This window comes from Apteryx mantelli, chromosome 9 (genome assembly GCF_036417845.1).
Source record: "Apteryx mantelli isolate bAptMan1 chromosome 9, bAptMan1.hap1, whole genome shotgun sequence".
Classification (NCBI taxonomy): domain Eukaryota; kingdom Metazoa; phylum Chordata; class Aves; order Apterygiformes; family Apterygidae; genus Apteryx; species Apteryx mantelli.
In genome coordinates, this window is record NC_089986.1 from 16,219,301 (window position 1) to 16,507,658 (window position 288,358).

The 288,358-nt window shown below is 39.4% G+C and overlaps 5 protein-coding genes across 13 annotated transcripts; 4 read left to right on the top strand and 1 right to left on the bottom strand.

Moving 5' to 3' along the window:
• Positions 1-19,479: 19,479 nt before the first annotated feature.
• DLG1 (discs large MAGUK scaffold protein 1) lies at positions 19,480-196,253 on the top strand. 6 transcript variants are annotated; one of them, XM_067301829.1, is made up of 25 exons: positions 19,480-19,549; positions 19,686-19,817; positions 36,043-36,209; positions 79,471-79,635; positions 120,527-120,625; positions 126,345-126,398; positions 130,246-130,296; positions 131,605-131,729; positions 134,553-134,722; positions 135,541-135,677; positions 138,592-138,736; positions 148,014-148,140; positions 150,620-150,776; positions 151,959-152,061; positions 163,229-163,343; positions 171,679-171,855; positions 173,281-173,350; positions 178,552-178,651; positions 182,053-182,094; positions 185,227-185,277; positions 187,937-188,038; positions 188,275-188,447; positions 192,453-192,562; positions 192,959-193,050; positions 195,897-196,253. In XM_067301829.1, exons 1-25 carry the CDS (start codon positions 19,531-19,533, stop codon positions 196,001-196,003), a joined length of 2,790 nt encoding a protein of 929 aa, XP_067157930.1. In that variant the 5' UTR covers positions 19,480-19,530; the 3' UTR covers positions 196,004-196,253. The 6 variants fall into 6 exon arrangements, with proteins under 6 accessions (XP_067157930.1, XP_067157931.1, XP_067157932.1 ...); XM_067301830.1 differs by having other exon boundaries at positions 178,555-178,651; XM_067301831.1 differs by lacking the exon at positions 178,552-178,651 and adding an exon at positions 179,335-179,368.
• Positions 196,254-200,590: 4,337 nt separating this feature from the next.
• MELTF (melanotransferrin) lies at positions 200,591-225,607 on the top strand. 2 transcript variants are annotated; one of them, XM_067301827.1, is made up of 16 exons: positions 200,591-200,702; positions 203,823-203,977; positions 210,678-210,777; positions 212,121-212,303; positions 212,617-212,773; positions 213,651-213,718; positions 214,502-214,689; positions 215,109-215,289; positions 215,874-216,025; positions 216,415-216,511; positions 217,397-217,591; positions 219,238-219,394; positions 222,130-222,197; positions 222,298-222,485; positions 223,290-223,488; positions 224,465-225,607. In XM_067301827.1, the coding sequence occupies exons 1-16, from the start codon at positions 200,657-200,659 to the stop codon at positions 224,533-224,535; spliced, it is 2,205 nt and encodes a 734-aa protein (XP_067157928.1). In that variant the 5' UTR covers positions 200,591-200,656; the 3' UTR covers positions 224,536-225,607. The 2 variants fall into 2 exon arrangements, with proteins under 2 accessions (XP_067157928.1, XP_067157929.1); XM_067301828.1 differs by lacking the exon at positions 224,465-225,607 and having other exon boundaries at positions 222,816-223,377.
• A 143-nt stretch (positions 225,608-225,750) lies between these two features.
• PIGZ (phosphatidylinositol glycan anchor biosynthesis class Z) lies at positions 225,751-229,485 on the top strand. The gene is made up of 2 exons (XM_067302186.1): positions 225,751-225,877; positions 226,963-229,485. Exons 1-2 carry the CDS (start codon positions 225,751-225,753, stop codon positions 228,522-228,524), a joined length of 1,689 nt encoding a protein of 562 aa, XP_067158287.1. The 3' UTR covers positions 228,525-229,485.
• A 3,275-nt stretch (positions 229,486-232,760) lies between these two features.
• NCBP2 (nuclear cap binding protein subunit 2) lies at positions 232,761-236,688 on the top strand. Of its 3 annotated transcripts, none has more exons than XR_010885017.1 (5): positions 232,761-233,113; positions 233,211-233,392; positions 234,128-234,266; positions 234,881-235,022; positions 235,122-236,688. XR_010885017.1 is itself a non-coding variant. In XM_067301835.1 (4 exons), exons 1-4 carry the CDS (start codon positions 233,033-233,035, stop codon positions 234,950-234,952), a joined length of 474 nt encoding a protein of 157 aa, XP_067157936.1. In that variant the 5' UTR covers positions 232,761-233,032; the 3' UTR covers positions 234,953-236,688. The 3 variants fall into 3 exon arrangements, 1 of the variants encoding a protein (XP_067157936.1); XR_010885018.1 differs by having other exon boundaries at positions 234,881-235,018; XM_067301835.1 differs by having other exon boundaries at positions 234,881-236,688.
• A 16,909-nt stretch (positions 236,689-253,597) lies between these two features.
• CPB1 (carboxypeptidase B1) lies at positions 253,598-274,727 on the bottom strand. The gene is made up of 11 exons (XM_013944317.2): positions 274,446-274,727; positions 274,265-274,340; positions 271,393-271,517; positions 268,809-268,908; positions 267,098-267,199; positions 266,219-266,320; positions 264,181-264,291; positions 263,995-264,085; positions 263,157-263,359; positions 255,035-255,119; positions 253,598-253,831 (listed from the first exon to the last, which is right to left on the bottom strand). The coding sequence occupies exons 1-11, from the start codon at positions 274,514-274,516 to the stop codon at positions 253,644-253,646; spliced, it is 1,254 nt and encodes a 417-aa protein (XP_013799771.1). The 5' UTR covers positions 274,517-274,727; the 3' UTR covers positions 253,598-253,643.
• Positions 274,728-288,358: the final 13,631 nt, after the last annotated feature.

The following is a 288,358-nucleotide window of genomic DNA, read 5'->3' on the forward strand; positions in this document are numbered from 1 at the left end:
TGTTAGGAATGCTGCCCCAATTCGTATTAGGATTATTTTCCCTACTGTGCTTTCATGACCATGTTTTCCTGCCTAGTTACATAGGATCTAATCCAGATGTGAATGCCCCTGATCTCAGGAACAGCTGAACCATACAGTCCGGAGTGACCATGGGGCATAATACTCAGGACTATGCAGCTGTCCCTGTGACCGGGGTTTATCCCATGCTGACATAAAGGCAGGTGCTGAACACGTGTGGCAAGGAGGACACTGAGGTGCCTCAGCAGCTGCGGTGGTGGTGGGATCATCCTGCAGCAACGTCACACTGCAGCATGGGGACGCGGCAGCACCCCTGCTCGGGGCACCTGGCTGCAGGTGCTCACCTTGCAGCTTGTGTCAGCTCTTCTCCAGCCTCGTCAGCGGTTCTGTTCCTCCCAAAGGTGTCAGAGATGAGGATTTTGCAGGTTTTCATGTTACTTGGAGGAGGCACCAGAGCATAACGTATAGCCTATAAACTGCTTAGGAGACTCTAAGCTTTACTTACTGTTCCTTCTGGGGTAACCAGCGTCATGTGCCTAGTCTGACTAATGCTGTTTAAAATGCAGTAGATTAAAGGTGAATGTGTTGTTTTGGATTTAGCAATGAAGTGACAGCATGTCTCATTGCTATTCACATACAGCTAGTCAGGGAAGATTTTACACTTCCTCTTCCTAAAACTGTGACTCATCCTTGAACATAATAGCTGCAGTTCAGTGACTGTATCTGCACCCTCCTCACGCATGTCTCAAATTCTTAAAACACACCTATATGCTATAGCCCTGTGACCTAACTTCGTGCTACTTGGTGATACGTTAGCAAGTCAACAGTTGTTAATATTTATTTATAGGTGTTTTTATTTTAAAAGCCTGGGTGATGGGTTTTTCTTTTAAACCATGATCTAGGAGGTGCAGCTGGTGAGTTCTCTGTTTGCATTGTTACATGACCCTATGAAAGGGGGGAGTAGCCAAAGGTGTTTTGAGGAGTATTAAACAAACAAACAAACAAAAAACCCACAAACACTCTATCTGCCCTCATAGATGGGAAATTCCTCCCAGAAGGTGGCTCTGCAGCTGTATGCTTTAGCTTCCAGTTGGAGAAATTCTAGCATGACTGTAGCTATGAGATTTAACCTGTATTTCAATTCCTGAATGGCCCAAGCAAGCCTTGTTCTGCCCTGGACCCCAGTCCAGGCTACCTGGGCACGGCAGGATGCTGGGTGCAGTGCTGGAGACTCGCTGTGTCACTCGCCAGCGCCTGCAGACCGCGTTGGGAACCTGCAAACTTGCTTGCTATTTCCTTTCTGACCTCTCTCTCTCTCACTTGCCTTCTGCTGCTTCAAAACTCTCTTTTTCACTTGCCTGAAGAAATATTTTTGGTGCTGATAGCTTTGAACCAGACTAGGTTTTGATTTGGCATTTCTTGCTGTGGTTGTGGGAAGAGAAGCGGGGAGATAATAACAGGCCTTATTTCTACGGATGAGCGCTCCGCGCTCCGCGCTGGCAGCACGCTGTGGGACATCTCATCCCTATCTCGCTGGAGCTAGTTAAACTAACCCCATGTTCGTAATTTATATTTAATCTGTTGTCCAGATCTAGCACATCAGAGCTGTTTCAGTCTGCGTGCCGCCTCCTCTCGCCTATTTTGGGCTCTTGGGTGTGCTTTGACGCGTCTTCTGTGTAGCTCAGACTTCCAAGCTTCAGCTTACGTGAAATCCCCCAGACAGCCAGTTTATGTCACTGTCATCCATCAGGGACAGCCACAAAGGAATCTGCAGCTCAGTAGAGCTGCTCTTGCTCCATCCCTTTGCGAAGGAGGAATATAAGCTGAGTGAGACAGCAGGCACGCTGCAAAGATGCATATGCAACATCATGGCATTTGAACAAAAGGAAATAACGTAAAGCACAGATTTATTACAATCCCCACTCTTAAATATTTGTTATAAAAAGCAATTATTTGCTGCTGCATTAGAATAAAAAATTAAACCAAGCATCACACAATAGCCATTTTCCTTCTCATAGCAACAGGAAATGATTTTATTCAAGAGATGGTGTGGGACTGTCGGGTAAAGCTCACCTGAGGCATACATCAGGATATCAGCTACAGACAACTTGCATCACCTGCCTCTTCTTCAGCACCTATCATGGAGCATGAACTCATCCTGCTCTTTCTGCTTCCTCAGGCAGGGACAAAGGAGGCTTTAGGTGAGACATCGGGGGGGAATTGCAGCTCTTCCTCCTGTCCTGCCAGAATATCAAGGGGTGTTACCTGAAGGGCTGTTTGGTGGCAGTCCTGTGCTGCAGGAAGCCTAGCAGCTTCTGCATCCAGCAGCAAACGCACAGCCCGTGGCTGCCGCGGGGAGCTTGGGGCACCGTGCCCAGACCGTGTTGCTCATCTCGCTAGGCCTCGCATGTGGGTCTGCTGAGTGACCTTGGCGACATTGCCTCTCAGGTCTCCTCTTTCCTTACCTGCTCTTCGCCTTGGTGGCGTACAGGGACAGCAATGCTCCTCGCGTGCAAACGTGAGTCAGCCCAAGGGCACAGCGAGCTCCATGGGCTGCCCGGCAGGTGCCAGCAAGACCTGAAAGAGGGGACAAAACCCCGGTGCTGCAGAGCAGCCCGTCCGCCCGTGCTGCCTGGGCATCATGAGAGCAGGCTGCCGGCTGCTGCTCTAACGGAGGAGCTGGTGTTAACTCCTTGTGTTAGTAATCAAGTAGCTATTAGCTGCCTCTTGGTTGCTCTTGGCCCTTCTCAGATCTACGTGCTATTTGTTTGCTAAACAGCCTCGTACCATGCTGTTAAATAGTGTGAGAATTTCATGCTCGAGGAGCTGGATGCAAAGGCGTCTCACTCCTAAATAACTGCTGTTGTTCTCTGCTGCAAATTAATAAGGTCGAGCTGGGTTTGTAATCAACAGCAATTAACTTACCACAGAGGATGCAAAAGAAACCTTCAGCCCACATCATACTCCCTTCTGATCCTTTTCACAGGGGGAGAGCAGCAGAAAGCCATCGCTGCCGATGCCTTGCATGGAGGGACATGCACACCCTGCTTTTTTCTGCACAGAACCGCCGCTGCCTGCCCCTTGCCATCCACTGGGATGAGCAGCTTCAGGGCCATTCCCAGAGCCGGTCGAGGCACAGGCGAGCCCCAGCTCCCCGCGGGTCCCCGGGGGCCGGGGAGCTCCCGGCACACATGTTGCCTTTCCACCCTAGCTGGACACTCCTCTCCCATTTCCTTGCAATGGAAGGAGAGTCTAGAAATGCCCCACGGAGCTGAGCCTCCAGCCAGCGCCTGTTCTCCTGAAAGTCAACTCGACTGCCCAACAGAGAAGTAACTTAGACTTACTAAACTTGCCTGAGTTTCCTCTTCAAAAGGCTTGACATCCCTTCTCCCCCTCGGACCGTGGCCTTTGTGGGCCTTGCTGCTGCAGTGAAGCCCCTCTTCGCCTCCGCGTGGGATCAGGGAGGTCCCTAGCCCTGGACAAGCTGCCTCATCGGGCTGGTTGCTTGGGGGTTTGGCAGTCTCCGGAGCAGGGCTGCGCGCTACCCCGGCTCTGGCGCGGGCAGGGACCCAGCTGCCCAGGCAGCTGTCTGCAGAGATAATTGCAATATTAGCGAGATCTAATTAGATCATGTTTATTTCACGATCAGTTATGCTAGAGCTCTCACAGAGACATCTTTATTACTTTAAATCTAAATTAATTAATTAAATTGCCGATTCAGGGGAAAGATTAACATCACCTGAAAACTGTGCAAGACTTGCGGGGCTTCTCTATTTAGAGATCCTCTGTTTAGGAGGATCACTTCTCTGCGAAGGTCTGATCTTGCGAAGTCAAGGACAAGATGCGAAGGGCACCAACCGCAAGTGAAGGGGGTGTGGGACTCGTGCAGGAGGTCATACTCGCTTCACACGGTGCTGGAAGTTCACTGCTTTATTTTCGCTTGCTTTATTTTATTTGTGCTGAGGTGCGCTTGGATATAAATCATCCTGCACGGGGGCCCTGCAGCGTGCCTGAGCGGGGGCAGCCCGCAGGCAGGCCAGGAGAGGCCGCGCTGCCCTGTCGGGGGGCACAGAACCCGTTTCGGCACCCATGTCCAGGCATGCCGGCACACGTGGAACTGGGGGTGGCTCTGGCCTCGCTCTCCTCCCACGTCAAGCCCTCCTGTTGACGGACACTGCCCTCGTGCCTCCCTGCCCGGGACGGGGAGCCGCGGGCCCCGTCCAAGCGGATCTGCCAGGACTCTGGAAGGCGAGCCAAACTTTCCATTTTCCTTTCGTTACCCCTAGATTTCAAGGTGTGGAGGTGCCATGGTGGTTTGGGGAGCTGAAAGAGACTCTGATCCTCACCTATGTTCTCCACATCCACTGGCAGTCCTGTACCCAGAGACCCCAGCTAGGAAAACTGCACCGGCCGTATGTTTAAAGCGGATAACACTGTTCCCGCAGAGGCCGGCAGGAGGCTGCTGGCAAGCACGCTGATCGGCTGCTGAGCATGGGCGTTACTGCTCCGTGTCCAAACTTCGAGCGGCTTGTGGAAGGAAGCTTTCACCACCGGTCACCGCTTCTGAAGTCCTTTTTGACTTTCTGTCCTCTGCTGCCTTCCTGCCTGTTCCTGTATCAGTACATATGTTCTGACAGCTCGGAGACTAGCGTTTTATTTCTGTCATTCCATCTTCTCATTTGTTGTTGGATCAAGATTGTTGCCTCTTTCTCTTTTCCTTCACCAAATCAGTTATAACATAAAAGCAGCCCTGACAGAAGGGTATTACCCGTCAGAAACTTTTGGGCAAAATTCTCACCCCTAAAGTAGAGCAACTCTACTGCTATCTTGGATGTCTCCACCGTAGTGACAACCGTGTTTTCTAACACGGTGCAAGCTGCAGATCGCAGGCCTTGCCCAAAGTCAAATATCCCAGAACAATTTCCTCGCTAAGCACAGATCTCAAACAGAGATTTGCATCCTGCTGCACAGACTTTCTCAGGGCCTCGGATGCTTTCAGGCAAAGCAATCCCATTTTTGGTGGAAATCTTGTTTGGACAAGGACTCCAGGTAACACCTGTGCAGAGGAAGTCTTATGCAGCAATTTGCTGCAGAAAAAATAATGGGGGGGGGGATTTATTTTCTTTCTCCTCTATTGTTATGGGATCTCCTAAGCATTTTTTTTTTAACTCTCCAGACTTCTGTGCTGAGAGATTCCTCTGTTCAGACAAGCATCTAGTAGTGGATTTCACTCTCTAGGGTCCATTCACAGCCTAAAAATCATGGACAAGCCTTCCAGAACTGTCCAACCAATTCACCGTGAACCTGGGTAGCTGCCGAGCTTATGGTCAAAAAGAAGTTTTCCCTCCGCTGACCTTTCTCCCGCAGGAAATGTTACCGCTGCAGGAAACATGTGAGGGGCCGCGGCTGCCAGGTGACGAGGGACAGCATGTGTCTGCCGCGCGTGGTCACCTGCGGTAGGTGTCTGCCCGGGCTCGTGCCGCTCGTCCTTCCTCCCCGTCGGCCGACGGCGGTCTGTGCACGTCCCGGCGTCGGGGACGGGCTGTGGCCCCGAGCCCCTGCTGCGACCAGGGAAGTTCAGCTGAACTTTAGCTACAGCACTTCGGGATACGCCTGGACCAAGCTAAGTGGGTGCAGCTCCCCTGGCTTCTGTGGGGAGACGTCTTGCTCTGGATCCAAGCTCGGCTGTCCACGTTTAAGCGTTATTAGCGTTCAGACGAAATTGCTTCCAGCTGCTTTCACAAACCCCCGATACTGCCTGGGTCCCACACGATGTCCCTTTTCTGCCAGGCTGGGCCTCCCATGGAGAGTTCCTCAAAGACTAGTTTCAACAGAAACAAATTATTTGGGAATACAATTGCCTCTCACCCCCTTAAATTTCACTGTGCTCCAGAGCTTCCTGTAAATAGGTCCCGCGCTTTGGAAGCGCTGGGTGGCTCTGCAGTGCTGATGGGCTCCAGCCCTGGCGGGGCTCCGCTCCCTCCGCAGCCCTCGGGCGGGCGATGTCGAAGCAGCCCGTGATGTGATAAAACGCCACGTTTCCTCCTCGCCGCCACACGCCGGCATTCGGCTCCGGCAGGAAACCGCGTGCGGCTCCCAGAAACCTGCCCGCGAACCTGCAGGGCCTGCGCCGCCCGTGAGTCAGGCTCGCTGCTCCGGTGCCCCCTGAGTCATCCGGAAATACGCGAAGTTTCCATGTGCGTTTTCCATGCGATCTCCTAAGAGCTTCAGACAATTATACGTAATCATTTGCATATGTTTTTTTTTTCCCCCCCCTATTCTGTTTTCAGTTTCGCAGACCAGCACAGCGGTTCCTTTTGTCTCCAAGGAAAACTGTATGAGACGTCGCAGAGCACCGGCTGCAGCTGTCCCGGGCCGTGGGGCCCGACGGCAAAGCGAGACCCTTGCGGAAGCAGAGTCCAGCACGCACAACTGAACCGGGCCGCATCCAGCTCCTGTCCTTTCATCCCGCTCCCGCTGCTCCGGCAGAGCCCGGGTGGGTTTCTGGGACGGCGGCCCAACCTCCCGCCTCGGGCCCTGCCGACGGGGCGCTCCGGCGGCCGCGGGCCCGGGGAGGAGAGCACGCGGCCGCGCTCGTGCCGCCAGCGCCTCAGCTGGGCCTGCATCGGCCATCAGCGTTAGGGGTCAGGCAGGAAAAGCTCATAACTAGGCTGAGACGCGCTGTTTGCGGTGCAGGGTGCTAGGTGACTGCGTTAAAAACACACGTGTCCCCCTGCAAACCTTCCCAAGGCTCCTGACCCTTCTGGGGCCTGGTACGGACCGAAAAAACTGCAGCGGCTGCTGCCTCGGAGCCCATGCGCGAGAGCTTTGAGCAGCTGGAAGAAACGACGAGGGACTGTGAAGAACTTCATGCTGTAATTTAGCATAGTAAAATAGTCAGAAATATTTATTAGGGCAAACCATCTAGCCACCTTCCCCATTGTGAAATCTGTTACTTTACTCATCTGTCCGAAAACGTTGCTCAGTGGAGGCTGGGACTTTCCTAGTGTTATTTTAATCGTTTAAAGCATTAGGTTTTGAAGTGTCTGACCTGGAAAGCCACGAATGGGCACGCAATAACATTGCTAATTTAGCAACTCCCCTCGCCCCCATGCCCCTGCTCAGGTTTGTTTCACAATATTCCTTCTGTGGAATAGAAAAAAGGATATTTCAAAAGAATGTGCTAGTTAACCTGCTGTATGGTATTTAGTCAACCATATTGATAATTGGTGGTGACTGAAAGGACTTGCAATCTGATGGCTGTTTTAACATGTGGAAAAGTTAGTTACAACCCATTTCTCAGTGGGCAGGTGTAATCAGAGCAGGCAGTTCTGATATTTTTTTATTATCAGTTTTATCTAAGGCAGCATAGAGCAAATGTTTTTGTCCTTCTACGGCAATATGCAGGCGCTTGGATAAGATAGCTTGAAGAAAAGTTTCCTTTGGCTGCCTGCACAGTGTCCGTCCTAGGAGTTTACGGAGTTCAGGAATGATAACAGACAGGTCTTCAAAAACTTTCAAGATGTTTTTATTGATGTTACATCGGTTTGAATGTGATGTTAGTGAGCTGCAAGGTGAACTACATGCAAATAAAACAGAAGTGTACAGAGCAGAGTTAAAGGATCATGGGTGCGGGAGACCGCAGAAAAGCTTCATGAGAAGAGAAGCTTCACGGCAGGTTTCTTTCAGGCAGGGATGGGTGGAGGTGCTCGTGGGCTGCCTCCCTCCCGCAGGGCAGCGCCGGCCAGGGCAAGTGCGCTCTCTGCGCCTGGTATACCCCCAAGTCATACACAGCTTCTCGAAATGCTGTTAACAAAATGCTGGCTCACAAGGAATAAGTAATTGAAGTGTAAGTAAAGATGAATCATATCAAATTGAGAACAAATTGAGAACTTGTGGAGGGATCGGTTAAAAGATCTAAGTCCACATAATACAGCCCCTTAGTAAGGCAAAGAAAATTTTTTTTTCCCCTTTTTCTGGTGGAGCCAATGATCAGCGTACACCAAACTGATGGCCACTGCAGAGTGCTCGTATCCCGCGGCAGCTCCTGGGGGTCCCTGAAGTGCCTTGCTGCCCTGGGCAGCCTTCTGCACGCGGACAGCCTGTTCCCAGCAGCTCGCTGGGGGCTGTGCAGAGCCTGGCTCTGGCTCGGGCTGAGAGCGCTGAAGTGATCTGAGCTCCCCAGGGAGCTCGGTCCTCAGCTGAGCCTCCCATTAGTACGTATGGAAAGGTGCTGTCTGGGGGGATGTGGAAGGGAAGGAGAAGCAGACACCCCTGCCCTGGGCTTTCCAGGCAGAAGAGGCGCCAGGAGACGGAGCAGCGAGCCCAGAGGGTGGGCACTGCGGGTCCCTGCTAGTGTGGCTATGCCATCAACACAGGCTTGCCGTGACTCTGATTTTGCAGGTCCCACACTCCACCTCGTCTTCCCATCTACCAGGATGGGTTTCCTCGAATGGTCTGTGCAGCTCTGCAGGACGGGCTGCCTAAGGACACCGTGCGGCGCTAAAGAATTCCTCCCCGGGTTTGCACAGACACTGAAAAGCTTTTAGGGGTCTGTAAAATGAAAGCCTGCATTCTGCTTCCAATCTAAATAATTGCTGAAACTGTTGAGGCATCAGACTAATGATTTCATCCTGGCTGTGCTGCTTGTGGAGTGATTTCCTTGGCTCCAGCAGTGACCCTGCTGTGAGGGGCTGGAGTCCGGCTGCCTGGGGCTGGCAGGCTGCTTTCCATTGCGGGCACCAGCCATAAAATGGAGCTGGTCCATGTGTGGGCTGTTAAAATCTGCAAGGTATTTGGAGGAGTTTTATATGTTTTCCACATTTTTCAAAAGTAGTTTCCATCCAAAGAGTTTACAGAAATAACTTGCCGCAAAAATATAAAAAGCAGCAAGTGTTTGGACTGTGTGGAAATGTTAATTTAAACTTACTGGGGCTAGACCACATAGTTTACTTACTAACACTTACAGCATGGGAAGTTGAATTTCTGAAGCACCATGAATCAATAAGGTCTGAAAGTCAGACGAATCTTTCTGGCCCCCTCGCTGGTACAACCGTGGTCAGCCGGCCGCGGTGGCCCCGCGCAGAGAGCGCGGGGCTGCATGTGCTGGGGCAGCGCGGACCCGCAGCAGCAGCAGAACTGGAGGCTGCCTGACTAATCGCAGAAACGCAAATGAAGGCTACATAAGGAACCAAGCAAGTGAGAGCTGAGGGGGCTGCTTTATTCTCATGCAACTTTTCCTTGATGCTTGCAGTTCTGTGGGTATATATAAAAAACAGACCTGACTGATATCTAGCATCTAATTCCAACCACAGATAGATTTTAGCATACTTCAGTTACTAATTATTTGAAGGTTTGAGCTGTTTCTTTCTGAGATAAATATAAGCATGTGGCTCACTTTGCAAGGACTAACTACAAAATTATCATTTGTAGTTACATTAGGCCAAAGCAGAAGAAAAAGAAGCCCGAAGATGCAAAGATGCATCAGAAATTCACTGGAACTATGCCAAAGATGTACCCTGCATAAATAGTCTTAACACACAATAATTAACACAGCGAGCAAGTTTCATCATATTATATTGTTAAAGAGATTAGAAACAGCGTTAGTTAATCCCATCTGAATTGTAACGTAACGCCATAAATAGGGATATAGTTTTCTTTCTTTGGACTCCTGGTTTTGCTTTAAACGGCAGAACATCTTCAGAGTCTAAATTAACTGTTAGCAATGAAACTGGATGCTCCCTTCAGCATGTGATAGAATTATAAGCAAATGAGATTTTAATTAATAATAGAGCAAATCCTTAGTGAGCTTTTGAAATATGAGGCATGCTCTACATTTGCATTCGGCCAGGAGACCTGTGAGCATACTAAGCTATCTCTATCAGGGAAGTAAATCCAGATTCATGACTGCATACTGAGCTCTAACTGTGTCTACCCTTACAGCACAGGGCTGGAAATTCATAGCAAGCCTTGAGCGCAAACAAATTCAGAGCAGCTTTCCTGAGAGTGATACCACTCCCCTCTCCAGCTGATTTTTGTCCCTTTCTTGCTGCAGTTAAATATGAAACAGTTAAAAGACAAATCCTCGTGAAGTTTTCAGTCTGTGTCCCGCTATTCACCTCACCGTGTAGGGGCGTACCTGTTACGTTACTATGCTAGAGCTGTCCTCAGCTGCCAGAATAGCCCTTAGGGCGCCTGGCATTCAGCAGCTAGTTACCCTGAAGCTGCTGCACCTTCCAGCAATGTCCAGCTCGGCTACCAGAGGGCCCCAGCAATGTCAAGAATGAAGGCTCAGGAGTGACGGGGGCACGGAGGGTAAATTAAGCTGAATAAACCAAAAACAAAACCTGCATCGTTGTACCCTGTTTCCCCTCAATATATACTAAGTTCAATGCAGATGCAGCCTGGGTCTGGTTGTGAAGTTTACTTTTCTTTTTAAATACGTGGTGCAGTCTGAATATCTGAGGTGAAAGGCAGCAAGTGGACTGGAAATGAGATTGAAAGGACACTGTGCGCACTTAGGGACCAGCGTTTTACTGTGTCAGACTGCTGTGACACATGACTTGATAAAGTCCCACCATGAAACTAGTTCAGTGACTCATCTGCACTCTTCTAGTTAGGAAGCAGCTCCAGACCTCACTACTCTAGTCCCAAGAAGCCTTCTGCTTTCCAGAGTAACCTTGCTATTCATACTCATTACCCCCTCTGACCTGAGGGTGTCCCAGGTGTCCCACTCCTTCTGTCATCCCAGGAGCCTTTCTCTGCCCTCTTCTACTGTGAATTCACCTTCCCTGGACACAGGTGGCCAAAGTTTATTTTTTATTATTTTATTTTTTAGAATTTTATTCCAGGTGAGGTCTCACTGGTGTTTTGCATAGGGCCATCAAGATAATCCTATCTGCTGAAAATACTTCTCCTGAAGTCTTCATCAATCACCTTCCTCTCTCATGGTCACATCTCATTAACAGCTCACAGTCATTTTGTGTTGAATACCCATATTTCTTGCCTCTCACTTTCATGTGGTATGACTTTGATCTCTGCACCATTCAACTTTGCAGCATTTCTTTTGCCATAGTTTTTCATGTCATCTCCTTCTTCTTCTATAAGCCTGCCTCCTCAGAGCTAGAGTATAAAATATTTACTGATGAAAGAAATGGGAAAACACTGTACCTTTAGGTCCCAGTCCACATGGTTTCCCCCAACAAAAAATAAATGAAGTAACTTTGCTGCAAATTTTGCACTTCTAATCAAAAACATAAAATATAACTACTCCAGAAGAGAGGCTCCTGCACATCACCAAGCTAATGTTTTCTTCTGCAGTATTTCTACGTTGTTAAGAAAATGGGACAAGAACTGCAAACATACAGCTGCCTTCCAATTTTCCTTGTCCTTATGAGTCACTCTTGATATCAGATAAACTAGTTACTCAAAGCGCTCTGTTGTTGCAATAGTGTAAATTTGAGAAGTAGTGCGGTATGGCTTCTGGTGATGTCTCTTTTTACCTTGCAAAAAAACACAGTCATCTTTAGCAGAGGATTTTTTTTTCTGTTATAAAAACCTGAAATTAAGAAAAAAGTTATGATTCTTTTTCATGTGATAGCTTCCAGCAGTCCTTTCTTGAAAACAGAGCAGGTCTACAGGAGCATCTCCTGTGCCTAAACATGTAACAGAATACAACAGAAAGGCCATGCAGGCACCGCAGGATGATCTCTGTTAACATGAGTTCAGCACCACCAAACTCACACTGCACCTGGGGCGGAGGGCACGATGCAGTCACTGTGGACGAGCTCTGCAGTGTCTGCAGGGTAGGTGCTCTTCACCAGCAGATCTCTGCTCAGCTGGACAGTTTCACAGGTTTCCTGCAGCTCTGCAGTTGCTCACCTGGATGCCAGAGGACTCATCCTGCAGCTTCAGTCACTGTCAGCCTCTCCCTCCTACCATGTAAATTATTCATAAAATTCCAAACAAGACAAAACTTTTCTTGAATTCTCTAGTTGCATTCCTCTTTAGCTCCACTCTTTTGCTTTGCATAACTATGGAACATACTTACCTTTATCCTCCCCATGCTTCTACCCAAACAAGCAGGCAAAATATCCATTAAAGGAAAGGTGCGCCTGATAATTCAATTACCTGCTCACCACCAGAGGTAGCCCTGAGGGCTGATTGAGCATGCCGGCTCTATTTACTCCTTCTCTCAACTGATCTGTTTGTAGAAAACTTCTACCAGCGTAAGCAGCAGGGACTGAGGAGGGGTAGTAAACGTTAACAGGTGATGGGACTGGGGTATCATTGCACAGTGATCTGCAGTGGGCAGCAAGCAGGATGTTGCAGAAGGAATGACTTTTTGTGAATGCCAAATGAGTAGTCTGCTGTCTGTGCTCCCACTAAGGGTTCACAAATACATATTTCTGCAATTATCCTGTGAGCCTGAAAGGCAGGTGTTTGCACGGGAAGACAAGCTGTCTGTCATCGCAGGAGAGACTGGGATTATTAGAAGAGGTCCACACACTTGGTGTGAGCCCACATTGTCTGGAAATACTCAATGTTTGGTGAGAACCAGAATGTCCCGATATCTTGCAAGAAAGTTCTGCTTATTGCAAGAGTGATTCTTAGCTGTTAAAAAATGGTCCTTTCTGACAAGTATAACTTTGTTAGGCATTTCTAGAAGAACTGATCACTGCCAAACTCCTTTTCTAGTTTTTCACTCACCTAACCCTGCATGTGTCTGGAGCCCCAAAATACAAAGAGTATTTGTTCCTTCAGGTGCATGTGACAGACAACGCGGTGGCAGCGGAGGTACGTAGCCGCCGCTCTTGTGCGAGAGGCACAAGGCTGGGCACAACGCCCTGCTCTCCGCTACAAACACCTCATTGTGCGGGTCAAGGAGACGAGGGCATCTGGCTGCGTTGTGCTGCGCGCTGCCGAGTCGCGTGGGTAAGGCACACCGCTTTCTGTCCTCCCGTGGCGGGCAGGCTTGCACAGACACCTGGCCTGACGCCAGGACGCTGCAAGGACTTTTGCTGAGGAGGTAGCTCCTCCACGGAGCGGCTACCTGAAAACTAGCACAGAGCAAACGCAGCCAGGACAGCCCCGCTGCAAGGGGTGCTGCAGGCTGTGCCACAGAAATAAGGAAAAAGCACTAGAGCTCCTCACATAGAAGGGGCTTATGCGCTTTCTGGGAGAAGGTGCTACTTATTACAGTCTGTATTTGAATGCCACAGTGAGGTTTAACTGGCGTTTTCTTGTGTTTTATCTGAATTAGATGACCTTGCAGGGTATTTTGGGGGGATTTTGTTACATGTTTATATGATATGAAGGGTTACATTTATTTTGAATAAATTTTGTTTTCAATGGGTAACATCTGATCATATAAAAAGTTCCAAAATTAACTTTCTAAACACACCTGTAAATATTTATTTAACCAAAGCAACTGCCGCACTCCTCACAGGAAAGCACTGCTGAAGAGCATCTAATTCATTCTCTGAGGGTTTATTTCTTAGGTCAGTTTTTCACACAGGCAAATTCATTCCATACAATACACCATACTGTTTAATTTGACTCGGAAAGCTAAAATAGGCAGGTTATATAATGATGTTTATCTTTACATCAGGAAGTCAACTATGAAGCTGTTAAGCTGATATTGTATAACACAGTCTTGATTATAGAAAGTGTGGAGGAAGATGATCTAGGTTGATGCATGTCATATTAGCAGTAATTGTTAAAAGTTAAATTAATATTGTGTTTCATGTGCTTTTGGTTTTGATATTTTACAGCCTTCCTGAAGGCATTTGAGCATTAGCAGTCAGGAACTGACCTTTACTTGTTTACAGACATTCCAGTTACGTTCTTCATTAGGTAAATATAAACACATGTAAATAAAATATTTTTAAGAAGGAACTATAAATCACGTATTACACATTCCTTGTAATTTTCTAGTTCTTGAGGTTGCTGGAATAATAAGACTCACTCTTTTGAAGGACTGTGAACTGTTCCAAACTGAATAGATATATTTTAATACAAAGGCAAAAGAAAGATCAGATTAGCTTATACACTTGCAATTAAATCCCTATTTGAACAAGAGCTCAAATAACTTCAGAGCACACAAACTGCACAACTTGAGAGAACTTTAGATACACAAAAACAACCCTAATTCTCTCTTACTGTCCCTGTAAACAGGAACATGTTCATCTACTGGTCACACTCAGCTGGAAAAATAAAGGAGTCACTGGATCCTTGTATTCAGATCCAGTTCCAACTCATCTGAGAGAAATTTCAGTTATGAGGACAAAAAATGGATCACAAACATATCATACAAACTCACAATGGAGTTCACAAATTAAAAATACAAAGATTGTGTTACTGGGGAAACTTTCTTCTCTGTATAAGAAAGATTAAAATCAAAGAATCAGAGATGCATAAGATGATCCCATAAGAGTTCTATTGAGTAGGATTAATTAAATGAGCTAAATTGTGATTTTAGTAAAACTTTGATTTTAACAACTGGAATAATTTTAGGTCACTTAAGGGCACTGAGAACACAGTGTATGGATTTCTGTGCGTGATAAACAGCAACTCATTTTACCCACAACGACAAAGACAATGGAAAGGAGTGAGCTGGTGTTTTGACTGATCACTAATTGTATATGACAGGCACAGGACTCATTGGGTTGTGAGACATGGTAATCACACAATATAATGAAAAGAGTAGCTTTAATCTTTAGTAGCCTCATGAAAATTGGCTACACCTGGTAGCTTTTGCAAGAAAAAGACATGCTACCATGTTGTGCTTTCATTTAAGCAGAACTTTTCTGTAAGAAGTTGTCTGCATCTCTTTTAACCCACATAATTACCGCTGATAAAGAAAAGACACTCTCCCAGTGCCCAGCTCCTGGAAAGTAAGGCTGTGGCACACGACCCAATCTTATCAGACATCAGAGAATCCAGATGAGGTGAGGCGTAATGAACAAGCCAACTTCCGTCAGACTTCATTCCTTATTAGCCAGAGGAAATTAGGCTTCATTAGTTTCATTGCTCCCCCAGTTAGCTGTGAACATTGCATTGAGGTGCAAGGGAAGTGAAGTGAAAGCTTTCCGCAGCTGTCAGAGATCCTTTTATGAGGAACAATTCCCAGTTCTGTATGAAAAAGTGAAATCATCTGTGCTGTACGCTTATATGGTGACTGCTTTTAGACTCTAGGCATTAAGCAGATGACAAACATAAGACCTACAAAGGATCAATTTTCTTGTTCTCAAGTATTTTCACTAGTAACCCCAATATCAAAAACTCCCAAGTTTTACTCATTACTCTTCAATGGACAGCAGTTCTTTTGCTGAAGTTATCAATTCTAGCAATATGCCAACTTATATACCCATGTCCAACTTGAAATGAGTAATTGTACTGTTATTTACTGAGTTAGTCTACCTCACCTTCTACTGTAATGCCCATCCTCCCTAAACGGATATTGTCAGAGCTCATGTTACTATTGTGTTTTCTGGGCCATTCTGATTATTGCGAACTTTTGCAATGTGGTGACGTCCCTTGTCCTTTTTGTCTTATTTTCCAGGTGGCCATCACTGCATTGATTGCTATTGCATGTGTGGATCTAGCCAATGTTTCTTGAAGTCTCCTGCTCTGAGCTTGTCGTACCTATCCAGTTACTGCATGTGGTGCCAGCAGCAAGACAGATTTACTTATTTTCCCATCCTGAGTGGTTTCCGTGACCGTCAATACATTCCAGGGGGACTCAAGGCTCACAGGAAGACTGCAGTGAAGTCCCCCGCTCCGTGTCGTGTTGCCCTGCCTGTGCCCAAAGCGTGATGGTTGCAAGGCATAAGAAGTCGGAAAGCGTCCCCTGTCCCCATGCAGCAAGGTGCCAGCTGTGCAGGTGACACTTCTAGAGCACAAAGAGCCGTTTCCAAAGCAGCTTCTGGCAGCGGAGGCTGCCTGAGGAGCGGGTGCACAGGCAGGTACAAATGCCCAGCTGGAGTCACTGCCATGATCATTTTCAGAGCAGGCAGCTCCCAACAAGCTCTGACAGTTTCTCAAAATGAGAAAACATTGTCTCTGTTTAATTATGGGATGGTAAGCAGGCCCTACTAGCCTCCCGCACACAGCCTGCTTTTCCCCTCGTGCATGGATGGTGCGGGCTAGGATCAGGTCGTGGGCGTTTCTCCACATCTGGACAACACACTTGTGCCTGCCTCCTGGCTGCCCAAAGCTGCGCGCTCTCGTACAGCCTATGCCCCTAAGCACAATCTCCTTGAACGAGCGGAGCAATACATGCCTTGCAGCAAGGCTCCTGCCCTTGCCGAAGGTTCGGTCCCAGATGGAGGGTCCCACGCAGGCTGCTGGCAGCAGTTGCAAAAGAAGGGTTTTTAATGGCGAGAGCGTTGCGGAGGAGAGGGGCTGTCTGTCAGATCCCCGGCTGCTAATGTGGGCAAGAAGGCTACAGTGGAGGCAGACTGCTTCTTGGCTTAATTCTGCTGGAGTTCTTCTCCCAAGGGTCATGCTGGACTTGAGCCAAGATATGCTGAGCTCAGCATAATGCTGACTTGTATGCTGACCACATCAGTCACAAATTAAGTACAAGCTTTTCTGTATGCTGCCTGTAATTGTTTAATTTCAATGATATTGCTTAAACCGTGGCATATATGATGCTCTGATTTATACCCAGTTTTCTCCCCTCTCCAAGGGAACTGCCCAATTTCCTGAAAACTGGAGCCTGAAAAATAAGATGTGTAATAGAGGGCAGTTTTATAATACAGACTCTTATGCAATGCACAAATATAAATGTAGTTGTTCATTCATGGGATATTTCTATATGTGCTGGATTCTCAAAACAACTTTATATACTGAATTTTAGTAATGTGCAATCTGGTTCCACCTCTTTCAGTCAACAACTATACTCTGAGAACTGAAACAGAAGTGCCGGGAACCAACACTGCTCTCTGAGGTGCAATAAGGTTCACCTAATTGCTTCCTGGCTTGCTGATCCGTCATCCTGATCCTCTCTTTGATGGTTTTTTTTTCCCTGGAACATTAGTAACAAGTGATAAATACTGTCTCAGGGTGTTATATGGGACTATTTCCCCATTCCCAGCACAATGAGCATATATATTGGGATTATCTTTTATTTACAATAAAAAGCCTTGGAAACATCAAATCCTATTTATAAAAAAAGTAGTTTCTTTCTTATGGTGGTTCCTTTGATTGCAAAAATTTTCTTTTTTTTTCCTCTGTAATAATACATTTTTGTCACTCAGCAAACCACCCTAACTGCTGCAGATGTCTCCTTTCTGCTAGCTAAATTTAGGCTGTTCTTCCTCTCCCTCTGTATACATTATCCTGACATCAAGAGGACTACAGCCCCTTTAAAGTACATTTATTGCTGCTGTAAACAGTGAAAACTGATGAGGCCAAACAATGGAAGCTTCTGCCAGGGCTCCTTCTTGGCACGTTTTCCTTTAAAAATATATACGAACGGATACCACTTAGTGTCAAAACTCTGAAACTATAAAAATATGACAAGAAAGGAGGAAAATGGGAAATACGTGTCAGTATACATTAAACGTATATTATAATGTGTTTTCTTCAATAAGGTATGTGAACAATTTCACAGTACATAGCTGTGGGGGGAGGAGAAACTCCAAGTGCAAATCTAACTATGAAACATGTGAGTATTGGAGAGTGAGAGAGGCCTTTTCTAGATCTGGGTTAGATTTGTTGCAGTGTAAGTTTCCCCTATTTTAAGATTAGGACCCGAGCCAACTCTAGTCCTGATTTTTAGACTGATCACTTCAAATTTGCACGAGTTTTCCAGGAGACGCTTTTTAGCACCTGGTTTAAGCTCTTGTATGTTTTCGGCTGTGTGTAAATCAAAGAAAGTGTAAATGGAGATGCAAACCTGGATCAAAAATCACAGCAGGATTTGCTTTGAACTTTTATGTGTCTGTCTCTCATATGCACAGACACACATGTCCGCAGAGTTTGAAGTTTTTCAGATCTGAGGTTTTGGTTGAGCTTCCATCTGCCTGAGAAATAAGTAACCCCCCAGTATAGGCATTTAAATGATCTCTAATTCCTCTGTATACAAAACATGCATTTGCCCCATTAATGGGTATATAGACATTGCTGCAGAGATCATTTCTGTGACGCACGTTTCTGACCATGTCGCTCACCATTGTGTTTCGTCTCTCCTCTCCTCCCTATTATACCAAAAAGCGAGCTGTTTGTGCTTCTTGTGGGGCACCTCATTACCCTTTCCCTGTCGGTTTTTGGTTTTCGCGGTTCTGATCAGTCCATGGCTCAGCCTGCGCTGCCCCTTCCTTCCCAGGCCCGAGGCGGGCGAGCGGGGCTTGCCGAGCCTCCTCCCGCCTTCCGCCGGGCAGGAGCTCCGCTCGCCGCGGCAAGGCCGCCTCATTAACCTCCCCCCTTCCCGTGCTGCGCCTCCGACCGCAGGGAAAACTCCGCAACAGGTAGGTGCCGGCGCGCCGCTGCGCCGCCGAGCAGCGCCCGCCGTGCCGTGCCGGGCCGGGCCGGGCCGTGCCGTGCCGGGGGAGCCCGCGGGAGCCGGCCCAGCAGCGCCCGCCCCGGCGCGGCCCCGAGCCAAGCCGTTACCCCGACACGGCGCGAGCGCCGCGCCAACGGCCGCCCTCGCGGCTGACTCGCGGAGCCGCGGCACGCCGCCCTCGCGGGGGGGATGTGCCCCGGACCGGGGGCGGCGGCGGCTCTCGGGCCGGGGGGCTTCGCCCGGGGGCCGGGCCGAGCTGTGCCGCGGGACGGGCAGGCCCCGGCGCCGCGGTAACGGCCGCGCTCGCCCGGCACCGCCGACTCGCCTCGGGGCCTGTCAGGCCGCCGCGGGCAACGGGCAACGGGCGCCGCCGGCGGGGCGGGGCCGGGCGGGGCGGGACCGGGTCCCACCGCCCTCCGGCAGACGGGGCGGGGCGGGGCGGGGCCGCAGCGCCCAGCGCCGGCCCCCTTAAGGCGGGCGGCGAGCGCTCACCTTGCCTCCTCCCTCCCCCCCCCGCCCCGCCGCCTAGGTACCGGCCCTGAGCCGAGCCGTGTTCTGATTGGGCGGCCGCCGGGCCCAGTCACGTGGGGGGGGCGCGCTCCCCACAGCCTCCAGGCCGCCATTTTGGCTGGAAAGTTTGGAATTTCCGAGCGGCGCGAGCGGGAGGCGGCGGCGGCGGCGGCGGTGCGAGCGCCCGCGAGCCCAGCCCAGCCCGCGCGCCCGGCCCGCCCCGGCGCCCGGCCCGCCCGCCCCTCCCTCCCCCCTGCCTCTCTCCCGCGGGGGCGCCGCGGCGGGCGCGGGCGGGAGCCCCCGCGGAGCCGCTCGCTGGCCGGCGGGCAGGCGGGCGGGTGGGTCAGTCGGTCGGGCAGGGAGGCAGGCGGGGCGGGGCGGGCGCCGCGGCCGCCTCCGCCCGGCCGGCAGGGGGAGCCGCGCCGCCCCCCGCCGCTCCGCGCCGCTCCGCGCGGGGCTCAAAGTTTGCGAGGCGGCCGGGAGCGCGGGGCGCCATGCCCGTCAGGAAGCAAGGTGAGCGCCGGCGCTGACAGCCGCGCCGCGGCGGCGGGACGGGCGCGCGGGGCCGGGGCGGCCGGCGGGGCCGGGGCGGCGGCGGCGGCGGGCGCTGGCGGCGCGCGGTGACCGTGTGGCCGCTCTCTGCCCGCAGACACGCAGCGCGCCCTGCGCCTCCTGGAGGAGTACCGCTCCAAGCTGAGCCAGGCGGAGGACCGGCAGCTGCGGAGCTCCATCGAGCGCGTCATTAGCATCTTCCAGAGTAACCTCTTCCAGGCGCTCATAGGTAACGGCGGCCTCGGCGTTAACGTGGGTTAACTCGCCGCGTCGGGGGGAGAAGCTGCCGAGGGCTTGGCGCTGTGTCGGAAGCCGTGTGCCTTTCCTCGTTGTGGTGGTGTGTTGCATGGTAGCACACGTGCTATTGCAGAACAGCGGTTCCTTGGCTTTAAGTAACTTGCCTTCCTATTCTGGCTGGCCCAATCTGCTTATAGCTGCGCAGGCAGGTGCGGTTGTTTCTTCTGGGACGTGTTACTCTAGACTGCTTAACGCAGAATGTTTCTGCGTTTACACCTTTTATCTACCTGAACAGTTTATAGCAGTGTTCCTTCCCGTGAGTCCGTGTGTAACAGGTGAAGGAATGAATTGAAGTGGTTTTGTTCTAAGGTAGAATTTGTGCAAATATTCCTGCTCTAAAAGTGTCCTGAAGTTTATATGTGCAGAGTTAACGTAAAGTAATTGAGAAGAAAACTCAAATCTTCCGGGGAAGGCTGCAGCTTTCTCTTTCACTATGCTTTAATATGGAGCAAATGAAGGAAAACATTGCTGATCTTTAGCTTAGAGTACTTGTAGTGCTTCTTCACTGAAAGTGTTCACGTGAGTCTTGTTGAAGTACTTGTACATAGTTTTGAATTTCTTGCATGTCTGCTTGAGAAAAATTGAGAGTGAACTTAACTTATAGAATCCTGACTTCGTTTTGAAATTTCTACAAGGGAGCATTGAGATGCGGTTTCTCATTGATTAGGTGTCATTATCTTGATGTCAGCTAAAGAATAAATATTTTACTGTTTAAGGTAAACTAACAAAACTCTTAAAGTTCTGTATCCTTTTTTTTTAATCAATGAAGTAATCTGTGTCTGATTTTAGAAACAAACATTCTAGCTAGTGTAAGTTTGCTTTTGTTACTTGGCATTTACACAGCTTATTGCATGTTTAGAGTATCAGATGAGTGTACATGTTACTTCATAGTACTGCAACTTCTTTAAATCTAAATTATGTTGGTAACATGAGAACAGGCAAAACATAAACATGCATTGCTGCATTTGGAGTGTTTTATTTTGGAGCATTTCTTTCTTCTCAGGTAGTTTTTCAGAGGGATAGTCATCTTGCTGTGTTTTTTATCAGATAAGTTCTTGAAAGCTAGTTGTGAAAACAGGTCAGTTCCAGAAATTTTGTACTTCAGAACCCTTATGCATTTCTCTTCAATAGTCACTTGATGGTAGCTAGCTCCATGGTGAAAAACTAGACTAACCTTTGTGGGAAATGTATAAATAGGATTCACTGGTGGATCAACATGCTGAAGTCTTACATCAGAAACTTAAAGTACTGCAGTTAGGCTTTTTATTTTTGTCCTGGAAATGTTAGTGTTGGTTGCCATTTCTTTTTTAATGTCTTGAAGATCTATGAAGTACTAAGTGTTTTCTCCCCTTCATTGAGCAAGATACTTGTCTATTATGTGGCATTAGCCTTTGATATTGTAACTTGCAACACTTCTTGCTTTCTTCTCATATGCACCTAAGGATCTTGCTTGTCTCATCAGCTCTGCACTTGGTAGTAGTAAAGTTTGCTACCTCATATTTGCTGGCTTCTTTCTGCAAGAACAGGAAACAGGAGTGGTGGTGTTGCCTGGACAGGCTACCTAGCCTTTTTCTCATAAGAAGTTGTATGTTGCTACCAGACAAAATCTGGGGTCAAATGGTTTAGTTGATCTGTGCATGCACAATAGGTATATGCTTCTTGCGTGTGTTGTATTAACTCTGCATTTACAGATTGAATGGTTGTTTATTATGGAGTGTATGTGCGTATTCCCAGTTGGTTTCTCTGAAAGATAGTAGCAGAGAGGACATGCTTTCAAAGCAGTTTATGCTCTCAACTTCAGTCTTTCTCCTTTTACCCCCTCCTTTTCATGGAAATACATCAGGGGAGTTGTTGGTAGTGACAGGCTGTTCATGGCTATTGTTTTTCCTGGAAACATCTCTTTGTGGTGTGACTGCTGTATGATGGAGCAAGGAGTGGGGGTGGAGCAGCGGGGACTCCCTGGAAAAGATGGTGTCTGGAGGATGGCTGCAGTTACTGTGAAAATCTTCAGCCTGCTCTTGCCTGCCCTCTTTCCGTGGACAATTGGGAGCAGGCTGGATAAAGTTTTTGGTTGTGCTGCAGGTTAGACTTCTCTGGAATAGAGCATTTTTCATTACTTCAGAGTTGATTCTTAAGTACAACTTTCCAAAGAGTTGGGATGTGTCTTCAAATTAAACATCCGAGGCTGCTTTGACAGCAAGTTGCAAGCTCAGCTGTAAAGTTACTTCTCATATAGATACTTATTCCAGAAAGCAAGCTACTTCTAGTTTCTGGATTTAAAAACAAAAATAGTAAAAACAAAAAATCCTCATCATTTGTGCCCCCACTCTTTTTCTGCCAAGTTGCTGTAGTATACCCAAGAGTTGCCTGTCAGTGATAGGTGAGAATGTTTGTGAAGGCTGCAGTCATATCTGCTTTTTAGTAGCCCAGTGTAATAATGCCTGGTACTTTAATTAAATGACTACCAGTGGCCTTGATTAAAATCGGTGCGAGAAGTAGTGTTAGTTTCAAGTCCTGTTGTACAATCTCAGAATTATGGTATCTTTTCTAGCTTATGTTTTCTTGATTGTAATTAAAATAGCTTTTTATTGCTGTTCTGATAATTGAGATGGGTCAGTTTACTAAGTGATCCAAGTAAAATACTTGCGTAAGGAGGGATGAGATAGGATATGATTTTGATTTGGTAAAGAATTTGATATTTATCTTAAAATACTGAGATAATGCTCCTGCAGTTAAGTCTTACTTATAGTTTAGATACTTTTCTTTTTTCTTCTTGAGAAGATGCAGGTTCTTTAAAGGTACAGGCATATCCTGTATTTCTCTTTTTTTAAAAATATCTGAGGGGGAACACTTGTGTACATAAGTCTAATGCTTCTATGGAAAAAATGTGTGAAGCTGATTTCTTTTTATAAACAGTTTTTTCTTTTAATTAAAGCCCATCTGTTTTTAATGGAATTCCTGCTGCAGTTGACCATGTGAAAATAGTCTCTTAAAATTAAAAATAGTACTGGTTTATAAAAATGAGGCAGTTTACCGCTTTCTAAAATATTCCTTTCCTGACAGTAACTAACTTGCATTTGCACAGGTGCCAGTAAAAGGGAATTTTAAAATGGTCTCTCCATACCCTGGCAGTGGAGTTGGCTCTGCTGCCTGTCTTGCCTTCTGTCTCCTTGTCCACCTTAAGTGTTTTTCTTCCATGTGTTTTTTTTCTTTTAACATTATTTTTATGACTGTGAATATGTAAACTTTTGGGTTTAAAATGGCAAATCTGATGTGGGGGAGGTTGAAAGTGTTGAATTTCTTGTGTGTAAGCAGTCTAATTTATTTTACTTGGAGTTCATTCGCGTGAAGACCTGCGTCGTGGATGCTGCTTATGACCTGGTTATTCTTAACATAAATATCCGGCATGGGAAATTTTGAGGAAAAAGTTTAGTGGTTGCAGTAATCCTCACTGAACCAAAAAACAGGAACCTCTCTCCCCACACCCCAATAATCATAAGGGTTTTTTTAACTTTAGTTTGGATTAATGAGTGTTATGAATTGGACAGACTGTACTAGAAAAATAGTGTTAATAGTTTTTATCCATCAGAAAAAGAAGTCTTGTCTCTGAAATTTTTGTGAAAATGATAGTTACATTAAGGTAAATGCTTAGTTTAGATTTATCTGTAGCTTGACTAAAGGTGAAACTTACAGGAACTTTAAAAAAACCAAACAAACAAATACCCAAACCAAAACCAGCCCCCCTCACCTCCCCCCCCCCCAGCTCTCCAGCTATCTCAGCTCTGTCCACACTAGCTTTTGTGAACTGTGTTAGGGAAACAACCCTAGATTTTAGACTGAAGTAGACTGGATTGGATCAGCACTGCCAAAAAGTTAGTATGACTCGGAGCAGACTGACTACGTCCCTGTCAGATGGCAGGTGGCCCCAGATCCCCTCTGAGCTCCGCCTGGCATCCCTGTAGGCATTCTTGCTCTTTTAGCTCCCTCTCAATTAGCCAATATGGAAATATTTTCTGTACTTGCTAGCTAAATTGAAATCAAATGTGATTAAAGCAGAAGCTTTTCTGCATAACTGAAACCAAAAGTACTTGCCCTGGAGAAACTTCAGTATCAGCTTTTATTTCAGGGGTGTAGTTAGTTAATATAGCATATGGCATGATGACATAGTTAACTTTTCAAATCAACACAGGCCTTATAAAGGATTTTAGTCATGGGTATGTGTCATCGTCTAAGACTGCTCCGTAGCTAACTTGAGAAAGGCTACCTGGTGAACTGCCTTCCATTTTTTTTAAATGTAATTTAGGCCCTAATACAAGTACTTTCAGACTTAGTTGAAGAATACTTAAATTTCAAATCCAGAAATTTTTGAAAGTAAGTCAAGGATCTGGTTAAATAATCGGTGAATGTTGCTGCTTTATTAGAGGGAAGTTCAGAGAGAATTAGGTCTTCTGTTGCATTAGGTACTATATACTATGTACCTATACTGTATAGGTACATATATAGGTATATGTGCCTGTACTATATAGGTACATACCCCCCCACCACAGTAACTTTGATAACATAATGTTTTTGCTCTTATTTGAGGCTGAAACATCTATGGATGTTCAAGTTCTTGCAACTTTGAGGTATTCCTTTGCTTTCCAGACAGGTTTCATAAGGAGACAGTACGACAATACTTACTATAGCCTCCTTCCCTAAACTTTTGCATGAAGCAGTTTCAGCCTGATTTGACATAGGGTTGTGGCCTGAATGGTAATTAAGTTATTAACTATTTTCATGGTGGTTTTTGTTGTTTTTTTAAATCTAGATAGAGGGAAGAGACCCTGTTGGTGTTTCAATAACTGGAGCATTTACCCTGTCGCTGTTTATACGCTTCTGCCACATTGTTTATTGTTTAAGAATGTCCCACTTTTAGGAAGAACTTAACATCTTCCTCATGAAGGAATCTAATGATGAGGGAAACAATCTCATTGCTCCTCCTTTCTACAGAACTGCTTGTCATTTTATATGTGTGTTTGTAATGTAACTTGATAGTGTAGAAAGTCTTGGGGTTGCTGTGTACAGCATACCCCTGCTGTTGATGATGTGTTTTGTAAGCTATATGTATGTCTGTGTATGATAGTACAATGTATTGAATTTTTCGGTTTACACGCTGTTTTTAATAGCCTAAAATAGCACATGGGACTAGTGTAAATTGAGTAGCTGCTGATGTGCAGATAAATAGTGTGGCAAAAGATTATCCATGTTGTGGTTATCTGTGTTGTGGTTATACTGATTGTGTATTCAGTGTTGAATAGCTGCACTGTAGAATTTATCAATTACGGTATTATTCTCTTTACACTGCTACCATTAAAAGGGGCTACTACAAGAAAACATTGTCAACAAATCTGCTGCTCATCTGGAGACTGAAAAGAAACTGAAATTTGGAATAACCAATTTAGTTTTCAGGTTCTGGGAAAGTTTGTCTCCTGTGCTGTAGCAACTTTCTTGCTTTTCTTCTTTTACTGTATTTTTTCACCTGTCTCTTCCTAGTTGCTGTGGCTATTTCCTCCCATGCTGCTCTCTACCGGGCTTTGCTCCTAATCTCTTCAACGTTTGCATCAAAGACTTTACTTTGGTGCTTGGGTGCAGTGTAGAGGAAAAGGGAAAGCACAAGAAAGGATGTTTGCTCTTAATCTTATACCTGCTTCCATGGTGATCCCAGCAGCAAGGGCAGAGCAGTTGTGTGGAACATCTTGTTCGGCTCTGCAGCTGGAATGCAGCATGCCTAGTTATGCTGGGATATGTCCTGTACATCTAGTTGCTTGTGTTTTGAGGGATGAAGCTTGCTTTGATGCAGGTGGAAACTTCAAAGAAACTACCATCCAGCAGCTGACTGGTTGTCTCCTTGCACAGATGGTTTCCTGAATTATAACTAGGCGAAATTTGGAAGAATGTTAAGAGATTGCAGAAGGGGTAGGGCTGACACTAGAATAACCTCCTTAACTTCATGTTCCCTCTCCAAAGTAGAGGAGGCTCTAGAGCTCTTTGGTAAAGTGTTTATAGGAATTTTGTCATGTGCAAGTATCTTCCCAGCCAGTCCTCAAAAAGTTGAGTTATTTTGGCTGGAAATTAGAAAAATCAGCTAAAAACAGAGATGCAAAGAGGAAAAATTGTAAAAACTTTGCAGATTTAAGTTCCATTTTCAGAGACATGTCTTAGAATTTGGCCGCAGGAAATATAAATGTGTTATCACTGATGAAGATGCTAGTATTTGGTGCCAACTATTTTTGTGTTGTCGACAGTGTCAGAAACTTAGCTCAGAGTCTACCAACTTACTGTTGGTAGAAGAAACCAATGCTTGTGCTGTTTACTTCAAGCAGTGCCGTGGATCTGTATGAAACTTTAGCTCAGAGCATTGGATGAACTTATCTCCAAAACAGTTTGATTAGAATCCATTCCTTTGGAGAGAAACCTCCTCAGTCCTGTAATGGCACTAGTTGGGGACATCTTACAAACAAGACTGACTAGCAGCACTTTCTTTATGCCTCTCCGGTTTCTGTTACTACTAAAGACAGTAAATGCATGCTTTTAGGAAGAAAAAGTATGTTATTATATTGGCTACTAATGATTTGCAACCAGGATTGGTATTTGGAGAGGACGTACAATTCTGAGTTCATTTTTAGTGTGTGGGGTTTTTTTTGTTTGTTTGTTTTTTCTTCCAATGCTTGGGTAGATGACTAAGTGTGTGTGAGGTGATGTTAAATGGGAAAAGATTTAGGCTGTGTGATGACAACTTTAACTTTTGTAAGTTTTTCCTATCTTAGTTCTGGACACAGGAGAGAAGACCCTGTGGGATTCCAAAGGAAAATTGAAAGGAGATCTTGTGAAGATATGCTGAAGGAGCAATTGAGCAAAGGGGAAAATGTGAATGAACAGCTTGGAAAGCATAAGTGGACAGGCTGGCAAGGAGTGGAACATGGCTCACTCTAAAAGGCAGCCAAAGGAACAAGAACAAACAACTAGATCTAAGGTTAGATGAGAGCAATTTCAGCTGAGCGCAAATCAGAGCATCTGTGTAAGAATTGCAAGATAACATCTACCAGAGTTGGAGAGCTACATGTTAAGGAGGAGAAGAGTAAAGGAGGTCTTGTAGAATGGATATTTAAAGGGTAGGGCGTCATCGCTGAAACAAGTGGAAGGGTTGAGGAAGAGTAATTGGATGCTGCAGCTTGTAGCAAAGGATACTGTAGGACAGAACAAGTCGGGAAGGAAGTTACATTGCAACTTATATTTGTAAGACTTCTTGATTGTGCACAGTAGTAGTTTCGGTTTAAAAAAAGAAAAAAGCTGAATGGAGCTTTACAGAGGTTGTGATGAGTCTGGCTTTCACATTTCATAGTATGAATACAGACATTTATTTTCTCCAGGGGGGGAGGGGGGGTGGGGATGAATACACAAAGAGAATATTTAACTGTCTCTGGGCATTGGCTTGGTAAATGAATATGAAGCTTTTTTTCATGTTTGTTTTTCTTGTTAATCACTAATTATACTCTTTTTATGCAAGTAAACTAAGACCTGAAAAATGGATACTCTTAGCGGGTAAAGAGTAAGCATGAAGGATTGAGACTTGCTTAGAATTCATAGAAACTACTTTACAATTTAAGAATGGCAATTGGTAGCCCTGACAGACTCCTCTGCCTATTCTGCCCGTAGTCCTAACTCTGCTTACATTTTGTCTATTCATTATGTAGGGCTGCTAAGAATATGGCAGATGCCATACTTCTCAAATGGCCATGATCTGAAATAACGTGTTGACTCTTTGGTTTACTTTCTAGTAGTTTTAAGAGTTAAGTTTTAGGTGCTTCTTTTTCAGCATAGCAAGGAGCCCCAAATAAGAAAGAAGTCTCTTGTGCTTGCTTGCGCGTGGGGAAGTACTTGATTTGTAATGGGGTGACACGTCATCAGGACAACCTACGTGTGGTCAGATTGTTAACAGACCTGTGCGTTTATGAAATACCCATATTTGGGAAAACTACCCATTCACAACTCTTCTATATGGATGAGTGAGTGTTGATAAGAGGCAGACCAGTGAGAGATGGCAAAGGAATTATTCACATGGATGGATTTTTCAAGTGAAATACTAAACTGAAATAAGAAAACTTTTGAAAGAATTCATAAGCTCTTTGATCACTTGTGGGTCTGGGGGAGCACGTTTGCACTGGCAGAGGTTCTCCAGCACAAAGCTGATACTGAAATGCTTTCCTTTTAGCCTGTATATAAGCCTGTATGGTGGTGCAAATATATCTGGTAGTTTTCTCACTTGCTTCCTTCAGCTTTGGCTGAAGTCGATTTGTTTTCTAGTTGAACATCTGCTGGAAAGAAGTACTTCATTGATGTCGGTGCAGAATTAACTATTTAGCTGGAACTAAAAAAAAAAATGCTTGAAAATAGGTTTCCTTTCAAGTCTCTTCTCATATTCATGTGCTGATTCTGTGAGACTTGAACAGATTAAGGAGCTTGTTGTTGAAATGTTCATTTAGAAATGTCAGGACTTGATTTTCAAGTAACATAATCTTATACGAGCTCAAAGCCATAAAGCCAGGCTGCAGGGTGTTGCTATCTGTTATCTAAAACTTGGTGGCCCAGGTCTTCACTGACTGAGCAAGCAAAAAGGGGGAAAGTAAGAAACCAAATGTAGGAGAAAATTGTCAATTTTTACTGGGAGGGAGAGCTTTACTAAATTTCCACTGATTCATGCTGGATTTTCTGTTGGTCAAAATGGTCATGAATGACCTGTAAAGGCAAGGAGCAGTAAGGTGGCAATTTGCTGATGACATTGAGTTACTCAGATTAGTAAAGTTAAGGTTGATGGCAAAAATTGCTGGAAGACTTATGAGATTGCCTGAGCAGTAAAATAGCCTGTGAAATTCAGTGCAGATAAATGCAGAGTGATATGCAGCAGAGGAAAAAACAAACTTTATTAATAAGAGGCTCTGAATTAACCATTATTGGTCTGGAACAGATACTGGCATCATGAGAGAATTTGGTGACAAGAAGTAGGGGGTGGCTCCCATACAAAGAATGGCTATGTAAGTTAGGATCCTCTAGCCTGAAGAAAATGTGACGGAGAGGAGAATATAAAGTCTATAAAATTATGGGTGGCGAGTAAAAAGGTAAATAAGGATTGGCTGTATTGGCACAGGCATTAGATAAGAACTAGGGGGCTTCAAGTGAAGCTAGTAGATGGTAGGTTAAAACAAAGAAAAGCAGTTTCATGCCCACTAATTAAATTGTGGGACTGTTTTCTACAGGATGCTGTGAATACTAGAATTTGGGAGGGAAGCTGAACAAGCTCATAAAAGAGAAATCAGCTGGGGGTTACTAAAGGCAGACAACCTCTCTGTGGCTCAGACAATCCAGAGAAGCAAATGGTTGGAACCTAAGAGGATATCTGAGGAGGTATTGCCATTTGTTGGTTGCATTTGTGTACTTTTTCTCTAGACGTCTATTTTGGTCATGGCTAGTGTCGCAGGCTAGATGGATCTTTGGTCTGATCGAGTACAGCCACTCTTGTGTTCTGATTGGAAGCTTCCTGAAATCTGTTGACTTTCTTTGAAATATTTTAATCTGAAATCAGTACGGCTTTTTCCTTCGGAGGCAGGAGAAGAGGAAAAGAAGCTCTACTGACCAATCTCTCTCGTTCAAGATGGCCTTTGGGGGTGGAAAAGAAAAAAAACAACACAGATAACAAAAGAAGTTAGGAATGAAATAATTACAACCTACAGTACATAAGGACTCCTCTCTTTTACTGTCAAATACATTTTGTTTAGAAATACTTTTTTTTTTTTTTTTTTGGTTGGAAGAGAGCTGAGACTAGGTGACAAATGCTTATTTAGATTGCCTGTCAAGCTTACTTCTATTCTCAAAGATTTGCCAGTGCATTAATAACTTGAGCAGATTTTTTTTTTCAGGTGGCTCAGCTGTGGAAGCAATCCTGTGTGCAGCTTTTTTTCGTTGTCACTTACAGCTTCTTCCCTCTTTAGCCAATACTTTTCACCCTTAGGGGGAATTAGTTGCATCTGGTGGACAAACTAAATAGCTGGAAGGGATCACCATGAAAATCCTCAAAAGATCCTTCTGGATTAGTGGGCTGTTTCCTAGAATGCAAAGTATGGATTTAGAGTTTATCAAAAATGAGCAAACTGGAAAAAAAAGAACTTGCCAAATTAGCTATTCTTTGTGCACAGAGCTGTTAAATGCATTAAGACTGAAAATCCTCAAATGAGGATGTAGTTAATATTGCAAATACGGATGTAACTGTTAATTTTGTGTGTATTGTGGCAGAAGTTTAGAACTGTGCGTAGTGTACGGCATAAAGGGCATCAGCCCACTGTTTTACAAACAGTGTCCAGTATGGTCTGTTGCAGTAAATGTGTTAGTGTTTTAGTCCATGAAATGCTAAGCTTGCGTGGAATTTCCTGGCATTTATTTAAGCAAAACCACCTATAACCTGCAAATGGCGAAGATGCTTAAAGTGTAAAAATACAAAGCCTAAAAACAGTTGGTTACTGTGATCCTCATCAAATGACTTTTTTTAATTTAAAAAAAGCACTTAGAAGTAGTAAATGTCAATGAAATTTTAGCTATTCCCGCTATACCATAGCATTAATTAAAGGTCCAATATCAGAATTTTTAGGTAGAATCTAAAGAACAATGTCATGTTAAAAATTGCAGCAAGCTGCTTAATCCTTGTTAGAAAGTCAAAAACATTTAATGTAATGATTGTCTTTTGTGCCTGTCCTTAACACACTTTTTAGTGAAATCTGAAAGCGAAACTGACTTTAAACTGTGCAGTGTCACTACTGTCATGTGTACTTTAGCATGTACTTTGTTATTAACTTTCTGTGAAAGCAGTATTCAGTTCCTTTCCAGAGAGATAGTACAACTCTTCTTTGAATTCTGCCAAATCATGACTTCATAGTTTCTAAATGCAAGACCCTGCAGAACTTCCTCAAAACTCGTTTTTGTAATATCAGTACACGTAAGGGGCACAGTTGCTTCTTGGTGGTGTTGGCTTTTTGTTGGTTTGTTTTTTCACCCTTTAAAGGGAAAGTGGTAAAGACTATTACTGGTTTCATTGATTAGCTGTGGTGCCTGTGTGGTACCCACGCCAATGTGGTTGATGCTTAGATACTCTTTTACTCCCTCTGGTCCTTGGTGTAGCTCATGCTGATGTGTCAAAAACTTCATTTGTGGGCCTGTTATCTGCAGTTATATATGCATGTTATTCTATGTAATAGGATGTACAATATACTACTAACTTTTTGCGTTTTGGCTTTTATATAATTTCAGTTTAGTTTCTAACTTCCGCTTAAAGTACCATGTATCCTACTTGAGAGCTTTATGAAAGCTTACTTATTCCAAAAGCACGCATTACTGCCAAAGTTTCTTTAAAAGATCCATGAAGAAAATTGTAGAGTGGAATGGAAAGGCCGTATTGTTTGTTGCAGGAACTTGAGACTGAAGTTGGCAGAGGCGTTCTTGCTGGTTGTGTTAGGCTGCATAAAATAGGGCATATTATCAGAGGATCAAATTTTACCATAGTCAGATATTATGTATAATTTCACTTGGAGATGTTTAGACAGTTTACTAATTTGGATTATGATTTGGCATGTTTGTTTTATTTGAACAATGCTGGATGCTTCAGTATCTACAGAATTTAAAAAACTTTCTAGTTGGAGCACTTTACCCATTTGTTTCATCCAAGTTACCGACTAGGTTGCTTAAATTCCCAACAATTTGTCGCACTCAAAATCTTGATATAGTTAAAAAGGAAACATGCCTCATGTGCAAAGACAGGAATTTATTCCTGGACTAATTAAAGTCTTAACAGCCTCATCAGGAACTTGTTATTAGTCACAATGATACCAACACGTTTCATATTATATACAGTTAATATGTACTAACTTTCTAGTACCCAGACCTTTCTCCGGTGTTAGGCACTGCCTTTCTGGACTGTAAGACGCGTGCCTTCAATGCTGGGGTTGGCTGGGGAGGGGAATGGGAGACTGACTGGTACTGGGAGTCCTTGTCTGGGAGATGGATCCTATTGACGGTTTCTTCCTCCTCAATGTTGTCTCTTCTTGAGGTTGTTTTTGTTAGCTAACATGCTCTACCCTCTGTTCTTTCTTCATTAGTTTGTAATTCCATGTTAGGTTTAGTTTACGTTGTAATTATGTTGCATTTATATATACACAGGGTGTATTTTACATATGCTGGATGCTTGCTCTTTGTTCTCTTTATTCCCGCAAACTGTTTTTGCGCAGTTCTCCAGATTGCATTACTTTGACCAGTAATTAGTGATCAGTGAGTTGTTTATAGCCCTGGGACCTTTGCTATCACCCTGTGCATATGTCTTCAAGACCTCTGCTGTCATCCTATGCTTGTGCTGCTCTATGCTGCTTTTCATCCTAGTGTCATAGATGATTCCTTTCATACAGAATAGCTGCTTGCTATTAATATCTATTAGTTACAGAAATACATGTGTGTGCATGTGTGTGTGTGTGTATATATATATATACACACTATATATATCTTTTGCTTAGCTTGGGACAATTGTGTGGTATAACACCTATTGGTTTTATGTATATTTATAGTATATGAAATATATACAATGTATGTAATATAAAATATGTATAGGAAAACTTTACATATTCTATAGCAACTATATATAGTTTATGCATGTTATATGCAAGTATATTTAAAAAAAATAAAGGTGTTACATCACACAATTGTCCAAAGTTAAGTAAAAGCTGTACAAATTAGATAATAGTCACCTGGTCTTTAAATAGCTGCTTTTAAAGTAGTATAAGCTAAAACAAATCTCCAGGCAGGCCAAGATAAGTCCAGAGGCCGGGGCTGTCACCTTAATATGAGGCCTGTGGCTTGTTAAGAGCATTGGCAACACCTTGTATATGTGGCTACACCTTTCCCTTAAGAAAATGCAGTTACAGATATCCCATCTTTAACTTTGCAGGTTATTGAAAAATTCATGTATAAGTGAATGCAAAGAATAATTGTATTTGGCTTTATTTCACTAACTGATTATACTAAAATATTCCTTTCTGCAGAGAAGGTATAGGCAGGGAGCTTAGCCGTATCTGTGTACGGCAATGAGATTTTGAGAGCGTACATGGATCTTGCTTGTATCTTGTTTACAAGTCTGCTGTCTGTTGCAGATATTGTAGAAGTATCAGATACTACACATACCAGTAGAAATGGCAAGCAGAGACCTTATGTCTAATTTCTGAGGAGCGGGGAAGAAATCTATCTGAAGGAATGATATCGTATTGCTAGATGGAATCCTTGTCCTCAGAGACATCCTCTGGACAAAGCTGATGGACTCTTGAAGTGCCATCAGATGCACTAGATTTAGGAGAGGTTGTCAGAATCTGTTTACTTCTTTTGCAGTTCTGCAGTCTTTTTTTTTATTGCTGTGTTGTGTTTTTTAGTGAGCCTGGAACCCCCTTGCTGTAAGTAGACTTGGAATTGTTTGTCCCCCTGCTTAGCTTTTCAGGTTTCTAATAAATTAAGAAAAATCTTTAATGCCTAATAGCCCTCCTTTTCAGAATTGCTGGTCTGTCGCTTGCTTTGTATAGAATTTTACTCCTGTTGCCATCAAAAATATTGTTGATTTGACTATGTAATGTGCTTTTAACTTGTGACCTGGCATGATTCCAGCATGATTTTTCTCTGTTGCTTACCATTTATCACTTCTTGTCTCTCTGGCCTTCCTGAAACATTTCTCCTGCCCTGATCTGTGATCTCTGATTTGAATTATTTTTCTGTAACTTAGTTTATGATAGGAGATACAATCCATCTTAGAGTTAATATGGGAGGAACAGGATGGGATGTCAAAGTAGCACATCCAGGTTGGGAAGTGAATATAAGCACAAACATACCTGAAGAATCTACTATTTTACTACCTGCTATTTCTGAGAACTGTGACGATCTCAGAACTTTTTCATATATTAAGAATGCATCTAGAGATTTGTATGATTTCATTAAATATTTTAAATGTGTACACACAAAGCAATGCTTTTGTGGGTTGATCCATAGCAATAAATCAGAAGGAGAAATCTTTTAGGTTGAATTACAGTGTGTCCTGAGTTTGTGGCTTCAATAAATGTAATTGTCCAGCACTCATTCCTTACACAGTTAATGCATTCAGGATTCTTAGACTGCTTGCCTGTGTTCATAAGTATTTAATGTTTGCATTTCATAGAATAAAAATGTAAATAGAAGCTAATATTATTGTGTAGAGTTCCTAAAAACTTTCTTTTTATGGATTTGAAGCCAGGTCAGGATAAACAAACTAATCCCAATATTAAATGGTGTATGTATTTCTGACATCTTTCAATAGTGAATATATTGTGGTGTCCTTAAGAGGTAGAAAAGACAAGTCAAAAAGGTGTATGGGATATATAATGTGCTTTATGAAACAAATCATTCTGTGGTATGAATGAATGGCTGCCTCCACTAGCAGTGAGACTTAACTGAATAGTAGCAGGATTAAGAATATGTGCCCTAGATTTCCACTGTAAAACACTTGCACAAATAACCCCTTCCCATAAATAATGTAGTAATCTTCCTGGCTTGGTTGCTGTGGATTGCAGCTAAAGAATCAACTTAAAACACTGTCTATTTTAGTATACAAAGCACCCTCTACAAGAAAAAAGCTTTACTTGGTACATTTGATTCTCATAGCTGCATTAACATTAATACATCAGAAATTTGCAACTGAGAGAACTAACGTGAAAAATAGATTTAAAGGCAATTGGTTATCTCTTAAGTTGTTTTGCTCCTGTATATCTAGGTCACACATCATCTTCTGCAACCCTCACTGCTATTTCTTCCAATCAGCAGCGCTAAGAGCACATAGAACTTTAAAAATTAATGTAAGCAGTTGATAGGAATTTGACTCTTGCTCAGAGAAATGATATAAATGGAATTTGAGAGTTGTAGTTTTCTGAATTGGTAGCGAGCAGCAGTGCAAATCCGGGGCTGGAACACCAACAACAGGAAGACTTCTCATTCCAGTTGTTTCTTTTGTGGCCCAACTCCATCTAATAAAGGAATTAGTTCTTGTGCCTCTGTTACTGTCTCCGGGCAGCTGTTGAAAAGCTACGTGATTGTAGATTAGAGTACTTCTCACTCCAGCCTGTGTGCTTATGGCTGGATCCTATTCGCTTGGGCTATCTGTGTCTTAAATATGTCTTCTATGAAGTTGGTGTAATTAGGGACATCGGTTACAACTCCTGTTTTGCAGATTGTGCTTCCAAGGAGAAATTAAAGGCTTTGCGAGATAAGTTCTTCATTCTTCTGCCCTATAGGTTAATCTTTTTTGAATGTGGGTGATTACAGCTGTGATTACCATGCTATACTTCCATAGAAATATCTTTGATTGTAGTTTAATTTTTTACTGGTGCTTCACAGTAGTGGTTAAAATACCAGTGAAAAACTAGTGCAGCCAGGCTTTTTCCCCAGGAGTTTTCAGCTGAGTCCCCGAGGTTGTGGAAAAAGTTATTTATTAGTCCTTAAATATGACTTGTACTTCATACTGTTAAAGTTTTGTCCTATTTCTGTTACTGGAGTTATCATCTGTTTTTTCAGTATGGTATCTTGATCCTTCTCCTTATTCCTAACTTCTGTTAACTTCTTAACAGCAGACTTCATCACTATACTTCTGCTTCTGTGGTTATTTAAGTAAAACTTTTGCCATATAAAAGGCCTTGAAGTGTTGCCTTGAATAGGAGATTTCAGATAACCAAAGGCTACGTTAGCTGAAATTATATATACCATGATATAAACACCGTCTCCTTCCACTGTTCCACTCCAGTTACTCTATGTGCTTCTGCTGCACCTCATGCCACCAGTAGCTCTGCTAGCAGTGGCAGAACCTGAAGTGAGTGGCAATATGTAGGTGCAGATGTAAGGGGGGTGGGGAGAGAGATGTGTATCTAGTGGGGAGGTTCAAGTGGTCTTGGTAATACAGCTTCATCTGTACTAGATAAAGTAGTAGGTACCTAATTCATTTTGCAGGAGGAGAAGGTGGTTAAAATTAGACTGTCATAGTAATTATGAAGCCTAACTTCACAATTTTTTCACATCTCTAGATATTCAAGAATTTTATGAAGTGACCTTACTGGACAATCCAAAATGTATTGATCACTCTCAGCCCTCTGAACCAATACAGCCTGTGAATACTTGGGACTTTTCCAGCCTTCCAAGCACAACAGTGACATCAGAAACACTGCCAAGCAGCCTTAGCCCGAGTGTAGAGGTATGTTATAGAAATCTCTGTTTACTTTTCTGGTTGAGGCTATTAAGTCAACTTTATTCTTTCCTTCATTTTATAAAATACTTCCACAGAAAACTTCTTAGTCTTAAGATTAATAGTCATAGGAGATTTAACTACTGAAATGTTAGATACCAGATGTGTGCATTTTTCTTACTCAAATTTATAAATTTGTTTTTTAAATGTACCATTAAGTCTCGGTTAAATTGGATTTATGCTCTGAATTTGGCAACTTCACTGACGGATTTAGTATGCTTATACCATTCGTACCAAGTTTCTTCAGTCATAACTTCATGAATAATTTTGGAAAATCTGAAGCTATATCTTTTTGATAAGTAAACTTTTCAGTATGTTCATAAGAAACCCTCTGCTATTTATAAAGCAGTGTTTTGGAAGGAAATTTTTTTTGGATCTCTTACAATGATATGAATCCCATTTTCACTAGTGAATGGTGAGAAAACTGAGCTGAGGAATGCATATTGGTATGCATTTTTGCTAAATCAAGATCTCCACTGCCCAAATTAAAGTAGTAATGTTGCTTGCATTTTTTTTTTTCCATCAATCATACAGTATGACCCCAAAGAGGTGAACTTTGAATTGTGCCCTCAGTACTGGCACTACTGTAAAAGGTATGCGTAAGCTTCTGGGGGACTGAAGGCAGCCAGCTGACTCATTTTTGTGGAATAGTAATAGAGCTCAGGAAAAGCACTGGAGAAATAAGTGCTAGTCCTGCAACCTCTAGGAAAGCTCAAGAGCGTATTCTACCTAGCAAGACGAAGTGGTCAGGCTGCCCCACTGAGTGAACTCTATCTACCAGAAGCTGTTTGGGTTGTGGAAGAAAGTAGATTAAGAGGAAAAAAAAATAAAGTGCTTATGCTTATTGAAGCTTCTATGAAAACTGTCAAAAATGCCTTAGAGGAAGCTATAGAGGAAACATAAGAATTGTGCTGACTTCTGTCAGAAAGTAGAAAATGGCTAGTAGATAAAAGATCGGCTTTTTAGCCTGGACAGGGATGAATGTTGCATATCACCAAGAATAACCATTAAAGTTTCTTTAGATCAAGAAACAGAACAGTCTAGTTGCGCTTTTACAATCCTTTTTCAGGGTTGTAAGTAACTGAACGTTTGAAGGACTGAAAGTCTAGTTGAACTTGCAGTAGTGGATTATTTTCCCTTGAATTTGTGAATATTGATATACAGTGGAAAAATTTAAATTTCATGTCTTTTTTTGGGGATCTTAATTACCTGAAGTTGCATGAGGAGAAGACCAATGTTGTCTTAGTTGTCTTAATGGAAATGATCTGAGGATTGTCCTGTTTGGAGAAAAAAATAATAATGTTAGAGTGTATGAGAAACAGTATGGAAAAAGACATTATCCTATTTATTTGTATGCTAGCCTCTAAATCTTAGGCTAGAGTCTAAGACCTTCCCTTTCTAAATATGTGCTGGAAACTGGGCAGGAAACTGACTGTAGCCACTGGGGCACGCAAGGATGGGCAAAGTACCCATCCTTAAGTGAGACGTTTTCAAATAAGCTGATTCTAATGCATTTTATCTTTGCATATGTGAAGAACTTAATGAGGCAATTTGAGATTCATTACAGTTGTCCTAAACCACAGAGGATGGGTTAAGGTCCGGAAAACTGAAGATGAGAAAACAGTATCTTTTTAAAAGAGCATATATAGGAGCAAGGCAGGAAAGAAGGATCCAGATTTAACAGGTACGGGGGATGATTCTATGGTCTCTTCATAGTCTCTTAGAAGATACCAAGGAAATGAATAACAGCCAACATAGATTTGTTGAAAATAATTTTGTCAAACTTCATTTCTAGCATGGTAATAGTTCCTGTGGTAGGAAGAAACAGTAGATGTGGTAAATTCTGACTTTATAATAACTTTGGAATGGTCAAACAGGCTCTCTTTTGAGATAACTTACCAGTTGAAGTTTCCCAAGAGGGGGTCCTAGATCTAGGCTTAGTTTGAGTAATTAGTAGAAATAGACCAGGATATTGTGATTAAACTGTAAGTGATACCATGGGAAGAGAGTGGTGGTTCCTGCTTCAGAACTGAAAGCTGGAATTCAGAAAAGTCTAGAGCAGTTGATGTAACTTAAAACGCGCAAGTTCTAGTTCAGCAAGACCAAGTACAATTAGGTTGTACTTCGGTAGTGCTGATACAAGTTGGTAAATATTTAAGAATTGGTTTCTCACAAAAGATCTGGGGCTGTTGTGAATCCGAGTGAGTCAGCAGTGTTGTGTGAATGTGTGTATGTGAAAAAGAGAAAAAGAAAGAAAAACACCTTTTTGATAACAAGCGTGGTGTAAAGCTGTTCTGCTGTACTCGGTCTACATAAGTCTTTGCTGGAAATATTGCCAAGTTTGAGTACCATGCTGCAAAAAAGATACAGGAAAAAAAGTTAGAGGCTGACAAGGAAGATCCGAGGCTTGAAAAAGAGATGAAGGCAGATAGAATTGGTGTGGCTTAGAAGAATTAAACAATTGGGAAACAGGACTTTGCTAGTGTATTTGTAGGCTGCTGTAAAAAGGAAGATAATATCCTGTGCCTCTAGATGTATTAGGCTTGCACCACAGTAATAGGTTTAGCTAAAACATTTTTAATGTCTCTCTAAGCACCAGAATAGGTGTGTGTGGGAATCTCCTTCAGTGAAGGTTTTTAAGGGCAACTTAACTGTGTCTGTCAGAAATGTCTCCACACCCCCCCCCCCCATATAGTTTGGAACTGTGTGATAGACTAATAGATTTATGTCCCTACCAAACCCATGGTGTGGTGGTTGTTGTTGTTGTTAAAGGTGTCTCTGATGCCAGCAGCCTTGATTGTGAAGCAGATACCCCTAGTGTAAGGTTTGGGTTACGGTGTTACAGTAGAATACTTATATTTTCATGCTTATAGGTGAAACATGCTGAAATCCTAAGTGAACACCAGTGGATATTAATAAATCTAGGCTTTGTGGTCATTATCCACCTGCTCCTCCCCACAGAAAATGGAAAGCTCTTCCAGTAATTTACTTGTTTTGCTATTAAGAAGTTCACAAAAAGGAAGACTGTAACTCATCAGCTGAAGTGTGGTGTTGTCCCTGTATCTTTCAGAATTTTAAGTATAGATGCACACAGATGGGTGTACAGATGAAATTTAATTATGAAGTTGTGTCTTTAGATTTTGTCTTCATGCCCTAGTAAACTGCCAGTAATACTAGGGCTTGTCCATGACATGAACCAGTGACAGCAGGCGCATTATCGTGGCAGATGACAAGTATGCTGTAAAAGAATGGCTTAATTCAGGAGGTCTCACCATTGACATTAGTGTGTGTTCACTGCTGAACTGTTTGCTCTATGATGCAGCTACTGCTCTGGTACAATCTGGTGGTCATGGTATATAGTGTTACCTGAATGAAACCTGATATATGATGGGTTACTTTGTTATTCTTCTAAGTGGCCCAGATTTGGACCTTTATGGCAAAGCCACCTGTCTTCCTGGAGACTTTATCTCAAGTATCATATGAAGGTCGGACAGTTGTTTGACCTTCAATATATGAAAGATATCTTATATTTACTTTCAGTATTTAAAAGCATAGTCACACATGTAGGTGTTGATGCTAAACTTTTCTCACAGTCTTTGTCACCTACAGTAAATGTTATCTCTTATTAAAATACTGCTTGAGGAATGCTGTTTTTCCATGTTGTAGTTAGCCAGTTCTGAAGTGTGGTAATTCAGTGTTATGTGTTTTTAGTATTTCTGTATGTCATAGCTTACATATATACTTGAAAGCTAAACTGTTACAATAATCATGTAGAGACAGAATAGTAGCTATCTTTCATCTCTTTTAAAAATGAGTTTTCTGTGATTAGTACCCTTTAGTAATAAGGGCACAGCATGTGCTTGGTCAAATCATTTGTTTTGTTATTTGCTGAAACTCACTAGGGATCAGAGGGAACTTGAGTTAGTGTGTCTGCTTCTGTCCATGGCTGGAGATAGATAGATATAATTTTTTTTTTTTAAAACAAAAACTGTCACTTTTTAGACTTGCAGGGCTGCTGCCCAGTTCAACTTTAGTTCATTAACCTGGTGTAGCCAGATCAACTTATCAGTTGGACTTTGAGATTAACTTAGCTATATTCTTTTGTGGTGCCAGGCTAGTGGGATTGTATGTGATAAAAGAATGGGGCAGTTCTTTGCTTGTGATTTAGTAGCCTTGGATATTATATCACAAACCCTATTTCTTTTACCTTACTGATAGATTTTTTGGTATAGCTACTCTGAGACAAGTGAATATTCTTCCAGCTAACAGTTTGATAGTATTTGCGAGGTGGGAGTTGCCGAAGGGTGGGAATATAAGGGCCCCCTACAGTGATTACGGGTTGTATTACAAGAACTTTAGACACAGCTGACTTTGAGAATGACTTCTTAGCAATGTGTGGTCATGTATATACACAGAATAGTGGTATACAAGCTTAGGTTGCCTGAGGACTTTTAATGGGACTTAGGTAGCCTAGTTCTGGTTTTGTGTAACTCCTTCTGGGTCAAAAGACTGGATTTTTTAATCCCCATAAATATTGTGTTAGAGGAAGTTAGAGCGACAGATTTCCTGTTGAGTGATCTGTTTTCTTTTCCATGCTTTATATTTTCTGAAAGCTTATTTGACAGCTTGATTTGGCTTAGTGTCCAGTGCAAAAGATGAGGCCAAAAAAAAAATAATAATTCAAGACTGTGATAAGCAGGAAGGGAATGTTACTCCTTTCAGTACTAGGTATGAACAAAAGATAAATATAGGATCAATTTGAAAAAGATGGAAGGTGCATACATTTTTTTCTATGAGCATTAAATGCTGAGTTTTAGCTGTGCTTTGGCAAAGCAGCTAACAAATCTATAGCAAGATATATTAACTTTTTGGTCTCTTAATGCTAGTAATATTGTGGAAGAAGTATCAGAAGAGAACGCTCCGTTCTCTTAGGCTGTTTGCAGTGATCTGTAGTGCCATCTGTAGGAGGGACAGTTTGTGTTTGAGAAATGCTTGTTCAATAGACAGAATTGGAGTTTCTGCTAAGCAGGTTTTCACACTGAGGTGCTGAATTTATGTGAATCCATTGTAGTGAATGTTCTCCAATGATGAAACCTGACTCATTGGTAGAAGTCTCCTTCAACCTGAATGAATAGTAAATTAATAAAGAGATCATTTCGTAATTTTTTTTTCCTATCTGTAGAGTATGTTTTAATATTAAAATAGTTTTAATTCATAACCATTAAGCTTAATAGCAAATACTGTTGCCAACTTGTTAATTTACCTTCTTAGACTTAAAACTAGCCCCTCAATGTTTCATTTTAGATGCTGTGAGGAAGAAACTGCCTCACAATAAAGGTTATGGTTTAGGAGGAGGAACTTCATCTGGAATGTCTTACTTTCACAGTCGACATAACAGGTCTCTGTATTTAGTGAGTAATAGTGGCTGAAATGCTTTGATCTGGTCTGTGGTTTCCCCGTACATCTGAACATGTCCCTGTGTTTAGTATCATGCAGAGTGACTCTGGCTTGCTGTTTCCTTTTTAATAAAAAGAAAGCAAAAGAGGAAAAAGAAAGGAAAACAGCTGAAAATGTAGACCAGTCAGCTAAATTTCAGGGAAATGAAACTGTGTCTAAACATCTTGGAGTCATGGAATAACTCATGCTCAGCTGCAAGATCAGACCAGGTTACTCAGGGTTTCACCCAGTTGAGTCCTGGAAACCTCCAAGGTTGGAGAATGCAAAACCTGTCTGGGCTGCCTGTTCCAATGTTTGACTGTCCTCACAGTGAAAAAGTTTTTCCTTATTTCCAGATGGAACCTATCTTGTTTCAATTTGCTTCCATTTTCTTTTTTTCCTCTACCATGCACCTGCCTCTGTCTTCTTGATCACCTCGTTGTAGGTGCTGGAAGGCTGCCCTTAGGTCCAGCTGAACGTTTTTCCTCAGACTAAAACAAGCCCAGTTCGCTCAGCTTCTCTTCAAAGGGCAAACAGTTCATCCCACGGACTGTCTTGGTGGCCCTCTGCAGAACTCACTCCAGTTATCAACATCTTTCTTGTGTTGGGGGGCCCGAAATTCAATGCAGAATTCCAGGTGCAGGATTGCAAGTGCTGGGTAAAGAGGGATGATTGCTTCCCTTGATCTACTGACTGTGCTTTTCTTAATGCAGCCCAGGATGCTATTAGCCTTCTTGGCTGTCCGGGTACACTGCTGGCTCATTTTCAGCTTGCTATAAGAAGATAAATAACAGTCAGCATAAATATTTTGAAAAAGGGTAGAATTAAGCTAGTTCATTTTCTTCTACATTGTGGTAATTGGTCATGTTGACAAAATAAAGGCAGTAATATCTCTTTAACCTTTGAAAGACTTTTTTGATAGTTTTGTGTGACTTAGTAAAATGAGCTGAAGTTGTCCAGAGGAAAGTACTCTGGAGGTAAGGTTTCTATATATGTGTAGTGAATTGAAAAATCTGTATTTCATGGATAATCACTAGTTATTAAATGGAATGGTGCATCAAACAGTTAATCAAGATTTTGGAGGAAATCCCTGAAGGACTTCCTGCATATGTAGAGCCTGCGTGTTATTAAAACTGCAGGGTATTCTAGCTGTTTTTCTGCTTCTAAATTTTGTTGACTGTAATATCTGTCGTCTTGTCTGGCCTTGACAAATGCAGTCTGTCATACCTGTCATATTAGCAAGCTGTTCATGTGAAAATCCAAGACCACTAATTGTCTTCAAATACCTTCTTTGCCTTAATAGTCAAAAAGACTCAGTATTGGCTAGCCTGCTGATACGCTATGTACTCCCTGTTACCTTACTGCTACTTTATGCTTGCATCTGTAGGTGTGTATTGCCCATTGTGATACGCATGTAGAGTCTTTTTGTTTGTTGAGCATCTAGTAGCGTGTAGCCTTGGGCCACTCAGCAGTCTTACCAGTTCCCTAATGGTAGCTTTACAGGAGGAGAATGACGCTTGGTTTGCTACGTATCTTCCTTCTTGAAATCCAGATTCTTTGTAGAAATAAGAAAACATAAGTCTTAAACTAAAGCTAAAAGTCTTCCAGCAGCAGGCTTTTGGTCAGACTGAATGCAAAAAAGAAACACGGTTAGTTCAAGATGTGTACACCAGCAATAAAAATACGGCATTTCTAATTACTTCTTTAAGTACTTCTGAGTTCACTTCAAAGCTGAAAGGACAATTTTCAAAAAAATGAATTTGATATTAAAAAAAAAAAAAAAAAAAGCAACCTGTAATAGCCTCTTCCATCCAGGTTCTAATGGAGCTAGTTATATTTGGTTACAGTATCTGTAGTTTTAATGCTTTCTTTAACTAAAGGTGCTGAGAAGATAATTGCAGTGATGCTAGTGCTTGATCTTTACTGGGTCTTTGAAATGTCTCTTCAGCGATGCTCAAGCTGGGCAGCAATGACATACCCTTGCACAGCAGAGCTGAGCCTGCTTCTCTGGTTATACCTGTGACAACTGTGTGATACAAGCTTTTTCATATAATATGAGAGTAAATTAGCATTTAAATAACCACATGCACTGTTTTTTTATTTGTGGATGATGAAGATGAAGAAATTAATTATTTGCAGAATCGGTGTCTTCCAGAACATTGTTTTAATTTACATGATTTCATGCTTAGATAAGCTATACATTGGAATAATTTTCCTTCATTTGGTTATCTGGTGACTTAGATTCTATCTACTTGGCAAAAAACACTTATAAACCTGTGAAGGTGCCAGACATAACCTAAAAGAATCAGTAGCTAATTTGGGAAAAGAAGCAGCAATCTCTTTCCTCTGTGTTACTCACCTGAATATCATGCTTTGTTTTTTAATAGTAATATCACAAATAGTGGTAAATCAAATGTACTTTTCTCCTGGCAGAACTGGGTGGGATGTATGTTCATGATGGTTACTGAGATCGCTTAGAGCTGAAAGGACTCAAAGATGTTAAGGCAGAAGTACCTCTCAATCTGAGAAATGAAAATGATGATTTTACATGCAGAGATAATAGTATCTGAACTTACAGAGAATGAAGTCAGCTTTGAGATATTATAAATCTGTATATTCTACAGTTTCTTTACCTGTACCTGGAGCCTTTGGAATATTTTCTGGTGTGTGGGGTAGTAACATTTTTGTCTTAAAGCTAAATGCTCAGCTTGTCCTAGGTTAATGAAATTGCTTTCCTCTCCTGCTTGATCTGTGATACTTTGATAGGCCTTATTTTTCAGTAAGTATGAATGATGTGAACAGGTCTTGATGCTCTTCTGAAATTGGGTAGAATGATAATGGTTTTAATGGCTAGCAGTACTAGCTGGAAGTGTCTTATTCTTGGGTGTGTTATAAACTGGGCTTTAGGGCATTTCATGATTTTAGTTCAAGTCTTGATGTCCTTTATCTTTCTGTTGATCCTTACATTACAAGGAAAGAAGATTGAGTGATTTTGTTAAATTGTTTAATTCCAGTAGTTTTCATACCTAGTTCTTATTTTTAAACAACATTCTTGTGAGTGCCAGAATATTGTACATGGTTGCTCATTCAAGGAGCTTTTAAGTTTGTCCCTAAGTATTTATATTGTTGTTCCTTATGGAAATATTAGACCTTATGAATGTCTGACTCTTATTTTCAAATCAATTTATTTCATGTATATGCACTATTTCCAGTGAAAAGTCTGCAGAAACAGTGCCTTTGGCCTAGGGAATGCTTGCTTATGTGCGGCTATCCCCCTGCCAAGCACTTATCCATCTGTGATCTGTGTGCTATGTTCAAGAAAATGTGCGTTGGTATTTGCTACAAACTTTTTTGCTCTACCAGTTTGCAAGTGTGATTTGTGTCTTTTTGTTCTCCGTGGGCTTTGCGTCACGATGGGCTCTGTTTACTGGTTAATAAATTTCCACTCTTTCGAATTAATATCCGTGTGCTGCTGTTGGTACTTCGCTGAAGGTTGGTCTTGAGAGCACTATGCTGAGAGTTACTAGAACTGCCTCTCCCTCAAGTGTGTGCGTGTGTGTGTGTCTGTCTGTCTTGAACTAGTTATAGGAGATGTCCCTGGGCAAGACGCTGCACTTGCGCCCAGCCTCCCAAAAGTACATTTTCTCAGTCCCTCTTACCTTTTTGGATGCTTGCGCTTCAAGCACTCTGTTTAGGGTACCTGCATAAGTGGTCTTAACAGAGGCTTGGGAAATTGAAGAATAATTTGCGTGTGGGGTACCTCACATGCATTCAGCAATGAGTGTCGCATTCAGCAATGTGTGGTTTTCTGTTTTATTTTTTTCCTTCTGGCAAACAGAGGAGCAGTTCCTTTTGCTTAACTGGTGCTTTGCTTTTCTGCTTTCTTAAGTCAGAATTTTTAGACTCTTGGATTGGGCCTTATTACCAGTCTGAAAGATGCATGCTTTTCCCACTGATGCTTTGCGGAAGTGAAAACGTGACGTAAGCGTTCATAGTAAAAAGTCTTAATAGTCAATGTGAAGATGATAATGAAAAATATCTGTGGCTTGACTTGAACACACAAGGTAAAATCCTAGCCTTGATAGCCGAATGGTGTAAGATTTACCCTGAAGTTCCATTCAACCTCAGCAGTTGTTTTCACTAGCATGTTAAAAGCTTGTTGTTGTTGCTTACTGTTTTGGTTTTTTTTTTGGGGGGGGGGATTAACTTTTGAGATGAGAGAATGACTTTGTCCTCCTTGTCCTATAAAGGCACCATCTGTCTGCAAAATAAAATTTGTAATTTTTAGGAAGTATTGTTTCCTTATTCCCTAACTTTTCTTTTTGCATTTTGTTTTTTTCTTTTTCCTCTTCACTGTATATATGGCAGAGTCAGGGAATCAAGTGGTGGAAAGTTGCAGAAAGTTTCTGCAACTTTGTCTTAATTTTGTGCAAAGAGTTTGCGTGTGGAGCTCGGCAGTTGTGTTCTTTTCTTTCACTTTATAACCTTCTCAAGCTGAAGTTTGATAACCAGTATTGATAGTTTAATGTGTGGTGCTTCCCTTGTCTATGTACGTGCCCCCTAGGCCCCTTGCCACTTCCCCAGATCTAGGTTTAGATAGTGAGACTTATTTAAAACCATTTTTGAAGTTGTAATTTTTGTATGTGTTTAATTCAAAGCCAAGATGTAACCATAAGACACAAACACCTGTGGATAAATTTGACTTTTGACATTATAGTGTATGTGTAGTAGCTGCTTTATACTTGAGACTCGCATGGGTTGCCAGCAACTGTGATAGCTGATGGGCTGCTGTGTGTTATAATACAGTTGTGGACAAGTGGAGTGGAAAAAGCGTGCCAGCACGGAGTCGTGGATGCTGGAGCAGCTGTTTCTTTAGGCATGTAGTAGAGTCTTGTTTGTTGCTAAGTTAAGCTTTATTGTGCTAGAAGATGTGCTGTGAAGAGCAGCTTTTTGAGGGACAAAAAAGGAGAGAGAACAATCTTGCACTAATGCAATGCACCATAGACCACTCGACTCGATTTTGAAACTTGTTTTTTAAACCGAAAGGGAATAGGGAGAATGTTCTAGGTCCATACCTACCCTAGTCTAGAGTTTGCTGATGCAATGTGTAATCAGTTTGGCTAGTTGCACATCTTGGGCCAGAAGTGAAATGATGCAGACAAGACTTGAAGCGTTTGACTTTTCGCAGCTGTGCTAATGAGGCTGAGAAGACAATGCTTGTACACCCAGACTTTGCCTCGTCACTGCTTTATAGCCTTGCAAAAGGAAATGCAATTCTAGGCTAATTCAAGGCTCAAAATAGTGTTTCTCTTGCAATATGCATTACTCTTTCCTTGTCACTTGCTTCTCTCCCTGTTCTACATGGAATATTCCATTCATTACTGCCTCAGAAATCAGTTATTTTGCAGTTCGCAAATGCTGAAATGACGTGAGAGGAGTAAGACTTGCTTGCAACCATAACTATTTTTGAACAAGAGCTTCATTTTAGAAATTGTAACCGCCTAAGAAAAGCTGATCTGAGATTTTTGGCTGTAAAATAATTTTGCATTGCATTTCATCAAATGATTCCCTGTGACTCTCATGTGTTAGGTAATCCTGAAAGAGGAGTATATGAAATAGAGTATGAGGAAGCACGTAACTGGTATGGAATGAGATTTGGTATCTTTTGTAGGATATTTTCAAGGATAAATGCAGATTTTTCAGGCATAGATAATCAAAATAGGTTAGCCTTTTTTGAAACATAAGCATTCTTATTTTAGCTTAGTCTTTTCTTTTTTCTTTTTTTTCCTCCACATTGTTTCTACCTCTGATTTGAATCCAAAGGGAGACCTGGCACAGATTCTACTGTTTTGGCTATCGAATAAGTGTACTTTCTTTCATTCTGTTGAGCTGGTGTTTAGCTGTGATCGAAAATAGGCGTTTTAAATGTTTGGAAAAATATCTGCTGTGCTGAAACAATGGATTGCTTATGCATTGTAACAACAAAGGTAAGATGATAAAGCTTTTGATTAATGCCTGCGATCTTGGAAGTTCTTGTTGAATCTTTCTTTCTATTTTTGCCTACCAATAATGAAAATATTGTGATAGTTTTCTAGTGGTGATTTTTTTAAACTTTAACGGCACCAATTGCCAAAATAAATGCTGTAGTTGTTGCTAAGAACAATCATAGATGTTCATTCCTGTAAGAGCTAATTATGCCAGTATTTAAAGACTGCAGTGTAGTAGAACAATCAGTTTTTTTAACATTCGTCAGTGAGACTTTCCTCTATAAAAATTCACTCTCTTTAAATGCGTTAAAATAGTAGTTTGCTTTTTAATCTGAAATGAGGAATTCCAAATACAGGTTTGCATAACCTTTATCAGGACATGTTTAAAATAACCATCAAAGAGGAAGAAGATGAATCTGGGGAAGTCCCATTAGGGATGGATATATTTGAATGTTCTGCAAACTTGACATATTGCTGCTTAGTGTCGTTACTCCTGTGCTAGGATAAAGCTTTGTGTGTGATTGTTGTTGATATAGTCCACTTGTAACTGCCAAAGATGAAATGATTCATAGACTGAAAGTAGATTAGCAGTGTGCTTGTGAAATATGGATAAAGGTGAGTTTGGTTTTTTGGAAGCTTTTTTCCTGTAAATAGTAAACTGTTCTCTATTGCTCCCTTTTTCCTAGATGTTTAAATAGCTATAAGTTTAAAAAAATCTTCTAACAAACTGCTTCCCCTTTTAGCACTTTTTGATCATTTGGAAGCAAAGTTAATACAAGCCTCCTTCTCAAGAAGTAGAATAAAGTTAAACGTCTTTGAGAATATTTTGTGGGTTTAGTGATAGCTTTATAAAACAGAAGGTGAAGATGCTTATGCGTGTTCCCTAGAAAGAAGCACAACAGCTAGTAACACAGGCTAATTGGAGTGGCTGAATTCACCTTGTCTGTCACCAGCAAAGAATTCTTTCTGCTGTTCAAGCTGTTGTTCTGGAAGTAAAACATGCCTTTTAAAGCCATAAGTTTGATTTTAGCTACATTCAATTGGAGCATTTTTCCCTTATTTCCTTTAAAATACCTCTAGTACGGTGAGAGCAGGAACATACTTTCATTCTTTGACTTTGGTTATGTAAATATGTACCTTAATTTTGTTGTACTCATTAAAAAAAAAAAAAAAAGGCTCAGCTTCAGGTTTCTCCTGTGCATTTACATACCTTTATTTCCTTAAAAGCACAAAGTAATTTATATAGAAAATTAAGCCAACAGAAAACGTACTCTGGATAAAAAGATGTTTGTTTGTTTTTTTAGTATGGTCAGCCTGGCCATATAAGCACTAATCCTTAAGAAAGGAAGACTGTTAGCAAAATTGCTGCCTGGCAGAGGAAGCGATCATCCCTTCCACAAAAGCACGGTCTTAGGTTGGCTTAGGTTGGTCATGCATTTCCACCTGGGGTTATCACCACTTAATCCCTATTGTCCGGTGCGTGTCAAGTTTTGACCTCTTTTAGCTAAATGCTCCTGTAGTGCCTTGCAGCGTCAGTTAAAGCTGTTGATAGTGAAGCTGTTAAAGGGACTGTTTGTTTCCCTTAAATGTGTGTGCTTACAATGAATTGGAAGCTGTAGTCTTAGGAAAAGTATGTTCCTTAATGTCATGCATGAATCTACTTCAGTGCAAAGGAAAACAAATGTATGTGACATAAGTAAAGCAATTCTGAAATCAGCATAGGAGAAATGTATGATAGGGTTGGAAATAGGATTAAGTACTTCTTTCTCTGCCTTGTGTGGAAGCCTTTTTGAAATAGTTCTGTTGCTACTCTATTTCTGAGTAGCAAAGAGAAGAAATTGGCCAGTAAGATGAATTTTCTAATAAATTTGAAAGATCTTTCAGAATTTCATTTTACAGTTTTGTTTAATTCAGAATAAAGACCTTTTCATTTAATGGCAAACATCTGTAAACTACTTTCTGTGCTGTCTTCTGAGGTCTAACCAGTTTACTTTGCCCTAATCTAATGCAAAGAGTACTGATGAATACAGTCTTTTCCTCCTTATGTGGGCACATTTGGTTTGGTGTAGGTAGGCAAATTTGCATCACTGCAACCATGGATACTATTAAGAGCAGGCACGTGGGCTGTGCCTACAGTAATGATTTTTATTTAAGTAACAGTTTTAAATGAGTACGTGGCACTTAAAAATACAGAATATGAAAAACCTTAAATTCCTGCAGAAAACCATTTTTTTGAGCAGTCATTCTTAGCTTGCTTGTTCAGTAGTATACTTCCACTGAAACAGCTGAGTTTAAAGACATTATTTAAAGTTTCTGCAAATAATATTTCTAGTAAATTTGTAGTGTAAAAGTGTCTTGAAACAAAAATGATACAAAACAATGATTAAGAAGCATGCTGCTTGAACTATGCCAGAGCAATGTCTGTCTAGCCCAGTACCTTATTTCTGACAGCTTGCTTAGTGTTAGCTTTTATAAATCAAAAGGTAAAGATGCTTATAGGTCTGGCTAAAAACAGGTACCATGGGAAAGGGGCAAGCATATGTGATGTATCACCCTAATATCATGGGAGGAAGATAAAGCTTTTTTCTGAGGTTTTTAAATTTAAAAATCAGGAGTGATCATAATTTCAGGGCCATCATTGAGTCACTCAGATTGGAAGTGATCTGGTCAAACCTCCTGCTAAAAGCAGGGTCAACATCAAATTCAGACAAGGTTGCTTAAGGCTTTGTCCAGTTGGGTCTTGTAAACATGTAAGAACAGAGACTCATCATCTCTCTCAGCAACCTGTTCCAATGCTTAATCGTTGTCATAGTTTAAAAACTTTCTTTTTTCCCTCACATGTGTTTAACCCCCTCTGAAATACCAGTATTTCCAACAGTTGAATTATAATAAGACTTGATCTCATCAGAGTCAGTAAGTCGCACGGTGTGAGTATATTTAGGTTGGAGGAGGTGGTGAATACAGCAGTAGGAGACTGGAGAATTACTTTCTGAAATCAATCCCACAAGTAAAATCTCTTTAAAATTAATATGGCCCCTGAAAAGTGTCTGAAGTGGGAACTAACTATCATCTAGCTTATGTAGAGTTGCTTCTGCGCAGGAGCAATTTTCAGAATTTTGGGGGAAATGATCAGATGCTTCTCATGTCAACAAAGAATGCTTCCTTACATGCGGGGAAAAAATGATATATCATAGTATCTTGTCTGGCTATACTTGCAAATAGTGCAGATGGAAAAAATTATTATTACTATATTGAAATTACTCTGGTTAGATAAATAGAATCAAAGAATAATTTAGGATACAAGGATTCTTGGGGTGGGGGAGTCATCTGGTCCAGCCCCCTGCTCAAAACAAAGATAACTTCAGTGTTAGATTGGGTTACTCAGTCTTGTCCCACTTGGTTTGGAATATCTCCAAGGCTGGACACTACATGACTTATCTGGGTAACGTGTTCCAATGTTTGGCTGTCCTCATTGTGAAATTTTTTTTTTCCTAATACCCAGTTGGAATTTTCCTTGATGCAACTTTTCTGTTGTCCTTCCTCTTTGCTGTGCACCTAGTTGAAGGCACCACCTGGATCCCCCTTAGCTTTCTTCTTTTTCCCCAGACTGAGCAAAACCTAGCTCTCTTGGCCTCTCTTGTTATATTATGTGCCTCAGCCCCTAGCCACCTTGGTTGTCCTCTGCTGGACACACTCAGTTTTGTCAATGTCTTTGTTAATGAATGCTGGACAGTTTCAGTCTTAGTATTGGCAAGGGGCGGGGGGAATCTTTTAGTGTTTTAAAAAAAAAAGCTTTTTTCAAAGGTTTGAGAATAGTATTTCAAACTGGAAAGCTAAAGACAAGTTTTATTTTGAAATGAGGTAGGACAATTTAAAGTTCAGCAGCTCCTGTGCTGTTTACTTCTGCATCTCTTGCAATTTTCACAACTCCATGTGCCCTCCCAGAATCGTATCAGTGTATTTCAGAGGAGCTGGTGATCTTATCTTGGATAACTTTTCAAGTAGGATTAACAGGAGTAGCACAGTGAAACATTCATTCCTAATTAGTTTTGCCTTGCTGTACCTCTTTGCCTATGGAAGAATTCAGTTAATGGTTTCATGTGTGACGGTGAACTGATTTTTCAGGTTGCTGCTACTGAGAGTGTGTCCACCCCTTCTTACTGCTCACCTCCTAGGAACTTAGGAGAACCCGACATGCTTTTCTGCTGGCTAGTGAGTTAAAGCAGCTCATGGAAAAGTCTAAAGAGCACTAGAGATACTAGAGGGTGGCTGCTGGGGTGAAGAAGGGAACAGTACTGAGCAGCTGAATTGGCTCAGCTGCCTGTGAAATGCAGGTAGAGTGATCAGACTTAACAGCTCACCATTTTTTTTTGGAAGGAGAGGGAGAGGAGAGCAGTGGTTCTCCCTCCACCAGAATCGAACTGCTTGGTCCGTTTGGTTGCTCATGGAACTGGACTCTGAGTGAGAACAGCTTTGGCGTAGTCTCCTCTGTTAAGGAAATAACAGTGGAAGGGGATTGAGTGCTATTGGGGAGCTGAGCAAAACAGTGGGAGAACAAATGTAGGGTTTGTTCATAGTTGGATATATGGTCTCTGACACGATTCCATCAGCCAGCAGAGGTATTTAGATCTGATGGCAAAAAAGGGCCTTTTCTCTCACTTGAAGTGAGATCTCAGGATGGCTGAGCTGACTGGTTAGGCATTCCTGGTATGGCACTCGTCAGCTTTGTTGCACTAGCTGCCACACTGCTTAATCGCTTCATTTTGCAAATGCGGTAAGTTGCACAGGGATCTTGTTAATGTGGGGTTTGGGTTTTTTTTCTTTTTTTCCTCTTCGCTCTTTGATCTGATGCTTAATCATAGCTTCACATATTGTCAGCGGATATTAATCAGACTTTTGTATATGATAATAACATTACTTTATTATTCCTAAAACTGGTACTTACCTGACCAAAAAATGTAGAATGTTGAAGACGTGCTTTAGGTGCAGGCTATCAGAATATATCTGCTCAAGTGATATTCAGCTTTATCAGTTATATAAAATACTCATTTGTTCTCCCCCCGCCCTCTGCAACGACAGCTCTTTGAAGAGTTCGTGCTGCCTCATCTTGTGTGGAGGAGGGAGGGATACTTGATCAAATTTTAATACTTGCTAAAAGTATAACTGAAGGCTGCTCTTGTAAAGGTCAGCGTCGGCAGGTGTCATCAGCATTCCCGAACTCACCTGACCACCCAGCACAGCATGAACAACCCTTGGGGCATTTAAGTGACAAACCTGTGTGGCCCTGAAGAGCAATTCTTTCCCATCTGTTGTGTGAAAACATGAAAACAAGAATTACTTCCTTCTGTGTGTGTGCGTGCACTCCAACAGTGGGTTTACTTGGGGCCGTGAAAGTTGTAATATGTATTTTGAGAACTTTTGCTCCTTCCTCATCTTGGTGAGACAGAGTGTGCCAGCCACCATTTAAAGTTCTCAAATGCGCTGTTGGGATGTAGGACTCTACTGCGGTGAATTTTCATCCATCTCTGTGGCACTTGCTTTCTTTCCTATTGGAACAGCAGTCAACGTGATAGTTGCGTGCAGCGCTCTGCATTCGTGGTGCCTTGTAGGATTACCTGATGAGGGTAATGCCGCGGAGAAGCGCTTTGTCTGTGTGTTGCTTATGCAGTGGATGATGTGCAAGTGGTGTCGCTTCAGCTCCGGAGCTCTTGACAGATGATAGAGGCGCTTGTGACTTGGGTTCTCGCAGCTGCCAGGATGGTGTGTTGGCCAAACGTGGTAGCGCTGCATGCAGAACCGAACAGGCAGACTTCTTGCATTCTTGCGCTTGCTTTTTATTTACATCTGTAATAGCTCTGTTGAAGCCCCTAGAGTTATGTAATGCATGAACGTGGTCCATTTTCCTTGTGGTGTTAATAGATGGCTTTTTATTTTTGCACATTTGTTGTTTCACCAGAAATGTATAGTAATTAGAAATAGTGGATATTTGACTTGTAGTGTATTCCTGTATCTTTTTGTAAATGCTTTACATGGAAGAGACTTATTTCTTACTCCTCAGTTCACTTTTTTCTACTAAAAACATTATTTCGCTTATGTTTGGTAAAATGCAACCATTCATCACATGATTGAGGCTGAAAAATCTGCTTTGATTGCTTTAGCACAGTTCAGTAAAGTGAAATAGTGGCTTAATCAACTACACTTCCTCCAAAAGACAACAAATGTCTTATGTAATTCTACAGCTGAGTATGGTGATGTTGCTGCAGTAAAAAAATGAAAAAAGCTTTACACTGTTTGCAGTTTGGTTTGATAATAATTTAACTCTTATTCAAGAAGCCTGAAGGAGAAGTAGCTTATTACATGAAGTTTTTATTTCTTGAGCTGGTGCTTTCATCTTCCTTTAGTCTACAAAAATGACTAGTATCTAGTGAATACTTTGGGTAGCCTCTACTTGCTTTTTTGTTTGTTTGAAGTTTGCCTCTTTGTTTATGCTGTAACCATTCCAGTTAGCTTAGAAGAAGTGGTTAATTTTGTGACCCACTAGTGATAAATAATCTTAAAAGCTGTTAATAGAAAACTTCCTGGAAACAAGCAGAGTCTTCTGTTTGGTGAGAAATATGTGAATTGTCCTATTTGTTTTCTTCCCAATAGGTTGTTTAGTGTCTAATGTACACAGCTAGTTTTATGTAAGTAACTGAAATTCAGATGAATGGAAAAAAAAATTGCGTTTGGGTTAGAAGTAGCATGGTGATGATCATTCTTCTTTTGATCTTATTCTTAATTGGTTGTGATGTACCCCTTGGAGACCATTGCAGTATTTCCGAGGAGACAGAAAAGTGTATTTTATACAGTGTTAGGTAAGTGCAACTCTGATTACTGACATATACAGCTAGGAAGAAGTACTGCGAGACTGAGGAGGAAAGTGGAGGTACTGTCTGCCAGCAGCAACCCGGACAGGGGGAGGCTGGAAGAACTTCTCCTGACTAGAGGAAGAAAGACCGAAAGGGGGTATGTTTCCAAATTACAAAGGTAGCATGGTTTTCAAATGGCCAGACATTAAAACAGGAATAAAGAGTAAGCCAAAATAAATTAAAGCTGGAAATTTAAAGGTTTCTTGCTGCTAAAATAATTGGTTCCATTAAAAGCTTTTCATACCAATAATATAGAAAAGCCAGTTCTTTATGTTGCAGTTGGATCACTTTAAGAATAGTATTAAGGTTGTTCATTAGGGGTTTAGCTTGTTTGTGAGACTTAGCAGAAAAATCTGTCTTGCATTGCATTATTTTAAAGGAGAATGATGGAATTTGGGTCGGATCCAAAGATGAGGATTGTTATTCATCTGAAATAATGGAAGCACTATTTCTTGTAGCTCTTTCTATTTGATGGTGTTAGGTAGGAAAGTTGATTTTAAAATTCAACTTCCTAATTGAAATCATTGGCAATCTAGAAACTTTCACCTTTTCTCCCATTATTTGGAATGTTCATTTATGTATTACTGAGAATGTAATCAAAACGAATCAGCTCACCAGTATGACACAAACAACGTACTGGAATGCAATTTTTGGCAGCAGACTCTAATGAAGAAGATGAAAAACTTTGTGGTGGAATCAACTTGTATTTTCTCTGATTTTGCATTTGCATGCTTCTGATGCTTGTATATTACTGTAGATTTGGGGGGTGGTGTTTTTGTAGGCTAAGTGTGGTGCCTGTAAAATGAACACTTTGGAAAAAGGGATGTAGTTTACTGTAGGCTCCTTTGCATCTAACCTCCTTTACTACTGTGAGCAAGCAAGGAAGTTTTTAGATGAAAAATGGAGAAATGCTGCCCCCTACTGTTTATAAAGCGTTTTTCTCAAATTAACAGAAGCAGGCGAATGCAAATGCCAGCATTTTATAGGACTTTGCAGGGCTTCTCTGCCTTCCAAGATTTGAAATATGTGAGGAGACCCTTTTTGAAAGGTAGGGAAGAAAGCAGATTTCTGCTGTTAAGTTCTAGTGTACTGAACTAGAATTATATTGTTGGGTTGACAGACATACAAAATATTGACAATCATAAAACTAAGTTCTTAGTTGATATTTTTTGTTGTCTTTTATTCCTATATTGCTTCGAAAATTCCCTTTTGCACTTCATCTTTCCACACCCATAGTGCAAAAAAAAAGCATTTGCTAATTTTTGTTAAATTATCCTCAGCTAGGGATTTTTTTTGTTTTTCAGACATATCTTGTTACTATAGGAAAGATTCTGTATAATGGGAATGTTGGACAGGGAGGGTTTTTTTCCATTTTCTCTTTCGTAGCTTGTCCTCATCTGTTTACGTATGTCTTTCATTTTTGATTCTCTAACTCTAAAGTAAGTAATATTGCATGATGAATGAGTGCTGTGGTTACCCACAACCATACTTCAGCATGTAAGTATGTTCCTGGGATCAGCAGTGTGAAATTGGTTGGATGACATTACGTTGTTCTCCCATACTGTTGATACCAGGTGCAATAATAATCACTGATATAAGAATTTGCAGTTAAAAAAAAAAAAAAAAACTTTTACAACTGAAGCCATCACTACTTTTATTCACGCACTATGTTCTATAGCGGCAAATATAGATAAAGTGCTATGAGAACAATGAAAGCTTAAGGAATAAGCCTGTCTTGTGTGTAGATTCCTTGTCCCCTGAAGGGTCCTAATCTATTTAAAATAGCAAACTGTTTAGGAGCTTCAGTGATTGCTCTAGAGGAAGATTGTAACACCAAAAAATCCAGGGACTGGGAAGTGAATCTTGGGAAGCTCTTTGAAAGCGGTCAGGTTTTAAACTGAATACATTTTGTTTGTGCTTGTGTTTAGGAAGTTCAGAGTTCTTTGTCCTTTCTCCTTCTTGGGGTTTTCACTGAAATGTAGAAAGTTTTGCTTGCTTTATTAAAAAAAAAAACAGAAAAAAAACACTTTTATCAAGTACTGTCAGTTCTGTTAGAGGTTATTAGCCCAGGTGCAGTAACACACAAATAAGCCTAGCCATTTTAGGACCAAGAGCAAAGTGAACTGCATCCCAGATATTAAGGTGTTATGTATCTGAGCTGACTTAAAATGAGCCAGGTTTATTTTTCATATGGTATTCTCTAATGCTGTTGTCTTTGGGAGGCTTAGATATACCACCTCATGAGCAGGAATATTAATTCCTTGTCAGAACTGCAAATATAAGTGGATGTGGTTGCAATGCATGTAAGCTTCTCCTTTGTAAGCAACTGATATCCAAAAGTAGTTTTTCCTCCTTTACTGGATTATCCCAGCCCTCATTAGCCTAGGCAATGGTTGTCTGTAATATGAGAATTGGTAACACTAAACTCTTTCTTTGATAGTCTGTTTTTTGTCTATGAAATATTCTTAAAGGGCTTTTTAAAAACTCTTTGGCATGTACTGTAGTGCCCTCTTCCTTGCTGAAGTTAAGCTTGCGTGATGTCAGCAGCACAAGTACTGTGAAAGTGTCCTTGACTCTGTACCATTACTTCCTTTATAACATCAGATAAAGTCCCTATACATGCGAAAACAATTTCGGACCTGCCTTCTTTTGTCTTTGTGTGGCTTCTATGGACACTACAGTACACCAGCGCGTTATACCTATGGCAGGTTTGTTTTCCATCCTCTTCCCCCTTCTTGTGGTTCCCGTTTGTCGTATTAGCATGTCTTTTTTAACCAATACTCAAGAGGCCCAGTGGAAGCCTTAAGCTGATCTGAGCCTCAGATGTTCTGCCAGTTTTAGGTGAGGTAATTTGAATCCTTCATGATACAAATACTCTCAAAATGAAAAGATACAGAATCTTGAACCAAGAGTTAATAAGAGCTCAGCTGGCAAGGGTCTCTCCCATCAGTAGCTTCCCACTCCCCTGCTGACCTGGTGTTGCTGGAGGGGGCTGGGTTGGGCTGTTACCTGTTGTGTCTGTAATTGTGGCAATAATTATGCCGTGGTTAACCTTTCTGCTTTTCTTCATGCTGGACTCTTCTCCAGAAACCACTGATGCATCCCATGTCTCACGCACAGTTCTTTCCTTTTCCTTCTCTTTGCTACAGCAAGGGAAGGAATAACGGCCTTCCTGGTGCTTTAGTTGAGTTGCACTTTCTATTGGTTTGGGGAAGTTTGTAACAGGATTTGCAGAAACTAATTCTTAGCTAAGTCTGATTTCACAGCAGATAGGTTGAACAGCTTTAAGATATGCTGTATACTTCAAACAAGCTACTTTTTTTCTTTTTTTTTCCACTCTCACCTCCTAAGAGTTACTATCTTAGCTCTGGTTTAGTTCACAGAAGTACTTTTCCTCACACCGTGACTTTCATGCTTTTGCTAAAGTGCCAAGCACCAATGTGAGTATTTTTACTAGAGCTGAAAAAATATTTTTGAAAAGGAAATGATAGGACTCTACTGGACACGAATTTTCCAGGTTCAAAATTACTCTTGAAAGATGCTCTTTTTAAAACCTCTTACCTGAAATAAGGATAGTGTCCTTGAATTCCTTGATTGCCTCAAACCTCCTCTTTCAGTGGTGGCAGTGGCATAAGCCAAGTAAAAAGAGCTGGTGTTTCCTCTGTGTCCTGACTGCTTTATCAATTGATCAGCTTGTGACCCTGTGGGGAAAGAGCAAATCACTTAAGTGATTTAAAGTACTCATAATCCTATCAAAATACCTTCGTTAATTTACTATGTGACATGATTTTTTTCATGTACTACCTGAAGTCACCTTCAGATATACACAAAGTATATCTGTTATTTACTGTTATTTTTACTGTAGCAAAGGATGTTTCTGGTGCCTTCTCTCAAATGATGATGTTTTGGGGGAGGGAAGAAGAGGCAAATGATTTGGGGTTAGTAGCTGAGATGTAACTAAGGTAGGATAGAATAAGCTTGTGGTCAGGATAATGGCACCTGGTAATAATAAAGGATGTAAAGCCTCATTGTTTGAATTCCTGGCAAAGTTTGGCTATAATTTGTTACTGATATTTACTGTGAGAATAAGTGTTTTAACTTGCATTAGTTAGCATTAAGATCATTTGCCTTGCCATAAGAAAATGTAATTTGAGATTCCTTTGTAGACCTCAAGTTCAGGTCAAGTAAAACGGACTTCTCATTTAAGCTGTTCTGTCATGGTGATTAAGCTGTAACTTGCTTTTTGCAGTTTTTTTAAAAGGCATAAAAAATTTGTTAACTCCTTTCTTTCAGCTTGTTACAATTACCCATTTCCTCCTTACTTGCAAGCTATAATTTCTGAAGGTGTTACTGCACTGACTACAATATTAATGGACACAATGTGAGAGAATGAGTCTGTGCCAACAACACCAGAAATGCTTGGGAAAATGCATCTTAAACAGCTGGAGAGAATTGATACTCGCTTTCCTTCGGCTGTCTTGGCTCTGCCCTAAACAACTTCTAGTCCTCATGGACTCTTACTCATCCTGCTGTCTACAACCCTCAGATCCATCTCAGCAGAGCTACTGTTCAGCCACTTGCTTCTGTGTTTGTGTGCGTGTGTTTTGTTTTTTCTACCCTTGCTGCAGAACATGGCACAGCTCCTTGTTGAACCGCTCAAGGTGTCTCCTCGCCCAGTTCTCAAGGCTGCTGAGGTCCTGCAATTTCTTGTGTTAGCCTTTTCTGCTAATTGAGTGTTGTCCTTCAGTTAGTTTGGGCCCTTCAAATCCTTGGTCTCTTCCTAGCTGTCTCTTCTGAGCCTTTTTGCAACTCTCCCTCAACCTTGCCTTTCAGTTTCCAAGGCAATGGCAGGAATGTCAAGGGCCTGCAAACAGCCCTGTTGTTTCCAGTCCAAACAGCGGTGTTCCTTATCTATTCTCAGTTAATAACAAAGTGTAAATGACCAATATCCTTCCTGTCTAGACTGAGACAGCCGCCTTAGCCCTTTCCTCTAGCACTTTAAGATGGAGAAATGTATAAAGTTGGAATGCAGGCTAGCAAGTTCTTCCATCCATAAGGGTCTAAAGAGTAGAGTTATGGATATTTTTCCATTTAGAGGGAGAAGTCACCCCTGATTTGACCATTTCCAAACCTGTTAGAATGACAGAAGAAATACAGTGCGAGAATGTTCCCCTTTAAAGATGGTACCAAATTTGTGATACAAAGACTTTTTAAAAATAGTTGTCTTGTAAAACTTAGTGTCAGTCCTTCCTCTATGCAAAAATGTATGGCAGATACTTGTGCATCACTAGAATATTATTGCCTCCTAGCTTATGTCTTGTTCTCAGTAAACTGCTTTTCAATAATTGAACCAAAATCTGTTTTCACTGTTTGTAAGGCAGTGGAGGTCTGATTGGAATTTGTCTCTAGGAACAACCTTCTTGCTGTCTGCAGTGGAGGGGAAAAAATGCCATATTGAGCATTTCATCTCTACTTGCTATGAGAGGCTTTCAGCCTCTGCTCTGAATGTGCTGCATCAAAGCAATAGTACAGAAACACACCAAGGTGCTGTCTTTTCTGGGTATTTTATAAGGGAAGCATAAACAGGTATTGAAATGAATTTGGAGTAGTATGAGATTTCACCAGATAAAAAGCATATGTTGTTAGTTATATTCACCCTACTTTGTTTTCAGACTTATGGGCCCTTATCTTTCCAGTGGAGGGACATTTGCTTGATTAATAGTTTGAAAATCACTAAACAGCAGTGCTGTTTTTCATAGCTGTGTTGTACAGACCACTTAAAAAGTGGTTCACTCCTGAAAACTGCTGCTCCAAAAGGAGTTCTTGTCTTTCAAAAGATAAAACAGAATGACTAAGATTATGAGCAATCTTTCAATCGCTGGAGAGCGTATGAACATTCTTCAGTCTGCAGTAATCCTTTAGAAGATGTTAACTTCCTCCCTCTGCCCCCCACCAAAGGTTTTTGCATGACAGGCTGAATCAGACTGGGCTTCTGTCCCAATCTAATGAATGAATGCCTCGGGAAACTGCCATTTGGGAGGATGTGCTTATTCTAGCCAGCCCAAGTGCTCCAGGGAACTACTTGGGGACTTGGATTGATTCTTGCTCCAAATTGCCCTTTACACTGCAGGGAGTAGCCTCAGCTAATCTGAATCATATCGTGCAGGATCCAGTCTTTTCTGCTGAATATAGGCCTTCAAAGTATAGCCTCAGTTCATGAATAGTCTTTATCACTTGAGTTCAGAGTCCATCCTCATCAACCTCAAAATGGGTGGAAGCTGCATTTGGATGTTGGGCAGGGGGGAGGGCAGAAAGAAGGCAGTGAAGCCTTCCAGTCCCTCAGAAAAGGTCTTAATGGGCTTTTATGTTTATCTGTTTTATCTTTGGGATTGATTGCCTGTTGCTCACTAGAAATCTTTTTGGCTGGATGGAACTATGTAGATCTAAATATATGTACTTTTTTCTTCCTGTAGACAGATGGGAGCAACACCTCAAAGGCAACGCCTGAAAAATCACATACTTTCACTGTAAGAATGGTTTCAGCAATAGCTTCTGAATGGTATCCTTCTACCTCTTGCAAGGATCTTGTAGTTCTTCAGTTTGGAAGGACTTTTCAGGTCATACCATTTCTAGACATGTCAAAGATGTTTGAAGTAATGTAGTATTTTAATTTTGGGGGAGGATTTCCTAGCTGGGCTGTATTCTAATCGGAGTACAGACACCTTTTTGTGTGTGTGCGCACGCACCTGCCTCCAAAGGTGCAGTTACCAACATAATCAAATTCCTTTTTAGCCATGACTTCAAAAGAGGAGGTCAGGTAGACTTCAATCTTTATCTTCTGCATTTATATCCTTGTTATTGGCTCTAGCCTCAAGTCTTGTAAAAGGAACCACTTATTTTCAGCCTATTTAAAGGTGTTCTTCCAATGTTGGCAGCTTTCAGCTAGGAAGTAATAAGGCTGGATTACAGATTTCACAGCAGTCATACTAGTCAGTTCTGTAACCTCAGTCTATATCTAAGGAATTTCTTTTGTGGAAACTGTAAAGACTTAAATGAATGCTCTAGTACTGCCAGAACACTTTTAAAACATTAGGAGAAGGAAGAGATTCTACTCTCTGCCTCTCTTCAATTCCAAAGCATGATGTTTGAAGGCCTTCGTACCTTATAAAGCATGACTTCCTATGACTTTTGCCAGAGTGTGCCACCATCTTGCAGCAATAAACCGTGAAGCTTTTTTCTCTCTTCTCCCCTTTAGTATTCTTAATATCCTTCTCTGAGAACTGCCTGTTGTTGCTTATGCAACCTTTACCCCTGCTTCATGGGGTTGTTACTTACCTCCTTGCCTGCCACCTACTGTTATGAAACTTGTAGGTAACTGATATCCTCGGAGACCTCTACCCCTTTGGTAAGTTTGGTTGAAATTGGCCAATTGCTTTAGAATTACTAAGAGGCAGGGCAGGGGCTGGGCTGGGACAGGACACTTGAATGGTATGATTAAATAAAGCTCCTTTTCCTTTGAAATCACATTTTAAATTCCTAGGAGTACTGTCCAGTGCTAATTGTCAGGAAGGTCTATTTTTGTGAAGTTTTGTTTCTGAATGCTCTTGAGTGTCACTGTTTTGCATTTCCTATGTTGAAGCTTGATTACTTTAGCATGTGGAGTACATCATAGCACAGATACCTCTGGGTTCTTTCTGGTACGGCAGTGGTTTTTCTCCTCTGTTTTGGACTGAAGAGAGCTCCAAAAGCAAGTTTATAAAAATGCCCATGATAATGGTTATTCAGTGGGGAAGGAAAGTATTCTTGTCTGTTCTGGCTTGACTTATCAAGGCTTATGAAGGACCTCACCGGAATGTTGTCCTAGATCTGTCTTCTGCTTAACAATTTAAGACTTGGAATAAACTGGGAGAGAATCGTGAACACTCACTGAAAAGTTTCTATTCATAGGACCTGTTCTGGGCTCAAATGCCACCGCGGGGCAAGTTTTGAAAAATGCCACTATTAATCAAATTCCTGTTTCCAAAATAACATCCCACCTTCCTTCTGAAGTTATTTGGGCTATGGTATCCTCCAAGATGTTGGAAACTTTAAGACACAAATAGCTGCATTTACAACATGCTGATAGTCCCAAAGAAGACTTTTCTACCATTGCTGCAGTTGGTCCTGTCAATGGAAAGGATTCTCTCTCAATTTTTGTGCTTTCAGCGATGATTGTGTTGAGCACGTACGGTTCGCACCGAGTGGGCACTGCAGAGTTTGCATATCTGAGAGCATTAAGCTCCCTCAGAAAGGGGGGGGGGGTGTTGGCCTTCTGAACTGAAGGTGCAGCAGTGGCTGTTGATTTAACTTCTGTAAATGTGTTCACCTGCCAAGCTGACAAAGGGTAGCTGCTGTTTCTAGGGTAGCTGCTAAAGCTATCTTTTGCAAGGGAATTTTCAGCTCATGGTGTTTTCAATAAATAAACCTGTTTGCCTGAAAATACTGTGCAAATGATTTTTCTGGCATTTTAGGAGCTTGCAGAAACAAGTAGTACATTTTTTTGGCTGCTTTCTCAAAATCCATTTGGACAGTCATCTGATATTTCAGGGAATTACAATGGCAAAGCCAAAGAGAGCTTCACAGATGCTAATAGATGCAGTTCACACCAGACATCAGTTGTTATGAAACTAGTGTTTGAATTTCATTTATCTTAATAGAAATCGCTTACAAAATTATTACTCTTTGAGTAAGAAACAGAGTTATAGCCATTAGTTTAGAGCTTGCTTTTAAGATGAGGTAGTCCTAAACCAGTATTCAAACTTTGCACAGATGAATTTGCAATTCTGTTTCCTTTCAAGGCCATATGGTGATCTGTACAGGCCAAGGTTATGTAGACCAATGGTTAAAATAATAGCTTATTTGAAATGATTCTGATGCTGGAGACAGTAGAAAAGGGCCCAGGAGACTTGGTGCACACATTTTTTTTCGTGAGTTCTGTTAAGTATCCTGAAAGCGTACTAGCTGAGGCTCCTGCGGGAGGGAGACCTGAACTAGAGTCCCAGCAGGTTGCAGGTGCATGCTGTGGTCCGTAGGGGACACATCCTATTTAAAGTATGTTGGGCAGTATAGTCTCTTCCCCTTCAGGCTGCCATTCTGAACAGTTGCCAGTTTGTCGAGATAGACCTTCACTTGCCCATGGCATTAAAGACTCCAGGTCTCCCAGTTCTCATGAGCTTGACTCCTAACCTGCCTGTAGGAGGATATGGGTGGGACACGTGGATGACGGAAACATGTACCAGTATGTGGATTTCACTGTGCTCTTCAGTATAGTCTGTAAGTGTGTATAATCACGGTCTCGGGTATAAAGTTTTAAATCAGTGTTACTTTTAGTTATTATCCTGTTTTATCTACCAGTAATTTTTCTTGCTGTTCACTCTTATAAAAAATGCAAAGCTATGTAGCATTGGTATTCACATCAATCAAGAGCAGTGGACAAATGCTGAACAGAAGCATTATGTTTCTGAACAGGCTGTGATATTTTTTGATGCTGCTTAACTCTTGAGTTTCTGCCTGTCTAATATCGATACTGCTTGGGGAGTCTTGGAAGTAGCAGCTTTCTCATTTTAGGATAGTAACAGATTAGTCTTGTGCACTAATTGAAGATCTTGGTGATATTGATGTTCTCATTGGGCACATGGGGACCATGTATAAAATGAATTGTTCTTATTTCAAGTTTATTCAGCATGTTTACTTGTCTTTTTGTGGTATTTTCATAGCATGATAAGTCATTTTTAGTGATACCACTTCAAAGTAAACATCAGTTTTTAAAAGTTTTAAATTGGCTTCTTAAGATTGTTCTATTTAAAGCTGTCATTTTTACATTTCTTTGTATAACTTAGGGTGAAACTATCCTAGGCAAGAAGAGAATTTAGGTTTTTGTTTTTTCCGAATTCGACAAATGCTAACTTGCATGGAAGAAAGCAAAGTTGCTTGAATGCTTATTCTCTTTGAGAGGAGAAGGGTGACGTTGCCTGGTTTGTGAGTGGATTTCAGTGAAGTTTGAAAGTTTGGGGGAAATGACAGAACTGTGTGAATTTGTGGTAAAAATCGGCGCCAACAACAAAACTTAGTTTGGAGATAAAACTTCTTTAAGGGCTTGAAGCTTCTCTGTAGTTTATAGCTTTCTCAGTGGGTTTACAGTGCTTGATAATATACCTTTTTTAAGTTGTATGTTGCTTGTTTAACAGTAATTTTAATAGTACTATTATTTTCACTCTAAGGAAGACTAGATCTGAATGGTGAAATTACTACTTTTCCTAGAAGCTCTTTTTTACGGAAGGGGACCCATTCTGCCAGACCTCATAATACATAGAGTAAAAAGCTGGCTGAAAACGGTTGGAGCTTTTTCTGAGTTTCTCACATACTTTCACTGCTTAAGATGTGAAATGCAAATATTTTTCTGTAGATAACTACATATTCCTTGCTTTTTGTATTTTAAAACATTAATTCAACCTTAAATTTGAATTGGAGCAATAGTTCAAAAAAGAATGAATACGAATGCATCTCTTTAGTGCTCTAAAGTAGATTCCCAAGTATTCTGAGTAGATATGTTTTGCTCTGCATGATAACACACAAAGCTTCTTGAAATATGCAGTTGAGAACGTTATTTGTTCATATTTAAAATAAAAGCCTTCAATGAGTACAAATAATTCTCTTGAAAAAGAAATTGTCATTACAGTTAAATCTCTGGATTTAGTCAGTAAACTATATAGGAATATATTTTAATTTGACAAGCTTAAATGCTGTATTTTTAAGCGTATGCATGCTGAGATGTGATACTCAAAAGTTCTGCCTTTGTATAAAGGTCAGGACAATTTTGCAGTGTAACCATTTTATTTGTTTACAGCTGCAAATATATGGCTGAAAGCTTCAGATGCTTTACGTAGTCTTCATCAACAATGTAGATGCAATTGCCTGAAGTTACTCGAGCTTTCTTTTCTGTTTTATATCTTACTGAAGGAATCCTTTGTAGATGCGTACACCATATTTTCCTCTTACTGATTCTTCTATGCCTGTGGCATATTAGAGCTTATACTTTGTGCATTGCAAAGAGCTATTTCTGCAGCATTCGGAAACTGCTTTTGGCTCTTTGCCTTTATTTGTTGTCATGAAACTGGCATGGACTTTTTTTTACGTTACGTTATTACAGTGTGATTAGAGTTATGGAAATAAGCTGGGTTGTTGACTTGTGCATAGCAAAGGTGTTTTGTGGGACAGGAACATCCCTGAGTTCTTGGGGGAGTAGGCAATGGTCTATGGCTCTGTCTTTCCCTTCTGCATTTCTGTTCCATTTTTGAGTGGTATTTGAGTGTGCGTTTAGTTCTGTGCTGTCCTATTTATTCAGACAAAAGCCTGTATAGTGTAACCCCATCCAGCTGCAGAAAATTTTTTTTCTTTAAAGGTTCCTCATCATTTTATTATATTTCAGACTACCCTTGAATTTGAATGTACCTGCAGGTAAAACTTAACCTAATGTGGCAAAACTTGGACAGTGTCTATTTTCCCTCCACCCCATCATGTTATCTGTCATCTTTGTTTCCGTTTCCATGATGTTTAAGCTGAACACTTGTGATTTTTCTTTTGGTCCTGCCCCTACTGCTGTTCTTGCAGGCAGATAATGACCGACTACTGTAGCAAGCCAGGTCTAAGGCTGTGTGGTGGGAAAGCATAAGTCATGGCACACAGGGGAAAGAAAACTATGCTTATTAGTATGGAAATGCTGCTGTCCTCTGTAGTCTCTGTATCCTCTACTAAGAAAGAGGTCTTCATGCAAATGAAGTTTATTTTGAGGTTTACTGTGGGCTGAGCTATACTTCTTTTTTCTCTCCCTCCCTCCAGACATCTTGCCTTAGTTTTGGTTCCCTCAATTTGCACATTTATATGAAGATGCCTAGTATAATTTATGAAGCTACCAGCTTCTGGTGCTGTAAGGGTGCATGGCACTTCTACACTACATTAAGCTCTCTACCTCAAGAGGGACTTATCAGGTTACCAAATGAAGTAAAAGGGAGATGACAAAAGGGACACCTGGCTGCTAGAGGTACAACCTTAAGTGAACAGACATTTTTAAGAGGAGAGGGAGATGCAGCAAGACTATTCTCTGAGAGTCTTAAATACTTTTTTTTAAGTGTCATTCAATATAATTAAGAAATGGATGTGATGTGATTTAACATGATATTCCACTGAAAGGCTTGTTAGCTTATGGTACAAGAACAGTGAAATCACAGAAGGATATGTTTTTGATCAAATTCTATGATGTGATATGCTATAAAATGTATAAATGTATTAAAATCATATTTTTGCTGTAGGGACCTCAAAAAAAAGCAATAAAGTTTGTATCCTTTTAATAGGGCCTGGTTTAAAAAAAATTTTTTTAAGAATTTAGTATATTTGAGACTTGTTAGCATGCAACAAAATCTTTAGGAGTCGGACTATATTTACTTATTTTCTAAGGAAAAAGCCCCCCCCTCCCCCCAAACTGTCTTGATTTGCAAGATGCACAGTTGCTTGAAATGAAGCCGTTGAACAAGAGCTCCTCCTAACCACACTGATGCATAGGCCGGATTATTCACGCTTTCCTATAGACCGGGGGGGGGGGGGAATTGCAGCTTCTCGTTTGTCTGTTGAAATTGGGGAAAATCCATGCATTTCTGCAGCCATGTCTGTATTCCTTCGGTAGACCACGAGGAGTTTTATTCGGCAGTTAAAAAGCCTGCTTTAACCCGTGCCAGATAACGTTGCATTTCTCATGTTTGAGCACGGGGATTAAACCCGGCGGCTGTTCACTCCGGGGCTGCCGCTCCGCCCTGAGAGGCGCTGCGAAGCGCCGGGCAGCCGCTTCCCCGCCGCTCCGCGGCCCCTTCTCCCTCCCTTCCCCCCCCCCCCCCCGCGGCCTCCTCACGCACCTCCGGGGCGCCGCCGGGCTCCCGCGCCCCTTGGCGCAGTGCGAAAGCCCCGCGGCCGCCGGGGCCCCGCCGCAGCCCCGCGCCCCTCCCCTCCCCGCCGCAGCCCGCGGACGCTCCGCGCCGCTCCGCGCCCGCAGCAGGTGGAGCTGCCGCGGGGCCGCCGCCTCGGCGCCGGCGGAAGGAGCCCGCCCGGCTGGGGCCGCCGCGCGGGGTCGCCTCCCGCTGGGGCGCGCGTCGTTCATACAGAGCTGACTCGGGTGGTGTGGGGGTTTTGTGGGATTTTTTTTTCTTTTTTTTTTTTTTTTAAGGACGCGTTTTTTCTTTTTTTCCTTTTTTTTTTTTGCTTGCTTTTCAAGAGCCGCTTTCTAATGGGCAGCTTTTTTTTTTTCCCCCTGAACGATTCAACCTATTTATATAAAGGCTTATTTTTGAACACCATGGACCTAGATTAGATGTCAAAGACAGGCAGCAAGCAGCGTTCACAGAGGCGTTTTTCTGGAATCTCAGTCACGGATCGATTGAAGTGCCCAGGGTCTGAAAAGATGTCACCTAGCATAAAAAACTTGGATTGTTTTTCTCCGATGCTATGCCACTGTAAAGTAGCATGTACCAACAACACATTATCTTTAATGTTTGGATGTAAGGTGGGTCTATAAAAGGACTTTCCTGGAAATATAAACTGAGTTTAATAGGGTATTAATGACTGTCATTATGTCTAATGTAACTGTACCTTAAATTTCAGATTAAGTAGCATGTATTTTGTTCCATGCGTTAGCTGATTATCAGGGCTCTTGGTGGTTGTGACACAAGTAATGAATTCTCATGCCTGCTGTTTAAAGATCCCTTTGAACAACATTTTTGAATTTACTGAATGCCACATGTAAAATGTCGTCATTCTCCATTAATCAGCTTTAATCATCATGTAATCAGTTTATTGCACTTGGCTTTCATTTTCTTCAGCTGTAAAGAATTAAATACACTGGAGACTTGCACTGAGATGCAGGGCTGGAAATGCCTCCTGACATCATATTGATAGAAGCAATTGTTAGTGGCAGGTTTGGGTTTAACAGTGCCCTCCGGCTTTTAGTCATCTTAGGACTAAATCAGCTGTTTGGCTTTTAGAGTAATAAAACATATATAATTTGATAATTTTTAGAATAGTAAATGGAATATATCCAGTGTCATGTCAAAAGCACCTTTTTTCAGTAAAATTAGCAGATAATCTGAGGGGTATGATGGGAACACCAGCTACTGGAAAAACCTCTTTAAAATTGGTTGTTATGTGTGTAAAGTTACTTTGAGACTGAAATTCAGAAATTGTTGTCTCCAAAAGTTATTTTGCATACAAGCCAGCGTTCATTTTTAGCAAAAATGAGTTGAGTTGAAGTGTTGAACTGTGAACAATCTTGTGTGTGTATGCACACAGATATAAAAACTGTGTATACCCATGAGTATATATTTATATATATATAAAAACCACAATATATATTGTGGTCTATGTATACATATATAAAGCACAATCTTGTTGATGTTGCATAAATGTTACCTAGCTTGAGGGAGGAGTCTGAATTTTTGTTCATCTTTAGATAGTGTGAATGATTTACTGTGAAATTTAAAGCTGAATGCTTCATTTCCAGTAGGCGATCGTTTGCTTTCTTTTGCAGCTACTTACCCTTCTAGTGTTCAAAGCATTTTTAATTGTAAACACATGTATTTACTGATGCAAACTGGAAGCTCTTTGCTATAAAATTAGGGGGGTTTCTGTCCTTTTTTGTGGAACTGCAAAACATTTTCTTTCTTAGAACACATTCTCATGTTTAAAACTTTAACTTGGGGAAAAAAGCCATATGAAGTAAGGATGAAAATACTGTTAGGATTTTAATTTGGTAATTTGTACTGCAGATGAGAGACGCTTTTCACTTCAACAGCAAACCAAAAATATCCAGAAACTGCACTTCAGTCATTTTGTGTCAGCTATGACCAACGGGTGCATTTGCTGCTATACTTGCACATCAGCGGCTCTTTTTATATCGAAGCGTATTGATGATTTCTTACTGTGCTACAGTTCATAGCGCTTCAGAAACTTGGGCGCAGCCTCTTAAAGCGACACCACCCCTGGCGCGCTGCCTTTCCGGGGTCGGCGCGGGGCGCGGGGGGGCCGCCTGGCCGCGGTGGGTGCGGGGCAGCGGCCCCGGGGGGAGCTCTGCAGCGGGCTGCCCGGTGGCGCGGCCCTGCGCGGGGCCTTGCTGGCGGCGCCGGCCTGGCTTTGCTCGCGGAGACCACCCTTGGAAGTAGGAGGAGGTTAAATGCCCGATGGAAAACACCCCCCCGCAGAAATCTGGTGGATTTTTTGTAATCTCATTTGGATATAGAATATTAGACCCAAAAGTGAATCTCGCAGACAAATGGTACCTTGAGTGCGATTAATGTTTTAATGGCATTTTAAAATGTTTAGCTCTCCGGCTATTTTAAGTGTGGGGGTTTTTATTCTATCCAAATAAAAATGTATAACTGGTAATATAGCGTGAGTGCTTCACAGTATGCAAATTCCAAATGAACTGAAGGTTTTAGGTTTACATAATTCTGAACTACTTGTAATACAGAGATTTTTTTGAACACTTCTTATTTGGAAGAAAAGTTGCAGAGTTGTGCTGCATTGAATATAAAATGCCATTATCTTCTGAGATCATACGTTTCTGAATGCTGTAACTTACTGAAAAACTGAAGGGTCAGTATCTCAATGACAGCATATGTTGAACAGCTGCATGTATGGAAGAGTCATGGAGAACAAGCTGTTCAGTCCTTCACATACAGGAAAAAACTGATCTCATGCAGATAATTCTACGAATACATTATTTTCCATTTTCACTTCTTTTTTTTGACCATGTAAAAAGAACATTAACAATTTGACTGCTCTATCTCACATGTCTTGCTCCTTGGCATTCCAGAACAGGATATTAATACACAATTAATACTACAAATATTTGTGGCAATTTTGTTACCTGCACTTACTTTCAATTGTGATATCACTTCTGGATGTCCATGAAATGAAGCATTACCTAGATGCTTCATTTAACACCAGCTGTATGTCTGTATGTGTCATGATGGAACACTGTGACCGAATTGGCATGTTCTGTGCAGTTTTATTCAAGATGCAACAAACCGAAGTCTTCAAAGGAGAAAAGAAATCCGTCTGTTAAAGGCTGCTTCCCATGCCTGTTGTTCAAATGTGTTATGTTTTTTATTTTAGAGATCTTTGTTTACTTATTAAAAGAAAATTTAGAGCTCTTGTTTGGGAATAAAAGGGGTTACTCAAAGTACTGGACTTGTGGTAAAAGAATAAAACCCAACTTTCTTTAATTTCTGATCTAATACTTCCAGTCATTCAGTTTGTCATATATTGAGTCCTAAACTATAAATACTGAATGTCCTAATCTGTGGTAAGTCAAGAAGTTCTGAAAATACTTGAACATGTATCTCTTCTTGCATGACTTAAATCTCTTTTGTGTTAACCACAGACTTGCCACCTTTCAATGTGAATTGTTACTTGCAACTAGACTTTTTGTTTTTCATAATCTACCCAGTTGTTACAATTTTAACAATTGTGGAGTAAACTTCCATGCTACAATAGCTGAAAAGTTCCTCATTTAAAAAATAAAGGGGAGGGGGAAATGTTGATGGGTGAATGCAAAAAATTTCTATGTATGAATGTGGTATTCTATGTGGTATTAAATTGTGACATCTGACCTTCAACACCCCACCCCTTAATAAAGTCACTTGTGATGGAGATCTTAAGACAACATAGGAAATAAGGAACAAACTAGAATCTTGGGAAAATTGCCTTTTCCACACTATGTCTATAAGGTGCAGATTTTGGAAGAATTCAGCACTAAGCCAGTGAGTTTGTTAGGCTTGGCAGTGAAATCTGGTGGGTTTGATGGGATGAAAGGTCGGCTAGTCCTTCTGAAAATACTTCCTGATAGATTTTTGCTGTACTAATTACATTATGGACATTTCAGAGTATAAACTTTATAGTGTGGCTCAGATGCCATAGAAAGATGCCTTAGAAAATATAGACATGAAAGCACTCTTTTAAGGGCTTTGAATTTTGAGAATGCCTTGACCCCCAGGCAAATGTTTCTGGAAAAAGGAGAAAATCACTTGTAGCTGGAATTCCCTGCAGTCTGACAATGTGTATGCTTCCCATTTTATTTTACTTTCATTAATGTGACACTGTCACATCAATCTACTTGCAGACTTAGCAGTATAAAATGCCTTCATCTCGGTTAGCTTTCTTCAGGAGTCTTTTAAAAAATGTTAAGCCAAAATTACCTTCCCGTTGAGTTTTTTGTTTTTTCTCCACTCTTTACTCCTTACTGAATTACATAGGAGAGTATCAAAATGACTTATTTTCAATAGTGTGCATGGTACCAGGGATCTTGCTGTTGAGCACTTATCATTAAATGAGAATGCGAGAGGATGCAGAGTTGCTAGCAGATGTGGAAATAACATTTTGCTTCTGTGCTTGATAACAAAGTATGTGAAAATAGGACTTCTGTATTTGGTTCTGGTCTCTGTACTTACACACTATATTAGTGTGACAGTACTTCCTAGTTGCACCTTTAAATAGATCCGAGTTGTATACAGGAGGATGCTTGGCTGGAACGTACTTCTTGTTTTATGTCCTTTTGTTTTCCTCAGTGAGGAAGATGCTGTGTCTTCCTAGGCACTTTACTTGTTCTGATCTAGCACTTCCACTAGACTATCGTGAAGACTTATACAAAATATGTCAACAACTTAATAATTTTTGTTGCATTAGAAGTTTTGCTTTAGCAAAATTGTGTGAAATTTTACTTTACTGTTGCTTTTGTGTGCCAGAATTATTGGAGCTTATTTTCTGATGAACGGTGTCTGGAAGTTGTAGTAGCAAAGGTTGTTTTTTGGGGAGACAGTGTACTTTGTGAGAAGAATTGTAGGTATTTAGATTTTTATACTCATTTGCTTTTAACATATTGCTTCCCAGCTCTTTTATACAGGAGCTGAGCTGTTGAGTGCAAAGCAGTGTTTCCTAACAACTTCAGTTGCTGGAAAGATCTTTTGAAGGTCCCTTTCAGATTTAGTTTAACTTCTGAACTGGATAGGTGAGAGAATAAGGATAAGTATTTAAATTTGGAGAGGCATATGCCAGTGGTCTAAAACCACACTGTTTTATCATGTTATCTGTCCTTACTGCATCAGAGAGAATCTGACACTGTGATCTTCTATTTATCTATCAAATACAAATGATTATCTCTACTTGTTAGTCTTTGCTTTGTTCTTACCCTTTTTCAAAGTATGGGCTTGACTTGTACAGCAAAAGCTTAGAGACAGGCTATACAATTCAGGCCGCATGTTTTCCTAACTGCGGTTTATAATTTTTGTTATCTTATTGCTGCATGATTTGGGAACATTAAAATCTGGAGGAAGAGGGGAGAGGGTACAGGAAAGAAGGTGAATTATGATTTGGCTTTTAAGCACTCTTTCACCCTCGTTCATCTATTAAAACTGTCTTAACACTGTTTTTTTGTGTACGGAACATACACTATGCTCCCAAATTTCTTTCCATGTAAGACATTGGATTGATGTGTGCTTCTAACATGAATTGGATTTCAGTGCACATCCCATCCAGAAGAGAACTGTAGTTACTGCTGTCTTTCATTTTGTTATTTTATCGTCAGGTAGCTAAGGACACATTTACCTGATTGATTCATTTTTTTCCATGAATGTGACATGACTTCTATACAGCTTGAATCTATAAAGTAACAGAATGATATGCTGACATGGATACATGTCATAAGTTTAAGGCACAGGGTCATAAGGGAGCTCTGTAATCCCTTGATTTCCTTTTGGTTCTGTTTCAGTGTGATGCCTCGTTAGAGGAACTTTTTTAAAAATCTAAAACCACAACTTAATTATCTTCAGAGGGTAAATTATGTACTACTCTGTGTGTGTTTTGAAATATCTTCCATCTAAAATATATACATGAGCTCAGATGGACTAAATCTGTATCTTTGTTCAAATGAGTTACTAAACCTTTTTTGTGTGGTGTTCCCCCCCCCCCCCCATGAATGGGTGTGACATATTTTGAAAAGTGTTGCTATAAAATTTCACTAAAATCTTTTTGTATTTGTCCTCCATATTATGTTGCAGATGCTCTTCATTTTTATTTTTGTTTTACTGCTAGGCTTATGAATTTAAGCAGGGAGGGCTGTGGGCCTGAACAACTAACATGACAACTGGGTCTCCCTGTGAAGAGATTTGGACAATGTTCTCTTCTCATGTAAACTAGCATGAGTTTATTAAAATATATTTTTCTGTAGTTATCACCAGCAAATGATTTAGTCCATAGTATTTAGTGACTGGGTTAAGACTCATTGGGGGTGTAATTTAGCATTTCCCTAGGTGATTTCTAGAAGAAATCCTGTTAACTGTGTTGCATCAGAAGAGAAGCAATTTGACTTGGTTTTGACACACCTATAAACCTGCAACTGAATCCTTTAGGACAGTGTCAGTCAGAGGTATGTGACAAATGTTTAGCACATGGTGGGTTTGCACTTTAAATTATGATTATTAATTACAGAGTAGTCTGTAAAGCTGCTTAAAAATAGTTAAATTGCTTGGCTGCTGCTTCAGGAGTGCTGGAAAACGTCCCAGATGTGCAGCTGAGGTAGGCTGTGTGCAGATTCAGTGCTGCTCTGGCACGTCTGTCTTTAGTCTTTCCTCTGATCTCTGCTTTGCGTTGTGCAGTCCTTGGCCGGCCCTTCTAAACCAGGGTCTCCTCAGAAGCAGAGCTGTGCCCTGGACTCAAATATGTTATTTGTAAGCAGGGAAGTGGTCTCCTGCTAGCCCCTCTCATATGGTTTGGTCTGCTCTCTTCCTCCCTTTCTTCCTGTTGTGCCAGCACTGCTCACGTCTCATCTTGCTGTGAGCCACTTGAGGGCATTAAAACAGCAGAAAATTAATACCGCTGAATTCAGCGTTGTGCTGCATTAGCTCCCTGAACCAGCTCACCGTGAAGTCAGATGTGCACCGGGAGCTGAAGGGCAGGCGGACACAGCTGGGCAGATGGGGCGGCAGAGATGGAAGGGGGCCCGCTCCTTTGGGCGGTAGCTGCCCTTTGCTGCCGCTCAGCTGTGCTGCGAAACTGCGTCCTTGGGTGCCTGTGGAGTTGATTTAAGGCAATGAACCTTGGTGTAAACAACATGGGATTTTGAATCATATGTGGCAGCAGAATTAACTCGGCATGACTGAAATAATTGACTGACTCCTTGTTGAAGGGACGGGCAGTTCTGCATGGTGACTGCCTCCCCGTGCCAGGCCACTCGAGTGCTCTGCCTCAGTCAATGGGCAGCTGTCGGAGGCAATGCTGTCCAGTAATGAAGTACAAAATACTTCCCCTCCTATAGAGAACTAGCTCTTACTGGGCATACGATGTGCCTTGAAGCTGAAGCACTTCCATGTATGTATAATATGTTGTATATGTGTTATATAATATATGCAAAGGACAAGGGCAGTTTGGTATCTTTTAGAATAAGTAGTACTGTGAATGTGATGTTTCTGTGCATCTCATGTCCTCATCTTCTGTTTGCACTTTGAAACAGTCAGGTATGCATTTGGTTGGTGTATTTTAAACGTTGGTTAGTGTATTTTAAACATGAATTCTGAAACTTTTGAACAGTTTCAAGGTGACCTTACTATCATTTGGGAAATATTTTCTGATCTTGAATAGTGCATCAGAATCCAATTAGAATTTCACATTTATTTAAGATGTTGGGTTTCTTCTTTCAAGACGCTTATAGCCCTTGTCAGTGCCTCCGAGGAAAGATAATCCTTCACTACAGTATTTTTTTTCTTTGATTCTTAATCTAAATTATAATTACACACTGACCCAGTAAAACTTCATACATATTCTGTTCTCTTAAGCGCTAATACATTGGATGAATCTTAGTAAATAAATATTTCTCAAATAAATCTAGAGACTCTTTAAGTACACTCTGGAGTGTCCAAATAACTGTTTTTAATATATGTATCTGCTTTCAGAAAAAATCAAGGGAGTTCTCTGTGCTTAGCCTAAAAGTATTTACAATTCTGTAAAAGTTTGTCTTCATTGCCCTGTGACCAGTGGGGGGTGTTTTTGTCTTTTTTTAATTATTATTTTTAAAACTTTTAACCTCAATGCCACTTTTAGCTTTTCACAGTATCTTGTCAGGTCTGAATTGTGAACTTAATCCACTTTCAGATCCCATCTTCCTGTATTTCATTGTCAAATTTAAGATTGAGGTCTGTCGGGACATCCTGGGTCACAGGTCCGGTCCCCCTCGTAGAAAGGTAGATTGCCAAACGCTGCCTTCGGCAGCTGAGCAGCCTCCTTTGAGCTAGTAGAATTCCTGCATCCTCTGGTTAAGACATTTTCTGTGCTCCTTGCAGCTCTAATGTTTATTTTCTAGTTATCAGGTCACAAATAGGATGATATCAGAAATGTTCACTTGTGGTTTTGGCTAACACTGTCCTTTAATTCTTTTCTATTTCTGATGTTTAACATCACTGCTGTGACAGTTAATGTCTTTTTTTTTTTTTTTGGTAGGTTAAAAATAAGTCAAATGCTTTTAGTACTCTCTGAAAATAGATGATTGGGAAAAGCCTATTGCTGAGCAATCTGCAGTCTCCTTACTGTAGGGAAAGGAAAGGAGATTGTATCTTGTGTCAGTAGTGAGCTGTTCGGTTGCTGGGTCATCTCGAGAGGCCTGCCTGCTGAGGATGTAAGAAATTAAGACTTTTTTGAGTGACCATTGCAATTTTTCACAACTGTCAGCATTCGCCATCTCTCCTTTTCCATCCAGTTAGGTAGAAGGTCTGGAAGTGTTTTCAGGTTCTTTAATAACAGAAGTCTTAATCCCCCAAAGGAAAGTGAGAATGTTATTGCTTTTGCCTTGTAGTGCTTCTTTGCTTGATCAGTATTTATAAAGACAATGCTTGTATTGCTTCTACCCTGGTGTTTCTAACATTTCAGAAGTGCAGTATCTCCCAAAAATCTAAAGCTTGATCTCATACATCAGCAAAAGAGGGATTAATGGAGCAGTGTGGTGGGTTTTTTCTTTTCCTCCAAAAATAGATCAGGGATATAACTTGAATGATTTCTAACATCTCATCAGTTACTGGCTGAAAGAAGCTGTATTTCTTCAGTATCAGTGCCTCATTTGTGTGCTTGGGTAGGGGTTTGGGGCTTTTTTGGATTGGTGGTGGTGTGCAGTTAAGGTAGGCTGTGACTGGCTAAAGCAAAATGGGTCATGGGAATGCAACGATGCAAGTGGCTTCCTTTAAGTGCTGAAGGGAGCTCATCTCCGAGGAATCCCGTGTTGGGCAAACGAGGTGGCTGGAAGGAGAGATTGAATAAGTTTGCGCTCTTCCAGCAGAAGTCAGTTGTATCGCTTCAGCTGCCCCTTGGGACCACGTCTTTGCTGGCAAAACTCTATGATAGGGCTGTAGTCATACTACATGATGAGGCTACAGAAGACAAGAGGGACTGATGTACATCTTGCTTCCAGAAGAGGGAGATCCCATCCTTGTTTCCTCCCTCTTTTGCACTGGCTCTGGTGTTCATTAAATCTCAGCATGAATCAGGGTCAGTAATCCAGGAGAAATCTAACCCAGCAAAGGAGGGGTAAAAAGTGGGCAGTTTTCTGCTGATTTGTACTGAATGCCAGAATCAAAAAAAAAAAGGGGGGGGGGGAATGTGGTGCCATTTCCAGGGTTTGGGAAAGGGGTTGGGGGGCAGTAAACTAATCCTGCTGTTATGAGTTCAGCTGTCCTATTTGACCTAACTCAGAGTTATGTTTCTGCCATGTGGACAAAAAAATCACGATTTCTATAAAAGAAGTGCTCCTGGGTGGAAAAAAATGACCTGGTTAATAACTACAGGAGTTGGTAATTGATGAATCATTTCAAGCAGTTTCTTTGTACTTAATCTTGTAGCTTTTATAGCTTTGTAGTATTGCAAGACTCTTCATTATATGAAGACTATTATTATATAGACAATCATTATTATAGACAATTGGATTGCTATTCAGTGATTACTGGATTACTATGTATAAATGATATATCAAGAAGATGGCAACTATTGTTGACTAAAACTATAGTATGTACATCTGAGAACTCTGTTAAAGAAACAAGAAATGCCTTTTCTCCTAAATATACTTTACTAATAATGGAAACAGCTTTTTCTAATTTTAAAAGTATTATACAATTAGAGGGCTTTTCTATTCCTTTAACGGCATGACACGCTTTCCCTGTAAACTAGTAACTTTTATGTATTCCCTCTGGCGTATCATAGCAATGTGAGGTGTAGCTACAAAATGTTGAGGTGTATCTTACAGACACAGTGAACCATGCTGGAAAAAAGTTGCATGATTTCAGCTTTCAGGTTTAGTTTTAACTAGCAAGAGTAGGCATGACTACCCAAAATGCCTCAGAATTGGCTGAGACTAGAAAGGTAAAACTGGGGTGAAGCTTACACACAAGTGTGTTATAATGCAAGTCCTTGCCAGCTTTGGAGTTTTCAGGTGCTGGATGATCAATTAACAGGGAATTCACAGTATAGACAAATATTATGTGTGCCAATGACTTCATTAATATCTCTCAGCAGAGATCTGCAGGTGTAGATGCAGCACAGCAGCTAGGGCACATCCCTGATGGATAAAGAATAGTCTCTGGTCTTTGAAATTCATTGGAAATGAGTAAGACGGAGTAATGTTTCTGTGTGGGGCTTCCAGGGTGGAGAAGCCTAACCTGTCTAGTAGCAAAATCACATTTTATAATTTCATAATAAAATGAGCAGTCGTGAGTTAGTATTGGGTGATAAGGTGATTTAAAAAAAAAAAAAAACTTTGGCAGACTTGCTGAATCGGCATGGGAAAATACTATTGATGCTGATGTTATTTAAAGGCAGGGTGGGGTTGTAAATAACTAGTTGGCACTGAGAGTTTCTGCTGTTCTGAGTTGTCTCTTTTTTCAAAAGATAAGTATGTATATTAAAGCTAATATATTACTAAAGTTGAAGCTAGTTGTGATCCATTGTTAGGAACTGGTGAAGTGAACAATAAGCAGTCTCTGTGCATGGTTCTGTGAAAATACTGGGCTTTTAAAGCTTGCACTAAAGTTGAAACAATATGATATATTGAACCAAAAACTAGCTTAGGAATCCAATTTTGAATGAGTAGCTTTCCTTCTCTGTTCTACTTTTCTGGTCTCTACAGTGGGACTAATGTTTATGTCCATGTGAATATGTTAAGTGCTGTAAGCAGTACTCTTCTAATCTGTTCTTAAATAGATCTCGTTTGGACAGGGATTTTTGTAATGTTTAAATCACTATTTCAAAGCCAATAAAATGTCAAATTATGTTGCAATTCACAGACCTTCCAGTTTGACAAAGTATATGTGCTAATATTGCAGGGACACCAAAAATTAAAACCTAAGGCATGGCATGCACATATATGTAAGTGATTGAAAATAGTTTGAGTTTACTTGAGTTTTTTCATCTTCCTGCTGACTATTAAGCTTTTATGAGCAATAAAATGTTATTTATTACATTACACTGTTTGTAAGACAAGCAAAGGGAAAAGTTTTCTAGAAAAGAGAGCTGAGGACAGCTACTGTGTGCAAATAGGCATAACGAAGAGTGGCTTTATGGTAGTTTTAGGTGCAACCAAAATGGGTGAAACCTTTTTGGAGGGAGCAGTCTTTAAACTGAAAATACTCGTTTTAACTTCTATCTCTAGGTTTTACTGCTCTGAAATCATCAGGGGCAGAACATTATTATTTCTATCTGCTCTAGGTTTCCTGGATAATCTTTTCACAATTCTGTGGAGGGCTGATCTTTTTCTGTAACTGTTTTTTTCAGAAATACCGCTATCAGGATGAAGATACACCTCCACAGGAGCACAGCTCTCCTCACATTACCAATGAGGTGACAGGTCCAGAGCTGGTTCACGTATCGGAGAAGAACCTGTCGCAGATTGAGAATGTACATGGATTTGTTTCTCATTCTCATATTTCACCGGTAAAGGTAGGCATTTTGTGGATCTATTATGACAATGGTTGGTTTGATATATACTTTCAAGGAATATAATTTTGTGAAGGAAACTTTCAGCAGACACATCTACTTCTATTTTTACAGAACCATTCCTTTGTAAAATGCACTTTGCAGACATTAAGGCTTTTGACTTAGTTCCATACAGTATTCTGGCAAAAAATGTGCAACCAGTAAAGCACTCGGATAACGAATCTAGGTAACGGAAAGGTCTCAGATGCTGTTAGGATCAAGCACTGTTGTTACTGTTAGTTGCATTTTGGGGTTTCTAGAAGGATCTTGTATAATTAGTTCCAAATTTGGTTCTAGCAAATATTTCACTCAAGGACCTATAGGGAAAATGTAGTGAACTAAATGTAAAATATCTCTTCAGCAACAAAGCAAGCAGAATATTGGGCTGTGTCCTAAAAACCAGAAACCTCAAGACAGATTTAAAAATTCAGTGGACAAACAGAGTGTGAGGTTTCTGGGGTTGTGGCAGGCAGGTCTCGTGATGCCGGGACCTATGGACCAAAAATGGTGAGCGGGAGCAGGAGCTGCGACACGCCTCCGCACAGCCCCTGCAAGGCGGCCACCCGAATACTGCGTCGGGGTCTGGAGCCTGCACCTCAAGAGGCCGTCAGAAATTGGGAGCACGCGCTGAAGCTTCAAATGGTTTTCCTGCAGTGAAACTTGGAACTTGGGCGCTCTGATGAAGTTGGGATGGGAGGGACTTTTCAGTGTGTTTGGGTTTCCACAGCGGGGAGGTTTTTTGTTGATTGAATTAGTAAGGAAATGTTGCTCAGTCATTTTCTAAATTATACTAACGTGTGTGCCAAACTAAATATTGTGTTTTCTGTAATGCTTCTGGATCTGTTTAGCTTGTTTTGAGGAAAAAGTGAAGAAATGATTTGATAGTGATCAGTGTTTGGGTTTTAAAAGGATAACCTTGTTCATGGTAGGGCTGCACTTTGTTTTTGGCATGAATTGTTGGTGTGTGGTAGTATTCCTTGTGACCCAAATTGGCAGTGTAATGTGCAAGTGCCACAATATTTTAAGAAAAAGTTGTTTTGAACTTAGTAAGATTTTTCAGAAGATTTTGATTATAAAGAAAAAACTTTCTGAATGTACTAGCTCTTTATAATTGACTTGTAAGTCCTCTGTAGAGGAACAGACTGGGTGGTTGTGTTCAGTGATCTTTGTTCCAGCTTTCCTAGGATTTTAAAAATGCTTGTGTTGGTATTGAACACCCTGAAGGTGTTGTTTTGTTTGTTTTTGGTTTTTAAATGTATAGCCTTACAAGTATTGAGAAAGAAACCTGTGTGTTTCTGTAGTCCTTAAGGAAGCACAGAGGACAAGAGCTGAGTTCTTTAAGCCCTTGTGAATAAACTTTTTTTTTTGGGGGGGGGGGGCTATGCTTACTTCTTGAAGAGTCTTGTAAGAAAACTAAGCAAACTTTTCATTTTGAGAGTAACTAGGATTTCAACTTTGTGTTGCTTACGAATATGGACGCACTTGTTATGTTTGATTTGCTCAGTGTATTGCATTCAAAAAGTAGTATATTCAGTTTTCTGTGTGCAACCATTAGAAATAAATCCTTTACCTCTGCATTTTGGGGACTTGGGCTAAACTCTATTTATTTACAAGCTTTTCCTAATTCTTAACACAGTTGGCCTTACATTTCAGAAGGCATAAAGGGAGCAAAAAGGTAAAGTATAAAACTGTTTGTAATGAGTGTTCAAGTATAATGCACATCGCAATGCAGAAACCAGTACAAATTAAAAAAAGGTTATGCGAGACAGAAGATCTGTTTCCATTGGGGCTATGTAGACATTATTTCACTGTATAAAGTACTTAAGACTGTGCAAAGGGAATAGGGCTCTAATTACCTTGGTTTCTTTCCAGCTGCCTGTGTCTTAAGGGAGACCAAACTACTCAAGTAGTTTGACTTTCTATTTCAGATCATTTTTGCCAATAGTCAACTGCAATAATATAGAAGTGCGGATACAATATTGGTAATATTAACATTCTGTGGAAGATAACTTTTATTCCTTATCTCTGTTCCACAGTGGGAGTGGTCTTTTGTGCTTGATAAGATTGTCCGTTCAAGGCTCCCAGGCAGACTCCCACAAGCAAGCAAGGCTTGTGGCCAGATCATTTATATGGGACCCTTAACTATCCACTATCATTAAGTGGCTTCCACCCACTGTAACTTTCTGGTAAAGAGACTGATGGAAAACCCAGGGCAGTTCTGCAGAAGTATATATGAGTGATTGTCCTCTTCATCCCTCTGCTCAGGTGTGATCATCTCCAAATTGAAGATGTCAGTTTTCTTGGGGTGTGCTGAGTATACAACTTTGCAGCACTGTTCTGGAAGAAAGAAACAGCATATCCCATTTAAATTACACTGGAAGTTTAGTTAAGTAGAATGTAGCTATAATAACATTTTAAAAGGCTTCACTGTATTTTGTAAAAAAAATACTTTGGAACTTGACCCTCGAGGAAGATTACTATTATCATTCTCTAAAGTATAATAACTAGAAAATCGCCACTTAATAGGAAAGAATGTGTATAAGAGCAGTGTTACTGTGCAACTCTTATATGACCATTAATATCATACAACTGAGTTGGCTTTTTTTTTTCAGGAGACTGCTGTCTTCAGTTATTTCAAAGATATACATAGTACAGCTGGAATTTGAGCTTTGCTCATCTGAAAACCAGGGCAGATGCTGTTCACCAGTATATTGTGAAGCTTTGAATTCTGATGTAAGGTTGGCTGCTGTCTTAATCCTGTCCTGGAGAAATTAATCTCTGTATGTACGACTTCCCTAAAAATAGGGGTCAGTGGAGCCTTGAGGTTTGGAGCGAGGTTTGAATGCGTAGTTTCATAGTCCCTGGGAGTCTTCATGGGACCTTTCAGACTACAATGCCTTTCAGCTCACGAAGTTTCTTTCTGCTCAGGGAATAGTTTGCTGAAGTTATTGGAATAATTGCAGTTAGAAATCGGACCTGAATATGTCAGAGACACCCAAGGTTCCTGTAGTATGCTTAGCGTAGCTGGTGCTCTCCTTTTTGGCCTAATAATCTGCAAGAGATGTTCATAGTTTTGGCATAGCATATGTTGAAGATATATTTAGCAATAATAGCTCTGAGTTAAGAGAGCTCTGCATAATTTATATGGTAGGTTGGCTTGTTGCACCGTGTTCTGTGGACCAGGTCTTGACTAATAGACAAGATCTTGATTAGCTATATTCACTAGCAAATTTCCATAAGGAAACCAGGTGTAATAGAGGACATTAAAAAAGTCTTAGTAAAATACACAAAAGTGCTCATTACAGTGATAAAATAATGCATGTTTTTAATGGGAAGATTGTTTTGTAAAACATCAACACTAAATGCACCTGAAACTTCAGATGCAGAGTGTTATTAGTTTAAGAACATGTAGTTAAATGCAGACACTGTTTTATGATCATATGCAGCTTTTTTAGAAGTGCTGCAGAGGGCAGTAGAATCAGCTTTTCTGATTTTCTTATAGAAGTTTTCTACAGTGTAGAACAATAATGCAGAATATGGGTGGACTTCATGAAGACCTGAGATGCCTCTTATTACCTAGTCTACGTTTTGTCCTTAGGAGAAAAGCATTGCAATTTCATACAACTTAAATCAGCTTTTGCAACTTGCTTGGACTGTTGCATGGTTTTCAAAGGGCAGCTTTCAGTTACTAAGATGACAAATGCATATCCCTAATTTTTAGGGGATGAACGTGTAACTACATTACTATTTATCAAATGTTCTAGATTAAGTACCATAGTAACTCAGGGTGGTTTATCCTCTTGACAGAGGGTAAGAATTGTATAACTTGGATGTCTCAAAATCAGAGAAGTAAATCTCACCTGGGAGAGTCCTTGTCCTCTGCTCCCTATTTAACATTGTCATGTGAAGCACTTCTCCATCCAGTAAGACTTTTTTGAATGTTTAATGGGAGGGAATAATGAGCAGGTAGTGAAAATAGTGAAGCTTCAAATCCTTCATAGATACTTTGTTCCAAACATTTTGAAGAATGTTTTCAGGCAGGCAGGTTGCTCGTTGCAGCTTTTTAGTGTTTCAAAATTTCTTGTAGAAACTTGCAATCATAATACGAGGTGCCCTGAGTTACTAGGAAACAACATAGGACTGAGTTGAATAGACTTTAGTGTAATGGCCAGCAGTGCAGTATTTACAAGACTGACCACTAGATGGTGATGTGAGAAAAGGATTTGTCACTCCAGTTGTAAAATTGAATTGAACTTTGCTATCATACCTTGAGATTGACGTTTTTCAATTTAGCATTTGTTTTCATTAAATAGCTCCAACTGAGTGAAATCTTTTGTAGATATGATACCATATAAATTCTTAAACTGTGAAGTGGAAGTTGAAATTTCCTATCAACCTAACAAGCTTGGAGTAAAAGATTATTGCGTGGTTTTAAAATGACAGGTCATGCTAATCCACTGATGTAATATGATGAAAAAGATCTATCTTAAATTGCAGTGCACTTCATTTAAAATATTTTCCCTTTCATGCACAGGTTGCTTTGTTTGTTATTCCATATTATGATGTAGCATGGCAATTCAATATTGAATAAGTTTAGAGCCTATTTGGGGTTATTATGTGTTTCCTTGTGTATTAATGTTGTTATTTGGGGCTATTATGTTTACTTTCACTTGTAATACAGAAGCTTCATTTTAAAGAAAAAATGTAATAGTATATAAACTACTGTGTTAGTGTATTCTGTACTGGAAAGATACAGCATGACTAGTGTGATAAAGGTTAATCTTTATCCTGTGAGATAAAGATGCTCTCTAATAAACTCATAATATTACAATATTCATCATAGTTCCATTATACAAATGTTTCCTATTCAAAATTTGCATAAGCCTGTTTCTTGGAGAATTTTCCAAGCAGTTGGTAAGTTTATAAATGATAGTATATGGTTGCCTGCAGTAACAGGAGGCTGGACTTGCTGATCCAGAGAACTCCCTTTAGCTCTCTTTTCTTCAATCAAATCTTTCTCACAGCTATGTCTCTTGAATTTTTCACCATAACACCAATCTTTAAAGGGTCTGAGAAGAATGTTTGCGTTTGGTTTATTCCTTACACAGCATACATTAACAGCTGAACATATGTATTCTGGTTGGAGCATTTGTATGGGCTTTATTAGACTCATAAGGTATCTAGATATTGCTTGTTCATGATTTACAATAAAAATCGAAGGACTGACTGAATAGGAGAGCACAGCCATAAGAAACTTAAAACATACTACATTTGGCATCTTTAGAATAGCCTTGTACAAGCATCACTGCAGTAGCATAGTTGGTATGCTACTTCCAGGAATTGTGAGAAGTGGTTAATTTTGAATGCAAACATTTTAAAGTTGTGACTACATAATTGTTGGCTCTGTACACGTTATGAAACAAAGTCAACTACTTTGCTCTTCTGTGATTCAGCAAATACATGTATATTCAGCGAAATGATCGTCATTGTACAAGTGACTCCTACTGGGAAAAGGCAATATAGAGCAGCGCAGACAGCTCCATGATTGACCGTTTTCATTACCAGCTACCTGCTTGATCTCATTCAAAGACCAGTTATTCTCTTGAGCACTATTATATTCTGCCAGAGTACTTGGGCTTCAGATAAAACAGTAAAAATCCTTACTTCCTATAGCAAAGATTTTTTTTTAATGTTTTAGACTCTTAAGATGTAGACTAATGCTGCTTGCTAATTTAAAGCACAGCACTGGAAGTTTTTGTAGTGGTTATGTAAATTTATTTCAGTAAAGAGAAACTATGTCTTCATAATATTCTGGCAGTAAATGCAACTGAGTTGATGCTTTCCTATGTTTGAATAATGAAGTATTTCAAACTAAGGTGAAATACTGTCCCCCGTTGAGCTAGAAGACAGTTTTGCCCCAAAATTTTAATTACAGAAATTTTAATTACAGAATCCCCTTCCTAGGGGAAACATCTGCTACCAGGTCCTAAACTCCTCTGATAATGAGCTGAGTAGCTTTAGACCTGCAACTTTGCTCCATGTCAGTGTCCTCTGCTTTATCTTTGCCCAGCAGTGTCGGGTTTAGGACAATTTAAACTTAGTCAGGTGCCATTGCATAGGAATAAAAACGGTCTTAATCAAAATCATCTCCTAATCAGATACAGCAAGTTGCCCCCTACAGTTGCTCATTAAATGAGCTTCTGTTCCGTTTTACGCCCTTGTTCCTTGCAACCCTAGAGAATTTAGTGTTTCAACTAGCTTTCCTATCTGCAAGACCCTTGTATTTCCATGTTAGCCCTGGCCAATCTGTAGAGTGGTAGCTTCTCCTTTTTCTTCTGTGCTGAATCGTGTGTGTGTGCTGGGAGAGAGTGTTTAAAAAACTGTCACAGGTTACTGAACACAGAACTGCCTCCGTTGGCTCTACAAGTGTCTGAACTACAGATTGCTGGGGCCGGGGGTGGTATGCTGAGGAAGGATTACTCTATGATTATGCTATTAGCCAGTATGAGACAGTAGGCTAGACGGGCATTTCACTTGACCTGGTGCAGTGACTATGTCCTTGCTAGGTAGGAAACATGCTCTTTAGCCTTATTTCCTCTTCCTTAGAAGTGGCAGCCCCTGTTTTTGTTTCATACTTTGAAATGGTGTGTACATTACCTTTTGGGAATCACTATTCTAAATACTAATTTTCCAGTCATATATATCGGTGGTATCCAAACCTATGTGACAAGTGTTGCAGTCTGTCTTCCTGGTGTATCAGTCCTGTTGGCTACATGCACTGTAGTCTTATTCTTTTGTGGAATAAATGTCCTGTGCCCACCAAATGGATGCCTGCTTTTTTCACATGTTTAGACATCTTTGGAAAAGTAGCTGAAAGTAGACTGTCCTTTTCAGGATAGTTCATCTGGCCTCTGGTCCTCTTTCCTGACTCTGCCCTAGACATGTGTTTTAGGGCTAGATCAAGTCTTCTGGAAGAAGTATAGTGCTCCCAGGTGTCATCTCGTGCATCTGTGTCATTATTTGATTGGAAGAGATGATGCCTGGAAGTGGGCTGCCTTCACTAGAACTGCTCACCTCGTTTGCTTCCTGCACATAGTACATCAGCTGGTGCGAGTGTGAATCCTGTTTACATGCTAAATGGATAGAAATGCAGTTAGAGCACCATTGGAATTAAATATAGTTGAAGGAAGCTTACCCTGACACAATTTTACACAGAGATCCAATAACAGTACTTTAAGAACAAAAAGGAAAAAATGACCAGCATGTTCTAGAGCTCTATAGTTTAGTTTTAAATTGTTTTGAAGTAAATTTAATTTTAGAATGCAGATATAAAAAAAAAAATCTCCAGAGTCTAATGATATTTCTCCTTAATTTTTTTTTAACTGAACTCAAATATGAAAATTCTTATTTATTAGTGCTACAATGCTGTATAAGAGTCTGCTTAAACTGACTGTGGTATCACAGGAAGAAATGTCAAGATGGTACCCCTTCTTAAAAAAAAGGGGGGGGGGAGAGAAAACGTGGTGAAACTATTCTAAAGAGTAGAATCGGCAAATACACGATAAAGTACTGATGAGGAGGCAACGTAAGCTTTGTAGAAAAGTTATGCCCCACAAGTCTATTTGAGCATGTACGTAGAGATTATCTTGTTGATGCAGGATTCTGGGTTTTCTCATGTGTACATAATGGAATCCTCAAAAAAGCCCTTAGAGAAATTAAGCTGTCACAGAATAAGGAAAAGAAGTTTTGATGGTTAATTGGTTTAAAAAAAAAAAAGAACAAAAAAGGGGAAGCAAATGGTGAGAAAAAGAAGTCAGTCATCATGATGGATGGAGGTTACCAGAAGGATATTGGAAGAAACTGTGTTCTCATTTCATCTCAGGGGAATGAGAGCTCAGGGTTATAATAGATTAATGGAAAATCATCTGAGTGCTCAAAGGCAAATGGAATACAGGGAATGTCTGGAGATGCAATAGGGAACAGAAGTGCAATATTGTATCATTATAGAAATCTGCACTGTTCCCACATCTCAAAGATTGTGCATAGTTCCTTATCTCAGAAGGTATATCAAGTTAGAAACGGTTCATAGAAGAGGAATTAAGAGTGGTTAGAGACCTGGAGTAGCTACTGTACAGCGAAATATCTATCAGTCTGACTGTTCAGTTTGGGAAAGAACTGAGTCAGATGGCAATAAAACTTAAGTCATGGTGAGTAAAATTATGAAGATCACTAGGGAATGATTATTTCGTATATTCAGAAATATAACTTAGTAGGTGATAGTGTTCTTATAGCCCCTAAACGCAATGTTCTACATTCAACCTCTGACTCTGAAAATCCTTTAGCCACTGATAGCCTCTTGGTTTCTGAATATGCCAAGAAGGTATCGCAACACGTTCCCTGTCTCTTCTACCCTTTCTCTTCAGCTGGAAGGGCCTTTGTATAAATCCTTTCCATTAATCTATATGGGAAATAACTGCTTACATATATGTGCATATACGTACATGTGCAATGTGCTTCCTTTAATGCAAAAGAACCATCTATCTCTGCGATCTTGAATCTTGTTCTAATAATATTAATAGCTTCCCTTCTTTCTCTCCCCTCATCCCAAAACTCTCACCCAAATGTCTGTATAATTTGTGTTAAAGTAGACCTCTCTGTTCATTAGGAGAGCAGAGAAGCTCTGTGTACTGGTGGTCACTGTTCTTGGTTTGGGGAACTACAAAGGCACATTCAAGGTGGGCCGGCAGCCAAAGGGATTGCAACTTTCCACCTGCCCTGATACATTTTCCTACTTGTATTATTTCCTACATCCTGTTGTCTACCTGCTCAGAGGAGAAGATTCCCATGAAGATGTTCCCATGAAGATGCTCTTTCCATTTAGGAATTGGAAGGTTGGTTGACATGTATTTGTCGGCTGCAAGAAAGTTTCAATCTGTTATCTTTACCTAAACAAAAACCTTTCTAAAACTATATTACATCTTCAGCAGGAAGTCAGTCCTCCGGAGTTAAGGACACTATATAGGAGAATAGTGAAAACTGTAAAGAAGAACTTGAAGTTTTATATGCATCATCACAAATATTCATTTTTGGGCTAGCATCATCTTTGGTGTCTGCTCTTGGGAGGAGGTGCTCTGCAATTTGTGATTAAAATGTCTCACCCAAGTTCTTGATAGGTTACTGCTTTTACAGTTCCTATGAATGAGGAATATACAAATATGTGAAGAGTTGTCAGTTTGCATCTTATATTAAGCAGTAGTTGATCAAATCTGGCCTTTCTCAGTATGGATCTGCTCAACAAGCTCTTATCAGCAGAGCCAAAAATACCCTGTAACAGATGGAATGTGGATTAATGCTAACGTTGAAACTTAAGATACACTAATCAACATCAAGTCATCTTAGCAACTGGTTATACTCTTCATTTCCCCTGAATTCTCAGTGAGGTTCATTTTGACGCATTAATAAAATCTAAAGAAACTTGCATTAAACATAGGATGTTTGTGTCAGTCTGGCATGCCAAAAAGATGGGCAGGAGATTCATGAACAGCATACGGAAGACCAGGCACTTCCGTCTGCACTGCTTGGTAAGTCATCTGAGGTAGAATGTGAATGCTTTTCAGTTAACTTTTATGTTTAATATTTCTGCTAGAAATGCATCTTTCTAGAATAATTGTGCTGGTGTATTTGTTTTGAAACTAGAATACTTACTTTTATTGACTGTGTACACTGGGTTTGATCTGGGACAATCTTTTCAGTCCTGTCTCAATTAAATGCTGAGACAGGCTTTCTACCATATCTTAGCAGAAAGGGTTAATGGTTTCTTTTGCCTCAGTGCCCAGTTGAGTAGTGTACTCCTGGACTTTGGCTTAGAGTACTTGAGGCATAGTATTGAATAGGCTTGTTAACAAGACTTAAATCTGTTATGCCAGTAAATATTTATTAAACATAGCTTTCTGAAGTGTTTATAAAGAAAACATGAATGTATATCTACATTTCTGGAGTGTCTTTTCCTGCCTCGAAAGTTATTGTTTTGTAGCCCTCTATTTGAGCATTTAAATTTAGTTGTGGACATTTCTTTTGTCTTTACCTTTTGAAATAAAAGCTAAGTGACACCAAAAATAAGTCCCTGCCTGTGTTTAGGTTGTTCTTGAATCTTCTATATAAAGTCTATATTTTATCTGATACTCTGTTTGGCAGGATATTAATATAAATTACGTAAGATATTTTTTAAATGTTTCAGGCTCTTTAAAAATTAATTTAAACTTGTTCTGGCAAGCTGATAATATGAATTGGCTCAAGTACAAAATCAGAACAGCTTTATTCCAAGTACTTGAAATTAATCTTTTAAGTATAGTAATCATAGTGGTTACCTTATCCACTATTTAAGTGGTTGCAGGACAAAAGGTGCTGTTCTACGTCCACTACAAATGCAGATGTGTCTTTTGGTCTTTACCAGCTCAGACTGAAAGATTAGGGTTAAAATTTTATTAAGCCATAGAAAGGTATGTGTACTGGTCTAGAAACCTTAATTTTTTTTTAACTGCAAATTCTTAATTCTTTCCTCAGATTAATTTTGGGGGGTTTTATTGTTTTGTTTTTTAAATTAATTCAAGGTGCCAAATATAGAGAGGGAATGAAGGAAGCTCTCAGCTCCTTTTAAAGTTGGCTCAGATACTCTGAGCCTTTTTATTCTGTTTCCTGCCTCTAGAAGTAGCTGTTCACAGACACAAGTTCAGCTCCCACCTCTGTACCCATGAGTCTTGGATTCGTCCTCTTTTTCTGGATTTTTCTCTTTCTGTCCAAACAGAAATACTGCTTTCTCTGATTTCTACTTGTTAGCTACTTGACCCTCAGTTGAAAAGCTATTTGACCAAAACAAGCCCTTACTTTTACTCCCACCCATCTTTTTTTTTAACTGCAGTAGTCGGATGCTGTATCATGCTGCAGTTATGCCGTGCCTCTGTCTTCAGGCTGCTTTGTCTAGAACATGTAAAAACCTGGATTTGTCCCATCTCCACACTCAAAACCCTGTAGTACAGGCCCTCATTTTGCTCCTTCTACAAACCACTGCAGCTGCATCTTCTTAGGCAGCAGCAAGCACTACTGTTAACACCCCTACGAAGCGTACAGGCCAAGAGCTCTCCTGTGTCCCCGGTGAGATTACCTAATGCTGCCTTTCCAGCCTCTTATGGATTTTTCTCTCCATTGCATCAAAAAATAAGAAGTTGTCTTGGCTTTGTCCATACCCGCTTTTTCTGAAGCGCTGATACCTGAGGTGTCTTTGTCTGGTGCTCCAGTTCATTGCTGGGGTGGGTGGGAATCACCCTGGAAAGAAACTGCCTTAACAGCAGAGTTTTCCTGTCTGACTTTGACCGTAACTTCCATGGGGTAGCACATAGGTTAGGAACTGTGTAGCTCATTTAATTTAAAAATTGTCCTGGGGTTTCCAGTGTTCAAGTGTAGGGGGAGGTGGGAGAGGAATCTGTACGTTGTTGTTTACCTCTTCTGTGACTGTTGACAACAGAAATCTTGAAGAAAAACGGTTTCTTCCGGAATGTCAAAATGTCAAATTTGTAATTCCTACTAAAGATAGGGATTGTGCTTTTTCCCCCTATACCAATATAATTACATGCAGGGATGAAATCCCAATGTTACAAATCCCTACATTATTTAAAAAAAAAAACCTATCCTTTTAAATGGACTATTGTGTCAAGTATGTTCCAGACATTTCTGTACCTCCATAACCTTCCTTATGAACATAGCTCTGAGGGCTCTGTACAAGTCGGACTTAGTTTAATTTAGTGATTTACACTGATTAGCTTCTGTATTTTGTCAATATTAATCAGGTCAGTCTGAAAGATGCCTTCCAAGTATCTCAACGTGTTATTCTGTTAAGGTGTACTAGTGACTAAAAGTAAATGGTGCATTGATTTTTTTACTACCACAGTTGTAAATTAATGTCCCTGTTCTTTTTGCTTGTACTGTAATGTAAGCCTTCTGTAAAGATTTGTTAGGCAGAAGAGTGTATTGCACCAAAAAAGGTATGTGGGGAAATCTGATAATTTCCCCTAAATTGCACATCATGAATCAGTGGGTTTGTAGGATGGTATGGTAACTTGTGGCACCATTGTAAGCCGTTGTCGGGATTCATCTGCCTGCCTTAATCATCCTAGGATTTTTCTTCCTTCTCTTAAAAAAAATGCTGTGTGATTATGACTGTTAAAGCATTTTGTATAGAACTATACCAGGGACTGTTTTGATAATTTTGTATTGGATTTCGGGAGGAAACCCTCGGTGTTTACCTGACTTTACCTGGCTCACTTTAATGTGAGCTGGAGATTTTTTTTCTTTAAGTAGGTGTCTATAAAAATGTGAATGGTGAATTATGTAAGATAACTTGAATTCTAAATCATCTTTTAGATAATCACTCCCTGAGACTTCTCTTATTCCTGCAAAGAGAGCAAGAAAAATCCACGTCTAAGCAGTAATATTCTTGTAATTTGCATTGGGAGTCAAAGTATTTTTATGGAAAATTCATTAATAAATATTAGAAAAATGCTCAGTTTGGGTTTTTTTAAAGATTTTTTTTACCAATCCATGCACTTTTGAGAAATACTGTTGGGTCACATTAAAAATGCATATTGTTTTCATATCATGCTTCTTAAAGTGTTCACAGAACTAATCTTGGAAATAAATGTTATGATCATGTCACGTTAGTCATAGGGTTAGGACAGCAGAGCAGAGACTGTTAGTGTTTAATTTTAATTTCCTTAATCTTCTTGCTGAATCAAAAAACCACTAGAATCCACCGATATGCAGCATAAAATGACTGCTCTGTGTTACAGAGGCTATCTTCCCTCCCTCCATAGTTGTCTTGTGTTATGAGGAGGGAAAGCAAAAAAGAAAAAAGGAAAAAACACAGCAAACAAACCTTTTTTTTTTTTTTGAATATTGTTTCTGAACGTCATGCCAAGGTCTTTTTGTTCAGGGGAACGTTCTCACAGCTACAGAATCGGTGAACGAGGGCAGTTGCACTGCGTGCATCCCTGTTTTGTTTCGTTCACGTTTATAATTTATGTAAGCAGTGAAAAGACGCTATTGGATCTTACTACAGGCAGTGACTAAAACTTGTTAATTTGTGATCCATGCTTTCTCCACCCAGTAGCCGTTATCAGGCAGCACCATCCTCGAGTTCTGCGTTTGTAACACTGTAGTTTACCTGCTTCCCAGTTTCTCTTAAATATCTGTTATCAGCTAGGAAGAGAAGACAAGCTTTCGATGCTGTGCGTTCTGAAAAAGGGAAAACAAGAAGCGGTTGCTTGCTTTTTATAATTAGTATTACCATAACGAGCATCCTCTTGGGCAATTGCAGGTAGAGAGAGGATGTAGGTGGTGGAAAAGCTTGGAGGAAAAATAGCATCAGCTGTCAAGAATTTTGTTTTCCTGCTTTGCAAATGATGCTGCTGTAATTCTATCTGCATTTTTTTTCTGATCATTCACCACTCGGCAGCTGGTAGGGAAGTAAGACTGCCTGGCAACCACCTGCAGAGCTGCAGAGATGAATTACATTTTCGGAAATAACACACTCCTCTATTCTCGCGCCAGTCGAGGAAATACTAGCTCAAGCCATAGTTCTGTAGGCCCGAAGCATAAGCAGTGGGCAAAGAAGGGCTCGACGGATGAGTTACGAAGCGAGCCTTCCCGCTGGCAACAGATAGTTGCATTTTTCACTCGGAGACGTGGTTTCATTGACTGTATTTCTGTTGCTGCCAGCTCCACCCAGGTAATGTGTCACTTGGTGAAGTTATTGTGTCTGCATGTTTTCTGGTGACTTGCTAGTCAGAAATAGCTGTCTGGTTATGAATGCCTGCTCCCGTGTCATCTCCGATCTGTGAATGGGTTTTCTCTTTGCCAGCTTTCATTTTCAGATTTCTCAGAGCTCAGTATAATTTTTAGTAGGAATGCATGAAAATGAAAACACTTGAAAGGGATGTGGCTTTTTAAAGTTATTTTGCAAGTGGTGGGCTTCTGACAAATTCAGTCATGAGGTATTTTAATGATACTGAAAAATATAGTTTGCATTCTACTGTTTAACCCCATGAGGGGAGTAAAGTAGTTATTACACCTATGAATTTGATACTTCTTAAAATGACAGTTCAAATAAAGACCAAATATTTCTTGGTTAAGGAATTGTATTTAAAGGATTAAACAATTTAAAGTCTTAAAGTATCTAGCACACAAATTCTAATCTGTATCAGTTTTCTGTTTTGTTTTTTTTTTTGTGGATTTTTTTTTGGCTGCAAGCAATCTATAAATAACACTAAGGAATGCCTTTCTTACATATAGAATATACATTTAATATTACAGTCTGTACAGTACAGTCTATAAGACAGACATTACATTTTGCAATTTTATTGTAAATCTATTATGCTCTTTTTATTTTTATTAATCATTATTGAAAATCAAACCTACCTTTTCTCCTTCTACCTGAAGTATGTAGATTTGGGGAAGGTTCTGAAGAACGAGGATGTTAAGAGGAGTTTAAACTGACCAATGTTGTTAGCAGATGAATGTCTTGGTGATTAATGCAACAAAGAAGGATACATGGAAGAAAGCAGAGGCATCAGAATTCTTTAAGAATTTATGATTACATTTGTTTTGCTTGTTGTCAAACTAAATTCATCTTTAGCCAATATAACAACTTTCTTGATGTACAGTACTCCATTTTTAATCTGAGTACTGCAGAAAATTGTAAAAAGAAAAAATGTTTACAGAAATGGTGGTAACATTAAAATATTCCTAGGTCTGCTGTATTGCTCACTGTTTCAAAGATGATAAACAGGCACTTCCTTTGGAAGTCTGCTTATTGATATCTGATTTTTTTTGTTTGTAAATTTAGAATAAATGATGAATAGGAGGTCCTTTTAGAGAGGGTTTTTTCAGTTACTTATTGTCATAATTTACATGACTAGAAGAGAGATCCTGTAGTTTCTGTAATGAGCCACTGTGCAGATATAAGTTGCATTAAGTAGATATAGCAGCTTTTAAGTTAGGGTGTGGGGTGTGTGCTTTTTTTTTTTTGTCAAAAGATACAGTAATAGGTCTCTGAATAAATATTGTAGCTGTACTTATCTGTTAATGCTTGAACATGTAATACTGGAACACACGAAGTCATGGCTAGTCAGTCAGGACTAGAAACTTGCTGGTAAATGTAATAGTAAATAGCCCTCTTCTGAATGTGGGCTGGACCAGATAAGCATCCTGAGGTCCCTTCAAACCTAATCTGTACTTCTGTGAATATCCCATTGTTCACTTTATTTTTCTGCTGCTGTAGAAAAGAGTTTACCTCTGTCAAAGTTGGCCAAAATTTTTCTGTTGTCTGATGGTCCTTGTATTAAAAAAACTGCTTACATATGTTTGTGGCCAAAAGGAGGGGAAAAAACATGTAATGTTTTGAAATGGTTGTAAAAGCTTAATGGGCATATTCAGATGTAGTGCACTGAAAACATAAGAGCCTTTTGAAGCCTTTTCCTCTGAAAAGATGCCGTACTGTCTCCCTACCTTACCCACCCATTGCAGCTGCGCTAACCTCAGGGCGATAGAGGCAGACATTTCAAAAGCGCTCTTTATAGTGAAATTTTGTTTTCAGTTCTCTTCAGTTTTTGTTCTGTGATGCAGCAGTCTGAAAATTCTTGACAACTTGCATTTGTTCATCTAAGATGTATCCCCAGCACTCAAATATAACCCAGCTCTATCAGCTTTGCAGAATCCAAATAATAAACGGTGGCTCGTGTAGTGATGTGCTTCTCCAGCCTTGTCGCTTAAGATTACTGCTTACAGTGGTGGGCTTTCTATATACATACTGCTGTGTGTTAAGATTTTTAATGTATGCAAAACCAAACTGATGGTTTTTAAAATACTGGTCTTTTGCTTCCCTTGGTACGCTGTGAGTTCCCTGTGGGATTCTGCTGTATAGCGCCCATTTTGGCTGTCCCTTTATTTCCTTGGCTTTCTGGGGTGGGACCGTGATACCTGCATATTTCCCCTGTACTAACAATAAAAGGGAAATGATGCCTGGAAATTGGGCCGCATGCCCCTTCCCTGCCTTGGGACTTGCGGCACGTCACCATCTCCCCAGCAAGGTGGAAAGCAGACCTTTGCTACAGAAGGGACTTGGGATTTTGGGAAGAGCATCGACTGAGCAGGGGTCCCCAACCCAGCAGAGGCAAGGAGGAGGCTGGTGAGAGATAACACAGCACTGCTTTGCACTGAAGGTAGCATTAGGTTTATGCCCAAAGACTGCATGTGTTTTGCCTATGCCTTGTGGCAGGGAGCACTAGTGAGGAGCGAAAGGATACTATAACAAGCCACAGCACCCTGAAAACTAGTAATTCATTTCCAAATGTTAAAGTTGCCTTATTTTGCAAGTATCACCCCTTTTTTAATGTTATTAGCAGATTCAATGTTATATATTATTCAATGTATGAGCAGATTCAATAATATCATGTATCACATTCAAATAGTGGAAATGAATGGTGTGAACTGATACAAGCAACAACAAAGCAGGCGTTGTAAAGCCCTGCTTATCTACAGCCCCGGCCAAGGTCTCCAGGGCGCCGTGCGAGGCACTCGAGGTGCTTGTATTGATCTGTAGACTCTGTAGTACTAACAAGGAGTTCAGTGATCAGACGTTGTACGTGCTGCACGGCAAACACAGTCTGTCCGTAGCCCAGCTGCGAATGCCGCTGGGTTATCAGCCGCTCCGCTTGTGGTGGTGAGCTGCTGTAGAGGTACCTGCGTCTTACTGCCCCGGGAACCACCCGTCTCCTTTATGCAACTGGGGAGGCTGATTGAACATTCGCAGGCATTTGACTTTGTTTCTTCCTCCATCCTTCTGCGTTCCCTGAGATTAGGACTTAGTTATTCAGTGAGAAGAATTAGGGAATTCATTTAGAAGCTGGTCTTTTGATTTTTGTCACCAAATTAATTATTTTTTAATAAAAGCCCCATCTGTGGCATAAAATGGAACATAATGATAAAAACAAACATACAACATATTGATGCTGTTGCAAGTGTGGATAGCTAAGCCATGAGCTTAGTTAAGATTTCATTATGCAAATGAAAAATATCAGATATTTTTAAGTGTTGTCCTAGCCAGAGGCATGTGAATCACATCAACAAAGATAACTATATCCACGGCAATTCTTTTCTCCTCTAAAGTCTTCCCTGAGCTCTGAAAAGCATCTCCTCTTGACAGTGAACACAAGTACTGTGTCTTGGCATGTGCTTCGGCTGCAGGTAGTGTTTGGCCCATGTTGTACTTCAAACTCAAACCATGATTTATTTGAAACTCGCATGGCATTAAAGCCGTTCTAACAGCAATGCATTTATGGTATTGTTGAAAGGTAACATCATAGTGTAATGTGCTTCTGGCATTTGATACTGAAAAATCATTTAGCTCTTTGAATATGCTGTCCTGATTCCTACTTCTCATTTCTATGAATCTGTATAAGTATGTTTTAGGAAAAGAAAAAAAATGAATGGGCAGAAAACCCTTCTTAATTCCTTTCATCTTTTCACTAATTTCTTTTGTATATATATCGAAAAGCTGAACATTGGCTTTCAGAGCTTTTCAAATCGCTTCTGCCAATTGTTTGAGCTCAGCCACTTCTCTTCTTTGGATCTCTTCCTTTTAAAGTCCAGATAAAATTTTTCATGTGTACCATTGCTCCCAGAATATTGCTTGGAAAAAGTAAATTCACTGTCATACTATGAACACAGTTCCAATATGTATAAGTTGTATGTAATCAGACAACAAAACAGAGGTTTTGCAAAGCGCATTTAAGTGATAATAATTGAAATGAGCAGGTTATTACCCTGCCCCTTTTTAATGAAAGTTCTATGGTTCAGGAATTGCAAAAGTTAATTTCTTACAGTGATATTCACCATCCTTTCTATGTTCTTGATATGCTTTACAATGTTTTTATAGTTTTAGATATACAGACCATGAAACATGCTAAGAATATATGAGGTAAGAAAAGATAAAATAGATAATTCTGGTGTAGTTATGTGGTTTAAACAAGCAAAAATTTTAAAAAAGGTAAAACTTCATATAAAACATGGAACTTGCTGTGGGAAGATACTACAACTAAAAGTTAAGTAGAAGTTAAGCAGATTTGCTAGCAGTGTAAGTATTAAATAACTTAGTTGAGCATCTCAGGAGGCATTACAGTTAATGATGATGTATTTTGGGAAAGATATTAAACCTCAGTGTGGCTGCAAGACTGTTCTAGCACTTCCTCAAGTTTACAAGTGAAAACGGGACTTCATTATGTCAACCCCTGCATCGTGTGAAGGTCTTCAATTTGCAGGAATTTTTCTTATTCAGTGTATCTTTTGGATTTAAATAGGTGATACAGTAAAGAAGAAGAAAGGAGTAACTGTTCATTAATACATAGAACTGTTGTCATGGTTAGATTTTTTTTTTTTTTAAATGCAGACCTTTTCTTGACTTTAAATTCATGAGTTTAGAATTTAAGCATACATTACCTGAAAACTGTTGCTGTTAGTTTTGTAACTAGCACACAAGAAAACAGCTTTGAATTATATTTGCTTAGGTTGATTTTAACTATAACAAAGCAATTCCTGAATTTTAAACGTGAATTCTAGTATATTAAAAGCTTCCTTAGTCATCTTGATTTTAATTAGATAATATCACATCTGTAACTATGAATTTACATCTAAAAGTAAAAAATTTTCTGGCACTCTGATTTCATTTCCCATAAGATGGCATTTTAACAAGGATAAAAATGGTAAGAATTTATGCTTGAAGAGGAACGCATTGTGTGCTCTAATCAATAGACTGAAATTAGACTGTACAAAATACTTGACAATTTAAATTCAGGCCTCAGGTGACCGTCTCTGGAACCTTGGGTTCCTTCTGTAAACACTTTGTTTCTAGATATATACGATGGAGATGAATATCTACTTCCCAACGTGGTGAAGTATGCTTGGCAGTTATAAAGGGAAATGCAGTTTTAAAAGCATTCTTTTGAAATCAATAAATCTTAAAAATGCATATCATGATTTATGTAATAGCATGTAGGTTGTGCTAGCTGGTATAGCCAGCTGTCGTTCCTCTTTTGCAATTAACTAGTATGTTAATGAAGTAATGGGGGTATGTGTATGTTTTCCTTCCTGAAGCCATGCATGTGATATTGATGTTGGCATATGCAGTGTGTTATTTTGGTGAGTCACTTGCAGCGTAGCCGTGAAGACGAGAAGCAGTGCTGGGGCTGCCGGGAAGCAGCAGTTCCAGAGGTTCTAGGTTCCACGTTCTCTCGCCTGTTTTCTCCCCTCACTTCAGAGCTGATTGCAGAATTTCTTCATGTTTCTATTCCATTGTTTCTCAAGAAAATTACTTTTTCCAGAATGAGTCAAAAATCCGATAAGCCAAGAAAAAGGGGGCACAAAATGTCTTGCTTTTGGAGTACTGCTACTGCGGGGGCTCTCTGTCTCCGCTGTGCCCGAGACTCTGAACCTTCAAGCAAGGCAGGCACTGAATCCCCTGTTAATCCAGCATCTTCAACTCCAGCAACTAGCTCAGGTGGACTAACAGTATCTTGCAGTATGAAGCCCGGTGAATGGAAGCCTCTGAAAGAGGTAGGACTCTTTAGGACTATTATATAACTTCTCTAATTTATTTTGTATTGTGATAGTTGTCCTCTCAGATGAGGCTTGTATTGATTGACTAAGTGTTTTGAAAGCCAAATACAGACCAGTGTGTCTTTCACCAGCTTACTAAACAGCTCTAACATAGCTCCAGTAGTATAGCATTTCTGTTTTGCTGCCAGAGCTGCTGTATATGTTTCAGTTAATACAGTTATTAAGTAAATGACTGTCTGGTAGAAGCACTGAATCTAGAGTAAACACCATCCTCTTCTTATTCTTCTACCTTGGTCTACAATGTCAAGAACTCTCAATTATGATGAAGGATGTGCAAGATGATTTTTTTTAGTCCTAAAAAGTTAAGGCAACAGAAGTGTCTTAGACATTATTAGAAAACATGACTTCGTCTTTTTAGAATGATCTGCATCCACATCTGAGGGCTGACATGATATCTGAATCTTCATTATGCAGTTAAGAGACTTTTAGTTTATACTTAACTCAAAATCTCGGTAAACTTTGTCTGCAGCCTTGCTGGGACTCAGAGTAACTCCAGAAGAGAGATTGTTATCTTGTTACATCGAGATAAATTTAAAACTTTATCTGGACATTAGCTGTACATTCTCTTCTCAGAACAGTTTGCTTCCCTTTCTAGAGCCTTTGCTGCAGCCTGTACTTTCCCCCTGTCTTCCAGAACAGAGGAGGTACTTGAATTTGTCTTTCTGGATAACAATCACTTCTTAAAATTTTGGGTCAAGAAGGTATGCTATTGATCTTTCATTTTTCCTGAAAAGGATTTTTTCTGTAGTTCAGCTTTCTGTATGAACATTTGAATCTTTTTTCCTTCATCTAAATACTTTTCCAGTGCTCAGAAATGGTCCTAACTAGGGTAAACAACTCTGAATATTAGGTAAGCTCCTAGTCCTTGATAAGCATCTACTTTGTATTTCTCTGTTCTTTTCCTGTCCTCCATCCGAGGTTCATAAGGTGATATATCAGTGGAATGAAGAAAATTGGTCTCAGAGATGGTAGAATAATATATATGAAACAGGAATTGTTGCTTAATATGGGATAATATATTTGAGACCTACATGGTGTTGTGTGTTGTGGTTGATTACACCTTGACACTAAGTAGCTTGTATATCTTCTGGTAACTGCTTGGACTCTGATACAAGAAGCCCAGTAGTGCTTTCTGACTCTCTTGAGCCACACGCATTGTGTACCTCATTCATGTTTTACAAATGCTGCCTACTGGAAGTTGCTGCTGGAGGAAGTGCTAAAGTTGACGTGATGTTCTAATCTCTGTTTCACTGATAGGGCTGATTCCCATTTTCTGAGAAGATGATGTATGCCAGTCACCTGATCCACGCTGACATGCATTTAAGTATGACTATTGTACCTTTTTCTTTGGAGAGGTGAGGTGGAGGGGGAGGAACTTGGGGAGCACTTGTTCTAGTGAACTGCAGTCCTCTTTTCTTGCCATTTTAATGGTACTCTCATATATCACAACCATGTGCTTGCTTCTGCCCTTATAGACTGCTGGGGTCCAGAGCTTGTGCAGTTGTACCACTTGCTTTTTGAAAGACTAAAGGCTTCTGTCTATGTACAAGCTTCACGTCTGTGCATGCATGCACACGTGCTAGGCTAAATATCAAAAAAGCATTTTGAAGGACTATAGTCAACATAGGACAAGGAATCTTCCAAGTGGGTTTTTGTTCGTTCTTGTTTTGTTTTTTATCTCTTTGCCACCCACCAAAGCACTTTTGGACTTGTTTTCCAGTTTGGTATTCCTCAGGGTGTCTCTGCTCTGTTTATTGCTATTCCATGTGACTTTGGTTGTTGGTGTTGAATTTCATCTCACTGCATGTATCCTGCCTCTCTCGTCTACCCAGCTTGCTCTACAGCTTGTCTCAGTTGTGCATTTGCTGCTCTTCAGTTTTTTTATGTTTGGCTGCACATTAGGGTGTAGTTGAACTAATACATTCTCCAGACAGATAACAGATATTTGTGACTTGTTTTGTCTCTTTGATAAGCTGATCTTGGCATTTATGAATATTCTGTTTATTGCTCCATTAAACTGCTCCATTAAACTGTTGTTTCCAGTACATATTCTAAGTGTTTCTTGCAACAGTGCTTTTTGTGAAATAGTGCATCTACACAATGATTTAACAGAAACCTGATCACCTTATCCTTATTTCTGATAACATTTTAAAAGGTCAGGACAAAATAGGTTAAATTTTATTTCTGACACTGTCAAAATAGAAACACTCATCCATTTTTTCCATGTCTCTGTATATAAGTCAACTTAAGAGGATTCTTGGTTTTTTTAGATTGCCGTTAGTTTTTAAACTCTGTGTAGAAGTTAATGTTGTTATTGGAGGCCAGTATCTATGTAGTTGTGTCAGTTTTTTTTAGTATGACTTCAGATGTTTTATCTAAGATGGGGGCATGGAACAGGATTTATCTTTGGCTGTGGAATTTCCAGTTTCTTCTAGCTGCCTTGCACGGTGCTGACTGGAAGCTGCTATACTGTGGGAGCGTTGCCGATGAGTCTTACAGCCTCTCCTCATTTTATTCACTTTATCAGTGCTGCCACACAGTGTTTGTTTGTTTATCTAAACTGTTTCTCTCCAAGAGTGATGTCAGAAGAAGTTAGCTGAGCAATCTGTATTATGTGTCTCCCAGGAAATAGGGTTTAGTTTTGATAAAAAGGAAGTAGGGAGCAGGGGTAAGGTTGCTTGGATGACTCGTGTGCAGTTCTACTCCAAAGCAAGTTTAGTTTACTAAGTAAATTGTAGTTATCTTTCTTAGTTAACTAGCTGTATCTGAATACACAGTGTGATGTAACAGGTAAGAACCAGTCTTATCTTTGGAGAAGGAGAGAGAGGGAACTTTGGGTGCTGCTGTAACATGTACAGTCTCCAGTCTGAATCCTGGCTTGAAAAAGGATGCTGATGAATCGGGAAAGTGTTTTCAGAAAAGGTATTGTAACTGTAGATCGCTTTCAGGAAGACCTTCTTTAAAACGAGAAACTTAAGAACCTCTGCTTGGTTTGTCCAAAGGAAGGTCGGGATGATTTGATCACAGACTATAAATAAATATATGGGGATAGATTTCTGAAACCAGAAAGCTTGTTTATTTAGTAGGAAAAGGCATCTAAGCTCCAAGACTGGGAACAGAAGCTAGACAAATTTAGACAGAAAAACTGATATGGATGAACTAGAAAGTTTAATTTTAAAGGAGGAGATTAATGTAATTAACATCTCAGAAGCTTAGTGGGACATAATGTACATAAAGAATAGATTAGGGCAATAAGTGGTTTCTATGTAAAATGAAGCATAATGTCAAATAAGGTTCATAATTTAAAAAATATCAAAATATATCGCAATCTCTGATTCAGCATCTAATATAATGACTTTAGACAGCTACTTGGAAGCTGTAAACTGCTGAAAAATAGTTTATACTTATTTTACAACTCATCTCTTTACTACTGCTTTTAATTTTAATTCAACTCTATCATTTCTGCTACTCTTTTTAAACAATAAACACTTGGAAGGAAATTCTGTATGTAACTTAAAATTTCAGCACCTTAAGACTTGTTGCAGAACCAGCACTTCAGTAGTTTAATCCTGAATCGCGTGGTATGCAGGCTGACTGTGCAATACTGTCTGATCAGGAGGGTGGTAGCACAGCCCTAGATTATGTTCTTAGATAAGAGTGGAATGCCAAAATATATACCTCAAAACAAATATTAAAAGGCTGTATAAAAGCTAGGGCTGTCCCACACTTGAATTTGGGGTAGTTCCTGTGACTTATTTCTGTATTTAAAAAAAAAAATAATAAAAATCAGCTGCCAATAGAAGAGAATTTAAATTAATTTGGTAAGAGGCACAGGTGACCAATATGAGATGACATTTACTCAAGATTTCTTAAGAAATCTTGTGTTTAACATGGCTGAACTGTACATTATATGGTGTGTGGCCTTTTATGTTTAAACTGCCTGGGTACTCCTGGAATAAAAAAAAAAAATGCAAATATGATGCCTTAAAAAAAAACAACTAAGTTGTATTCTCTGGAGCTACGGATGAGCAGGTCTGATTTCATGTTGTACAAACTGTGAGAAATTCCTTATTATTAAAATAGAATTAGTAGGTAGATGGATAAACAGATATATTGAAGGGAAAGCAACTTGTCTTTCTAATGAGAAATGAAGCCTTGCAGATTTTATTGACTTTGAAAACAGGGAACGTGTAGATAAAAATCTAGAGGGGATCATCTGGTCATCAGAGGGTCACTGTAATTAAAAAGCCTTTGAAAATAATAGTTCTTGGATCCAAGGCTGTTAAAGAAATTAATGGTGTCATGGGATAAAGTGGGAGTATGTCTTGCAGATTTTTTTCTTAACTGGTTAGAATATAATAAGCAGTAAGACAGAGCAGTTTTCATGCCGGAAAGATATTACCAGAGTGCCAGAAGGTCATATTCCTGAATAGTTTGAGATGTGCGTGTGTGTGGTGGGGGAAATTGTAAGGTGGCAATTGGGTGTTTGATATATATATTTTATTTTTTTTCAGGTTAAGTAAACTAACTGCAGAGAATAGCAGACATATCTCAGTAGTGAATGATTGGGCACAAAAATAGCTCGTTGTATAGTAATGAATGAGGCGCAAAATTAGAGGGATAGTCCCGCTTATGTGCATATAGTGATAGGGTATAGATTAGCTATTGCTTTTCCAGAAGGAGATTTTGGAGTTGTCATAGATGGTTCTCTGGAAATGTCTCCTTATACTCTGCAGCAGTGAAAAAGGTAAATGGAGTGTCAAGTATTACCAAAGAAGAAATAGAAAATATCATAGACCCTGCCACCTTGTCTTTCTGGTGTGTCTGTATCTTGAACTCTATGGAGTTCTGTTCACCGTGTCTTAGAACGGATACAATAGAAGTAAAAAGGAAAAAGGGTAGTAAAAATAATCAGAGGAATAGCCTTATAGGCTGTGCTGTAGGCACAGATTAAGTGGACTAAAACTGTTAAGTTCAGAAAAAGCTGAGAGGGGTGTGATGGAGGCTTATAAAAAGCACCAAGGAAGTGGAGAAGGTTCTCAGTTAGAAACGATTTAACAGATTTCTTGCGCTAAATCTGTCACATAACTGTGTACTGTATGAAGACATGCTCCTGCTAAAATTATGAAACTCATTGCTGTCGAGTGCTGTGGAGAAGAGAAGATTCAAACAGGGCCTGAGTTCAAAATGGGCTTAGATGGACTTGCAAGGGGGAGGACCCAGGTAGCTGTTAAAGACAGCAGTTAAGAAGGTCCTTAACCTGCTGAACCTCAGTCTGAGGTAGTTTTCTGGGCAAATGTTACTATGTATACATCCTACTTCCCCATGTGTTAGTGCTTGGTATTGGTGAGGATCTGGGCTAGTTAGGCCTTTGCTCTCATCCATGTGGCAGTTTTTCTTACTGTTTTTGTAGAGTATCTTGCTTTTTTTTTTTTTTTAATGGAGAGAGACATTAACTAGTAGAATAATTTGCCCGTGTCTGTAGTGAGTTGTGTTATTTGATGCCTCTGAATAAATTATGCTGGATAAAAATTGGATAAATCTCTGGAGGATGTTTTGAAGCTCAGTGAGAATTTATGGGTGCGATGCAGGAATTTGAATCTGAATTTATCTTGCCTTTCGGTGTCAGGCTCAGTGACCACAATCATCTGACCTTAAAATCTGAGTCTCCTAAGAAGATGCCATCTGATAGTTAGATTAGTCCCCCGAGTGAAGTTTCAGAGTCATGAGATGATCAAAATGGCAGGAATGAATCGTGGACTGCGTCTGGGAAGGATGTAGTGCTTAGTTTAAGAGTTGTCAGAGAATGTGATTAGGGAAACATCTAACACAGATAAATTCCTGCCTGCCTGTCCTTAGGCATGCCTAAATCGGAAACGTTCTCATTGTGTCTTGCTATGCTTTCTTCTAAAGACAACAGATACATTGATATGCATCGTCTTATGTTCTAACATAAATGAGAAATGGCAGCAGTGCTGACAGTTTGCTTTTTTCTGGTGTTAATTTTTATGCCATACATTGTTCCTTTCACATACTTTCTTGTAATGCTGGGCTTGGAAAATGTATTTGACAGTTACTAATTTGGGTATAAGCCTCAGTAGCCAGCACAAAAAGCACATTTTGTTTTCTGGTTCTTGAGATTTGAAGTAGTTGAACAGTTATCTATTTTTAACGCTAACACTTAATCCACTTTCTTCCTTCATAGTTCGCAGTATTAATTTTTTGTTTCATCCGTGTTTCTTTACCTGTCTTGTACTTCTCAAGTCTTATGAATTTTTGTCCTTGAACAACCACAGCCAGATGGCGTAGAACATACTAAAAAAATCATCTTTCCTTTGCACTTTTCACTTTGCTGGAAAAGTACTGAGATGTCTATCAAGCTGGTGTCCCATGGTTGGTAGTGGTTCTATGTGGTAGACCTAGTGTCCCGCTTTCAGCAGCAGCCAAAGCAGAGGACTAGGGAGGAATATAAAAGCAGGTAAAGTAGGTAAGATTTTTCCTCTGAGGACTTTCACAGCACCTTTCGTGAAAGCTTGTAATTGTGGAGCCTCAACAGCATCCTGTGGCAAGGATTTCAAGAGGAAAAGAGCAGGTTCTGCTTGTTTTGTAGCCTAATGAGGGGGGGGAAATTCTGGGTTCTGGCACCTGTTTTTGTGCATTTCATCCAAAGATGTTTAATGCCATACAGTGTTGGAAAACAGAACTGGGTGTTGGGGTTCTGTCTTTAGGGATATACCCTTCTCCTGGACTGAAGAGTCAGATTTGTCTTTTCTGTTCTTTTGTTGGCCCTATTGTTTTTTTGTGGTTTTTTTGTTTTTTTTTTTTTTAGTTATTCCTTTCTTCCTAGAGGCAGGCAGGGATTGGGCCAGGCCTGTTGAAACAGTCTGAATAAATAGCAGTTGGGGCACTGTCCTGAGTAGGGGAAACTGTTTTGAACCTTCACCTACCAAAGCGAGCCTGAAACTTAGGACTTGACACATGCCCTCACACCTGTTTAAAAAAAAAAAAATTGTTTGGGGTCTGACTAAAGGTATATTTAGCCCCCAAACTTGTCTTTCCAGGGATGTTAGAATAATATGTGTTTTGAGTGACTGCTCTGTGGTAGGGAGTTAAATGAAGGGCACAACCTCCCTCCTCTTTTTCCTTGCTTTAAACAGTTTAGTAGCCCAAGATTTTTTTGATGTTGATTAGCTTTTGAATGTTTAAGGTCTTGAATCTTTAATAGAATTGTGTTGTATAGTATTGTTGGAATTAGATAGGGGTTATAAGAAATAAAACTGCAAAATTTTCTTCAAATAGTCTGTATCTGATGAATCCTATTTTGATTTTCCTGAATCTTCAATTCAGAAGTCAGAACCCTGTCCTCTCAACCCCTTCTAGAGAAGGTTTTGAAATGAAGAATTTCAAATATTTCAATTCTAAAGACATTATATGTTTTATTGTAGACTATCTTTTGGCATTTTAATTATCTGCGCTAAATAGGAATATGCAAAAATGATTGTGTAAACTAGTATTCTGCAAAGATTATTTTAATTCTATGAATCTTTGATTCTTCATAAAATCTTAGCTCAGGACCTCTTCCCCCCACCCACCAAGTATTTTAAAGTATTCTGAGGAACTTAACTAACTTCTTGTAATTATTGTCATCCACTTTTTTCAGGTCAATATAGTCAGTATTTCTTTTATCCAGGGTAAATGAGGCAAGGATATGCCACACCAAAACCCGTTAATACGAGTTTTGGTAAGGGTGGTAACAAGACACTTCTGCCTTTATGTGAACCCAGGCTGCCTTTGGTATGGCTAGCACTGAAACAGAATTAGTAAATCTTGCTTTTTGGGTCTGATTTCTACAGAGCCGTTTGGTTGTCACTGCAGTGTGTTATTCCCAGGTTAGGTGCCGATTCCCGTGCTCAGCCCCATTGCATGGCTCCTGCATTTTTGCCCTGAGCAGAAGAGCCCTCGTGGCACTTGCAGGGAGCTATCTAAAGGCATTTGCACTCTGTTTGGGTCCAAGAGGGCTCCTTAGCTCCATTTTGGTGCTGCTGTGTTGGACTTGGCCTAGTTCCAGTTAATGAGACAAACTGGCTGCTTTTGTATGGAATGGGAGCGAATCCGGGGCTCCTTGACTCTGCTTTCCTGCCCGCTGGCGAGGTTAAGCCACTTCTGGGCTCTCTGTATACAGCAGCAGCAGAGTAGTGTTTGGCCATCATTATACCTCAGGTAACCAGATCTGAACTGGCTGCCTTAGTGCTTCTAGAGCCATGGAGCAATTAACCTGAAATCCAGATAAAGCATCAGTGGATAATTATGGAGCATAAGTCCGTTTATAAATAAACTTGTTCTTAAAAACATGTTGTTGTTAGTCAATATTGTAGACTTAAAATTACACATAAATGTTTGTTTTCTATTGCAAGGTTGTGTAAGGTTATATTCTTTTCTAAATTATGCCGAAAAGTACTGAAATCTTTAGAAAATTTTGGCAAACAGAGTATCGTAAGAAATAATTCGGTCTTTTTATTTACCTGTGGAGTGAGAGTTTGCACAAGTAATGCTAGGCATTAAGTCTGTTATAACTTTTATAGTGTTTTAATTGACTGAAGACTGACATGACAAACTACCTATTTTGCTGAAATGCTGTAGGACTCTTATGACTCATTGTACAGACGGGATGTGCTGTGTAATGGTACCTGTTTTGAGATTGTATTATCACCACGTGTTGTCATGGAAGCAAGTTCTGAGGTAGCTTCCAATGTTTCCATGGTGTAAGAATGGATAAAATCAGATGAGGTACCTAGCTAGTAATTGTATGGTAAAGATTTTAGCCTTAGCTCTGAGCAAAAAAAAGGCAAAGCAGCTGGAGAGCAATAAAAAGCTATGGAAAAATCAAGTCATTAATATTCCAAAATTTTCTTATGTTTCTTTCTGGATGCGTTTAATGGGTTATAGATGTTTTTCATGTCTGATTTTTGTTGCTCAGTAATGTGAGGTAAATTAAATTACTTTCTGTTCATGCTCAGTGATTTAGAGCAAATTTCTTTATTTTGATAAAAAGCTTTTTGTGCAGATAATAAATTGCTTATAAAATAATACCGATGTCAATAAAATAATAACCCGTTTTAAAACAGAAGGAAATCACTTGGGTTCACTGACTTCCTTTAGATCACGTTGTTGCACCTTGTTCTAAGATTGTTCCCTTACAGACGTTGGTGAGGGGGATATGCTTTAAGTAAGTGAGGCTGTGTGTTTCTGATACTTAAGACAAATGATGATGCTTTGGATGAGATGAGGTTCAAATGCATAGTTTTCATAATTTATGAATAACCTTCTTACAGATGTACTCAATAAAAAAAAAAAAATCTTGGAGAAAAGTAGTGTGAATGCAAGTTAATTGACATACTTCTAGTACTGGAGAGAAATTCCTTCCTAATATCAGAGCTAGATATAGGTCAACTTTCCTGTTATAATGATTTATAAAGAAGCAAATAAACATGCTGTCTAGGAGGAATTAATTATTGCCTGAGCAATTTGGGAAGGAGTGAGGATTTATGTGCTTTCTGACCTTATAAGAAGTGTCATTTCTGTTAAGGCAGATAAACAGTAACTAGTCTCTATGGTTGTATTTCGATTTAACAGTGTTCTCAGGAGCGAACACAATCTATCACAATTCACTTTCCTACCACAGAATACCTTTTATGTCTTGAATTGAAAAGCTGAAAATATTGACACCCTAGAGCTGCCATTATTTATTCTGTAATAAAGTCTTAAAGCACTTTCTCTCTTTGCCCAAGTTCCTTCTGATGCTGAAACACTACTTGAGCTTCTTTGTGGACTCTCTAGTGTTATAATGAAACCTACTATTCTTAAGGCTGTTGGTATTTAAATAGTGCTTACTAGGCCTTGCTTTAAGTTGTAAATTAAATGCGTTAAATTCATTCTTGATAGGACTTACGAACCTAAATAAGTAGCTTTGTATTCTGTTTTGAGCTTAGGTGCTAAGTCGCTTGGAGAATACAGATGATTAACCTGCTGCATTCTGTTCAGTACTAAATATTGATTTAGTATTTGAAAAAACATGATTATGAATTACCTTTATTAAATCAACATTAACTTTGTTTAAACTTTGTGTATTGCAAATTTGGAATGTCACTGAATCATTTAAACAGTTCTTGAGAGGTTTGGCAAGGCAAAACTAATTAAAAGTTAGTTAGAGCTGAGGTAAATCATTCAGAATACCGGACTTGAAAGGAGGACGCTGGTATTCTCCTCTGTACGAAACACTGTTCCTGATGCAGGTAAGTCTGTAAGGTCCATGTTTAGATTCTGAGAGGGATGGGAGGGACAGGACTGATTATTGGTTGCTGAAACTTCAGGACTCTTGTTCATATTTGCATGAAATTCTTGGCACCTGAAAGATTTAACTCCTCAAACAGCCACTGGATACTAGGTGAAATGAGCTGCTGATTGCTGTGTAGTTCCAGGTTCACTATTGCTACTCTGCAGGTGCCTGTTTATCTAATACACGAAGTTCTACTTTGCTACAGAGTAGAAAATCATGCCACAAACCAATAGACAGTCTGTCTTCTCCCATCCTTTTGCTCGTAGATATAACATTTCATTTTTATTTAATCTCTACGCTAAAAATTGCTTACTGGGCCTCAGCAAGTAAATGTCTTTTTCTGTCTCTACCTTTGCTGCTTTGCTTCTGCTTGGTAATTATGGTGCAAATTGTTCCTTGCTGGGTTGCTTTTGTAGGTGAAGATTACAATAAAGAATTGACAGTAAGTAAATTGCTCATTTGTCTGTAAATCAGTTCAGGTCATCTTCACTGTCTTGTGATTTTTTCCCAGTATTCTACTGTCACTGTTTTCACTTTCAAAGCTCTTTATTTGTTTCTGTTTTAACTTTGGATTTTTGAGTTCATTTGAGTTCATTGCAAAGTGCTGTGGGGTTTGAGGAGGAAACTAGGTTAGAGAATCAATTTGTTGGCTGGGGGGGCAGGGGAGATTAGTCACATCTACCAATCTACCATGGCAGCTGTGTGTCTTTAAAATAGAATGATCACATACATGCGACTCAAAAACTATGATTTACTCTGAAAAAGTGAATTCTAAAATAGTGACAGGCATTCAGGCTAGTCCTGTTAATCTGCAAGGGTGCATGAACCTTTTCTTCTCTGGGGTTCAAATAAAACTTTCATATCCTTGTTACAGTACTTACATGAGCTGGTGTTACAGATGCAAGGTGGCTTGTCCATTCCAGGCATCTCTTAGTAAAGCCATTATGTAATAACCTGCATCTCTTCATGTAGACATACTCCAGCAAACACTAGGCTCATCTGCATTTCTGTCCTTTTTGTCCAAACTGCCCTTGGAGAGACCTGGATGGCATCCAGGTGGAGATCTGGATATTTCTTCTTTCTTTGATCCTTAGGAAACCTCAGGAATCAGCCTTTTCTTCATAGTGGAAAGGAACAGGGAAGGGAGAGTCCCTTAAGAAGGGGTGGAAGAAGCAAAACCCCAAGCCAGAAGTGCTTCACCCTTACATAAATGCAGAATGGGAGATGGACTTGATTGTAACTGTCCACAGATCGAGGCCATAATTAAGCTTATAATTTACCTCAGTCTCTTTATGACCTTGTGGTAAAGCAATTTATCTTTGAAAAATAGGATGCAGTATGCTGACTTAAACAGGAGAATTTGAACAACATTGTGGTTCTCCCCTCTTCCTCCTTCCTCCCGACCAAAAGAAAAGGAATACTCATGATACAAGAATAGTTAGTAATTTCTAAGCTTCAGTGGTTAGAAAGCTAAACAAATGTGTGTATTTTAAATCATTTGGGTTTTAGCCACAGTATGTAAAATAGTCAGATATGGCATCCTTCTCAAAATTGGAGAGTTATTGTAGTATTACAGTCTTGGGAAATGCATAATAGTGGTCCACTGAAAAGAGAGAATCTTCCTCACTTGAAAGGAATCAGTAGAAGGGGAACATCAGGAGCCATGGTAACAGTATTCTATTTCTTGGTGTTTCTCATGCGGGAACTTCAAGTCAAAACTTAAATGAATGTTTATGTTCAGATGTTTCTACACTTTTGCTCTTGTGAAACTTTGTAATTTTTTACTTAATTTCTGTCAAGCTTTGTTTTGGCAATGGGGAGATATATGCTGTGTCTTTTATTTCCAAGTCCCCTTGCTGCTGTATCTTGGAAAAATATATTCAGGAAAAATACTTATGACATAAATTCATTATTTAACAACTAATGTCACTGACAATGAGGTACTAAAGAGCTGAGCAGGTTGCAAAATGGCACTGACTCAGGGAGGAATGTGGTAAAGGCCATGCAGCAATGTTAATGCTAACTATACTCAGACTTGGATGCTCTGGGCAGCATACAGCCAAAAGGGATGATAAATGAGGATGGACTGCAGTTGTGTCTTATGCTTTTCTCTTTAGACCCTACTGAACAGCCTGCAAAGCCCAGAAGGTATGTTTACATGAGTGTTGTCTTTGGTGATTTGGAGGAAGATGGATGCAAGCTCTTAGAGAAGAATAAAGAGCCAGCTAAACTAGTGAGATGTCCTGTGCCGTTTGAGGGTTTAGTTCAGATATGTGTCACGCCAGACCTTAAATTATGTATATCTAAAAAGAAAATACACAATTTATTTTCAGCTTTGCCACTGGATATTGAATCAAAATGTTTTTTTCCTACTACTTGTAAGGTTTTGTTGACTTTGACAGATATTCTGCTTTCTAATTTCAGAAAGGTGTAATGAAGATGAACTTGTTTTTATCAGCCAAGTTATATTAATATAAGTTGTTGATTTGTGTGGTATCTATTCAACACCAACAGGAGAAGTGAGTATAAAGTCATTTTCAGAGGATTCTCCTAGATACCAGCATTGCCTTTTTGAAATAAGGGAAGTTAGTTCTTTAGGCTTATCTAGTCTTGAAAAAAGACTTTTGCAATAGACACTTGTTGCTAGTCAGGTAATAGTGCTTTTTTTCCACTTTCTGCTGTTATCCAGCTATTGGATGAGTATTATAGAATGTGGAGAGAAAATGATTCTTGAAGAAATATTGCTTGTAAAAGATTATTAGCATTTTAAGAGGTTGCTGAAACAAGTGTCCATTAAACTTTCGAAGAAAAGTGTAGGTTGCCTAGTCAAAGTGATCTGTGTGCATTGTTTACGTAGCAATGAAAAGAATGAAGTATTGATGTCTGAGCTTTGTGTTAGCAATATATTCACAGTTTGCAAATAACATTAAAGCACAGCCTGATCCTGAATCCCCTCTGGTTATGAAAAATGACTTAGATGGGACTTAGTATTAGAGTGAAGCAGTTCATGCTTTTAATTAGTACAGTCTATAGACAACATTTGCCAGTTCAGGCTCTTAGCAGTCAAAAGCTGATCTTGTCAAACCTGTGCTGCTTTAGTTATGTAACTCTTTTTTTTCTTTCTTTGAATTATGCCTATGTCCTAGTGCTCTACCAGAGGGCTTTTTCCTACTGGTGTGACTGCAAGGCAGGCTTTGCCTTAGATGCCCCACATGTGAATGTAATTGGGCAGAATGGCCCCTGTGACTCTCAAATGTCAAATCTTTGTGAGTATCACCCTTCTTGCCTTCACTGCTTTCCCCTTTTCCTTCTTGTTTTGCTATTGTATGTTCTCTGAGCCTACTAGGCTTTGATGTGAATTCCCTCCCCCCCCCCTTCCTCCCATGAGTTTTTTGACCAAGACACTGTATTCACTTTGCATACCCATATAGCACTAAATTTCAATGCTGCCTAAGTTTTTTTTTCACTGGAGATTGCCCTAGCTTATCATTTGGTCCTGGGTCAGTTAAGTATTCTTCATGAACCTCCTTGTCATTGGCTGTGTTTCAATGCCTGGACTGTTGCTCTTGCAAGTACATGTGCCTTCAAATTTTTGAGTTTGCTTTGTTTTTTTAGTCATTGATACCCTACTGATAAATCACCTTGAGATCATCTTGGGGACCAGAGACATGAGGACTTCCAGGAAAAAATACTGTGCTGTCACCAGTGATCTGCTCCATCTTCTTTCTTTTGCCACTCAAGTCAGCATGTCTGAAAGCATGCTGGAGAGATGTGAATTCATGCCTCTTCTTTTCCCTTGTGTTTTCCCCTTTCTCGCTTGGAGGACAACATGATAGGAGGTCAGGCAACCTGGTTTCAAATACTGTTTTCTAAGACTATCGTGTCTAACACTCCCACCCCAAAAGAACTTGCCCTCATTTCCTCACTTAATGTGTTCCAAAGTTGATCTTTATTTTAATCAAGAGGCTAGTCTGCCTACATGTTTTCTCCAAACCCAATGCCTTCAGGAATAAGACATTCCTTTTGCACCTGGAACATAATGTGTTTGGGTGTTCTCCCCCCCCCCCAAGAAGAAAACCTTCTAGGAAAACCCTTTACCTCTTCCTTTCTATAGTTCAGGAATTAGAAATCTAGACAATGTCACACTGGGTAGGAAATTGAGAGTTCTGATACACAAGTACAGTGGATGGTATGAATGCAGCTTGTTAGATCGCAAGCAATCTTGGATTATGTCTCTGAAAAAAATGCTTGTTTTGATCTACAAAAGCAGCCATTTGGCACATTATTGCTGAACACGATACTCATATAGAGACTTCTAAACAAGATATGGCCTCTTTATGGATAATCTGTATAGGCTGGGGAATGTGTCTCACGGTTGCTCAGTATTAAGGCATGTGTAGATATTTCTTGAAGGAGAAAAAAGTTGCGATAGGCAGTTTTTGAATTGTTTGCCTATATGCACATTCACAACATGCTTATCTTCTTCCACTCTCTCTGTGCTCCTATAATCAAATTTAGGGATTCTTGGGTTGTCTAGAACAGAACAACCAGGATTCATCTGCCCATCTGTATTAGTGGGACACAGTCATCCATTTCCCTGATACTGCAAAGACAAAAGATCCTTAGTACTGATCCTTAGTACTTTCCATATGCATACTCGCATCTGCGAATGTTCATATGACCAACAGATCTTCAGCTTCCTGTCACCGGCCAGAAACCTTTCTGCCTCTGCATTTCTGAATATTGCATTAATGACATGTTATGCAGCTCTTGTTTACATCCATTCTGGGTAGAAGATGAGACATGGCAGCTCTTGGTGATTAGTGGAGCATCTGTCAGTTCTGATTTATCTCTTAATATGCACGCTATAGATAACTGGAGATGTTTGTACTTAGGTCTGGATTTCAAGTTTTTTATTTTGTTTGCAAAATTATGGTGACTCGTATTGTTTAAATATTCAGATTTAGTGTAGGAAAGTGTATAATGGCATGAAGAACGATCATGTTTTAATGCTTTGAACTGATAAAATTTCTCTGTTTTCTCCAAATGCAGTGTGTGCAACTGACCTAATCGAGCTTTGTTTCCTATAGGCTGATGTCCTTCGTCCTCACCCTAGCCAGTGCCCGAGTTTCCAATTCACAGCGGCTTCCTAGAACAGACCCATAGGGCAAGAGACAGATGGTACCTGCTGTGGCGTGTCCAGAGCTGGGCACATGCTCATTGTGTGTCCGCTGGCAAGACGACTGTATTAACCACCGACTTTAGCCTGCTTCCTCCCTCAGTGGGGCTAATACTATCGGTGTCTGTTTAGTTGTCAATTTTCACGCGGACTCTGGGAACTTAACTTTTGACCCTTTTCTTTTTTTAGGATGGTTGATTTAAAATTGGCTGGTGAAGTTAAATATTTGTCAGCATGATCGCAACAAACCCATTCCTCTTTCTGTGTGTGTTTTGGGGGAGGGAGAAGAGTTGTTTTGGTGTTTTTTGTTTTGAAAATTAGGGTAAAAGTGTGATATAGAGATCATGCTATTTTAAAAACTGAATAAACTTAGGTTCTTTTAATAACCACGTTTTATTAGTTTTTGATTTATAGAAACACTGCCCACCTTCAAATTGTGATCTGAAAATGCTACTGTATTTCACTGAAATGCAACTCTTAATACTACTATCACTGAGGAAGTAAACCTACTCGTTAGCTTTTTGTGGTCTGAAGAATTTTTTCCTTGATTTAATGTTGATATCTTGTACAACGTATCTTCCCCTTCACAATTTTTATGCCTTTCATCATAAAGTTTAAATTCATTAGCTTTCAACCCACCTAATAAAGTACGCAAGGAAGAAGAATAGGCATATTTAGTAGTTGTAGAACTTGGAGAAGTTGTGAGGTTGTTGTTGAGGTTGTTGATGTTTAGGGATAGTAGGAGGTTATGTGAGAAAGAAAATAACATAACATTTCATACTTTGGGTGTGGGTGTGTGTTGGTTTTTTTTAGTAAAGTCAGATGACTTTTGCCATCTATTCAATAATTTGTGCATTGCATTGATCATTTATGCCTAGCAAATTGACAGTTGTGTGGTGGTTCAATGGTGCTCTTTAAATAGAGTACACAAAATACAGTACTAGATGCAACAGCATTTTAGAGTTTCTTCCTATCACCATAATCCAGAAAACATTTTTGAAACTTTTGCGGCAAACAATATTTGTTTTACCCTCCCCTCGTTTTTCTTTTTCAAAAAGGACTGTTTGTATTGCTAGTTCCATGACTGCTTACTGTCACAACTACAAATATTGTGGTGTCGTAGATGAGCATGAAATGGAAACGTTCAAGCTAACTGATTTAATAAGGAGCCCCAGAATGGGAACGCGTCAAAATCTTCCTACGCAGCCAAAGGAGCCTCTCTGGCGGCGGCGGCAGCAGGCACTGAACATTGCTACAGCTTTTAGTTCAACCACGCTGCCAGCCTCTTCAAAGCACAGAGGAAAGTTTACAAACCTACGTGATAGTGTTAAAAAGAGCCCTACAAAAAGCACAGCAAAAGTAAAAGCTACTAGTGGCTGGATGTCTGATGGCTCGTGCTCTAATTGTTCTTTGGAAAAGGTATGTATTGTACTCAGTACTTATAGATATGCATTTTGATAAGATTGTATGCTGCTTAGGAAATGAGACAAGGTGGGTTTGATGCAAACTGAAGTATGCCATACTCTTTCTTTCTGTAGTTTTACCCCTACTATTTCTACAGACTTAATGTTTCAATTACTTCCCCCCCCCCTACTTTATAATCAGAAATCAGAGATGTGATACATGAAATTTAAAGCTGCCTGGTAAAGAAATACTTCTGATTGTGTTTTCCCGTTAGGATTGTTGTGCTGTTTACAGTGTTTTGTTTTCTACAGTAATCTGCTGTAGGTGAGGAAGGTCTTGGTTTGCTTTGTTTTTCTTCTCCAAGTTTTACCATGGTGTTTTAACAGAATTACTTTTTAGTATAGGTGTTAGCACATTTTGTTAGGCTGACTGTGTTATTGTTCAAGTCATGCATTCCTATATGTGATAATCTATTGTGATTGTGTAACATAGTTCATATATAGTCAAAATAAACATTTTAATAGGCCCATTACTTTCTTTGTAGTTTAGATCAGTTTGTGTCCATTTAAACCAGAATTATTAAATGCTGTGGTCAGATGCATCTTTGTTTAAAGTTATCTTGGGGGTAAGCTTCTCCCCCCCCCCCTTTTCTCTCCCCCAAGACTACTTCAGTGTATTAGTTTGGAGAATCCCTAAACATTAAACATGTTCCTTTCTGGAAGTTCCTGGGAAGCAGAGCGTGGAAAGCAACATCCCAGGCAATTCGAGTTTCTTCAGCTGCTCTCACAGCTGTACCATATAATCCTTGTCAGGCTGATCATGCTCCATACTAAAATATAATTAGCGTTCTCCTTCTGTTTAGAAAGATGTTCCAGGTTGTCTTGCTTTGGTTAGAAATCTTGTAATTTCTTCCATTGTTCTTTAGCTGTCAAGTGATCGGGTAGGTTTTTGGGTGCTATGTTTGGGAACAGGAGCAGTTCTTCCACTGATCACCTTTCTCCCTCACCTCACCTTAGCTGATTTGGTCTTGCTTGGGCTTTTTCCAAGGGGAGGTGATGGGGCTGTAGAAAAAGTAGATACTGCAGGTTGCTTGCATCCCCTTTTTTCTTGGGTTATACAGTGTCGTCTTTCCTCCCTCCCACCTTCCAGCATGACACACTTCCCCATCCACACACTTTCTACAGCTTGCAGACCTCACACATCTAAAAATGTTGTTCTGCTGCTTCACTGTGAGGCAAGTAAGGGGTATTTGTGTTTGGAAAGGGAAGGAAAGAAAAAGTGTGAACTGTCTGTGCTCCCACCTTGGGGTGAGAGGCTATCTGCTAAGCACTACCCCAGCTCTGGGAAAAAAGCAAGCGTGGGCAAGGGTATGACTGAGTGACATGCGCGGCATGCACAGACGGAGATTGTGCCTCACCTGTATTGTGTGCTATGCGCTATTGTATGCTATGGTATTTGTATATAACCCATTACCAGTCTCAAACTTCCCTCCCACCAGTGTCTTCAGGGAGAAGAATGCAGTCTCCTCTTAAACCTGTATTTTGCTAGTTGAACCAAGCCACTTGCTCATTTTCTTTGTCTTCAAATGAGAGATCTTTGCTCCCTTAGTCATCTTTGCAGCTCTCCATTGAAGCTGTTCTGTTTTGAACTCTTTTTTCAAAAGTTGTTTACTTTCACGTAGTGCTCCAGTCTGTATCAAATGCAAGGGTAAAGGAATTGTGTGTAAGGCAAAAGAGGGCTTTTAAAGTTAAAGTGAGGCTTTTCATTAAGATAGGTTATTAAAGAAATCCTGTATGATTCCTGTTTAATTGCAAACTTGGAAGTATTTGGATATTTTTCCACTTGCGTAATGTGTGAATTTTAAGATGAGCAGTAAAATTCAAGTAATGTAGCCTAAGTCTGTTGCAAAGCTGGGCTTGCTTTCCTCTGGTTTCCTGCCTTCCATGTGGTAGCCATAGCACCTACATCGGTTTATTGTATTCCATGAAGCTTTCATGTTCAGATGAAGACAGCTTGATCTTATTCTGATTTGCATATCCCGTGAAAAGGGTTGGCAACGTTGTCGCCTCTCTCTTCCTCACCTGGTAATGGAGGAGACTCATAAACACTGATGTTGAGCTTGGCCAAGCAGCAAAAGGGTTTTTAAGAGTCTGTGGATACTAAACTAACAGCAGAAATGACAAATACAGTGGTAATAGTATCAGCTTATGAGGCTGGAACCTTAAAGAGTAAAAGGACTTGGAAAATGAAAATTTATTTTAAAATAATAATAAGGATAAAAATTGGAACTGCTTGGGCAGGGTTCTTGAGGCATTGGGGAATGAGAAGCCCCAAGAGAGAGCGAAGAAGTTGGGAACTGAGACGATGAAAAAAGTAGGAAAATAAGGCTGGCATTTGGTGCAAAGGTGGGTCTGCAGATTGTCTGGCCCGCAATGAGATCAGCTCCTACCGTGCCAGTTATTGTGCTAATTGAAATGGTAGGAGGGTGTGTGGTTGGTATTAAGAACAACTTTGGTAAGTATTGCAATAGCCAGTACGACTTCAAATGTTGGAACTGAGGATGTGGTTGGGTTTTTTGGTTTTTTGTTTTGGGTTTGGTTTTTTAATCTTCACTTATTCCAGGAGTGACACCTGTAAAACTGGAGTTTTCTAACCTACTAGTGACTAACTTTTCATAGTATTGTTACGTTTTGACATGTAATATGCATATAGCTGAAATTTTCCTTAATAGGATTTTTATTCTGTGCACATGTGTGAAGCTGCTCACTTTGGAACGAGGCAGATTTAACAGACTGGCCTGTTTCTCTGCGTGTGTGAGGCTATACTTTAATTGCTCAAATTGGTTAATTCGATCTGTCCTCTAAAGTTTGTATCGTTGCTCTCCCTGTAACTGGAGCTCTGTTGCACTAGGCACGTGCTGTGGCCCCTGGGAAATGGCTGTTATCAGTTCTTTAGACCAATTTACATTTTATTTATTTTTTTTAATACCTGAAGAATTGTACTGCTGACCATAGATATAAAAGTGTTTAAGTGTCATTAGTAATAATCTTTCAAGTTACCAGATATATCTTTCCATGTGTTTTTACATCTTTCAGTAACTGCAACTTTATCAGCTGTTCACTTTGGATAGATTGACTTTGAGCTGAAAACACCTGTATAAATATAATACATATGTCTAGTAGGGGCTGCTACTCTTGGGTGGTGTTAAATTTTTTTACTCTTTGCTTTTGCTGTTTAATTTGGTTTGTGCTATTGAAGTATTTTGCCTTGTTTATTAAAACATCAGAACCTTTTAAAATATTTTTAATACTTTCATGTTCTGGGTTTTTTGTTTATCTTCAGGATTTAGTAAATTTCTTGTGTTTCTTGTTAAGCTTCAGCTTATTTGAAGATCACAAGAATGTCTTGGAAAAACTAAGTTGCAAGAGCTTTGATCCATAGTTCAGCTTATAATTTTGATTATAGGTGCCAGTAGTTTCTGTTGTTGATTCAAATCATTTTGAGATGTTAAGATACTGGTTGTCAGCAAGCTGTCAATGTTCAGCCCAGAATGCTATTTATAATCTTGTTTCCCTTGTAGCTTATGTCATCAGCTTTTTTGTTATTTTATCTAAAATTCCCAAATGCAAATTCTTACTAAAATGAAGGTGGTGTGGTGTATGTTTGTACAGTAAACCTATATGAAGATCTCTGAAAAGGTGGAATAAATGTGTCAGGGTCTTCCACTCAGCTGACTAAGAGATTTTATTTCATTTTAGCCCAGTTTAGGGGAAACAGTATTTTTTGTTCTCCTTCTCTATCAAAAAGGAGTGCTGGTTTTGTTTGGTACTATCAGCTTGAATGACTGTTTCCCTCCTTTTGCTGCTACTGTATAATGATGAAGGGCTTCTGCTTTGAAAGCAGCCCCCATAAAGTCTGAGCCGGTCCACTGACATGGAAAGGTTTTCTGTTGCACCCCAAAGTCTTACTGTTCTGTACTGCAAGGTAAGTTGGTATGAAAAAATGATGTGAAGGCTTTCCTGGAGTCTTTGACATTAGCGTGTTGTTGGGTGCACCATCATAGACAATGTGGTTAAGGATGTCTGTCTGCAGTTGTGTCTATAGTCTTCAAATCAATATGCTATTGAATATTAAAAAATTAAAAGCTGTTAAATTTGAATGCTTTTGGTTTTGACTTTTTGTTATTTTGTTGACATTTTATTGGTAATTTTTAGCCCACAGAAGCTGTTTCTTCCTCTTCTCCCATTGTCCCTGTGATCCCTGTCCCTCCAGTCCCTGCTGAGACCACTGTCATCCCATCCACCATACCACAGGTTTTTATTCTTTTTGTTTGTTTGTTAAATTTGTTCAACTTTTTATTTATTTATTGAATTTAATTCATTGTTGTTGTTTAAATTAATTTTTTGGTATAGTCACACACAGGTCTGAGACTGAAATAGCTAAATTAGTAATACGCTAGAGTTCCTTATGTGTTTTAATATTTTCAGAATATGAGTATATGTGATTCTTATGGCTATTTCATCAGTGTTTCTGTGGGATTGCCTTTTCCTTTTTCTAAATAGCTTTTAAGGAAACAAATGCTTGAAAGATTTAAGGATTAATATTTCTAAAATCTGTATTCCAAAGCCTCAGTTTCCCCCCGAGGTTACCTTGTTTCCACTTTGTTTCCTGCCTTACTGTTCATTCTGAATCAGAAAGGCGTTTATAAAAGCTGCTTTTAAAAAAACCACTACTGTACTTCTGACAAAATCAGTAAGGCAGAGGAAAAATATTACTGTAAGATGGTCAATATACTTGAAATCCATGTGTCGCACTTGTAAAACACATTTGAGAATCATCTGTAAGTTATTGCTTACAAAGTCTTTGTATTTGCAGAGCAAACTTGAAAAGCCTTTCTAAAATATCCTCGAAGGAATGAATTTGGATTCTAAGTAAAACAAGCAAACGTTCGTAATTCACGAGTGTGAATTTTCCTGTCTGAGAGGGAACGAGCTACCCAAATGTGCCTGGAACATAGGAAAACCACAGTGAAAGGGATAATACAAATTATTAAAGGCCACATAAGTAGCAACATTCTACTAACGAGATACTGAATTTCAGGAAAAAAAAAAAGTAGGGCTTTTTTTTCTGAAAAGGGTGTGTTTGTGAGTGTAAGCCATCTACTTTATTCAGTATCTGGTCTTAGAAACAGGTATTAGTCTGGCTTTGAAATTAGTTAAAATTTCTTCATTATTCCAGCCAGGAAATTATTTACAATTTCATTTTGTGAGTGTTTATGGAATATGCAAATTATACATACACATGTATGTGCGTACATAGATTAAAATACTGCAAAGAATGGATATTTATGATGCAGACCTTTGATAGGAACAGCGCTTTGCTAGAGAAAGTACTGCGCCCAGTAAGGGATCAGAAACCGGGACGTTTTGCAGACTTCTCCTTATTTCAGTGAAATGCCCCCAGAGCCTCAGCCGTTAGCATACCGCGTTCAAAGTCAGGCGTGGCGGGTGTCCCCACGCACTGAAGCACAGGAGAGGAGAGAGCCGCAGCCCCCCAGGGCTGCCGTTGCCTGGAGGCCGGTGCCTGCCCTTGGCTCTGCTCCTTGGCAGCCGGCGGAGCCCGGGGATGCTGCTGAGAGCAAACAAGCTCCGCGCCTGGCCGCCGGGGCGCAAGGGCTGTCGGTGAGGGCCGGTTGTTCCGCTTCTTGTTTTATCGCACGTGGTACCACTGTGTTGAGTGGCAGGTGAGGTGAAGTATTAGTCGTGGGGAGATCTGCAAGTGCCCAAGACTGACTTCCTTTTGGGGGGGGTAAAGAAAAGAATAATAATCAGCTCACATCTTGTTTTGTCAAATCTCCTTTCTGCTCATCCATGCAAATTTATCATGATTAAAATTTGCATTGCATCAATAATGATTTTTCAGGTCATTGGCTAAAATTAAAAAAAAATGTTTAAATTTGAAGTCAAACTGCAGTTAAAATCTTTCTCTATTTTTTATTGTTTTCTTACTCATTTTAAAATGAATCAGTCGTCTAAAAAATAACACTTCATATTGGGAGATTATTTAATTTTCTTTACTCCCCCCCCCCCCCCCTTTTAAATGTTGCCTTTATCAAAGCAATGCCATTCTTAAGTGGAAATGTAAAACAAATAAATTGGGAAGGGGAAGTATTGAACTAAAATGTTTCTTTTCCTTCCATCCTTCAAAATGCAGGTATTTCTGCAAAAGAGAAGTTAGCTTTGGATCCGTTCTTGTTTTGATCATTGGTAACTCCTTCAAACTCCATCATTAGCTCTTTTACATAGCATTTACGTTATATCCTTTAGTTACTGCCAAAACTATATAGTATTTTACTGCAGAGTGCTACTGAAAACACAGGATCTGAATCCTGGCATACGCTTGTAACATGACACTTTTTCTGTTATCATTGCTATTTTTTAGTTTCCTGTATCTCTTAAGAAGAAAAAGGAGCAGAGAGAAAATGAAACATTATTGTATTTTTATGGGGCCTATCCCATCTTTTTTATAGCAGGCTTATTCCATTTAAAATATTTATATTTTCATATATAAGCATGTTAATCAGTTGTGAAGTAGCTAAAGAAAAAACACCAAAGCAATGGAAAGAAAAGAGAATAGGTTATTTTATGTTCTCACATAATGCTTTTAGGATGAAGGCTGGAAGGATGTAACTGCTTATTACTATTATTATTTATTATTTTTCTCTCTGGCCATTTGTTGGTATTAGTGTGCTTGGGGGGCATTTAGAATACAGAGGTTTTTCCCCTCCATCTCTATTCCCAATATGTTTCTGCCCTATAGAGCCTTCCTTCTGGATCATCATATTTTAAAGCACTTAATGTCAATACCAAAAAAAGCTTTCAAGAGACAAATAAAAGCAGTAAACATGAGCTAACATTAATATCATGCATATAGCCTTGAAGATGTGATCACAGCATGGCCAGCTATGGGATAATTTAGGATAGGTAGGAGTTGTTTTTTACATATTGAAGATGTGATTTTTTTCTGCTTTTATTATGACTTTTATGATGATTTTCAGTGCAAAAAATCTCAAACAGTAGATGCACTCCTTCTTAAAAAGGAAAAAAAGTGTGCAACTCAGATTGTTTGGTAACTTTAAATTGCTTGTTAACTTTAAATTGCAATGAAACTCAAGAATGATAACACAAGGATATTTTTTGTAGTCTAGAAGTCACTATTTTTTTCTTAAAGTTTGCTTTCAAGCTACATGGCTTGACTTGCAACAGGTGGTCATCTTTAACTGTATTATGAATTTAAATTTTATTCAGGCTGGTAATGATTGAAAGTTTTTACTGTTTTGCTGTTGCATGGTCCAGTTTCCAGCGGATATGTGTTTACATGAAGTTGTCTCCCATACTCTAGCAGCAGGCAGGCCAAAAATGAGCTTAGTCTCAGAGCTGTTCCCTCCCTTGAGAGGGATCCTGTCCCCAGCGGGGTTTGCTGCAACCAGGCTGGGGCAGACCAGCGCACTGCTGCTCCCCGCTTGATGGATAAAGCTAACTTGGGCTCCAGTAACGTTTCCTTCCAGGGACTTGCCAGTAGACTATACTTAAAATTTTGTTAAACAAATTATTTAATAATTAATGCTGTGTGTGTGTGTGTGTGTGTATATATATATATATATTCTCCTTGACTCTTAGCCGGCAGGGCTGGGGCAGTGCCCGTATCCGTTGATGGGGCTGGGTTACAAGCAGAACAGCAGCAGCTGGGTGACCGGTGCCTCGGTCTCCTGAGGCCATATAAGTGCCTGCAGGAATTACCTGTACAATTCTGCGTCACACCTGGTTATAAGCAATTACGAAGTGCCGTAGAAAGCTGTGAACTCTGGATTTGGCAGACACGTTTTTGTGCAGCAGATAAACCTCCCTGTTCTGTTAGCCGTTTTTCCCTGTAGGCAAGCCCTTATCTGCTCGTAAGCAAACCTGTCCGGTGGCCTTTAGCTGCTTGAAGGAGCCTTGGCAGCTGGAGGCGCTTAGGTACTTTGGAGAACTCCTGCACAACAGATGGCAGCACCAGTTCTGCCTTCAAACACAGCGGATACTTGAGTTGCACGTTGCCCTGTGTCTTTGCAGCGGCCAGGCCAGCACATGCAACATATGGCACAAACCTCTCCTTGCTGCTTCGAAGTGACGCAGAATTGTTACTTCTTGACGTAAAATACAAATGAATGCAGAAGAACTGCTAGAAACCATCACTGAAGTAGTGGAAGATATTTAGCATCTGTTGGCTAGTTCATGTCTGCAACACGCTGTTCACATAGAAATCTCAGCTACTGATGGCAGCTTGTTTTTTAGCTTGTTTTCCTCATCTTTTTTTTAGACAGGAAAAAGCACATAGGCTGTCAGCCTCAAGGAACAGATTCATAGGCAACTAGCCTTCACTGACACTGCTTGTGTTGAATAACTTTGCTGTTCCAGAATCCTAATATTAAAATGAATTCCAAAAGTTAAATGACATGTAAAGAACATCTGGCTAAACTTTCAGAAATAACTTTGGTCTTGTTTTCTTGTTTTATAAATTGGGGGCTTTTTAAAACCATGAAATTTTCAGTAGTATGTTATCATGGTAGTGAGACTGCAGTGTCTATACATGACCTACATGACTACGTCAGTGAAACCTTCTTAGTTTTGTAAGCCTTAAGTTTATCTTTGAATGTGTTTAATAATATCTTTTATTACGGCATGTTATACTCTCCCTAAATTTATTTTGTATATGTGTATGTATGTATATAAATGTGTGTATATATGTGTGTGTGTATGTATTTATATATATATATATATATATATATATATATATAAAAAAATAGAGAATGTCACTTTTCTTATCTGTAAGAATATCTGCCTAATTAAAGAAGTAAGGAGATTACTTTCAGTGATGTGCCACCAGGCTTGTATATCTCATATTGAACTTGATATATCAGCAGCATTTGGGATCAGGAATATATCTGTACATATTTTACTTTATTTTTTAGAGCAGTCTAGATGCTAGGCATTCACAAAATCATTGTCTGTAGTTCTTGGAAGCTTCTTTCTTTGTCAGTTGAAAAGAGCACCTAGTTATAACATATTCGAGAATGAATTCCAACATCTCTGGCGTCTCATTTTGTGCCTGCAGTTAGGATGAGGACCAAAAAGTTTTATTCTACCCCGCCACTTCCTAATCTATTAAAAAACAAACAAACAAAAAAAACCCCTACCTGCAACCAGTTTTAAAGGCAGATAATCAATGTAAAAACAGGAAATCTATTTATCTGAAAGGATTTTCTTTCAGTGAAAAACTCTTTTTTCATAGTAACATTCTCAACGGCATAGGAGAACAAGAACGTTTGCTTTTTTTTTTTTTTCCAGTTCCTAGCTAACACGAATGCTACACCATTTCCCATTTCTATAATAGTAATTTCCAACTTCTTCTAACTTTTGAATCCATCAAAAATTTCTGATGGAAACACATGCTGCTGTACATTGGCTGAATGTCTGCTGAGGTGGACTTGCTTTCCTAAGTCAGTTCTGTAGATCTTTTATTTCCATAAGGTTGTGTTTCTGTAAGTCTGCATTCCCCAGTTTGGTGGGGGGGGGCGGGGGGGGGGAATTCTTGGTAGGAAAAGGAGGGAGAACCCAAGCCACCAAAACTTGGTTTTAAAATACTGGCTGGTGAAGCAACTTCTGAATGTCATATCACAAATACTAGGATAACTGATGTTGTGTCAAATGAGAGCGTGATTCCTTTCTCTCAAAAACCAGAATGTTAAATGATAGAGTTTGTATGTAAAATACATGGGCTCATAGTTTTGGAAGGGTGTTTTTGTGTGTTGAAAGCACCTGGCTCAGGTCAAGAGGCTAGAAACAAGTGTTTCGGAAGAGGTCAATTTTTCAGATTCTCTAGTTGAGGCTACGTTTTAACAGCACTTTGAGAAACTAAGCAAATCAAATGGTGTGCAATTTTCATTAGTATTGCCTTCTCTTATATTTTATAATATTTGTTCTTCTTTTAAAGGCAAATCCCCCTCCAGTACTGGTGAATACAGATTCTTTGGAGACTCCAACATATGTAAGTTTGTTTGCTTTTAATTACAACTTTAGATAATATTTTGTATATGTAGTTGTCTAGGTCTGTTGTTACTGATTAATAAAGCCTATTTTATCTCTCTTAGGATGCACGGTTTCTTCAGATGTGCTAATGTTTATCTAAAATCCTTAAATAGCTGTTTCATGAAAAAATTTTTGTAGATTCCAAGGGGAAGGCTCTGTGAGTATCACTGTGCGTGGCAGTGCAAAATGCAGCCGTTTGGATACAGAATTAACCTTAGACAACAATCTCTTTAACTGTACAGTCAGATGTCTTAATATTTAATATGCCATTTCAGTTGCAGTTTTCATAAAACACTTAATGCAGGGGCTGTACTTAAAATTTTAGTGCTCTGAATGTTCATCAAAAATGTGTTGGTTGTGTTTGAAACATCAAGCTAATAAGTGTAGTTAGGAGGAGGCTAAAATTAGTGTTTGGCAGTATATGTTTTTTGATAGGACTACCGTTGGCAGAAACAGGCTTTGGAATGTATGCAGGTTTGACATTGGTTTTAAGTCTGAAACTTCTGTCTGTACCTTTCTCCCATAGATACTTGTATCTCACTTTCCTGTTGCTTTCCTAAACACAGTGTTGATATCTGTACTAGTTCCTTTATATTGTTTTTACTTTAGGTACTGGTATTAGCGAGTAAAGGAGAAGAATAAATCTTGTCCTTATCCAAAGCATTGCTGCTTATCAAAATGGCTAGAAAGAAGCTCCAGTAGCTCAAGACAGACAGAGGCATGAATTAACAGATTAAATAGAAGAATAAAAAGACTAATACAGTGACATAACTGACTCACAAATTAGACCCAAGTCTATGAACAATGTTGCCTCTGACTAAAAAGATCCCAGCGGTATCTGCAGTGTGTGGGGCCCTTTGCTCTATTGATGCGATGCAGATAAGGCTTAGAAAAAAAATACTAAATGTGAGGTGTCTCCCTCTGCACACAAATTAAATTGAGAGGAAATGGGATGAAAAAAATAGGCGTTCACGTTTCAGATGGCTCCATCTGATAGGGGCCCTAGGGGGACAGTAGATAATAGAAGCTGGAAGAGAAGCTAGAACTAACAGAACAAATTGGCACTCAAAATCATAGGATACCTAAGTTATCGGTTTGCAGTGAATGTAAAACAAACAAACCCGTACCCATCTGTAATCTAACCTACTGTGTAATCATAGGAGGTTGAGTAAAGCAATACCTTTGCAGGTTCACAGTCACGTAGGTAATGGTATTGTTAGGTGATGCACAGTATAAAACCATACCTGCGAGGTAACCATATCATGAATCATCAAAATCTTAACTACTAAACTTTTTTTCTATTAAAAAAAAAAACAAAAAACCAAAATGTGAATCTGTATACAAAGTCAGCAATGGACAAGTGGTCAGAACACGGTTCTCATTATCTGGATCATAAAGCTGCTGAGCAAGTACTGTTACTCAAGCTCGTACTGGGTTGAAAAAAAACACAAATAAGCTTTTTAAAATTATTTTTTATTTATTTTTTATCCTTCATAATGCCCAAGGAAATACATACACAACTCAAGTTGGTAGCACACCAAAAGGCTAACCATCCCATCAAAATTAACTTGAACTTTGTAGACAGCATTTCCATGTCAATACAAGTGAAGAATTCTAACCAAATTTTGCTGAGCTGTAAATAGGTCTTTATATTCAAAGAAAATTGCTGGATTTTTGTGGTGACATAATTACAGCAGTTGTACAGGAACCTCCTTTCATCCAGGAGAGTGCCCTGCAAGTGAAGCTTGGCTCAGTAGACCTGAGAACACCACAAAACTTGCAAAATGTTTTATACGACTGTGATTTTTATCATTTGATGTATCCATGCTCCTGCTTGTGTTCATGCTGTTCGTTGAATAGAATCAATTCAAAGGTAAATTAAAAAAGAAAGGGGGGGTGTCTATAAAACTGAGCTAAAGCAAAAGATGAAAATAATGAAGAACTACTTTTGCTTCTGTTTGTCTAGGTTGTATTTTAAAACTGGATTACAGAGTTTTGTATGTGGAAATAGAGAAGAGACTGCCTAGCTGTGTCAGGGTTGGCTCTTTTCCCTTTTTGTTTCACCTGATGGCAATGAATACAGAAATGATTAATTGTCCTTATTACAGTTATGGGGGGCGGGAAGCCACATACTGGTCAGTGATCATGAGCCACTGCGCAGGTGCTGTAATATGAGATGACTGGGTCAGTTAGCACATGTTTTTGTATGTAATAGCTCAAGGACTAAGTTAGTGTAAAAACTATTCTTGATCACAGTGGCTTCTCTGGTGTGGGTGTAGTAAAAGATAAAGTTTCATGTATTCATAAGGTCAAGACCTTTTTTTTTTTTTAATGGAGCAATATCATGTGTTAAAAGCACAGTATCTTTTTTCCATTGAACAAACTATTAAGGATGTACTGTATTTGAGGTACTGGGCAATGAGGAAGATAATAATGTGTTATGTCTGGAATGGACATGGCTTAAATTGCAGTATGGGGAGATATAATTAGAGATTAAGAAAAACTTTGGTCATGAGGGATAAACCAGCCCAATAATAAATTGCCTATGAAAGCTGTGGTATTTTCAGCAATGGAAGGTTTTAAATATGTTAGATAAACATGCCAGGAATGATGTAGATATGATCTTAAATTTTGCTGGGGGTGAATTTGGAGGACCCTTTTTTATTCTCTGCTAGAAAACTGTACATGTTTGAAAAAGCTTCTACGCATATATTCTTTTACATACTTACAAAAACTTCAATAGTATGTTAAGACTACAAAAGATTATGAGATTTAGAAGATTTTAGAACAGACAAGATGCTTTATAAAACAGTGGTATAAATTATATCTCTTAGCTTGTTAAATATTTCATCCTAAAATGTTTGAAATAGGGAATAACCTGTAGCTGCATGTTATATATGCTGTCTTAGGTATATGTAGAAGAAAAGATTCTGAAATCCCCAAAATCTTAGTAATTAACCAAAATCTTAATGTTATATTTATGGTAAAGATGGTAAAGAGCCCCAGCATTTCCTTATGTTCACTTAATTTAGATATTTTTCAATCCTGTTATTTGATTGCATCCTAGTTCTGTAGGCAGCAATGAATACGGATATAGTTTCCAACAAGAAGACTGAGGCTATTTACAAAATAATCTTATAAGCTCTTCTTCAGTTTTATTCTTGTTCTAATTTGTAGATCTTTAACAGATACTTAACATCATAAATAGTAATAAAAACATTTGCTAAATGCTGCTTTAGAGAAGCCTTATTCATTTCTAGTGAAAAATGGTATGTGGGGTACATGCTTTCTTGAGTCTGTTTAGCTGGAATAGGTAGGCAGCAAAAGTATTGGATTTTGCTGTAAGATTAAACACATTTTTCAGTCCTCAGTGTGGTGTGAGTGTGGGGGGTTTTTTGTTGTCCTTTTTTGTTGCGGGTTCATACAAAAAGGCTTATTTTAAAGCACCTGTCTCTGATTTTCTCTGGTCAGTGAGGAACATTACTTTGAAAATACTGTTCTGTTTGTATATAAAACCTTTCTGTCCCCTTCTCACTTCCTGTTCCCTCAATTTTAACTTTGTTACCTCTGCTCTAGAATATCTGTGTCAAACAGTCTGTTCTCTGGAACACTTGTGCTTAAGCTAGTATCTGAGGAATGACTGATAATTCAGGTAGGGGAGAATGGGAAAATCACCTGCCCTTTCGAAGCTCTCTGAGCAGTGTGAATCTGCTGTGATTTGCTGGGAGCGAGTTGCCACCATAACAAACGGTGTCCTGTGTCAAGGCTAAAATTCTCCATAAGTCTCATTTTTTCTTTCATTTTAGGTCAATGGCACAGATGCAGATTATGAGTATGAAGAAATCACTCTCGAAAGGGTAATATACTAAACATCTTCCTATACTCTATTTTGAAATGGGGCTCGTGATATTTAAATATAAAAAATTAATCTCTTTTGATAGCATACTGTTAAAAGGCAATACAATACACTTCTTACTTTTTTTTGTAGATAAATTATTTAACCTAAATTTAAAAAAAAAATCACACACAATGTTGAATGTATATGGAAGGGAAAGATATTTTTGTCCTCACTTCTTAATTGCAATATAATATTCAATTGTTTAATGTTGTGTTGGTAACTGAACTGCAGTTTGTTCGGTCTCTGTGTGCTTTCTTGACAATTTAGACAAATTTAAGTTGCCAAAAATCCTGGAGTTTTTCTGTTGTCTTTTTTAGAGGCGTATAGGTCCTTTAAACATTTAATTAAAAACAAACCTTTTGATAGTTATTGTTGCTGGAGCAGGGGTAGAAGCTTTTATTAATAACCTTGGCCATTAATAGTAAGATGATGGAAGGCTCACCAGCGGAGAGACATACTGCGTTCAGCCTTATTGTCTAGAAATCAAAAGGATAATGCAAATTGTGATTAAATTTCATATTGCAATCTGTAACAGGGCTTTTAATTATACAAATAAGTTTTATTTTGTGTAGAGATTCAGGCCACTAGTTGAGATTAGAAGCGACACTGTCATATGCATTGCTTCGTTAGGTTTACAATGTAAAGGTCTACTACAGTTCTCTTTTCTTGAACGGCACTGTAACCAAAAGAAAGAAATCACGGTTGCACTGGGACGCCAGTACAGTTCTGCTTGTGCTGAGAGGGGAAGAGGCCTCGCAGTTGATCATAGGGGGTGGGCAACCTTTGAGCGGAAGGTCTCAGTCTGACTCTCTGCATCTTTGAGGGCACACTACATATGTGACATAAGTTGCTTGGGTGTTTTTTGGGGGGGGGGGGAATATTTGGTCACTAGTGAGGAATAAATATTCATGGGAATAATCTCAAACTCTCACTGGAGAGGGAAGTCTTGTCTGGTTTGTCAGGTTCAGTTCAATGAGAAAGTGGCGGTGGTGGCAACTGTAGCTTTTAGAGTGCCACAGTGTGACTCTGACCTCCTGCTTGCTTCTGTGGAAGCAAGTATGTATTTCATATGATTACATTTATGTATTAAATATGGTTATATGTCGTATGCAGTTGTACAATGTCAGATGTCTTTAAATAATGTTTTTATCGGTTAAAGATCATATAAATTTGGTATTGAATCAAGTAGATGCATTAGCTTTATTGGAAAAATCTATTCTTTTCCCTTCATAAAAAGAAAAGTTTTATTTTCTTCCTCTTACCTCAGGGAAATTCAGGACTTGGCTTTAGCATTGCAGGTGGAACAGACAACCCACATATTGGGGATGATTCAAGTATTTTCATTACAAAAATTATAGCTGGGGGTGCAGCTGCACAGGATGGAAGATTACGGTATGACAATTTTTTTGTGTTGTATTGCTTTCTTTTTTTTTTTTTTCCAAACAGTAAAATAAACCTTTTCAGTTGTTCTCAGTTTATGATATCACATAACACTTTAAGCTTTTATTAATTAAATACTTTGTAAATAGTGAAAATGTTTAAGTGGACTGCGTTTTTTTTTCATCCACGAAAACTGCAGTTAAGTAATCTTAAGTGAACTTGATCTTCTCTGTTTTGTGGTATAAATTGATTTTGCCAAATGTTCTGTAATCTCTAATTTGGTAAACTTTTGATGTTCTGATTTGGATTGTGTACCCTTGTCAAGGAAGTGATTTGGACATTTATCAATATCACTTAAATGATACATTTGATCCTGCTCCCCATACCTCTGGTATTGCAAATGTGTATTTGAATCTTCTAATTCTGATGAAACTACCAGGTCCTAACAGGACCTCAGTAGTAGGTTGTTCAGGAGCCTTCAACATCTTTAAATTACTTTCTTCTGCCAGTTTAGGGTAACCTTACCCTACTACTTTTCCCACATGCACTTTATTGTTAAGCTATATTGAATCCAAGTTCACATTATATTTTAATGTATTTTTTTAGGTAGCTGATAAATGTTTCCTGTCTCACGTTATAAATTGTGCAGAGGTTGTAGAATCCAGTAAAATGATGAGCTGCCAAACAAAAATGAGTGGATGAGCCATTAATAACAGCAAGCAATGCTGGATAGCATCCACCGTGTTTCTATCCTCCCTCTCTTCTCTTGAGCCAGTCCTTCTGCCTCCACTTAAAAGTTCAAGACTTCTTCTAGTTAATGCTTAAGTAAATTAATATTAATGTAATCACTGAATAAGCTTGTCTTTTGCTGTCACAGCACAATTTTAAATACTGCATGAATTGAGATGAGCCTTAGCAAAGGAGATAGAAAGAATGCAGTGGAAAGACATACTTCAGCTCTCTGGTTAGGACTTCTGGCGAGTAGCAGGTAGAGCATCCAAAAGAATTCATTTTGATCCACCTGCAGCACTGCGCTCACTGAGTAGCCTGGTGCCTTGAGTATAGCACCACCTCTGTCCTGTAAGTAACCTGATGTAGGGATCATGGTTGAGATCTCGCTCAGACTGGGTCCTGGCAGCGAGTGGAGGGCAGGGGAACGCTGGCTGGTGAATCCTGTCAAAATTTAAGTGCTACAAAGCTTAGCACTACTGAAAATTAGGCAGTTGTAGATATACACAACATTGGGAAGCAGCTGATGGTTATATTTAGAAATTAAATTTTGGACTTGCCTATCTAAAATGTCACTGACCCTCATACCAAATAGTCCTTCACTAAATTGTGTCTTATAATACTTCCTGAAAGACTAATGCAGGTAGGAACCAAAGACAGGAAATATATTTACATTTTTTTCTTCGTTTAAGACAACTTTTGTGATTTTTTTGCATTTTTGGAATAGTTATATTTTTGTTGTTGTTTACTTTTTTTGTATAAGGCAACTCAACTCTATCTTTTTATTTTGGTTGTTGATACATGTTTTAGGATTGAGTTTTAATTTAACGTCTTTCCTTGGTATAGTTTATGTGATCCCTGCCCAAATAAAGTAGTCAAACCTGGCATTTAAATGAGGTTTGGTCAGATTGGATCATTTTAGCATGTATTCCAAAATAAAATTCATGTCTCTAAAAATTCATTTATATTGCCAGATCTAGTTTATGATAAATTTCAAAATGGAAAAATTCCCGCTATAGGTGATAATTAGTAAGGGAAAAGCTAAACATGTAGGGTAGGTAACTCTTGGTTATCTATGGGCAGATTATCTAATCAGTAAATTAATTGTGCTTAATAACTGCCCTCTTATGCTTGATATCATCATTCTGTGTCTTAAGTTTTCAAAGATACTGCACATCTTTGAAAGCTATAATTTTTGTTCAAATCAATAGTTTAATTTCTCCATTATCCTCTCTCTTCTTATTTAACTGTGGGATGATACTCCTTTATAACACCTAGTGAGGAAATGCTGGCGTATTAATTAGATGGTAACAAGTGATGTTTGCAACTTTGTTCCAAGAGCACTGTTGAAGGTGTTTAGAAAAATAACTCAGTAATAAAACTTGCTATTAACCAGAGCAGAATAGCCCTGCATCAGTGCCTGAAACAAAATCTGATTTTTCTTTCTCATGTATTTTCAAGAATTTGCATTATGCTTTTTGGTGCAAATGCCTGCTAACTTATGGTTTTTAGTCTTAACGAGCTTATTTCAAGGCTTCATGTTAGCTTGTTGGCCGTTGTCGGAAGGTTTATCTGACAGACGTTAGCGAGGGGCAGGTCAGGCATTCAACTCACTGTAGTCAAAGTTCAGGGTTACTACAGCAACATGTTAAACGGAATAGAAAGCCAACACTTACATAAACAACTTGTGAAAAGCAGGAAAGCAACATAGGAAGTTCATTTGTTCATATCTTGGTTTAAAACCAGTGTCTTCTCAGTGTATACCTCTTAGTTCCTGAATTAAACTTTTATTTCTTACACCTCTAAACAAAAGGCAGCTTGTACAAAGCTCTGGTCAAAGTACTCTTTAAACACATACTATCCTCTTCAATTTTGGACAAAATGGTAAATTTAAATATTTTCTAGTTAGTTTGTTTTATTTTTAGGCACTAACAACTGCACTAATAATCAATTTTAAAGCATTCTTTTGAATCCATATAATTTCAAAGAAAAATCTATGTATCTTACTGTGTTATTGTGTTAGTGTATTTTAGATAAATACTATTAGACTTCTAATGTGTCCAGTGTGCTACAACACAACAGCTGAATGCGAATTGCTGTCTCTAGGGTTAACGATTGTATTCTACGAGTAAATGAGGTGGATGTTCGTGATGTGACCCACAGCAAAGCAGTTGAAGCACTGAAAGAAGCAGGATCAATTGTACGGTTGTATGTCAAAAGAAGAAAACCGGTCTCAGAAAAAATAGTGGAGATAAAACTTGTAAAAGGCCCTAAAGGTATGTAAGAAGTATAAAGCTTCTGTTTCACAAGAAGGATAGAGTTAATTTTAGCATTTATTTGTCAAAATAAAACAGTACCTTGCATATGAAGCTCTATGAAGTGCAGAATAATGCAAGTTAAGACAGTGGCACCTTAAATACTTCTGAAATTTCATGCATGTGTGTCGTAAAATTGTTCTTGTAGAATGCATATTTTTCTTTCAAATAGTAAAAATGAGTACCTAAATTGTGTGCCTGGTAGTACTTAGTAATTTTTAAGTGACTACATTATACATTATAAATGGGAGTAAAATATTTCAGGTGAATTACCTAGAAAAATTTTGGGGAGATCAAATACATTAGGAAAAAGTATTCTTTTGCTTTTATAAGTGGAAATGGTGGAAAATAGTTCTTTGAATATAAATAATGCTGCAGTAGCTATGCTGTGTATTTATTTCACAAGGCATGAAGCGAATCATTTAGTTTTTTATTTTCAGAGCTTCTGTAAATGTTACTGCTTTTCTAGAACATTCTGGAAAATCAAGACGTTCACTTGGGAGGGCATCCAGTGTTCCTTCAGCTACATCCTTTTATATATATATATAGAGAGAGAGAGATAGTAATATATATATAAATATATATATGTAAATATATATACACACACATAGTTTTAAAAATGCGTGTGCGCATGTGTGTGTATATATGTGTGTATATATAAATCAGTTGTGTATCTATATTTATATCTATTTGATACAGGTAGCATTGTTCTTTCTGTAATTATTAAAATCTAATGAATGCTAAAAGGTTTCTTGAGTACTCGCTTCATTTTCGAGCAGGTCTTGGTTTCAGTATTGCTGGTGGTGTGGGAAATCAGCATATACCTGGAGACAACAGCATCTATGTAACCAAAATCATAGAAGGAGGGGCAGCCCATAAAGATGGCAAGCTTCAGATTGGAGACAAACTTTTAGCTGTAAGTAAGAGCCACAGTTTCTTTTATGAGCGTTCACTGTTAGGTCTCGTAAGAACATGATGGACTTTGTAGTTAAGCTGCCTATCAATGGAGTTGGGGGATTGTGTTGTAGTATTATTTCTTAGAAATCAGTAAAATATTGTTCTTCTGGAAAATTGGTGATAAAATTAAATATGTGCTATGGTCCACACAGTCATTTCAGGAAGTCAGAAATATGTACTTCAGCACAATGTTTCCTGCAAAACCTATATTAATCAACTTATTACATTACTGATGCCTGCTATTAGTTTCTGGAGTCTAAATGCCCAAAATGTAAAGCAGCATACGATAGGATTATTTTTCTCTTCTTTAAAAAATAAATAAATAAAATCCCAGAATGGAGAGGAACTCCACGTGCTGGTGTAGCTGGCCAGCCTATAGTGAAACTGCTGCTTGGATTGGAGTTCAATGTTTGTTGTAGTACTATTGAACAGTGGTGGGGGTTTTTTGTTCGGTTGGTTTTTTGATTCTTCAAAATTGAATCTTCTATGCAAGAAGGTAGCATTGCTTTCAGCTTCCTTAAATTCCATCAGAAAATCTAGTCCTCCAAAAAGGAGAGCCAGAGCCAGGAATTTCTGAATTGTGAATCTAGTTCTTCTAAGTCATCAGCCCTCTACCGTGCTACCTCTACCAGGCAGCAACTGATGCCCTAAGCACAGTGAAGGCATTCAGCAAGTACCCGGCAATAGAACATGTTGGTCCGTTGCTCTTAGAACAACGAGAATCTGACTCTAGATGTTTAGCATAGAGTTTTGCAACTTTTGTCCTCTGCATAAGGTGTGAAGAAATTCAGCACCTATGAAGAGAGACTTGATCTCCTTGCGGATAAGATGCATGGCATTTCAAATCCCCTGCTGCACAGAACTGGTCTTTTGCTTATCTGCATTGGAAGAGCAGAGTTTCATGTCTGATGCCTTTAATTTGCTTCAAATATTTTATAAGATCAGTTTATTATATGCATTAAGCAACAGTTATAATTACGAAAAATACATGTGTTATTGTTGTGTCCCAGTAAGTCATAGCTTTTCATCTGTGGTTGGAAGGCTAGTGGCATAGAACAAGGGACAAACCCAGAGAGAGAGACTGATAATTGAAATAAAGATGGTAGCTACCAGCCATGACAGCCATTAGGAAGGAGGTGGAGGACAAAGGTAATGATGCTAACATGCCTTTATATAAACCAGAGCAGTAGAATGGAAAACTCTTCCAGTAGCATTTTCAGTGGGAATTCTAACTTCACGTGTATGTTGGTGGGCTCTGGATTGACTGTTAGCACTCGGGAATCACATCTTGGTGTTATAATGGATAGTTCTGTGAAACCTGCTCAAGACATGACCAGATCCCAACATGAGGAGTAAAAAAAATCAAATGTTTTGATTATTTAAAAAAAAAAAAAGGAAGCGTTTTGATTATAGGACTTTCCCACAATGCGCACTCTCTGGAAAACTGGCTCTTAATGTGAAGCTCCTTTCCTCAATTATAATTCATTACTTATATGAGAAAATACCATGCTAATTTGTTCATATCATAAAATATATGAAAGATTTTAAGGAGTTTATATTAGAAATAACAATTTTAAAAACTAAGTAATTGCAATCAAACTTTTTAGACAAACTACTTTGTCCAGTATTTTATCCAAAAAAATGTGCCTGACCAAATTGAAAGAAGTATCTTTGAGTTGATATCAGATACCGTTTTGCGGGATGCAAGGGCCTTATGCTGTATGTTATTGGATATGGTAAAAACAAACTCCTAATTTATCATAAGTGTAATCATTCCCTCAATTTAGTTAAGTTAGCAAAGGTGACTAAAATGTCATCTATAATGTCTTCTGATTAGCTCAGTTTCACTTTTTCAAAGCTTTAGTTGCTAACGTGGAGATCAGCTCCTGTATTTTGCAGATTATAATTTTCTGTCTGCATTTTTAAGATGTACTACAATTACTGATGCACTCCAGAATGTGATACTTGTTATTAAAGGTTTTCTTTAAATTAAAATGCTAGTATTAGTAGCACTTTCACTAATACCAAAGGTTGAAAAATCTGTTGCCTGTAAAGTTAAACTAGTTGTTGTTACTTAAGATTTAAATCAGATTTTTGTATTTAGCTGTATGTTTTGCAGCTACCCAGTCTCTTTTGGATTGAATCCTCTCCAGTGTTGACCTCTACTTCAGACCTCTTGCAAGAGTGTGTTGTCCCATTTATATATCTAAAACTTAATTATGTCATGACCACATACAGGATTTATTCAAATGAGAAGAATCTTCATCTGTTTGCTGCTTGAAATAACATACTGTGTCAGTGCTGTTGTCATGACCGGGCCTATTGGTGTAATAATAAACATGGATCAAAAAATTTGCTTTTGTCCCTGTGAATTGACAGCCTATTTAAAAGGGAGAGTGTAGATTTAGGTAAATGGTTGAGGCAGCATAAGATGACAGTATTGGTCACTGTGATTAGCAGCAGTATCAGCATGCCTTTGATTTGGATTGGTCAAAAGGGGAGTGAGGTGGGTTTTTTTGTTTTGTTCTTTAATTTTGAAGACTGATTATGAGAAAGGATTATAAAAAAGAGGGAAAATTGAGACAGCTTTGTGCAAGTTCGTGGCATTTTCTGAGTGTGATATTTGTCCCTTTGGTTTTCCAAAGTCACGTTTGCCTTCCTTGCTATGTTACAGTCAATGCGGTTTATTGTAACCTTTTGAGGATAGACTTGTCTTTTTTGTTTGTCACAGCGTTAAAGCATCTTTGATAAAACTGCACCAATTCTGTCTGTGGCACATGAGTCATAACGCTGCCTCTTAATGGTAGAACGCGCCAGTGAACATCCTGTGAAAGCCAACACTTGTACATTGAGAATTTGTTTTTTATCTTTAGGTGAACAGTGTTTGCTTAGAAGAAGTTACTCATGAAGAAGCAGTGACTGCCTTAAAAAACACATCTGACTTTGTCTATCTGAAAGTTGCAAAGCCCACCAGCATGTTCATGAATGATAGTTATGCCCCACCAGACATCACAAACTGTAAGTTCAGCTTGTCCGAGTTAGCTCTTCTACATATTTATTTCTCTGTAAAGCTTTAACATATGCTATCTTAGTATTTTAACTTTCAAGATTTTTAAAATTATAGCCAGCTGATGTGAAAATCTGATATTAGTGTGAGAAAGTTGATTAATTAGAAAAATTATAATCCTAAACTAGAATAACATCCTAGAGCTGGTGCACTGAAAAGCCAGGAACAGTGGAACTGTCATTCGCTTTGTGACTGATGTGGCCTAGTCCGATTGACTTGATATTTCTGACCAGTTACTGATGAGTATGAGAACAAATGCCGAATTCTCGTGACTGTTGTGAAGAGTAACAAATACAGCACTGTGCAGATAGATCCTCTGTGTCCTGTGAACTGAGGAAAGGGCAGAATGCTGTTTCCAGTAGAAGTTAGTGATGTTCTGACTTACTTTTTTCTTTTTTTCTGCTTTTTCATGAGATGCACATATATTTGAATGAACTATACTGAGTGGAGGGGAGACTCTTGTCCTGTAATGTCTTTCTGGAAGTTTATTGCTAAATTCCTTATTAACTTATTTGAAATTTTATTTCAGTTTTGACATAATTGTTGGAAATTCAGATGGAAAAACAGTGAATATTGAAAATTGTTACAAGAACATCTTGGTGATGTAAGGCTAGAACTTACAGTAGTATGTTTTCTGAAGTTAAACATTCAAACACAATGTTCAGAGTTGAGATAATTTAAAGAAAAATTTAAACTTTATATGCTCCTTCTCCCCTTTTTCTTCAAGAGGATTATTACCATTTTGTATTTGGAGAAAGAAATGAGAAAGAGAGCTGTATCTTTCCAAGACCCGACTGAGTAAAGCCCCGAGCAGGCTGGTCTTTCTGAGTGAGCATGTACTGTATGCTGGGACTAAGAGTTCAGATCTGTGCTCTGACAAGCAGTGATGGGGCTAAGGGCTCTGATGGCTTAGCTTGGGAAGCTGCTAAAGTTTTTGGTGCTGTTTGTCAGATCTCAACTGTCACATCCTGAAATGCAGTCTTAAATGATTACTGACTAGTTAAAACAGTGTCCTGTGAACTTTCAGCTTAGGTGTTGAAAGGATTTTTCTCATAAGTCTTCTAAATGGAAGCAGAAGCAACTGTGGCAGCAACTGCAGAAGCAACTCATCTCAACCAAAGACATTGCTGTTTGCTGATACAAATTCTAGTGCTACAATTAAATGCTTAACACATCAAAAAGATTCACTCTTAAAATGCCAATAATAAATTATATTGAATATATTTGGATACATTTTACTGCTTCATTGGAAAATAAGCTTCCTTTTTCTCATTATCCTAACAGACATCTTTTGTTTTATCCATTTTTAATTCATTCATGCTGGCACATTTTTTGTCTATAACCAGTGATTCAAAAGTAGGCTTGAGGAAACCTTTTCCTTACTGAGGGATAGAAAGAATTTTCAAATACCTACTTGTGCACTGTTTATTTAATCTGATCGTCATGTTATCCAATAATAAAATGAAAAATAGTTGGAGCTTTCTTAATGACCAATTTTACTCATCTCTTCACTTAAATTGGTTCTGGGGGAGAGAGCAATACAATATAAACGTGTTTTCTTTTCATGATTTATTTTAGGGTTTTTTTCCCCCTGGTTTTAGATGAGAATAAATAATGTCAGACATGTTGCACTGATCTATTTAAATACTACTCCATCAGAGAAGAGGAGCATTTTTGAACTTAAAAAGCACTGATGTAATTTACAACAGTATGAAAAGGGCAACAACAAAAATAGAACAAGACAAAGGACTGAAGTATCTTCGAAGCCCATCATCTCTTGGAGATAACTGCACTATCTTATATCTATTCATAAACGTATTTAATTGCAGTTTGGAAGTAATTAGGTTTTATGCCCTCACTCTCTTGTTAGAAGAATATTCTCAAATGCTCCACTCTTTGACGTAAATCTTAATTTCCAGCCTGTATTTGTTTCGTCCCCAGTTCTATACTTATTTGATGTTGGACCACTCATATATCCTTACAGAGCAACCATTTTCCCTTATGGTATCTAGTTCGTCCCATGAATCCACCTTCTTGTTACTTCCTTGGAAGACAGGTTTCTCTTTCTCTTTTCATTGCAACTGAACTTTTTCATGCATTTCACCTTGGATTCAGATTTTTCTGGGACAGAAGTAACCTGATCACTGGTGTGATTACGTTACCGTGGATAATGATGTGACAGAAATAAAAGTATCTTGTAATTTATTACTACTGTATGTTGACTTGGTTGTTGGAATATTTACTTTCTTTGTATTCACTTTAGTGTGGACAAGGGGGAAGCCTCAGAGGAGTTTGGGGAGAGGAAGGTAGGGAAGGAATTGGCTACCTGGTAATTTGCCTATGCCTGGTAACCCAGTGCCAGCCCTGAAATTTGTAAAAGTCGTACTTGTCGATTCTACCTAAATAGCCCTGATCTGTTAAATATCAACTTGTTAAAAGGCTAAGAATGGACAAGAGCAAAGCGCTGCAGTCTTTTGGAAGACTTGTTATCTCTTTTGGGAGGAGATAGCCATTCAATATGAGTGAGAAAGGAGAAAGAAACCTGTAAGGGGATTTGTCAAAGGTACCCCTTAACTAGGCTGCCATAAAGAAATGGTCAGATACAAATGTAGATTCTTGTTTTAAGTTTTTATGTGCTTTCTTACTGTTAGTTAAATGATTATTTTTTTATTTTTTTATTTTTTTAAGACTGTCTGGCTATAGATTGCAAAAGTCAGGAATCGAGACATCAAACTCAGCTCAGCTGATTCTCATCCGAACAGTAGTTCAGGCACTGATAAAAGACTGAGACAATTTTGATATTCCTGGAAAGAGAGAGGCACAATTCAATTCCCATGGCCATTAATTCAGGGAACCTAGGATACTTTTAGTTCACTGTTACAAGAAATAATATACATTTCCTAAAAGCTTGAAATTGTCTTGACCTGGGCATGATTTTAAAACCATTAAATAAGTGGAAGTAGGTGCCTACTAAGTTTATATACATATGTATTTGAATATATATTCAAACTATATGTATAAATAAGTACTGTTAAATACTTACTTCACTATTATACATCAGGGCATGCTGTAGGCCCTCTTCTATGCAGAGAGTGAATTTCTCTGAACTGGTAGATCATTTGGCCATTCGCTTCATTAAATTTAGTTGCATCATGACAGAGCCAAAAGACGACTGTGGTATCTTCAAGAATATCTTCTTAGTATGTCCATGGGCTCTTTGGTAAATTTCTGTCAAGGAAAGGATAATTTACTGCCTTGAGGTCATGTTCTGTCAGCTTGCCTGGAGTGCTTAATATCCCAGTATCCCAGTAAGTCTCACATCTGTTTCTGGAGATAGATGACCCAGAAATATATGTAGACCCTCTTTGGTCCCATTACTGTCCTCCCTCCCAAGTTTCTCTCCATTTGGTTGCTCTTCCCCTAAGTCAGACTTGAGACCGTGGCATTCTGTGCAGCCTACTATCCTGTCCTTGGAAGAGGGATTTTTGTTCACTGAGAAATGAAAAGACGAACTCCTAAGTGTCATGCTGCTCAAGCTCCAGCAGCTTCTACTCGGGACCTTTATCACAAACTGTTTAGGTACTTTCAGAAGATCATACAGGAGAGATTTCTTGGCTTCCAGAAGTCTTTCTGCCTTCTGTCCTTTAGTGATCTTTGGCAAGGTGCATGGACTAAAGCGTTCTCTATACCTCTGAGTGGTTTTTCTGGTTACGGTTCACTCAGCATGAGTTTTAGCCTTCAGATCTATCTACTTTATTTACTTACCTGCAGCTGTTCTGAAATGTGTATTTCCAACCTTTCTTCATGTTTTTGTCCTTCAGAATCCTGTCTTATCCAGGTTCTTAAGAATTCAGCCCCTCTCCTAAAGGGGTAGTACCTACTATTCCTTTTGCTACTCTATCTCTTAAACATGTACAGAGGCTGCTTACAGACATGCCCATTACAAATACTGCTGAGATGGAAAACCCTGTATATTACTGCAGTATGCGCCTAGACTGCTTACTGCCCACACTGCCCCTTTAAAAAAAAAAAAAATCACTTTATCAGAAACATCTAACAAGCAGAGTGTACAGTACCTACCAGGCTGGAGTCTGTACTGTCTGCTCAGCAGAACGTGCTGCAGATTGCACATGATTGTAACTTGTGTGAACATGATAGTTCGTTCAAGATTCCCCAGAACATCAAATTCAGGGTTTTGTTGTCTTTAACACTTTCTCCCAGAACTGGTCTAAGTAGGGCTGCCTCACTTTGTTTATGGGTGAGCCCTATATTTAAAAGGGAGTGTTAAGAGTGTTGAAGACAGAACCTCTTGAGCACCAGGTCCACAAATTCCAGTAGCTAGGTTTTCTGTAAATTCATTTTTCTTTTACAACTCCTATAGTAAAAGCACCAGCCCTACAAGAGTACAGTTTTGTCAGACATTCTGATGGCGCAAAAGATGGCCCCATGTAAGCTAGCATCCACGTAGGTACTCAAATCATTTGAAATGTGACATTTCTTTAGTGAGGTTAGTGGCCTCAAATCCAGGGACATCTGATCAAGAAGTTCCTGAGATTCTGATTTATGGCAGTGTTTATCAAGAAGCTTACAGATCCTGGCAGTGTATTTCATTGTGTGTACCTGGGGCTGCAAATTGACCTCAGTCATTTGGTATTTATCACAGCTAATGAAAAGCTTCTGGCTGCCTTTGGGGAAACTAATGTTGAAGACATTATTAAAGCAGAGTTGGAGCTGTCTGATGTCTGAGCATTCAGCAGATACAATCCCAATTGCAGTGCATGTGAAAAACGTGGCTCATGGTTATGTGCCATAGCTCTAAAGACTGTACTACGCTCTAGACTGTACTACGTGTGGGTGATGAAAGCTTGACTTAGCTCTTGACGGGCTGGAATAGTTGATTGCTAGGCCTGTTTCTAATAGTCATTTCAGTAGGATTTCTTTTAACCCCTGAAGTGTGGATTGCTAGCTTACACAGTTGCTTTACAAGAATCTCCATTTTCTGACTCAGGTAGAACACCGTTAATGAAAGGTTGTTATTTCTGGGCACGTTGCCATTTGAATACTGTTCTCCTCTGTGGCATCCAGTCTCTGATAGACTGAAAAATGAGATCTTCCAGTATGGGAAACATGGAAATTCCACAAAAGCTATGTTTCTTGTCTGTGGAAGAAGAGGAGCACTCTAAGTGAATGGTCCTGTGGATTGATGTCATCCAGCTGTCTAGAGACATCAAGAGCTAAACTTTGTGTGGTTGATAATCATAACTATTAGTCTTCTGTAGTAAGTCATCAGTAGGGAACATAAATTACTTCAGTAATCTTTCTATAAATGTTGGTCATTAAAAGTCAGTCCAGGAATAAATGTCAAGTAACTTATTGGTCTAAATGCTTTTAAAGTTATTCAGTTGAACTATTACTAAGAAGATCCAGAACTTGCTATTTAAAAAAAGACACCTAACTTTAACTGCACAATACATATCGTAGAATATCAGACTCAGAAAAACATCTACACCTTTTTGAGGGATGAAGAGGACTTTTTTCATATATAGACCTGCCTTGAAGGCAGTGTTAATGATACGTTTTGACTACTAATCCATGTTGAATTATTACATCATTTGTCCTCTGTCTGTGTGTGCTTTGGTATGGTATTTCCACAGTGCATTAAGAAGTAGAATGCTGCAGGGGAGGTAATAATCAGTTTTCTGACTGGAGACATAAATTCCTTTTTGCTTAAATGACAAATATGGGAAGAGAAGAGCGTGGAATAACAGTAAATTGCAATAAAATTCTTATTTTATTTCCCACTTTAGAGATTGTACTCAAGATTGGTGTCTTCAGTTTGCAGATAATAGGGAAGTCTTCATCTTTCTGTATAGGACTGTGTTATGTCAAGGAGGGGTGGATTTGGAAATGGAAGTTCTCCTTAAGAGTCTGACTTTTCCCATGTACCATTTCAGATGTGATTTAAATTAGCAAGTTAATCTTATGCTTGTAATTTTCTGCTCATCCAAAATGGTTTCTTGCATATTAGCTTCCATAGTGCTAAAGAATACTAACTTTGGAAAATGACCCGACTTTGCAAAGCGCTTAGCACATGAAGAACTTTATTAAAGGATGTAGCCAATGCTGATGTGGAACAGTTGACAGGTCTGAAATAATAATTTGTTATATTGCTTGATAGCTAAATTTAGTTACATGGTGAAAAGGTACAAAATTTAAATATAAGAGTATGTGATAATATTAGATGGTGCATATGTTTCTGATCATAGTACAGTTAAAAGCTTCAGGTATTTTAAAAGAAGCATTGTAATTCAATGAACATAAAACTTGTTATAAAAATCCAATTACTTCCTATAAAATATGAATCACAATAGCTGTCACTAGCTTGTTAAAAGCAACTATAAATTCATTTTCTGAAATGGGAAGATTTAGTACATGAACAGTATGTACAGAGCTGCTATACTGTGCTGCATTTCCTTTTTTTAATCTGAACCCCTTTTCCACTAATAAGAGTTCATAAAGTTTGCATTACATTTTTTGTGCTTTAGTTGTATAATTTTCCCATAAACTACTTTGTTTTAACAAAAAGTTTACAGTGGTATGGAAATTATCACTTCGGTATTTAAAAACATACATTTTTTTTTCCATTATAAATCTTTTCAACGCACATCTATATTGCTGTACTCTTTAGTAATCAGTAAGAATATCAATGCTACACAAATTCCACTGTGGCTGAAAAAGAACAACTTCTGAAACTGACTGTGAACTTTCAAAACCCGTTACCTGTGCACAGAAGCTGCGTCTTGTCCCAGAAACAGACAAAAGAATTAAGGAGTAGAATCTGCAGTCTTCAAATCCTTGCAGAGAGCATAAGGATGAAGAGGGAATTGTACATGCATTACAACTGTTGCTAGAAGCAACAAATGTCTCTATGAATGTGAGGTCAGCATGAATCCTGCATCTTGAAGAACTCCTAATTATTGTCAAATTCTCCACACTGAATGCTTTTTTGACTTTGATCAGTTGGTTTTAGCAAAAACCCTATTCTTTCTTTGTAGTATTGAACACATTTCTCACTTAAATACTCTCGAAGAAGTTGTATATGACCCACATGTTCCGGCAGTGGTTTAAAAAAAAAAATTACAGGTCCTTTCTGTAGTGCAATCTGAATCATGTCTATTCAGTTAGAAAGTTTTGGTTTTAGTGCAGATCTTAGTCAGGTACTACCTCATATGTAGCAAGGGAATAAGAGTGAAAAGAGTCTGGCAACTTAGCAATTTTGAATCTATGAAGTGCCCCCAATCCTATGTTTATACATGTGTCCTCGGGTCATTTTTCAGTTGTGGGCATTTTTTAGTGAGGTGAAGAGGACCAGGTTAGGGTTTCCCTTTACTTCTGCAGTAACACCTGAGCCCGTTCTCTAGTCTTTCTGATAGCATGCCTGATAAAGCAAAAGCACCCTTAAATTACAGGGATTGTTGTAAAGACAGAGAATAGTGGTCAGATTCTTCTAGCTCTCCTTCAAGCTCAACTGGTAACCTTAATGGTGAGTCACACATGAAAAATGTGAAATTGAAGGAAAATATCAGAATTTTCTTAATTCAGAAAGCAGTTGGGGGCTGACCTTGGTGCTTAATGAGATGTAGCTTTTTGTTCCCTGCAGTACTTGCCCTTGTATTCTCTATTGCCGGCTAGCAGCCTGGGTGCTCGCAGTTTGTTCTGCCGTGCTGAGGAGTCAGTATTGAAGTTGGGTTTGTGTGGGACTTTTTTTTTTTTTTTAACAACTTATATGTCTTAGAATGCTTTTAGTGTTTCCTTGAAAAATACAGAAAATTGTCCTCCAAAAGTTGTAGTTACATAATCTAAATTACGTTGTCAAGCACTAGAATAAGAAGAAATTCTCAGATTTACCCCTTCCTGTGAAGAAGAATTCTTGATTCTTTGCATTGCAGAATTGCATTCTGCATGAAGGTTTGTGTTGCAGAAGACCCATACTGAATTACTTTTAGATGAAACTAAACTGGAAATGCAGCCCAGGAGCACGACAGTCCCTAGTGGGCATTCAGTTCAGGGAACCAGAGTAGAGCTAATCCAAAATAACCCCTTCCTCCTCCCTGCCCAGTAGTGTGTATATTGGGTTGTCAAGACCAACTGTTTAATCCCACAGACTGGCTCTTATTGTGCTTCACTGTTCTAGTTATAATCTAATGTTCTGTTCTGTTTTAGTCTAATGCAGTCTTAGCCTAAAGCACCTACACCATTTTTCGGTTGTCCAATACGCTTTGTAATAGGAGACAGTGGATATGACTAGGTCTGAATAGATGCAAAAACTGGATGCGTCCAACACCAAAATATAATGCACCCTCTTAACTGCTTGCAGGGTTGTCTTTCCTGGAATTGTAGTACGCTTTCCGTCAGCTGAAGTCTTTAAGTTGCTAAACTTTTCTACCAGATCTGTTGTGGTTCAGCTCAAAGAACTTCATGCACGAATCAATAAACCTGTGAATAAGGCAACTGAGCCTCCAAGTACAGTTTGCACTGGTTTTATTCCTTCCTCCTAGTAAACTGATGCTTCTTACCTGGAAGCATAGTAGATGGAATAATCTCTCCTTCGTTTCTTGACATGTGTTGTTGGCTGAACATAACCCCCAGCCCCGATACTCCAGCCTAAGGAAGGATTGCTTTGCTCAGTGTCTGGGAATCCCTCCCTCTTCAGGCCTCAGTCAAAATGGCCTGGCGCGTTCTAGAAATGCCAGGGTGCTCTGCACCAAAACAGTGCAGAGAAAGAGGTAGGCATCTTGTCAGTTTGGAAGAAGTGGAACTTTTAAAATGTCACTTTTTTTTTTTTTTTAACTGTTGCTGTAACATAGTGCTTTTAAGAAAATGAAATTCTTAATTAAATTCAGTTAAGTTAAAGATAATTTAAAAACAGATGAACTCTCCAGTCAGTGTCCTCATGCAAATGTTAAGTGTCTCTTATTTCAAAAAGAGAAGTTCTGTACAAGACATAGTCAAATTTCAAAATTTGCTTGCTGATTCAAAGTGTGAGGGGACTGGGGAATGTGTAATGTGATACGGTATCTTTAAAGTGTGGTATTTTTAATGTAGCGTTTAAATTTTTACATTCCTTCTGTAGAGGAGATGATGCCATTTGATACTATTTTACAGTTCCTCGAGATCTTTTTCATTAATTGTCTTGCTGCTTATTCCCCCCCCTCCCCCCCTTTGAAGCCTATTCTCAGCCAGTAGACAACCATATCACTCCACCTGCTTACCTGGGCCAGTCGCTGCCTCCGGCATCGCCAGGACGGTATTCACCAGTTCCCAAGGGGGTGCTTGGAGATGATGAGATTACCAGGTAATGAACCAACGGAACTGCCTGTCGCGTTAGTTAACCAGGAAAGCTCACCATATGTGTTTGTGGGCAAAACGCTAAAGAAGAAATAAATGTAAATCTAACACTTACAATAATGGATACAAGGAGAAAGGCTTTTCTAATACATGATATATGAGTCCAAGGATAGGATTAAAATCAGAACGCCCTGCCAAAGTGCTTCATGAGTTGACTAAGATGGTTTCTGGGATTTCAGATACTGTGGTGACGATTGCGGGATCGTTTCGGATAGCCCCTAGCTGAGTTCAGGAGGGCAGTTTGTGGTTCAGACCAGAAGTGAGGCATTTGCATTTTGAATTTATCATGGATCAATGATTACTGCTTATTTTAAAGCAAGAGATCTTTTTTGTTACAGAAAAGGGCTTGTTTTGATGGATTAGTAAATCCAGAAAGGCTAGAAAGCTCTTAAATCCTTTTCTATCACCAGGCTATTCCTTCACTGATTCAATAGGAGATTGTGTTAATCTTTTGTTCGCCATCACTGATAAAGTGAAGCTTTTCTAATTTTATTACCCTCCTGTTCTCTAAGTATATATTAAGCTGCATTTGCAGAATGTTATTACTGAATCCTGTGTCACACTGTTACCTGATACGGATAACGTTCACTTTCTGAGACAGGGTCTGCCCAGGCTTGGAACATACATGGCATAATAAATTAGAGATTTATTTTTAGTGTATCGGAAGATGAGAAAGCCTTGGATATGCGTCTTTCATAGTTATTTTACACTTGCGGTTAGGCGGGCATGTTAGCCAAGGTGACTCTGTCCTGCTGACAGCATTACTGAGCTTATGAGTTTATTTCTTTCTTCTAAAATTACTGTAAAGAAAGGCTTTTAGGTTTCTTCTGAAATCTAAGGCTACCTAACGAAGGCTTCAGGTGTTTTTTCCTGAAATTACCTTCCTTCCTTCATTGCCCTCCTTTCCAAAAAAGAAGTTTAGATATTTTGAATAATCTTTTTGAAACACCATATATTTGTTTTCTGAGAAATTTTTTAATGTGCTAATATAAGCCAGAGCAATATACCTATGTTTTCATAATGCTATATATTTGTAATAAAACCATACTCTGAAAAGATGAATCTGATGGTTGATGCAAGTGAAATTTGGAAATTTGATGTTGAGCTGATCAAAGAGCCAATGCAAAAGCAGAGTGATTTTAAAGATCAAACTAAGGCTTGGATTTGGGGGTGTGGTGTTTTTTTTATTTGAGCTTCTTAATTTATCCTAAAAAATAATAATTATCTCCAAGTACTTAATGTTCATTAATTGTTCTTTAGTGCTCTCTAGTGCTTTTTAAATGCAGTACACAGTTGCTGTGCTTTAATATTAGAAATTGTTCATTGGTTTCCAAAATTATCCATGTTTTTCTTCCACTGGTTAGAGTAGTAGGTTAGATACTTTTATTTCTTCATTAGAAGTAAACTTATCTAATGATTCGGCCTCTTTGATCAGCATTTCTTCTTTCCTCATTCAAGCCAAAGAGGGATTTAAAAAAATTAATGAAACAACTTGGTTTAGGTTTTTTGTGTTTTTAGTGGGTTTTTTTTCAGCTGCAGTTGCTGCAAATAAATTGCAAATGTATTTGAGAAAGCAGTAAATTCTTATTTTGGAAAGGGTTTATGCATAATTTTTCAACTTTTTTTTGCTATATTTATTGCTTGATCAGCTGTAGTGAAATTAAACCAGCAAGGACGTGTTTTTCCATTATAATTCTTTAAGCTTTAGAAAGGAAAATATTATATTTGTTATTATGGTTAGATATATCATTCACTTCACACTGAATTCTGTGATGGTTTACAGTACTTTAATGGACTGAGAAATAATGCATCATTTCATGTGGCATTGAGATATGCGTATGCAGTGAACTGAGACTATCATTAAAATTGTATGAAGTGCTTTGCTTCTATAATTGATATTAAATGATAGGAGTAGTTTCACATTCTAAGTTTTTAAATCTATTTAAGATTATTCAGTGTACATGAGTTATATAAGAAGTTTGTGTTGGTGAACACTTAACAAAAATGATGGATGCTAATTTTAGACTGTTATATTCTCCCTTTGGGTTTTTAAAATACTGTATAAATAACAAGGTTAGAATTACAGTATATCTCATAAGTATTGTCCACATTGTACAAGGGAGGAAATTGAGATACAAAGACATTTAGGCCAAACTTTCTATGGTGTTATGGAAAAGAATGCAGGTCCGGGATTTTCTACAAGTGTGCAGTAGTCACAAGAGCATACTTTCTCTGTTGTGCCATAACCAGTGTTACTGCTCTGCCCCTTAGCTGTCACTAGTCACAGACTGTACATTTTGGAGGAGAAAGAGATGATGAACAGTGCCTGGAAGAGTAAGACTGAGCTATATTGAGGCTCTTGAGTTGTTTATTCTACTTTTATTTGTAACTAGCGACCAAGACTCTGTATTCTTTCTTTATTTCAGGGAGCCTAGAAAAGTTGTCCTGCATCGAGGATCAACAGGTCTTGGTTTCAACATTGTTGGAGGAGAAGATGGAGAAGGAATTTTCATCTCTTTCATCCTTGCAGGAGGGCCTGCTGACCTGAGTGGAGAGCTTAGGAAAGGAGATCGTATAATTTCAGTAGGATTCTTTGCTGCTTCTTTTTTATTGTTTAAATCTTCCTCTTCCATAATATTAGTTAATATGGATTATATGCAGAAGAATCTCGTTAACTATGCTAAATTTGAGACAATGGAACAGTAATCCATATATTTCAAAATATCTTTGAAATTTTTGTTTGCTTCAGTTTCTCTTCTGTAACCTGATGAAAATAGCACTTTCCTACCTCAGAGATGTTTGTTCAGACTTAAAGGTTATCAGCCATCAGACTTCTCTTAGTCTGGTAGCCAGGGTGTATATGCCTAAGTTGAAAGTTTGCAGCTTTTGGAAACAAGCCTTTTAACAAGGTGGAGACATTTGGCAGTAGTGTCTGAAAGTTGGTACTTTGCTTTCTGGAGTATCTGCTGAACTTCCTGTTAGGTATAATAAGACCCATCTCAGACCTGTCTGAGAGCCTGTTCTGTTTGGTAATACTGAAGGTCATAAAGATTTTGCATGTTTTTTTTCTTAAAATGACTTAGTTTATGAAGAATAATTTCTTAGGGCAATTAAGATGCGATTTGGTAGTTATTTAAGATGAAAAAAATGATTTTGGCCCTGCTGTTATTAAAATGCTGATACTGAAGTTCATCTGTATTTTAGGGGGTTTGTAACAACTATGAAAAATGCTATTGGTCTACAATGTGACACAAACTTCTGCTTCAGACAGTTTTTTCTGACATTTTTATATCTGATGCATTGAAAACAAGGCTAGGCAATTTCATGGAAGATGAAGTTCATCCCTGGCTTTTGAACATAGTGGTCTGTAGGTAAGCTTTGGCTCAGGAAGTTCCTAAATGCCTGTTGAAGAAAGGTGAGATGATAACCACAGAATATTTTCGTGCGTGTGTCCTTAAAAAGAATGAAGAAGGTCTTAAGCAAGAAGAAGAATAGGTGTAGTGAATACAAGTTCATGAAGTGATATGCTAGGCCTGCTATAATATTTCTTAATGTATGGGTTTATATGAGACAGAACTCATTGCCTTTGGACTTCAGTAAAGCTCAGTAATCCTTGTTTGTGTTAACTGGATTGTAATGTTGGAAACAGGAAAATCTCACATGACATGAAAACTAGCTTGTATCCAGTTAATTTGTGTTCATGTGACTCTATATTCTATGATGATAATGATAAAATATTTTGATTTTTTTCCCTATTGTTCATAGGTAAATGGGGTAGACCTCAAAGCAGCAACCCATGAACAAGCAGCAGCAGCCCTGAAGAACGCAGGCCAAGCAGTAACTATTGTTGCTCAGTACCGCCCAGAAGGTAAGATAGTTGCTGTATGCATTCAAGTTTCACTTTTAGGATTGGAAACTCAGAGAAAGATAAGCCACAGTGTTGTCCTCCTCCCCCCCCACCTAAGCCCTGTTTTGAGGAAAAAAGAAACATTATGCAATAAATACACACATGCCTCTATTATCATAATTACAAGTGACCAGGTAGGCGTATTTGAAAGAGTTGGTGCCACAGCTTGTTTTTTTTCTTTCTTCCTTTGATCACATTCAGAAGTTTTGACTTTTTCGGTAAAAGTCAATACTGTCATAAAATGTAAACTAGACCAGAAAATCCAGTACTTAATAGAAATACCACATTGTTACTTATATTTCACTATTGTCTTCATCCTTTAATATTTGCATGGGGGTTTTTTGTTTGGGTTTTTTTTTTTTCTTTCCTTAGTGGTAGAAAAATAAAAGATTAATTCCTTCTCTGTTGTGTTGGTTCAGCTGACCTAAGGAAACCATCAGGATTTCATTCCTCTGTTTCATACTGAGCTGGTATTTATCCAGCAATTTCTTCTGATCCAGATTAGACTGCAGTTAATGCTGAGTATCCTAATCTTTGTGGGTTCTGCAGAAGCCAAATAATATTGCCTCATCACAATACACATATTTGTCCTCTTATATTTTCATAGCATGTTTCAAATGCTGTTGCCTTATGAGACTTGAACAATTCAGTAGTCTAAAATGGTATGTGTTTCTTGAGTCTGTAGAGCCATACATTATTATTATACATTATTATATATGTAATAATATATTCTTGATGTATTGATATGAACTGTGATGATCAACGGCTTTTTACAGTATTACTAACTTGGATGACACATCAGTAAATCTTGCCTGCAGTGAGTTGTCCGCTTGATCTTTCTTTTACTAGCAAGGGATAAGTGTAGGCCCATAGCAGGAGGGCCTTTTCCTTTCTTCTTTCCTTGTTTCTTCTCTTTTGTCCTGTTTATTTTATACCATTCTCCCTGAAACTTTGAACTGTTGGCTTTCACGTGCATCCCTCCGTGTCCTCGTCCTCCCCCACCTTCCCCATCAACATCGTCATCATTATATCTCCACTGACCCAGGAACGCTGTCAGTAATGATGCCAACAGATTTGTTTGTCTCTGGTCGGTGGTGCGAATCCCTGCAGCCAGCCCATGTTGTCAATGCCTGTATTGTCTTGAGAGGGTGTGCAGCCTGTTCACGTTTTGAGTCCGCAGATCTTTGAGTCCCACGGTTGCTTCCTGGAAGTGCTCACGCTGAGGCTTTTAGAAAGAATAGTGAGGTCTGCATTGGTTCTGGAGTATTTGCTTTGCCTTTGTGTCAGAATTGGCAAATACTGGTACATGTTTGGCCTATCCTCTGCAAGTGCTTCAGTGTTCTCAAGAGTGTGTCAAATTGTCACACCTTTCTCTTCTTTCTCCCTATTCAGTAAGAAATAAAGCTTATGCTTGTATTTGCCCGTGAGTTGTCTTTTTGAGCATCTGGCCAATTATTTGTATAAAAAGGGCATTCCTGGTCACTGTTTCTTCTGTGAGGTAGGTAGGATGAGATGTGGCTCTAGTAGCAGAATGAATGTTTTTCCGGTAGAATATATCCTAGGACACAAACACTTATTTTCATCCAAATGTGTCCAAACACATTTTGGATGAAGCAGTTTTTCAGTTCTCTTTTCTGGGGCTCATCTTTTTAAAAGGATCTCTCAATACTCTGAAAGTCAGAACTCCTTTTTATAATCACAGAACTAAGCATTTCAGATGGTTCTTGATCTTTCTGCATTAGAGAAACAATTTCTTCATTACCACTGGTCCAAGTAGGTAACAGGTTTTCTTGAAACATATTTTGAGGTGCTTGACTGGTGGTATTTTGAGTCATTGTACAGAGATTTGCCCAGTATATGTTTCTTCTCTTACAAATTTCTCAACAACTGTCATTTCTAGACTTCAAACCTGGAGCTTTACTCATTCCTGCGTGTTTACTGAAGCATTTTGAAATGAGCCTGCATGCAGTTGAACTATATTGAGTGAGGTTCTCTTAAAAAAATTTTAAGGCCCATTTCGGAGGATGGATGTTTCTTGAAGTATCTTGAAGTACTATAGGCGGACATGTGACACATTATTCAAAAAAGGAGAATTTCTTTAAGATGTGAAGGCCATATTCCCATCTTTCTTTCTAACGTAGTGCTTACATCTGCACTCCAAATGGAGAGTTTAAGAAGCGTGTTTGAGCTTACTCTGTCCTTTTGAAGGAGGCCACTGAAGTATATCTAGGAGTATTTTTCTATATTGAGAACCATTGTAGTTTGGAGAAAGAGCGTGAATTTTGACACATGGACACTATACCTCAGAGCTCTAGTTACTAATGTCTGACTTGCAGATTGACATCTCTGCTTGCCTTTTCTTCTCATAAAAAAAGAGGTTGAATGGAACTGCAGCTATCAGCTTCTTTCAGGTCTGGTGTGGAAAGTAACTTGGATCACATACTTACTGTGCATAGCTTAGGGAGCAATAAAGAGAGAATCTTTCCTTTAAAGATTTGTATCCATTTATTATTAGAGGGAAGCAGTCTAGTTGAGATTTGACTTTCCAAATAGAAGATATGGTCCTGCTAATCTTAATGTCGAATGTATTTGACAAAAGTGCATGTGTTCGATCTTCAGATTTCCTAAGTTATAGCTGCTGATGGTTTTCCCCTCACTTGATTCAGTTAAGTTGGGAAATGATCTATATATATCTAATTATGCTATTCAAAAAAAGGTAAAAACTATTAAAATGACAGTTCATAAAATTATTGTTATTCTTCAGTGTTTCTCAGATACCTTCCCAAAGAGGAAGCACATCAGTTTATTTGAGCATCAGTTATAACTGCTTGCATTGTTCATGTGTGTTACTTACATTCATGGTTCCAGCAGGATTTTAATAAAAGATGCTGACAGCTAGGACAGGTCAAGGAGACTCTAGACATCCATCAGTGCTCATTATAACTGACTAAATAGATTCAGTATGATAAGAGTATTTGGAAGACATTTGGGACCGGCTCACATCACTCCTTGTAATTGTACATGACAGTTTGTATGTTCATAGATTTGGTGGGGAATGCTGATTTATGCTGTAACATCCTACCACATTAATTCTATCAGAAATTCCCTGCTTGTCTTTCACCTGTGGGTTCTGGGAAAAGAGGATCTTGGAAACAGTTCTCTCACAGAAAAGTCCAGGTAACCTGGAAAAACATTAATCTTTGTGGGGGGAAAAAAGCACTACCACGGAAAGGATTGAGTTTCCTATATGTCAGTCTCTTCAAATCCAGAGAGACAACATGCTTTACCAAATACTGGTTACTGGACTCAAAGTAGGCTAATAAATGATACTACTTTCATTATACCAGGGTTCAAATGACATAATGGCTGATCTTTTTCCCTTAAATGTCAGAAGTGTTTCTTAGTTACAGAATGAATTTAAAACAGATGTAGTCTCATTTCTAAGATTATCCTTCTGAGCATGCATTCAGTTTTCACCAGACCTTTCTCATTATATTTGCGAAATACTTTACAAAGTTTTTCTATTATACTAAATGAAATTTCAGCAACTTACCAGCACTCTTGGGGATAGCTAAATGCCAAATAGGAAATGTGAAGGCATTTTCCTGTTTATAGAAAAGCCTCTTATATCAGACACCACTTCTGTAGCCATTTGACTTCTTTCTCCTTGTACGTTTTATGTTTTATCTTGCAACAGACCTAAGATCTATTGCTGTAAAATGTTGAGTCATGAACTGGGTTGTACTTGTACATACTTTTGTGGTACATACGTGTGTGTGTGTGTATTTATATATAAATATGTATAATATAGATATATAAATACATCTCTACTAAATCGCTGTAGTAGCAGAGACCACTGGGTTTGATGGACCCGCTAGGACTGGGCGCTGCAGAGTGGTGCCCATGTTGGGAGAAGAATAGGAGACTGGGAGATGGGAATACCCTGCAGAAGTGGTGGGGAACTCAAGCAGTTGTTCTCATTTTTCTCTTACTTTTGAAGCTGTTCCTCTTGCTTGGACCAGGCATTTTTGTCTCTCTTCAGGACATCATTCATGAACAAAAAGAAAGTGACACTACTCCAGTATGTAAGAGCATTTGATTGGCCATTTTCATTTGTAGATGTTTCTGAGCCGTTTTGTTTTCCTGCTGCTCCCTGGCTCTGCAGAGACACCACAGAATCACACTGCCTTCTCCCTTTTTCTAGCCTCTTTGATTTTCCCAGAGATGTAGATATTGCAAGGAAAATTGTGATATGAGTGTGGAAAATGAGAGGAAGCTCTAAGCAATTTGAATATATGCATGTCTCCTGGGAGTGGGAATTTAGAGATGCTCAGAATTATGATCATGCTATACAGCAGTAATACAGGAACAGAGGAGTCCCAGTGCTTGAAGGGAATGTAGTGGGGAGAGAAGCAGCAAGGAGAAAGTATAGGAATGTCCAGAGGTGTTGGAGGGCTTGGTTACCTCTTCCCCCATTGTTGTGTCCATTCAAATTTAAATGTCAGTCAATACTAGATCAATGTGATGGTGGTGGTCATAACTTACTGTGAGGCTCCATTTCTCAGTTTGTCTGTAGACAGCATGACAGAAGAAAATTATGAGTATCTTGAGAGTAGAAAAAAAAACAGTAGACAAAATTCTCAGCAAGGGAGTCCTGCTTTGATAGATGTAATGAGGCCTGCTGGAGGAGGGCTTTCCGCAGACAGATGGGAAGAAGGAAGCAAGGAGCATACTTTTTTAATTGAAGTGAAAGTTTTCAGCTCTTAGCAGCCTCAGTATATGTAAGAATTTGCTTCTCAGTGCCGTGCTGCCATCTGTTCCCTGTACATACCTTCCTCTTTCTGTGACTTGCTTTCCCTTCTGTGCTCTCAGCCTGTTGAATTTTCCATCCCTTGTGGTAGTCTGCTACTCTTTTGCCCCTCTTTGCTAGGATGTGTGTTCCAGACCAAATGAATTGTCATTGCAACCCTTTTCCTCCTTCCCTGTCTATATAGACTATTCACCATGTATCTGTTTAGCACTGTCCTCTTTTTGCTCGCCGGGTAGGCGATCTATGAGAATTTCACTGCTCAGACCCTTTCTCTGAAAGTTTGATTTCTGTTAAAGTATGCTGGGCATACCTGCAGACATGAAACTGCAGATTTTTTTTCTAGTTCTGCAGCATCTACTTATCAACTGTAATTTTAGGGTTTAAACTTGAGCCTGGATGTAAGCAGCCAACATTCCTAACAACCTAATAGGTGTAAATCAGGGTTGGATTTGGTGTTTTTACTTGGGGGAGTGGGGGGGAAGTGTTGCTGCTGTGTAAATGCCATTAACTGAAGCAGCACATCCTTCTGCTTGCTCAAGCTCTATGTTACGACAGCAAGTACTTTCCCCTGTGCCCTCCCACCAATAAACTTGTTGGAAACTTTGGAGAAATTAGAGTCATTAAGAGATACCATTGTTCTTATGGTCTTACTTTATTGAGGGTTTTATGTGTACTGTTATTGCTTATTACTCCTTTTCTGGGGAGTAGCATTAGTGGCTTTCCTGCAATTCGGACTATTAAAAGAGCTCCTGAGTTTCATCCTATTCACTGCTGTTTCATACAATCAGGTTTCAGAAACCTAATCAAATTCTTTGCAAATTCTTTTCTAAAGAGCCTTGAGGATTTTTTTTTTTTTCTTTTGTGCCACCACTGTGTATATTAAAACACTATTTCAGAATCTGTGTTTTGATGGCTGTGGAAATTAAAAGAATATTTGTAGCTTGAGTTTTTATGAACAGCTTACTACTTCTGGGTTAAATAGCTTTATCTCCTTTCTCAATGGTTACCCCAGTCACATTTGTTACAGATATCAATCATATTCATTTTCAGCAAAGTTCTTCATTTCCTTTTAAAAAGACTCTCTGCTTTCTTGGTCACCTTGTTCACTGTGCCTATTCCAGCTCCAAATTTCTGGAATGCTGGTTAAAGTGGAAAAATAGGCATAACTTTTTAAGTTTTAAATACATTTGTGCAAAGTGTGATTTTGCCACATGTAGTCATATGGAAGTTTATTGTACAATTCATTGTTATCTATGGGAAAAATATGATCAGTTTTGTCATACACTAGATATCTAATGTTATGCATACCACATCGGAAAGAATGGAACCATAAAGGAAAAAGAATTTTCTAGTGTTTGGGGGGGGAATTTAGTGATGATAAAGCAAATGAAATATGTAAGTTAAACATGCAGTGAATGATATTCTGGAAATATTTAAAGTACTGCAGGATGAGAGAGTAGTTGAAGGGAAAGTATCCCTCTGTGCTTGCCCAGTCATCATAACTTTCCATAAATACTTACTTACTTGGTTAGTGTGAGATAAGCGTTGAGCTAAGATTGGCTCTTTTGATCTTACCTAGTACTTCTGCTTTTATGTTATGTTAGCTGAGGGGTTTCTTACTAAGTCATTTATGCCTGGTATAGCCATTATGTTAAGTCTTTCATTAGTATAGATTTGATACTGCTGTGCAGTTTCTTTGCATCTTTTTTGGTGTTTAATAAGCAGTAAGGTATTACTGAAGAGATTAAAAACATAGAGGTGTACAGAAAAGTTTGGGGTTTTTCTGTAAAATGAAATGAAGTTGTATTTTATATGGATCACAGTTCTGGTGCAAGTCTCAGATATAGGATTCTAGTCTTGCTACCAGCTGCTGGCTATCAGTGTTCCCCTTCTGTAGAGCACATATAGCAGAGCAGCTGTGGCCACTCTTCTGCCTGCTATCCTGCAACTACTTTTCTACATTTCATAAACTACCAGATGACATCACTGTTCTTTTCTTTAATGGAAGGTGCTGAAGACAACTGATATCCAACTCTTCCCAATCAGAGAGAGATATGACCTCTTCCAGACAGATAGCAGAACTCACACTTTGCTTCATCATGCCCAAGCTGAACCATGTCTAATTAGGCAATGTGCCCATTTGTCAACAGGGATGGGTGCTGATCCTCTGGGTATCACACTGGTACTGGTTTTCTGATGCTATCAAGAGTCTTGTTGTTGTCTAATTTTCCATTTCCAGCATTAGTTTCAGTTCTGCTGTGTTTAATATCAAACTCTCCAGGACTTTAAAGAAGAAAATCCTGCCTGCTTTTTGGCTCCAAACTCAGTTATTGTTTGAGGTGTGTGTCCATCCTGTTTTTTCCAAGAACTTGTCTAACAGGAGCACATATCAAATTCTCAGCTTGTTCTACATCAATAAATTTTAAAGGGACTCACCACATTCCATCTGCACAGAGTTGTTTTAAGCTTCTCCTAAATATGGCATTTCTTGGTACCCCTTTTTCTTGAGCAACCTTCTAAGTCACAGCCCATTAGTTTCCTTCTTTGCTTTCCTGGTATGCCAGGAGTGCCTCTGTAGAAATTATTCTCCTCCTTACTGTTATAGATTTCCCTGTCTCTTATTCAGCACTTTCTCTCATCAGACCTCCTGAGAAGTAATTGAATTACTCTGGAAAACAGCAGCAGCAGCAACCTGAAGATAATATGTAGGATGAAGTAGAACTAAGCAGTAGTAAGCAATAGCTTTCCCTATAAATGCTGTTTTACCCACTGCATCAGAGGAAATCTCTGATTCTTCCAATAGATGAGACATGGCTTTCTTAACAGAAATTTGCAATCTCTTCTGACAGTTGGTGCAAAGAACTGCAGATATTTTAAAATGTTGAACAGGCTGCAGCCCAAGAAAATGCTTGGATTATCTAATGTTTTCCATGCTTTCCTTTCATACAGGAAAAAAATGTCAGAATGGATTTCTTATGTCAGAAATCCATGCTACATTCTTGTAGTATGCTTAGAACTTAGCACTTTAATCTTAAAAAAAAAAAAAAAAAAAAAAAAAAAAAAAAAAGATGTGAAAGACTTAAAAGATCCTTGCTCGGGTGAAATGCAATTCTTTACCATGACAGTTAAGTTCACATTTGCATGATAGAGCTTTCCTGGCAGCCAGTCTGAAAACTTCCGCAGGAACCAGATAACTTTTGTAGACCCAACCGCCTCCAGCTCCCGATAAAAGATATATTGCTTTGACAGTAACTTCTTTAGTGAACAGAGCAGTGTAACCATGTAAAACAAACTACAAAGGCTTCTGGAGGTCTTCACAAATGCAAGCTTGTCTGTATCGCTCTCCTGAGAGATAATGTGCAAAGAAAGGTGAACCTTACCAGTGTTGATGTGACTGATGTCATTTACTCCCTACTGCAGAAAATTCAGAGCTGCAATGAAATGTGCTGCTTAAGAACTTTTATAGAATAGAATTATTGTGGTTTTGCTAATAGTGATCTGGCAAAGCCAGAAGGAAAATGAAGTGTAGCCAATATTGCCGGAAAAAAAAGTCACTGCAGGGAATTAAATTCTGGTCTTCTGAGTCCCAGAGTAAAACCCAAACCATCTGGCTAGCTGCGTTCCAAAATGAGCAGACTTCTCCATGATAGGTTCACGTATTGTTTTGGTTTTTTGTGGTCAGTAAGCAGAGTGAAATTAAGACAAGCACTTGCAAAAACGTATGTGTATCTGTGCATGTGAGAAATGAAGGAGAGTATCTACTGCAGAATCAATAGAATTTTTTTTTCCGGTTATGTAAGCTGCACTGGGAGTGGGAAGCCATTAACATTCTGCCTTGTTTGCTAACTGAGGTTATTTGTTGTTTGATTAGAACAGATTAAGAATTTTGGGGCAAACTATGTTTTAGTCAGAAAATACCAGTACGTCAAAAAGTAAAGATTTTGCTTGTAATACACTGGTTTGAATTACTTTCAGTGAATTTATAAGTGAAAAATTGCTAAAGGTCCTATCCACAATAAACACAATTGACCATGCTTAGGGCCTTAGAAAACCTCAGTCTAATCGTAAGGACTAGCACTACCTTCTCCCTTACCGTAGGCATCAGGCTTCTAGCTGTTCTGTAATGTGCGTGCATCTTGTTTGGGAAAAGACTAGGGAAAAGAGGAGAAGTGGTTTTTGCCTCGCCTGTCCTACCTGCATGAAAATTTTTTGTATGTCTAATTTGTTCCTGTATGGAGATGATATTTTGGTATCTGTCTCCTGATAAGCAAATAGCTTGCTTTGTTGTCATTTTAAGATGCAGTTGTATTCCATTTAGTCATTGTTATGCAACTTTCAGCTGTGAAAGGGAGGTGACAACTGTTAAGCAGGGCTATAATATGAACATGCACATTTGTACAAATTAACTGGAGGTGTGCAAAGTGCTGTCTGAAATCCTGTTCAGATTATTTTTCATAAAAAGAGAGTGTCTGTCTCTGAGGATTAACAGTCTAAATAATTAAGACCACTACAGTAAAATGAAGTGACTTGCCCAAGGCCACGCAGTGCAGCAGTAGCAAGGTAGGAACAGAATGTATTCTCTCTGCATCTAGGCCCTTCTTCTAAGGGATATTGTGTTCTAAAAATTGTCATTTTCTCACTTACCTCTTGGAATACCATCCTGTCATCTTGAATTCTTCTGCTATTAGTGATAGCATCAATAGTGGCGGGAATGATGTTTTTGTTTTTCTTCTCAGCTTCATCAGTCTGGATTAGTGCTGGTATAAATTATTTCATCTGGACTTTATTTGTACAGAGGCATTTGATGATATTTGAAAAACTAAGGTACTATCTTAAAAACTACTAGCTTTTGGTTTTGAAGCACCAAAAGTCAGGACAACTGAATAAACTGTTCATATTGTCATAATCTGGATACGGTTAATTGTAACTGTTACTGCTAGGAAGTTAGATTTATAGTTAAGTTGATGAATAAAATGGTACACCAGAAACTAGTCCATAGCATGCCCTTCTATAACTTATGTAATTTTTTTTTTTTCTTCCTCTCCGGTTAATCTACAAGTCTTGGTGGTCATTGTCTGAGTCTGTGGAGAGAAAGTACTACAAAATGTGATATGATCAATCATTCATGGTATTTAACATGACTATTAAAGGAACCTTAGTTTAAAAATTTTCTTAAGATTTTTGCATTTTAAAGCCCTCTTTCAGCCTTACATTTCCTGAGTAAATGTGATGCCCACGGGGAATGAGGGTGCAGCTAGGAAGAACAGCAAAAACGGATCCAGTTGAGCAGCTGCTTGTTGCACACACCCAGGCTCTCCCAATGTTGACTTGTTATAATCTTGCATCACGTGGTCTCCTGGAGAAGGTGGGGGCTGTAGAGGGTTTTTTAACTAGAAAGCTTTTAGAAGTAGATCTATTGATCCTAAAGTCCAAACTAGTCAACTGAAGGAAGAATTTACTTGTGTTGAGTTCATATGTTATGCTGACAGCATGTAAGTACCTCCCTTCAGGAAATGTTTTTCTTGAAGAAGCTCTTACTATTTTACTGCTTGTCTTTGTGTATAAAATCAAATGCATTTAGCTTAGTTTTATTAGTACACAGTGCTGCTTAAGAACACAATCCATTTTTCCAGGATTAGCACTCTACATAATTATGTAAAAGGAGTTTGAATGTCTAATGCTGTTTACAGATGGATCGAGACTTGTGCCAGAATCCTGCATTTTTATCCTTTCTTAAGATCCCTTGGGAATATTGTCTTATTCAGAAAATGTTTTGCGTATTTCCCACCTGGTATTACTAAATTCTTTATCCAATAAGTCCAAAATATCTATTCAGTGCTGTTTTTCAGACTCTTAACTCCCACTTTTTGTATTTAAAATACATAATTCTTTGTGATAAACATGTATTTCAAATACATGTTCTGCTGTTTTCTTTTGTAATGAGGTGAAATGTATCTATATCAGTCTTTTTATTACAATGAAAATTATAACTGTAAGCTAAATTGTTTTAATTAGAAAAAAATTAGCTATTGTAAACTATAGATTGAAAAACATGAAGTCTTTAATGGATATTTTGCTGAGTTTTTGCTTTGTCTCATCAGTTCTTTCAAATTCTAGTTCAGTTAATGTTGATAAATGTAAAAAAACTTTTTTTAAATTACAAAAGACAGTGCTTAATAAAAGCATTGGGTTTTGAAAGTTTTTGTTGCATTAAAAAGCAGTAACAAATGTTTGTTTTCTTAGGTTTTCAACATTTGTGTGAATAATATAATTGCTGAAATTCAGGGGAATTAATTGCAGCATTTCTCTTTCTTACAGAATACAGTCGTTTTGAAGCTAAAATACATGATTTACGGGAGCAAATGATGAACAGTAGCATTAGTTCAGGATCAGGATCTTTGCGAACCAGCCAGAAGAGATCCCTATATGTCAGGTAGTCATCTTTTTCGCCACATTATGTCCTGTCTCTCAGTAATAATAACACTTCAGCATATTAATATTTTTTCTTTTTAAGTCAGAGTAAATGAAGTTTTAACAATTTGCTTAGTTCAGTTTGTGTCTTTGGTTGTCTTCATATTCTAACCTTTGTTTAGTTCATCAGTTCACATTTATAATCTCCCCTTACTTACACTTTTAGATTTCCAGTTTATTTCCTTCAACTGGATTTAGTTGTATTTCCAGCTTGTATTAACAAATATTATGTCTATAACTGATAGCATTTTGTTTGCATAATTTCCATGACAACCAAGAGAGCAAATGCATGGGGGGGGGGAAGCCTTTAATATGAATATTCCTCATTAATTTATTCATACAGAATTAAGCATAAAGGAGGCTAGAAGGAAGTGGAACTATAAAGGAGCACGAAGCAATTAAAAAATAGCTTCCCCAGAAACTTGTGGCATGATACAGCTCATTAATATGCAACCTAACTCCTATATCAGTTATCATGTACTAATAATGCATAACATTTGAAGTATGGAATGTGGGTAAAAGGATTGCATTCTTAACAACAGATTTTTTTTTTGAGTTATATTGTTAATATATGGTATATGAATATATTAATATATGATTTTGTTCTTCAGTAACACATTTCTATTGAGTAATTATATTTAAAAGGGTTTAAAATGACTATTTTAACTATCATTAATAAAATTTAAAGTAAGCAAACTACCATATAATTACAGCATTTTACACACAAAAAGTGAGTCGTTTACTCCTAGTTTAGTTCCCTGAACCTGCTCGCTTCTGGTTTGGGTAAGGGCCAGCGTTTAGCCTCATGGAAGAGGCTGGACCATGTTAGCAGTGGAGGTAAGACCTCAGCAGCACTGGTGTTAGATTGGTTTAAAAATTTGTAGGACCTCACTGTTTGGCTTACTGGCTAAAATCTTGGGCTGAGATGCTGTTGACTTTTCCCACTGAGAGAGCTGCCTCAAACAGCTCCTGCTTCCCGGCTGTGCTTTGAGCTGTTTACAGGGCCAGGCAGTGAAACGAATCAGAAAACTGAGCCAGATTAAGTATGTGTAATGTATCCCTGTGCAGCTGTGCAAGCAGGGCGCCTTCCGCAAGAGGGGGCAGCCCAAGGTGCGAAGGAACTGCTTTTGCTGGTGTTGCCATCCCAAGAAATGCTGGTGAAAATTTAGTCTTACTGTGAATAGCGGAAACCTGCTCAAAGCATTGACTGTTTTTTAGTCTGTTCTTCCTTTTTGTAATTCTTAAGCTTCTGCTTTTCAGCTGGTCAGACTTGCAAGAAAATAATCTTTTTAAAGTCACATTCAATTTTTTTTAAATATTTTCTTTTTACTTCTGTAATATAAATATTCAGTGCAGCAGTTGAAACTGACTTCATTATTTTAGAAGCCAACAGAGGGATTTGAATGTAGAAGGAGAATTTTTAAGAATGTACTTAACACAGTATCTCCAGTTAATGGAAGACCGAAGTGCTGTGATTTCACCATTATGCTTCCTGTTTCCCAGCTTTCCTTCCAACGCACATTCTTGACCTGCTTTTGGGTTTGGGCAGGTCCAGAATAAACCAGTTTAGAAAACTGTTATCAACCCACAAGAAAGTGGGGTGTTTCACAGAAATCACCTCCCACTGGTACACTGTGCAGCCACACAAACTCTGCTGCTGGTACTAGGGAGTGTGTCTTGTGGTTAGAAGGGACGGTGGTAACAGCAGCTCAGATTTAGATTGATTTAGGCAGTTATGGGATTTTGCCTTGATTCTTTTAGTCCTGATCAGCTTCTGTGAATCTACTAAGCAAAGGTACTCTGGTTAAACAAAATATTGCTTGAGGTCTAGGGTGTTGGCAGTGACACTTGGTCAATGTGTAATTTAAAAAGCCATTAGATATATGTTACTTCCAAAGAAGTAGAAAGAACAGTCCTCTTGAGGCTGTACAGCAGCTCAGGGGCCATTTCACAGCTTTGTTTTGCTGCTGAGGAAATCGCTGTTGATTCCTCATATACCTTGCCCCTTCTCTTACCTCTTCTCTGTGAAAACTTCATATATATTATACCCCTGCCACCCTGGTAGTGTAAACACTTTGTGAGGGCTCCCAGAATATTGCTTCATCTTTCCCAGGAGAACCATAGTGTTTTGTTTCTGTCCCCCTCTATATTTGTATACCATGCAGTGATTTCTTTCTTGTTTGATCTAGGCCATAGCTTTGAGAGAAGCACCCAGTCTCCATGCAGATACTGCCAGTGATGGGCACTATACCTCAAAGCTTTGAGTTGAATGTTTGTTAGGTGTTCAAAATCACTGCTGTACTGCACTTGAGTCTTGGGACAGCGTACTTTGGTATGCTGTCCCAAAGAGTCTTCTATTAAATGTCTCATCTCATGCAAAGAGAGACTGACTAAAGAACCCTTTAGCCTACTCCCTCCTCAATGGTATGATTAGAGGTGACTGTGTTATTCCCCCCATAAGCAGCCAAGTAACTGAAACGTATGCGCACTTTTGGCATGCTCGAGTCCTGTAGAAAACTCCTTAGCTTGAATCACCATTCCTTTGGATTTCTTTAGTTTTCCATGTTTTGTTTTGGGTGGTTGGATTCCTCTCCAGATTCAGAAAGGGTGTTTGTAAATGTGAGTACCAAAACCAAAGCATTTCACTAACGTGAAATACAAGAGTAATTAAGAAGGGATTTTAGCTCTGCTGTCACTATGCAGATATGTGAATGTCACTTCTATTCATATAGCCAGTGATCACATTTGGGCAATGGGAGGTAACATTCAGCTGGATATCCAGTATGTTCCCACATCTTTTTGAGAGTTATTGCTTTGCTAGTGGAATGACCCCCATTATTTTTGTTGTTGTTGCATAGAAGGTTTTACATTTGGTATGCTGAAGCACGTATTTGCTCAAATCCAGTTTACAAAATGATCTTGACTGCACAATATTGGTGACACTTCCCCTTCACTCTCACTTTCCCAAGCTTTGTATATTGTGCAGATATTACCACTGATTTTTGTATTATTTCTTTCCAAAACATCCTGTTAGAAATAATATTGTTAGAAGTCTAACTGTTCTGAAGACCCACTCAATGAAGTGAAACCAGAAAGTCCAGACTGCTACCATAAAATGATATTTACATTAACCATGAATATATGGTATTGATATTGTTTAGCTCATGGTACTATATCTATTGAGTTATGGGAAAGGAAGCAAGTTTTATGCAAGGCATTTACCTGAGTAATTGCATCCATACTCAGGAAAGACTCAGTCATGTGCAACCTATTTCTGAAGGCTTTCAAGCAAAGGTAATTACTCATATACAGTTTCTTTTTAGATTGACTGTAGCTTGTAACCCTTATGTACCAATATGTTATTTTAGTAGCTTTATCTGGTTTCCATTTTTGGAGAGTTGACATTTTTGCACCTTGTTTGCCTTAAATGTGATTTCTTCCCCCCCCCCCCCCAATTTAAGTCTCCAGGGATAAATGCCTTAAATATTAAAGATAAGTACTTAATATCAGTTATTCTTGTCTTAAAATTTCCCCAGGCAAGTATATGTATGGACATTATGGTGAGAGATATCTCCTTTCCATAATCCCAAGATTTATCACTTTAGTCCTCATCATATAACTAAGCCTAACAAATTTTAAATGCTTTTACTTTGCTTGGTTAACTGTAGCTTGATTACCTTCTAAACTGCTTACATTCATGTTTACACGTTGATCTGGTATTTTAAGCCACTGACAAGTTTTCTTGTGTTTATGTAGTTTTTATTCCAGTGATTGTTATCTGTAAATGATTGAGGATAGGCTTTTGACTTTGCCAACTGCAGAAAATACAGCTTTCTCCAGCCTGTTGGCAGAAGCCTTGTGGAGACTGGCGATTCCATTTTCAAGAAAGGTTTTGAGATTTGGGAATCAGTTTTGTTAGAAGTCAGAATGAAAATTTAAAATGCAAGAATTCCCTGTGCAAAGGGCTTTCCCACACATCCCTTTTCAGAGAGTGCTGCTAGGTCTTTTGAGCTCTGCTCTTGTCACCATGCCACTAGAAGGGCTGCCAGAGACTGGTGGGCAAGTTGGTAGACACAAGGCGGATTCACATCTATTCTATCTGATTTCGACCTCACTGAAATAAGAGGTTTTATGAGTCTTTGCACATATTGGTAGATATTGACAGAACATAATAGTTACCCCAGTTGTTCCTTATCTTAAGCCACTTTGGTATGATCATTCTGCATTTTTAATTTAGCCAATTTCAGTAACTAAAGATAACCTTCTTCTGTAATATTTGGTTTTGGATGTGCCTTAAAGGATTTGAATTATATAACATAGTGCTGAGTTGAATTTTAAGTGGTAAATCCAACTGTAAAATGTTTATAGGCATTCAACTGCAATGGTAGAAAACCAGTTAAATAAAATACTCCCTGTCTTGTGTAATAATCTGTGGTGATTTCTCAAAATCATGGTAGCAACAGCAAACAAAATCAGATACATCACTGAGTTTCCATAACTGAAACATGATACCTTTATGAAGTAGTCTGTTTGTAAACTGTATTTTGAGGGTGTTATGTAATGTTAGGGAAAAGACGATTGTATTTCACTGAAGATACAACTTAAAGTGGCAGATTTTTCTTCTTAATTGCATAGATCTCAATACATGATAAATAGCAATATAACAAACAGTCCTTGGAGGACAATATAAATATGGCAACTCAGCAGCAACTCTTAATTTGCACTTCTAATTCTCTGTCTCTCCATTGACTAACTAAGATGCACTAAGTTCACGTCCTTCTGTTTTTTTTATAATTCTTTTGATCTTTATTCTAAGAGTAGAGACATTTTCTTGTTGAATGTTTCTATTCTTGCATCTGAGCTCTATCTATATGCTCTCTTCCTTCAGCTGCAAATTCATAAAGTACATATGAAAAAGTGAGATTCAGTCATGGTATATCAAGTTTTTTGATGGTATGTTGTCAGGGAGTAAATTTTTTCCATATTTTATCTCATATTCTATGTCAAATCTCAGTCTGTGCAATGTGTTTAGTATTCAAATATGAAAATTATGTTCATCTCTGCATTTTTGTAACCAGCATGACACATTACAAATTTAAACAATGATGCTGATTTCTGCTTGAATGAGAATAGAAGGTGATGACATCTCCAAGTGGAAGAAACTTCACAATTGTGAAATCATTAGGAAATTTTAACTAGATCCATTGAAAAATAAGGACTGGTATTACCAGTGTGCCTGAAATGTGCACTCACCTGGAGGAGGTGTACAATTGTGCATCTCTACATAGTTCTGATGCTTCAAACATCTAGTTTCAAACCACTTTCCCAAAAAATCAGGGAAAAAGAGAAATTCGTTTTTAAGTTGACCCATTTTATTCTAAAATGGTAAGATTAGTTCACGTTCCACAAAATATGTCATAGGGATACTTCTGCTGTTGCAGCGATTCACTTGTTCCTTTGTTCAGCATAAATACCCTACAATAAGAAATGCTTCAGGAAAACTTAATCAAAAATCTATGGTATTGAAAGAAATAAACATGAGCAGGTAAAAAAAATATTCTGGAAAATTTGGCAATATTAACACACAGCCATTAAATTCTTGGTTTTAAAGCAAAAGCATTCATGAAACTTGTTGATCTAACTTAACTTCATTTTCTGTAGACTTATAACTGGAGGCATCCACTTACCTCTTCTCATGCTGTTTTGCTGCTGAGTAATACAGGGTGAAATAAAAAGAAGGGATTTAATACTTTCCCTAAAATAATTTTTAGGACTTCTCATTTAAATTAAATAGAACTTAATGATAGGGTGAATATTGTGAAAGAGCATCCAAAGCAATGTTAATCAGGAATGCCAAATTTATTTTTAAAGAAATTTGTGTTTGTGTTTATAACTTACATGAAATAAAGGTATATGTGGTATTGCTATTCTGTAATAAGTCTCCATACAGGGAGTTGATCAAAACCAGATATTTTAAATACTTTTGTGTAGATAAACATGTAGTCTTAGGTGTGAAATTAGTTCCCATTTGATGACTTTCCAGGCATATGGAAAAAGCCATCTGTATATAAACAGTTGGAATGGAAAAAGAATTTTGTTAATTATTTGTCATTTGGCTGATTTATCTGATTGTTACCGGTTTCTGGTATTTCTATAATTTTTAGCTGCATAATTTTGTCACTACTGTGTGACGTCCTAATTCATATTTATCTGCTTTTATTTTTCCCCCCCCAATAAAATTGTTTTTCTTGCAGTGACCTCGACAGAGCAAATGTATTTGATGAAACTGCCTTTCATTATGCAAAACCTAACTGTGTAACTGCTTATCTAGTTGAAAGAGCATATGTTTCTAATATTAAGTGCTTTTTATCCTTTTGTGTCCTTTTGACATTTCACTCTTGTATAATTTTCTTATCTTTTCATGCAGTAAACACAGGGAGTAATGCTTTTTGGCGCAGAGCGGTACTCTTACAAGTTTATATTGAAACTAATCTTAAAAGCAGTGCTGGGAGAAATCATTGCTTGAATGCCAACAGAAAAACCTCATGAAATAATTAGTTTTCATGATGCATTAAATTTCAGTGAAATGAAAATGCAGTGAAAAACTTTTCACACTTCTTGTGACCCCCAAAAGACATAGGATCACAACCAACTCTGATTCTGCAGTAAACTGTATGCTAATATGTAAAGGTGAATTGATCTGACTGAAAATGTTTGAATGTCTCAGTCTAACCATATAATTTTTGTTGGTTATGAACAAATACAGTCTCAATCCAAAGGAATATACTCAGTGCTTTAGAAAGGCAAAATTCACAAAACTAAAATACAGTTTGGTGCAAACATAGTCATGACTTACCAGGTACTTGCATGTGTAAAAGAAATTCGGAGAATCTGAAAGTCTAGGAGGAAAAAGTACATAAGACCAGTGTTTGGGAGGAAGAAATTAAACAAACTTGGAGAAGAAAGACACCGTTTTATCATTTTAATCATAGCGTAATGATCTATTGACACACCTTTCCTAAGGTTAGGTGGGCTTGATATCAAGTCCCTAAATCCAGATAGGATGTCATTTAGAAGGTGTCACTGCCAAAGCTCACAGATGAAATAATGATTTAAGGATTTTTTGGCCTTAGTCATATACGCACTTCTCACTTTAAAATCTGTTTATATACCTGTTTCAAAGATAAAAATAACACTCCCTTATAAGGTATGATTTTTAGGAGCATCTCTTATGGTTGCAGAGTTTTGTTTAAAAAAAAAAAAGTTCCTGTCATATTCATTTCCACACCCTCACAAAACTTGCCATTGTGCTGGGACAAACGTGCTGTAGATCTCCTCAGGGAACTGATCCAGATTTAAAATAATCCAGTGCAGAGAAAAAAATTAATTTTAACCCAGATTAGTTCCCCAGTATGCCTCACCATGTGCCTTTCCAGACAGTTGTGCTATCATAACTAAAAAGGAAGCAGTAGAAGGCCTGAATGAATGTGGCTGTGGATAAGGGGGAACTTGCAGAAACCAACCTTGCTAGCAAAAGGGATGGTAATAAAAGAGTAGCCAAGCAGCTGGTGCACAGGTATTGCTAGTGCCCGTTATTTGGAAATGGAGTCTGGCCTTAGAAAATTATGAGATTCTCTAAGAAATGGTAGGAACTCTTCCAAAAGAATGCACGTAGGGTTATCTACAGTTGCCTTCTGATACGGACAGTAGGGACTAAGCTGTGTTCAGTTCATGTTTCTCTGCTTTTTTCCTGCAACCCTGTGGGCAAGAGATTGACTTTTGTTTTAAATGGAAACAGTAATTTTTTTTTATTATTTACTAAAATAATTCTAACTTATGATTTGATATAAATTGGCAAATGCTACAGAACTTCTGACAATAGTGTATACTTCAAATACTTTACTTCTCCCCCTGCTGCCCTGCCCAGGCTCACATCTAACTTTCTCTATGCAAAGTACCCATTTAAATTGCAGAAGGCATCTATTCCTGTTGACTTTCTGCAAAGTACTAGCGTTTTGCTCTGGACCAAGTTTGTTGTTCTTGTTTATTAAAACATACTTGTACATAGTATGTGTATGTGTGTATATATATATGTTTATACATACTAGAAAATACTATATATTCTCTATTTATATACTGTAGAGAGAGGGAGTATTCAGCATTCATGTCTTAAGCAACTGTCAAACTGATACAGCCACTTTTAAACAACACAGCTTATTTCAAATTTTGTGTAATTAATACTCCCCTATTTTGTTCCTGCTTTTTTTATGTTTAATTTTTTATTCTTTTCAATGTAGAGCTCTCTTTGATTATGACAAGACTAAAGACAGCGGCCTTCCAAGTCAAGGACTGAACTTTAAATTTGGTGATATTCTCCATGTCATTAATGCTTCTGATGATGAATGGTGGCAGGCACGGCAGGTAACTGCAGATGGAGAAAGTGATGAAATTGGAGTTATCCCAAGCAAACGCAGGTATGTAATGATATCTTTAATGACGTTGAGATGTTTGCTATTAAAGTTCTGATTGTATTAATACATATATTGCATATATAAACATACAGCTTTGTTCTTTTTTTGTTAATACTTTATTATTCTTATTATTGTTTAAAAAAAAAAGTGGATGATGTGGTAATCTGTAGTGGAATTCTGACTAGCTCCATGTTAAAATAATTTCTAACCTCCAAAGTTGTGTGCTGAAGTGGATAAAGGCAGTTCTGAGTCTATTTTCCCATACTCTCTGTAAGCAAGTTACTGCGGATACTGGAAATGTAATACAGGTTTAACAGTGTTACACCATTTATGTATGAAGAGGTACAAAGTAAATTTTGTCTAATAGGATGTTGTGGTTGTGACTCCATAGTTGCACAAGAGACTTGTATGAGAATTTTTCAGTTCAAGAAGAGCTTGAAGAACTTTACCCCAAAATACCACCAAAACAATTTTTAAAAGTGCAACATTTGGAATATTCTTTCCATTTATCCTGATAGTTTGATAAAATCTGATTTGAAAGAGTACTATAAAGTTCCTGCTAGTGTGATCTTGTTGCCTGAGTCCAGCCACAAGAACATGAGGTTTTCTCGTCTCCTACAACAGAATATGCACTAGGAAAGGAATACAAGCTCGCTCTCAAGCATGTCTAATCTGAATTTCTAGTGGGAAAACAAAGCCTGCAGATGCAAACTATCTCACAGACATTTTGTTTTACGTATGTGTGACCTACACCAGAATTACTGACCAGGATCATGATCCCCATTTTTAGATGGCAGGAATGCATTAGTTGCCAGCTGATGTTATAAGTTTGCTGACACAGAAGTTGCTAGAGGTAACAGTAAGAATAGTTTATAGTGGAACATAAATCAAAAATTTCTTTCTTGGAAGTTACTGGTCAGCTCTTGTTGTCTTCTATTAGTTCAAGATTCTTCTCAAGAAGAATCTTAATCAGGCTCAAATCATGACATTATCATGAATTCTGTCTACCCAAAAACTGGAAACCTGTGGCCAGCCTTTCTTTGATGGCCAGAGCAAACAGAGACTAGCTGTTTGCCTGATACTCCAAGAACCCAAATAGGGGATTAGGTGGGCTGAATTTTAGTATCTGCTTTTGACTCATAATTGAGGCTATTCACTTATCGTGACCTTTTTTCTTTTTGTACATGGATTTATTGATTCCATGCAATCAGAAAATACTCCAGTATCTTTACAGTTCATCTCTTGAGAAATAAAAGCCTACTTTTTCAGTAGTCTGCTGTTAGTAGATTGCCATTTTCTAAAGGTGACATCAGCAACAAAAAATCTGTACTACAAAAGGTGCACTGTATGCTTACGTTGTCACAAGTAGCAATCTGAGATTCGTGCTGGAATTTTGCTAACGGAATTTCTTTTGTCCTTTTCTGGTAGAGTTGAGAAAAAAGAACGAGCCCGTTTAAAGACAGTGAAATTCAATTCCAAGACAAGAGGAGATAAAGGGGTGAGTTTGTGAAGTGCTCGTTACATCTGGTGTTGAGTGGTAACATTTTTCATGGTTTATGTATGGTGGTTCAGTTCCAGGTTTTAGTGAAAAGATTAAATTCTCTCAAATAGAAATAAAATAATTATGAAAACTAAAGCAACTTAAACAGTAAACCATTGCCATAACACTGCAAATTGTTTAAAAAATGAGAACTGGAGATATATATTATCATTAATAATGTAATGTAATAAGAACTATAGATATTAATGGAGTATCGAATAGTGCCATTGTCAGAAGCAATGAGCTCATTGGGGTCCCTATGATAAAATGAGGTTTTGGGATGTACTCTGTTACCCAGACAGTATAAAGTAAGTTTTTTGTTGCAATTATGGATGCAAAAGCATTAAAGAATTTCAGGTGAGGGCATAGGTCAACAAAAACTCCAAGCTAACTCCCCTACCAACCAAAAGTCTCCATCTCAATGCTTTTCTTTTTTTTTTCTTTTTTTTTCTCCTCCAGGGGAAAGAGGGGGTAGTTGTGGGTTGGTTTTTTTTTTTTTTTTTAAACCACCTTCACTCCCACTTCACACAAGTACTGATGTGGCTGTGTCTAAATCATATAAAGTAACCAATTCAGATGGAAAAGTAACCCAGTCCAAAAGAAATCTGAGTGTTAATTTTCCAAGTTTTAATTTTAATTTTGTAGTCCAGTTCACTGCATGATACATAAACCCTGTCCCAGTACATGTGATGGGACAGTGTGAAAGAGCGATGAGAGAGCCGGTAATACTTAAGTGGCAATAGGAATGTCTGTGCCCTAAATTATAGCAATTTCATAATGGTAAAGCAGCCAAATTTTTGAATTTTAAGGAAGTGAGGGCTTTTCTCGATGATTTGGTCATTCTGAAATTTTGGAAAAAAATCACAACCTAGTAATTTCTACCAGTAATATGTAACTACTTATTTCAAGACTCAGATATGTATATTTTAAATGAAAGAGCCTTCTAAAGTAATAATGTCATTTTTTAAAATTTGAAATATGCTTTAAGCTCTTGAGGAAACTATTTCTTAAATAATTTTTTTTTTTTTTCAACAGCACTGATGCTGTGACATTAGTCACTACTGTAGATTCTAGAGATTCCTTTTTGTCATTTATTTCAATTACAATGTTTTCATAAATTTAAAAATCACAGCTTTATACAGATAAAGTATTAAAGCTTCAGTACTTAATCCTGATAGTGTAGGACTTTATACTTTAAAAGACACTCAGGTTCATATTTGCATCCCTCTTTTGCATGGTAAAGGTTTCAGTTTAATACATTAAATTAATAAAAAATTTTTATATTAGTATTTGCTTAAAGGGAAACCAGTACCTTTAGTGATTTTTTTTTTTTTTTTTTTTTCTGCTGAACAATTGCAGTATTGCCTTGAGGATTCCTTTGGATCGCTTGCTTTTTTGTTTTTTATGTATTAGTACATTCATATTTTCATACTGCAATAAAATACATTTATCAACTGATGTGATTAATTTTTAAGCTGATCATGTATATATTTTGAATTCACTGTTTAATTTTATAGGATGTAACCTTTTTGCATTTTACAAATTAGTTTTTTTACAGTGGTAAACTTGCGTGTTAACTGGCATGCCCAGTAGGTGAAAGTCGCATAAAGGAAAATGCTTTAAATACCTTAGATAATTGCAACTACATTAAATAATTATTCAAATGTTTTAATGTTCTTTGAAGGATAATTGCATGTTTCTGTACCTTGTCTACCAATGAATGAACTGTAAACAGTTAACTATTTGGAGTAGCCTATTGACAATAGCGGCGTTAGTACACGGTCAGTGTGTACTAACACAGCACCAAAAATGCATGGAATACTGAGTGGAAAAGCAACTACGCTTGCCATTGATATACAACTGCAGTTCTTTGTCTTCAGTAACACTTCATTTTGCAAACACGCTTATGCTCTTCACAATCTTTTGCTTCAGCTGTAAGTGTTTTAACATTATGATTTCCTCTTTAAAGGAGTCTTCCTGTTCTTGTCATGCTGGTATTTTTCCCTGTAAGTTGTCTACAACATACATGTTTTCATGGACTCTCTGTGTTCCTATGTCTGTATATGATTATTCTCCGCTGACAGTATAAAATACCAGCTATGAACAATTCTTCAAAATTTCTACGTTAAAACCTTAAAAGATAACCCTAAGGATGGCAAATGTTAAAATCCATGTTCCTTTCATTTTGAAGAATAGTAAGGAACTGGAGCAGGAATGGTTATCTTTTTCTTGTTTTTTCCTTTCATATGCACATTTATTTCACTTCTGTGCTGCTTCTGTTTTAATGTATTCTTGCTTATGATGCCTATTCATGATTTGCAGTGGGCTAATGAAAAATTTAGTACAATTAATATGCATTTTCAACTAATGAGCAGTTTTCTAGCTTTTTATAATCTTGGTATCTTTTAAAAATAATCTTTTGGCTAATCTTTTATTCAAAAGCAGTATAATACTACTTTTAATTTCTCTCTCTTTTTTTGGCAATGGAACTGACTCTGACCATTATACATGCAGTATATAAAATTAAATGTTACTTCAGTAAGTTTCACTATAGAGAAAGTTAAAATGAAGAATTAGTGTTACGAAATATTTTCAAAACTAAGATGAAGAATCTGTGTATGTTTTATAAGGTATAATAAATTGGCCATTCCTTTTGTTTTAACTCACTAAATGGCCGGAGCTTACCACCTCAGTTAAACTGCCCCATTTCAGCTTTGTTGCACTGGTCTCCTCTATTCTTTTGCCCAAACTGAGGTCCTTGTCTTTATGGGACAATTATATAGATGCAAGACATTCACCTATTGAAATTCACATTACAGGGTCTTTCAATATACTCAGCAAAAATCTTCTCCTTTAGGCATACTTCCTTGCTGCCTTTATTCTGTAGATTGCTGTAACGTTTGTGGGTATGAGAAATCAATTGCAATGACATGTTGATTTCAGATAAAGAGGCTCAAGAGGGCCATAACCCAAAACCTTGCCCAGGCCAATAGTAGTTCCTGCGAGCATGTGATTGGCTTGAAACCAGTTTTTTTGTCCATATGGCAGGTTTATAATTTACCAGTTCTTACAGTAGAGTGCCAACTTTAGTCAAACACAGATGCCAGGCAATTGAGGGTTTTATGGATTTCCTATTTAACACAGTACTGCTCTTTCCGGAGCTCAATGGCATCATCACCCATTGTGCTCCCACTGTACCATGTGCCTCTTTAACACCTGGTAATTTTAAATACACTTTTTTAAACAGTGGTAGTAAAAACATCACTGGATTTTTTCAGTATCTGATGTTTCCAAGCAAGTCTTTATTAACACAGATGGCCAGAAGGATGTTAGTACTCTAGTAGGATGCAGCTGGGGTGTCGCACTCTTGGCATTTGCTTTAGGAAGGCCAAATGCTAGTTTTGTTCTTCCACTGAAAGTGGCCAGCCATTTGCAAAAGTTTAGTCCTATTCCACTCCTAGTTGTTACTGTATGTCACTCCGTACTAAATACTGACGGAAAAGGCAGTAAGCGTAACTCTTTGCAACCGTATTGCATATAACAGGGAAAGGTGAGCTCGCACAGGATTAAATAAGACAGACAATTATTTGAAAAGTACCATGCTCCACATTTTAGAAATAACTGTTAATAGAATCTTTATGATTTGAAAGTATCTTGGTTCTTTTAAAAAGCAGCTGTTTAAAAAATGATTCTGTGGAAGTTTTATTACTTGCTGCTGCATGGCGTTACTTGGCTTAGAAATAAATATTCCCTGTGCAGCATAGGGTCTCAGAGCCAAGCTGGGCACTTTCTTACTTTCGCCATCCTCCCCAATAATACACTTTTCTGCAAGCCAGATGCCACAAATATGGCAAATTTCATGTCTTGACAAAACTGGTTGGATGATTACTTAGGCCTAGATATAAAACAGATTTCAGCTAGCTTCGGGTTAGCTGTGTTAGCTCTGTGCCTCATTACAATAAAAATGTGTTACTGATTTATTTATGAATTAAGGTTCTTTTTTATTTACTTTTCATAAAACTGCAAGTTAAAGGTGATGCAGTCATATAAAGTCAAATGTTGTCAGGAGAAGACATGACAAATATTACTAAGATCTGGCTTACTTATACCTGTGTACATATATGTATATGTATGGAAATATATTCATTTTCTCCATTGCTTAGGCAAGGAACATGATAATAGTTTAAATTTAAATGGCTGGGTGTATATATCTATATCTATATATGTAACTTAAGAAATTTTCCTATCAACTTAGAGAAATTCTTCAGCAACAATAGCAGTCAGTGTTAGATGTTGCTGAATACGATCAGGGTTTTTTCTCTGATAGTTGTCTATAAATGCACTCCTGAAAACTAATTACCACAGTGAACAAATGAAATAAGTTGGTATCTTTTGAAAATTAGTCTTGGTATTGGGATGCAGACTTTCCTAGAGCTAAGTCATTTCTTCTGATGAATTTGTAATGAATTGCAACTGTGAGAGACTGAAACAAATACTTAATCTCTTTTTAATTGCTTGCTGGGTATTTAACTAGACACACTTCCTTTTCTTTTTTCCTATTTCACTGTTACTTTCTTTAGTTTTACCCTAAGATAATTCAGCGCAATGCCAACTTTTAACTTTCTTTTTCTTTACTGTATGGTATGTTATTTAGTAGTTACCACCAAAGTATTTACAGTTTTGCCTTTGCATACAGGTAACACTGGGAATACTTTTGTTGTGCTGTTACAATGTCAGCTGTTTGCAAAAGCATGTGTAAAGCCTTGGCGTTTTTTTTTTTTTTTAATTTTTAATTATTGTAACCCCTCCGTTAGATCATCTCAGTGATTTAATTGGTTTTGTTTGAGTTCATTTCGCTTTGGCTGTCTTCTAGCAGCCTCTATGCACACACAAAAAGCCTAAATTTGTGAAACGTAGGTCAGACCGTAGAGGTTAAACCAGCTTGCCAGTTCTCTTGGTAGTGAACATGTGAACCAGAGGGTGCGAGCGACCCCCTGATCCCAGTCTCTGTTTCCGATGAGCTGAGAAGCTACTGTTAAATCGCACTGTGCGCTGCATAAGGTGGTTGTAGGAGTCAGCTTCCGCAGAGCTGCTGGTCTGGGCCTTTGTTCACACGGACATTAGACATCCTTTGTTTTGCCCCTCCTTCTCTTCTTCAGCAGTCATTCAATGACAAGCGTAAAAAGAACCTCTTTTCCCGAAAATTTCCCTTCTACAAGAACAAGGACCAGAGTGAGCAGGAAACCAGTGATATTGACCGTAAGTATGTGGCACCGACGGACAGACAAACGCACGTAGAAGGGCCGACTAGCTGCACTAGGGTGTTACCATGGAGACAGTTTCACGAGCTGCAACAGGCTAACGAACTTGAGGTGCGCGTGGCAAGCCAAACCCATCAAAGCAGTAACGTGTTTCTTTGCTGTTAAGTGAATTCTAACCTGAGAGTATCCCAGTTTGGCATAAACTGGGTGACAGTGTCACTCATATGTAAGCTTGGCGGAGGTGACTGCTTCCCGGTGCCATCGGTGAGCGTTGCTCACGTGTGTGAGGAGGACTCGCGGCAGCGATGAACGTGTCCTGAGCTTAGAGCGCTCGCTAAGGCGGCGCTTCGGACTGGCTGGTTTTCTTGAAATGAATAGAGCGTATTTTGATTGCAGTTGCCAGGACTTTAAAAAAAAAAAAAAAAAAAAAAAAAGTGTCCTTTCGAAAGGCAGTTGCCTTAGTTGGGTAATGCAGACCAGGTCTGCCCTAAGCTGCCTTCTCTGCCATCTGCCTCCGTGGTCACGCTTCCCGTGCCAGTCTGTTTAAATCCCATCGGCTTTTCTTCCCCTGTGATGTTCTGGGAACTGTCTCCTGTCGTAGCGCCGATTTTATATATTACTGACAATTATTTTCTTTGTGATTGTCTTTTTATTGCTTGCCCTCTGGGGACTACTCTGCAGGAGGTCCCTGACGACATGGGATCAAAAGGCCTGAGTAAGTGATCAAAATACTCCCAAGTTATTTTAACCTCCATCTAAAAAAAAAAATTTTTTTTTAGCAGATCTCTTTGAGACTGGTGCTCTATGGGCATAAGGAGGTTAACTCTAAAAATGTTTCATAAGCTTTTTCTAGTTTGTAATGTTCTGGGGATTTTTGCTTTCATGAACGTCTTCCTTTAAGTTCATGTGGTTACTGCATTAGATTTTTTTTGTTCAGAAGCTTACTAATGCTTACTTGTTTGTCCTTGAAAAAGGCTGTGATTGTAAATTTGTTGATATGCTTTTGATGTCATTTTTACATTGGTTTTGTGTTCTTATTTTTAAAAATAACCTACATCTTTTTACAATAATAGTACCAACACTGTCATAATATTTTAACCAGTTGCAGTTTTCAACCCTCTCTTTAGGTGACTGATGTTTACAGCTATTAAAAAAAAAAAAAAAGACTTGTTTAGCAGATGACATGACAGCTTTTCTGTCTGACTTACCTGAACTCTTACAATACTCTTAAATCACTGGTGATCGTGTAGTGAGGTGGCTAATAGGAGACTTAAAATAAGCATTAGCTGCGTTTGCTGCAGAACTACATGGTTCTGTTCCATTAAATGTAGTAAGATTGAAAGCTGCTGAGTGCTGCAGCAGACCTGTGTGTACACAGACACCACTGCTGCGCTAAAATAACAGGTCAAGTAAAGATGTTAAGACCTTGCTGTGATCACAGATGTTAACATGTAGGTTGTCATGCATTTCTGGGATAGTAAAAATGTCACTAAAGATAACAGTTCTTCCCAGGACCTAACTCCTCCCTTATCCTCTGTATTATACACAAGGTTCTTGAAGTTGCTTGAAATAAGTGGTGCACAGCTATACTTGGCCTCAATCGCTAAACAGAAATGCTGATAGCTATAAAATTACTTTTCTGAAACTGGTTGTAAGGAGACTTCTTGGTCTACAGCAGAACACCGACCATAACCAACATTCATGGCCTTATGATCATGTCTGGTTTGAACTCCTATATAACGTGATCCAGAAATTTCACCAGGTGATTCTGTTATAAAAACAAATGGCTGCTTCTAGCCTTTATTTTCAGCACAGTCAGACTTCTTGAAACTACACTTACCATGCCTAATGCAAGCTCTACTACTTGGGCTCTGCAAGACCAATGCTGTTTTTGGCATTCAGGCTTTCAGTCTTGTATCTTCATAAATTGTGCCCATTATCAGATTATTGCAGCACTTATTCTTAGTTGACTAGCCCACTGTCTCCCTTGGGAGACAATTCTTTCATGTTCCACCACCAGGCTTTTAACCAGCACTATTTCCATCTTCTGCACCAATGTGAGCGTTTGTTGTCTGAGACCAGAAAATGAAATGGCAGTAGGTCCAAGTTGCTGCTGCTCACAAATGTTGGAAAATATCTCTCTGCCTTTCCTGCACAGAAATAAAGTAAAAGAGTTCAGTCAAGTCAGAGACTTGCATTTTAAGCATATTGGTTCAGTTTTTCCAAAAACATTTTAAAAGGTTAATCAGTTTACTTATGTCCGTAACAGTTTTATTATGTTTATTAATCACTAAAAGCACATTTGTTTCATGCCTGTATTCCTTCCTTCAGGGTCCCTTTGCTTCCTTCTCTTCAATCTTGTAGTGGAGGAACCACACTGAATTTAAGATATTATTAAGAGTTCCTATGACAACAATCATATGCACACAGTTAGCTTTCTGTTTTCAAAATTAATTGTATTTAATTTGTATATGTCAAACACATGTTTATTTTATGCAGTCTCAACCTACAAATACTAGTGTTTATCATTAGAAATAGACTCATTTCGTGGCATGAAAATTGGTTCTTTACAATAAAGTTCAGGAATATCAAAGTTTGTATTTGTCCCCTAGACTTGTACAATTTTCAGATGACAGAATAGATTGATATCAGGAAATATTTCAACTGCATTAAATTTTATTATCGTAAATATGTGAATTTTTCATTTAACATGTTCTGTTACAAACATAGCTCAAAAAAGTAAATATAAGCACCCTATAGCTAGTGAAGTGTTTTAATTACTATGCAAGAGGTGAGAGATTCATATTTATACTTCAGTGTAAAAGGCAGGAACTTTTGAAAACTAAAGCATTATTGGGAGGAAAAAAAGAAAGAAACAAACAAAAACCCTTAATTTTGCATTGCACTTTACCTAAATTATTAAATATACTATAGAATAGTGTCTATTATTGAATTTACCATATTATATTTCCTGGAATATATTCCAGTATTTTCTGCTTCTAAAGTCTTCATATAATTATTTAGTTGCTACTTAAATAATATAGTTGAAATATATAATCCCATGGTTTTTTGCACAACCAAATTCATCTTGAAGTAGCAACACCAAAATTACAGGGTTACATAGGAAATATGAATTAGTATACTTTTCATAATTTTATTTTGATGTGCTATTTAATGTTTCTTCTTTTTATTAACATCCATTCCTTTTGTATGAAATTAAGCTTGATCCTGAGAGGTATGAGAAGTACCTTAAAACATTTATATGCAGTATGTATTGATTTCAGCATTTTGATGGTATCAGTATTGTCTTTCATCTGGATTATTTTTGTCAACTTGTTTTCTTTTGGACTCATGCCATTAGTGTGTGTTCCTCATTTTTCCATTGTGTTGCAATTTCAGAGCATGTAACCTCTAATGCCAGCGATAGTGAAAGTAGTTACCGTAAGTGTTTTTAAGTTCTTTGCTTATTTAGAACCTTTGTTTAGTACCTCTTTCTTTGGTTTTGTTTGTCTGTCTTTTCTCGGTATTTGTGTGTTCAGTAAAACCTCCTGGTCGGCTTCAGGTGAAATCTATATTCGTGTGTGTGTTGGGGTCCTGCAAAGTTGCTCTGCCTATATTTTGTTTTATTTTGCTCTAAGATTAGTTCAGGATAATTTTAATCAATTACTAATTTTTATCAATGATGCCAGTAGAGCTAGACCCATTAGAACCCAAATTTAATTTTGACAAATATAATTCTATTTAGTTGAGCTTAATACTAGGAGCACAACTAAACTACGTAACCTGTTAAGTAATGTAGTAACTCGATCTACAATTTTTCACAACTGATGCCCACATTTAATACGTAGATACTTTTAATGAAGGTGAAGATGAGCAAACGTATTTACCCTTGCTTTTCAGCTTTCGCTTACCGATTTTGTCAAGTAGGGGTGCTTGCTTTGAATTGTCTTCAAAGAACGTGACACATTCAGTGCTAGAGTCAGTTACGATAAATTAGCCTGACGGGTGCTCTCTCGTTTTGAAGGCATGGTATCTTTTAAATGTTAGATTGAATTGGCTATTTTATTACCCAAACTACGTGTTCACACCGGGTAATGTGCTGTATGATGCCCCTGTGCAATGCCTTAAAAAAAGGGGGAAAAAAAAAAAGTCCTGTCTTAGACCAGAGTCCGAACTGCAGTTCCGCAGCGAGCTCCAGCCGGCAGCTCCTCGGTAAGGTTGCTGAGCCCCGACCTGGCAGCCAGGACAGGGCAGAGCAGGACGGTGAAAGAGTTGTGGAGTCGAAGAGTGAACGAGCAGTACAGTGCACGGAGCGTGACGCTGTCAGAGGCTTGCTGATCGCCTCCTGGCTGCCCACTGGCTGCAGAAATGAGTGCTTCAGAAACAGATAGCGTTTGGGGGGGTGATAAGGAGAGAGCTTCTCCAGCAGGTATATTTATTCGGAAACTGTCAGTCTGCTCTAAGACAGCAAGCTGCAGCAAAATTTTTCATACTGATGAATACACTCAAGGAGAGAATTTATATAAGTACAAAAATTCCCCAGCGCCTACAATGCTAATAGTGTTGTAGACTGCAATTGACAGAAGCCAATTATGTAAAAAAATGTATATATAGTGTATATATACATATGCATATATATGTGTATATATGTGTGTGTATACACACACACACAAGCTCATTCTTTTATTAAAATTTCTAAGTTAGTCGCTTATGTAAAGACATACCATTAAAAATGTCTCCCCGTGACATTTTCTCCTTAAATTTGTAGCTTTCCTAGTTTTTTTGAGGTTTTTGTCAGATCTTGTTTTATTTGTGTTTAAAGCTCATTATTGGTAGTACTAGGTAGGGTTTTTTTACTCCATTATTACTTGAGAAGCCATGATTTTATTATGAATGTCATGCAGTTTCTTATCTGAATGTGTAATTCTAAGCACCTTTTATTAAAATGATTCTTTTAATTTCTTCTTACTGCTGTCTAATATGAAAGTTATCTTGATTACAGATGAGTACGGTTGTTCAAAAGGTTCATTCTATTAATCTTCATTTTTCCAAAGTATCGAAAAGCAGTGACAATATATACTTTTTGCCCTCAATCAGGGGATGCTTTATACTTGTTATTATCTCTTTAACATTTTGCTTAACTAATTTCTGACCTTACAGTAATGTGACTTCTCCCAAAAAGTAGCTAATTACGTGTCAGCTGGATCTTTTGTAGATGAGTTGATAGCTGAGTGATCCACTACTCCACTCCCTAGCCTAAAAGAGGTTCTGAAAGTATATACTGTCTTTCTGAAATTCATTTGCATGAGTGATTTCCTGAGATATTAAAGTATACAGGTTGCATGTTTTCATGTCTGTCTTAACATATTCCTCACTTGCAATAATTAGGAAAAAAAAAAAGTTCACTAACGTATTACTGTAATACAGTTTGAACACAGATTTATTGCAAATAACAGAAATCTCATTATTCTTAATGAGATTGTAAAATTCAGAATTAAAATGTCCGTAGTCTTTGCTTTGGAATAAGGAAAATATATATATAAGCAATTTCTGCACTTATAAAAGACTTTGCCTGCTATCCATTTCTGTACAACTGTGGTATAGCATTGGGATGTTCCTTTGCCTATTATGAGTATGGCTCACGAATTGCAAAGAGCGTTCCAAAAATTACCCAAGTGAGTTATTGGGACACCGTTTAAAGATCACAGTGATGTGATATAATTTGAGCTTGCATCTTCAGATTTCTAAATTCTTTGCTATCGTGGAATTTACTTTTAGGGTTCTGCAAGAAATCTTACTTTGAGACATTTTGCTGGACTAAAAATGGTTTTTAGAGAGATGGCAACTGAGGTATATTTCAGATGCTTTCACTAACTTTTGAAAAACCTGCAGCTGTCAGAGGGTCAAAATTTACTTATTTTAGTTTCATTCACTGCTGATGTGCTTTCTGAAGCTGAGAATAATACAAAGCATTCTTTGTTTCTAAGTTCATCTTTAAAAAGTCAAAATAATAGTTATTTCATATACACAGTCATAATTTTTGTTTTTTGTAGAATTAGAGTGGTTGAAGGTTTTTTTATTAGTGCTAGTTCATGAAAAAAGTCATAGAACAGATGCATACCTTGACAAACATGATTTTCAGCTCTGTGTAAAAATAGAAAAATGTTATTTTAAATACTGACTTCATAGTACAGAAAATGCTCATGATGAAGGTGGCTTTGCCTCTAGCAGTGAATGATAGTACGCATGCATTTGTTCAGGAAGACATGTATAACGGCATTTGAATAATGCTTTAAAGTTCTTGTGCTTGATGTCAGTTTGACATGCTAACATATCCAAAGAAATTATTTATACTATGTGTGTCTTACGCTTTAAAGTTTTTTTGTTTGGCTTATCAGTGTGATTTTTTTTTTTTTTTAATAATTCATCACTCTTGGAAAATGTGCTGCATCATTATTATGTATATTTTACTGAGCAATGTCTATATCTCATTATGGTTCATTAAAGGAATCAATTTAAATATATTGGTTTAGAAAATAACACGTAGATATTTCTTTGCATTTACATTTTTAGGCGGCCAAGAGGAATATGTCTTGTCATATGAACCGGTCAATCAACAAGAAGGTTTGTAGATCTCATTTAATATAAAATAAATACTGTCTGAATTATCAAGCTGTTTCAGGTGGCTTTATATACTGAACACCATGATAAATTTACTGGTTTTGAACTGTTACTGTTATTCAAGTGAATAAAGCATAAAGGTATAAAATGCAATTGCAAAATTGATTTGGCACGTGATCTGAATGTGTGCTACTTACAGTAACTTCTTATCTGTGTGCCATTTACATTGCATAAGTAAAATATGCTATCTTTAACGGTTTCATCAATTTGAACCTCACAAAATCATGGTCTGTTTCCTTGTTTCATATTGCTTTAGAAATTTCTCTGCTGTTCCTTTTTTTTTCTTTTTTGTTTTTTTTTTCTTTTTCTTCTGGCACAGCCAAAAAGCAAGGCAACGATCACTTCTCTGTTTCAGTAAGCTTTAACTGAAATGTCTGTAAAAGATGGTCGTCTCTTTTCCCATTTCTTTATGTGCTGCTTATATGGCTAATTTGGTCAGCAATTGCCTAGTGACTTTTTTTCAGGAAAAAAGGTTTTTTTGAAAACAAGAATGCATTCTTTCAAACATGTTCATCTAATGAGGTAAAATCAAAATGGAAATTGCTAGGAAAAAACGATTTATTTTATCACACACTTAAAATGCTTTTCGGTGATTTCTGATGGGATCCTGTCACGTCCTTTTTCATCTTGGTCCTGATTTTGCTTCAGCGTGTATAATGGGTGTAGAATTTTTGCTATTCCCATTCACCTTCAGAGATGTGAGCAGTTGATTTACGTCATCTGATACATACTTCATATATTTGTAATTAATCTGTAGAAGGGATGCCTTTTGAGAATAACTGGTATCTATTCCATATAAAATAGGATGGCAATTTAAGTAAATACGTATCATGTATCTACGTGTATTTTGGTTACAATTTCATTTTGGTTTCATGCAGTGAGTGGCCTGGCCCAGTTGCTTTTATTACCATTATGGAACAGGCATGTACAGACTTTCTACTCCAAATTGTTAAGCTTCTCACCTGGGCTCCACTTCATCAGTAACCTTCAGAAAGAAATATAAGTTGTTACACAAGACTAATACAAACTAAATTATTGAGATCATATAAATCATGATCTTGATAGAATCATGGATGAGAAACGCATGAGCAAGGCAACGTTAGAAACGGAGAAATGTTTGGCCTTCTGCAGTGTGCGAGGTAGGCTACCCGTAGGCCTGTGAACTGGAGGTTTGTTACCTTCGGATAAGCTGCTGCTGGTTCTGTGTGTGCTTGCAAAGCAGATAGTCTCCCAGAATGAGAAGCGACTTTTTAGCTGGTGTTAGCTTCTTAGATTCTGATAGCTTAATGGATAAAGGTTTAGTGAAAATGAAAGTAATTTCAGATGAATTACGTGTCAAGATTGAAGAAGAAAGATACGAATCTTTCTTTGCACAAATTGACATTTTTGTAACTGCAGTATTGTAAAACTGTCAAGATTTTAGGAGAGCCATGTGCTTAATCCTTTAAATAACTATGTACTCAAGCATTTAAATACATGACTGTAATTCCCTTTATAACTTTAACATAATATATAGGGAAGGCCGTAAAAGAATCAGCACCTCATTCCTTTTCCTAGCTGCATGAATGCATTCTTTGTACATGTTAACTACAGCTGTCCACCAATTGACTTGCACAATAAATATTTATATTTTTTAAGAGCCCAGAGGAATAAAGAACTAATGACCAAAATAGATTTATAAATGCTTGAACTTGAGACATTAGTGGGACTTGAGACACTAGTGAGCCACCTTAAGTCTTTAAGCAAAGATGTTTGTTATTGAATTAATAAATTGACAGTTACTGGATCCAAGACATTCCTTTTATCAATATATTAGTACCCCTGAAAGGAAATAGTTTCAGAAGTCAAATTAAAATATATTTTATAGGTCAAACTTTATTTAATTTGTGCTTTTTTTCTGCAGTAATGACACATTCAACCTAAAAATAAATGCGTATAGCTGAAATTACAGGCTAATGCTTAGTTACTTAGACAGTATTGCCTTCATGGAACTTGCAGTGTAATTAGGTATTTTCTGCTTGTCCTTAAATTACAACCAGAAGCCGTTTATAACTTTATAACAACTTAAGCTCCTTTTAAAAAGTTGATGTACTTCATTTTATAAAGCTGTTTGTAGTTACAGACATTGCAGTTGAGTATTTTCATATATGGATGTTTAAGCTGTGATCTTAGAGAGAGAAAAAGAAGGAAGCTTTTCCAAGCAAAAAAGAAGCTTTTCCACCAGAAAACTAGAATTTCAAGAACTCTGCTTCTGCTTTGGTACCTCTCTTTGAAGTGTAAAGGTCTTCAGACTTCCCCTTTTACTGCTTTCATTAGAATAAAGTCTGTTACTTGTAAAAAGATTTTTCAGAGACCTCATAATTCAAAACTGATCTTCAGTCATCTAGAGTAGTGATTTGAGGGTGCAAATCTAATGTCTCACTTTGACTTCAAGGTTAATTGATGTATGTTCTTCAGTATGCTTTTTTTTTCTCTCTCTCTGGGAGTACATATTTTTTAGGTATTAAAACCATTACCATTTGTTTAAAGTTTGTTTTGCTGAAGTTTAAAGCTTAGCAGTCATACTCTAATGTAACTGATGTTATTGTTTTATGTTTAACAGTCAGTTATACTCGACCTGTGATTGTTTTGGGACCCATGAAAGATAGGATAAATGATGATCTGATCTCAGAATTTCCAGACAAATTTGGCTCATGTGTTCCACGTAAGTCTCAACAAATACTAAAGTAATTCTAAATGGATTATTCCTGTTACTTATCCTCTGTACGTTGAGTTAAAAAATGTTAACGTTTTATTGTCTAAGCTTTTTAGGACTATTTTAATTGTCAGTTATCAGTTTATAACAATTTTGCAGTATAAGTGGAAGACTGTTTTTGCATATTGCAGGGGGAAAAGTCATTTTTTACTTTTGCTTTAAAAATTACTGGTTTATCTCTAAAGATACTACTAGACCAAAACGAGATTATGAGGTGGATGGACGTGATTACCATTTTGTCACTTCTCGAGAGCAAATGGAGAAGGATATTCAGGATCACAAATTCATTGAAGCTGGCCAGTACAATAATCATCTTTATGGAACAAGTGTCCAATCAGTGCGAGAAGTAGCAGAAAAGGTAAATCAGTGCCAGTTTTACTTTCATTTTTTCAGATGATTATCTGACTGTGCTGACAGGGGAAAAGAGAACAAATGGTGAGAAGCCATTAGGAACCCTCTCATCTGAAAAGGAATTTCTGCCAAGCTAGAAACAAAGCACATTGTCACAAATGCATCTGTTGAAATAGCGAAAGCTTTGAAAGGCAATCAGGAAAGAATTAGGCACAAAAAGAAATACAGCATCAGCCTATTATTTAGTGAACCTTCAAGACAAAGAAAGGATAAGAGAGAAGGTGGGAGTGATCAGTATTGCTTTTGCTTTATGTGTTTTTTTGTTCTTGCAACAAAGGAACTGACTGTGGTCAAGGAGAATGAACCCAAACAGAAGACCTTTTTTTTTTTTTTTTTTTTAATTTAATCTAATTTAGAATAAAGGTAGCAGGATCTCATTAAATTTACACTGAAATATTTAAGGAACTAGGCAGAGCAGTTTTTGATTCCATGGTGATTATCTTCAAGACCTCACACAGTAAGTTAGGATCCATATGACTGGCAAAGAGCAACCATGGTTTATGCCTCATTATGGACAGAGAACAGAGAAGAGATAATTGGAATTACAGACTAATTAGCCTAACTTGCATGAGCAGTTCATTAATGAAGAGTAGTGTCAGTGGTGGTGGGGTTTTTTAATATGATGGACATTTGATATGGATCTGTGTAGAAGAAAATTTGTCAAATTGATGTTCTCTGTACTCTTAACTAATTTAGTTGACAAAAAGAAAAGAGTGAATGTGATAAACTTGATTTTAGAAAGACTTTTAACGTAATTAGCATTAAATTTTGAAGACTGATTTACTGATTTTTTTTAGCTTGAAAAAAATTCCGTTAACCGCTTTTTGCAAAATCAAAGTATTTCTAAATTTAAACTGAATTTTAACTGAGCTCTCTGAAAAAGAGTGGGAAGAAGAAAGCATATTTCTTCTAAAACAAGCAACTAAGATGCTTGTTTTAAAGAGAATTCCTTTGTGAGATTTCTTTATAAAGGTTGGCATAAATTCCACCTTAGGTGGTTGTGAATGTTGTTCTGTTTAGCTTACAAATATAGTGCTTTTGGGAAGGAAAGCATTATCTGGTCTGTATGAAAGAAAAGCCAGCTGTTTTCTTTGTGGGGACTCGTGTTTGCGGGCACTTTCAATCTGGACACGCAGAGGGTAAGTACGGTTTAGCCATGTGACACAGGAGTGTAGCTGGTCCTCTGGAAAGAAGCTCTGCCCGTTCTGGCCAAGTTGCTGAGCACTGTTGTTTCAGGCAAGTGTAATTTATTGGACTCAAAACCAGAGAGACCATGGTGACGTTCTGTGGCTCATATGATGAAGTTTTATTTTGCTCTCTTTCTAACTGTATGAAGTAGAACCTGGCCCAGTGGTGCATAGGGAGGGAAATAAAAGGAAATTAATTATAAAATTAGTAAAGTAAATGACCAGTGCTCTGCGTAGAAGGCTGAATGAAGTATGTGGTTGAATGAGGAAACTATTTATTGAACATAAACATTATAAACCTGTCAGCAGTCGCTTTACCTGGTAGCGCAGATATACTCCTTCGGGTCCATTCTAGCCTTGATATTGGCAGTGTTTTTTTGACCATCGAGTGGGATCTCACTTAGTAAGGGACAGAACGATTGTGAATCTTTTATAAACTGACATGAAAAACAAAGTACTGCCAGCTGCCTCTGTGCTATTAAATCTTTTGCGCAGACGCCATCAGACTTCAGGTAGGTGCAGCAATTTCTCCATTCCAATTAGCCTTCAAAGCTGTGACAGTGGTGCAAGCTGATTGCTCAGGGGCAATCACCCCTTCCTTGACTTCCTCTCCTTCTCCCTTATGAGATAAGTCTCTTCAGTGAATCTTATCAAGGGGATACAAAAGGCTATTTCTGTATTTTATATAAGGAATGCAGGGACTGCCCTGGCATAAGTGGCTACTACTACCCAAAAAGTACAATAGTGTTCTTGCAACAGATTTTTAATTGAAAAGATGATGCACATTAAATTGTATTCATTCACCCATGCTTCCAACTGATCCCTATCCCCTTTAACTTCCTCACCTGTAACAGCAACTGCTAATGATGCTTTCTGATGCCTTTGTTTAGTTACAGGAGTAGGCACTGAGTGCTTGTCTATGTTTCTCAATCAAATGTAGTACAAATATGGAACTACAAAAAAAAATCTGCTTAAATTTGCCATAAACAAAGAGCACAATATCTTCCTGTGACAAAAACTTGATAATTATATCATAAACTACTAGTATTTATTTTCCTTGTCTTCCACATCTTCATCTGAAAGGAATTTTCATATCCTCTTTTCTTTGGGCTTGTTAATCTCTGCTTATTTGAGATCATTCTTAGTGCACATTCAGTATCAATTTAGCATAAATAGACACAGTTATTATCTCAAAGCCCAGCACAGCTACTATACTATTAGTCTAGTCCTCCACCCTATGCCCAAAAAACCTTTGGCACTGGTTATCCAAGCATAAGCTGTTGGACCAAACAGCAGTTTCTGCAAAAATACTAAGTGCCTTATCCCAAAATGGAAAACAGATTGGTTAATGTTCTTCATTCTTCATTTCCCAGGGCATATGCCACTTTAAAAGAGATACTGTATGAAAGATGTGGACAGGTCAGCACACGTAGTAAAACACTCTGCTAGAACGTACAAGCACCTCAGATGGTACCAGTTAGTATCCTGATCCATGCACATGATTTCCATGGACCTGAGAAACTGTTAATCCCCAACTGAAAACACACAGATGTGTATTGTTTATGCTGGAAGAATGTTTCACTCCTCTGTAAGAACTGCTGAAATAAATTGCGAGTCTTTGTTGTGTAAGAGATCAAACTTAAAGGATTCTAGTGATCCCTTCTGCTTTGAAGCAGAAATGTTTCAGTCATTTCAGATTGCACTTGCTTCCTTGCTCTTTACTACGTCTTCCAAGGATTGGTCTTGTAGGGGTTCAGGAAGTGTGTTTCATGATATAAGCAACCTTTGGTTTTGTGATGCTTGTGGGTTTATATCCTGGCTCGCAGAATTCTGCCATTCGTACTAGCTCTCCTACTAAAGAAAAGGCTTTTCTCATTTTAGCCACCCAAGATCTGTTTTCTCCTCTTCTTTTGCTTCCCCTCCTCCCCATTCCTTTCTAAAATGTTGATATCCCAAATTACTCATATGCTGCCTAGAAAGAAAAGAAATAAAAATGTTTGGAGGAAAAGGAAGTAATGATGTCAGAGACAGGAGGAGCTGAGAAACAGGAGAGCCTGTGGCATGAGAAACCCCTGAGAGCTGGAGACTTGCCTATAGTGGGAGAATAGAGGGAAAGAAAAAAGCAACTGCATTCTGTTCCAGCTGCCCAAGGAAGGATTCTGATTTTATCTTTTCATTTCCAAAAAGATTAAAAAATAATCAGCCCAAATAAATTGCATTCACCATCTCAAATCTGACGTTATACAGCGTGATACTTGGGAGGAGGAAAGGGATTGTATTCAGTTCTGTCTAACTGTTCTGATGGTGGCAAATTCCTGTGCCACCAGTGGTGGTTATTCACTCAGATATGCCAGTTAAGTCATCTGGCTTTGGTCTAAACTGAATTGGTGAGATGGCCACATCCTTAAAAGATCCTCAAAGAAAAAAAAAAGAAAGAAAAAAAAAAAAGAAAATGTGATGATTTTACTGGTATATTTTGAAGTACAGCTGTTCCTTTGGATGAATCGGCATTGTTGATTGGGCTGCAGCCTTTGGAGAAAGGAAGGATGAAGGGTCAAGAACCTATCAAATGATAGATGACCCCAACAGAGGAATATTGTGGAACCCTGGGCCAGTGTGGTGAAATTGTGATACCATTAATGTGGATGCTTCAATTTCATGGTCTTCAGCGGAGCCACATTTTCACTTCTAAATTCTTATACTGTATGTGGCTGTGACTTGAACTCTGCTTAATACCATTTTCCCTTCTCTCTCTTACTTTTTAGGGTAAACATTGCATTCTTGATGTTTCTGGTAATGCGATCAAAAGGTTGCAGATTGCCCAGCTGTACCCAATCTCCATTTTCATTAAACCCAAAACAGTGGAAAACATCATGTGAGTAAAAGCAAAGTACTTCAGGCTAAATTGTTTGAGACTGTCAGTGTATTTCAAAGCCAGCTTGCAGGTCATGTGAAGAAAAGTTATAATATTTGTATTTTAAACCACATTTAATTATTTGTTTTGTTCATGTAACTTCCTGAGTTGAATTTCTAGGGACTTCTAGACTGGGTTTCAAATCCAAATCAAGGGTGCTTGAGAATGAATCCTGCTATCTATGTGGAATTGCAGGCAACCTAGCATCAGAAGAACTCACTCCCACTGCAGTCTCTACTTAGGTGTCTCAGAAGGCTGTTTTTTACTAGGGTTAATGCTCAGACAGCAATTTAAAATCTTATTTCAAAAGATCCCAAATATTTGATAGTAGTTTATGCATAATGTTTTTAATCTCAGGGAAATGAATAAACGCTTAACAGAAGAGCAAGCCAGGAAGACATTTGAGAGAGCCATGAAACTGGAACAAGAATTTACTGAACACTTCACAGGTTTGTTTTGTTTGCGACTGTTCTCTTCTGCAAATTGAAATTTTATTGCTTGCTGCATAGTAATTGCCACACCATTAAGATAAGGCTGAATCTTGTTTACAGGCTGGTCTGTGATTGCTTTGAGGCATAGAGCAATCCTAGTACTTTTACACTGGTACCTGTTTGATGAATTCAGTAAATGCAAAACCTTATCTGGAGCTTAATTTAGGTCTTAAAATCATGAGGACTTTACTATTTTTCTAGTTATTGAAAAGTAAATGTTTACTTTGTTGATATATTGAATGCTTAAAACTTTTTTTATTGCAGACCTAAGATTGCCCGGCAAAACTCTCTGTAGAATGAGATTACTTTCTAATTTTTGAAATCAGGAAGTAAAGAATTTTGGTAATTAAACTTCTGGAAATTAGACGATACAGCATTATGGTACTCCAGCAAATCAAATATGTGCATGCCATGGACCTAACTGTAACAACAAGGGATCAGCTGCAAACACTCGAGCTGTGCTAATTTTTTGCATTGTGGCTTGCAGTATGAGGAGATTGATCAAGCTGGAGAGGGTAGAGATTGATCTTGGGGAGGACAGAAATGAGCCTTGTCTGTTCCTGTCCTAGCCACTGGCTCCTTTCCTTCCTGTTACATTCTCTTTTGTAGTGTTTCAGTATTTGCCACCCTATTTACCTTCTTTTTGTGACATGCCTCCCTTGCTCAGTTCCTTCTCCCACTTTTTATGTGGGCAGAGCTGTGAATGCAAAGCTTCTTTCTGAACCATCTGCTCAACCTGGGCAGAGATACGGGAGAGGATGGCAACTCCTCATGGGAGGAAGATGGAGGAGCCAATAGACTCCCTGCCCCAATCTTCCTGCTGCCCTGTTCTCTGCACTGTGCACCACCCATTGAACGACTTGAGTCCATCCCTTTCTGTCCCCCTCCCTCTCTGCTGCTGCACCCCCACCTGTCACTGCCTCTCCCAAGACTGCTGCTAGCTCTCCCACTCTTCCCACAGCTCTTCATCTGTGTGTACCCAAAAATTTATGAGATTCTCAAAGTATATTGCAAATTCTTCCTATTATAGAGTTCCTTCCCAAATGACTTCCCAGCATGTCAGGTTTGTTTTCAGGAAACTAATACGTTGACATGTCTACTTCCTATCTAATGGGCTCATTTTAGTAGATATTAATTAAATATTTAGTAGTTAGTAGCTGGTGTTCTGCCAGGTTGTCTCAGTGACATCATATCTAGCAATTCTTCAGGAAATTAAGGGACAGAGTTCAAGATGTTTCAAAAGTTATGGGCCTTTCTATGAACTCTTGTGCTCAGGGCCATGTTTCTTGCTTCTCAGAAGTATAAGGCTTTGTTGACAAAAGCAGATAGCAACATCCCATGGTCAGGTTTCTGTCCTTGATAATCCAGTTTAAGGCAAAAGCCCTTTTCTGAATGTTTGAGGTACTTGAAGATATTACAATCCCATTTACTGCTTAGCATGTGGAGGCTGATACTCATATGACTCCACTGGTAAAACAGAATGTGTGAACATTCTCTAATCTGTTAAAAATACCACCTCGTGTGGGATAACTGCAATCCACTTCCTGAGCAGGTTAAGCTTAAACAGATTTAGACTTTGCACTGAAGCATATAAAGAGCATTTCCGTCTTCTTATTAATCTTTGGAGGAGAGAGAGTTAAATGTAGCTAGAGAGATCTAAGTTTCTGAAGCTTATGGCCTTTTGCACTGCAAATGCATTTCTGAATCTTTCTAGCGCACAATAGTTCTGTGAACATTGCACTTGAGCTATAATAATTGAGCAGCCGCCTCCTCCCACAGGCACTGTGACAATGGGCTGCAGACGGGGAGGAAGTTTTTAAGAGATGGGAGCGATGACTAGGAATAAAAAGGAAGTAATTTGCATGAAAGCAGAGCTCGGAAGCATCAGTAATGTATTAATGCATAAAAGAGTGCGTCTGGTGTGCCTCCAAAATTATCTTTCCTGCTAAACTTTATTTCTTGGATTATCGACGCTGAGGTGGCAATCATAATTAAAAAGAAGCTGCTATCTATCTCATGATGATTGCTATTTCAGACTGAAGTATTGTATGAACAGCTCAAACTTCATCTTCATTCTCACCAGACTATACTTTACTCTGATATGTCAGAACATATCCATATTGGCTCATTTCTATTTATTTTCTAGCCTTGGAGAAAATACATACAACTTACACAATCTGAATATAAATTGCATTTTAACTGTATAAGGAAGGCCTATTGCCTATAAAACTAGAATCTGTTGACTGGAAAACAAACTCCATGAGTTCTTGCTCTTTCTGGCCAACTTCAAAGCTAGTGCTAGCAGGGAGAAACCATAAGGTCCACCAGCTTCTCTGTGGTGTTTCAGAGTGCAGTTGAGGAGTTCACCCATCTCCATTACATCAAGCCAGCCTCAGACTAACTGACTGCATGAGGACACAGCCCTGTACTGTCTTGCCTTCTTATGTTGGAAACATGCATGGAAGTTGGACCAAAAAGAATGCTGGAAGATGTGAATTGACTTATACCAACTCTAACATGAAGTTAGGAAGGGCAAAAAAAACCCTTACTATATGTGCATATTTGCAGTACAGGTTACTTCCTAACCACAGGCCTCTGAGCAGGACAGACAGAGCTTTGGGTGTCCTGTAATACCATCAGCAATTCGCTTCAGTCCCACCAGAAACCAGAGATCCCAGTGGGTGTCCATTCCTTCAGCAGTCAAAAATCCTTTTGTTGCGCTAGAGGGAGAAAAGCTTAGAACGTCTTGGTTTCTGTACAGAGCTGGAAAAGATGATTGCTGATTGCCGTATTATGTCTTGCAGCTATTGTCCAAGGAGACACACTGGAAGAAATCTACAACCAAGTGAAACAGATCATAGAGGAGCAGTCCGGCCCTTACATCTGGGTTCCAGCAAAGGAAAAATTATGAAAACAGATTTTTATTTTTCATTTTCTAACTGACATCCACTACTACATCTGACAACTCTTAAGCCCTTCCAGTGGAGCCTGCCTCTAGTTCTTTCCAGCGTGGTTCATGTCCTAACCATCACATTCTGCAGTGCCCATAATGCTTTACATCTGGTGTCTCTCTTAGTTGAAATAATTTGTATTATTGTGTGTTGTTGGTTTGCCATTTTTCAAACATGACAGTGGAATGGCCTGACCAGCTATTAGTTTGGGGTGGGGCGGGGGGTGGGGGATTACTTGATAAAATTCCTTAATGTTTAAGGGAAAGTAACTTTCAAAGATTTTTCAAAAAAGCTTTATAGACATTCTTTTAAAATTTCATAACAATTGAAAGAAAAGTTGTATTCACGGAAGTTGTAAATCATGAGCAACTTTGCACGCTTAACTTTAACAGCATGGTTTGGTCAGGGCAATCAATTTCAGGTTTTATTTTCTGAGTTAAATTTTTTGTCACAATATTTTTTCCTTTCAGGCAGTTAAAGAGAAACTTTCAAATTTTGAGTTAACATTTTCATTAACTCCCATTACTACTTCTCAAGGGATATTCATTTTCATAATTTCATATGGATATTCTTATAATCTATTTTTTCATTTTTTGCCAATAAAATTGCTAGGGACAAAGATGTGTAACGTTTTTAATCTTCCTCGTGCAACACTATTTATAGTGTCTTACAAAAATTGTTTATAGATAATGGTCATCACACTTTTTGAGCCTCAAATATGTTCAGGTGCTAGGAAACCTTGTATTTTACAAAGGAATGCCAAGTTTCCATTGGCAGTAATACAGAAAACAGCTGCAGAGATGGTCTTTAGGGCAATGAGAGTGTGATTCGTAGCCTAAAAATGTGTGTGTTCTTAGGGGTCAGATTTTAATGAATATTTTACCCACAATAACTGCCTATTTTGTTATAATAAATATATATATATATTAAACTTTCTTTAACTAAACTCTGTAACTATGGGAATTATTTTCTTTACATAGTTGCACACACGTATAAATATATATATATAAAAATATATATTTTTCTTTTACCACCTACTCCTAGCTTTTTGTTTTGAATAAAAATGCAGATTAGAATTTACCTTCCTTAATCATATGAAATTAAGTGGGCTATGGTGGCTGGGCAAAAAGTCCAGGGAATATTAGTTAAAAGAAAAAATATGTGCAAGTTCTCCTCTTTTCTACAAAATTTCAGATATTTGTACTTTTTTTTTTTCTTGTAATATGCATGTTTTAACCAAAGGGAGAATTCAGAGACAAGAGTACATCTTATTTTTTCTGTGTTTGTTCATGGATTGCATAGGTACAGGATCTTCCATTTGCAAAGCACAGACTTCTGTGCTGAATGTTATAAATACATTGTAGCAAAATGTGGAACTAACTTCAGTAACGAAACTCTCTTAATCCCGTATTATTTGGTACCTGCCATTGCTTATTTCAAACTGATTGTTTGTAGGAGGGATGTACTTAATGACAGTCATGGTGCTGTCCTCAACCAAATTAGCTTTGGTTTGTAAAGAATTATCCACACTATCCATTCCATTTGTTAGAAAGAGGAGAACAGCTAATAAACTTTATTGTACAATGTGTTTGTCAAATGTGTTTTTTAATTAAAGAAATACAGGTGATGTACGAGTCTTAAAAAAAAAAATTGGCCAAGACTGTAAAAGAAAATAATGTGGTAGAAGAACACTGACCACATGGGGTTAGTGAAGTTATTAAATTAAATACAGATTTGAACTTGGGATAAAATACTGCTGGTGTTCTGTGGAATCCTTACAATGCTTATAGTAAGTATAAGCTGCCAGTGTATGGCCTCAAATAATTTTTCTCTGGACTAGTAAAGTCGGTGTGCTGTGTTTCTGAGAATCCTTCTACCTCTGAAACTGCAAGGTGTGTAGGACTGATATAAATTTTGACAAATAATATTGTAAATTTCTAAATGCACTGGAAGTGTACTTGTAGTCTGCTTCTTCAAAAGACCACCAATCATTTGAGGTGTACAATGAGACACCTTAAAACAGACCAGTTATTAGATCCATTTTTAAACTCAGCTGAGATATCTAAATATTGAGAAATCTGCAAATTGCAATAATGTTTGAGATTTCTACATAGTATATGTTCTTATTTTCCCTACATCTTCTTTTAACCCATCAGACAGTGTCTTAGTCCTGTATTGCTGAAAAGATTTGTGAGGAATTACTCTTCCATATATAGGAATGTCTGAATAATTTCCATAGAGCTTTTCTTCCAAGCATTTGTCAAGTATTAGCTAGGTGTCACCAAACTCTACTTTACACTCAGGCTACAGTCCACGGTACTTAACTTGCATGGTTATGATGCTAGAGTGAAAACTAGTCCCGGATACAAGACCAAGAAAACCCAAACAACTCTGGGGTATCTTCTCTGGGTTTTGGGGGGTTTGTTTGTTTGTTTAAATTTTTCCCTTGGGCCCTGGCAAAAAAGTTGATTCTGACAACCCTGATGCACCTGGTTGACTTGCTTTATTTTGTGATTTTGGGGACTTTGCATTAATTGCTGTTTCTCTGGATCTGATTTTTCCAGTACCATGTACTGATATGTCTTTGATTTTCGAGTATGCTTTATATTATGTATTTTAACAGTTATATTCTAAAATATTTATGTACATTTCCCTTAATGCTTCAGTAGAGTAAGTGGGAAAGCCAAATGGATTCATGCTGTTGCATTATAGCCTTACTTTAGCTGGCCCAGTAAAGGCACTGTGGGTTTTCTTGCCCACTTGCTAAACTAACCATTTATAATTGCTTGTGATGAGCAGTTTCATGAAGTATTCAACTGCTGCTCTCTCTTAGTATTATAGGTTATACTATATTAATTCCTTTGCAGACATTTTTGCCTAATTATGCTGAAAATTGAGTTAAGAAATTGCATATCTCTTTGAAGCACAGATATTCAAAGAGCTATTGATAAAATAGGAAAATGAGCTAAATCACTATGGGCCATGTCTGTGTAATGGTTTAGAGGGGGCTGCATTCAGATTCAGCCTCTGTGCTAGAGGTTGCCTTTCCACCTCCTGAACCCTTTCAGGGGAAGATCAGAAGAACCACAGGAGAGGTCTGGACCTAAATTCTATTCTTATTAATTTTGCCCTTGCAGTCTTAAGCAACTGGTGCTGGGACTGTGCATCATTCTTGTCCCATATATACATGTAACTCTCTCCACCCTCTCAAGCATCAAGAGTGCTTGAGAGGTTAAGCTGACCAGTGGGAAGGGCACAGGAGGGAATGACTCTCCAAATAATTCATCATTCCAGAAATTTGGAAGGGCTTCAGTGGTGCCAAGTTGTTTTCCAGCACTAGACAAGGGAATGAATCTACTTCCAGGTGGTCTGTGTAGCCAGAATTGGAGTTCAACCATAGGGTTTTGGTAGGAAGAAAGTCTGGAAGGGTCATGCTAGACCTATTTTTCTAAGTTGTGGATTTGAAATAGCAATTGATTGAATTAGTTTCAGGTGTTGTCTGACAGGTGCTAGACATTAAATGTAGTAGTCCAGCCAAATTCCAGCCAGGAGCTAAGTAACCAAGTCCTGAGAGCAGCCAGGTAACTTCATGGGCTATGTGGAAGTCCTGAAGGATGTGTGTCGCTGTGCTGTTCATGCGCTTTCTTGCTAGGAGATGGTAGAGACGTGCATGGGGATTTGTGGGGTGCATAGCCCTTCTTTTTCTGGGTGCTGATCTGAGGAATTGCAGAAAGCACAGGAAAGCAGCACTGAATGGCTTTTGCCTAAACAAAGTATTACAGGTAGCTGCAGTTTCATTGATTAATGAACGATAAGGAAATGGGCTGCACAAATGACTGTTGCTCTGTCGAAGCTACTCTAAAAGCCACAGCAGCTTTGAATAGAGGTATTGTCAGGAAGGTTTTCACTCTTCCTGGGAGAGCAAATCCTCCTGAGTCTTCTCTAAAACCTTAAAATCAAACTACCTTAGCTATTTCCTAGCATTTGCTATTAAATTTCAGGAGATGTGTCCCTAGCAACTGCAGGGTGCACAGGCTTCATTATTATAGAAGCCTGTGTTTCTTGTTATGGCTTTATGATTCACAACAACACTGGGAATGTGACAAAAAGAGACTATTGGCTCTGTCAGAGTTCTTAGCCTGGATCTGTTTTTATTTCCTGAACTTCCAACACAGAGAGAATACACACGACTCTTACTTAAGACAAGGATTTCATTACACAGCCCTACCTTGCCCCTGTGAGTTGGTGTGTAACTGTTTATCTAAGTCTGTTGGTGGTGCTGAAGCAATGACAACATCAGTTGTGACTCAGATATTTTGTCATATCCAAGTCTGGGGTGTTTTTTTTGGGGGGGGGGGGTTGTTTTGGGGGGGATTTTTTTTGCAAGTTAAGAGTCAGTGTGAAGAGAGGTAGGGTTTATTTATTTATATCCTCCCGTGTGGTGGAGGTGACGTGTGCCAAAGTAAGCAAGATAAACTGTTGAACAAAGTGCACCTGCCCCTTAACTGCTGCTGACTTCCACCACGGAGCAGACTGGAGAGAGCAGACGTGCAGAGTGCTGGTCTTTGGGCCTTCTGAAGGCTGGAAAAAGCATAAAACCCACAGCTTTCACCATGAAGAGCTCCAGGAATGTCTTCTTCCTTCTCTTCTTTCATGCTGGTAAGTGCCCTCTGAAAAACATTTGGCTGTGGCTTGCTGTCTTTGCGGTTGGCCAGTTCGTGATGTGAGAGAGCAAGGAGAAATCAGAACCAATTCAGAACTAATGTGTATGGTCAGGAAAAAGGATAGCTAGATTATGTTCAATACAGCCTTTTCTGCCTTGACTCATTGGTGTTAGATGTTTTATTTCCTCAGTGCTGTCTCTGCTGCTCTTGGTTCTCTGGTGTCTTTCTCATGAGTATGATCGGTTCTATGGCATTTATTTTGTAAAAATACAAATAATTGCATTATTGCACTCCTCATGCTCTGTGTGACATGGTGACTTTCTCTCCTCCCTTCCAAGTTCTATGGGTGGATGCTTTTAATTTTACCAAAGGTGTAGATGCTGTTTCTGAAGGACTTTGCAGTTCTTCAAAAAGAAAGATGCTGGGTCTGAAATGATGTTTGTTTATGCATTTTTTTCAATTTTTTTTTTTTGTTGAAAGCCCTTTTCAGTGTATTAATAGCCTTTTGATAAGACACATAAGATGTTACACAACCTAGTAGTGTTATTTTCAGCAAAGGAGTTAATTGGATGTGAGCCAACGATAAAATTATGTGTGTGTTTAGGGCCTTGAGCATATTTCAAATGGAAGCCATGTTTCCTGCCATTTCATGCTTCATGAAAGGGCCAACAGAAGGGCCAAAATTCTGAATAAACTTAGGTTCAGAGAGACACTTGCTGTTTTAACATGTTCTTCATTGGCAGTAGAAAGAGAGGCTAACTACAGACAATTTTTGTTTAACTCGCAGGGAAAGAAAAAGGAATTTTCTGTACCAGGAAAGCATCTGGCCAGATGCTGGGCAAAGTCCAGCAGTTTGGAAAGGAACAAATTAATTACCTCTTGTAGATTAGAGAGGAAAAAGGCAACAAACTCATGCCATTTCAGCAAACTGGCTAAGCAGGGGGCCAAATGAGCTTTGTTTCATGTTTCAGATTTATGTGACTAATGATTCCTCATACAGTTCATGCATTATCTGCTCTGTGCCTATATCACAGAATCACAGAATGGCTGAGGTTGGAAGGGACCTCTGGAGATCATCTAGTCCAACCCCCCTGCTCAAGCAGGGTCACCTAGAGCATGTTGCACAGGATCGCATCCAGGCAGGTTTTGAATATCTCCAGAGAAGGAGACTCCACAACCTCTCTGTGCAATATCTATCTGGGATATCTAACTCCAGAGTGCTGAGTTTGAAGAATGACACTTTGCCATGCATACTGCGATGCTGAGAAAGCAATTCAATTTCCAATTGCTTGTGTTCAGGAGAAAAAAAAAACAACAACAAACTTTCTCTGAAAAGCTAGATTCTTTCTCCTGCCCCCAAGAAATTAATGATGAAGATGATTTCAGCCAGGAAGATGAGGTAGATGTTAAGTTTCCATGAGTTACCTGTTTACCATGACCCTGCCATGCATTTCAGCATTTCTACACCACAGAAAAGAGGTGAGAAGCTCTTCTTCCCTCTGTGAGCATATTCTGCTATGAAAACTTCCTGCCAGCTCTCCAGGTCTGACTTGTATTTGTTGACGACAGCAGCAGAGTTGGCTCTGAGTTGCAGTGGAACAGCCAGCCCAGCTCTCTGTTTCAGTACCTGGTGCAAAACAAGGCTTACGGCATCAGTGGTGATGTTTAGCCTGCAGCCACCAAGCGTTTCAAGTCCGAAGATATGCATAGCTACTCTTTACTACACTACTACACTAGTGGAGTAATCTTAGCTAGTGAAATTAGATATGATTTCTCGACTGCATGACAATGGTGGGGAAGCAGAGGGCCAGTTAGAGTTAGGAGAAGAGCACAATGTGACAAATAACATAGAGAAGAATCCAGCTTAGTAAACAACAAAATGTAAACAAAGCCATGGAATTTCCTGCCAAACAATTACAAAAATAATCTGTACTTATTCATCAGCATAAAGCATCTTGCACCTGCATTTTATGTACAGCTGCACCATTTGCACATGATGATATATGCTTACAAAAGCAACAAGGTGTTACTTTGACACTACTGTTCTGGCTTCCTGAAAAACACCTTTCTCCATTGACTAATGAAGTCCCCCCCTACTTAACCTGAATCTGTTAATTCATGGAGCTGCACACTGCTTTTAGTGACTGTGGAAAGGGCCTCTTATGGAAGTGCTTTGAAGGGACGAGTTTACTTTTCTAGTTTTTATAATAAGCCCTGAGACAAGGTTCTCAAGCACCTAGGATTGCTTTTTATTCAGACTAGCAAGGGATGGAGCACAGCTCCACGTTGGAAATGGTACTTCCTGAGACAGAGTTGTTTTCTGGATGATCCCTTTGCTTTTGTAGTGCATCATTTTAAATAATTATTTTAAACATTTTTTACTCGGTAGAAAGCATTCTGCATGTGTCCCAGGACACAGAGCTTGAGCAGACAGCTGGAGGCAATAGTTCTCACGGTGAATGATGCTCTCTAAGGATTCTTCTGTTGCAGAGTCCATTTTTTAAGTGTGGCCCCATCTGTCTGCACAATAAATCAGACCTTAGAATCTGGTCAGGAGGATTCTTCACAGCTGTAAAGTTAGAAGTAATGGTAGTGTGTTTTTCTTTAATGTTAAGTGACCATATTGTGCAGTTGGTATTGTACACATCTGCAGGGCAGCTCCAGAAAACAAACCTGAGAAGCTGCTCAAAGCCAGGACTGTGCCTTGTGCATCACAGACCAGTTCCACAGCACAAAATCTCAGACACATCCACAGCCCCCAAGGACACCTACAGACAAAGATGTCATATTTTACCAGGTTTTAAGAATGGTCTGGCTGCCCTGACTTGTTCTGTGGCACCCATACTTAAAATGCTAGTAACAGGTCCATCATGTTTTAATATCTGAATTGGAACCTATCCTGTTTCTAATCCAATTAACTTCAGTACTCCTGTTAATCTGAATGAAAGCAGAAACCATCTCTAAAGCCTCAGTGTAGAACAAGCCCTGATGTCTTTTGTTTTGGATGGAGGAAGGGAGTGAAAGTTTGGATCCTCAGTAATCTTTAAATGATAAGCTTTGTTACAAAGGCGCCAAATTTTTTTAATGGTATCTTTTCTTGATGCTTTGTTCTCAGCTCTCAGCCTGGAGCGTATCCGGTGGTGCACTGTCTCTGAGCAAGAACTTTCCAAGTGTACTGACCTGAGTGCAGCCTTTGCTGGGGCAGGCATCCTTCCCCCGGTGGAGTGCGTAGAGGGGGGGTCGGCTGCTAAATGTATGCAGATGATCAAGGTGAGTTGTAAGTGATGACAGCAGCATACATTTAATTTCCGTGTGTACCTAATAATGATCTCTTCGCTTGGCAACACAGACAGCTTTACAATGTGTTTGATAGAACCGGGTAGCAGGCTTTATATGTCTTGGCATTCCCATCTTTGAAAAAGCAAAACACGTTTTGGGAGCGGAGGGTGGGAGAACAGTTGTTTGTTTTAAGACAGAATGGGTGTACACATGAACCTGAAAAGCAAAATGGCCCTGCCTCTTCTGTTTGGCTATTCAGATATAGGAACACAAGGACAGGGCTTAAGTAATCTCTTTTAAATATTGATCTTTGACTGGAGAATTGTGTCAGGTTTCTTCAGCAGGTGTTAAGAAGGGGTGGAGTGATAGGGTGCAGGCAGCACACAGCGGTGCCTTCAGCAGTAACGCAAAGCTGGTCCATGCAGGGTACGCAGCTTTCTTGCAGTGCAGGCCCAGCTTGCGGTTGAATATGCGTGCTGCAAGATTGAGGAGCTTCTTGACTCTTCGTAGCAAATCTGCGGGGAGATTTCCTTCCCTTCCGTTCAGACTTCTGCAGATCACCCTCCAGTCACTCTTACTTCAGGAACTTCTGGAAACCTTCAGCTCTTCTCTTCTCCTTCGCATGCTCAGAGCTCTGCGCTTCCTTGTCTCTTGCCTCCCCAGTGCAGGCGCACCCCTGTTTTTGGAGGAGTTGTAGTTGGTGTTGCTTATGCGGCATGAGTAGTGCTGCCTGTCCTCCGAGTTCATCCTGCTTGTTTCCTCACTTCTGGTCTCCTGTCGTTCCCTTTTCAGGCCCTGCCGGCTCTCCACTCACCTCGGCCTCCATAACTAACGCAGCCTGTCTCTTGTCTGTTCCGAGTGAAATTGGGCAAAGAATTTTAGGCTGTGTTTCAGGGTCACACAGTGCAAATTGCTGTTTATACAGATGAGAGGAATGTAAAGTCCCGTCTTAGTGCTATGAGAGATGGATAAAGCACCAAGTAGGGTGAGCAGAAGGCACACAGAACCGCCTGGATTAATTCAGCTGCCCAGCGTGCTCAGTCTGGGAGAGAAGTGGGGCTTTGGGGAAGGTTTTAAAGACTGTAAACCCTTGGCTTTGCAAATGGTGAATGGAAAATAATTCCCTCCTTAGGAGGGAGTGGGAAGCAGCAGGTGGATATTAGAAGAAACGCAGAGGCAGGTAATCAAGGCACCATCACTGGCAGTGTATGGTGGAGGGGAAGGATGGCTGGATATGTTAATAAATGTTCATCCTGTGTAGACATGCCTAAAAGTCAGGAATTTGTGAGGGAGTTGCAGCCTTGTCAAGGACAAGGGGATCAGAGCCAGGAAAACAGGTCTGGCAGAGTAGTTTGGAGGAGATTAGGCAGGTAGTGGTGTGGCCAGAAAAGAGGATGAATTTCAGAAATTGGTATGTTGTAATGTTTTGTCAACAGAAACAGAAGGCTTGTCTGTCTATTAAATAATAAATACTTGATAAATACCATTTTTGACTGAAGGAATTAAGATTGTATTAAAGAACATCAGGAGTAGATATCAATATATGTGACTTGGACAGGAAATACTTTTTAATGTCATATCTTTCCTAAAACCATTTGGCTGATTGCTGCATTCCACAGAAAAGGATCTGTTAGGCTCTGCAAAACAAGTTACTGAAAGAGCTGATGAGTGACTGCCTCCGAAACAGTGTGCGCAGAATCACATTTGTTATCCATTGCAACCAGCACACAAATTTCTATAACTCTGGATAGTTATAAAACTTGATTAGCTGAACTCAGAATGCTGCAGGTGGATAGCGTGAATCAATAGTTTGCTGAGAAAACTCCACGGTAATGCTTCGGGCAAGGTTCTGTCCTTGAGACCTCTTTTACTTATGCTAATGATCTGCTAAATGCTTGAAACTGGCCTACTCTGTGTAGGACTGCGCAGAGCCCCAGAGTCCGCATGTGCACTGAACTCTGCTCCTTGAGGACAAAAAGGGGATGGGACACAATGGCTGAGGAGGCAGAGATATGCCGTTTTATAACCCCACACAACTTGGACTTAGTTCTGTGAACCGTGTTTGCGCATGGGTAAAGTACACAAGGATTTCTTTCAAGATGTTTAAAAATTGAGAAATGCTGTAAAATTTAACCTGGAGAACCTGACAATATTTAATTTGACCAGAGCAATTCTTCAGCAGGTCTTTAGACTCTTCTGTGTGCAATTCACAAATGTGGCACACAGAAATGGAGTCATTCTGAAAATAGTTAACATGGAGTATTACCATTCCATGTATATTTATCAAAAATCATATATAGTTATATTATCATTTAAATCATATATTGTTATAAGTTATAGTTATTAAATCATATATAGTTATATTGGCCAAAGCTTGCTACAAAGCATACTCCACTGTTGCTGAAATACTACCTCAGATATGAATGTATCATTTAAAGGGGCTGTGGTCTGTAGCTTGTAAATTACTTCCAGGCAAAGAAGCTTCAACTTCAGATTAAGTACAATAGTATGTATTTTTTCTGTGTGCATATGCATTCTGCTGTGGTGCATACACACGGGTTTAGCCCCAAGCTATCGATAGGAGGCTTTTCTGCTAAAGTGAACTCAATGGCTCAGCTTTCTGATTAGCAAAGTGCTGTTTCACATGGAAATATGTCCACATAATATAGTCCTTGTCTTCTGTGGCCAGCCCTTCTCTTTTTATCTGGCCTACCTCCTGTCCACCACCAATTCCAGAGGGTCATTTTGTTTCCTCTGAAAATCAGGTCCTTCCAGTTTCTTTCTGCTTTCTCATAAACTGCTTGGAGACTTTTATGCATCTCCAGCTGCTGGTCCCAACTTCAGCTGCTCCTTGACTGCGTCCGTGAGGGTTTGTACATGCCTGCTGCCTGTGTGTGCGCACACACACTTACATGTGCATTCCTATCCCTAGATATCCCGATCCCTATAATCCCTACAATCTGCAATTATATGCTGTCTCCCAGCCCCAGGTCTTAGAGCAAATGCATTGGGATAGCACCTGGGATTTCGGCCTATACTTTCTGTATTTTAGTTCCTCACGTTCTTATACCATGTCTGTATGACTGTAGCCCGTAGTCAGTCTCAATTACTTTTTTGAATGGTAATATCTATACCTCTTTAACCCCAGGCATTAGCTCTCAGTTTTTGCTCTTTGTCTTTTTCTTATAGGCCATAAATATATATAAGTGTGTGTGTGTATATATATACACACATATAAAAGTTTCACTATTCTGTTTATGACAGTATTGCCTGAGAAGCCACTCCAGAAGCATTTATATGGAACAGGAAAGATTTTTGTCATTGGGTTCTGTAGGTCTGATGGTTACACAAAAGTTGTTTTGCGTGTGTTCCATCTTTTTAAATCTTTGCAAAAATTGCTACAGTTCAGAGGCAAGTGTCTAAGTTGCGCTATGGAGGGGCTAATGCCTCTTTGAAGTCAGAACACCATACAGAAATGTCTGCAAGCATAAGAATAAACTTTGTGTGATAGCCTTTTAGACTGTGAATGAATCAGGCTTGCATCTTGATTGCGGTGGACGGACAGTCCTGTGTAATCTGCACTTTGGCAATGAGCGTTTTTACTCGTATGTTCTTCAAATGCGTTCCCGCACTAGTTCATTCCCTCACGTGCACTTCAGAGATTCATTGCTGCTCCTGCCTCCTGTAATGACAACGCGTAGCCTTGAACACATACTTGTGTCTTTCCAGGATGTGCTTAAAATCCTAACACTGACAGGGTAGGCTGCCACTTCCTCATGGTGTGGTCCAGATAGTTTCTTCTGTTGAGTGATGAAAAAGAGTTACTGCTTTGGAAATCCAAAAGGTCCGGTTTTACACTTAGACCCTGGCTTATCTTTCCCAAGAGAACCACGGCAGTGGAATTTGCCAATACTGTTTCTGTAAGTTTAGAGCAGATATAAGGGAGCCTGCCCTATTTTCTGTGTTGAGTTTTTGTACCTGGGTATGGGGTAGGCATCAACATAAGAAATGATATTCCTCTGCCGAAGCAGGTACATCATGTTCAGCTTGTGATTTGGCTGGGACAACAGAACAGTACGTCTCTTTCACTTGGTACGTGACCCCACAGGAGTTCCAGCTCCTCTCCTTCCTTTCACTGTCAGGTGTGCCTTCTAGAGAACAGGCCGTCTTTGATCTCAGATTCTTGTCCTGTGCTCTGACTCTTCTGATGGAATATCGGATATGGTTATTCCAGAGAGATTGCGTCTGTTCTTTAAGATGCAAGTGTCTCCCAACCCCAGCTCCTTTCCAAGTTTCCTTGGAGCTTGGTTCAGTTCAAGTTCATGAGAAACAACTCTCAGGATATCTAATGTTTCAGCAAATTAATGAGTATCATATTTTTCTTGCTTGAGCCAGATTAAGAAAATATTTTAAATGGCTTGGCAACTTTGAGTCTGATTTAGGTACCAACATCAATATATTACCTCCCCTCTCAGATAATCCCTTAAAAACTTTTCAAGAATTTTGTGTGACTCAGCCTGTGGGGAATTGCTTCAGGATACTTGGGGAGCATAGTCCTAACCCCACCCTAAACCAGTGCTCAGCAAACCGCCAAGGATGGCGAGCTAAATTATCCCCCTCCAATCCTGAACTCTAGAGGTTAAGCAAACTGATAAGAAACTCAGTGTCAGCCTAGAAATGCAAAACATCGACTTGCTGTATACTTTCTCAACAGTAACTTGTCTCTCTGCCAGATGCCCTCTCCTGGCTTCTGCTAGGCTTGGTAAACAGTGAGAGCCAGGTTTGGCTGATCAGAGATGTGTAAGCAGTTCCCTAGCTCTTGCTGCTGTGGGCAGTCCTGTCCTGTGCTAGTTAAAATCCAGTGTAATCCTACATCTGTAGCAGGATTCCAGCCAGCTCAGTGTTATAGTCAGCTGAGAAGATAAGGTATTGTTGGACACCTTCCCAGCAGTGGATGCCCCAGATTGCACTCTTTCTCTTTGGACAGTCTTTTCAGATGCTTCTTCTTTTCTGAAAGGCACTGCCAGTGCTACTTTGCTGCATTAGTCAGCAGTAGGATTTTATCTGCACTGTTCTCTCCTTGTTTCTTTGCGCTACTGAAACTGCAGCCTTCAAGGAGTTTGCGAATGGGGCTGGGATCTTCCAGAGGTCATGGGCTCTTGTAGCTGAATTGGCCCTTTATCTAAATGTCCTCGCAGCTGTGCTTGTGGCTGATGTGCCATAGCCATACTGAGAAGCAACCCTCCCAGTATTTAGACTGGTTTGTCCTTTCTGTTCTTTCAGGAGGTTTGTGAAAAATTCCTAAAATTGCTATCACTGATTCAGCTATTATGGGTCTTAAACTAGTGTCCATTCTTAACTCCTTCCAAGACAGATCTCTTAAGCTTTGGACAAAGAGCCATGGCTCTTTCTCCTGCTCACGTGCTCATGTCTTCCTCACAAAGCATTGCTGCTACACTGGGGGAGCTTGCTGGGCTGTGTGTGCCTCTGTTGCTCTGAGATACTGGCCTGGTTCTGCCCCATCTCCTCAATGCTTGGCTGCAGTTGGATTGGGGTGAGTCATTGTTCAGCCTGTGGACACCAACTGTGGTGAAAGTGGGTTACCTCCTTGAGAGCATCCCAACCCGCAGACTCCTCGCCCAACTGTCCAGGTCACAGTGGCTCCTGTGTGCCAGGTACCAGGCCTTTATCTGGCTCCAAGTCTCCCCTACTTTACTCTGGCAATCGAGGTATTTTGAGCCTGTTCTTTTCTTGTTATTTGAGTTCCTCTTTTTGCATGTTGTTCACTTTTATCATCTGCAGATGGTCCTTGATTGCTGCCTGGGTTAACCCCTTTCTTGCATCAAGGAATTTGTAAATCCTGTTGCAGGACAATGTGTCCTGGCTCCTCTTCGCTGTTGTTTTACTTTTCTTATCACAGGAGAAAACATTTTTTTGTTCAGAATAGAATTGTCTGTGTTTATTAGGAACAAGCAATTCAGCAGAGTAAGTGTTGCTTATAATAGATACTATTCAGAAGGGAGGAAAATATTGGAGGAAGGCAGAATTACTGTTTGCTTGAGCTCCATCAGAGGTACTTAGCATTAGTACAAACTCATTCAGACAATGAATTTCTGGGAAATGTCAATGTCCCCTTTCTCCCTCCCCCACAAGATGTATGGCTGCTTATCTCCTGGGGTACAAGCTGGTATGTTTAGTGCTGTCTTGAGTGCACACTTTGGCATTTGTATTTTGCAGCTCTAGAAGACATCACTTCAAAATGTCTGTGTGAGAGCTCAAAAATATAGTTGTTTTATTTAAATCTTCAAGCTTTGTGGCACTAGCTAGAGATGAACAAAACTCCTAATCGATGAGCCTCCAGACTTGTCACAGAGATGGAGAAAGAAAATATGGATTCATTTCTAAGATTCCTTTGGACCGTGCGGTCTAGTGAGGCCACTGCACTCTGGGGCTGGTCTCTGCGTTATTTTTGAAGGAAGAGAATTTTGGTGTTTTAAATCCATCTCAGTAATTGTTCTTCAGTAACTTGAGAGCCCTAGAAAGGACTTTTTGGAGACAAGAAAGTTCACAAAGAGAGATTGACTGCATCATATGAGCCTCTTCTCTCAAATTCATGAATACACTGCCTCTGGCTGTTGAGGATTATTAATAACTATGTTTCAACATATATCTTCACCTTGTGTTTGCACAGGATGATTTGGCAGATGCAGTGACACTGGGTGGTCATTCAATTTACCAAGCTGGAAAGGAGCATGGGCTGAAACCTGTGGTTGGGGAAGTGTATGATCAAGGTATATTCAGACAAAGTAACTTTTGGATTTGTTAATATGAGCTTTTTCCTATGCATTGTTACTGTTTCCATTTTATTTTAGGGTCCTCTTGAAGACCCTAAACACTAGGTTATGGTCGCATCCTCTCTTGGATGTTCTTGCCATAACAGACCTGTGGGGGAAACAAGAGACCAAGGGCTGTGGTAGAGTCTGTCCCTGAAATGCTTAGGTCAAAACAGCTCTTCCTGTAATACCTTTTTACTGTCTTATTGCTTACTGTCTTCTCTGTTCCAAACTTTGCAGATAAATCAATGAATTGCAAAATATGAAGTTAAATTGTTATTAGGGATATCCCTCAACTCCATAAACTACAATAAATAATTAGGCTCAATTTTTAATTGTGCATATGATTACTTGCTGGAAGGAAGGAAGTGATAGATTCTATTCTTTATCTGGATGTCCTGAAGCCTTGGGTGCCTTTCGAGACTGTAATTCAGTGATGCCCTATCATCCTGACTAAAGGCTCGGTATCAATGTGTTTGTGTAGTTCAGAGACAGATGATAAGTATGTCCCATAAATTTCAGAGAGCCAAGAGGAAGAACGGCTCTGGAAGCAGTCTGCAGACAGAAGATGACACTAGGTCTCCTGGTGTCCCACCACTCTATTGTGGGAAGGAGCTGGATTGGGTTTGCAGCTGGATCTCAGCATGATTTGGCCAAATCAGCCTCAGAAGTGCCTTCTGGCTCACCTCCTCTGACCTCAAACTTGAATCACCTGCCGCAGCCCAGCCTCACTGTTAATCACATGTCATGACCCTGGTGAGGGAACTGTGTTTTGATTTCTCAAAAACACGTGGGTCTCATGATCCAGAGGTTGTCTACCTTTATTAGTCAGGCTATGAGCTCAAATTGGAGACAACTTAATGAAATTTAATGGCTTGTGTCAGATTAAATGACCTTATGGTCACTTCCGACTATAAACTCTTGACTCTATGAATTATGTCATTTAGTAAGACAATGAAAGTGAAATCATCTGTGATGCTGCAGTGACATCAATGTGCTATGCTATGTCGAAATGAAGATCAAATTAATAGACAACAGTGGGAATTCTTTTTACAATTAAATCTACTTGGTATCAATTTACAGGGTGAACATCAAAGTTAGAGCAGGTTGCTTGTGGAGTTTAAAAAGGACGTTTCACACAGCAAAGGCAATAGATGACACCCCAAGGTCAGCAGGTTCTCACCAAGGATGTGAACAATGCGTCTTCTCTGTGGGTAGAGCCAAGAGACACCACAAGTCAGTGCATCTCACTGTAGTGCAGCTGCTAGGCTACTTTGTTCCTATTTCTTCCTATGCTGCAGAGATTGGAACTTCATACTACGCTGTGGCTGTTGTAAGGAAGAGCTCCAACCTCACCATCAACAGTCTGAGGGGTGCCCGTTCATGCCACACAGGCATCAACAGAACTGCAGGCTGGAACGTGCCTGTGGGTTATCTCATTGACAGTGGGCACCTGGCAGCAATGGGATGTGACCTTCCAAAAGGTGAGAATTGCAGTGCCAAGAGCTGCTCTTCAGCAATGCCTTTGTGCACGTTCTTGGGACTGCTGCACATGGACAGGAATGTGTGGTACTAGCTGCTTTGTTCTTGGTTCTGATGCTCCTTTGTAAGATGGAATAGACCCAGCATAGATCCAATGAAGAGTGCAGACTTTTTTACTTGGAAGTCATCTTTTAAAAACAAAATGACTTATCCCTTTTAATGTTTTAGAGATGTACTGTATAGATGTGTTAAAATGTGATTGTAGGATCTTGTTTACTCGTTGCTAAAAATGTCTCACTCTACTTTCACTTTTAGCTGTTAGTGAGTATTTCAGTGCAAGCTGTGTTCCTGGAGCAAATAGCATAAATTATCCCAAATCCCTCTGTCAGCTCTGTAAAGGAGATCCATCTGGGCAGAACAAATGCGAAGCAAATTCACAAGAGCAATACTATGACTACAGTGGAGCTTTCAGGTAAAAACAGCACTGTAACTTTTTATCTCTGTGCTATATCTATTGTCATAGTGTCCAGGCCTCACTGATGGGAAACCGAAGCCAGAGAACTTGCAGTTGATCACAGTAGATAATCTGCTAGCATGTTAGGACAACCATGATTTAAGTCTAGAGACTGAACAAAAGTAATCCTGAACCCACTATTTCAGGAATACCTGAGTATTAAAGCTGACTGGGTATTTAACACTTGTGCTGGGCAGGGAAATCCCATTGCTGTTTGCTTTGTCCAGCACCTGTTGACACAAGTCTGGCTGTTTGTTTCAGCAGGCTGCATCTCTCCAATAAAACCTGATGACCCTTAAGAGTTTGGCCACTGAAGTGCCACACTACTCAGCTATTTCACACTCATCCCTTCTCCATGGCAGTGAGTTCTCTTAAGTTCCTCTCCCCTCCATTTTTGCCCAACTGCCTTTCCTCATTTTTCTTCTTCCTGTGTGTGCTGTAGTCCAGTTCCCGGTCCCTGAGTAACAGTGCTGACTGAGCAGGGGTGGAATTTGTTCATGTGAAACCCTCACTCCCCTCTGTGTATTCCCCAAAGGGCCATGTGACAGCCTTAGATGGTGAACTCTGCTGAATGAAGAAGGTCATATTGTCCATCCTAGGCAGCCCTGAGCATGTTGTCCATGTTCAACAAATGACAGTGATAGTTTACTTCATGCTCTGACAGCCGCTAGCCTCTGCCTTGAGCTAAACTCATAGCACAAGGGTAGGAAATAGGTCATGTCTGCTGGCTGATGGAGCACATCCTACAGCCCTCCGGCTGTCAGCAGGCAGTGTCCAATGCACGGGGGCAGTGCTTTGCAGCGCATAACTGTGGTTGGATTTATATTTCGTTTAGGTGTTTGGCTGAAGGTGCTGGAGAAGTTGCTTTCATGAAGCACAGCACAGTGCCTGAAAATACTGATGGTAAGTAATCCAGAAGCCTTTTTAGCAGTCTGCTTGCGAGGTCTGCAGTACAATGACAACTACCATTGCAATACAGTGGCTGTAAAGACAGTATAATGTCAAATGTTTGATTTATTTTGAATTGAGGAGTGAGCAAAAATGCTATAATAATATGAATAGATGTGTCCACATATGTAGGCACCCGGGAGGTAGGTGAGTCCATGTGACTTTTTTTTTTTTTTTTTTTTTTTTAAGGTTTGGCAGTTTCAGTAAAGGTTAGAGGTGGGATCTTTTAACTTCCTCTGGAAAGAGCGATTTACCAGCACTAAGCTCTTGGTTTTATGCAGGCCTGGGCTGCTATCAATATAAACATTGCTTATTCCTACCCAGAGATTTCAGCACAGGCTAGCAGAAAGGGCAGGCTGTGTTTTGTTAAACTCTGAAATCTGCCTTGAACATAACATCATTTAAATATCATGGACCTGTCTGACTGTTATTCACAGCAGGAAAAAACAAAAATGTCCTATGTGGTCCTAGACCTGGAGACACTTTTGATACTGCTGTGGACCCCAGTGTAGTTCTGTGCATCTGACAAGTGTGCAGCTGCGTATCTAATCAGAGATGCAAGACTCTGGGACCACATAGATGCATAGGATATATTGGGCAGCCAGGAATAGTTAAAGGATGGTCAGGAGAGCTGTATTCTGCTCCATGTGCACACGCAATGTTTAGCACAGACTTGGAGCCAGAGTCATGAGCACCAGCCTGATGTCTATTCCACAAGTATGTTCTGTTTCATTTCAGGAAAAACTCTTTCTTTGTGGGCCCAGAAGCTTCGCTCCAGTGATTTTCAGCTTCTGTGCCGCAATGGCAGCACAGCTGATGTGACAGAGTGGAGAACCTGCCACCTGGCCCGAATCCCAGCTCGTGCTGTGGTTGTACGGCCTGACACAGATGGGACAGTTATCTTCCAGCTCCTGAACCAGGGACAAGTAGGACACCATTTTGTTTCATCAGTGCATTGCATTTTAGATAGATTCCCCCACCCACCTGACTTGAACTGAAGAGATGATGGGCACCTTCAGCTCTGTGTGGAGTCTGAAAGGGAATGAGAAGCACTCAGCTTCTAGGTGTAGGGCCCTGAAGGGGGTTACACACAGTGAGGCTGAGGGTTGTATTTTGCCCTCAAAGACCCTGGGACACTGAAAAAGACTTGGGTGGCAAGGGATATTTTTTTCACAAATTTTTAGCCTGTGGGTCCTCCATAAGGAAAAACCTAGTTGCTTGTCCCTTCTGTAGGCAGGAGATGGTTTCCCCTGCCCATAACCAATATTGTCACAGACTTCCCATGTGACACCAGAATGCAAGGACATATACCTGATAGGTGTTTTTCATTTCTTTAACATAACAGCAAAAATTTAGTGGTGCGGGTGCCAAATTTCAGATGTTTGACTCAGCAGCCTACGGTGCCCAGAATCTCCTGTTCCGAGACTCCACCACCAAGCTCGTTGCGATCACAGCTCAGAGTTACCAAGCATGGCTGGGTGATGAGTATCTTCACGCCATGCAAGCCCTGAGCTGCGACCCCAGCAGTAAGTTGTCTTTGGATTCCTCTTCATAACAATGAACAAAGAGAGCTGATAATAGAGACCATCTTTATTCTGCTTTATTTTCTTCTGACTCTTGGAGGCTTATGGTGAGATGCCATCCTAATCTCAAAGTTTAGAGGAAGGGCACTCTGTGACCCAGAAACAGTGTCACATTGTAGAAAACTTTCCTGTGCAAATTGGCCCATTTTCAGCATTGTAAGATACATGCATATTCTGCCCTTTCTTGAGTACACAAGATTTGAATCCGTAAGCTGCTGCTGCACCTTGGTGTACTCTATTTCTTACCTGCTAAAGAGAGGAAGTAGTTGCTGTGTATGTCCTCAGGTAGTGTATGTAAAAGAAAGGATGGAAGGGGATTCTAGCAGAGAATTTCCCAAGCTGGAGAAACCTTCAGTTGCCCTTTGAAGTGTTTTGGTCTTTTATACTGTCAGCAGAAGGTAGAGATAACTTGGTGTATGTTCTGACAGACTCAGAAACACAGGTCGTAGGAGTCCCTGTCTTAAGAAGCTTCATAATCATGGCATAATCATGGTGAACTCTAATACTTGCTTTCCAATTTTGTGCAGCGTTGCCAGAAAGCCTGACCTGGTGTGTTGTATCCACTGAGGAGATTTGGAAATGTAGTGAAATGGGTGTTGCCTTTCGGAACAAGAATTTGACACCAGCAGTCCAGTGTCTTTCAGCCAAGACAAAAGAACAGTGCATGGAGCTGATCCAGGTAGGCTGCTACCAGCCTTGTGCAATGAACAAATTAACACAAGCTGCTGTCTGCTGGGTAGGTAGGATCAGAGATGTGTGTATTTAGGCAAGCGGTAGACAATATTGGGTATTCAAGAGGTGATCTGCAGCTCACGTGGTATGGACGGGCCTGAGCCCTGAAGCTCTTCAGTTGTGTCAAGGACATTGTTGCCCATCTAGCTCAAACTTGTGTCTGAAATCTGATGATGCTTTATACAGGGTTTTCATGTTTTCTTCAGCAGAGGGTAGTTCTTTTGCTACCAGACTTGCCCTCTGAGATGTGATAAGTATGACGCTAGAGGTGTCATCATTGTAGCAGAGAGGCTGCTGTTTTTTCACAGAAGCCCTAAATTTCATTTGATTTTTCAGAAAAAGGAATGTGATGCTGTAGCTCTGGGTGGAGCTGATATTTTCACAGCTGGGAAGACATACGGCCTTGTACCAGCTGCTGGAGAAAATTACTCTGGTAAGGTCAGGAAACATAAACATAGACCTTATTTTTCCAGGATGTTTTAAAAAAAAAAAAAAAGCTCTAAAAGCACAACCTCTGTTCTCTGGCTCTGTTTGGAAAGTTGTTTTCAAAGGACATCAGTATTATTATTCTTTCATCATGGATAGAGGAGGAAAATAAGTATGGAGTGGGTTTCTACAGTGAGTTTGTAGCAACTTCTGTCTGCCCTGACACCAGGTCAGCTTGAGTCTTTGGCAGTTGATGAATCTTTCACCTCTTTGCTTTTTCAATTCCACAAAAAGTACTTACAGTGGAAAAATGAGTATTCATAAAAGCACAAGATTTTAACAGAAGCAAAAATACAGAAGTAACACAGATTCTAGTTGGAAGCAAATTCTTCCCCTCAATTTGACTGTCTCAGAATTAGTGGTGAAGGGGGCTCATGAATGTTATGACGCTAAGACAGAATTTTGATACTCTGCAAAATTCATGGAGATTTTAAGACAGGTGTGAGTTGTTACATAAAATAGCTCACTTCTTAAAACAGTTTTGCCATGTCACTAATGACCCAAATATTGTTTTTGAGAGGGATGTATTTGTAAGAGTTAGTGTTAATAAAAACTCTTTCGTGGCATTTAAAGTATTTGTGTTCATCTCTAGATTATTTAGTTCAAGTGCATGGCAGTACCGGTATACAGGCTATATGTGAATGCAACATTGTAGAGTATTAGAGGTAAAGAAAAAATCCATGTGCCCTCATACTTCATAGCTGGCTGACTGATGCTATTTCCTTCATACAGCATGAGCTAGGAAGTTGGCACCACATAAGTGTAGTGTAGATTATCCTTTAGCAGCAGGAATGCTTAAGGAAAGCTGTAATGTTTTTTGTTTTTCTGCAAGCTGATGACAACAGCAGTGCGTACTATGCCGTGGCATTAGTGAAACGGAATTCTTCTAATGCTTTCACCATCATTGACCTGAAAGGGAAGAAGTCCTGTCACACAGGACTGGGGAGAACTGCTGGATGGAATATCCCCATTGGCATGCTAATTAAAAGGGGCATTATTAGGCCCAGAGACTGTAATATTCCTCAAGGTAAGATGACAATATGGCATATCAAAAGTACAGTAACATTCTAATTATACACTTTAATTAGAGAAGTAAAATTCTGATATTTCATAGCTCTGTGTTAAGCTAATCTGTTTAGGCATATAAAGATGTGTTGCATTTTTAATGTAATGCCTTGAAATTTTAGATTTTGTATCGCCTGGGTAGACTAACTGAAGGGTCACATTGAGAATGAAAGAATGTGAAAGTATTCCTTTCCCTCTTTGTCTCATCACAAAATCAGGTTGGATGGGACCTCTGGAGGTCATCTAGTCCAACCAGCTGCTCAAAGCAGGTCCAGCTAAGAGCAGGTTGCTCAGGGCCGTGTCCAGGCAAGTTTTGAGTAACTCTGGAGATGGAGATTCCACAGCCGCTCTGGGCCCCTGTCCCAGTGTTTGACCACTGCTGATGTAAAGAATTTTTTCCTTGCACCTAATCAGAATTGTCTTTGTTGCAACTTGCCTGTTTCTGTTGCCTCTTATCCTTTTGCTCTGCACCTCTGAGCAGGGTCTGACTGTCGTCTTTAACAACTCATTATGTCGATGAAGACAGCAACCCCCTTCTAGCCTTCCTTTCTCCAGGCTGACCAAACCTGACTTTTAGCCTTGTATGTCATGTGCTCTAGTCCCCTGGCCTTCCTAGTCACCCTCCACTGTACTTGCTCTAGTATGCCAGTGTCTGTCTAGTACTGGGAAGCTCGAAACTGGACACAGTACTCCAGATGTGGTCCCACAAGTGTCAGAGGGGAACAATCTTGACTGCTCTTACCAATGCAACACAGTATGCCGTTAGCCTTTTTTGACACAAGGGCACACTGCTGACTCTTGGTCAGTTTGCTGTCCATCAGGACCCCCAGGTCCTTTTTTGTAAAGCTGCTTGTCAGCCGCAGCCTTTCATGGGTTTAATCCATCCCAGATGCAGGGTTCTGCATTTGCCTGTGTTGAACTCCGTGAGGTTCCCGTCAGCCCATTTCTCCAGGCTGTCCAGATCCATCTGAATGGCAGCCCTGCCCTCGAGTGTATCAGCCAGCAAAAAGTCTATACCAATTTTCAGAAACAACAGTCTTTTGTTCTTTGTATAGATTTAACCAACTTTAAATTTACATAGGGTCTTGAAATATCTGCTTTTCATTCCAGTCTCTCTCAACTCTTGCTGAACATTTAGGATATTGATTCAGCTCAGATGTCAGTGACTGGGTAGTCACTGTAACTCATGCTCTTTATTCAGATGTATCCCCTCTTGGTGGTACTTCCAGCTTTGGGATGTCATTGCAGTAGATGATGTATCCCTGTCTTAAATTTTATTGTATATATTTTCAAACTGCATTTAGCAGTAGAACAATGGACCAGAACAAGCAATGGGTCTAGGGACATGTGACTACTGAGTCTAATTTTATTTGCCTATTTCCTATCTCCCAGACTGCTCTTTGGTTTCATTACCTAAACAGCTAAATAATGCTTTGAAAATATTTTAAAAGTTATAATTTATGAATTCCAGTAAGGTGGCTATAACTCACGCCTCTAAATTCTACTGAAACCTGTGCTGGTATGAAACTTCATGACAGTGTAGCTACCCCTTTTTGTGGAGAATGCATGCTTTTTGCTCATTTTATTGGTTTGTCTGTCTTTCTCCAGCTGTGAGTGAGTTTTTCTCTGCTAGCTGTGTGCCTTCTGCTAAGCGGGACAATTACCCATCAAAACTCTGTGAGCTATGCATTGGAGATGATAATGGAAACAATAAATGCAGCGCAAGTAGCCAAGAACGTTATTACAGCTACAGCGGAGCCTTCAGGTAATTAATATATGTGGTTGTCATTGCTGTGTTGGTAAAGACCACGTGAGCGCGTGGCTGTTGGGCTTCAGGCATACTGGGAGCTCAGGGACTCCTCATGCACAACCACCTGCTTGGAGCCACCTCACAGCCTTGTCCTTTGATCGTAAATAAAACCCAAAGCCCTTGAAAAGACAAGAGTTAATTCTGACACTGCTCTCGACAGCAAAGCAGTGTTACATGTCAACGCCTTTTGCCAGCTTCCTGGCCCACAGCCAACCAGATGACCTACAGACAAATCCATGTGTCTGTCTGACAGAGCCATCCGCCTAGCGAGGGGTGAGTGGATTGTCATTGGGCTCCAGTTTTGCTTTAATCTAGTGTGACAGTCCACCACTCTGAACGGCCGCGTCATCTGTAAGGAGCATAGGCAGGGAAACAGGCAATCGGTAGCCAATATCTTGCTGCCTGTGAATTTGTGCTGTGAGTGGCAGGCTGGTAACAGGGAGCTGGGGCTGGGTCCTCACTGTCCTTACCCATTTGTGCCTCTATGTGACATAAGGTTTCTGAGTGGTACAAACTATTGCCAATGCTCAAATGTCAAAGGCCTCTTCAAAGCAAGATTTGGTAAAGGTAGAGAAGCAGTGTAAAATGGAATAAATACTTTATATAACAGCTGATATCTACATATGGAGCCATACCCAAAGACTTGGGGCTTAGAAACTTAGAGGTGTAAGCAGCAATTCCTTTTCCTGACCTTCACCTCTGAAGGCAATGATGCATGTAACAGAGCTGGCAGAGTGGTTTTTCTCCTTCAGGGGAGGAGACTCTAACAAGAGCTGCCTGGTAAATACTCAAGTGCTAGACTTGAATAGATTTGTGAAAGGCAGTTGTCTGTTTGTGTCCAGCTGCTCTGCTACAGCACATGCCTTACAAGCAAACTCCAGATCCTCTGCTGTCCTTCAGGATTAGCAGCTAGATACCAGTCACCAAACTGAGAAGCAACAAATGTTATCATAGGCCGAATGAGCCCTAAGATTCTACATTTGATTCATAGTGTCCTTATGGTACAAACTTTATATGAAGATCACTTTTTTTTTTTAATACAGAAGAAAGATGATGTTTAGTTTTCAAGTGATGTGGAAAGTTTTAGGTATTTAAAAGGTTGGTTAGGATTTGGGGGAAAAACAATCTCATACAAGGAAGGGATGGGTCTGGATATGGTGTTTAGGTGATCCTTCCTGAAAGAAGAATGAGCTATAGCAGGTGACTGACATGAGCTTAAAATTTGGCCTCAGATTTCCAGATTCTTTCAGTTCTGTTGGAAATCACCAGAACAACCTGACTAAAGGTATGAGAGGTCATTCAGTTTGTGTATGTCCCACTGCTCGGGACAAGTTAAACTGCACAGAACACTGGAAAATCTGCTTTTGGGAACAGCCTTTTGCTGAGGGGGAATGCACTGAACAGTACCTGTTGCATCTTGCTTTCTCTGCATGACAGTCAGCCACATGATGATAATGTGTTTGATTGTAACTGTTCATGTTAGCCAAGTATATATTATATTTTTAGTAACCCTTAGCAATAATAATTTTTCCTCACGTTTTGTACTGGATAACCTTTGTTTGGTTAGTGCTTTAAGTCTTCTTCATTGCTGCGTTTAACGATCTTGTTTCAAGAAATGTTTCTTGAAAAACCCTTGTAGAATAAACTACTAACCTTTGTTTCTTACCGATCCATTCCCTGCCACCACACCCTACCCAAAATATGTGGAAAGTTGGATCTTTTGACTAGCTCACCCAGCTGACTGATTTGAGGTTGAAATTATTTATGTATCATTTGCATCTTGAAGAAAATGCCATGCATTTTTTATGTCTGCTGACTTAACCAACTCATGCCTAGTGAAAATCTCTTCTAATAGTCTACAATGACTGGTATATCACGTGTTAGACAACACCACGATGTAACACGAGCAATAGCCAATGCTTGTAAAGGCTGGTTGTTCTACACATCCACCCCGAAACTCTCTGGAATGTGATGCTGTGGCACTGGTGGGAGAGGAGGAGAGTTTAGGGTGCCCTTGGCATGTTGGGCCTCTTCTGCTTCAGAAAATGAGGGGAATTCTTCTCTGAGGTTCATGAGATTGAACTTAGTTCTGGAGAGGTACCATTATGAACTACAGTTAAATTAACTAGGTATCTTCAGTTTTACAGAACTGTCAATGCAGTGTCTGTGCAAGCACTAAGGTCACTAATTTGAAAAAAGAGATGTATAAGTGTGTATGTGCACGCATGTACATATACAGAATTTGATAAGCTCTTGGGTTATGCACTCAAAGGATTTCATTCAACAAAAAATATCTCAGTGGTAATTACTCCATACATGATTTGAAAGGCAAGTGTAAAAGCTGCTGTTAGCAGAAGGGGTAAGCTGCCTGGAGCATCACATAATGTGTGTTCTGTTTCTTTGCTTGTCTAATACTGGCCTTTTCTGTCTTTTTTCCAGAGTTTTTAATCACAATTTCCTGCTTTATTACTATTTTAAAATTCTTAATTCAATATATCTTGCAAACATACTGTTTTTCTCTCCTTTCAATATGCTTCATTTCTCTGTCTGGTTTTGCTCATTACCTTAGGGTCCAGTGCATTTATTTGCAGTACGTAAGAAAAATTGAATTCTAAAGCTATTAGTTATTAGCGAAGATGTGGTTGAAATAAAGATGCTCTGAATTGCACTTTATCTCTCATTTCCTAAAGGTGCTTGGCACAGGACTCTGGGGATGTGGCCTTTGTGAAGCACTCGACAGTGTTTGAGAACACAGATGGTATTCAGTTTTACATGTCTCTATTATATTCAGTTATTTTTCTTGAACTGTTTTGCTGTAAAGCATTAAGTAAGTCACAGTAACTAGTTTCTTCTTTCAGGTAAGAATACTGATAGTTGGGCCCATAACTTGAAGTCCAGTGATTTCCAGTTATTGTGTCCAAATGGTGCCCGTGCTGAAGTCACTCAGTTTGCTGAGTGTCACCTGGGTCGGGTGCCAGCACAGGCCGTTATGGTACACCCGGATACCAACGTTTTTGCTGTATATGGACTTCTGGACAAAGCTCAGGTATTAATAATCCATTTATCCTATGGGGTAGTTAAATACGATCTAATACAGACCAAGAATGAAGACAACAGAGCCATACTGCCATATTGTGTCCCCTACATCATGGGACTGGCAGCATGTGCACTCTGCAGAGCTCTGTTGTTGGAGCGGGAAGGAAAAGGTGAAGTACGACCCCTGTAATTCCCCTAGTAAAACCACCCTGCTGCAAAAGCGATTTCAGCTCTTTGCCTAGCCACTGGTTTCAGCTGTAACCTTCCTGCAGCCAAGTTGCATGACTTTAAAATTTAAAATAAAGTACACTAACACTTTTTCATCCTTGAATTTTTTTAGGCATGCAACAGTATATGGGAACAGAACATGACTGGGTATATTTATGCTGCAGCCATGTACATGGTAAACCACCCAGGCAGATCATGCCTGGCTACCTCAGCTAGAGTCTTCTCAATACTGAAGTTGCCCAGTATTTCTTTTAAATTATTTGTCTTCATGCTAGGCTTCAGTCATTTCTGTAACTTGCATGCAGCCAGATCCTATGTTACACAACCATACTTACACAGAAGAATTTTCAAAAATACAGCTCCTTCTAGATAGTAACAGGGACCAAAAACCCAAATGCTGCTCTTGTACTTGCCGAGAGCAGGATTCTGTAGCTAATCCACTGGAGTTTCTGAAAGCAAACACATAACAAATTCTGCAGTTGTGTATGAACTCCTCTATGAAACAGTTCCCATTGTCCGCGTTGTTGTACTAGAGGAATGTGGCATTTAGTCTTGCAAAAGACTGAAAATTTTGCATTGTTTTCAGGACTTTTTTGGAAATAGCAGCAATGAAAATGGATTCAAAATGTTTGATTCTTCAGCTTTTCAAGGAAAAGATTTGATCTTTAAGGATTCTGCTGTTGAGATAGTGCCAGTAAAAGAGAGGAGGACATACACAGAATGGCTTAGCAATGAATATATTGAGTCCCTTGAAGGGATGCAAACACCACCGTGCTCTCGGGCAGGTAATAAGACAATATCTATTAGTGGCTACTGTCATCCCCCTTCTTACATTATGTCAGTTATGAGGGTCGGACTAGCATGGTCCAAACGGCAACTTCCAGGCCAGGCTCCCACCTTTTCCTCAGATGAGCTGCTGTTTGGACATGTGCTGTGCTAACATTTGAATGCCTCTTCCATGTGCTAACAGCATCTGCTCACCAGGGGAGCAGGGTGGGGCTGGAAGCTCCCTGTTCATGTGGATAGGGTGGAATTGGGGGCAGAAGCCAGCCAAACTGTGTCAGCATGGTCCCAAAACTTGGACTCTCATTCTGGACTGGATGATTCCCAGATGCTGCTAGGTGGATACTGGCTTTCTGATCTGTGGAAGAATTTCTGCATCAGAAATCTTGTCTAGTGAATCCAGTCTGGCCTCCTTGCTGGTAACGCTCTGACTCCCACTGCTTCCATCCCTGCTTATCTCCCTTGCTGTGGGCAGCAGTTTCCCCTGAGCTCAGCTGTCAGAAAAGATTAGTGTGCAGAGGATGGACAGGCTGTGAACAAACAGATACTACTTGCAGCCCAGAATACAGCTTCTGCCATGTGCAAGGTCCTCCACCTTCCAGCAGAGGAAAGTAGGGGGAATATCTAAAGTCACTGGAGGAAAAGGAGGGGCAGGGAGATTTGGAGGGACTATCTGTTGGCAGAGGAAAGAGCTGAGACAAATGTGTGCATCTGCTGAGCTTGCTGACCTTTCCACAAGCAGCACACTTGCTCCTCAGCATTGTGGGCTGCTTCAGAGAGAGGTCAACTACCCTTGTGATTTTTTAATTTGATGCAGTCTTCATTGACACACATTTGGTTGTCCTCCTTCTACATAGGATTATCTGTTTGTGTGTGCATGAAACTTGTATTTGATATTAGTGAAACAGTAGTTAATTTCTGATTAAATGTTTCTCAATCCATTGGCTTGTAGCATTTCATTTTTATTTTTATCCCTAGCTGCAATTACAACAAATGTTGCTGTGCTGCTGACAGGTAGTGTCCTCCTGACTACAGCTACTACCTCATGATGCTGGGATGAAGAGATATTCAATGCAATAAAAAGATGGTAAAACCAAATAGTAATTATGTAAATAAATGAAATGTAACAAATAAACAAGAGAAGAAAAGATGATTTATTCAGACTTTGGCTTGATCGCTTTTCACACTTTTCCCGGAAGTTAACACTCCCCTCACGCCTCTGCCCGTACTGCTCAGCCTTTCTTACCCATTTCATTACTCTGTTACCTGGCTTTTAAAGCAAAAAGACAACATATGCCCCCCTCCTATTTCAGTGTTAGATTTTAAAGCTGCGTGTCTACGTTAGCAATTAGTGACAACAATGTGATGGCCCAAATAACCACAATTATATACAGGACTTGAGTTCATTTGCAGTTCTGAGATTGTCAGTCTGGGATCCATGACATCTCTAAGCATTTAGCTGAAGCTTTTACAGACTGTAAATTATACAGTTCTGACATACATTTGGATACACTGTGTTAGATTTTACTGAGACGATTCATGGTTGATGTATTAGATATATACAAACAGGGGGTATGTATATGCGTTTCTGCCATACTGGGATGCTGTCCAGCTTGCAAAGTTGCTCTTCATATAAAGACGCACAGCTATGTGTGGAGCCTGGCCTGACCGAGGCCTGCAGCCCCTGTGGCTTTGCCCGGCTCTTAGTGTCACGTTACGCAGCACCATCGAGCGTTACTCCCTGCCTTCGGGGGCCCTGGAGTAGCTTGCATCGTCCTTGTTAGTTTCCTTGCACCGCTTCCATGAATTGCAGGCAAGAGTAACCATAATTTCAGGGTTGTATTTTCCTTCCGCAGTGGATTAGCTTTGTAGATAAATACTATGCTCCAGAAGAGCAGCAGCGGTGCCGCCTTCGCCGCCGCCGCCGCCTCGCTTAGCTCCCGTCACAGCGAGCGGGTTAGGGCCGGTGATTCAGGCCCCGCCTCTTTCTGCACCTGGGGGCTGGGCGTTCCCCGCGCGGTCCGAGCCCCTGCTTTGGGCCGCGTCGGTTCCGCTTCAGCCGCCCTGCGCCGGCGGCCCCGCGCCACCGCTCCTCGGGGCCCGGCCGGCGGCAGCGGCGCCCCCCGCCGCCCCGGGGCCTCACGGGCCGGGCCCGGCTGCCGCGGCCGCCGCGGCGGGGCCTGTCTAGGCCGCCGTCTCGGTGGCTGCGGAGGCGGCGCGGGCCGCGGCGGCGCCCCCTGGCGGGGCGGGCGGTGCCGGCGGCGATGGCGGCGGCGGCGCTGTGGGCGCTGTGGGCGCTGCTGGCGGCGCTGCGGGTGGGCTGGTGCCTGCTGCCGCAGGCCGGCTACCTCCACCCCGACGAGTTCTTCCAGGCGCCCGAGGTCATGGCAGGTACCGCGGGCGCGGGCGGGGGCGCGGGCACCGGCTGCTCGGGGCGGGGGGGGGGCGACCGCTGCGCCGGCACGCGGGGCCCGCGCGCAGCCGCTGCGCTTGCGCGTACGTACAGGCAGCGCGCCGGGGCGGGGCGGCGCGCGCACCTGGAGCACGCAGCAGGTGCACAGAGCCGGTGCGCTCATGCGGGGGTACCGCTGGTGCGTACGGCCCGAACGCTCACCCAGTGCATGTAGTCATTCTGCTTACCTGCACGCATAGCTAGCGTGCTTGTCCGGGACACACAGCTAGCACACACAGCCAGCACATGTAGCTGGTACATTTGTCCGGTACGCTTCCCTGGTACGTATAGCCGGTATGCTTGCCCAGTATGCTTACTCGGTACATGTAGCTGGCACACTTGTCCTGCATGCTTACCTGGTATGCACAGCTGGCATGCTTGCCTGGTACATATAGCCAATATGCTTATGAGGGACACCTGTCCAGTATGCATAGCCAGCATGCTTGCCTGGTACACCTGCACCAAGATCTAGGGTCAACAGACATGCTCTGGGGGGCTAAATTTCCACTGGCAACCTTTATAGCATAAATTCTGGGAAGACTGTGAAGCTATATTTTGCAATATGTAACCATATATCTACCATGTGACATCATTTTTAGATATACCTGCAGTCCTATACTGCAAATTTCAAGTAGAGATTTGCTTAGAAAGTGGGTAACTTGAAGAACTGAACAGTCTCATTTATGCTCCCTTCTAGTTACAAAGAGATTCTTGTGAACAACTTAGCAGCTGATCTGCAATTCTAGGTGATTACCTTTCTGTTCCTGTTTCTGGTTACCATAGTAAGTGGTGCCTGGAACCGTTTGACCTTTTTTGTTTTTTTTTTTCCTTGAAGCTTCATAAAGATTAATAGTATACTCCTAAAAATTTCAGGGCTGACAGTATTCTCAAAAGTTCAGAAACTCCTCTGCATCATGATGCCTCTCATCCCATCTCAACTGTATCGCTAATATACATGATTGGTCACTGAATAAAATATATTATGTATGTTTCTTTTTCTTTTTTTTCCTCCCTCTCTCTATAGGAGATATTTTAAACCTACAGGTCTATTATCCCTGGGAGTTCCTTTCCAGCTCTCCTTGCAGAACAGTTGTTTTTCCATTAATGACATCTGGAGTTACCTACTGGGTGATCAAGTGTTTGCAGCAGCTGGACGTATGGTCAAGTTGCATCAACAGCTACACCCTTCTTGTATCACCTCGTCTTTTCTTTACAATCTTTTCTTTCATACTTGACTATAGTGTATATCGATTAGCTCCTTTCTGGGAAGCAGATCCATGGAAAGCACTGGTACTTCTTGCTGGATCACATGTCACTCTGGTGTTTTATACAAGAACATTTACCAATACACTTGAAGGACTTCTGTTTGCTCTTCTGATGGTATTGGTTTCCTCAAGAAGGTCTGATGGCAGCTTAGCAGAGCCAACAAGTAGCCATCTTATAGTAATTGTAACAGTTGCTGGGTTTTTCAACAGGCCAACTTTTCTGGCATTTGCTCTAATGCCACTGCTTTACTGGGTGGGTTTAAATATTGACTCTCAAAAGAGCATTAAAATTGTCATAAACCACTTTTTGAAGCTTGTCCCATGTGCATGCTTTACTGCTATTTTTTTCATAACGGCTGACACCCTGTATTTTACCTCTATGGGATTAGACAACCTCTACAGTGTTGAAAAGAACAGCCTATTTGATATAATAGCTCAATTAAATCAGAAAATAGTAGTAACCCCTTTAAATTTTCTCCGCTATAATCTTAATCCTCATAATCTTGCAGAGCATGGAAGTCACCCACGAGTTACACATTTTATGGTCAATGGAATAATGCTCTTTGGGATCCTACATATTCTGGCCATCGGTGCTGGTTGTAAGATGTTAAAGAAATGTATCTATATATTACCACAGGTCAAGTCATATTACCATGGGTCATCTAGGATATTAGTGCATTCTGAGGGCAACCCAATATTATTGTCGTTTTACTTTGTTCCTTTGGCATTTCTCTCCCTCTTCAGTCACCAAGAACCTCGGTTTCTCATTCCTCTCATCTTACCATTAGTCCTGTTCAGCACGTCACAGAATAGAGCTATAAAGTGGAAACCTGTCATTATTATTTTCAATGTTCTTGGGGCTTTGTTGTTTGGATGCTTACATCAGGGAGGACTGATACCATGCTTGTTTCACTTGGAGCAACTCATGCATTCTCCGGAGTCCTCAAACCATCCAGGACACTATATTCTACTCTTTGCTCACACCTACATGCCTCCTAGGTCTCTGCTCAATATCAAGAAAAGAGACACACATATAGAAGTAATTGATATGGCTGGGTCTGAAGAAGAAACCCTCTGCCAAACAGTAGGACAGCAAACAAACAATTTTACCTGCAATGATTGTCATTTTTTTGTTATAATCCCCGGTACAGTCAGAGCCACAATTACAAAATGTGGTGTCTCGTTCAAGAATGAGACTTTAATATTTCCACACTTATCAATGGAAGATCCACCACAAATATCCTTTCTATTTAGTGAAAATTGGAGAAGTCAGTTAGGACTATACATCCTCCAACTAGACAGAGATCAACAGAGTCTTTAGACTTTAGGAGAACTACGTTTTAGTTTTTCACTTCACTTTGGCTCTGCCCAAAAGTGCTATGAGACCTTTCTCTTCACAAACCCACACTGAGCACAGGCAGTGGCATTGTGAGCTCCCCTTATTCTCTTTATTCCTTTTCTTCTTGCTCTTATATTCATCAGTATAGTCAGTTCTGGGTAGAACCTGCTTAAAATTTGAGGGTCTTTCTTTCAGTTCTTGTGAAGTCTTACAAACTTGTGTAACTTTCCTAATGAAAGAGGAAGTCAGAACTCACCAAAACTTTGATTCAAGCTTAGTTCTCTCCATGCAGCTCTATTTTTGAATTTCTTATAATCTCTGCAAGAGGGATTGTGGATTGTGTTTTTGTTGTTGTAAATTTGCATTGACTCAGCTGCTGGAGAGAAGACACTGGACTAGATGGAAGTTGCTCTGACCCAAAATGGTTGTACTTTTAGGCTCTTAAAAATTCAGAGTCTCCTCTCAGTCATTAGACCAGGCCGCAGTCATAGTATAGGTACCAGCATTGTAATATTGTCTGATGAGGCTCTTGGGTGGCCTTCTCTTGCAAAGTCCCTGGTGTTAATCTAATAGAATCTGATTTGGATCATGGAAGAAACTTCAGCCCAGGCACTTGTGATAAATCCTAAAATCCAAGTGCTGTTTTGCCTGGTGAGTGTTTCTTGCCACAGTTCCATTCTTGTGGACATATGTATTACACATTGCAAGTTGAGAATGCTGTTTCATAGTATTAAGCCTATTGCTTAGCTGCTGCAAATGGAGCAGTCCTTCCCTTTCATACTCCACTGTGCCCTCTCACTGCTTTCATTGCTTTTCATGGCCCTACCACCAGCAGTGGTGCACATGTGGCCTTGCAGTGAGCTGGTTTAAGAAGCTAAGCAGACAGAAAACTTAGGGGGATTTGATCTTTTTTATGTTTTTGACTACAAAAATCAGAATGATTGAGGTTGGACGGGTCCTTTGGAGATCATCAGGTCCAACCCCCCTGCTCAAGCAGGGTGACCTAGAACAGGTTAGCCAGGACTGTGTCCAGATGAATTCTGAATATCTCCAAGGATGGAGATGCCACAACCTCTCTGGGCAACCTGTTCCACTGCTTAGTCACCCTCACAGTAAAAAAGTTTTTCCTCGGATTCAGATGGAATTTCCTGGGTTTCCATTTGTGCCCTTTGCCTCTCATCCTGTCACTGGGCACCACTGAAAAGAGTCTGGGCCATCTTCTTTATACCCTCCCTTCAGATATTTATAAATAGCAATAAGATCCCTCCCTGAGCCTTCTCTCTCCCCAGGCTAAGTGATCCCAGCTCTCTCAGCCTTTCCTCATATGACAGAGGCTCCAGTCCTTTAATCATCTTAGTTGCCCTTTGCTGGACTCACTCCAGTAAGTCCATGTCTCTCTTGTACTATGGAGCCTAGCACTGGACACAGTACTCCATGTGTGTCTCACCAGAGCTGAGTAGAGGCGAAGGATCACCTCCCTTGACCTGCTGGCAATGCTCTTCCTGATGCAGCCCAGGATACCATTGGCCTTCTTGGCCACAAGGGCACATTGCCAGCTCATGGTCAACTTCTTGTCCACCAGGACCCCAGGTTCCTCTCTGCAAAGTTACTTTCCAGCAGGTGAGCCCCCATCCTGTACTGGTGCATGGGGTTATTCCTCCCTAGGTGCAGGACTTTGCACTTCCCTTTGTTGAACTTCATGAGGTTCCTGTCTGCCCGTTTAGATGAATCTCTGAACTGGCTTACTGGGGGGTTAGACAAGCACCAGTTATGTTGCAGGCAGTGAGTGCAATTAAGGGGAGGAGTAACATGCCCTCCCCTTCGGGAACAGCTCACCATTTAAATCAACCTAGTTAGAATGACAAATCACATCCTGGCTCTCTAATAGAGAGGAGTCTGAATTTAAACTGCAATACAAAAAAACCCTGAGCTATATAGTTCAGCAGGCTGTATTTGCTAAATAGTATATCACATCTAACAATTTGTGCTTAGTTTTTCCTTTCATGAACTTCTGGATTCAAAAAGTTCCTGACATGGAAAGAGATGTTACAGACTCACATATTAATTCAGTATGTGCACTGTAGGCCAAACCCCTCCCTATGAAATGAATCTGACATTTGGATTCTTTCTGTTCATAATGGCAGTAATGCTTTTTGCAGTTCTTCATGCACACAACTGTGAGGTCTTACAAGCCAGTTTTTTCAACAGAGCCAAGAACAACACGGTTTGATGCCAGGCTCTAAAAGGAAGCCAGGAAAAGTCCTTGTGTGAAGGATTTGCCTTTATCTTCCAAATCACATGTATGATCTAGGCTTTTAAGGAACACAGCTCTTGCTCTCTTGTAAAAGCATTTTATGTTAAAAGTCTCCTCTACATGTCCACCCCAAATCCTTGATCTCTCACTACTGAAATGCCTGCAAGTTGCAGATAGGTGTTTTTTGGAGGGTGTAGGAGAAGGAGGGTTACACATATGTTTGCATTGATGACTTATGCAGTAGTGGAAGTTATGAAAACATCATGATACTTACCAAGTGTATTTTCAGGTTAACTTCCTTTTCTGTGTTCTTCTGTGTTGAAACAATAGTCTGGTGTCACAGTCAGTATTCCACATCCTCTTTACTGTTTTCAGCTGTACTTAAACAGCTTTAAAATCTGAAAATTGTTTTCATGAACTTCATGATCTCTGGCAGTATAAGAGGAGCAGATTTTGAAACTTCAGAAACGTGGTGGAGCATCATTCCTATGGCATGATGGCTTCTAACCATTGCACAGGTAATCTGTGATAGATCCAAGAAGAGAACCTGGACTTCAAATGCTAATTCAGACCTAAAATACACCGCTTTTGACTCACCAGATGATAGATCTTTATCGCTTATACCATACATCCATTTTTTTCATTCCTTGCACACTCAAGTCTTTGTTGGTGGGAATTTTACTTTTACAAGGAGTTCTGGAAGCTGCTTATCTAGTAATTTGTGATGTGCTTTTCATCTCGTGATACAAAGAATAGAAACCATCCTCCTCAGTTATCTAAGCATCTAGGCTAAAAGGTGAAATATGCTAAGAGGAGATGCTAACAGTTTTAGTCTCATGTATGTTGTTGGCTACAGCAGCTTAATTAACCAGCCCAGTGCATCACAAGATGGATGCATCTTTTTCCATATTTATGGTCAGGATGACTGGGTGTTTTTTCCCTCAAAAGCAAATTTTTAGGTCTATTTTACCACTAAAGTATCTTTGCAAAGCTCTCTTGCTACCATTGACTTAAGGTGTGCCTTTAGGATAGCTACTAAGTCTCTGATTTTTCTTTACCTACCTGTCAAATGGGCTGTTATCCTATCACCACCAGCAACATCATCATCAAAGTTCTTAGAGCTCTTTTTGTATGAAAGTTGCAACATAAATGTAGACTATTCCGTTGTATAGACAGCAACTCTTAAGGGAATGCCACTGAGAAACTGTTTTTATTTTAAGTTCTTTTATCATGCACTTAAAGTGTCAATCTTGCCAGTATTCTGAACGATGTGTAAGTGTACCTTCTGCCTGTTACCGAGTATCGTGGAAAGTGTAAACCGATTTTGAAATGAAAATCCATCATGTCAGAAAGCAGCGCGCTTCACATTTCCATGCTTGGAGGGGGGAACTAGCAGTGGGCGTACGGCTGTGAAGAAAGCAGCATGAACCCGCGTCTCACAGCGCGCAGCACACAGGGTGGGGTGCAGCAGGGCTCCTCCGTCGCCAGTGCCGCCGCTCGTGCTCGCGGCGGTGTCAGGCGCCGTCCCCGTCCCCAGGTCGCCGTTGTCCTCCCGGCGCGGCCGCGGCGCGTCGGCTTCACCGGGCTCGCCGGCCGCTGCGCCGTCGCTCGGAGCGCGGGTCACCTCCTCCCGCCGCCGCCGCCGCGGCTCAGGGCGCGGCCCCGGGGCGGCCCCCGCGGCCCGGCCCGCGCCCGGGGGGCCGCGGCCAGCCCCGCTCGCGGGCGCCCTCCTCCAGCTCCCGGCGGAAGGTGTCGCGCAGGCGGGCCAGGCGGCGGGCCAGGCCCTCGCCGCCCAGCAGGCCCCGCGCCGCCCGGCGGCCGCCGAGCTGGGCGCGGGCGAGGGCGGCGGCGGTGAGGCGGGCGGCGGCGCGCACGGGCCGCGACTCGGAGAGCTTCTCCACGAGGCGCGCGTCGTTCAGCAGCGCCCACAGCACCCGCCGCAGCACCATCCTCGCGCCGCCCGCTCACCTCTCGCGAGAGCCGCGCGCGCCGTTCCGCACCGTCTCTCACCGCGCCGCCCACCTCTCGCGAGAGCCGCGCGCGCCGCCCCGCTCCGCTCCGCTCCGCAGCGCCCACCTCTCGCGGGAGCCGCGCGCGCCGCCCGCCGCTATTGGTTGTCCTCTCAGCGCCGCGTGTCACCGGCGGGCGCCGCTGAGGGCGGGGAGGCGGCGGCGGCGGCGGCGAGGAGAAGAAGAAGAAGAAGAAGAGGAGGAAGAGGAAGAGGAAGAGGAAGAAGATGTGCTCGGGGGGGACGCTGAGCATCCTCCGCAGCGATTCGTACGCGGACCTCAGCCAGTACCGGGACCAGCACTTCCGGGTGAGCGGGGCGGCGGCGGGGAGGCGGCGGGGGCCTGCGGGCCGCGCGGGGTGGCGTTGCGGGAGCCGTTGCCGGAGCCGTTGGCGTTGCCGCGCAGGGCACGCGGTACGAGCAGGAGCGGCTGCTGCGGAAGAGCTGCACGCTGTACGTGGGGAACCTCTCCTTCTACACCACGGAGGAGCAGATCCACGAGCTCTTCGGCAAGAGCGGCGACGTGAAGAAGATCATCATGGGGCTGGACAAAGTGAAGAAAACCGCCTGCGGCTTCTGCTTTGTGGAGTATCCTTGCGCGGGCCCGGCGGCAGGGCCCCGGGGATCGCCGGGGCCTGGGTGGACGGAACTGCAGGCTCGGAGTCAGGGGAGCATCCTCCGAGGGTGAAATTGCTCAGTCACTAAAACATCTGTGGGAGTCCTGGGAGGGAGAGGGTGAACATATACTGCCAGGTAGAGGGGCTTCTTTTAGTAGGTTGCTTTCACTTTGATACTTTAAACCAGACACTCTTCTAGATGGTTGGACCCCATAGTGTAAGCATATTCTAAGTGCCTGAGTGAGCAGGGCTTTCTTTACTTGGAAGCACCCATGAAAAGTTTCTGTTAGTAATTCTGCAAACCTGTGAAGTATTGACTTCATAACACATAAGTCTCTTTAAAAGTCATTTTGCCATTGATTTCAGTGAGCTTACTGGAATGGCAAAAGTTGGCTCCATGACTAGAGCACTCATAGGGCTTCCCATTCCTTCTTTGATAATAGATCTTCATGCTGTTAAAGATCACCGTGATACAAGAAATTGATATAAGACATGTATTTCTAATATGCTTGGATGCCTGTAAACTACTTGGTTTCACTAACAGTTTTCTCAGTCCCTGTATCTTCATAAAAGCAGTTGTTTTTAAAAGTAACTGAGCAAGAATTTGATTCAAGCAATTACTTGGTTTTGGAGTGCATTGGATATAAGTATGCTTTTCATATATTGAAATCAGAAGCCCGGTTCTTTTCATTAACATATTTCTAAGGTACTATGCAAGAGGAGATGCTGAAAACGCAATGCGATACATCAATGGAACCAGACTTGATGATAGGATCATAAGGACAGACTGGGATGCAGGATTTAAGGAGGGTAGACAGTATGGTCGTGGAAGATCAGGGGGCCAGGTAGGTTGTTGAACAGCCTAGTTCTTAAGACATTGGTGACTTTGCCAAAATCCTTGCTTTTGAATGAACAAACTCAAAACAGCTCAGGAAGTAGCAGTTTAAGAATTATTGTTAAGCAGTATGAATTAATCTCTGAGAGAGCTCATCAATGATAATGTTATCCACTAAGAATAAGAGCTAATCTTACTTTTCCTTCCCCCGCTCTCTCCCCACGCTCAAACTACTTTCAGAAACTTGTTTGCTGCTCGGGGATATAATGCTTATAAATAATCCCAGGAAATACAAGGCTGTCATGAACACAAGGCTGACACTTAGCTTGCCTAGAGTTGAGCAGATAGCAGTTGCTTTCACTGCTACAGCATGGGGCTCTCCACCCTCCGTTGTCTGTCTTGGTTAAAGAATCCCTCTGGGCCCTATTAAAATGCAAGTTAGCTTTGTATTGTATTCTAGGATTCTGCATGATGCACTTCACCTTCTGTTTTGTCAGTGGGCTACTTGTGGCCACTTACATACTGTGGATGTATTATGATGTGTTCTGATGGTGTAATAGTTCTTGTGAAATTGTTTTTCTTGATGTTTTTACTGGACTTTCCTTTTTTTCCCCCCTTTGTAAGGTCCGAGATGAATATCGGCAAGACTATGATGCAGGAAGAGGTGGCTATGGCAAAACTGTTCAGTGCCAGTGAATAGTGAATGACTCATCAGCCTCACAGGAGAACTAAAGCTGCACTGTAAATGTCATGAGCCATGAAGTAGGTCTGTTGCACACAAATTTAAGTAACTAGAAATTCACAGAAACTACTATCAGTGTTGCTGTGGTCACTTAGTGTGTTCAATATCTCTTCCTTTTTAAAGTCTAGTTACAATACCAGGATCCAAAGCATTGGAGAGTGCGTTAATACAGAGGACTTGGAAGCAGGGTTTTAAGCACTGGTATGCACAAGACTTTGGTCTCTAACTGCTGCTGTAACTCTTCAAAATAGAACCAAGATTTAACACTATGGTGCTTTCTTCCACTGGTGAAAACTTGATTATTCTGTCACTGGATTTGTTTACATTAGTATCACAGGGTAGAGAGGAGGGTTTATATATGTTTCAGAAATGAAAGGAAAAGACAAGGAGCCTGAAGGGGATGGGAGAGCAATTTCTAGGAAAAACTTAAAATTGCAGGTTTTCCTGAGGTTACTGGATTAGATCAGCCATGTAAACTGGTGCAGTTCCTTTGTGGAGCTAGTGCGTATACATGAAGGTCACAACAAAGCAAGCTGCAGGATGGACTGAGTCCAGGAACCATAAAGTAAGAAGCAACCATAGCAGATAGGACAAAACAGACCCTCAGAGTCTTCTACAAAGTAAAATGGGATTGTATAACATTTGTTTATCCATTTGACTTTGTGGAATACAGAGAACAGGAAGTTTAAAAGTTATAGTACTGATTATTTGCTCATTTTGGGTAGTACTAGTTTGCTTCTGTCTGGTAGCTCTCTACAGCCCTGATATTTGAGGAACAGTATATTCTGTGTACCTACAAAGGTGGCATAGAGCCAATTTCTACAGTTACCCCTGAAAATGGGATGTTTGAGGAACTATGTATATAAAACAGAGGGAAAGGTTGTTCTCAAAATAGATTTTTCCAATTGAAAGAAACCTGATTGCAGATAAAGGTAAAAATTAAAAAGAACCTGACTTTTGAGAACCTTACTTTCTACTGAGCATGTGGTGAGAATGATAAAATAATTGCAGGACTCTATAGTGTTTTTTTTTTCCCCCCTCTGGATTGTGTTAACACTGTCAGTTCATGTGATGGGATTTTGTTGTACTGCAGACATAGGAAAAATAATCTGTGCTCACAACATCTGTGAAATTGGCCTGCTGAAATGATAGAATTGGAATGGAGCTGCTGTAGGTTTGGGGGGGTTGGGTATTTTTTTTAATGTAATTCTGTGTTCTTTGGAAACTGCAATTCATTAAGTTTTTCCAAATATTTTATTGTCTGTAACTTTTTAAAAACCTCTAAAATATCAGGTATATAAAACTTGATCTTTCTTCATTGAGGATATTGTTGAAAATCTTGATGTTTTTCTTGCATACAGTTTGTCACAATTGTTACTTTAAGTTGGAAATGCCGTAAGATAAAATATTTGCAATAAGACTGCTTACTTAGCAAGTTTTTTTCTGTTTTTTGGCACAAAGTTTTAGAGTAGAACTAGATCTTCAGGATCACTTGATCCTGGTTTGCAAACAAGACTTTCGGCAAAGCTATTTTTTTCTACGTAGTGCATTTGATGATGAGTTTGCAGCCTGTAATCTGCTCTAGGAAACCTGTGAACTTTATTTTTCACTGTATCGGATTTTGTATACAAACTTGCCTGTACTCAAAACTTTAAGTCACTTTCAAATAAAGTTGCAACAGTAAAATGGATTGGTTTTGTTTTTGGTTTGTTTTAACGGAATTGGTGAGAGAAATGAGCTGTATTCAAACTCTTGACCGCATCCCTTATTCTAGTGTCTTTTAAGATGAAGAGAGTGAATACTCCTTTGCTTTGACCAGATTTTCAGTCTTGTTCAGTTCTCAACCGGATGCTGAAAGGTGTTTGCATAATGCTCTTCCTTCTGTTACTTTTGGATTACAGAACAGAAATTAAATGAGTTACTAGTATTTAAGTGGATATGGAAGTCCTTGGTGTGTGGCAAGTAGTTTTCAAGGTGTGCTTTGTTATAAAAAGAGATTTAAATTTATTTTTCATTATAAGTGCTGCAAGACAGTCATCCTCAAATTAAACGGTGTCTTGCTGGTAATGGAGTTGATAATAAGGTTTTCCCTCAAAAGCAGCCACACAGATCATTGGTTTTTTGCTGTTTACACACAGCATACTTAGCAAAGACAAGCTGACTGTCATTAGAACTGATTATAACAGTAAGCAAGTTCTGTTTATATGCACATCCCTAGAACTGTAGAAGTTAGGTGACTTATTGGTACCACGCTCTCCTGAGATCAAGTCATGGAATTAGTTTAAAAAAATAATAAAAAATGAACCTTCCTCCTGAGTGATTAACCAAGCACCACAGACGGTGCAAAAGAGCAATGTTACGCTCGCAAGATGACCTCCTTTTAAGATATATAACCTTTGTTGAATAAAGCAGGTGGTCAGGCAACAGCTAATATACATCAGTTCAGTTCTAGGTGATGCTGTCTTTAAAGGTAAATAAGCATTAAATGTGGCAACTAGCAATGTGAGGTAAGTCCCTTGAGAACAATAAGCTCTCTATAAATTGTGCAGACTAACAGACCAGACATCAGGGGTAAGTCTTGAAAGAAACCTCTGTAGGCATCAAAAAGCCATATTCCCCTTCACATTTGTTATTCTGTAAGGGTAGTTGAAACAGATTAACCTGAGAGGGGAAGTTCCTGGAGATTGCCCCAGCAGGATGGCTACTGGTATGTAATTATATAATTAAAGATCCCTGTTAGAGATATTCAGTAACTGATGGCAGAAAATTCAGATGGTATGCTTGACAAGCAACTTCTGAACTAGCTAAGAGTCTAACATCTCTTAGCATATAGCATGGGTGTTCTATGTAGTATATAAGCCTATTTGGAAAAATTTATAATGATTATGTTGCATAAAGTCAGTATGAATAGCATAATGGCCTATTCATTGAGACCTATCACTGGGAGACCCGTACTGAGCTATATGTGTAATGGCTGTTTCTGTACCAGTGCTGAAGGTGATATGACCATGTGGTGGTGTATTTCAGAGGCACTACATCTGGAAAGAGGTAGATGCTCTGAGGTTTCCTTCCTCCTTAATCTCTGTGTATCATCTGCTATCCCCAAATGACAGCTGGTCTGTGCAGACTGGAAAGCAAAGGAGAGGAATGGATAGGACTGAGTAACTACCATTCTTACAGAAGCCAGTTTTTAGATGGATTGAGGTGTCTTTGGATTCACCTCTGACTTATTTCCACCCTCTTACAACTGTGCAATTTCTACACCTTCCTGGGAGGGTGTAGAAAGAAGAATGAAAAAACAGTTGCTATTGTAAATCTCTTCAAATGTGTGAGGGTTTTGGCAAGTCAAGGTGTGTGGATTTCGGCAAAGTCTTTTGTTAGACTAGCTAGTATAGCTAGAAAGGAAGCTTTGTAGCATGCAAGTGTTTCTTCAGATTTGAAATAGCAGCAAGACATTAAGTGCAAATACAGACTGAAGACAATTGCTGGGAGTTTATTAGCTATGCTTGAGACAGTAAGGCAGAAAATTGATACAGCTCCCCTTGGTAGCGATACAAGCAGTGGAGGTGGAGAGAGGTGAAGACAGCAAGCACATGACCCCTGGGGCTGCGCCCCTTCTCTCCTTTGGGAGATGAAAGAGGCACATCTTTCTTTGTGGCCATCTCAATTGTGAGTTTGTGACTCGCAGCTGGACACTCTTGCCAGTGGAGCCCTGGTGGCCTGGGAAAGCACAGTGAAGGGAACAAGTTCTCTAGCTGAGACAGACACATCATAGTGAATAGAGTTTGGAACTTGCCGATTTTGATGGTGGCCCTTAAAGAAAAGCTAGAGCTTATCCTCAGTGGATCAGAGCTGATTCCCTCCTGTTTTGTCCATAAAATAGAAAAGTAAGCTGGTTGGAAGTGACTTTATTCATTACTGCCCAATTTCTAATGAGTGTGAGGGGAACTGCAATGATTAAAGTGATTTATTAGCAGTAGTGTGATGATGCAGGCCTTCAATGCTCTTTTAATATAAGAAACAAATGTAAAACTTTGCTGTATCTTTTTTTTTATAAAAATGGGAAGTGTTTTTGTTTTAAAGTGAGTTTTTTTTGTTATGAGAAAGGTTTCAATCAAAATGGGATTTAAGAGCACATGACATGTTATGTGAAGTCTTAGTATCTCAAAAGTGTATGTAGAGGAAATTGCTCAAACCTGGTTTGATCGTGCCTACCCTAATCAAAATCAGATACAACTCTGCTGAAGCCAGCACTGTATGAAATAAACTGAATTCAGTCCTTACAACTTCACCATGGGGCTACATTAGCTTTCTTACATGCCAGTTCGTTGTGATTCTCTTTTGGAAAAACAGGCTTCCCCTTCAACTTTTTGACATGCTAGTTCATTATGACCATATACTTTCATAAAAAAATTTAAGCTTTATATTAGCTTTCCTAAATACTAGTTCATTGTAATTGGGTACTTTTATGGAAGTGTATCCATAAAGAAGTATCAGCAGCTGAGAATATGACTGGAAGCTTAGCTATGTCTTGATGGAAGAGAGGTTGTTAAAAATAAAAGCAGTGACAGCTTCAGTCTCTCCCTCAGACTGGTGCAGGTTCACAGTAGGCTGATTTGCATGGCTCTTTTCTGGCACCAGTAGCTACAAATAAGATTTGTATTCACAGTATTTCAGTCTTTGTGTAAAATCAATAGAGTGTAAATTGGAGTATTAAGTGCCTTCATTTTCAATGTCTGACAAAATAATCTCTGTCACCAGTCTACCCCGCAGGCTAGTTTCAAGGTGGTCTTTGAATTAGTCAGGTTCTCACTACCCTGTGCAGCAGCAAAGTTCCTGTTCAGGTCAGTGCCAATGCAACCACTGTTGGTGTTAATGGAACAGTTCTTTCGCCACAGATGATTCTGAGAGACAAAATGATTAAAGTATTTAAGCCAATATACAGCACATCATCTTTCTTATTTTGTCAGATGAGACTTTTTGTGAAAGTTAAAAATTGATTCAGACTTCTACTAAAATCCACATGGTTTGTAAAAAGACTTTCATCTTTACAATCAAAGACAATACTAGTCAAAAGAAAGCAGTCCACAGGGACTGAACTCTAATCAACTTATCTTGTGTCAGTTTGAGATTCTAAAGCACAAATTGTACCTTGTGCCACAGTAAAAATAGAGAAGAATTAGAGCAAGCATTTTTCTTGCTGATGTCTGGGATTTCTGCTCTCAGCTGAATGTATTTGATACTTTCAGGTAGCTGTAAACCTAGGGCCTGATATGACTGCAGGTGAAGTACCAAAATATTGGCAAAGACTATGAAGAGAAGTGTCTTGGGCTTGGAGCATCCTTATCACGTTTGGGGAGTAATGGCCTAATTTATTAATCATCTGCTTTCATGTCTCCTATCTGTTCCTATCTAACTGAGCTTTGCATGGGGGAATGAGCTAAACTCAAAGCTCCTCAGTAATAATGGTCACAACTCCTCTGTGCTCACTTTTGGGATAACAAGATGGTGTAAATGTTTCTCATGGCTCAGGAGAAGGCTTCCCTGTCCTTGTCTAGCTAAGATCAGTGTAGAGTCTCAGCCTGTGATTGACAGGTGTTCTCTCTCCATTACTGCTTCATCTCTTTTTTCCTGTCTCTATCTAGACTCCAGGTGACAGAGGGAGCTTTTTCAAGGCTGGCCAGGTTTTTATCCCAAGGTTTCAGTACTGATGCAAACTGAAAACAAGGCTTGTTCCTTTCTCAGAAAGAGATTTGCTCTTCCCAGACTGCATGAGAAGCCGTAGCAAAGGAAAGAGCTGGCTATCTAAGGGACAGTTTGTTTTTGATGGTCTTGTACTCAGTTTTAAGTCATTTCTTTATGATTTGTATTCTGAGGTAAACGGCTTTTAGTATAAAGCTCCTCTGAGGCTCATTTTCATTTTCAGACCTTAAACTGATTGAGCTATGAAAACTAATAGAACTTGCCTCTTTCTTCTGTCTCCAGACATAGCCATGACCGTTGCATGAGGAGACACCATAGAAGTTTAGTTTAAGTTTATTCAGCAGATATGTCATGATCTTGTCTGTCCCAATGTACAATCTGTGGCTTACAACCTCCCACGTACTATACTTGGTGTTACTGTGTCTGTCAGCAAATTTCCTTCTGTGTGCCATAAATCTATTTTTCAATTTCTTCTGGCAGGTTATGAAAAAGAACTCTGTATTAAATAGAAGCTGACAGGTAAATGTATGCAGCTTGTCAAGACACTAGCTAGTGTCTTAAATGTCTGATTTGTTTCTGCAGAATTACAGTAATCCTTCAAGTTCTTCACGGACTTTTTTATCTATTGCTTCAGAGTGTCTCTGTGGGAAAGTGCCCTTTCTTTATCTTGCATATTTTTGATCTGAGGCATAAGGCATATGCTGAGTTTGAGAGGAAGCCTGTCGTGGATGAGAAGTTGAGTCTCTTGGTCTCCTAAGTCCTAACTCTAACTGCAAGACTGTTTCCCCCATCTGCACAAATGTATTTCATGACACAGTAACATGTAAGTGTAAGGAGATCAAGGAAAACATACAGTGCAATTTTCACACGTGGTTTGGGAAGATGAGGGATACTTGCAGGATACAGATCAGCTCTTCTAAGCTATTGCTACAAAAGAATCATAAATATCTTAAGAACAAAGTAGAATTCTAGGGACATGAATCCTCTCCTTGCAGGGCTGACATTACTTGCTTCATTTTAATAATGCCTTCTGAAACAGTTGCAAACATCTATGCTTGTCTTCTACTAGCTTGATGGTACTGTCATTCCATTTTACAGATAGGTGACGGTTGAGTCAAGCCTATGTTTAAAATTTTTCCTTTTCATTTCGTCCTTCTCCTTCCCCTGGAGCTCCTTAGACTTGATTTCCAGAGGGTGCTGACTGTTTCCAGAGCTTGGCAATGGAAACGGAATGGAAACAAAACTCCATAGAATGGCTTAGCACATGAATCCCTCTGCAGATTGAAGGGTTTTGGTTGCTTATCGCTCCTTTGTGCTGTGGCTAAATTTGGCCAAAGTAGTAACCTAAGAGCGCACAACCTGAATGACATGTAGATATTTGCACATTTAAAGGCCAAATACGAGTTGTTCCTGCTTTAGGATTTTATTGCTTTCAGAGTCCTACAACAGACAGATACTTTTGAAAACCGTTTCTTGACTGTTTAAGAGCATTAGTTCTGGCTGAAAGTTTTTTGGCCTCCCGACAGCTTTCTGTTTGCTCTTCAATGCTCTCTACTGGATACATTTTATTCTGTTCTCTTCCAAGAAGGTCTAGACAAAGCCAGTTGCTTCTGCCCTGGTATGAAAATCTACCACTGTCCCAGAGGTTGTATAAGGGGTTGAGTCAGGATGTCAGAAGCCAAGCTGCACAGAGAGAAATTGAAATATTTTCAGTCAAAAAGAGTGTGTTTGGGTTAAGCATTACTGAGTAAATGACTGAGAAAACCACCTTTCTTCAGGGCCTTGAGGATGAGTATGTTTCCATATATAAGACCATATCTTGTCTTTTTTTTGTTTTTAATTAGAGCCATCTGTATGTTTTGAGTTGGTGGGGGGGGGTATTTGTTTGTTTGTTTGTTTTTTGAAGTGGGCCATTTATTGAGTCTTCTGGAACTGACCTTTTTTAATAAGGATGATATTGAACCACAATTTATGTTATTTCAGCTATGATTGAAAGACTCCCCCCTCCCCCCCCCCCGAAGAGTTCCCTTGAAAACAAATGGGAAATAAAATCTTCTGTTTTGGTACTTCTCTGCTTACGTGCAACATAAATCTCAGCATAAATTAGCCTAATTGAGTCTGCTGGTAATAAAGTTTCTGGACAATGAAGCTTTTCCCTCCTGCATCCATCTTCCCCTGCAGCACCAATTTAAGGAGGAGATACTGATTTCCTAGTTGGAATAGGAGCAGGGCCTTAATTTACAGAGGTGTGTGTGGATCTAAAATCCATCTTTTGTCTTTCTGAAAATATAATGCTCCATTTTTAATTACTTTGAAGATCTTTGCAAAACTTCTTTAGTATTCAGTAGCAAAAATTCCTCTCTACAAGGAGAACTTTTCCATTGACTTACATGGAAGAAGCTGCACAAGGAGATGATTTCAGCAGACTCTGTTTCATTCCTATCAGTATAGGTAAGAACATGTTAGGTATTAAAAGTTTATACTGTCTTAAAGTTGTAGCTCACTTGCAGTTTGAACTGCAACATGGTGAACTTGTGTCAGTTTTCTGACTTTCTTTCACTAGTCTAAAATAATGGTCCAATTGTTTTTTATACTTTAAGTGTCCTTGTATATTTTCTTGATGAACAATGTTTCTGCTTTAAGTAGAAGAAAAGTTGCTGGTTTGTTCACTGCAATTTGATTACAAACTGGTGCTTTTTGTGTGTTTGATTCTCTATATTATCACTGTTTTGCAAGAGCTTTGATTGTTTTTTAAGAAAACAGAACAGAATCCCTGTCAGCTTGTCACACTGCCACAAGATGTCATGAGAAGCCGTGTCTGACTTCAAGATGAGTGTGCTCTGTGAATCTTTGGCAATCAGCTAAGCCAAGGGGTTAATCTGGAAAGATGTTCTGAAAGCATGTCATTTCTCCATACAGCTAATGCAATGTCTCAATTTCTTGAAGAAACTCCGTTTTGTATTAAGATTCTGCTGAGAACACAAGTGACTGATTTAACAGTCTTCTAACATACCCTAAAGAAAGGGATAAAACAGCCTTGAGGTTGCTTTGATGTAGCATGCCTGATAATACTAAGCACTGTACAACCAAAAGTTCTGTGTGTAGTAACCATGATTTTGTATACTGCAAAGGACCGGGGTGGGGGGGGATTTCCCCCCCCCCCCCACTCTGATTCATTTATTCCAGAAAGAGGAGACGTTTTTCCAGGGACTGGAAGGAGCTTTTGCACACTAAATCCGGGAATGTCCCAAAGACCCTGCACTTTAGCTTCTGCTTTTAAATTTCCAGCTGAATTCCATCTTGGAAACCTATATATTATGTTGAAAACTGCTTTCGAGCAGCAGCCTTTCCTCCCTGCAATGTTCTATCCCTCACAACTGTAACAAGAAGGTGTTTGGTATTGTCTAAACTTGCTATAGGGAAACTCAGCAGGGAATTTTTAAGTTATATTTGCTTTGCTTTGCCATCCTTCCCCCCTCCTCTCCCCAACTTGAGTGATAGGGGATTTTTTAATGCATTATTTTATAGAGTGCAGTCAAGTCAGGAACTTAACTGTATCTCCCCTTGAGTTCAGTGAGAACTATGTGTATATACTAGAGTACAGAATGTGGGTCAATGTACATTCTGTAACTTATTTCTATATAAATTAGACTGCAAACCCCCTGGGAGTAAAGGATTAACTTATGTTTGTGCTTGGTCTTGGGCATGTTGTCAGCCCTCAATAAAAAGAAGTCTGTGGTTCATTCTACCCAAAGTAACTTTAGAGTAATCTCACTGGATTGGACAAAAAAGTGAATACTCAGATCCCAAATGCAGAGGTACGTGTGCAGCACCTTCCACAGTAAAATTTGTTACCTCTAACGCTGACCAGGTACTTGATATTCACTTGCTTTTTATTTCAAGGCTTTACACAAAATGCCTTTGCACTTCAAAATACCTCGAGAGGGAATGATTAATACATCTGAGCATCAGAACAATTTTATCTAGGTTCAGTTAACAAAAAGGTATCTCACCTGCCAAAACTGCTGGCAGAAGTAAGAGCACAAGTAGCTACAACAAAGTCTAAAGGCACCATAAGGATCATGTTTCTGTAGAAGAAATGCTGCCACCTTTTGATGGTGCTGCTTATCTCTCTGTGAGCAGCTGATTTCAGAGTTTTCACAGATGATGGAGTGTTGGGTTGTGGGGCAGGTTGCACTTTGCTGCATAATGGAAAGATTTCTGTTAATGATTCCATAATGTCTGGGTGAAGAGCAGTGTATTTACTTTGTATCCTCTTTTGCATTTAATATTTATTTAATCAACACAATTCTCATTGTGGATAAAAGTACTGACATCCCAGGAAGCTTCATTGATTTAGGTGGGAGAATTAACTGAATAAGGTCAACACAACTGCAAATTGCAATACAAAACACTCTTGCATGTGAATCTAAAGCACTGCAAAGCTGTCCTGCTTGATACTGACATCTAAGAAGCTATGTGCAAAAGGACTATAAGGAATGGATGGATTAAACAAGATGCATCTCATTTCCTTTTTTTTTGGGAAGATGTTCCCCACTTGTTCTGTCTGGCAACACCCGAGGCAGTAGAGGCACAGAGGCATGTCTAATTTTGCTGAGTTTCATTTGCCTACTTAAATGACTCATTTGTTTCTCTATCTTATGTGTTTCAGTAGGTATGGTTCAGGTTCTGGGTTTCTTAAGGGAGCAGAAGTTTGGTGTTGATTTATAGCAGTATTTGCATCACCTGCCTGTCTCTAATAGCTGTTCCTTTGGTAAGCATCATAGAGGTTTTAGCTGCCTTTCAGACCCTTAGCTGCCATTAGCTAATATAAAAGCTGTTTAAGATATCTTTATCTCGTTTTCTTCTTGCATATGTATAAGATATCCCTTATTTGGACCTAGTACTTGGTCAGCACAGGCCCTTTGTAACAATTATTATCTATTCAATTCCTTTCTTAGATCCTTTTCCAGAAATCTGCTTACCTGTGTGCAAATTCTTGCTTGTATTTTTATCCATGTCTGGACATTTTTAGCTGTAGAGTGCATACACTGAGGCAAATTTTGCTCTTATTTACACCTTTGCAAGTTTGAGAAACATTTTAAGATCTTTGGGGATAGAAACTGGTCTGGGAATGAATTTATGATTGGTTCATTCCTTATTAGGAAACAAAATCTGTTTGTATGAGAACTAGTCATTCTGTTTCTCATTATGCTGTGACTTGTCTTTCCAGTTGAGCTGAGTACTTCACAGGCTGAAGTGCTGTGTGAGCAGCGCACACCTCAGAAGACATAATGTATTGGTTGCTGTCAATAGGGAGATGAATCGAATTGACCTGACTAGATAATTTTAATCTCTTTCTAGGAAAGAATCTGCCAGAGCTCCAACTTCAGACCAGTTTAGAAGGTAATTAACTATTCCCAGATGCCAGAGCTATTCTGAGAGGAAAGTACATAACATAAATTTGTATGCTTGAAGACTACCAAAGACTCAGAGTGCTCAGAAGTGTAACGGATTCTCACACGACTGAGTTTGAGCAGCACTGGAGAGAGCATGTTTTCACTGGATATTTGCAGAAGGCATTATCTGCTTCCTTATGCCTCTGTCTGTCCCATATTGTGATTCAGGAGTACAACAGATGTGTATATCCCACCCTTGGAATGCTGATCAGTGTTATTTCTGGTAAAGGCTTCAGAGCATACAGACGGCTGTATTGTGACCGCCTTCCACGTGTGAGGGTCAAGCTTGCACACCCTGGCGCTATAATGAAGCTCAGAGTTTTCCTTTTTCAGTGGGTATGATTGGCACCTAGAGCCTGTTCAGGAAGAGGGTTTCATTACAGCTGTTTAAGTCTAGGAGAATTTAATAAATTTCATGGGTATACAGATATACCTTTTAAAAGATATATACAGATACCTTTTAAAATATTCGTTATTACTAAACATTGTTATTGCTGAATATGTTGTAGCCACCACCGCTATCTGTGACAGCGTAACTTACATTAGAGATGTGAGAGACTGAACCTGTAGAGAAAGAGTGGTGACAAAGGCCAGAAATAAAACACCATTTTCTATTCAGTCTTCCTTTTAAATGAAGGAAAAGTATTCCTCATTTATAAGGATTATATTGTTGCTTTTCAGACATGATTCAAAGATACATTTTGAAAGAGGGAAAGCATAAAACATCTCCATGTCATTAGAAATTCTAGTTCCGTTTGAATAGGAAATGTTCTACTTATGTTCCTTGAAGCCTTCAGGTCACGAACAGTGTTTCCATTCATATGAGAAGAAATGTAAGAATAGTTATCTGAAAATTTCTATAAAATGAGCATTCCCTTTTGAACCATTTATTCACTCAATTAGTGGTCACATTAAAAAAAATCACTGAAGAATTAAAAAAGCTGTATGAAAAATAAAAGCAAATGCAGTGAAATTCCATTGTTATTTCCAGTGTTCATAGTTTAATTTGAGTGGCTAACAATTGACTTCAACAAGCTGGAGCTCCTTAGCTGAATATACTGCATGGGAGACCTGTTCCTCCATTCATTTACTCCAGGGTGGATGAAGAGTAATTTCACAGACCCTGGTGGTGTTACTGTGCATAAAACTAGTAAGAGACTAGGTGAATAGAATATTTGCCATCATATGTGATGGATCTTTTATTTTAAAGAGGAAAACAATAGAACAAAACATCCCAGATTCTAGATTTCAATGTACTTATAAACCTGACAATTAGAATATTTCTACTAAGTCCATTGAACACTTGAACTTCTAAACCTTGCCTGTATGAGGTTATTATTTTTATGCACATGTATCATATGAATAGAGGCATGATAAAATCAAGTAAACAGCCTTTTTTCATCTGCTGTATTTGTGGTGTCATAATTTGAGTATGTCATGCATTTACAATGGCAGAGGAGGGAGCATGCTAGTAAGTGATGGTGATAAAATGTCTATTAATGCTGCATCACAGCATTTTTGGTGTTTGCAGGTGCATGTGTCATTTTTAAAATTTACAAACACATCTTCATTTCTGTAGCAGGCTGATTAGATTATGGACTAACTGTGGTGGGAACACAAATATGCTGTGAGCTCTATCACTTCTGGACCTGACCTGGTTGATCATTGTGCCATGGAGCTGTACTCTGTGGCCTCGCAATCTCATGCCAGCAGTAGCACAGGGGTCTGTAGGGACCACAGCCATTACTCCTGGTTCTTGTGACCTAATTTATGAGAAACATGAATATTTGATTTCCCCCCCCCCCCGCATAAAATCAGGTAATTGATAGTTAATTTTACGTTAAAGCAATGTGATTCCTACTGTCATTGAAGAACTCCAAAGTTAAGCATCTTTGGTTTTCTGATTAAATGCAGAATGGGAACACTGCAGTGTATGCTAAGAAGCTTGGATGTTTTGCTTAAAAAGTTTTGAAGAGAAACTTTTAGATGTTTTTGAAATATTTCCCTTTTTCTTGGCTGAGCTGCATATATTTTGTATTTCTTTATTTATAGCAAATTTCCTATTTTCTGTGGAGTCACAGGGAAAGATTTAATGCAAATAGCCTAGCATCATTGCTGTAAGGAACAGGGATACAACTCTGTTCTCCAAAGCAGCATTCAGCTGCTGCTTCTCCTCTTGAGGTAAAAGACTCCGTATAATGCATCTGTTCTGAGTGCGGTGAGGAGCATAGAGGCAACCTGCCTCACTACACGATTCACATCTGTCTTTGGAACAATACAGCAACAAGTGTACTGAGACCGTAAGTTAGCCAAGCAGGGTTTAGAACAGCCTGAGCACTAAGGATAGGTTTAATTTTAAGCACGTGTTTTGAGACAATTGAGTGTGGATCATTAAGAACAAAAGTTTAGTTCTCTGACTAGCCACTATGTGTCAGTAGCTGTTTGATAACTTTGAGCAAAATGAAGTATCTGCCCCAGAAGCAGGTATTTAACTCTCACTCAGCTGTTGGGACTGCACTGTAATTTGTTTTCGTATGTGCAGTTACTTGCTTTATGTGTTAAAGAATCGAGAATTTGTATAGTGCTGCCTTCGTCAGGCCTTTGTAACTCTGATCCGTATTCATGGGATATTTCCTCCATAAATGATTTGATATCTCTGATATCAGCACTGAGAGACCTGGCACATGGACAGTGCATTGTCTTTAAAACACTTAATCAGCTCTTAATCCTTTTTGAGGTTTGAAGCACTGAAATGAATTGACTGTTTGAATGTATTTAGCTAAACAATAGCTTAATATGAGAGGGATGGCAACTTCTTGATGTGCTTCTTCATTTAGAGCACACAATGCTCCTTTGCTATTTATCTCATTAAAGGAGCAGCAGAAACCAACAGGAAAAATTGAAGATATTAATCTCAGTCCTTGGGTGACCTGAATCAAGCAGGGAGGGAAAAATTATTTTCTTTAGATATTTTCTTCCTTTCTTAAGAAAACTCCCATTCCCTCTGCCTTAGGAAGGAGCATGTCAGGGCTGCAGAATTAATCTTCTTTTTTTTTTTCTTTCTTTTTTTTTCTCCACAGATGTGGTTATGGTTAAAAATATTCTTATATGCTGCAAAATTGTGGCGTGGGTTTATAGTGTTAGAATAAAGACTTGGTTTATACTGTGCAATTAAAGAAAAATCACAGATTGTCTGTGAGGTTGGTTCTATTTATATTTTTACATTGGTAAAATACTTACTGTCCCTTTGCAGATATTTTTGGTTTTAGAAAGCAAGAAAAAGGTTCAGTTTGGAGAACACTGAAAACTTTTCTTTCAAGTTATTCAAGTGTCCACCTTTTAAAAAGTCAAATGCACCTCTGTCACCCATATAATGGGTTTCTATTTCTTTCCTTGTCTCTCTTCTGGTTCTCTGTAAGCACTATTTCAGAACTGAGGAATTGGTTCAAGGTAAGTAACTGTAATGATGTCTTTGAAAATACATTATCAATCAGTTTTGCATGTTGGGTTTTCTACGTTTTTGAAAACAATGCCGAAATGTGAAACATTTGACTTGTGGCTGAACCTTTGCTTCCACTCAGTGGCTGTGTTTTCTTTCCATGTCCTAACAGCTCACCTGCTAACAGAATGTCCTTTCATACATAAAATTCTCCCTATATATTCTTTGTTTTATGTTCCAAGTTGCACAGATGATATACCACTTTTAATTGCTGTTCTTTTCTGCATCTGTGTAATTTGACCAGCAGTGCTAGTGACTGCCTTTTGTGGAAGAGGCACAGAAAAAGTACATATTGCTGGCTTACTGGGATTTGGCTTTGTTAATATAGGAATTAACAAATATCTGCCACATCCTGCCTCATTAGGTCACGGTTTTAAGTTATCTGGGGTAACCCTAACATTGCTGGACTTTCTGGGTGCCTTGACTTCAGTGCAGACTTACCCCTAAATTGTATTTGTAATTGTATTTTTGGTTGCCTGGACTCTTGCATAGAATCTTCCTAGAAATGAATGGTGCTGAGCATTAACAATTCACCTTGCGGTCAGCTAAGGCCTCTGATATTTTCCAATATTAGACAGTTGTTTTAGTCAGGAGAATTTCTGGGTCGTTGTTAGTACTTAGTTAAAATTAGCCAAAAGGTTTTGTACTCTGGACGATTTATTTTCTTGTCCCTTGTGACATGTTTGGCTCTGGCCAGTACGTTCTGCTTGCATCCTGTTCTATTATTAGTAGCGCTGATTATCCTTCCCCCCCGCTTCGGTTTCAAAACAGAACGACATTTCTTTTTACTGGTACATGCTACTTTCACACACAGGCTCTGTTTCACCAGTGATCAAGAACGGATGGATTAGTCGCATGTCTTGATCTAGTTTAATCTGACTGCTGCTGGGCTAATTGGAGTGGGCTAGCAGATACGTTCCTTTCTCTTTCTTTTATAAATATAAAAGTTTTAAATTGGAGCTTGTTGCCTCTGCTAATTGTTAACTCTGGACAAACTCATCCCTGCATCTTTAACCAACAGTGTATGGTTTTAATGTATTTTGTTTAGTCTTATACTGAGCTCATTACTGAGGTATCTGAGTGCCTAAAACTAGAAAGGAAGTAGTTTTATATGCTGCAGTTTGAGTACTTTTATTATTCCATTTTCTCCCCAAACAATTAATGGAAAATGCTGCTGTTTGGCATGTGCTTGTCTGAAAAATAAAATCATAGGAGTTTTTAAAAACAGAAAGAAATAACAGCACCCTTATTCACAGAGAGGGAAGGTGGTGCCCTGCTTACTGTGAATATCAGAGGTGACACTATATTCTCTTCTGGGAAAGGAAACAAGTGCGTTAAATGATTTTTGGACACAGAAAATGTAATTTCTTTTCAGAACTGATTTACAGAGGCAAGTAAGTTGCTAAAGCACGTACCTTCTGGCTTCTTGCTTTTTCTCAGGTTTGTATCTCACAGTGTACTGGTGTAGGTAAGTCACGGGGATTTTGACTAAAGGGAAGTGATGTTAATGTATGGTGTGTGCTAAGAATATCTTTCTGTTTCCTTCTGTGGAGAAGAGGCAGAAGAGGAGAACGCTTAGCTCAGAGTCTCTGATGGTTTTGAATTTAGTGATTTTTCTTGGAGAAGCCTTTCCTCTGTAAGATGAGCTCTGTTTTGAGTGCCTCACTTAGGGACCTGTCAGCTACAGCGCTAATTCCAGGAGTGCTGATGGGCAGAGGAAGTCTCTAGTCAGAGCTTCCAGCAACGGCAGGGCAATCAGTCAGGTGCTGTGTTGACATAAGGTTTTTTCCCATCTTTCTGCAGACCGTGTCCCATATTAGCCAAGCTCTAAACAGCATTAATAAATGCCAAACACATTTTCTGCAGCTGCATGAGAAAGCTGCCTGGAGTGGCCATTTATCACTCGCACTCAGTGTGACCCAGTCAGACCCACGTTACCTGTACAGCAAATTGGTCACGAGGGAATAATTCTGCACAGCTTCTCACAAAAGAAGTATTTAATCATTTTTCACTAAACTTGGTCTTTATGGCTGTTTACTCTGCATCTGCTGATGACAGTAGGAAAATGTGGGGCTCCAAGAAGTACCAGGACTTTGAGAATATTTTGAGAAATGCTACTGTGGTGAGTGAGACAGCCTTAAACAGAGGGTATTTTATAGCACTTCATTTGTTTTATCATGTCTTGGTCTTCAATATTCAGCAAATATAAATATCCAGCTTAAATAATGAGTTGAGATAGGAGTAGTGGTGACCTTGGCTCCAAACTAGGAATTTTCAGTAATGGGCAGATCAAGGAATTGGCAGCATGTGTTTTGAAAAAGTTCACAAGAACATATCACAGCTAAAGTCATTTTGGAAATATGTGAAGTGAACTTTTCCTTTTACCATTGTCATTAAGGCAATGAACTGTTGGATGACTCTGTTTAGCATTCAGGCTGTGTAAGTACTAATGCTCTGCCTATCTACTCTGTGTAAAGATCGTTTGAATCATTAAAGCAACTTTAACCTTAAGTTGATTAAGCTTCTTGTGTAGGTTACTAGAATCTGGAGATGAAATTGGTCATGCCCCTCCCCCCCCAATTCTATGTCCTAAATCCATTTTACAGGTAAATGCTTCATTTAACATTAGTCGTCTGTGCCGTGTTCATTACTGAGATATGCACTTAACAAAGGGATTTCATCTCTCTCTCCTGGTAGATCTTGAGTTTTCTTTTTAATAAGGGAAGGTAAAGTCTTCATACTGCAAGTTTTAAACACATCACCACACTTGAAAGGTAAATTAATCTCCTGGATCAAAGCATACGGTCACATTGACCTAAATGAGCTGCAGCAGGGAAGAATCTGGCCCACAGGACGCTTTCTGAAAACACTGATCTTTTCACACAGCTTCTTTTAAGTAAAATTTAGATTTCATCATGGTTGATTACACGGTGGAAAATATATTTGCTGATTCTTTATGCTAACTTGTAACCGTATTCATCTTTCTTCCAAATTTGCAAACTGCACATATTAACTCAAGTGTTACGTGTTTTGGCTTTTATGCTTGCCACAAACGAGTCCTAACAGTGTTAAAATGTGTAGGTTTTGGCTGTTTACGCAATCAGTTCCATGGAAAGACTGAGAGCATTAAACTCTGTGTACATGGTCTCACCACTTCTTTAGACAAGATGTGGTTCATGTTTAGTTTTTTGGAGAGCAGTAGTAAATCTGCTGGGGTAAATGCCTTTTTTGGCCTCTGCTTTTGTCAATGCCATGCTGATGACCCAGTCAACAGATCAAGTTGTCTGAAGGCCAGTCATATATGCACCTTTTGGTACTTATTCTCTAATGTTTATTGCTGACTGTATATTCGCTTGTTTAACTTGTTGGTCAAGAACCATTTATGTTTCTTACCGATACTAATTTGGTGGCAGAAATAATATACATTCTTTGCTATATCTATCTATGCAATTCCAGTGAAGTCAATGTCTAATGGCAGAATTTCATTGATTGAGAGAACTATTCCCTTAAAAATGTATTTTAAACAATCAAAATAGTGTAGGTTTATTTATTTAATCCAATCACTGGAGTAATTTTTCAAACATTTTGTGAGTCATTAGCAGTGAAATACCCAGATGATTCCATGTAAAGAATAAATATTGAGACAAGTTTTTTAGGGAGAAGTAATTTAAAACTCACATTTAAGGACCTGGATCTTGAAAAGTAGGCAAGTTTATGGGCAGTCATACTTCTCCAAAATGGTTTATCTGGCTTTTCTTCCTCTTGACTATATCAGTTGCTTTAACGAACGATATAATTTCTCTCGACAAACTTACAGTGTTATTGAGCAGTTTTATTGAGTTTTATTTTTTATTATTATTATATATGATGGACTAAGGATATGGCTAAGAGCACCAAGTAAAGCAGAAATAAAAACCCATTGTTAGGAAAGAATAAAGAGGATGGTATCTCTGAGAAAGCTTTAATCGTTTTTAGAGCTCCATTCTAATACAAGTGCTCAAGGACGTAATTGGCAATATATTTAATAGCAAGTAGAGTCTCTTCACAGGTTGGCTTTATCTGAGATTCTGGGAGAAGAAAACCATATGTACCAGTGTCTCGGAGCTCAAAAGTGAAAGAGTACTTGATGCCTTGATCGTAAGCCCAGTCGTCAGAGCCCCCTGCAGCAGGATCTGTAGATAAAGAAAATAAAGCTTAATTGGAAAAGCATAGCTATCACATAAATGTATTTTACTTAAGAGTCAAGTCACAGCGAGAAATACAGAAAGGACAGATAAAAAGGAATATTTAAGGAACTGTTGATTTCTTCTACTCATGGAAAGCTCCCATGATTTAGGCCACTTGGGAGCTCTGTTCCAGCTGATGATATTTGCAAGCAAACATAAATAAGATAAACTACTCCCTCCATGTCAGTGTTGCGGAGAGACCATGGGAGAAAAGTCTGGTACCAGGGACAAAATGAGAGAATGGAAGAATGGCATGCTTGCATATGATTATTAAGAAAGTGTTGGTAACAGAAGCAAAAACTGTCTCACTGGCTAGCTCTCTGAAATTCATACAGATCCAGAACCATAGATTTGAGATATCAGCTCCATCTTTTTCTTCTGGGAGAATGGTCCACTCCCTTTCCAGAATTTTAATACAATGAAAGTAGTCTCTTTTGCTAAGCAAAGACTCTCCAGAATTGCTAAGCATCACCAAAACATTTTTAAAGGAAAAAAAACCTCCATAAATCTGCTAAAAAAAAAAAAAAAAAGCATAAAGTGTTTTTTTTAAGATTCTTAAAAAATATATTTAAGGAAAGAGGAATGGGGAAAAGAGATTAGTTCCTGTGTTTAAGGAAATTAAGAAATCCTAAATACTGGAGATATGAAAGTCCTAGAAAACTAGATTTGGCAACCTCAACTCAGCTGTTACCATTGCAAAGGCCATAATTTGACAGCTGAGTTCCAAGAACGGTACAAGAATTGAATTGTGATCAGTACATGGCTCAGACTATAATGCAAAATAAAAGAAATATAATTAGCTGTGTTGGTAGGGTGGTTGAAGCCAGTCTTTTTGCTTTGACTTGGAGACACTGGCAATGTAGAAAATCTCAGGTTGAACAAGCTCAAGATTTTTATACTTTAATCTAAACTAAATGTTTATTTTACACATCACTTTACCTTATAGGGATCACTCATTCTCTGGGATCCCTAAAGCATATGGACCATCCTATGTTTTAGAACTGAGAGATTGCTTATATATCTCTGGGAATGCTTATGAAGAAAGAAGCTGACTGCTTAGCAAGAATAACAACAGTCACTAGAAAAATGCATTTAATAGCCTTAGTAGCATTTAGCAGAGCTTGTTAGTATATTTAGGCCAGTACTTACAGATTGTTTCAGCTCCTGGGCCATATGTATATTTGGTATTATGCAAACTAGCCAGCTCTTTGGATGCAGCACGAGCAATGGAATTCTGCAGGGAAAGAAAAATGATAAATGCAGCAGAAGCTTTCTGAGTGAATCTAAGCAAATGTATTGTTGAATAAATTGAAGAGCCATATTTGAGAAGTTTTTATTTTTAAACTGTTGTCCACCTCTCAGAATGATTTAGATGTCAGTAGCTAACAATGCACAGCTTGTTCTGTTGATGTGAAAACAGCTTCTCAGTAAAGAGCGCGCTCTCCAACTTTTATGGTGAGGCATTAGCCTGGAGAGTTAAGGGGGCAGGATAACAGGAGTTTATACACTTAGAAGAAACTTGTACAAAACTAAGACTAAGTAAGAAATCTATGAAAATAGTGATAACTCAGTACGTTAAATTGTGAATGCACAACAGGCCATCTTTTCCTCCAATGCGTGCAGCTATAAATTCAGAGCAGAGCCAGTTTAGTCAGTGAAGTTGAACATTGATACCAGTGGAAACAGATTAAGGTCTTATAAATATAAACAGCCAGAAAAGCATAAATTACCTTGGAACCATATGTAGTCTCATTAATTTCAATTCATTTCCTGTGCACAGAGGGACTCATTCAACTCCCACTGATTTCAGTGAGGGTTGGATCAGGCCCATCAATAGCGCTAAGAAGCTTTGTATGCTTGCATTAAGGATAATTACAGACTTTTCTTTGGAACATGTGGCTTTTCCAGTTCTTCATAATATAGCATGTTGGTAATAAAACATAAAAACTATTACTAACAGATGATAAATATGAATGATTTTTGAAAACAGATGTTCAGCATAGGAATAAGCAATAGATTGTCCTATCTCTTTTTATAGCTTACAGCTGAATGGCTTACTATTCCAGGAATTTCCTCAAGCCCCTTCTTTCACTGTAGGTATGTGCTGGCTTACTTCCCAGTAGCTGAGATATTGTAAAATATTCTCTATTTGTCCTTAGGTTTCAAGTATTCTTGCGAATTACTTAAAAAGGCATATTGGGCAATGTGTTTAGAAAATCTTAGTTTAGTGAGAATGCTTTCCCAGCTTTACAAAACAGAAATATGTTTGCATTAACACTGGCTGCCTAGTTTATCACAGGATTGCATGTGTTTCCCCATTCCCAAATAATGCATACGTGCAGGATTCCTATTCGATTTTGAACAGCCCAGAATTCCGGGAGCTGATTCTAGGAATGTGGGCACATTTTATCATATAAAGAATATTTAAACAAGGCAGGTCAAAGTGTATCTGAAGCTTGTCCTTGCATCTATAAAACTGGCTGTACCTGAATAGCGCTGGGTTGTGTTTCTGGCCTCTCTATTGTCCGAACACAAGTGATGACTGTAGGAAGAATGTTGTTGCTTTGCATTTCACAGTCTCGGATTCATAGCAATGGGGATAGCTGAGCTCTCCCCACTGCTTTAAAAAAAATCCGCAACAAGCTGATTCTTTAATCCATAATAGCTTTCAACACATGTTGAGGGAATTGCAAAGGTTGGAGACTAGTATCTGCTAGTGATAGCACGTTTTCTTCAGAGTCATCTTTTATCTGTTTATATATGCACTTAATCAGTCACTGAGATTAAGAGTAAAATCTCTCGATAGCAAATCCCTTTTTAAATGTACAAACTGATTCTTCCTCTTTTCAAATATATGCAAAATGGAAATTAAACTTGGAAAAATACTCTTATACTATGTTGGGACTTGCTGATAATTAGTATTTGTTCTCTGCTTAGTAAACTGTATCTTGGGGACAGCAGAACTGCAGAGTTGCTTTTAGGGAAAAATGGGGTATGCCAAAGGACAACTTTAAATCATTTGTTATTTTTTTTCTGCCAAATTTAGAAGAACAGATACCAGAAAGTGTATGTCAGGAAATCTTTTTACCTGAGGGATTTTTTTATTTTTGGCCAGGAAGTTGTAAAAAGAGAGATTTGTAGAGAGAACAGTTGAGATTTCCAGCTGTTAAGAGCCTGGAATCCAAATAAATAGCTTCCTCAAGCTCTCCAGGTTGGAGACCGACATGGTATTTTAAATGACCCCCTCCAACAAGTGAAAAACGTGACTGTGTGTTTATGATTCATTATGAAATAAGCCGGAGTTTTGATATCTGATCTCTTCCTTTATTATGTGACTCTCTCCCAAATACTGTCCAAATATATTTATAGTTCAAAACATAAAGGCCAAAACAAAATTAGCTTTGTAGGAACTAAAGTCACCTCTTCCTCACAATATGAAACAGCAGGAATAATAAAAAAGGAACTAAATACTTCTGAGTCTAAATGCAAAATATGAGGCAAAATGTAAAAAAAAAAAAAAAAAAACAAAGTAGCCCACTGACTCAAAGCTGTCCTTAAAGAGGAAATTACATGGAGCCTTTTATAGAGGTTTCTAAATAATGCCAAACATTTTCCAAAAAGTGCTATTTACCCTTTGAAACATAGTTTGGCCTCTCATGCCTGTATATTATTTGGAATACAGCTCATACAGAATCATGTCTATCTTTCTGAGCTGTGAAGATATTCTTTGCTCTTGACTGATTTTCAAAATCTCTGTGCATAACTGGCTTAGCTAGCTCTATATTTTGGGGTTTTTTTGATTGTCAAGAAATCCTTCTTTTGCAAAGAAAATTCTGCAGAGACTTATACTAGCAGAGAGCCAACTGGCATCCTGAAGTCCTAGAAGTAACTCCAAATTAATACCTTGTAACTGGGAGCAGAAATGGCTTTTCAGCTTCTGACTTGCAGTTGAACTCGCGGAGCTGGTCATTTCCGCAGAAGGTAATATTCCCTGTGCTGATGAACCGTTTGTGTTTACACAGCAATTCCTAATATTTTGCTTAATCTTGTGTAAATAGTGTGCTGGCCAGAGACAAGAGAGTCACGTTCTCAGATGCCATTATTTTACATAATTCGCACCCTTTAAACCTATCTTTTCAGTTATTAGTTTTTACTGGCCTGTTCTTTCTCACCACATCTGGAGGTTTGGACTAACAAGATAATTCATCCAGCTAAGCATCTTCTGATTGTTAATAGATAATTTTGGGGAGCAGCTCCCTCATCTTTGTTGTTGTAGCATCAGCCTAGATTTGCCTCAGCAAATTGCAGCTGTTTAGAAACACTCCAGGGACCTCGATTATGCATCTGCTGCATGCAGGCAACTCCCTTTGCCATCAGACTCTGAGAGGCATCTGGAGAAGCCTGGTCACTCACTGGCCAGACCTGTCACACTCGCTTCTTTCTCTGGATTGCAAACTAATTTGCCTGAGGCTGAAAACTGTATTTGCTTTGCTTTCCTTTAGTGAAGATAAATTTCTGAGGCTCCTTGTGTTGCCAGTAAAGACAGGCTCCCCTCAAAAGAGCCCATGACTGATGTGTAATTTAGTTCACTATTCTGTTGTTGCTCGTAGTTAAGTATCTCTCCCAGGAGTCTAGAGAATCCAGCCAACAGCATAACTGCTTCTAGAGTGCAATACTGCTTTTTTGCGAGCCTGCTTCTCTGTGACAGTCTCTCAGACTGTTTAAGAAGTAGATCCCTGGGGAGAGAGAGTTAAGGTGAATGTGCCCTGCAACTGCTTGAGACTGTCTTTGAGCCAGGTATAAGCTCATATTTGAACTTCATCTGGAAGAAGCTACTACTAAAAACATCCCTTTCACAATTGTAAGACTGCCAGTATAGAGCAATACTGTTGCGGGGGATCTGTCGCGGCAAACTCGATAGAGGAGTTATGAAGCCGCTTCTAAATACTGCGTCTGTCTGCTTCAGTTTGCTGTGCTTCCCAGATGATTTTACCAATATTTACTTGTAGCAAGTAATATGATAGGGAAGGAGTTGGAAGCAGCACAGATACAACCACAACTACTCATTGGCTTGGCTGAGTCTGTTGGATGATAGAATTTTTGCTGTTCAAAAGTTCCTTACTGTAGGTATTCACAGGTCAAACACATTCAAGAATAAAATCAAGAGCAAAAGGACTTGCTCCCAGGCATTGGGTTAAATAACCAGACTAATAGTCAGTCGTGCAATATGTTTGAAATTCACTCTTCCTGCAGGCTGCACGGACTCTGGGCATGTTTCCGCTTTATCCCATGTCCTATTTTAAAGGCTCCAGAGGAAATGAAATGAAATGACAGACCAACCCAGTACGGAAGGTGAGTTTCAGTGATTTTTAGACAATAACCAATGTGGCCAGTGTGCCTTCAAGTAATACAGACTGAAATCCTGTATCTAGAAAATTATCTTGAGTTGTGAATTAATAATATTCTGTGGTTTGTCAAATAATAATAATACAAATCCACTAATCTAACAATGAGAATGAACTAGCTCCAGAAATGTATTTGGCACTGAGTTTGTTGTTTAACTGAGAGATGGAATTGAACCTGGAAAGGAGGGAAGAGCATGATGCACTTTCCTCTATCAAATCAAACAAGAACTGAAAAAAATAGATTTTGGTGGAAAATGAGGAAAGCATAGGGTGACCTAATAGGAAGCTAAGGCCAAAATATGAACTAATTAAAAATATGGGCTGAACTGTTTATGAAAAATGTTGTTAAATACAAAGGACTTTATTCCAAGAGGAGGAAAATGCAAATGGTAAAATAAAGGAAAAAAATTTTGCTGGGGTGTAGAGAGATGCTGGTCTTGCCCAGAATGTTTAATTGTGAAGTGCTAATGCTTCTGTTCTCTTTAGGAGATGGATTCAAGTATGTATTCTCTGTGCAGGGTAACACCCAAGGGTATAGTAAAAAAAAAAAAAAAAAAAAAAGTCAGAGGATTGTGGAAGGCAAAATGTACTCTTTTTTTTTTTTTTTTGGTGGATCACATATTTCTCTCAGGGAGTCATCACAGGCATATTGTGTAACTTCTGAGAAATTTCTGACCTAGATTTTTCTGTCTGGGATGTTTTTATTGTTGTTCAAGCATTGTTTGGATAACAGTGTCTGTGTGCAACATCCCAGGAGAGGAAAAGAAAATCCCTGCATACAGGGAGAAAAGTTTGGGGAAAATCCTTGTGTGCTGTAGGGTTGAGATCCTCAAAGCTGTTCTTGCCCCTGAGGAGAAGGAAGGGACATGCATGACTTCTACCATCTCTTTTACACTCCAGCCCTGGGGATGGTTGAGGGATAGTTCTAATCCTCCACCCAAAGTAAATGAAAATAACTTTGAGGTTGTTCTGATCTGCTATAGCAATGGAGTGGAAAGTACAGGATCTCTGGGATTCCTAGAGTACCCTGTTCTACCTGACAAACCAGAAACAGAAACAATTTTATGCCTTCTGGTGATTTTTTTGAGGCTATTGGCAGAAAGAGTCTTTTTTTGGCCCCAAGGTTCACTGGGCTCGTAAGCAAGAAAGGTGCAAGCCTTCTCTAGGTTCACCCCTCTCCCCTCCAACTTAATGTTTTTGATCTCAAATTACTTAATTTTTGTGCCCTTCTGTGTCTCAGACACTGGAATGCAACATTAGCCCTATGGTATTAAGCTACCTTCAATTAAATACAGTGGAACAATATGTTGCTGATGATAAGCAGACATGTGAAGTTGTGTTTAACCACATGTCCAATTGCTCACTGAAAGAGATAAGAAATCGCAACTATATTTCCTTTAATTTATTAGATCTGTCAAAGTAAAAATAACCTCTAAGATAAGATAATGGCACTATAAATTTTGCTCCTTCATTTAGAGAATGATTTACGATCCTTTTATTTGCCAAAACAATTTCTTTAGCGATTGAGATTTCAATTCTCCAGCATTTTTCTAAATTCTAAGTCTAGACAGAACTTTTAAACATGAAGCACAGTAATTGGCATACAATATAATGCCTCTTTTGCAGCTGTCTCATTTTAAATACAAGTGCTGATTGAAAATATTAAATTTCTTTAGTCACAGCTCAAATGAATGTTCTAGTTATTTGAAGTAACCTAAAAAGCTGCACTTTAGGACCTGACCCAGAGCCCAGTGGAGGCAGTCTTTCTATTTAATTCACTGGGGCTTGGATTGAGCCCTTTTTGTTTAATTATCCCAACTACAGGCAATGTCGATTGGATGATATTGTGAGCTTGCTCTCCGAAAGAAGAATTTTTGGCAAGAATTCTTCCCTTGTTAAAATCAGGTACGGCAGAAGTTGAGCATCGCTGGGATCCTGCTGTCTTTTTGTTGGGATCACCAATAGAGGGAATGTTTAGAGGGAATATTTTCCTTTAATTAAGACATGAGTATCACTCACCAGGTCACCTTTTAGTGGTGGTGAGATCTGTGATTGCTTTGTACTAGAAAATAATGGAACTCTCCCTGGGATCATTGTACCCAATTTAAAATACAGGATAAAGTGACAGTGGAAAGACTAACTTACATGAAGTGAAATCAAATGGCTGAAGAGCCATGTATAGCTTTCGTTCTTGAACTAGTAATTTTTTTTAGCCTGAAGAGTAATGGGAGACTTATTCTCTGTGCCAGGAAGGGAGAGCTTGTTATTGGTAAAAATTGTAGAACCTTAATATGGATGATTCTTTCAATTTTATTATGTTTTGGAATAGAAAATTGCTAATGGAAAATTTTAATTTAATAAAAGAATTCAAAAACCTATAAAAGCACATTTACAGTATTCTTTTAATACAAAACTGTCAATATAAACTTTTTTTCCATTTAATACTGTGAAAGACATGCTGTACTTCTTTTACTTTTGTTTCATCACATTTACTCTTGATTCAGAAAATTGGGCAGAACGTTATGCAAATTTCTAACACATGGGAACTTTGTGATCCTGACAATGAAGCTGCTCAAGGGTTGTGTTGTTTATTACTTTAGACTGAACTGCAGTGTGTGAAATGTGAAGCTTTTGTAAAAACTGAAAACAAGAAATTACAGCAGTTCCCTGGAATAATTACCGTTAAAACTTTCTGGAACATAAATTAAGAAAACAAAATCTTCATCTTAATTTCATTCTCTCTTTCAAGCTGCAGAAAAATGTAACAAGAAACTTCACTGTTGGCCCCACTTTGCATTTGCGCTTCAGAATTATGACATTTATTTGGGAGCTCTCATAAATCTGTCAAGCCTCCCCAGCACACTGAGTGTTGTTGCCTTGGACTTCTGGCAGCATCCAGGAAAGAGAGAGAACCAAGATTTGTTTGTTTTGTTTTGCTATGTTGTTTTCCTTGCCAACAGCTTCTAATTGCTAATATGCCAGAGAACTGAAGTCATTTTATTATTTATGATTGTCGATTTTTGGCCTTATAAAATGTTTACAACTTTTACACACATTCAATAATACTTAACCTCTGTTTTTAAGGATTTTAAAAAAAAGTCAAATACCGAACTGCCTTTCTTACTTAAATGGCTTTAGGGTATGGCCTTCGTCTTGGGTGGATAGGAGAGTTATTGTCATTTAAAACATCAGATTCTTGCTCCCCTCTTCCAAATAAGAGGTGCCTTTAAGTGCAGGCCTGTTTGGAAAGGCCTCAGAACTGAAACTTCTTCCACCTGTTATGTGTCTAGCTGGTTTCATTTTACTTTTGACAAAAACTGCCTCACTGACCTCAACCTGTATCATTCTGTTCGATGGCAGTTTCACCATTTTACTTAACTGAGAACTAAGGTGCAATAGGAAGTGTTAGAGATTCTTAGGTGTTGTTGATGATACTAGTTTGATTGTTTCTGTATAGTTATTACCTATCTATCAAGCTGTTATCTTGCCTTAGAGCGTAATGTTTCTGTGTAATGTATTGGAGCCCCATACACAGCAACCTCTTGAGTCAGGAAGGAGCGGTGCAGTGTAACAGTGGATTTCTGTATAGCTTAACTGGAAGACAAACCTGTCCTTAGGGCAAATTCATTGTGTGTGTGGAAATTAAAAAAAGGCTCTTGAGTTTATCCTGTACTTGAACTATCTTGAAGCTATAATGGATTCTCTTGTTCTTGCTGTGAGAGACTAAAGTATTTCCAATAACTGGCAATACAGATTTTTTTCCAGATGTGCAAGAAAATGCCTCAAGTTAAACTGACCTAAATAGCAAGTGATCATTTTAACTGGTTCTTTTCATTAAATCAAAATGACAAAGAGCTTCTACTCACCAGTTCCTCATAATTCGCTGGGTATTTGTAAGTATACGAATAAGGAAACAGAAGCAGCTGTGAATAGGAGTGAATAGTGAAGTATGCCTTGATGGTAGAAAGATGTTCACGAATAAAATCAGCCAAAGCCTTGGTCTCCTTTTCAGACTCAGGTGCATGGCCACAGTAAGTGGAATCACAAGCTCTTTTTGAGGCCCCAATAGCTGAAAAGAAGGGTGAATTTAATGAATATTCAATGAAAGAAATTTGGTTGTTGGGAGAGTGGTGATGTTACACCACTTTCATGGATAAGCCTTGGAAATTCTAGTGAATCTATGGAAAATGGCACACGTGCCATTTCTGAGGAGAGAATATTTTATTGCATAGTTAAGACACTGGGTAGCATGATGCAGTGTTCAGGAAATATTTCCTGTACAGCAGGCATACTTGGAAAGACATGACTATTGATGTAAATCCCTCTATTATCGAAGTCATTTGGCATATGATTCACTTCAGTACTTGAACAATCCTTTCCTTGCATGTCTTTCCCCTTTCTAGGATGCTCCCAGGAACCAGGCAAGTGGAACCAATCAAGAGAAACCCCTCTCCCACTGAGTGAAACCAATCAAAAAAAACCTAATGTTCACAGAAGTAGCCCTACTAATGACCCTCATAACCAAAGTCTGGTTTTGGCTCAAAATTGCCCTAAGAAATTGAACGTAGGCTCCTCCACAACACTATACTGATGGTTTTCACTGGAGCTTAAGAGGGACCATCATGCAGTGAAAATCCATATGTAAGTATCTTGACTGTTGTACCTCTGACTGGTAGTTTGCAACTATTGTTAGGAGACACTTACTGCACCACCCAGCGTTAAAATTCCTGTTGGGATCAGTACCAATGCAGATGCTGCCAGCATTTTTAGAGCGTGTCTTTCTCCACATGCGGTCCTGAAATAGAATGGTTAAGTGCATATCAAAATTAAGAGAAAGTTCTAGCAGTTGACTTGGTCAGCAATACTCTTGAGAAATAAAAATGTACTTACATTTGTCCAAGTGTAAATGTAGCCATCAATATTAAGAACAGGCAGGATGTAGAAGTCCAAACTGTCGAGAAGTTTGGTCATGACACTATCTTTTCCATAGGTCCCAACAGCCTAGTTGGAAAGAAGATGACAGAGCTGACACTTTCATAGAATACTCTCCCTATCTCCTGTCACCTTAAAGGTTTTGCTTTAATTTGTGTGAAAAGGAAAAACACTGTTCCCATTTCTGATATGTGTTGTGCAGAGAAATTTCTTCAACAACCAAAACTGTCAAGAATACTTGCAAAGAAAATTCTTACACACTTTTACACACTTTTCTAGACACATGCTTTGCATAATACATGTAAGAACTCCTGCCATGAACCTGTATGTCTTGATTCTTTGTGACCTGCCACTTTGTGCACTTGTTCAGATTTCTGTCAGTGTTGAGTGAGCATGCATTGATCACAGAAATGTACTCTAAGTAGTATGTTGCACCCATGTTTCCTTTACTCTACACAGATGTAAAGGAAAGCACAGGGTGCAATGTAATGGAGAAATGGTATCTATTGTCCTTTAGCTAACAAGCGGAAAGCTTGGATGTAGAATCTGCAAAAGTGGGTTTTCATCACTAGAACTGATGCTTCTTCCTGTTTTTTTTTGGGGGGGGAGGGGTTCCATATTCCTCTAGTTTTTGACTTTCATGTCTAGAAGACATCTTAGATGAACTTCAGATGAATCTCAGAGGACTGCGCTTTTAAAGCACTTCTGCCTAGCCATGCTTGGAACCACTGTGCAAAGCCACTACTGGTGTCAGGTATATCCATGAATTAAGCGGCCAGACAGAGAAAATGTCAGCTGTAGTGACGTGAATTGCTAAGAGAAAAATGATAACGCATACTGTCTGCAGCCTTATTGAGAGAAAATGAAATCACATTCCCATTGACTCCACCGAGATGCCACTTTCAATTTCCACTGCTCCTTGCACAAAACCGCATGGCTGTCTGAGGAGACAGATTACGCTTGCCACCAATTTCTGTGCCAGCATGGCTCACTGAAGTACTTTGGCTTTCCTTTACTCAGGTTTTAAATACCAGCTGCTGCTTCTGGTTTTTAAAAAACTTCAAGCAGGAGTTCTTACAAAATTTTAGACTCAGTCAGTGAGTTGTTCTGTGAAGGTGATTGATTCCCACCGCTAAGCTGAGGGAGAATACACCTCTTCTCTTGTAGAGACAATTCTGCAGCATTTAATAACTCCCAACTGCTTAATAGTGGTGGCAAGGAGCAGGAAAAGAAGAAGGAAGTAAAATTGTTCCATTCAAAGGCTGAAGTTTCCCAGCCTGAAGTGAAGCTAATTTCACCACCTGTGAGTCTTTTTTAAAATATATCACTTCATGTTTTAGAAGCCATTCTGTGCAACCTAAAGTGACAGCTCAAAGGGATGTATATGGGCAGTACTTCTGTCTTCCTGAGTGGAGTGTAGAGAGATGCAGCTATAGTCTTCCTCCTCTCTTGGGTACGTTTCCTTAGTGCACCCTGCCTTTGCTTCACCGAGAGTAGGTTTCCATCCTCTCAGTTGTCTCACTGAGCAAGCCTGACTGCCACGAGTACAGGACCTGAAGCTGTGGGAACACAGCCCTTCTGGCACACAATCCATTGCCTTCTGAAGTTGCCCTCAGTTGCCTTATTCCTTACGCCTTATGACTATGTAAAGAGTATGACTTGATTTATAGTGTTGCTAGAGCCATTTGCATGTTTCCCGCCTTTCTCTGACTACAGGTGCAAAGAGGAATCTATAGATTGCATAAGTAACCCTTTTAGTTTCAGTACCTCTTACACAAGCTGAAGGAGTCTTAAACTTCTCAGATTAAAAGGCCAGCCATTAAGATGTGTTTTAAATCATTATGCCCTAACCATCTGAGGTGAGAGAAGGGATGTGCAGATGTATTTAGAGGAAAAAAGGCAGTCTGCAGTGGCTTCAGTCCTTGATTCTAACTTAAGAGTCTCTTAAAAATAGTTGCATTTTGTAAAATATTTTTTCATCATTAAGCTTACTGACTTCTTTCACAAACCACTGGCAGAAAGCAGGGGAGATCCATTCTCTTGCATGGAAACCACAATCCATAAAGATGGCCTTCTTATTTGTACCACTTTTTCCCACCTAGGGAAAACAGCAACAACAAAAAAGGTCATGAACAAAATAATTTGTTTGCAGAACAAGTCAGTCAGATTGTTGACCTAAAGAGCAAAACTTAATATAAGTACTGCATTTGTTGATTAAATGAAAATCTGTGGACTGCTCTCACCTATAGCTGACCATGATGTTTCAGCTAAAACCATACAATCCTAATAATTTTGCTTTTATTAATGCAGTTTGATTATTTGATTATTGATTATTCTGCACTGTTGATATATTTTCAGTAGTGGCTCTAATTGTTGATCCGGTTTTTTGGATGCTAGATTATAGTAAAAGCTTCTGCAATTTGGGGCAAATAATCTTTATCCTTTCATCTTTATTTAATTCATTGTATTTTATTTATTCACAAGAGTTATGCCAAAAATTATCTGGTGAAGAGATGAACAAATTTGTTGCCAATTGCTAGAATGTCTGACATTCATGGATCCTCTTAGAGTAAATGGGTTTACAAACAACATATGGAGGGAATATAAAAGTAGATGATAATTTACATTGCTCACGGAAATGTTGTTAAATTTATATGTATGAACTTCCACATAATTCATTATGCCCTTCTTTTTTAATTTATATCTTAAACCAGAAGGTGCAAAAAATCACGGTAGAGGTAGTGCACAAAATATATTTGATTTCCTGCAAAATTTATATTGGTATGTTAGCATTAGCGATGATTTAATAAACATCATAATCTTATGGAGGTTAACAGGAGAAAAGAGTCTGGCACAAAGAAATCAATGCACTTACTTTGAGAAGGTACATTTGCCGTCCTTCATATGTTTCCCCAATTACACTGCGAGAGACAAGGTCTGGGTTCTGAGCAGCAATATCAGCGGTCCAAGCAGCAATCTGTTTAATAAGGAAGTTAAATTTATTGATGTCTCTGTGCTCAGGTTCAGAATGATTAATTCAAAGACTTCAAGCCAAAAGGTCCTTCTGAGCATCTAACCTGACCTAATATTTAATACAGTTTGTAGACCTCCAAGAATTAATTCCTGCTTGTACTAGAGCTATATTATTTGAAATATATCCAATCTTAAATTTTTTCAGTGATAGTGCTCCATTACAGACCGCACCAAGTCACTGATTGCCTGAATTAAGATTTTCCTAATACGAATTTGTCTAAATCCAACTTCAGTCATTGGAGTATGGCTGGTGAATTACAAAAGCCTTTCAGTATTGAATGTTGATCATGTATAGTTCTTATAGATGATGACCTTGTCAGCCCTTAAAGACGACTGTTTTCCTTGTTAAGCTAAGTAGATTGAACTCCTTAAATCTTCTACATGCTGTCATGTTTTTCAGTTTCATGGCTCCTCTTCATCCTTGAACTGTTGACAGAAGCACTGGACAGGAATTTGTAGGAACAGCCACCAATGCCGAATACAGAAGAGAGAAAAATCTCCTTCAATATAGTCATTATTTCCCTGTTTGTATATTAAGGGAAGTATAAGCAGCATTTACTATCTTACTATTGGAAGAAACTCCCTTTGTTTCATGTGCCTTCAGAAGCTCACAAAAAAGCGGTCATATTCACACAAAAAAGCGTTTCCTGCCCAAAGATCTATGATCTAAGAAAAAGACAAGAGACAGCAGACACATACAGACAGACTGGCAAGGGAATACTAGAAATAGTGGTTGACATTATTGGTGTTGGTGGTTTTTAGCATGCCAATAACCTAAGCAGAGTCAGAGGAGCTTTTGTTCTTATTTTTAAATAGCCTTGAAAAAGGAGAGGTTTTTTTTCTTTTCTTAGGAGAGTTCTGGAGGAGGAGAATTGATTAGTTCTTGTAGGCTTTCTATAAATACCACCTGGAGAGGAAACACAAATGTTCTTGTTTGAAAATGTATCAGGTGGTCAGTAGAGCAATGATTAGCGCAAAAATGCAAGATTTTTGCAAGGAAAGACATGAAAGGGAGATTCTCCTACTTTTAAGTACAAGAACTGTCATGCAATGAATGAGGGGGAGCCACTGCAAAGATGTGAAGTGAGGGGTGCCATTGTCAAGGTTACACATCAGGAAAAATCAGCATGGCTGTGAAGAAAGGAAGGAATAGGGGAGAGCTTATGGTGGATGAAGAAGAGGTAGAATTGGGGCAGGGAATAGAATCAAGTTGTAAAAAAACTGTTTAGCAGAGGAGATAGGAGAAAGAGGGAAAAGGAGAGAGCAAATTGGTAATGAAGCACATCAGCCTGATCACTGAATTTCTACCAGAGATTCCTCGCAGTGTTGTGAGCAGAAGAGGAGGAAATTGGTGTAGGGGGATGGGTTGTCCAGATTGTCCCTGTGATGAGTGATAAAACTAATGGAGGAGAGACAAGAGTTTGGAGAAGGAGTTATATTAATGAATGGAACAGAAGAGGAAGAGGGAAGAAGGATGGAAGCAAATCAGAAGCCATCTTGGCTACATAGGCTAAGGTACTGAGTCAAAAAAGTGGCACACTTATAGACCTTACCGTGTCCCATTTGTTGTACTTCTCATAGCTGTGACCAGCAGCATAAACTTTGCGGTCAAACTGAGCATCCACTGCAGTCTGCAGGTTGTCAATCAGAACTCTACAATGAGGCACCGTAAAAAGTGTGAAGAGAAACATACCATTTATTAGCAGAAGAACAGGCATGAGGTAGATATTTCAGGGTCTGCCCAGAATTATGGCCATGTGGACTGTGAAGTGAAATGTAGGGGATTTGATTTATGCATTTGAAAATAATATATATTAGGTTCAAGTTTCAACCTACTTCCTGTTTCATCCTTGCTGCCAGAATGATCAGGGAGCAATAGATTCCTCTGAACTAGCATCTGCCTACCTACTCTGACACTAACAAACCTTCAGGATGATGATGGTTTGGTTTAGAAAGAGTGGCAATGCTAAGAGATAGTGTGTGTAGAAAAATCTCTGATCTCTGTATACAAGATCAGCTCTGTTTTATCTCCTGCTGACCTCATGTTGCCAGATTGTCTCTGCCTACAAGAGGAAAAGGGCCCTCTCTTGAACCGATGGCCCTGAAGGACAACTAAATTGCAGCAACATAACACCCTTGGGGAGCAACACACGGATGTTTGCCTGATGAAACTTCTCTGTCAAGCCAAACTTCCAAAGTTTAGGAGTGGTTTGGTAGCTCTGTTGCAGATGGGATGATCTATCCTCCAAGTTGCTCCACAGCCTATGATATGAGCTATTAAAGTAGAAAAGCACCATAGCAAGATAACCCCAGTATCCTGCCTGCCATTGGCTGAATCTCTCCCATGAACCTTTCCTAGGGACTGAAACAAAGACACAGCTCATCATCAAGCATATTCTTGAGGACATTTTGCTTATATTTCAACCTTGGCTATAAAAAAAAATGAAGTTCTCTCGTTTTTCCAGTGCTTGTCTTAACATTCTTGCAGAACTTACTCGTAACTTCAGGACATGCCCTTGATCACTTGTGATTTGGATATAAGAGCAGGAGGCCAATTTGTGAGGTACTACCAGCCTTCAGAACAAACAGTGCAAATGACTACATTGACATGATGTCATGGCACTGCAGCTACACTTCAAAAGAATTATAACTGCTTGGGCTGCCACAAGGACACTCCACTGAAGTTTGTCAGGGACACCTTACAGACATTATGGCCTTTGCAATTGAAAGATTTGTGCATGAACCTGAGGGAAATTGTGTATATTATAGGAAATATTAGCACATGTAGAGTAACTCCTCCTTTGCCAAAGAGGAAATTCTACTGAAATTGGAGTCTCATGCAGTATGTGCGCTGTGGCACTACTGAAAACAATTTCTTTTAGAAAGTTTCTAGACTTCCTTCCCCAAGTGGTATCCAAATCAGACATTTAACACAATGTATGGGGGCCAGTAATTTTAGGGATAGATTATCCTTAGATTTAGTAGATCATAAAAGCTATGTTTGATGAGAACTGCATGATGTAGGACAAAGGAGTTTGATCTAGTGGCAACAACATGGGCTTGAGAGCCAAAAACTCTCTGCACTGTCTGCCAAATGAAGTGAGAATCTGATCAAGTAACACTGACCTTCAGTGTCTGGGTACAGTGATGTTGAAAGAATATCCATTACACCTGGAAGGAGCCTGCTAATCAAGCTGGGCCAAGTCAATTTGTAATGCTCAGCTGGGGTTAAAAAAGCAATGAAGACAGCCAGCTCTCCTTTCCCCCCGCTGGCCCAAAGTCAACTTGTCATCCTGGGTTAACGGTTGAACAGTTACTGGAAGATACGAAGTGTGAGCTGTTGCCTGGTCCTCTTCTCTTCTCCTTACCCTCTCATCAGTGCTACTCACTACAGTGCTTCTGTTGTCAGGCATGTGTAATGGCAGCGACAGTGTGGTCTCATCCCTCCACTTATGCTGCAGTTGTATTCAGTCATGGAAACCCAGGACTTTTTTACTTCTGGGTACTATACTTAAGAAATATTTAAGCCAATTAAAAGCTGTCTCTGTGGAGAAATTCCTGCCACAGATCTGCTGCGTGACTCGAGTAAGCCCAAGGCTGTCCTGGGAATCTGATCTCACCACTCCCTCAGCCCTTCACCTGGCAGCTGACTTCTCTTTGTCACTGGTTTATTTTGCCCCTCCAGCTATTGTTCTCCAGCTTAGAGAACTTGGTGGGGAGTCCCTCATGCTGGCCCTTGAGACTCTATTTTCTAGCTTCGGTTCCCTGAGGTTACTATGCAAACCTTTCTGGTGCTCTTTCTAGTCCTCTGCTGCATTTTATCTTCACTGGAAAATGTTTCTTGCCCCACCCTGTCCCACCCCAGCATTCTGCAGTCGGCTTTCACTTAGAGGAAATTCCTGGCAATATGTCTGCTTCGTGTTTCCTCTCACCATCAAGGTTTCACCTCACTCCCTTAAACCAGAGCAGCTACACTCTGTTTGAACAATCATAGGAAAGCTGAATCCAGGAGAGGCATCCACAGGAGGCAGGAAGTTTGTGACAGGAAGATGAGCTATCAACAATGAAAAGATTAAGCACATTTTCCCGGTGTTTAATCTCCTTCTATTTAAAATACAGCAATGAGAACAAACTTACCTGTACTCCATTTTGTTTTGTGCCAAAAGATTTTCAACCTCAAAAGACCTGTCAGCTTCAACTCGGAAGTCAACCTTCATTTTTGGCTTTACCAGTGTGACAGAGTCTGGCTGCCAAAAGTCAACCTGAAAGAAGGCCAAATGAATATATATATAAATATATACATATATATGGCTGTGATTTTTTTTAGGTGGATGTATGTGCGATGGTGATGTTGATTGTGATCAATATACCAAAGTTCATTCCCACCATATTACACTGACCTGATCTTGCTTGCCAGAAGTATCAGCGTAAGATTTCATTGGAAATTGATGAAGAAGATTTTGTTAGGCCCTGCAACCTACCTGGCACGTTTCTGGAGATGGCAGTGACAGTTTCACAAAGGTCCTAATTCAAAGCATTGAAGCACAAGCTTATGAGCTTTGAACTGAGGCATCGAGTGGGAGCAGCACACAATGACTTGAAGACAAGATCCAGAAAGTTTGTAAGCCCACTCAAGGTATAATGCATAAATGCCAAGTATTAACTCATTTTTCGGACTGTCTCAATTTGGAGTTTTTAGTTTGCTTAATAGAGACTACACTGATCTTGCACAGTGCTAATATCAGTGCTTGGTTTCCAGACTTGGGATGCTCTCACAGATAAAAGTCCAATTCCTTGATTTCATTGCAAGGGTTATGTGTATAAGGATGATAGATGTGGCATCTGAGTTCATTGCAGACCCAGTATGAGCCTCAGTAGAGCACTATTTATGTTGCACAGATATTGAGATCCACCTCTGAGCTGCTGCTAGCAGGCTTAAGTAGCAAGTGCATACACATGTAAAGGGTGTGTGTTTTGCCTGAATCTGAACAGGTGTACTTTGCATGTGTAAAGGTTACTAATCTGAGTAAAAATATTTAAATACACTTTCTCCTTGATATCTAAGCACTGAACATAAAATTGTTACCTTAGGAGTGTAATAATATAAACAGGGAGCACAGTCATCTATATATACTATGATAAATTGGTATTCCCAGTTTAAACAACCAGAATTTTCTTTCCTGACATTTGAGATAATTAACCCTTTTTATGTTTTAATTGCCTTCTTTTAATGCTTTTTTTTAACATCTTGATCATACCAAGTACCATACCATTCCTTAAATGGGACACTGCTTATAGGGTGGTTTCATCATAATCAGTCATCTCAAGTGTGACATAAAGTTATCTTTTCATTTTAAAATTGAAACAGAAAAAAAAGACAAGCATCAGCCTAAATCAAACTGCAGGTAGCTCTGAGTAAAAAGATTCTGAAGTTCATTTGAACGAGTCTTTTTGATGCAAAGATGACTGGAGTTTTTGAACATTGTAGAGTCAGTATTACCACTTCTTAATGAGCAGGTCTGCTCTGCATACCCTGTACATTTTTTTTCTATCATTATGGCATACCAAGCAGATACAGATTTATGAATGATGTGCAAAAATTATAACTATCTTTTACAACCTCTTTCATTCTTTATACACATTTTATTGGAGGTTTTAGCCTACAGGCATTAGACAACACTGGACTCCCAACTCTGCAGTAGCAGGACACTACATACATACTTTACGTAAATCAGCTAAGAAAGACTGTTGCTTATACAGTGCTTTTAGGACTCTGAACCAACTCTGAACACTGATGTTGATATGAGGGATCTGTGCCTTCAGAGGATGGTGTTCAGTTCAGGGTGGACAAGTGACAGCACTGCTAGCATTTTCCATATTTTTGCTGAAGTAAGCTTCAAATCCTTTGTGTTTAAAGTCCTTATTACAGCCTGAAAGTAAAGCTGGTTTGCCAACCTAATACTTTCTCAGCCTTTCATCTCATGAATGTAAAGGAAAGTGGGGCTGGTGGGCATAGCCACAAACTATGCATTTTTGAGTGAGATGATTATTCCAGGATACATTACTAAGTCAGACCTGACTGACTGCTTTGTATAACAATGGTAGTTCAGAGATCTTTTCTTTGTTTAAAAGAAAAAGAAAACAAACAATCCTTCAGTTGAATTCCTTTATAGTACACACTTAAAAGCAAGCATGGTGTATTAATTTTCTGAGTTAGGAGAAGGAGGCAGCAACATGTCAATAACATTTTTCTATAGAATGCTCTTCCAGCATGCTATACTAGCCTGTTGATAATAGTCCTCCACATCTGTACTTCATTTAAACTACTATCCTTTCATCCTACAGATAATGGTGTCTTTTTCACCAACAGCTATTTTACAACATCAAAGCTTAAGAGAATATTGAAAACACATTTGCTGTCTTTATTGTTTTTTCTCATGTCACTGTGTCATCATATATCTACATCAAGGCCATTAAGAAACATGCAGCTTGACTGAGGAGAAAGAAAGCTTTAAAGGAAAGTCAGAGAAGAAAAGATGACATGAGAGACTAAAGGCTAGAGAAAAATTCAGTTTGTTGAGAGCGTGGATTTTTAGACTATTTACATGAGCAAACTGTTTTGCCTATAATGGTAAAAGTGCTGATACTTGGAATATCTATGTTTCCCCTAATACATTCTTGAAAGTATTCCACACTGAATATATCATTTGGGATTAATTTCTTCAATTAATAAAAACTGGTAGACACGTTGATATGCAGACTGAGTTAGTTACTCTTTCTAGGAAGAAATTGGAATGTATTTGTTTGTTTGATTCTGGCTTTATCACCCTGTCCTGTTCCTTCTAGAGAAACACTCTAACTGACCTGAATGGAATCAGAATTGGGGCTGTAATTCAGCAGCATGACAGGGTGTGGTTTTTTTTTTTTTTTTTTTGAGATATGTATTAGTGAAACAAAAGGAGAAATATTCCTTTCAAATGCAATGTAGCCCCTTCCCCAAGGTCTTTACCTGCATGCTGCTGGCAAGGGCATTGATGATTTCCACCTGTTCTTCATTCTGTGGAATCACACGAAACACCTTCTGGCTGAAAGGGGAGAGAAAGATTGGATTTAAAACAGGTAGGTCAACTGAAAGGATTTTGCTCTTGAAAAGGAAGATTTATAAATATAAACTTGATGTCTATTCTTACCCATCAAAGGCAAGATCCTGCAGCTGAGCAGAAACAGCTGCAGTACCTATGAGAACCAAAAGCGCCCACATTTTTCTTTAAAAGAAAATACAGGGCTTTCAGTTCTTCTAGGCTGCTTTTATAATCTGTTTTGTACTGGTCTTTATTGATTATACACCAGAAAAGAACACTGATCAACTGATGGCCTTCTTTTATTGCATGCTATTTATAACGTGTTTTTACTCCACACCTGTGAAAACAGTTGCAAGTCTCAAGGGTGGTTAAGGAATATTACTGCTTGAACTGGATAAACACATGATATCAAAAAGTGAACTTAATTTACTTTGTTCTTTTGTGGATTTTGATGAACAATTTTAGTGATTTTTTTTGCAATCATTTGGTTGCTGGATTACAAGCTTTACTTTATAATGCTTCATGGTTGCCTTATGTAAAGGCAGATATCTGTCAAGTGGTGTTGCTGTGTGACTGGTCCTCTTAATGACACAACATTGTCACTGTTCCTGAGTGGTCTGGGTCAAACTCGCACAAAGGAAGAGGAAATGCAGTTTGTATGTATGAATTATCACTTTTTTTTCCCAACAAAGAAGAAAGGTACTGAACTTGTTCTTTGCTCAGTCATTTCACTCAACGTCCTGAGTAAGCCAGATCTATATAGAACTGAGGGTGTAGAAATTTCTTGTCATAGTGGGGTTGTACATATAGTCCACGTAAATCAATAAATTCACTGATTCCTGCATATCGTCCAATTAAATCATGTAAGGATCAAAGAGCTAAATGCCCATTAAATTATATGCAGGCAAAGAAGGTTAAATGAAATGTAGTCATACAATACCATTTTCAGATTTGCCTCTCGTGCTTCAACTGTTTAAAAAACAATAGTGTATTTGCCTCACTGAACTCGCACTTGTTTACTTTTCATTAATGTGTTCTTGGCATTAAATGTAACATTAATTGTCTGTTGATGCTGTGTCCTGAGGTGACTGATGTTTTTGACAGGGAGTTCCTAAATACAGCAGTGTATAAATATATAAAGAACAGAATTTATGAGCTCAGTTCTGCCCTCTGCTATGCCTGAGTGACCAGACAGATTCCAGGGGTTCGGACACGGATATTCCTGAAGATATTCTTTGACCCCAAAATAGCTGTCTGCTATTTTGCATTTTGGCTCTGAGCAAGAAATCTGCATATATGCATACCATATAATAAGTGAAAATTTATTAGAAAATTAAGTATATTCATCTCAGATTAAAAGATACAGTGACAGTTTCAAAGTGGAGAAAACTGAATTGTTGATGACTGTTTTAAGAATGAATGTGGTATCAGACTGCACTTAGCTTTTATGAGGTTTTCTGGAACCAACTCAGCAAAGCTGCAGCAACCTTATATACAGAACATCCTATAATTTTTTTTTCCTTAATAAATGCAGGAATCTATGCTTAACAGTATAACCATGTAACAGTATAACATGATGAATGTGTTCCTAAAAGAAGATTCCAGAATTGCACTGAGCCTATTTATTCAAAAGCTATGTTTACCAAATCATAGGGTTTGAACTTACTTTACAATTAATGACCTAATTTATAGCACTGCAGGCTCTTGCCCAGCAATAACCTTATTTAGAGTCAAATCTCTGAAGAAGGATGACAGCAGGGGTTATTCTGACAGAGTGCCAAAGCAATACTGCAAAGTGTTCAGAAGTTTTAATTTTAAGATGATGAGATCTATGATATTAGATAAAATGGTCTGGTCCTATGAACACTCGAAGACAATAATGTGGAGGTGATCAAGCTCAGAACTTGCAATGAATAAATGATCACAAGAAGTAATCAAACAAATTGCAGATGTCATCATTCCCTGTTGAGTGCCGAGAAGCGTCTCGGAAATAGAAGACTGCCAGACTTCAATGCTTGAATTTACTTTTAAGAAATTCTCTGTGCCTTTTCATGCAGTTGGAGATTTTGTTTTTCTTTCTCCAAACAATCACTAACACAGCATTACTGCCATCAGTTACCACTGAGCTGGCATGCTTTACAGAGTACTATAATTTCTGGTGGCTGTCTTTGCTGTTTCCATCACAGACTAGGCCAGAAAAAAACAATGATCGGGAATCTTACTGAAGTGGTTCATTTTGCATCTCAGGGTTGATGATTTTGTGTCAGATTAGCTCATAAACTAGCTCTAAACACTGTCTTGTTTTCTAACTGTATTATATAAATGTTCAATATTTGTATGAAAACAGGGCAGCATAAAGATAAATAAAATAGCAAATTAAATTTGGTTAAGCCATCTGTTCCTTTTATCATCTGATTACAAGCCAGCAGCACATCAGTTGGCCATGGCTGAGTAAACCTTGGCCTTTAATACATAATACTGAATACAAAGGCTAGCATTGGCTATCTCTTTGAAAAGATTCAGAAAGAAGATTTAATTTTTTTAATCAAAAAAGAAAAAAACCCATCTGACTCCCAAAAAGGAAAGTATATAGTAATTTCCATCAGGACATGTATTTTGTCTAATACATAATGGTGAGCACAACTGAAGAAAGTGGCTATCAGCCATTGCAATTTTGTTATGATTTTCTCTTTTTTTGATCATCTAAAAATCAAGCCTTGTGTGTTATTGTCACTCACAAAGAGTATTCCCTGTATTTAGTGACATGAGCTCTAAAGAAACTTTTGATGCTAATAGCTGGCTGTATTCCAGCTGAAATTCATTTTCCTAGTAATTTCTTATTTCAGTTTTAGGAATAGAAATACTGTGGTACTCCACTTTGAAAAAGCTTATGAAAGCTAAGCACAAACTGATAAAAGGAAAAAATACATATTAGTGTTAGCATTTCACAAGCGTCTTTTTTTTATGAAGTCTTTCATCCCATTTGTTATCAAACTGAGTCCCACAGCCTGAGTGTAAATAATATCTCTTTTTCTAGGAGCTCTGTTGATACAGATTTCCTGAATCAGTTTGTTGAACTATATTTTAAAAAAATCTAGTGTCTTTTAGTCACAAAATATTGTGAATTCTTTTAATCCCTGACTGACAAATTATTATCTTCTTAATATTATGTTTGCTGTTTATTATGTTCCAAAAGATCAGTGAGAAACTGCTCAATGCTCAAATCTTAACACAGCTTATGTATGTAAGGTAGCAAAGCCCTACCATGTGTCCTAGACCAGTGACATGTTTTTGAATTTTGGGGACTCTCTTATCATCATTTATTTGTTAAGGTGATATGTGCACTTTGGCTAATCTTAGTTTTGAACATGATACTACTGAAAATATTCTGAAGACCTTTGAGAGTACTTTGAAGATGCCAGGATCAGCAGAATCTGCTATCTAGTATGTGCTCCAGGCTTTGTTGGTACTTTCTTTCTATTTATATATTATTAATATTGCATCCTTTAATTCATCAAATGCTTTTGCAGGCTTAGTGCCTTGGGACATACCCATATCCTACAGCTTTGGTAGCTATGTGTGGGTATCTTCTTTTATTTTCACATTTGCAGATGCAATTTAATGTGTGAACAGGAACTGGATGAGGAGAGGAAAGAGTGGGAGTGATGCGATCTAGGATACAAAGCAAAAGATAGGTCTCATGGTTGTGGATCTGTTTCTACTTTTGTTATTGACTCATCAGGTGAGAATGCACAAAGCATATAACTGTTCTTTTGTAGAGCCAGTGGATTTTCATCTCCTGAGAAAAAAGTATCATGTTTTGTACAGTTGACCTGCAGTAAGAAGGATTAAGACTGAATATATTGCAGCTTCATTATGCGATCAGTATATGGTTTTGTTAGTGTTTAGAAAGTATCTGAGCTTCTTAGCTAGAAGATGTTGTATATACCATATACATTCAAATTCCTACTTGCTTGAAAAAAGTGTTAAATATGCTAAAACGGAAACAACAAATGAAGGTATTGTCAATGCCAGAATTCCCAGAAACCAAGCACTGACAACGTAGCTATTTAATGCCAAACAGAAAAAGTACATTTAATGAAGCAATTAGAAGGCCTGGCCTCACCCCATTTATTATGGATGTCTTTTGCCTTAATTAGTTTATCTTTGGAATGGGTCTTTCTGCTTTGTACCAGATTGACTGGCAGCCTCTAAACCTCTGGAATGGGGGGGGGGGCAGACCCCAACCTGTTGCCTGGCATCTGTAAGGCCAGCAGGGTCAAGGCAGGACTCAGTGACAGCTCGAAGATACAGAAGCATGAGGTTACTCCCCTCACAAGCTTTAAGGCACTGAGATCAACATGTGGTATGTAGTGAGAGATCATCCCAGCACTAAAAAGTTCATAATCTGAAAAATGCAAGAGTAACTAATGCACTCAGCACTTTTATAAATCAGCGCTCTTACTAAACTCAGCCAGTTCTCTTGACTTTCTCAGCCCCTTGCCATATGTGTTGGGCGTAGGGATTCCTGTCTGGGTGTAGATCAGCCCTCCGTTGACATCAATAAAAGACTCCAGCAATGCCAGAACCAGATGCTGCAAGGTTGGGTGCTAAATTATTCCTTAGGGAGGCACAGGAGTATCTGCCCACTGGGAAGCCTCTCCGGGATATCTAATAGGGGTTGTTAGCAGATTGTCCTTCTCCATACTTCCTCAGTTCCCATGCTGGGCTATGCCAGGGTTGTAGGGTAAATCCAGCTGTCAGGATGCAATCACCCACCTCCAGTTTTAACAGAAGGATTTAGACAGACACATGAATTTCCATTTCACCCAGCTAAATGTGGTCCAGGTAGTGATACTGTATTGGAGGTAACAGCACAGAAGGGTCACTGTGAGTGGGAGTAAAGACATATGACATAAAACTGGTGAGTCCAGGATGGATAAAAAAGCATCAGCAAGAATGGGACAAGGAAGGGAGTGGACTGAGCGTGGCAGCTTGATTCCACACTTTGGCCTAACAAAATGTCTTTTTCCAAATTGCTGGGTAATTTACTGTTCTGTTTTGCTTTTTGTATGTATTGACCTTCATGGACGGTGTAAATCACCAGCACTCTGCTCCTGTATCTCTTGTTTGTGATCCACAGACTTGATAAGGTTCGAAGCTCAGTGTTTGGGCAGTTGCCTTCAACTCTGAATGATTTTGAAATCTGGTGACCTTTGCTAAGAGGCAGGCTGGATCAAGTGCTGTTAGGCCTGGGCAATGGTCAGGGAGATCATTTAAAAAGAAATAACAAGACCCTTTCAAATTGAAAAACCCTTCCCACTATGCATTTATTGAAATAAGCCAAATTCACATGCTGCAGAAGAAAGTACAACTCCACTGGAATTAGTGAAACTTCAGCTATTTCCCTGTCTTCCTCCCCAAAAGAAAGCATACATCAAAACATCAGTAAAATAATTTCCCTTCTTCTTACTTTCCACCAGAGTTTGGAGTTAGGTTTGCTATGTCATACTGTAAAAAGAAAAAAGTCAACAAAAATCATGTAAAAAACACTGAGCCAAAAAGACCAATCATTGTAAATTGGGCATTCTGCACATCAGTTTGTTAATGTAGCAATATTATCCTTTTCAAAAGACTCATGGTTCTTAACTGATCAGAAATATTCACAAAACTCTTCTCAAAGCAATTAATTAGACTAGTAATCTATACTTGGACAGCATTATTAAAACAGACTAATTACAAAAAGCATAGTGACAGTTCACATAAGAATATGGGGTAGCAAATTAACCTGGATGAATTAATCTTGGCACTCTTTTCCTCTGTGAACATGTAAGTAAACAACGATCAAAGTCAGAGGAGAACCTCTCTGACTTAAACAATCGTATCGGCTATTTGTGAGACATCACAAGGAAAACGTGACAAGAAATCAAATTCAAGCTGTTGAAGCTGGACTGAGGTAGGGATTTTTGTCCAGAAGAAAAGTTCCCTTTATTCATAGAAATAATCCAGTGACTAAAAATAATACTGGACTTCTGAAGAAGTGATTAGTTTACTATTCTTCAGTAACAAGTAGACTTCACAGAACAAACAAAAAACATATGAAATGCAAACGATTTCATCATGGAGCCATATTCTAATCTCATAAATAATCTCTCTGCAATCAAATTTTCATGAATGCATCTAAAAATTAATTCAGTTGGACATATACTTCTGCAAAACTTTGAAAAGAGAGGAAAAAAAGTAGCAAGCTGCAGAACATGAAACAGCAACATTCTTTGGAAATATTTTGGTCCTTATGTGTGGAAATGTTTAGGCATCAGACATGTCAAGATAGCTGCTTTAAATTCAGTGTCTGGATTCTGCTTTATTACACCCATGCAAGTCTGGGTGTTTAAATTGAGTCATTTTGCTTTATTGCTTGGTAGAGTAAAAATGAAACTATTATTTTTACCAATTGTATTAGAAGTTGTTTATAAAACTCTACCTTGTAATATAGACACCATCTCAGACACTGGGACCACGCAGAGCCAGTTTCAGATGGAGGCTTTTTGATACTAATTTATCTCTGCTTCCTACTTACATTTCTCTGCACTTCTCAGCTCCCTACCCCGAAACCAGATGTGCTGGGAAGGGGTGAGGCAGGAGGAGAGAGACCACACTTTGATCCACTGTCTCCCGAAACATCACAGATACCTGAAATCCTTGCATTATCTATGAATTATTTAAAATATTTTCTCAAAAAAGGTGTGTTTTGATGTGGAAATGTTGCAGCGCTTTGTGGAAATGGTGGGGAAGGTATCCCAAGGCCCCATGCCGGATCCTGCAGCCGGTGCGTAACTCCCGTGACGCCTGTGACCAAGGACGCCAGTCACGCAGTGCGGCAGCTCGGCTCCTTTGGTGCCAGTGGCATCATGAGGGAGCCTGGCCAGGTATGAATGTATACATATAGAAAAATATATTACTCCTGTCTTGAGATATTCCATAGGGAAAATGGAGTGCCTTCCCTGCTGTGGTTAGCTGGTTTTTACCTGCTTCTCAGCAGCAGAGTGCTCGTGGAAGGGTTTGGGAGTTTTTGCCCTCTTCTTTCGCTGCTGAAGGTTTTCCTGTCTAAGCAAAATTGCCTCTTAGATTGTTTGCTTTGTTGCTCACGTTTGTCTTTGCTGTCTGATTGGAAGGCTTAAAACAGAATAAATGAGTATAGGATTTTGCTGGTTTCTGATTCATGTATAGTTTTTGCTTTTCCTATGCTGCCTTCATCCCAGCCTATTTTCAGAATGAGGTAAAATAGTGTAAATCCTGCTATTTTGAAGAAAATGGTGATTCTGTTATTCGCTTGAGGAAAACAAGAACAGGTCATGATGTTCAATACTGCCTCACTGAAAAACAAGCTTCCTGGGCTTGAACTGAGATGTTTTGTTAGATCTAAAGAATAAAAATAAAACCCAGTAAAGTTTTCAGTCATACCCCAATCCCCTTGACAAGCAGGAAAATTTCCCCTTCCCTTCATCTATTTTAAGATCTCTAGACTGATGCTTCAACATGTGCTAACAGAGACCCCCATCCCTCCTGAATGATCCATATGGAGCAAAGGCAATAGGGTGTACATTAGATAAGACTAATTCTCATGTATAGCAGACATGAAAATTGTCCTCAAGAGGTTTATGCAATCCCAGAATAAGGCTTTCAAATCATGCTAAATGTAGTAGTATTTAAGATGAATGCAAAGGCCATTTTTTTATTAGTTGTTTCATTGGCACTTGACATTTGATTTCAGCTTGGAAGTGCAGAGTTGGGTTTGTCAGAGAGATTTATCAGACATTTAGTAAGTAACACATGAAAAGAACTTATTAATGGAACATATACAATTTGGCTGTATTTTTTTTGAAGATGTACAGTTCCTGAGGTGACATATGTGCAGGGGAAGTTATATGCTCAAAGCCAGTGTCATTTGTATCTGAAGGATTTGACTAACATCACTGCTGAAAGAATATCTGGGCCCAAGGGAAAAAATTCTGCATCCCCCTATCTTATTGCTCTTCTCTGATTCCCCTTTTGAATGAAAAATCATAGGATTCAAGGCTTCACTGGTCCTTCACTGCAGAATTTCATGCTATTTTACAGAGGAGAATTCAGCATTATAGACTTCCTAGGACTGTTTAGAGATGGGAAGCCCGCAGATGTCTTTTAGGTGAGTTGCTGTTCATCCTTCTGTCTTGGTAGTGTCTGTGGTGTCTGCTGGGATGGTAATGTTGCCAAACCCCAAAACAACATCTCTGTGCTAGGAAACAGGATGGAGCAGAGGTGTCGACGTTTCAGGCTCTTGAGCTCACGAGGCCAGTGTAGCACAGGGTGAACCAATGCAGATTTGCCAGCTTAAGTCCTGATGCAAGCTCACTGCAGGTTTTTCTGCTGATTCAGGTACTGCGAACATGCCTGCTCAAACTGGTATATTAAAAGTTATCGTAATAAGCTCTGTGTGGCCATTGCATGGCCTGGCAGAAGTCAGACAATTACCCTGACTTAAAGCTTTCCTATAAGTAAAAATGAAGATAACTGAGCAGAAAAAAATGTGTTTAGAAAGGATTTCCAAGCTAGGGGTCAGAATTCAGCAGATGGAAACTGTTGCAGTCAACTTAAGCCAGTGTTTAACTGAGCCCATCAGCTACTAACTTTCACTTTGCATTAATTATCATTAATTATGATGGCCTATTCTGAGTCCTCCTCTGCACGTAGTGAGTGTTTTACTAATTGGAGTGTAGTTTTAACTATTTCTAATTCATATACTTGTTTGAAAAAAAGCCATTATTCTATCTCTGCTACTCAAGGACAGCAGAACCTGCTCTGAGAAAGCAAGGCCAGGTGTCTATAACACAGAAACCCTAATAAAAATTAAAGGAAGGACACGTCACAGAGATATGTGCAGGAACAATTTGCAAAGTCTGTTAGGTATAGTCTGTACAGACAAGCGGAGGGTATAGAGATGTCAGAGGCTAAAAAATTGTGCATGAAACCTAACATCTTTTGTAAGATTTGGGATAAACATATCAACCAGTTTTCAAATTGGCTGACACAGCAATTCAGCCAACATGCTGAGCAGAAAAGTTAGAAATAGTCTTTAAAAACTGAAGTTGCTGAGTTCCAGCTGAATTTGCTTTATCCCCTGGCTGATCTGATGTGAACCAGAGAAAAGAAATTTTGGAGGCATCTAGTTCCAAACAGAGCCACTAAGAATATATTCCTTTGTACCTAAGCTGGTAGGTCATGGAGAGGTACAATGTGAGTTCTTCACAAGCAGCTTCCTTTTTGCTTGATAAGAAGCAACAAGCCAGTTTGAGAACAAGAGGTGACAAGAACACTGAGAGTAGGAAGACCTCGCCCTGTCTCTGCTGCACTGTTCACAGACTTCCAGTTCATTAGGGGATGCAGTTCTGGCTAAAAACCTGTGGTTGCCATTAGTGAAAGTTTTATCATTGCATGCTTAGGTGCCCCTGCAAGATGCATGCGCTCACATTTACTCACTGCTCATCTAAGTACAATTTAAATAAATCGCCCCTTAAGCTGCCTGAGCAGAGTAAAAGCAGGAGAAAATGTAGTTACAAACCCGGAGAGTTCAGTGTACACAAAAATTTGGCCTTGTATATCCCAGATTAATGTATGCCTCCAAATCAGAAAAGCTGTGTAGTGCAGTTCCCCAGCTGGAACAGGGCACTTGCGCTTCAAAACTGGCCTTGTTCCTTGTTCTCTCAGGCACCACACTGTGTTATCCTGTTCACAAACTTATCAAGTACCACCTTCAGGCTGTTTAGCCTGTTGCTCCCACTACTCCTATTGGAAAACTCTTCCCAGTCATCACTCTTCTGATGTTTAGAAACTGCCTATTTATTTATAGCCTTAATTTGTTCATGGTAAGCTGATACTCAATTATTCATGTACCAGAATTACCCCTTAGCTTAAGAAGAGCTTCACTCTCCTTCCAGTCATGTATTTATGAGGAGTAATCCTATCTCTTCTTAGATTTTATTTTGCTAGACTAAACAAGCCAAACTATTTGCTGGATAAAACAAGCCATTTTTTGTGAGATGGGCATGCACTCCATTCCTTGCTATCTCTCTCTGTGCTGTTTCAGTCTGAACTTGTTTCTAACTGTGGCCAACCAGACTTGTTCCCAGCGTTTCAGAGGAAGTCCCACTGGAGACTTTGCTAATGACATTAATGCTCTCCTAGCTCCTGGCAGGACTTCACATCATACATCCTAGCACTGCAATGGCTTTCCTCCGGTGGCATTGTATCAGAAGCTTGTGATCTGCTTGTCTTTGACCACAACTGAAATAAGCACGTTTCTGTAGACCAACAGCATCTTAGCCAACTGATGGAGAACATGTAGGTCTGAGTCTTTTGGTCAGTCTTGTACTTTAATCTTTTTTCTAGTTAACGGACAATTTGCATAGCCCATTATTTCGGTATGCCACTGGTCACTTTATGACTTCCATTTTAAAGCCACACAGATACACCAAGCAAATTTCCTGTAAATGTTGGGATTAAGCTTGAGAATTTAACTGCAAAAAAGTTAAAGCACTCAGAATAATGGGTACCAAGTGTCAGCAACAGGCCTACAATATTTCCCCTCTCAAATACCTATTTAAAAGCATTACTTTATGCAAAGGCGACAAGATACAGTATTTGTCAGGAAAATGATTGCATTTTTTTCTTTTGTATTTACATTTTCAGCCTCAAAGCTTCATGAAACTAAGGTGATTAGCTTAGCTTATTGGCATGGAAAGTATACAAAATTTACTGTGCAAAAACTTGAAGAATGAAAGATAAATATCAGTAAACACAAGAAGAGCCTTGGTTTCTGCACTACAACAAAGGTTGAAATAGTTCTGGCTCAAGTTCAAATATGAATTTTATGCAGAATGAAAGATGAGAGAATGATTTCTTTTCATCAACTTTTTCTCCTTCTATACATTCTAAAATGACGCTCTAATACCCAATATTGTTAAAACTATAATCTTTCTAACTGCCATATTTCACTAAATTCTGACTGAATGAGCGCTGGGTGGGAGGCGGATCATTTTGTTACAGAGAAGTTTCATCCCATATTACAGGAAAGTTACTTAAAAGAAAATCAGTTTCTTCTGAACCATTTAGCAATATTAATTCTCTGAAGCTCTTTCTTGTCTCTTCATAACAGCAAAAGGAAATAGCTGCCTGCTCATTCCTCCCCCTCCCCTACTAAGTAACCAGATCCCGCTTTAGTCCTCGCACTCAGCTGTGGACACACAGAAATGTGGGGTGAAGCTGCTTATTTAAATGGCTGCTTTACTTCTTGTTCTTCTCTGGGGACCAAAGAACACAGAAAATTTTGGGAAGGTAGATGGGAAGTCAGAGACATCCCACATCCTACTAATAGCAGCAAAATGAAAACTGGAGACCTTGAGAGATAATAAAATAACTGAGTTGGTAAAAACTCGACTGATGGAACTCTCATGTGGAACATATTGTGTCTACAATGTTACAGGTCATTTCCTTCGCCTTTCTCTATAAACATGTTTTTCAAATTGGTTTCAAGTTGGTCCAGCTGCTTCAAGCACAGTATATTGAAAGCATATTAATATGACAGATAACTAGCAGCTGTTGCTGGAAAATTGACAAAGCAAAGGATAGATATTGGAGGATGAACTTGTGCTTTCAGTCACAACATCTTCCTGGATATTTTGCTTCTCTATGAGTTTTTCATGGCAAAGGCTGGGCCAGTGACACTAAGAGGTCACATTCCTTCCAGATTTAGCTCTAGCAAATGTAGTCATGCCTTATAAGAAACAGATATGCTGACAGACTCATTGTTCAAGGCACTGAATAAGAGAGAAAAGGTGTTCTTGATCTCTGCAGTTGCTCCCACAGTTAAAGAAGATATTGTCAGATGTTAAATTTGCTTCTGATTTACACTTATCTGTAAAAATATTTCTGTACTGAAGATTTGGAGGCAGTGTATGTAGCAATACACATACTCCTGGAGAATCTCTCTATTCCAGAGATGATCTAATCCATTTTAACCATATCCTATCTCCTGTCTCTTTAATTCAAGATTTGTCTTAAAAACTGCTTTTTCAAATGCAGGTCTGTTAAAATGCAGTGAAGTTACAATCTTTGTGACTAAAAGGAATATCATCTTTCTTTCTAACTACATGTTTTTATTGTTTCTTGGCTAAAACACTGCCCGCTTGGCCTGAGAAGGAGAGAAAAACAGCACAATCCATTTAACTGGCAGCATTACTTGCGTTTAAACCTACCAGGACTCGTACTGCTCCAAGTGTATTACTGTTACGATCCTACAAGTTTCACACAACTGACGTTGCCTGTGGCTGTCAACTACTGTACAGCTTCCTTAATAATAGAGACTAAACACACATCTACTTTGATCTACTTCACTGTTTCAAATTTCAAATGCACTCTGAAAGCTTTTCATGGGATTTCAAAAACTAGTTATTGAGAAGAGTAATTATGAAAGTAGCAATTTTCTCACTGGTGTTATTTTTCTATAATTGAGAGTTAGGAAGTAAGAGCATTATGTTTCTTTGTAATTTTTCTACAGTATAATCTACAAGCATTTTTGATTTGTGTCATTTTTCTTTTATAATTCAATCTGCCCTGAGGAATTACAGTCAAGCAGAAGGCTAGGAGACTGCAAGAACGCAGACAAACTATATAAGCATATATAAGCAACCTGACAAACACAAAGCATTAGAAAAATAAAAATAAAAACCTGCATTTCAAATAGGCTTGCATCAGGAGTTCTTAAGCTCATTTCTGGAATAGGCCACATGGTTAGAGAAAGATTGCCTTGCGTAGTATGTTTCTGCCTATTCAGAAATTGTGCTGACCTTCATTCCTTACATAATTTCCCAGCATTACTGCAGCAATTACTTACATGGAAAAGTGTTTAATGTATGTTGTACTTCCTTTAATGCAGTTTAGCATCTGGAAACTTAGAGAAAACAGTCTGCTTCCTAGGGACCACATTCTGAGAACTGCTGACTTAGGCCACAATGCCATGCGGTCGCAAGGATGTAACTGAATCTATATAATACATATTACAGAATATAATATATTATATTATATTATTGGAAATAGAAAATTATGAGTGCTGCATGGGACTTTTTAAGCTGCTTTAATACTATTCAGGTGTTCATTTACTTTTTTCCAGTTGTCCCAAATTGCACATTTATAAAACAGCTGTTTAAGGTTTATGCCCTTTTAGTAAAAATGTATTTCAGGTGCTATGAAGTAGCCAAATGCTGAAAAAAGTTTGTTTAAAATGAAAAATTTAAGTTCCTTAAATAACATAAGTGAAACTTTTCTTTTTGCCTTAGCTTCTCCGAAGTCTTGTTTCAATATCATTCAGAACTAAATCAGTCTGGCAGCTTTTGAGGCTGGCGGAGAGGAGGGAATTCTATTGTACATGGAGTGTCAATTAAACGGTAGGTTTTGTAATCTTCACAAGTTCTTCATTGTACAATCCAAATAGTTTATAAGGTTTGAAGGATTTTACAAGCTCTGCAGGGAAGATGATGAGCTTTGTAATGCACATGTGTCCAAAACACAAGGGATTCATCATAAATATGTCACCACGGCTCATGCCTCTTTCAGAAGGTATTAACAAACAGCATAAAGCAGTTTCTCCCGACCTCTTTAAACTGTAAATTCCACCATCAGATTTTGTAAGCTGTTTTTTTTAGGAGAAATTGCAAGTTCCACAAAGATTCAAAGACTTGGATGGCATGATAATGACTTAGCTTTCTCATGGGATTGATGTTGCCAGAGGGTATCTGATGGTGACTAAAATCTACCTTAAGGTAGTTCAAGAGTATTGATCTTCACGATTTCTTGTGAAACAACACCTATTGGAGGAATATCATACCAAGGTACAAGAAGCCAAAAATCTTGACTCAAATTGAGCTTAAGCTCTGCCAAGGCATTTTCTAATTATTCGCAAGTTTTATTCTTGTCTACTATAAATT

Bases quoted from the DNA above. Each gene is read 5' to 3' on its own strand.
- NCBP2 (XM_067301835.1), top strand. From the start codon at position 233,033: ATGTGCTCGGGGGGGACGCTGAGCATCCTCCGCAGCGATTCGTACGCG. The intron at 233,114-233,210 runs GTGAGCGGGGCG...GTTGCCGCGCAG, and splicing joins ACCGGGACCAGCACTTCCGG to GGCACGCGGTACGAGCAGGA. The intron at 233,393-234,127 runs GTATCCTTGCGC...CATATTTCTAAG, and splicing joins TGCGGCTTCTGCTTTGTGGA to GTACTATGCAAGAGGAGATG.
- DLG1 (XM_067301829.1), top strand. The intron at 36,210-79,470 runs GTATGTTATAGA...TGTTTTTTTCAG, and splicing joins GCCTTAGCCCGAGTGTAGAG to AAATACCGCTATCAGGATGA. The intron at 134,723-135,540 runs GTATGTAAGAAG...ATTTTCGAGCAG, and splicing joins ACTTGTAAAAGGCCCTAAAG to GTCTTGGTTTCAGTATTGCT.
- MELTF (XM_067301827.1), top strand. From the start codon at position 200,657: ATGAAGAGCTCCAGGAATGTCTTCTTCCTTCTCTTCTTTCATGCTG. The intron at 216,026-216,414 runs GTAGGCTGCTAC...TTGATTTTTCAG, and splicing joins AGTGCATGGAGCTGATCCAG to AAAAAGGAATGTGATGCTGT. The intron at 219,395-222,129 runs GTAATTAATATA...CATTTCCTAAAG, and splicing joins AGCTACAGCGGAGCCTTCAG to GTGCTTGGCACAGGACTCTG.
- PIGZ (XM_067302186.1), top strand. From the start codon at position 225,751: ATGGCGGCGGCGGCGCTGTGGGCGCTGTGGGCGCTGCTGGCGGCGCTG. The intron at 225,878-226,962 runs GTACCGCGGGCG...CTCTCTCTATAG, and splicing joins GGCGCCCGAGGTCATGGCAG to GAGATATTTTAAACCTACAG.
- CPB1 (XM_013944317.2), bottom strand. From the start codon at position 274,516: ATGTGGGCGCTTTTGGTTCTCATAGGTACTGCAGCTGTTTCTGCTCAG. The intron at 267,200-268,808 runs GTAAGGTCTATA...CTTATTAAACAG, and splicing joins AGTACAACAAATGGGACACG to ATTGCTGCTTGGACCGCTGA. The intron at 263,360-263,994 runs GTAAGTGTCTCC...CCTTCTTTTCAG, and splicing joins TTTTAACGCTGGGTGGTGCA to CTATTGGGGCCTCAAAAAGA.